The 257,447-nt window shown below is 38.7% G+C and overlaps 1 pseudogene; it reads left to right on the top strand.

Moving 5' to 3' along the window:
- Positions 1 to 23,978: 23,978 nt before the first annotated feature.
- Positions 23,979 to 144,714, top strand: LOC116896549 (annotated as a pseudogene).
- Positions 144,715 to 257,447: the final 112,733 nt, after the last annotated feature.

Genomic DNA, 257,447 nt, shown 5'->3' with positions numbered 1-257,447 from the left:
TTTACTTGTCTTTAGGAAGGGAGTGGACATGGCATGCCCCACCCCTGTATTCTTCTGGTTTCTCAACACCAACCAAAATGCCATATCCTCTAGGACTTGGATTTCTGAGTGGGAGTTCTTCCCTCCCTAGTTCCCTACTGGCCTTTGTTTATAGTCCTGATCCATCAACCCCTGCCTCTTCCTAAAAGGATTAATGATGGCTTTCAGACATAAGTACCACAAATAAAACGAACCACCCACATGACTGAATTACTTCTCCTGGGTACTCATCAACCTTAGGACTAGAACTTGTGATTACTACCCCTGCCTATCTATTTCATCCAGTTCTGTGTTCCAGTGCCTAGCAGTGAGCACTAAGGCATGCTGATTAATCTGAAAGAGATCCTGTTGTTCTCACAGGGAAGCTTGTGTCTTTAGAGTCGCAGACTTGGATCCAGTTTCCTTGGAAGAAAACTTTACCCTCTCTGAACCTCAGTTTCCTTGTCTTTAAAACGAGGCCATTAATTCTTTAAACAGATCAAACAGAACTGTTCCTTTTTAACAGCGCCTTTTTGACACACCAATTATACTCTATTGTCACTTCACGTTTCAATTGCTATTGCTAACTCTGAGTTTTGTTAGCTAAAAGACTACAGCATAAACCTCTGTCCTAAAAACTCCAGATCAGGTGACATGGCTTGACATTTGCTCTACTGGATATTTCCAAATGGTATCTAAAAACTGCTGGGTTGGCCCTGAGCAGTGCTGTATCAGAGATTCTTTACCACTAGAGGGGAAAAGCTGATTTGGCTTTTCAGTCAGGAGACTCCCAGAGCAAAGGCCTAAGGCCTTGCAGAGTGATTCAGGTTTGCTGTGCCTTGGAAAAGGACATTTCATGCAGGACATCTCAGATAGGATAATTCACCAAAAATATGTCTAGGAAAAGTTGAATTTTTTTAAAAATAGTATTTTGAGACAGTCTCCCTTTGTAGCTTAGATTGACCTTAGCTGGCCTTCCAAGTGCTGGGATCCCAGAAATAACCACCAATCAAGGCCTGCCTGTAAGGTAACTTAAATATACTATCATTACTTCAACTTTGATTCTTTTATTACTTTTAAAAAAAAATCTTTATTTTGTTTGTGGTTATATGTGTACTTACATGAACACAGTCTTGCTTGGCTCGCATGTAAAAGAGACATTTGGGGGAAGCCAGTTCTCTCCTTCTACTACTTGGGTTTCGTACACTCAGGTTGGACTACTATAACAAAAACTAAGGCACTTACAGTGGTGAAACATTTCTCACAGTTTTGGTGACTAAGAAATCCAAGATCAAGACACCAGCTTCTTAAGAGTCTGGGAAGAGACTTCACCCAAGCGCACAGATTCCATCCGCTCACTGTCTTCTTGGGATTGAAAGGACAAAGCAGCTGTCTGGGGGCTTTTTATAAGGACACTGATCCCATTCACAAGGGCTTCTGGCCTGCTGACCCACTGCCTTCTAAAGGACTCGAAATACCATATAGGGATAGTGTTAGGATTTCAACACACAAGTTATAGAGAGGCACAGCATTCATGTTACAGCATTTTATTATCTGTATTTTGCAGACAAAAAAAAGCTAGGCATAGAAAAGTTAAACAGCTTGCCTACGGTCACTTAGCAAGTGAGAGTGGCTGGACTCAGACCAGCATCAAACTGTAAAGGGAAAATGCTCATGAAATTATGTTTGAAAGAGAAGACAAAACTGATAGCCCTGACATTATGTATCAGAATGAGGACCAGTACTTTTCCTGTTGCCCCAGAAGAGAGCTGCCATCCCCACTATGGGAATAATGGCCACAAAGATTCAGAGAAGGCCTGCTAGCTGTCTGAGCAGTAACTACAAATACTTTGGAAGGTTCCGTCTGATTCCACTTTGTGCTGGGCACCAGATTAGCATGAAATCCACAGAATCAGCTTAGGTATCCTGGAGATAAGACGAGTCTTGTGATGGGACAAGCACTTTTTACTGTTTTGCACTCTGGAAGCTGAATAGAGTGATTGCTTGCATTCGTGGGACTTTGACCAAAATTTAACACCATGAAAACAGGAACACATTCATTCTTTAGGGTTAGAACTATCACCTATGTTTGAAAAAATAAAGAAGAGGAAAGTAAACTTCTAAAAGGCTAAGACTCGCCCAAGATCTGCCTGACTTCAAAGCCCATTCTCATCTCCACAATCCAATCTGTTAATGTGACCACTGGTATTACACATAACAGTAGGCCAAAAGCAAATACTGAAGTACTGAAGGTCAGACACATTTATCCCTCCTGCTAGAGCAGCATAAACCAATCACACACACACACACACACACACACACACACACACACGGTATGCACTCACTGATAAGTGAATATTAGCTCGAATTACCCACGATACAATCCACAGACCACATGAAGCTCAAGAAGGACAACCAAAGTGCAGATGCTTCAGTCCTTCTTGAAAGGGATAATAAAAATATTCACAGAAGGAGATATGGAGACAAAGTTTGGAGCAGAGATTAAAGGAATGATCATTCAGAGCCTGCCCCACCTGGGGATCCAGCTCATATACATACAGCCACCAAACCTAGACAATATTGATGAAGCCAAGAAATGCATGCTGTCAGGCGCCTGATAATATCTGTCTCCTGAGAGGCTTAGCCAGAGCATGACAAATACAGAGGCTAATGCTAGCAGCCTCTGAACTGGAGGAGAGAAAGGTTTGAAGGAGCTGAAGGGGCTTGCAACCCCATAAGAAAAACAAAACCAACCAATCAGAGCTCCCAGGGACTAAACCAAAGAGTACACATGGTTTCCAGCTATATATGTAGCAGAGGATGGTCTTTTTGGGAACCAATGGGAAGAGAAGCCTTTAATCTTGCCAAGGCTGGAACCCCCAGTGTACTTTAGGGAATTGCCCCCAGGGAATGTCAGGGCAGGAAGGGGAGTGGTTGTGGGGGGATATCATAGGAGAAGGGGAGGGGGATGGCATCTAGGGCTTTGGGAAACCAGGAAAGGGAATAACATTTGAAATGTAAATAAAAAAATACAATTAAAAAAAAGAAAAAAAGAAAAGATGCATTGAGAGTCAGAAAGCATTAAAAATATAATAGCAGAGGCTCATCCACAGACACTTTGCCCTTTCTGGTTTTCCTGAAACATCAGCGCTGACACAGAGTCCTACTAATGTTGCCAGAGCCTGGTCTCCTATCAGATGCTGCTGAATGCAAAGTTTGGCATCTTTTACCCTAGGGTTGGCAGGGCCACCATTGAATCGACTCTTCCCAACAAAGAACGCTGGTAGATTACTCCCAGGAAAGGAAATACACGTGACTAAAAGGCATGAAGTGCATTGCAAATCAAGATGGTGGATTACTATCCTTTTAAATCTACTGATTTGCATGGAATCAGCAAGTTCTAAAACCAGTTATACTAGGTACTGACCCGAGAGTGTCACTCAACAGTTTGACAACTGTTAGACTGTAGAAACTGATAAATCGAAGCCTTCTAAGAAGTCTTGAACTTGTCCATTCTCTTTGACTCTTATTTCCCACTTTTAAGAGTCTACTCAAAGAAAACAAATAATTAGATGTACGTATTGACATATAAAAATGGAGTGCTGGGCGTGACTGCAGATGCTTATGATCCCAAGACAGTGGAAGTAGAGGCAGAGGTTAAGGCCAGCCTAGAGATCCTGCCTCAGACAGGGAAAAGGATAATAAAAATTAGAAAAACCTAAACAATTAAGAGGAATTGATTAAATATGTTGCACTCTATGCTTTTTTGTTGGAAAATGAAGCATCTAAAAAGCATCCATGGGCTGCAGAGATGGCTCAATAATCTTGCTTCTCTTCTAGAGGACCCAAGTTCAGTTCCCAGCACTACCTGTAACTTTAGCTACAAGGGATTAAGCATTTTCCTGTGGGGGACACCGAGGGAGGACACACCTGAGGCAGAGAGGAGAGGGAGAGGGAGAGGGAGAGGGAGAGGGAGAGGGAGAGGGAGAGAGGGAGAGGGAGAGGAGAGGGAGAGGGAGAGGGAGAGGGGAGGAGGAGAGGGAGAGGGAGAGGGCAAGGCCGAGCATTCAAAGGCATAAAGATAAAAACTGAATCTAAAAAGAACATGAGGTAAAGTCACATTCCAGTAGTACAAAATTATGGAAAACATGAATTATGTGACTGATATGATTAAAATTATGTAATACATGTACAAGGATACTACAGAATAAATGGCCAAGTCCTAATACACTGAACTATAAGCATTCTTTGTTTTGACTGTCTGCACTATGGATGTTCTAAAATTTTTTCCACATATTTTTGCATTTTCCAATATTTTTTCAATGCACATCCACTGTTCTCAAAACCATTTAGCAATCAACAACAGAACTAGCTTGCATCTAAGGTTGTGTCTTCCCACCATGCCCCACGTCACAAACCTATATTTCTTGAAAAGAACCATCTCTAAATAATGATGTTAAATGTTAAAACCCAGCTTCAAAGTCCCTCTGATGTTAAAATAAGTCCAGAAAAAGCATTTGCTGCACAGTTCTTTGAGATGTTGAAGGACGTCATTCACAGTGGGCACTGAGTCAAACCCTTGCTCGTCATCACCGTTGGCAGCAGAGCAAAGAATTTGAACCATTTTGAGGAGGAATGGGGTCTGAACTTCTGGAATAAATCTTTCCCTTAGATTTCTATAATTGTAACAAGTGGGATTACTGACAAGCCCACAGCAAGTAGCACTTTCCCAGTCTGTACTTCCTGTCTGCTCTATAGCAGTCCTGGGAGATGTAGGCAGTATCAGTAGCAATAACATCAACAGTGACTTTTACTGAGCATTTATTACATGTTAGGAACCAACAGGAAGCACCTGCTATACATAGTCCTTTAACACTATACTGTGAAGTAAAGATCGATTGTTCCCTTGTCATGAAGAAGTATACTGTCACTCAAAGTAGGTTACCAAGGTAACAAATTGGAGGACTTTAGACCTCAATTCCAGCGTGGTTTCCATCACTGCTTATTGATTCTCTTCACTTTGGTTATTATTTTTTATGGCTGTTGTTGTTAAGTCAGGCAATTCTATAATAAAAGTCCTAGACGCAGCCCTAGTCATTCTAGCTGCATAGGTTCAGTTTTGGCTCACTCTCCTGATTCTCTCTTGGTAGGATAAGCATCATCAAGCAAAAACAATTTTATAAGGCATTGAGCCAAAACCTTACAAGTCATAAACATTCAAAAAACATTGTTATACATCTGCTTTTCCTCAACTGCCTTTCCTCATGTGAAGAACAGAAGAGTACAATGTCCTTGAGACTCCACTGCCAGAATTTCTTGACTGGAAGCAAAGTCACATTCCTTCCACTCTGTGCCTTCTGATGAGTCTCCTTACCACAGCCGGGACCTGCCAGAGGGGAGCTCAGGACTGAGAAGCATTTGGCACAGTGGGCACCTGACTCCTCTCTCTATTTGAGGTGCTTTTGAGGGTATGTAGTCCTTCAAGACTATGATGTCCTCTTTATGGCAACTGTATTAATTTTGTGCTGGATTCTGAGTGACAGACAAACACCGTTTTAAAGAAAATGCAATTCTCTGAATGGTCTACCAAAGGAAATGTCAAAACAGGACAGGTAACTATTGAATGGTCACTATTAGGAAGGTTCGGCTCAATGCTTTATGTATTTGTTTTTGCTTGGTAATGAAGTAGCTTAACGGAACCTACACTGTTAGAATGACCTTAAGTTCCAGCCCCTCCAAACACATCAAGTATGAGTGGTAAACCAAGATTTACAGAAACAAAGAGTCTTGATAGGTTCTCACACTACAAAATGGCAGCTGAATCAGGGTCAGATTCTAACATTCCTACTCCCAAGTCACCATCACACTCAAATCACCCCTTACATGGGAGGAGCTGTGGGTCAATAAGATCCCTTAAGTCGGGCTGGATGCCAATCTGCCTTCCCACTTCTGACTTCTGTTTCAGGGCTCTCTCCACATCACCAAATTTTCTCTATAGAAACTGTCATTCTAGAATCACAGAGATGGCTTCTGGCTGCCAGCTTATTATCAGTGGGGAAGGCAGTATTTTTAATAGTGAAGAGAGAGAGAGAGAGAGAGAGAGAGAGAGAGAGAGAGAGAGAGAGAGAGAGAGAGCTGCTTGTGGGCAGCAGTAGGGGCCCGAGAAATGACAAAATCTTCCAAATCCAGCCAGCCACATTGTGTAAAGGAAGTGGAAAGGGCTTTGTCATTCCCTCACTCCCAAATTAGAACAACCTCTGAAGAAGGTCCTAAAATATCAGGCCTTCTCTCAAGCTTATGGGTATCTTTTGCTTGCCCAAACAATCATGGCACTGTTCTGATGATCACTGGGTATTTACTGGTTTTGTGCAGTGCCCCAAGTGCAGTCTGGAATTTGGAATTGGATGTAATCCTTAAGCCACATGCTGGCAGGGCTACCTCTCTCAGAGGTAGGAACACTGGAATCTCTGTCATGCACTTTCCCATTGGGGACTTAGTCTATTATTCAGCCAAGCTGCATTTGCTGCCCAAAGTCATTTCCCTTCAAGATGAAATATTCTGGTGAGGAAAGTCCACAATTCCGAGGGCCCAACTGCACCACTCCCAGCCTATGGTGCGGAAGGCATAACTCATTCTTTAAAGCATGTATGGAACCTGTAAAATGTGCATCAAACGCCTGGTGGAGTAGAATTTGTTTATTCATTCCTTCATTTACTTGCTCATTAAAAATGTATGTACACTAACCTAGTGACTCCTTATAAAACAAGCAATATGAGACTGTTCACTCATGGTACTTGGAGCAAAGCAAGAGGTGCCAGTGATAATACATTTGCTGTATATAACCCAGATATTTAGAGAAAATAACCCAGATATTTAGAGATGATAGTCAATATAGCAAGGGACTAACACAGAATTGTGAAGAGATATTCTTTTACTGTGTTCATGCCAAGCCTTGCTGAGGATTGAATACTCTTTCTGAAATCAGAGGGAGGCATTATTTTATAAATACATTTGTACACACAAATATAAATACATACACACATAAACATGTGCGCACATAAATATATGCATCTTCACATACATGACTACATACATGTACACATGTAAATAAACACATGCAGACACATAAACATAATCTTGTGTATACACATAAATTTACACAAGTATATACCCTCATGAACATACATATGTACATACATAAACATACACATGCACACACAAACATGAACATGAATATGTATACATATATAATATGGACATTCATAAATATATACATGAACACATACAAAACCCATAAATATGTACATGCAAAATGAAACACATACTAGTGTACACACAAAGATAAATATGTACAAAACCATATAAACATACACATGTACACATGCACAAATATACATATGTACACAAATAATTTGGACATGTATAGAAATATAATTATATACATTTACACAAACATAAAATACACATGTACACGTACATAAATAAACAAAAATACACATAAAAATTCATATAAACATATGAACATACACATAAATATACACATGTGCACACATATAAATGTCCAAATATACTCACATGAATTTGCAAATGTATACATGCATAAATGTCCACATAGACATACAAATAAATATGTACCATGTAAACACATATATAAATGTTTATGTGTAAACATGTATTAATGTACCCATGTACACATACAAACATGAGCATACAAATTTATAAACACACAAAATATACACATCTCCACACATAAACATAAGTATACCCTTGTACACATATAGTTATACACATGTACAAATATAAACAGACAATATATACACATAACATACCAATGTACATGCAAATTAATATATACATATGCACAAGGACATGCACATTAATACACATGCATGCAAACATAACGATACACATAAACACACATAATCAGTGTATACACATTTATGACTATGTGTATATATGGTTATGTTAATGTGTGTACATGTGTATACTTATGAATGTGTATATGTATGCATAAGTATATATTTATTTTACATGTGTACATTTTGTGTGTGTATGTACCTGTGTATTTTTATGTATGTGTACATTTTATGTAACAATTTTCTCTATGACTGAAACATTCTATCCTTTAGGGTAGTCCCCTCAAGCAGGAAGGTAAACAACTCAAAAGAACTTCAGAAAGTCCTAGAAACTGACCAACCAGATTCTGTAGGTCCCTCCCTGCCTTAGTAAACAATAAAAGCTGAGAGTCCCTTTAAGATGAAAGGAAACTGAGCTGCAAAGAATACTTTCAGAGGAGGAAAGTTGCAAGGAACTCTGAGATCAGGCAGAGCTGCCTTGAAGAACCAGAGACCTGCTGAGCTGCCTGGAAAGAGGTTTAGACCAACTAAAGCACTTGGAGGACACTCTTCAACCTGTTGAGCTGCTTGGAGGCTATGCAATGTGCTTCAGGTTTCCACACACAAATGCGATTTGGTGATACAGCTGCCTTTGAGTCATTTCTGCTCCTGTAAGTAAATCCTCAGCCATGTTTCTGCATGTAGCCCCAATAAAATCAATAAAGCCCATGGTTCTCCAAGTTGAACTGTGGCAGTATCTGTGCTTTGGTCTGTCATGCGATGCCTAGCTGCAGTGAGTAGACATTTGTGTTGTGTCTCTGTAGGAAAAGTTTTGTCAGATAACTAATAGTTGGTGCCCAAACAGGAATCTGACAGAACCAAAGATGGGCTGTGGAGGAGTGATTGCACTGTCCTAGCTATGGGTAGCAAGGCATGTTTAAAGGGAAAGGTATCAGCTCAAAATACCCTAAGAGAAAGGGTACTCATCACAAAGGAGATGTATTTGTTCAAGCACATGGAATAGCACAAAAGCAAGAAATAGAAGGTGAGGGAGAATGGGAAGGGAACAAGGGAGACAGGAAGGAAGTATTTGTCCAGAAGGGGGTCAAAGGGCTGCCTCTGGATAGAGAGAAGACAGACATGGCCCATAGGCAAATGGTGGTTTATAAAGGTAAAAGGGGAAACCATGTGTTAGGATTAGTTGTTTAATTTTAATTGAACACATTAATTAGGTGAACCAAAGGGGCTTTAGATTTCTGGAATTCAATCCTTTAATAGCTGGACCTTGGTAATTAGCCTCAAGAGGAGGAAATGGCCAAATAAGGGAATAGACCTGTGGCTAGCTTTAGGAATGTAATCTAACAGTTTATAGCAAGTCAAGTAAATGAGGGAGAAGGGAAGGCCTGCCAGAGTTCTGTTTGCTAGAGTCCCTTTGCATGTTACTGAGGCCAAAGTGGCTGAGGTGGGAACATCTATGGAGGGAATTCAGATACAGTTGTCCTTTTCTGTATTGTGTATGTTATTGTGCCCTTGTGTTATGACAGCAGTTGAATAGTTCTTGCTGTGGGTAATGAGAAACACATCTAATCCTGAACTATGAGGCTTAGGAGTATCTGTGGAAGGAATGCCGGGTGGCAGTATTCGTCTGTATAGGAGAGGGTGGCTTGTCTGCTTTATGAATGAGGTCCACCAAGTAAATACAGAAATGCCCTGATAGGTGTTAAAGGTATAGAGTATATTTTTCCTGTCTTTGAGATTAGTGCACAGGAGGCAAGAGTGCTGGCCAACAGTGATAGAGTTTGCCTGGTCAGTGTTCTGTGTAGTTAGAAATGCATCTGAGACTGAGATGGAGGGCAAGCAGGAACTTATTTGTGTAAAGCAGGAACTTGTTCAAGTAAAGGAGAAATTGCAGCAATAAAGGAAGATGTGGCTAGCATCCTCTGTGCTAACCTCTCTGGTTTGGCAACTAAGTTATATAAACAAGAAGTTGACTGAGAGACGGTAAAAGTAATAAAAGATACCTCTCAAGTCCAAACTTTAGTAGCAAAAGAGGGAAAACCTGTAATCCAGTATGCAGACGGGGCACTAATCATGGGCCAATGCAAGTAACAGGGATGATTAGGAAATACTCAGTGCTTCAACTGCTGAAATTAGGGAAAACTTAAACAAGCCATGAAAGAGCGTGTCTCAGCCTGGCTTTTGAGGTTGTGGGAAACAGGCACAGATGGGATCAGTCTGACTGTTGTGGAGGCAGAAAAACTGAGTAATGAGCGTAACTATCCATCCATCCTTAAGTTAAACACAGCATAACCTAAGAATTTATGAGGGACATTAGTTCCTGAAGGCCTAGCTTATCAAAGCCACTAGGAACACTTGGTTATCACCATCTGAAGTCCCCATAAGCACCAGAGGCTGGAGGACCATAGTAGAGTGAAAGGTGCTATTGAGAGAAACTAGGAAGAAGCAATGTTGTGTTTGAGCACTGTTCTCTGGACTGGATAGAACTACATTCACTGAGAGGTTGAAGAAAAGGTTGCCTTGGGACTGGTCTGGAGCTTTAGTAGCTTTACTGAACTCTTTGTTGGGGCAGGATCTTTATAAAAACTTTGGGAAAAACTTTGACAGTTATCAGGGATTTAGACCAGCATATAGAATGTTCATAAAGTAAAAGAACAAGATAGAGGAAATATAAAAATGGTAAAACAGGAAGAGGTGTGGCTGGGCTACTTGAAGACCAGTGTGTCAGGATTTATGTTATGCTGGTGTTCCTATGGAAAGAATTGATAGAGAGCCAAATCGTATGCTAGGAGCTGGAGAGTTTCACAACAGTAGTTTTCAAACTTCCTAATGCTGCAGTCCTTTAATATAGTTCCTCATATTATGGTGGCCCTGACCATAAAATTATTTTGTTGCTACTCCATGACTATAATTTTGCTGTATATATATGATATACAGGATATGTGACCCTGTGGGGTCTCAACCCACAGGTTGAGAACTACTTCTTTAAAGCCCCAGCCACAGTTCACAGGAGACATCAATGATAGAACAATTTAGGTGAAGACAGTCAAGCCTGTTTCATGGGTGTGATTATACCTGTAACTAAAGAGGGTGCATTTCTCTCCAGCGACAGGTTATTCTAGGTGTAGAAATGGTCTACACAGCCACAAACACCTCTAACACCCAACTATGGTGGATGATAGGGCAAGAGCTTCTGCGCCAATTCAGAGTCTCTCCGAACTGGGAAGCAAGCAGATGAAGCAGGGGAAAGCAAGACCATATTCACTTTTGGCACCAAATAGGACTGAACAGATTAAGTTGTGCCCACTAAGTTTATCAGGTATAGAGAAATATAGTGAAGCTCCATGGAAGGACTCCAGGATATGAAAACAGAATGGCCTCATAGAATGACTGAGGATTACAGGGAACTATTTATGTTGGCACCTCTATCCGTGCTTTGTACCCAACTTTGATCTGTAGAGGAAGCAACTGATACAATTGGATGGAACTTTTCCTTGCTATCTTAACTCAGACTTATGTTTGAATTCAGTATCTTCTTAGTTGTAAACCGCTGGGATTATCTAACACTTGCTTAGAACAGATGACTTTCAGAGTGTTTCAGCAAGATTACCTTTGTGACCCCTGTTTGGTATGGGATAGTGCTTCTGGATGTCGCCTTGTCCTGCCCATCCTCTGGAAAAAGTTTTGTTATATAGCTGACATAATGTTAATGAATTCCTTCCCCTGCCTTTCTTTTTCTATTGATAATTAATCAGAGGTCAGGAAAAAGGGCGACATTTTCCTTAGATACTTCCTGCTAAGTCATTGGGGTGGGACTCTGATTCCATAGCCAGGGGCTGACGATCCTGTAATAACAACCAATTAAAAGGCTGGTTAGAACTCTTTTGAATTTGCTGTTGAAGAAAACTAGAAAAGAAGTTTAAAATACATGGGGAATAAGCAACATAAGGAGGAGAAAGGGAGGCTAAAAAGGCAAAATTCTATTCTGTATTAGGCTATCAACTATCCATTGACCAGAAGCATCTAGATGTTTTTGTACATCTGCCTGGAGATGTCAGATCTTGTCCTTTACTATACTCAAATGCTTAGCATGGTATCAACATTTCTCCCCAAGGAAGGGGCAAATATCACCTTTCTATATTCTTAGTAAACTAATCCTTGCTGCTTTTATAGTACTGCAGTTGCCAATCTGTCTACTTGGCCCTGAAGAGTGAGGATGGTCTTAGGCACCCATTGAGGTCTTGGATCAAGATAGTAACTGGTGACAGTTCTTCAGTGGATAACAACCCTAACTTAAGAGAGAGGAATACCAGATCCAGATCACCGGGTGGGTAGAGAGCAGTACCACAAAGGGTAGAGTCATTATGAACACTTGGGCATGAAGACTGGGTAGTAGTGCTGAGGACTAGGCTATTACTACAGTCTAAAGAATCCAGTGTGGCCATTAATCTAGTGTGCTTATGTCCCTGAAAGTTAAATCAGTCTAAGATATTTGGTGCAGAGCAGTTAATGAGCAGTGAGTTGAAAGAGTCTAATAGACCAATGGGGTAAGGCCATGAATGGTAGCTGCGGGTTTGACTCGGGAGAAACCCACAACCATCATTCTCCTAAGTGGCCAGAGGGAGTATGATTTAATAGCTGATATGCTAATGTTAAGGTCTGAAACAAGAGACGACATAGTGACTGTGCATACAGAGTTGTGGGATCAGTCAGTCATTCAAGTGGGAAGGTGTTAGGGAGATAAGAGACTTTGATGAATGCTGGGTCACATTTTTTTTATAATTAGAAGTTGGAACAATGGGGTGTATACTCTTTGTATTTTGCTCATGCCCATGAGGCACCTGATGAACAGTCATAATACAGTTTGCCAGTGCCACTCTCTTCCCATCAAGTGTCATATGGGTCTTGAAGGTAGAAGCAGGATGATCCCTCCGGTATATAAAAAATAAATTCTATATACAAGATTTGTTCTCTGTAAGTTTCTGGCCACTGTTTGCAGTATTTTTTGTCATAGAGAAAACAGGAGGAGAGAGAGTAAACTCTGGTCAAGAAGATGGTGGATAAGGGAGTTATAGGATACTGGACTGGCTTTTGACAGTCGGCTATAGAATAATTTTCAAACCCTCTTAGAATTGGCTGTTGATGAAGGGTCTCTTGAATTCTAAGAATCCATGTGTAAGAGTTACCCTGGACATGTGTTGATAGGAAGAAAAAGAAGAGGAGAGATAAAGTTTAGATATAAAACAGTTTTGGATCATTTGTGCAGTGGCAGGTGTTGTTACCATATGAGTGAATTTGAAAATTGAGCATGCCAATTTTGATCATTGGACTGTATTGAGGTCAAACTATTTGTAATAGTAGAGTGAGGTTTTAAAAAAAGAAAAGGTGTCACAAAATGAATTTCGTAAGTTCCAAGTGGGAGCTAAGAGACAAGAGAAAAGTCCATGATGGCATAGAAAAGCTTTGAAACTTTCAGGGGGTATCTGAAAAATAGGAGGACAAGGTCACAGACATCCAGAAGGGCTTAAAGATGCCATGGGACTTATCAAGCACCTCCTGGGGGGAGGAGGCAAGGAAACAGGGAGGATTCCAATAGAGTGAGAGAAGTAGGTGTCTTAGTAACTAGAGAGTTGCCCACATGGTAGGGCTGTAGAAGGCAACAGGAAATGGCCATGTTGTGGGCACTCTGGAGGACATACAAGGCTTGAGAAGCCAGGGAAGGGACACTTACTGAGTAGAAGAGAGATGAATTGTTCAAGTAGGTAGAGGGAAGAAGCACCTGAAGAGGTGGACTCTAGGATTTGGAATCAAATATGGTGGGGGGCAGAAGCCAGAAGAAGGCCATACACACCTTAGGAGAGTCAAGTCAGTAGCTGGAGTCAGATTAGATGCATAGTTTGAGGCAGCCAAGTCCCTTAGCTAGTAGAAACGCATGGGCAAGAGCTATTAGTTCAACCTGTTGATTAGCAGTTGGGCTGGGAAGTCCTGTTGGTCCCTGTAAAAAAGAGTGGCAATTGGTACAGGAGTGCTCATGTGAGACACCGAGGGCCACTTTATATAGGGGTGAGTAAGAAGAGAGAAAGAGGGGACCTGAGCTCATAAGATGCCATCCATTCCTAGGAAGCATAGGCTTTTATACTTGGCAGTGGAGATTGTGAGTGACTGGATTAGGCATTTTCTATCTAGGATAATGGCCTGAAGGGTAGATAGCTGGAACTAAGAGGGGGAGACCTCTAAAGTGAGACCTGTATATCTGGTCATATAGAAAGTTTAGTAGAGTAGAGGTGTCAGGCTGACTAATTTGTGGAGCTGGACCATAAAGAAGATCAACTATTGTGTAAGCTTAAATTCAGAAAGAGACAATGAGTAAATCAGAGGTCATAGCCTGTCCAAATAAATGTGGGTTGTCCTGGAAGCACTGGAGTAGGATAATGCAAATGAGTTGGTAGAAATATTGATGCTGTGTCAAGCCAAGTAAAGATAACGTATTCCATAACTTCGTATTGAGAAGAATTGAAAAGAAGTCATCTTTGAGGATAAAGAAACTAGAGATCCTTGAGGGGATGGTAGAAACGAAACGAGCGTATAGGGTGAGATACTGCAGGGTAAAGAGGAACTACTGCAGAGTCAATAGTCAGAGGTTCCCCAGTCAACTGGTAGGTTTTGTCAATCTTTTTTAACTGCAATGGGAATGTTAAAGAGGGAAAGAAGTAGAGACACAGAAGGCCTTTCCTTAAGTAGTCAGAGATAAGAGGCTTAAGTCCCCTGAGATTTTGGAGAGAGAGGGAGAGAGAGAGAGAGAGAGAGAGAGAGAGAGAGAGAGAGAGAGAGAGAGAGAGAGAGAGCATTGAGCCTGGGTGATTAATTGGTAGCATTTTGTAATTAGGCAACAAGACAGACAAGGCATTTAGCTATACAGGTGTTTTGGGTGTCCCATTCAGAGAGGGGACTTGGAGCAAGATAAGAGGAAGTTGCAGGGTTGGGGATAGGGAATTTTTTTCCATTTCCCTGATTGCTTACAATAGTTGTCAAATTCCCAAATAATATTGGGATCTATGGTGCCATTTGGGTTGGTTATCTAAGGGATATTGAGGCTAAATTTGATTGCAAAAATGAATGAGTTTGGGTTGTTTTAGGTTGGGTGCCAGGTGGAAAGACTGGAGGTTTTCTAAAAGGCATACTAAAAAGATTATGAGATGGATGTCAACATTTCCAAGGATGAGAAAGGGGTGGGAAAAAAAGGTCATAGCAGCCTGTAGCTAAGGGCATTCCCTGGACTCAGGGAGGACTGAAGGAGACCAAACCATTTAGTGGTTCATCACTACATTCAACAATCACTTCATTAGACCTAAAGAATCATTTACCAACCAGGAAACTTATTGAATTATAACTGGTGGATGGAATGCAAAACAATAATGAGTTGGAAGGTAAGTTTGTAGGTGGACATGAGATGAGGATTAGAGTCTTGATTTGTCTCAGACCCTGAGCTGGTGGGCACAGACACAGGCTCCAGGAGAGCCTATCCAGGCTTTGGAAATAATGAAAGGTTTTTTTACACCACAAGGGTATCTTAGCCATCAGGAGCCAAAAAAATACCACAGAGTCACACCATGCAACAAACATCTCATAAGAGACTTGTAGGAAAATGGAGGCTGTCTCTGAATGGGAAGAGAGAAAGCAGAGGCCTGCGAGGACATGTGGACATTTATAGGGTCTTGGAGCATGCACAGTGAGCTAGTGGAGCATGAGCAGTGAGGTACTGGCAAGGTACAGTGTAGCAGGAAGTATTGCTTAGCTGTTAACTCTGAACCATTGTTTGGCTGTTAAAGCCTCTGAGCTTCAGGGCAGGCCAAGGGCGGGGTGATTTTCCACAGGCCTGTTACCTTACAGTTAGCCTCTGAGAGTTTTGCAGATTTAGAGATCCATTAGAGAGACATACAAATGTGTCTAAAAGAATGAGGATGGGAGATCAATGTAAGGGCCAGTCACAGCTGTAAAATTTCTTGGGTATCATGGTTTGATAATATGTGTATGATACTTGGTAATGTTATTGACAAAACCCATAATAGCCAGTGCTTGTAAATGTAAAGAAGCTACAAACACTTGGGGACTCTTAGGATATTGACAGATTGTCATACCACATCCTGCTTAAGCTCTCTATCCTCTGTATAAATTGTATATGGAGTTGGGACAGAAAAATTTGAAAGGAATTTAAGCAAACTCAGATTCTTGAAAGACAGGCCAAACAGCTATGTGACCCACTGCCCCAGTATCTCTTCCGGTTAAACGTCACCAGTTCCGAGGCTATAGCTGGGGGGCTATGCCTTAAGCAACCTGTTCCAGTAGGATTTTGAAAGGAGCAGAATCTTTGTATACAGCACTAGAACAGCAATTGTGTGAGGCATATAAAGCATTGCCACAGGTGGAATCCATAACAGGTTCCACCTCAGTGACGGTATAGATTGAAGGCCTCATAGCATAACTACTTGCTGGTGTGACATAGAAACAATTGTACACAGATGACTTTCATACAGCAGTGAGATGTGGTAGGTGCAAGCTCTGATACCGATGCAATAACGCAGTCTGTCCTAGGATCAGTGTCCTTTACAGCTACTGAGTATTCCCTTACTGAGTATTCATTTACTCCACATAAATGAAAAAATTATCTAAATGACTTTAAATCCAGAAGGTACTTGTAGTGGTTTGAGTAAGAATGACTCCCATAGGCACATATATTTGAATGCTTAGTCACCAGGGAGTAGAATTTGTTTAGGATTAAGATTAGGAGGTGGGGACTAGTATTTCATGGAGGGTAGGGTGGGATCTGACGTTTCAAAAGCTTATGTCTACCCCACTCTCTCTAAGTACTTCTCCAGCACCATACCTGCCATGCCTGCTGCATTATACCCTGCCTTGATGATAATAAAATATGAATGGAAACTTAAGGGTTCTTTGGAAAGTCAATTGTATTGGACTTTCTTCCCCCTGGGGCAAACACATGAAGGAACATTTCACTGAGGCAGACACAGGATAAGGCAGAGTCATGAAGAAATGTTTCAGTGAAGAAGACACAGGTGAGAAGATATTCTGCTAAAACAAATATGTGAAAGGATGCTGCAGTAAATATTAAAAATAACCACAAAACCTCCCTAGCCAGCATCGATGAGCCATATGGAATTAGTAGGGTATATTCATCTCAGCAATGGCTGGTTCTAGGGCACCATGCCACGCTACCTCTAGCTATTCTCTTGTCCCAGTGGCAACTGCCCTCCTGGCTCTCTGCCAACAAACTCTGCTCACATTCCCATCATCTGCCCCCTAATGGTTATAATCACAACTCCGAGCAACCCATTAAAATCAAGACTCAAAAGGCTTATAATTTAGCAATCAGATTTATATCAGTAAGTTCAAAGCCCACAAAACGTCTGCATGATAAACTCACAACCAATTGATAATGATATAAACTGCCCACCTAGATAAGATACATTGACCCATAAAAATCCATCCCTTAAGAAATATTCATAACTACCTGTGGCTATTTAAGGCGACACAGATCTCGGTCATCTTTCTTTGCCTCCATCTTGGTTCTTCTCTTTCTCCTCTCTCTTCCCTTACCAAAACTCTGTCTCCACCCCATTTTCTCATTGCCCAACCACAGGCCCTGCCCCATCCGGTGCCCCCTCACCTGCATAAAGACAACAATCCACAAAAAGACACATGATGAAGGATTCTTTGCTAACAACACTCATGTATCGGTCTGCTTCACATTGGGTAGTTGAGTTCCATTTGCTAGGACTCGAGAGAGAGAAACACAACAGCTTCCTCAGACTTAGGCTAATTGGCATAATGGTGTCAGCTGAGACAGACTCACATGGAATTTTACTAAGTCAGACTCACATGCTGAGACAAGACGAGTGATAAGACAAGACTTGTGATGTTTGGAGACAGTATAAAAAGAATTGGACAGACAGTAATGGAGGCTGAGCTTGGCTTGCTTACATAGATAACTAAATGCTTCTTGGTCTCCCATCTTCACTGATATTTGCTTTACTGAGAGAAGGTCATGGCCTTATGCTGCTAACCAGTACTACTGGTATCTATATATCTGTGAAGTGTTTGGGAGTCGATCAAGCTGCTGCTTCTGATTCCTGTGAACTGAACTACTGATTTCCTAACAACACAGATAAAATTTGCTCCAAAGAACCATTTTTAAACAGGTCCACTTCTTCTACATCATTTCCTTTCCACTACTCCTTGTGGGTAGTAGGCCGGAAGGGAGATTAAAGAGTTTCAGAACAATCATTAAAAGTATGCTTTGAAAAAATTTAAGTTACAGACTAGGTCTCTGAAACTGTAAGCAAGCCCCAAATTAATGTTTTCTTTTCTAAGATTTGCAATGGTCAAGGTGTCTTTTCACATCAATGAAACAGTTGCTAAGACAGAAGTAGGTATCAGGGAGTGGTATATTGCTGTAACAGTTATATATACTGATTGTTGGAGGAACTTTAGAGATTTTTGGAAACTTTGGACTAGATAAATTGTTAGACACTTCAAGTGTGGCTTAATGGACCTTCATAGTAGGAGCATGGAAGACAATTATGAGCATTATTTGAACTGTGTGAGTTAATCTCAAGAAGTTTTTAGAGGTGAAGAATATTAGTGAGTGGTCTAGAGACCATTCTTGTAATATTTTGGAAAAGGATTTGGCTGGTTTTTAGCCTTGTCTTAAAAATATGTCTGAGGCTAAATTGAAGAGTTTTGGATCAATGGCATTAGCAGAGGAGATTTCAAGACGGCCTAGTACTGGTTGTGTCATATGGTAATTAGTGGCCATGTGTGTGGATATCTAAAATGAAAAGGATTAAGCCTAGCAAGGAAATATACAAAATACACAGTTTAAGGAGAAAAGGAGCACCACGAACTATAAAAGACCTAAGTACAATGTTCAAGGGGATAAAAAGTTTCAAGAAAAGCCTGATGCTAAATGGGATAAAGGGAGTGGTGACTTTAGGGCAAGGTCCCACTCAACTAAGCTTTCACTTTGTGAAAAGGAATTAAAGAAAAGCTTAGTCAGTAAAGTAAACCATCATCAACAGAAAGATGGTGAAAATGTTCCTCAATGAAGGGGCCAAGTTCCAGTCTCATCAAGCACCAGAATTTGGCCACTTTGACCACCTGATTCTAACATTAGAATCAAGGATACAGAAAAGGGATTGTGAAATCTCCCTCTGTGGCTAAGGCCAGGCATGTGTCAGGGGTATCTTTACTTAGGGTCCCAAAGAAGTCATTTCAGGAAGCTGTAAAAGTGAAGCCTTTGAAAAAGGCTTCCATTGAAAACCCCAAGATGTTGGAGATGCCAGAATTATGGGATATCTGCTGAGGAAAGTGGCAGACTGAGCTCTGAATCTTAGACTTTAAACCAGTGTTGAGACTATGATAGATACTGGAAAAGGTTCTGTATGTAAATGAGATATGCTAACTTCCTAATGTTTTTCAGATTTGAGAACCATTGAATAGACAAGTAGGTTAAATGGTACTTCCATCTACCATATAACCCTACAGAAAGAGGCTTGTTTAGTGGAAAGAAAGGAAAAATTCAAAATGTATTTTACATGGTTGGAAAGGGATGCTCCTAGACATCATAAGTTTATTAATGAAAACCCCAGGGCCAGGGTTATGCTATCTCCCTGTAAGGTCCCACAAACTCATAAAGGCTATTGTACTGCTAGTGGCTGTATCCAAGGATTTGACTATATGATCCTATTGCTGGAGATATAGTACACATTGACTGCAGAACATTGAGAAATTAAACTTAGACTTCACTGAAAACTCCAATCCTGCTGGTTGACTTTCATAGTATTGGATGGTACCTGTAGGCTGCTGGTAGAGAAATGTCACCATCATTCTTGCCTGACTATGGAATTTGTGTGTTAAAATACTGACATGCAAGCAGGATATGCCAACTGTAATGACAGGCTTTTTAACAACAACTCTGAGACTGAACTAAAGATGAATAAAAGCCCAAGCCAAAAGCTTTGGTTCATTTCCCCTAACTCATAACTCAATTATTCTATTTATTCTATTTTAAGTCCTGTCACATGGTTAGTTACCTATCCTCAGGTTCATACAACCATTTTCCTCAGAGTTCAAGGAGAATCATTTCTTTGTAACTGATGCTATCCCCAAAATCCAATCTCTTTGTCAGATGTCCCACCTTCTAATCCTGCCTCAGCTAATTAACTATAGACTTTTCTATAATAGTTGATGCTTCCACACTGTATGTAAGACATTCTCTCTACAGCCTATTAGTGCAATCATAGCTTAGCAATTGTTGGTAACATGAATAGCATTCCAATTTAATTTAAGGCCTACTCCACAAGAGGGAATTTAAGTTTGGTACTATAACTAGGACAGGGATTGGTAGGTCATAGGTCCCAATGGGGAAGCAACTTCTATGGTTTTTCTAAATGGTTGTGATTCACCTAGCACACTGCATTATAAACATGTGTTTATATATTTATAGATCATTGTTGTTATCAACTTCAACTCAAAACTCCCTGGAAGTTCCTGAGAATAAGTAATTGTTACTGTGGCATGATAGTCTATTTCTGAGTCAGAGGTGGACATTTCTACCCTCTTCAAGGCTCAATGATCACTGTAGAAGAGGGAACAGAGACTGTAAAGCCTGAAGGACATAGTGGGGTGTGGTATAACAACTTTCTTTGAGTTTGAAATAGTCCATTCTACAGAGAAAACTCCTTAAGGTGGAAGGTAAATAACTCAAAAGAACTTCAGGAAGTTCCTGAAGCTGTCCAGATTCATTAGGTCCCTCTCTTTCAGAGTAAACAATGAAAGCTGAGATGTTACAGGATATTTGATCATACTGTGAACCCTGAGGTTGTGTTATTTACTGAAAATATGTGTTTCTAGTTGTAGAGTGGTTCAGCTCTTAGTGCATACCTTTAATACTTTTGGCTGGAATACAGACAGCACACACCTTTAATCCCAAACAATGAAGGTAAAGTTAGACTGTAGAAGGGAGCACCCATGTTTAAAAGTGATGTCTAATTGAGTGGCAAAGCAATGAATAAGAGAAAGATTGGACAGAATAGGATGATGTGCTGATTCCTCTGGAAATTCAGTTAGGTCATAATGACGTTTGACTGGGACAGACAGGTGATAGAATGTTTTTCTAAAGCAGACTCGTGAAAGAATGTTCGAACAGACATGTGAAAGAATGTTTTGCTGAAGCAGATACAGGTAAAAGGATGTTTTGCTAAAACAGACTTGTGAAAGCAAAAGTGACGTTTAGAAAGAATAGAAATATGACTACAGATGGTGGGAAGGCAGTGCTTTGGTTTGCCTTGGACCACTTCACTAGTCTTTGCTGCTGTTGCTCTGGCACTTGTTGGCCTTACACCACGTTGGGACTCTTTGCTTGTTGTGACTTCATAGAAAGTAACTTGTCAAGGAACTTCTCTTGATATTCTGGTGCTTCTTGTTGCTTCCACAGACTTGGCTGGTTGGCAGATCCTTGCAGTTTTTTTTTTTTTCTGGACTAGGCTGTCACTGCTTATTTATGTGTGATGCCTTTCAAGTAGACTGCTGATATCCTGACACAATCCTAAATAGTTCCACTTCCCCAGTATTCTAATAATCTTTGTTTTCTACTACCTCTGGTAGGTGGTGGGCTGGAGGGAAGTTAAAGCATTTAAGAACCCTTATTAAAGTGGGTTTTGAAAAATCTAAGCCTACAGATGGTGCCCAATGTGGCTTAGGTATAATGGATAACTCTGCTTCTTATGTAAAAGAGGAAAAGGCCAGTTATGAGGGGCAATAATGTTTAAGGAGGTTGTCAAAATGTCAGCTACTGTTGCTGGGTGGTCTCCTACCATGTCCCCAAAGGGGGTTTTCTAGTTTAGCTATGTATACCATTTTGAAAAAGAATGAGGGGAAAGCTGAAAAACTCAGAAGGCTCACTGAATTCTCTTGTGTTAGAAAGGATTGCAGAGTTGGCTGTACATGTAGAGAGTTTTTGAATGGACATTAAAATGCTTACAAAGCAAAATGAACTAGAAGGAAGAGAACGATAGTGTTTAGGCTTGGTGTCTGAGACTGGGAATTTACCACATGATGAAATCAGTACGTAAATTTGTCTGGAAGATAAACTGCCACCTCACCCTGCTCCATGCATATTCACAGTCAGGTGTTCAAAGCACCTTAGTGAGACAAGGGGCCAGGAAGAGCAGGAGGACGGAAAATTGGGTTAATGTACAATCAAGAGCAGCACCAGAAGATTTGCTTGGGGCTAAGGTACCTTCAGCCTTTCTAGTCTTTGCGCAGCATAATCTTGCTAATGATGGTGGACACGATTCTAATGAAGTGATATGGCATCTAGTAGAAATGCTATATCTAAGGGATTTTAAAGAGGATATTTTATTGTATAGCTTACATTCTCCATTTGTTAAAGAAATGTTAAGTAATTGGCCTACTCAGAATAGAGTTATTCCTCAAGATTGCAAGAGATTTTTGTCAACTGTACTAGAAGTTACCGGGCAATTATAATGACAGTTGTGGTACAGGCAAACCACAAACACCACACACACACACACACACACACACACACACACACACACACACAAACCAATATAATTTAACAAGGGGCTAAATGTTACTAAAGACCAATTTCTTAGGGAAGGGCATTATGCTGACATACAGTCTGATCTGATGATGGTCATTGAGCAATGTCTTGTTGCAGTTTTTAGTTCTTGGGATATAACTGGGGAACCTCGAAAAAAATTCACCTCATTTACCAAGCTAATGCAAGGTTCTGCAGAAGCCTTTATGAATTTCTTACAGAGATTTTGTTAGCTGTTAATGAGGCCATATAAGCCCTAAAACCAGACAATCATTGATAGAAATGTTGGCCTTTGAGAATACAAATACTAAATGTAAGAGAATAATCAGACCATTGAATGCATGAGGAACTTGATAGACAGATGGATAAGAGAGATGACTTGTATTGGTCCTCAGGAGCACACCTCCAACATCATAGTGCAAATCAAAGCTAGAAGTATCAAAAATCAAAATGTCCAATCTTCTAATGTGGTGAATTTGGTCATTTCCAAAGAAATTGTAAGGCTAGAAGATTTAAAGCTGAAAAACAAAACAAACAAAAATCAAAATCAGGTACATAAAAGGTATCAAGCAGGTCCTGGTTGCTATGAGCCACAGAAGCGTCCAGGGTATTGTAGCTGCTCTGGAAAGGGCAAACATTGATCTAAGGATTGTCAGTCCAAGAGAGATGTATAAGGTAACAGCTTGCCATCAGGAGACAAACTGAGGGGTCTGTCAGCTCAAAGGCCTGCAACAAACACTATGAGCCAACTTCCTTTAGTCATCCAGGAGGTTTCAAGCAGGCAAGAAAATCACAATTAAGTATTTCTGACCTTATACATGCTGTACAAGGAAGTGTAGCCTTGGATCTGGCCACAGATGCCCCTCTTACATTATTCACCAAAGTTGAATGTTACAAGTTAATCACTGATGTTTATGGTAACTTACTTCAGGGACAGTGTAAATAATGTTGGGACAAAGTGGACTAACTTTTCAAGGATTTATTGGCATTCAAGTATAGTAGATAGGTATAGCAATGAAGAAAAAAAATCATGACAAATATGAAGAAGGAGGTACAAATTGAAGCAAGAGATAGAATTGCTCAAATGTTAGTATTTCCTTAGATCAAGGGCAAGCAGCTCAAATTGAACAAACAGAGTTCTGTGTGTTCTGGAAAACAATGGTCAATGATTAGATACTCAAATTAATGGTACAAATGTCTGGTGTTGACATAGAAGGTTTGGTGGATACACGAGGTGATGTTAGCACACTTTCCCAAAGTCTTCCAATCCAGGTGGGCCACTTCAGAAGGTTCACACACATTTTGTAGGAATTGGTAAATTATCATGTGAGACAAAGTATCCAATGCATTACCTGTGTGGGGCCAACATGGCAAACAGGGAAGTTGAGACCTTATTTGGTGACATGCCCATACATTTATGGGGATGGGATCTTTTACAATGCCATACTCAAATTAATATTTGTGCAATAATGGGGACAGAAAATAAGAAAATTAGAGATGTAATGGTCAATGCTATTGGGGAAGGTAATGATTCTGGTGATCAAGAAAAATCACAAGCTGTACTAATGGTCAAAAACCAGTACATCATAGGGATCGAATTACAAATTTTATAAAAAGGGTCAGTGCTGACATATCAATATTCATGCTCCTAAAATGGTTATCAAACATATCTGTATAACAAGAGCAGTGACCGGTAATAAAAGAAAAATTGCAGGCATTTGAACTACTGACAGAGGAGCAGCAGTTGGAGGCTTAGTATATAGAAGAGTCTATTCCCTGTTTTGTAAAAAAAAAAAAAAGAGATCAGGTAAAAGGAGAATGACAGTAGACTTAAGAGCAGTTAACGAAGTAATTCAATCAATGGGTCCTTTGCAACCTGGACTTCACTTCCCATCTTTGTTACCGAAACCATTACCTATAATAATAGTTGACTTGAAAGATTGTTTTTTTTTTCCCACAGTACACTTGCATGAGCAAGAAAGAAGAAAGTTCACTTTCTTAGGATTTGCTCTGAACCACAGTCACCCACTAAAGAGATACCACTGGAAGGTAGTAGCAAGAGAATATTAAATAGTTTATGTCAATATTTTGTGCAACAACCATTAGAAATAATTCATAGGCAATTTCTTTGATCTATCATTTGTCATTATATGGATGGCATTTTGTTGGCTGCTTCTGACAGGTGTATTTTTTTTCTTTTTTCTTTTTTTTTTCCGGAGCTGGGGACCGAACCCAGGGCTAAGCAAGTGCTCTACCACTGAGCTAAATCCCCAACCCCTCTGACAGGTGTATTAGAGAATACATTTAAGGTAACACAAGGAATTCTCCCATGCTGGGGGTTATACATTGTGCTAGAAAAAAATACAAAGAGGAGATATACTTAGTTATTTGGGTTGTAAAATCAGTCAACAAAAATTCTACTACATATGTTACCAATCCATAGGGACCAGTTGCAAACTCTTAATTATTTTCAAATATTAATGGGAGGTAGTAACTGGTTGAGGTCTACAATTGGATTAACTACATATGAGTTAAGTAATTTTTTTTAAACATTAAAAGGAGATTCAAATTTAAACAGTTCAAGATATCTAACAGCTGAAGCAGCAAGAGGCATGTGTGGATACAATTGATCCTAACCTTGATTGTATTTTTGTCACTTTACCTTGAACTCATTCTCTTACTCAGCTTATTATGTAAAGGGAAGATAGTATTATGTAATTAATTTTCTGTCTCATAAACAAAGTAAAAATTGAAGACATATATAGAAAATATTTGTGAACTAATCATAAAATGTAGAATAAGACTACATTAATTGTCAGGAACAAATCTGACCAAAATTGTAGTATCTCTGACAAATGCCAAGATTATGTCATTATGGGTGATCAATGAAGATTGGCAAAAAGCTTGTAGTAACTATTTGGGCAAAATTCATAACAAATATCTGAAAAGCAAACATTTGTAGTTTATAAAAAAATAATTGTTTACGTATTATAAAGTCACCAATTCCAGAGACAACAACCTTTTATACTGATGCAAACAAGATGGGAATGGCAGGTTATAAGTCAGATAAAATAAGCAAGGTGATCAAAAGCTCATATACCTCAGTTTAAAAATCAGAATTATATGCAACCTTATGGTATTATTAGATTATCCTGAATCTCTTAACTCAATTTTTGGTTCTTTATATGAAGAAAGAGTTGTTTTGCATATAAAGACTGCTAAATTTGTACCCAATAACTCAGAATTAGCTTTGTTATTTATACAATTGCAACAGGCCATCAGAAGTAGAAACTATCCATTATATATTACTCATACACACACACACACACACACACACACACACACACACACACACACGAATTTCATACAGGTTTGCAATTAGCTCAAGAAAATGATGAAATTGGCCAGTTACTAATAGAAAATGGGTTAGAAGTATCAAAATTTCATGAGAAACATCATATTAATGGGAAAGATTTAAAGAACAAAAATTCTACAACTTAACAATAAGCCAAAGAAATAATAAAAAAAAACTTCCTATGTGTTCTCTATACAACTGAACTCTGTTAACTGCTTGTAGTAACCCTAGGAGTACCAAAAGAAATGACATCTAGCAGTTGGATATTTTGCATTTTACAGACTTTGGAAAAGAAAGGTATATAAACCATACAATTGGAATGCACTCAGGGTTTCAATGAGTCACTGCTTTAAATTCAAAATTCTGACTATGCAATTATATACTTATTGGAAGGAATGGCAAGTACAGGTATACCTTCACAAATTAAAAGTGCTAATGCTCTGCAGATGTATCGAATAACATGAAATAATTCTTTGCATATTACAATATAAAGCATGTTAAAGGTATACCACACAAAGGATAAACTGTTATAAAAAGAGCCAATCTAAACTTAAAAGATATGTCTATTAAACAAAAAGGAAGAGTAAAACCCTCCAGGGACAGAATAAATAACTCTAAATAAATAAATAAATAGCTTTGTTAACTCTAAATTTTCTAAATGTTGGTGAAAAAGGAACAGCAGCTGAGAGACATAGGGTTATCAAAAAACAAAACAAAACAAAAAAAAACAAAAAAAAAACTTAAGAACTATATAGTACAGAGATGTGTTGACATTAGAATAGAAACCTGCATTGGATTTAAGATGAAAGTGTTGTTATACTTATTTCTTTACAGGGAATGAAAACATATTGTTATCAACAAAACTTATAAAGATTACATCTGATCATGGAAAAACCACTTATTAGCTGAGACATGAATATCTCCACAAAGAAAATAGCCCAGATTTTCACTCTCACAGAGTGTCTGTCTCAGCTACTGATTTCTCAAAAAAAAAAAAAATGCATGTAAATCAACTTCAAAAGTTGTGGTGGTTGGTCCATGTAGTGTATTAGGAAGTATGGCCTTGTTGGAGTAGGTGTGGCCTTGTTGGAGGAAGTGCTTCATTGTCGGGATGGGCAATGAGCCCCTCCTCTGTACCCTGTGGAAGCCAGTCTTTTTCTAGCTGCCTTCAGATGTACAACTCCCAGCTCCTCATGCACAATGCTTTGCCTAGTTGTTGCCATGCTCCTGCATTAAAGATAATGTATTGAATCTCTGAACCTGTAAGCCAGCCCCAATTAAAGATTGCTTTTTTAAGACTTACCTTGGTCATGGTGTCTATTCACAGAAGTAAAGTCCTAACTAAGACAGAAGTTGGTACCAGGGACTGGTATTACTGTTAGAAGCCTGACCATGTTTTTGTTTGGAAGAATGTGATTATTTGAACTTTTTATTTGGGAAGCCATGGAGTACATTAATGGGGGCTTAATGGGTCATCTAAGTAGGAAGATGGAAGACAGTATTGCTGAGGGTGATTTAAACTCTATAAGTTTGCTGATCCAAGAGGTTTCAATGGATAAGTCTATATGTGGCCTAGAGACTGTCTTTGTGATATTTTTGTGAAGAACCTGAATATTTTTACCTTTGTCCAAAGAGTCTGCTTGAGGCTATGGTGAAGAGATTTAGATTAATTTCATTGACAAAGGAAGTCTTCAAACAGACTGTGTCTTAGGGTTTTACTTCTGTCAACAGACACCATGACCAAGGCAACTCTTGTAAAGAACAATATTTACGTGGGCTGGCTTACAGGTTCAGAGGTTCTATACATTATCATAAAGGTAGGTGCATGGCAGCATCTAGGCAGGCATGATGCAGGCATAGCTGGGAGTTCTACATTTTCATCTGAAGGTTGCTAGCAGAATACTGGCTTCCAGACAGCTAAGAATAGGGGGCATTAAAGCCCACACTCACAGTGACAAACCTACTCCAACAAGGCCACAACTTCTAAAAGTGACACTCCCTGGGCCAAGTATATACAAACTATCACAGCCTGGAATAAATTCAATTGTGTTATTACTAAAGTTTAATCTTATGAGTAATGTTTTAGTGAAAAGGATCAAACTGAGAAAAGAAAAAATATAAAATGTATGGTTCAAGTAACAAAGAGGCACCCAGAAGTGAAGTGGAGCTTAATTCTATGTTAAAAAAACAAAAACAAAAACAAAAACAGATTAGGGGAATGGCGATCTTGGGTCAAGATACCACCCATCTAAACTTAGGTCCAAGCTTGGTGGTACACACCTTTAATCCCAGGAGACAGAGGCAAGCAAATCTCTGAGTACAAGGACAGGGTGGTGTAAAGTTCCAAGTAGAGAAAAGCTTGAATACAGGAGTGGTAGTACATTCTTTGATCCCAGCATTCAGGAGACAGAGCCATGCATATCTCTGAGTTTATTGTCAATCTTCAGCTCACGTTCCAATACAGTCAAGCTAAGGCAGTGAAGGAGTTGGGAAACAGCTGGTGATAACGTAATAGAACAAAGTGGGGGGGGACATATTGCAGCTCCAGCAAGCAGCAAAACTCAGCAACTTTGGCCATGTGGCTCTGGTTTTAGAGTAAAAAAATAGAATGAATTACAGGGACAATTGATGCTGGTTAGCTGGATCTAAGAAATTATCAGTGATTAAGAAGAGCCCCCATTCCAGTCTTGAACGAGTGCCTTGAGCAGACCTTGGGCTCTGGTTCCACACCCAATCCCACAAATCCCAGAGGAAGTTCGACTCCTGGTCCTCTGAAAAGCTTAGGATCACAGGAGAGACCACAATATCTGCTCCAACAACACCTGGAGAAACTGAGTCCCCAAGGATACAGGAATTCAGGATCTCTCACCTAGCAAGGGACATGGGTTCCTTCTGGTCTGAACCAGTGCCCTGAGCAGACCTTGGGTGCTGGCTTCACACCCAGTCCCACAACACCCAGAGGAAGCTTGACTTCCAGGTGCTCTAACATGCCCAGGATCACAGTTTGAACCTGCACCTGGAGCAGACCTGGGGCACTGGCTATGCATCCACTCTTACAATACCCTAGAGGAAGTCCAACTCCCAGGTGCTCTGAAACACCCAAGATCACAGGATCACAGAGGAAGCTCGACTCCCAAAGATCAGATACAACCAGGATGACTGGAACTCTGACACACTCAAGATCACAGCTGAGGCCACCTTTCCCAGCACCCAGCGTATCTGGGACCCCCACAGGAACTAGGGAAACACAAATTTCCATACAGCCAGGGACAGGTTCCTTCCCAATTGCAATTGTGCTCAGAGCAAACCCAGGGCTGTGGCTCCCCATCCACCACTCCTACAGCACCCTGAGAAAGCTTGACTTCCAGGAACTCTGACACAACAGGATCTCAGGAGCTTGGTCACACCAGGATTTCAGGATCCCAGAGGCATCTTGACTCCCAGGGTCTGACACACCCAGGACTCTTGATCACAGGACACAGGAATCACAGGATCTCAGAGACAGCTGGACTGAGGAGTTCTGACACAGAAGGGACAGGCTCCAGTCAGAGACAGTAAAGGACAGGTAACACAAGATATAACCAGATGGTGAGAGGCAACTGCAAGAAGACAAGCAACAGAAACCAAGGCTACTTGGCATCATCAGAGCCCAGTTCTCCCACTAGAGCAGGTCCTCAATACCCCATGACACTGGGAAAACAAGATTTGGATTTAAAACCACATCTTGTGATGATGATAGAGCACTTTAAGAAGGACAAAACTCCCTTAAAAAATACAGGAGAACTCAAGTAAAAAGGTAGAAGCCCTTAAAGAGGAAATAAAAAAAAATCCCTTAAAGAATTACAGGAAAACACAACCAAATAGGTAAAGGAATTAAACAAAACCATCCAGGTCCTAAAAATGGAAGTGGAATCAATAAAGAAATCACAAAGGGAGACCACCCTGGAGATAGAAAACCTAGGAAAGAGATCAGGAGTCATAGTTGGAAGACTCACCAACAGAGTACAAGAGATAGAAGAGAGAATCTCAGGTGCAGAAGATACCAAAGAAAACATTGACACTGTAGTCAAAGAAAATGCAAAATGCAAAAAGCTCCTAACACAAAACATCCAGGAAATTCAGGACACAATATGAAGACCAAACCTATGGAGAATGGTATAGAAGACAGAGAAGATTCCCAATTTAAAGGGTCAGTAAATATCTTCAACAAAATATAAAAGAAAACTTCCCTAACCTAAAGAAAGAGATGCCCATGAACATACAAGAAGCCTACAGAACACCAAAAATATTGGGCCAGAAAAGAAATTCAAATGCAAATCAAAACAACCCTGAGATTCCACCTTACACCAGTCAAAATGGAAAAGATCAACACTCAGGTGACAGCAGATGCTGGCAAGGATGTGGAGAAAGAGGAACACTCCTCCATTGTTGGTGGGATTGCAAGCTGGTACAACCATGCGGAAATCAGTCTGGTGGTTCATCAGAAAATTGTACATTGTAGTACCTGAGGACCCAGCTGTACTACTCCTGGGTGTGTACCAGATGTGCCAACATATAACAAGAACACATGCCCCACTAAGTTCATAGCAGCCATAAAATAGCCAGAGGCTGGAAAGAACCCAGATGTCCTTCAACAGAGGAATGGATACAGAAAATGTGGTACATTTACACAATGGAGTACTATTCAGCTATTAAAAATGACTTCATGGAAGTCTTAGGCAAATGGAATAAACTAGAAAATACCCTGAGTTAAGTAACCCAATCACAAAGAACACACATGCTATGCACCCACTGATAAGTAGATATTATCCAAAAAGCTTGGAATACCCAAGATACAATTTACAGGCCACATGAAGCTAAAAGAAGAACGAAGTCCTAAGTGTGGATGCTTCAGTTCTTCTTAGAAGGGGGAACAAAATACTCACAGAATAAAACACAGAGACAAAATGTGGAGCAGAGCTGAAGAAAGTGCCACCCAGAGACTGCCCCATCTGGGAATCCATCCCATATACAATCAGCAAACCCAGACACTATTGGGGATGCCAAGAAGTGTATGTTTATAGGACCCTGATATAGCTGTCACCTGCGAGGTTCTGCAAAAACCTGGCAAATCCAGAGCTGGAGTCTCTCAGCCAACCAGTGGACTGAGAACATGGTCCCTAATGCAGGAGTTAGAGAAAGGAGCTGAAGGTGTTTGCCACCCCACAGGAAGAACAATATCAACCAACCAGACACCCCAGAGCTCCCAGGGACTAAACCACCAACAAGTGTACACATGGCATGACTGATGACTCCAGTTGCATATGTAGCAGAGGATAACCTTGTCAGGCTTCTATGGGAGGAGGGCCCTTTGTTCTGTGAAAGCTTGATGCCCCAGTGTAAGGGAATGCAAGAGTGGGGAGGTTAAAAGGAGTAGGTGGGTGGGTAGAGGATCACCCTCAAAGAAGTAGGGGGATGGAGGGATGGGATAGAGGCTTTCCAGAGGGGAAACTGGGAAAGAGGATACCAATTGAAATGTAAATTAATAAAATATCCAATAAAAGAAAGAAATAAAAATAGAAAAGCCTAGCATCACTGAAGTGACATCTGGGAAGTGTTTTCTTTGAGCATAGAGAAGCTGTGTTCAAGAAAGAGGTAAGGTTGTTTTTTTATGCTGTAGTTGGACTTTGTAATGTGTAAAACTCACCAAGTTGGTACTTTTTTTGAAAATATAAAGGGGTCATGGAGAACAGCTGAGATTGACACTGAGAGAGGCCATGGAATACGATTAGTAAAGGTACAGCCTCAGTTCCAGTTGATGTTCCAGGACTGATGGGGTCATGCAAAGAAGTTGATGCTTGGCACCATGAAGAAAGCCTATGAGAGGCTATTGGTAAAGCCTAGTTACAGTGAAAGACTGTAGAGCTATTGGAGTTATCAGTACCATAGCATGATCACCAAGAACAGCAGTAGCAGTGGAGTAGAGTCAGACGAGCCTAGAATATTACAGCAGGCAGAGTTAAAAATGTGACTCAAGCCTTTTGGAGGAGCCCAGAAGATCATGTGTGGATCCCAGTCACTGGAACAAGATGTAAGGTTGAAGTTGCCTTGGAGACACCAAGATGTTTGAGATTCTAGAGCTGTGAGATATCTCCTGAGGAAAGCTGTTAATAAGGAGTGGAACTATTCCAGGAGAAAGAAGTTTGTTGCAGTAAGCAAAGATGAAAAAGGAGTTGGAGATCTGAAGACCACATTGACATCAGACATGGAGATGCAGAATTTGGCATTTGCACAGATGGTGTTCTGTCTTGCTTTGGGGATTACAGTTATGTGATTGAATCGACCTCCAAGGGAACTTTGAACTTTGGACTTTTAACATTGTTGAGACTGCTATAGACTATGAGGATTTTGGACGTTGGACTAAATGCATTTTGTATGATGCTATGGCTAGGTATGGTCCCCATAGACTCAAGTATTTGAACAAGCCTATGGAGCTAGGGAGAGGAATGTGGTGGTTTGAACATGCTTGGCCAAGGTAGTAGCACTATTAGGATGTGTGGCCTCATTGGAGAAAATATGTCACTGTGGGGGTGGGCAATGAGAACCCTCTTCTAACCATGTGGGAGTCAGTCTTCTCTTAGCTGTCTTTAGATGAAGATGTAGAACTCTCAGCTCATCCTGCACCATGACTGACTGGACGCTGCCATGCTCTTGCCTTGATAATGGACCAAACCTCTGAACCTATAAGCCAGCCCCAATTAAGTGCTATTGTTATGAGAGTTGCTTTGGTCATGGTATCTGTTCACAGCAATAAAATCCTAGCTAAGGCCAAAGGGCTAGCCATAATGATCACTCACACAGAGACTTGAAAGGCAATACAGAGACTGAACATATAATACAGAGACTGGATAGACACAGAGACTGAGCATGAAATGGCATAGCTAGCTTTTTTCAGACTAACCATTTTCCCCCTTGGGCATCAAACAAGTATTCTTTGCCCCCATTCAGCAGGAAGCAACTATAAAAAGAGTGTTGTTCCAGTCTATTAAGTTGGGGTGGATAAGTTTGGCCATTTGATGTGTTGTGGTTGTTATCATCTAGGGTGGAAGGTTGTTATTGGTTATGATAAGGGATTGATAAAAATTTAAAGCTGTTTTGTTTAAAATTTAAGGTTTTTGTTGAATTACTGCATGTTCATAAAATTTAAGGTTTTTATTTAATTATTACATACTGGTAAGATTTAAGGTTTTTGTTTGAGTTGTTGTATATTGATAGAAATTTAAGATTTTGTTTAATATTGATAGAAAGTTAAGGCTTTGTTGAATATTGATAGGCAAAATGTAGATTAAAGCATTTAAGAACTTATTAAAGTAGGTTTTCAAAAATCTAAGCATACAATAGAATATGACCAACTCTTTCATGAAGAGAACAGAAAAGAGAAGCTATTTAAGAGAGCACTGTGAGAAAAAAATGGAGAAAGGAAGAAGTTTTACAGAGGCAGGTTGAAGACAGATCAAGCTAGACAGAGGTAAAGACAGAATGATCCAGACAAAGAGAAGGAGCGAGAAGATTAGAACAGATTGTCAGAGTTAGTTTGAAGCTACCAGAGGCATTCAGAAAACACACACACACACACACACACACACACACACACACACACACGGTGGGGATGGGAAGGGGAGGGGAGAGAGAGGGAGAGGGAGAGGGGAGGGAGAGGGAGAGGGAGAGGAGAGGGAGGAGGGAGAGGGGGAGAGGGAGAGGGAGAGGAGAGGGAGAGGGAGAGGAGGGAGGAGAGGAGAGGGAGAGGGAGAGTTAAACCAGTGTTCTTGGGGAGGAGTTTGAGTCAGAACTGCTGAGTTGAATCAGCCATTCAGAGATTAAAAAGAAGAAAGGGTAAGCTTATTCAGCAGTAAGTCCCAGAGGCTGAAAGCATTCTGGGCTTAGATAAGATTGTATGGAGGTTAGAAGCTTCCAGGACTAGGCCTGGTTAGCAGATAGAGGCAGTAAGTCTCAGAGATGACAATTACTTCACCAGGACTTACATTTATACTGAGGGTCCTCAGATAAAAGGAAAACGAGTGGAAAAAAAGACTTAGAGGAGAAAAGTTGAGATGACTCCATGACCATACTTGGTACCCGTAAGAAGCAAAAACCAGGTGAGCTGCCTGGAAGAGATTGATTTCAACTGAAGCACCTGGAAGGACACTCTTCAACCTGATGAGCTGCCTGAAGACTGTGCAGTGTGCTCCAGGTTCCCATGTTTAGGTGAGCCCTGTTGCTGCAGCTCTCTCTGAGTCATTTCTGCTCCTGTAATTAACCCTTCACCCACATTCCTGTATGTAATCACAATATAACTCATGCTTCATCAAGATGGTCTTAGGTGGGATCCATACTTTGATCTGTTAGGAGACCCACTACCTAGTGTTTAGAGTGAGTTAAAGTATAACAGTACTTGTGTATATTTATGTAGTATATGTGTACATTTATGTGTGTAGATATGTATATTCATGTGTGCGTTCATGTGTATGTCTATGTTTGTGCTTGTTCATGTGTATGTTTATGTGTTGGTGTACATGTGTATAGTTCTCTTTGTATACATGTATATATTGATATGTGTATACAAATATATATTTATGTGTGAGCATATGTTTCATGTTCATGTTTATGTGTGTGAACATGTGCATGTTTATGTGTGCATATCCTTTGTATATTTATATTAGTGTGTATAAGTATATACATGTGTCATGCATATGTATATGTGAAAATTACTGTTTGTTCTCATATATATTTATGTGTGTATATTAGTGTTACATATGTATACCTCTGTTTGTATTTGTATTTTGCATGTTTATGTATATATTTATCTGGGTCACATGGTTTTTACATGTGTAAAAGTGTATATTTTATATGTATTCATCTGTATATTTACATGAATTTATATATGCATGTTTACATATTTACATTTGTTTACTTTTGTATGTATATATGTGTATATTTATGAATGGGTGCATGAGTATATTTTTGTATGTGTGTATGTGAATATTAAGTGGATGTATATGTGTATGGTTATGTATTTTTCATATTTATATTTAAGATATGTAATTTGTGTTTACATTTCTGTGTGTACAAGTTTATGTTTCTGTGTGTCCATGTGTATATTTATGTAAGCATACATGTGTATGTTTATATGTGAGTCTGTGTATATTTTTATGTGAACATATGTATATTCATATGTATATATGTGTATATTTATCTGTATGCATGTGTATATTTATGTTTGTGTGAGTATATGTATATAGTTAACTTTATGACTTTATGTGGGTTTATACTTGTGTGTACATGAACATTTTAACTTTTGTTTATATTGAATGCTTATGCGTGTGTTCTTCTTCTATATTTATATGTATGTGCATGTGTATATTTAGGTTTATATATACATACTTTCATGTTTGCATGTATATGTGTATATTAAAGTGTGTACATATGTATGTTTATGTTGTATACATACACGTGCATGTCTATGTGCTGTGGGGTATTACCCTAGGTTGACATACCTCAGATAGAAGAATAGTTAGCCATAAGTAGAAGCTACAGAAGCCAATAAACAAGGTTATTGCATTTAGGTCCTTTCCAGATATATGGACTTTGATGATTTAGGCATTTGTTCTACTTTTTGCAGGTGCTGGTGTTCCAGTGGCCATCATGGCATCCACTGTGCTAAGGTCTGGGGGTCCACAATATTGTCCACTGGATTTCTTGGCATGAGTCAAATCATGGACTCATATGGGGCCAGGGTTTTATTTTCTCCACATCACTAGTATTTTACTGAATTCTCTGTGTTACATGGTTATGTAGTTAGTTGTGTAGGAAGGGTCCTAAAGTGAGTGCTAGAAGCAAAATAATTAATAGTCCAGGTATTTTCTATGCCCATCCTTTATGTGAATAATGACACAAAGACTATTTATTTGTTTTTGGTGTTAGCTTAGGCTTGTTCCTACTAGCTTGTAACTCAATTATCCATTAATACTAATCTAAATCTGCCATATGGCTGGCTACTTCACCCAGTTTTATATGTCCAACTTCCTCTGTATCTTTGTAGTGAATGTTCCCACTTCTCTCTCTTTCCCAGAGTTCCTTTCTCTCTGCTGGTCGTCCCTCCTTCTCTTCTGTCTTTTGCTATAGGCCATAGGTTTTTTATTTTACCAAGATGTCTTAGGCAGGCAAGGAAGGACTGAGACCAATCTTCACACAATGCATGTAAACATCCCCACACCCAAACCTGGCTGTGAGTAGTTAGTTAACCAGGGGAACCAAAATAACAAAGAGTCTACCAGTTGTTAGATTCTTGATATTTCACTTTCCTGAAGGTTGTTTCTGACCATGGCTAAACTTTCTCTAATAACCTGCGACTGACATAGAATCAACAAGTTTCTCCCAATGCCATACAGAGACCTTCTTGTGTCATAAAGAGAAGGTCCAGTCCTCTTTGAATTTGCAGAAGAACCTCAGCTAAGGCACCTAACTGGATTTCCAGATAGGGAGCAGAATTCTGTAGATGGCTTAGGTCCATGTGTACTTGAGCCTTGTGTTTTTTAAAGTTCTTAAACGTTAAACCTCATATCTAGGACTGGCCTTCCAACGGCAGTAGTTCATCCCTTGATGCCTGCAATAGAGGAATGAGGATGGGGACAGCCTGTTATGCATGGGGCCCAGAATATAGTTTTTAGTGGGCCTTGCCCTCTTCTCATGTATAGACAAACACTTGTGGTATAACATGCATAAGATGGAAAGGAGTGGGTTCTCCTGTGGTGCCAAAGATTCAGACAACGCACACTTGGTTAAGCCATTACTGCAAGCAAACAAGGTAGTCTCTGGGACTTGGAATTAATGTAATTAATTAAAATCAACCTCCATTCCTGGAATTACTCTGCTGTGTATGGCTACAGAAATCTGCTTAGGGGAAACCAATTGGGGCAGTAGTTCTCAGCCTATGGGTTGTGACCCCTTCTCGGGTCAGGTCCAATGACTCTTTTATAGGAGTCTCACATATCAGATATCCTGCATATCAAATATTTACATTCTGATTCACAACAGTAGAAAAATTACAAAAATTATGAAATATCAACAAAAGAATTTTATGGTTAGGGTCCACCACAACATGAAGAACTGTATTAAAAAGGTCACAGAATTAGGAAGATTGAAAACCACTGATTTATGCATTATCTTGGTGACATTATGCAGTCACCCTTCCTTTGGAGGTCCCCAGGGTGAGCTTAGGTTAGTCCCATTTACAGAAGTTAGGGTTAAAAGTGAAGCTTATCATTTAATTAGTTTTAATTATAATACAATATGGAGGTTCAGGGTCCACATAGCCAGCAGTCTTGACCAATGTCTACAAGAATAGATAAGCTATGAGAATAGCTAAGGAACTGATATTAGGCTAGCATCTCTCCATCATCTTAAACACTGAGAGACTGGCTTCTGCTGCCTTCTGGACATTTGTCTATGAGGATACCAAAGGAATTCTTGGGGAAATTGGAATTTTTGAATTTCCTAATTAGTGGGATAATACATACATGTGCATGTCTATGTGCAAGGGTGCCAAGATGGATTATGTGGAGCCAATGGACTAGACTCTGTATAGGTTTCCTTTGGACCAAGAAAAATGATCCAGATCATTTAGGAACAACCTAACTCCCCATGTTCTACTGGTTTCCCAATGATAATCTTCAGCTTTCTACTAGACCCTACCCTTAACAGATATGAGATTGCATTGCCTGTGACCTCAGGTAGGTGATGATAGTTTCCTTTCTAGGGAAGTGAAGGGATCAGTGTGTCCTCAGAAAGACTCGAGTTCACAACCTCATTAATAAAACCTTGGCATAGTACTGGATTATGCCAGCTCACCCCCAACCCCTAAGAACAGGTAGGGTCGGGCAGTAAACTGTCCAGGCAAAGGCAACATCTGCCACCAAACCTGGTCAATGGATTACTTCATCGTTCTCATTTCTGTGGCTGCTTACCAGCTTCCTTTTCTGGGGGGCTCATTTTTGCCTGTTGCTGAAAGGAATATGCACATGGTTCAACCTGATCGGCTCTTCTTCTCCTTCTGGAGCTGCTGTTATGCCCCTTTGGTTGCTTCTTTGGTGAGTTTGCTCCTTAGTGTTTTATGTTGTGGATCCTGTGAAGGTGAACACGAGGATCTCACTTCTGTCTCCTTTGACTTTTGTGTCTATCCATCCCAGTAATCTTGCTTTTGGTCATGGTTGAATTCGAGGGTGAATATGCAGAGAGAGTGCATCAGCCTTCTTTTCCTTTATCTTTGTTTTTGAGTGAGTGTGGTGCGATAAGAGTACAGTAGCCATCTTTTCTGCCTTCTTTGTCCTTGTCTACTTATTTTCACTTTTGGTGTGGATTCATCCGGATACCTGACATAGGGGCTAATTTCCCTGGTTATAGTATCAGGGATCGGCTCCTGAATGCCTTTTCCTTCCTGGGTACACCATCCAGGTATAAGGCCTTTGTGCTACATCCGAGGGAGTCCTGTGCTAAGTACATTGTGACTTTGTCACCTCCTCTGACATATTTGTCATATGTATTCATTGTTTTTTTCTTTTGTGCTTATCGTCATGGGTTCTTTCCCCTCTACCATCAAGGAACTCCAAATTAGGACTCTGAAAACCCTTCTGGTCACTCGAGGTCTCAAGGTTTAAGACTCATATCCTGGAAAAATTTTGGGAGGAGGTTGCTATATTAGTCTCCTGTATATCCCTGGAAGACATATAGAACCCTGGCCTTTGGATACGTGTTCTCTTGCTTGCCATCAAGAGTCTGGGATTATCTCTCCCTTGTTCTTTGTGCCCATCTTCCTTGTAGTCATCACCAGTCTTAAGAATTCCTCACCAGAGGAAGTGGTAGCTGCCCATAACAAACACTGTCAGAATCAGTGTTTCAGAATCAGAATTTCAGAATGGAATTCACCTTTCCATTACTGATCCCTTCCCACCTTTTCCAGGCAAATAGGTTGATTATAGCAATGGCAATTAGGGTGCCTTTATTCCATTTTCCTGCTGTCAGACTCTATGCTTTCCTCTAGTGCCACTGTTCAAGGTCTCTCATTCATTAGCCCTTCAGCTCTGGCCCTATTGGAGGTACACACAGCTTACCTGTGGTGTGCTTTAGGGAGGCTTTGATGGTAATCTAACTTATGGTACCATGTTAGGTATGAAACTTCATGTTCTCCTTACTGATTACAAAACCCCAAAGGATCCCCCCAGCTTATCACATTCACCCTTGCCTCATTATCCAAGAGTCCCACAAATGCCCACTTTCATGAGACTTCCTATCCCTTGGGAGCACTGCCAGTCTACACTAGTAATTCCAACATGAAGTTGACATTGGCCAAATCAAGGTTATCAGTTCCTAGCAAATCTTGAAAACGTTGCCACCTGTGCCCATTGGTACTGATAACTGAGTGGTCCAATTTGAACCTCTTTTCCTCAAATCTTTGCTTCTGTTTGAGAATGAGCTTTATCACTGAAAAATTAGGATAGAGATGGTCAATATTGTTTACAACATAATTACACTTGGGACATCTATTATTGTTCTTCAAACTCTGATGAATACACTTGTAGCAAAAGTTGTGGCCACATTTTGTCATGTATGTCTCCTCAATCATATCAAAGCAGATGGTATAAAATTTGTGTGTTAGGTATAAAATTTGCTGGGGACTACCTGATATTCACATCTAACCTCACACTTGTTATGTGGAGGTCTGCCTCACATGATGCTTCCAATATTACTCCCTATGTTAACAGGGATTCTATTAGATAACGATATGACCCCATTATGAGCAACTGGGATTTATGTGGCCCTTCTAATTGTCTTGTTTTATGCCCCTTTATTCTCCTAAAGTGTGGCTGTTTCTTTAACAGGACAATATTAAGAAGCTATTTGACCTCTCATGGATAGCCACTTATGGGAGGAATTGTCATACTATTATTTTGTTTAAGTGACTTGCACAGCATATCTCCAGGCAGTGTTCCATAAATAAGGTGACCCTCCAGGCGCTGATGGCTCTTGAAAATCCTGATTGCAGCCCGTGCAAGGAAGTGATCAAAGCATGGATGACAGAGCACCATGAGACCACCATGTAGGCTGTTCTTTGTGTCCCCTTTGTGTGACATGCCTCAGGAGTGATATCTCTTTGAGGGCTGGTAGCAAGGACAGGTAAGATCTTGGAAGACAGGACAATGTAAGACAGTCGCAGTTCAGTATACTGAGAATCCTCCAAGGTATGGTCATCAATGTTGAGGCAATGACACTTTGCCTCCCACGGGGCTGTCAAAATCTAAAAACAAAAGGGTGATATATAGCAATAACAGCAGGGCTGCCTCTATGTAAATCCTGAGGGTTGCGCAGCTGCAAAAGCATCTCCTTCAGGAAGACCTAATTGAGGACTCCCTGTGACCCTAGCATTTCTGCAGGAGGATCTAACTGAGGACTACCTGAGAGATCAAGGATTGCTAGTGTGAATAATGCCAGCCAACCAGGAACTGCTCTTTAGAAGAGATGCTTTCTTGAGACCCTCTACCAGTGGGTAGAGGGTATTAAAGGAGCTTGTAGCAGTGCTCAGATGAGGTTGCTGTGGTATTTCTCACCTGCTCCAGGAGTCTGTGTTGTTGACTCTGCACAAACTCATCCTGAACCACCAAGCATGGTAGGGTTGGAAGGAGAGCTGTCCAGGGCACAGGCAACACTGGATAGTTTGAAACCCATCATTTAACAATTGAACCCACCACCCCAGCGGCATGCTTCTTCCAAGAGTGGGTGAACCATCCCCCAATAGTCTCTGGATGCAAAACTGAACAGAAATCCACTTGGAAGGTGCATTGGGTCTCAGTGGATAGATTGGGTATGAGCTTTCCAGTTACAGCTTTTCTTAATTCCTATACCAAGGTCTTAGGAAGGGGTTTGGAGCCTTTTCTTATGGAATGACAAAAAAGTACAGCCAGAGTTATATATTTCATTTCAGCCTTATAATTAGGGGGTTGGAGGATATAGTGACAACCCATTTGTCATTATATTCTGTGCGTTCTTTAGCTGGATGTGGTGGGTCCATGTGGTAATATGGTTACCTTCACTGCTGTAGAGGTGGTGAATACTGCAGGTTATGAGACTTTTTATAATGGTTCCATGTTCAAGATTGGGACCCTCTTTACCCATACAACGTTTCCAAGCTGGAACTTCTGACATGGAAAAAGACACAACTTCTTGAACTGTCTGATGAATAGTCCTCTCTTTCTATTGCAGGGCTTATAAGGTCTTGAGAAGGGAGTGGTTAGTAATTTGTGTGTTATTATTGTATTGATATGGTATACACCTGGCCCTTAAGAGGGAGAAAGGTAGGAACTTGGTTCAATTCTCTTTGGTCTCAAGGAGATATTTAGGTATCTGTTGTCTTAGGGTCTTCATTGCTGGGAAGAGACACAGTGATCAAGGCAACTTTTATAAAGGGCAACATTTTATTGAGACTAGCTTACAGTTCCAGAGGTTTGGTTCATTATCTTCATGAAAAGAAGCCTGGAAGTGTTCAGGCAGACATGGTGCGGGAGGAGGAGCTGAGGGTTCTACTTCTTGATCTGAAGGCAACCAGATTACTTCTTCTGGATTGGGCAGAGCTTGAGCTTAGGAACTTTAAAGCTCAGCCCCATAATTACACATTTTCTCCAACAAGGCCACACCTCTTCCAACAAGGACTCACTTCCCAATAATGTCACTACCAGTAGGTGAAGAATTCAAACACAGGAATCCATGGGGACAAACCTATTTTAACCACTACACTTGTTCCGAGCTTTGTGGCCTCTAGGCACAGAGTAGTTTCCAGTAAATATTTAGAACCTTTGTCAGATTTAGGGAAACTTTGGCCCTAAAGACTAATCTGTTGCCCAAATCTAGCCTATCTGGAATATCTGGAATATCTGGATCTGAGTAACTCATCCGTTTTTGTTGCTCTCAGATAGGTGGCCTGATGGAGTTTGGCAATCATTCATCTTCTGATAATGGCAGTGAGTACAAATGTCTTATCTGGCAAGAACCACCATCCATTGTCTTCTGGTTGTCATTTTCCCTTTTGCCCACTTGTTTTCTTATGTATAGGTTGGGCTCTTGAGCAATCCAGATTCAGGCAGGCTAAACAATATCTGGAGAGGCCTGATTGGCACTAGGACTGCCTTCCAGGTGGCTAAGTGTATTGCCCTGGTCCCTTGGACCTCTAGTGAGTTTCCTTTTGATGCCTTTGGCAGTGAACAATGGCTACTATATGGCCTCTAGTAGGGCCATACATTTTTTTGTTTTTGATTTCTTTTCTGACTGAAATGAGGAGTTCTCTCTCTATGTAGAGAGAGCACCATGGCCATAGGCTGTGGCAAATGTATATCAACTGCCCATGAATACAGTGATAGCCTTTGTCCTTTTCCCAGCAAAGTGCTGAGGAAATGCCAGAGGCTCAGTCCTTTGGGCTGAAGTCCTTTGACTGAGGGATTGGGCCCCCACCAGCCAGTCAAGTCTGTGCTGGCTAATTCTGTGTCAGCTTGACACAAGCTAGAGTCATCTGAGAGGAGGGAACCTCAATTGAGAAATTGGCCCAAATAAGATCCAATTGTAAGGCATTTTCTTAAATACTGATAGTGGAGAGGGTCCAGCCCATTGTGGGTTGTGCTGTCCCTGGGCTGGTGGTCCTGAATTTGTATAAGAAAGCAGGCTGTGTAACCCATGTGGAACAAGGCATTTCTCCATGGTTTCCAGGTCTCGGGCCTGTTTGAGTTGCAGTCCTGACTTTTTTTTGATGATGAACAGCATTATGAAAGTATAAATCAAACAAACTCTTTCTTCCCCAGTTTGGTTTTTGGTCATGGTATTTCATCACAACAATAGAAACCACAACTAACATGCAGTCCAAGGTGACAACTTTGGCCCCAGCATACCTGAATTCATCTTGAACAAAACTGCTACTGTACAGTATGTCTTCAGGTCTCATGGACTGAACTGCGAAGAGGCAGGAGGCCCATCCCCAGAGTAGATGATGCAGTTTCTGCAGTTGCAGGGACAGCCACAGTCTGGAATGGGGCCAAGCCGGAAGTGGGGGCTGAAGCTTCTGAGTCCTTCCTACACCACGGCCAAAAGTGCCTCTGCATAGCCAGCACCTGCTAAAAAGCTGAGCTGTAAGTTCTTGCTGCCTAGAGCCAGACTGGCCAGTAAGCACTTGGATCATATCTCTTCTCATTGGGATTTTATGCCAGGAGACCTTGCCTGGATCTACTGAATCATCACAGAACTCCTGCTGTGTCCCTCATTTGGTCAATGGAATCTGAAGGCCATAATTTGGCTATTGTCTTGGAATGGCTATCTTGGGTTATCATCTGGCAGCAGGCTAGCTGGGGTGATGGCTAAAGTTTTATAATATGTGGCTGGTCCAAGAGAAGTACCGGATAATGTATTATGTGGGCATTATATACCCTCAGCAAACTGCTGAGTGGTTAGGGCCAGTCAGGTTTGTTTGTTGCTTGTTTTTAAACTAACATGGCTATAATGGCAACTGCCCATAAGCAAACTGGTCAACCAGCAGAAATAGGGTCAAGTCTTTTGGACAGAAAAGCCACTGGCTTCCTCCAAGGTCTAAGTACCTGAGCAAGGACCACTTGGTAGTTACTTACATAGGATGTCATGTCCTTTTTTACCCCTGCTGTTTCCAGTGTTGCTGGCTTCCCCAACTGGGATCTTTTTATTCTTTTATTTTGTTTTCCTTCTACAGAGTCAAGACTATTGTAAACCATTTCAGTAATCTCCAAATGGAACAGATTTATACTCTCAAACTTCTAACTTTTTGTTTTGTTTTTGTTTTTCTAATATGTGGGGACAACTGAATAAAAAAACATTTTTTTAACAGCTATAGTTAATCCTTCTAAAAATGGGCCTGACAAAAGTTATTCAAAGCATCCTTACCTTGTTCATTGTTCATGTTCAGTCAGTTCAGACAGAAGGGAAGATGTATTCTCTCAGGGCCATCTTGTCCAGCAACAATACTTTGACTCAGCTCTGGGGCAGCTTTCCTACTCTTTGTAGAGAATGATAGGTTCTGTGTTTTCATTTTTTCTTTTTTAATTTTTTAATGGATATTTTATTTATTTACACTTCAAATGTTATCCCCCTCTCTTCATTTCCCCTCAAAACCCCCCTATTCCATTACCCCTCCCCCTGCTTCTGTGAGAGTACTTCTCCACCTACTCCCCACCCTGGCATGCCCCTATAATGGGGCATCCAGCATTCACAGGACTAAGGCCCTCTACTCCCACTGATGTCTGACAAGGCAATTCTCTGCTACTTGTGTAGCTGGAGTTATGGGTCCCTCCATGTGTACTCTTTGGTTGGTGGTTTAATCCCTGGGAGCTCAGATGGGTCTGGTTGCTTGATATTGTTCTCCTTCCTTCAGCTCTTTCCATCCTTTCTCTTACTCCTCCATTGGGGACCCTCTGCTCAGTTCAATGGTTGTCTGTGAGCATCCATTTCTGTATTTTTCAGACTCTGTCAAAGCCTGTCAGAAGACAACTATCTCAGACTCTTATCAGTAAGCACTTCTTGGTATCTACAATATTGTCTGGTTTTGGTGTCCAGATATGGGATGGACTGTATATGGGATACATAAGTGGGCCAGTCTTTCCAACACATGGTGCTGGTTCAACTGGAGATCAGTATGTATCCATTCTTATCTCCTTGTACAAATCTCAGTTCCAAGTGAACAAGACCTCCACATCAAACCAGATACACTGAAACTAATAGAAGAGAAAGTGTGAAAGAGCCACAAACACATGGGCACACTGGAAAATTTCCTGAACAGAACACCAGTGGTTTATGCTCTTAGATCAACAATCAACAAATGGGATCTCATAAAATTGCAAATTCGGTAAGGCAAAGGATACTGTCATTAGGACAAAACAGCAACCAACAGATTGGAAAAGATCTTTACCAATCCTACATCTGGTAGAAGGCAAATTTCCAAAATATACAAAGAACTCAAGAAGTTAGGCTCCAGAGAATCAAATAATCCTATTAAAAATGCGATACAGAGTTAAACAAAGATTTCACAATTGAGGAATATTGAATGACCACGAAGCACCTAAAAAATGTTCAACTTATTCCCTTAGTCATCAGGGAAATGCAAATCAAAACAACCCTGAGATTCCACCTTACACCAGTAAGAATGGCTAAGATCAAAACCTCAGGTGAAAACAGATGCTGGCAAGGATGTGGAGAATGAGAAACACTCCTCCATTGTTGGTGGGATTGCAAGCTGGTACAATCACTGTAGAAATAAGTCTGGAGGTTCCTCAGAAAATTACACATAATACTACCTGAGGAGCCATCTATACCACTTCTGGGCATATACCCAAAAGATACTCCAACATATCAAAGGACACATGCTCCACTATGTTCATAGCAGCCTTATTTGTAATAGCCAGAAGCTGAGAAGAACCCAGAAGCCCTTCAACAAAGGAATAGATACAGAAAATGTAGTGCATTTATGCAGTGGAGTACTACTTGGCTATCAAAAACAATGACTTCATGGAATTCTTAGGCAAATGGATGGAATTAGAAAATATCACCCGGCCCACAGGTCCCTGCTCCCAAACCCCGTGGGAGAGAGAGCTCACCGTCCAGACAGGTGGGCACACCTGAGACTGCAGGGCGAGAGAGTTCACCAATACTACCCACCCTTGCCCACATCCCTGGCCCAAGAAGAAACTGTATAGGGCCTCTGGGAACAGGAAGATAGGGGCACTCAAGCAGCAGGTCCCTGCCGTCCACACATTGTCTGGATCTGAAGGGACCCGGTCAACAGCTCCCGGCACCTAAATCCCGTGGGAGGGAGAGATAAACCTTCAGAGGGGCAGACATGCCTGGGAAGCCAGAAGAGACTACACTCTGCCCACATTTCTGACTCTAGAGGAAAACACCTAACACTATTTGGTACCCCTGTGCACAGGGGCCCGAGAAAAGGCAGGGCAGGCCTTTCTTCTTGCTGCCCTTACAGAGAGCTGAAACACAGCCCTCGAGGAACAACTTCAGGCATGAGACCAGAGGTAAGACAAACTTTTCTGCTCCAAGTGACCTGCCTGGTGGACTCAAGACACATGCCCACAGGAAAAGCTGAAGACCAGTAGACAGGAAAGACTACACGCCTGAAAGCAGAACACTCTGTTCCCATAACTGGCTGAAAGAAAAGAGGAAAACAGGTCTACAGCACTCCTGACACACAGGCCTATAAGACAGTCTAGCCACTGTCAGAAATAGCAGAACAAGGTAACACCAGAGACAGCCTGATGGTGAGAGGCAAGCACAGGAACCCAAGCAACAGAAGCCAAGACTACATGGTATCATCGGAGCCCAATTATCCCACCAAAGCAAACACTGAATATCCAAACACACCAGAAAAGCAAGATCTTGATTTTACATCACATTTGATCATGATGATGGAGGACTTCAAGAAAGACATAAAGAACTCCCTTAGAGAAACACGGGAAAACATAAATAAACAAGTAGAAACCTATAGAAAGGAATCACAAAAATCCCTGAAAGAATTACAGGAAAACACAATCAAACAGGTGAAGGAATTAAAAATGGAAATAGAAGCAATAAAGAAAGCACAAAAGTTCACAACCCTGGAAAACCAAAGGAAGAGACAAGAAGCCGTAAATACAAGCATCACCAACTGAATACAAGAGGTAGAAGAGAGAATCTCAGGAGCAGAAGTCTCCATAGAAATTATCGACACAACTGTTAAAGATAATGTAAAATGAAAAAAGCTACTGCTCCAAATCATACAGGAAATCCAGGACACAATGAGAAGATCAAACCTAAGGATAATATGTATAGAAGAGAGTGAAGACTCCCAGCTCAAAGGACCAGTAAATATCTTCAACAAAATCATAGAAGAAAACTTCCCTAACCTAAAGAAAGAGATGCCCTTAAACATACAAGAAGTCTATAGAACTCCAAATAGATTGGACCAGAAAAGAAACTCCTTGCATCACATAATAGTGAGAACACCAAATGCACAAAACCAAGAAAGAATATTAAAAGCAGTAAGGGAAAAAGTCAAGTAACATATAAAGACAGACCTATCAGAATTAAACCAGACTTCTCACCAGAGACTATGAAAGCCAGAAGATCCTGGACAGATATCATACAGACCCTAAGAGAACACAAATGCCAGCCCAGGTTACTGTATCCTGCAAAACTCTCAATTAACATAGATGGAGAAACCAAGATATTCCATGACAAAACCAAATTTCCACAATATCTTTCTACAAATCCAGCACTACAAAGGATAATAAGTAGTAAAGCCCAACACAAGGAGGCAAGCCACACCCTAGAAAAAAGCAAGAAACTAATCGTCTTGCAACAAAAAAAGAGAAGACAAGCACACAAACATAATCTCACATCCAAATACGAATATAACAGGAAGCAACAATCACTATTTCTTAATATCTCTCAACATCAACGAACTCAATTCTCCACTGAAAAGACTCAGATTAACAAACTGGATACACAATGAGGACCCTGCATTCTGCTCCCTACAGGAAACACACCTCAGAGACAAAGACAGACCTACCTCAGAGTGAAAGGCTGGAAAACAACTTTCTAAGCAAATGGTCTGAAGAAGCAAGCCATTTTAATATCGAATAAAATCGATTTTCAACCAACAGTCATCAAAAAAGATAAGTGAGGATGCTTCGTATTCATCAAAGGAAAAATGCACCAAGATGAACTCTCAATACTAAATATCTATGCTCCAAATACAAGGGCAGTACATACATAAAAGAAACCTTACTAAAGCTAAAGGCACACATTGCACCTCACACAATAATAGTAGGAGATTTCAACACCCCACTCTCATCAATGGACAGATCATGAAAACAGAAATTAAACACAGACATAGACAGACTAAGAGAAGTCATGAACCAAATGGACTTAACAGATATAGAACATTCTACACTAAAACGAAAGGATATACCTCCTTCTCACCACCTCATGGTACTTTCTCCAAAATTGACCATATAATTGGTCATAAAACAGTCCTCAACAGATGCAGGAAGATAGAAATAATTCCATGCATCCTATCAGACCACCATGCGCTAAAGCTTGTCTTCAACAGCAATAAGGGAAGAATGCCCACATATACATGGAAGTTGAACAATGCTCTACTCAATGATAACCCGGTCAAAGAAGAAATAAAGAAATTAAAGACTGCTTAGAATTTAATGAAAATGAACAAACAACATACCCAAACTTATGGGACACAATGAAAGCTGTGTTAAGAGGAAAACTCATAGCTCTGAGTGCCTGCAGAAAGAAACAGGAGAGAGCATATATGAGCAGCTTGACAGCACACCTAAAAGCTCTAGAACAAAAAGAAGCAAATACACACAGGAGGAGTAGAAGTCAGGAAATAAGCAAACTCAGAGCTGAAATCAACCAAGTAGAAACAAAAAGGACTATACAAAGAATCAACAGAACCAAAAGATGGTTCTTTCAGAAAATAAACAAGATTGATAAACGTTTAGCCAGACCAACCAGAGGGCACAGAGAGTGTGTCTAAATTAACAAAATCAGAAATGAAAAGGGAGACATAACTACAGAATCAGAGGAAATTCAAAATTTATCAGATCCCACTACAAAAGCCTATGTTCAACAAAACTTGAAAATCTGCAGGAAATGGACAATTTCCTAGACAGATACCAGGTCCCAGAGTTAAATCAGGAACAGATAAACCATTTAACCAACCCATAACTCCTAAAGAAATAGAAGCAGTCATTAAAGGTCTCCCAACCAAAAAGAGCCCAGGTCCAGATGGGTTCAGTGCAGAATTCTATCAGACCTTTATTGAAGACCTCATACCAATATTGTCCAAACTATTCCACAAAATTGAAACAGATGGAGCACTACCGAATTCCTTCTATGAATCCACAATTACTCTTATACCTAAACCACACAGAGACCGAACAAAGAAAGAGAACTTCAGACCAATTTCCCTTATGAAAATCGACGCAAAAATACTCAATAAAATTCTGGCAAACTGAATCCAAGAGCACATCAAAACAATCATCCACCATGATCAAGTAGGCTTCATCCCAGGCATGTAGGGATGGTTTAATATACAGAAGACATCAACCTAATCCACTATATAAACAAACTGAAAGAAAAAAACCACATGATCATTTCATTAGATGCTGAAAAAGCATTTGACAAAATTCAACACCCCTTTATGATAAAAGTCCTGGAAAGATCAGGGATTCAACACCCATATCTTAACATAGTAAAAGCCATATACAGCAAACCAGTAGCTAATATTAAACTAATTGGAGAGAAACTTGAAGCAATCCCACTAAAATCAGGGACTAGACAAGGCTGCCCACTCTCTCCCTACCTATTCAATATTGTTCTCTTAAGTTCTAGGCAGAGGAATCAGACAACAAAAGGAGATCAAAGGGATACAGATTGGAAAAGAAGTCAAAATATCACTATTTGCAGATGATATGATAGTATATTTAAGTGATCCCAAAAGTTCCACCAGAGAACTACTAAACCTGATGAACACCTTCAGCAAAGTGGCTGGGTATAAAATTAACTCAAATAAATCAGTAGCCTTCCTCTGCACAAAAGAGAAACAAGCCGAGAAAGAAATTAGGGAAACGACACCCTTCATAATAGTCTCAAATAATTTAAAATACCTTGCTGTGACTTTAACCAAGCAAGTGAAAAATCTGCATCATAAGAAATCCAAGCCTCTGAAGAAGGAAAATGAAGATCTCAGAAGATGGAAAGATCTCCCATGCTCATGGATTGGCAGGATTAATATAGTAAAAATGGCCATTTTACCAAAAGCGATCTACAGATTCAATACAATCCCCATCAAAATTCCAATCCAATTCTTCAGAGAGTTAGACAGACAATTTGCAAATTCATCTGGAGTAACAAAAAACTCAGGATAGCTAAAACTATCCTCAACAATAAAAGGACTTCTGGGGGAATCACTATCCCTGAACTCAAGCAGTATTACAGAGCAATAGTGATAAAAAACTGCATGGTATTCGTACAGAGACAGACAGATAGACCAGTGGAATGGAATTGAAGACCCAGAAATGAACCCACACACTTATGGTCACTTGATTTTTGACAAAGGAGCCAAAACCATCCAATGGAAAAAAGATAGCAGTTTCAGCAAATGGTGCTGGTTCAACTGGAGGTCAGCATGTAGAAGAATGCAGATTGATCCATGCTTATCACCTTGTACAAAGCTTACGTCCAAGTGGATCAAGTACCTCCACATCAAACCAGATACACTCAAACTAATAGAAGAAAGAGTGGGGAAGAGTCTCGAACACATTGTCACTGGAGAAAATTTTCAAACACCACGGGCTTGTGCTCTAAGATCAAGAATCGACAAATGGGATCTCATAAAACTACAAAGTTTCTGTAAGCAAAAGACACTTTTGTTAGCACAAAAGGGCAACCAACAGATTTGGAAAAGATCTTCACCAATCTTAAAACTGATAGAGGGCTCATGTCCAAAATATACAAAAACTCAAGAAATTAGACTGCAGGGAGACAAATAACCTTATTAAAAATGGGGTTCAGAGCTAAACAAAGAATTCACAGCTGAGGAATTCTGGATGGCTGATAAGCACCTAAAGAAATGTTCAACATCTTTAGTGATAAGGGAAATGTAAATCAAAACAACCCTGAGAGTCCACCTCACACCAGTCAGAAAGGCTAAGATCAAAAACTCAGGCGACAGCTGCCGAGGATGTGGAGAATGAGGAACATTTCTCCGTTGTTGGTGGAATTGCAGATGGGTACAACTATTCTGGAAATCAGGCTGGACATTACTCAGAAAATTGGACATTGCACTACCTGAGGACCCAGCTATACCTCTCTTGGGCATATCCCCAAAAGATGTGCCAACATATAACAAAGACGCATGCTCCACTATGTTCTTAGCAGCCTTATTTATAATATCCAGAAGCTGGAAAGAAGCCAGATGCCCTTCAACAAAGGAATAGATACAGAAAATGTGGTATATCTAGACAATGGAATACTACACAGCTATCAAAAACACTGAGCATGAAATTCATAGGCAAATGGATGGAACTGTAAAATATCATCCTGAGTGAGGTAACCCAATCACAGAAAAACACACATGGTATGCACTCATTGATAAGTGGATTTTAGCCCAAATGCTCGATTTACCCTAGATGCATAGAACCCGTGAAACTCACGAAGGATGACCAAAATGCAAATACTTCACTCCTTTAAAAGTGGAACAAGAATACCCTTGGGAGGGAATAGGGAGGCAAAGTTTAGATCAGAGGCTGAAGGAATGCCCACTCAGAGCCTGCCCCACATGTGGCCCATACATATACAGCCACCAAACTAGATAAGATGGATGAAGTGAAGAAGTACAGGCTGACAGGAATATGTGTAGATCTCTCCTGAGAGACACAGCCAGAATATGGCAAATACATAGGCGAATGCCAGCAGCAAACCACTGAACTGAGGATTGGACACCCGTTTAAGGAATCAGAGAAAGAACTGGAAGAGCTTGAAGGGGCTTCAGACCCCATATGAACAACAATGCCAACCAACCAGAGCTTCTAGGGACTAAGCCACTACCCAAAGACTATATATGGACTGATCCTGGGCTCCAACTGCATAGGTAGCAATGAATAGCCTAGTAAGGGCACCAGTGGAAGGGGAAGGCCTCTGTCCTGCCAAGACTGAACCCCCAGTGAACAGGTTTGTTGGGGGGAGGGTGGTAAGGGGGGAGGATGGTGAGGGGAAAACCCAAATAGAAGGGGAGTGGTAGGGATTAGGGTGATGTTGGCCTGAAAACTGGGAAAGGTAATAACAATTGAAATGTAAATAAGAAATAACCAATTTAATAAAGATGGAGAAAAGGAGAAAAAAAAGAAAATATCAACCCCTTATGTGCTATACAAATAGTTGAAGGTTAATTAGCAGAGTAACTGCATATAGTAATTCTGCCAGTTCCCTTCAGACAAAAAAAAGTAAAATGGATATACTTGTATTAGGTAAGTAGCAGGCCTTTATCTATGAATATGTGACCATTAGGCTTTTCATTTATGAAATTGGAAATTCAGAAATGTATAATGTAGTCATAGTATATGATTTGGAATCTGGGTTGAGACCCTTGTTCCAGTAGTCTATTGCTAGGCTGAGTTGTATGAACTTCAGTTTTTCCCTTCTGAACAATGGGCTTAATCTCTGCTTTCTTTAGCTACCATAAAATTGCACAGAACAAGTGTGAACAAGTAGTAGCTGTTGTTACTAACCCTGTGTTTTTTTTTGAAAAAAAAAGAAAATTAAAAAAATAGAAAATATCATCCCAAGGTAACCCAGTCACATTAGAACACCAGGGTGTGCACTTATTGATAAGTGTATTTTAGCCCAAAAACTTGGAATACCCAAGATACAATTCACAGACCACATGAAGTTTAAGAAGAAGGAACACCAAAATGTAGACACTTCAGTTCTTTTTAGAAGGGGAAACGAAATACTTATAGGAGGAAATATGAAGACAAAGTATGGAGCAAAGACTAAAGGAAAGGTTCTGTGTTTCCTAATTATAAATCATTGGTTGAAAAGGAGACAAACCATGAAAGGGGAAGGTGAGAAACTTCCTCTTCTTCTCTGGGCCACAGCCAGAGGAACTACTTTTTCTTCCCCTGTCTCAACCAACTGCTTAGAGTCAGAGCTGGGAGAGAGTGCTCAGGAGGGTGGGACTAAGAGAACATGTAGGTGGTTTGTTTTTCTTTGGGTGACCTGGCTGAACCTAAAGGATTTAGAGTTTCAACAGGAGGGCACGGGTCTTAAGTCAAGGGGTCTCTCTCTCTCTCTCACCAAAGAGAGCCACTGATCAAGACAGGGAAATTTTTCAATGTGGCTGGGATCTCCAGTCATCTGGATCTACATGGCCTGAATTGTCACTTGACTAGTTGACCCCGAAAGAGGGCCAATCAATTTTATACATTTGGTGTTTTCTATGCAAGAAACAAAGGTTATATTTGACCTTATCTTCAAAAACTTCCCTTGAGGTGCTGTGGACACCTCTGGATGTCACTGCTTGGGAAACAACTCAGACATCATCATTGCAAGAGCAGCAGCAACAGCCATAATCAATTCCAGAAATGGGGGAGAGCAGAGCACAGGTGAACTGCTCAGCATGACTCTTGAGCCTGCAGTAAATTGTGTGCTGTGCTTGGGGCAGTAGAATCCATGGTTCTAGGGCGACTCACTCCCACTTCCATTTTATCTAACCAACAAAACTGACAGAAACACAAAGAAGTACATATTAAGGACAACCAGCGATGGCCACCACACATTCCTACACTTGAAAATACCAATGGAATTTGAGGACTTCTCACATGGATCAGTGGCTGTGTCTGGTCTCTTCTTTGTGTATTTTACAGAAGGCACCACAACCAGACTTACCTCTGAGGGTGACAGATGAGGTGACATTCAATTTTGTTCTCTTTTGGGGTAAGGGCAATGAATTCTGTCATGCAGTAGGCAGCAATTGATCAAAGGGAGTTCTAGGGTTCTGGAATGCCTCAGGTTGCGCACCCCTTAAGAGTCTGAGTGCAGTAGTCTTTTTCTCCCACAAAGACTTCAAGACCTCTGGCATCCTGAGGTAGGGTCTTTGGGGCTTTTTCTGGAATTTCTAGAAATGTTGTAGGTATCCACCAGAGATGATCATTTGCACACACATTCAAGTCAATGAAGACTTTATTAGCTGGCCAGCGACTAACCTGGGTGTTTGGGACTGGAGTGTAATCCTAAGCCTTTCTTAGCATGAGCTTTTAAACACAAAACTCCCTTTTCCTGTTTGTAGCTGGCAGACATGAAATCAAGAGCTATTCCTGGCTGGCTCAAAATCCACACCAGGGCACAAGATAGGATCCTGCTTTGTGCTAATGTCAGGAGGAAAAAAAAAATCCCCTCTGTCCAGTGTCATCAGGTTAGGAATTATGCTATTACAAAGACTCACTGGACCTGGAAGAATTCCTTCCTCTGAAAGCAAGTTTCTGCCCTCTTGTGGCAAGGATCCATATCACATGCACTGTCCAAACAGAAATGGGCAAAGAGAACTGTTCTGAGATGGTCAGGGACAAGGCAATGAAAAGGGTGCTGTCATTTGTGAAGATGTAGTTGTAGCTCTGCTGAGGTGTGTGAAATAATAGCAGGGGGTTCTAGTAAAAAATGAAATAAAAATTTGAAATGTAAATAAGAAATACCCAATTTAATAAAGATGAAAAAAATAAAATACATTGTGCATGAAGTGAAGCCTAAAATTTAATATCATATGTAATTTTATTTTTTCAATTACTGCTCCATAAAATTGTTAAACATACAAGTTATAAACTTTCATAGACAGATGATTAATAAATAAATATATGAACTTTTATATATAGACCCTCTCATATTAAAATTTCTTTTCTAGAATGGAAAAAAAGAAAATTTAGAATTAAACACAAAAAATAAAACAAACTATGTGTTATATGTAACACTGTCAATATGAAGCCACTTGTCCACAGGGAGGTAGAAGGAATATTTTATGTATATTTAGTGTATCCTTTATGCTAGAGGCACTGGGGAAACTGCCTTGGAAGGACAGAGTTCTGTGTGCAGATGGTAGGGTATTTAAAAAAAAGATCACATAGCATTTGCCATGTACTTGCACCATGTGTACACATGCACACCCACAACCACTTTCACATCCCATCTCCATTCCCTCTAGAAATAGTAAAATTAAAATAAAAAATACAGCCAGTTTTTTTGTCCAATATATTATGACATACTTTTGATTTATTTCCCCCTATAGTTCATAGATAATTAAAGCTCAATCAGCTTGAAACTTTTCCTTAACATGGATAGTGGCTTTTTCTTTCTTTTCTTTTTCTTTCTTGCTGTTTAGTTAGATTTATTTTAGGTCACTGTACAACATTGACTTTACAACTTCTTTCATATTTGCTTTAATACGTATGTATGTAGAGCTGAAGATCTGACTAGATATATTTAAAATGATATGGAGTTATAATAGGACTATTAAATGTATTTTTTAAATATGGAAGACAGGATTGATTATGGAGTAAAGTGGAACACTTTCAAGGAGTGACAATGGACAATGGCCAAAGAGATAATTTTACCAACCTATTTTTCTTTCTTTTTATTGCAAACAGATTCTTTTCTCACATGATATGATCTGATTATGGTTTTTACCACCTCTACTCCTCCTAGTTCCTTCTCACTTCCCCTTTCATCCAGGTCCAACTTCCTGTCTCTCACTAAAAAAGAATAATCTTATCTAAGAGATAATATTAAAAATAAGAAAATAAAACATGATAAAAAAAAAACCCTCCACCACCTCAAAGTTGGATAAGATAAACCAATAAAAGGAAATGAGCCAAGGAGAAGGCACACGGAATCAGAGTCTCTCTCATTCGTACCTTTATTTACCCATGAAAACACTAAACTGGAAGCCTTAATATATATGTGGAAAACCTGGTGCAAGCCTGTGTAGACCCTAGGCATGCTGTCTCAGTCTCTGTGAGGTCGTAAGAAATTTTGCTTGTGTTGATTTAGAGGAGTATGTTTTCTGGTGTTCTTTACCTGCCTGGTCCTGACACACTATCTGTCTGAGCTCTGAGGGGAGTAGTTTAATAAAGACCTCACATTTACAGAAGTGTACTACAAAGTCTCTCACTTTCTATGCAATGTCTGACCATACATCTCTGTATTTGTTCCCATCTACTGCAGGAGGAAGCTTCTCTGATGATGACTACCCAAGGCACCGATCAATAAATATCATTACCTTTGTATTTTATCACTACCTTTTCTCTTATAGACTAGTAGTTTTAACCTTGGATCCCTGGGCTATCTAGACTTTGGTTCTTGGTCCCCCAAGCAGTGTCAGTTACAGGTTCCATCTCATGGAGAGGGCTTTAAGTCAAATCAGTTATTAAATAGTTATTAATAGCTATTCCCAGAAGATTTGTTCCACCATTACTCTAGCATTTTGTCCAAAGTACATTATTGCAGATCAAAGGTTGCTTGGTGTTTATGTTAGTCTTTTTGGTAGAGGGGGGAGAGTATTTCCTGCACCAAAGGTGCTATCACATAGGGCTCTATGTAAACACCAGCTGCACTTTTCCATAGTCAATGAGTTTGTGTGTGTGTGTGTGTGTGTGTGTATGTATGTGTGTGTGTGTGTGTGTGTGTGTGTGTGTGTGTGTGTGTGTGTGTGTGTGTGTGTGGTTTTCAACAATGGGGCTTTGATACCAGTTTGTGTATAGGAGCCTATTGTCTTGGCAACATACTGGGATGTTTGGGGATTCCCATGGAACCCTTTGACCAACAGCTCAATTAGATGTAACTTAGACCCAGATAGATAAATATGGTATCTATTCACTTATAAGGGGATATTAGCTATTAAATAAATGATAACCAGGCTTCAATCTATAGACCCAGAGGAATTAGATAAAGAGTAAAGGACTAGAAAGAACAAATATATGTTCTTAGAACAAAGAAATAAAATAGATGATTATGGATGGACGGGAGGGATGAAATGTACGATCAAGTGGAGACAGGGAGGAGATGAATATTTGAGGGGGAGAGATTCAGGATGATTTTTTTTACAGTTCTATCCATTTGCCTGCATATTTTATGATGTTAATTTTTAAAGAGCTGAGTAAAACTCTATTGTTCAAATGTGCCACATTTTTTAAATTCATCTTTCTGTTGAGGGACATCTAGGTTGTTCCAATTTCTGGCTATTATGAATACAGCAACAGTAGAACAACATTTGCATGGCTGAGTTTATCTCTAGAGTAGGATGGAGTATCAATTAGGTATGAGCTCAGGAAGTGGTATAGCTGGATCTGAGGTAGATCAATTTCCATCTTCCCAAGAAACAGCCATACTGATATCCATAGAGGCTGTACAAGTTTGCACTCCTACCAGCAATGGAGGAGTGTTCCTCTTATTCCACATCCTTACAAGTACAAGGCATCACTTGTTTTGTTCATTTTAAGGTGAAATTTCAACATAGTTTTGATTTGTGTTCTTTGACACCTAAGGACGTTGAACATTTAAGTTTGGCCATTTGAGTTTTCTCTATCGAGAATTCTGTTCATATCTGTACTAAATTTTTAAAATAGGCTATTTGTTTTCCTGAAATCTAGATTTTTTGAGTTACTTATATGTTCTTATACTAGTTCTATATCAATGTGGAGTTGGTAAGAATATTATTCCATTCTGTCTGTTGCCCTTTTGTCCATATAATGAGGCTCTTTGATGATTGTAGTGCCTGTGCCAATGATGTTCTGTTCAGAAGGTCAATTTTTCTGTGTCAATGTGTTCAAGGTTATTCTCCATTTCCTCTTCTTTCAGCTTCAGTGAATCTGGTATTATGTTGAAGTCTTTAATTCAGCTGGAGTTGAGTTTTGTATAGGGTGATAAGTATGGAACTATTTAAATTTTACATGCAGCTGTCCAGTTTGACCAGAACCATTTGGTGAAGACACTGTTTTTCCCCCAGTGTTTATTTCTGGCTTCTTTTATTTAACAAAAATCAGGTGGTCATAGATATATATAGATCTGTGCCTGGGGCTTCAATTTAATTCCATTGTTCAATGAACCTGGTTTTGTGCCAGTATCAGGCTGTTTTTATGACTAGCTTTGTAGTACAACTGGAAATCAGGAATGATGATACCTCTAGGATTCTTTTTATTTTTCAGGATTGTTTTATCTATCCTGTTTGTCTTATATTTCCATGTGTAGCTGAAAAATTCCTTTAAAGATTTGGAAAGAACTGTTGACATTTTGATGGGGATTGCATTAAGTTTGTAGATTGCTTTTGGTAGGATGGCCCTTTTTTATGATCCTACTGATCTATCAACATAAGAGATCTTTGAATCTTATGATATGTTCTGTGATTTTTTTTCTTTAATGACTTGAAGTTTTTAATCATACAAGTCTTTCAAGTACTTAGAGTTACCCAAGATACTTTATATTATTTGAAGCTATTGTGAATGGAGTTGTTCTCTTGATTTCCTTATGTTTTCTTTAAAGTTAATTTTGTATCCAGTTTCTTTGCTGAAAGTGTTTATCAGCTATAAGAGTTTTCTGGTGCAACTTTTCATGTCATTAATGTATACTACCATATCACCTGCAAGTAAGAAAACAATGACTCCCACTTTTCCAAGTTGTACACTTTTGATTTCTTTCAGTTGTTTTGTTGTAGCTAAGGCTTCAAGTATTATATTGAATAGATATGGAAAGAGTGGACAACCTTGTCTTGTTCTTGAGTTTAGTGGAATCAATTTGAGTTTCTCTCCACTTATATAGATGTTGGCTATGATATTATTGTAAAATACTTTTATTACATTGAGGTATATTCTTTGTATACCTAATCTTTCCAGGACTTTTATAATGATTGGATTTTTTTTCTCAAAGGCTTTTTTCTACACCTACTGATCATGTGGTTTTTGTCTTTCAGTTTGTTTACATGGTGACTTACATTACTGGTTTTTGTATATTGAGCCATCCCTGCATCTGTTGGATGAACATTACTTGATCATGGTGGACAATCTTTTTGATGTATTCTTGTATTTGGTTTGCAAATATTTTATTGAATGTTTTTACATTTATGCTCAATAATGGAAATAGGTCTATACTTCTTGTTCTTTGTTGAGTATTTATGTGGTTTGGGTGTCATGATAACTGTGGTTTCATGAAATAAATATGGCAATGTTCCTTCTGTTTTTATTTTGTAGAATAATTTGAGGCATATTGACATTAACTCTTCTTTGAAATTTTGGTGGAATTCTGCACTAAAACCATCTGACCCTGTTTTTTTCTGGTTGGGAGATTTTAATAACTGCTTCTATTTTACTAGGTGTTATAGGTCTATTTAAATTATTTACCTGATCTTGATTTAACATTGGTAAGTGGTATATATTGAGAAATTATCCATTTGTTTTTGATTTTCCAATTTGGTGATATATATCTTTTTAATGTATGTCTTCATGATTCTCTGTATTTACTTGGTGTCTGTTGCTATGTCTACTATTTTTTCTGATTTTTGTTAAGTTGGATGCTATCTCTCTGCCATTCAGTTTGTTTGGATAAGGGTTTGTCTATTTTGTTGACTTTCTCAAAGAAACAGTTCTTCTTTCATTGATTCTTTGTGTTGCTCTCTTTGTTTCTATTTTGATTTCAGCTCTTAGTTTGATTATATTTTGCCATCTACTCCTATGCTCATTTCTTTTTGTCCTAGAGCTTTAAAATAGTTAGACTGCTAGTATGAAATCTCTCAATTTAAAAAAGTGTAGACACTTAATGCTATGAATATACTATGCTATATTATATATAATATATATAATATGTTATATATATTATATATTATATGCTATATACTATATAAGATTAGAAATGCTGTGTATTATTTTTCATTGAATTCTAGAAAGTTATTAATGTCATTATTTTTTGTCTTGAGCCATTTTTCATCCAATAAAGAATTGTTCAGTTTCTTTCCATGAGTTGTAGGCTTTCTGTTGTTTCTGTTGTTGTTGCTATCCAGCCTTAGTCCTTGGTGGTTTGATAGGATGCAGAGACTTATTTCAGTTTTATTGTATGGGCCAAGACTTGTTTTGTGTATGAGTATGTAGTCAATTTTGGAGAAAGTTCCATGAGGTGCACAGTGGAAGGTATATTCTTTTGTGTTTGGATAGAATGTTCTGTAGATATCTGTTAGATTCATTGGTTTATAATATCTGTTAGCTTCAGTATTTATTTGTTTAGGTTTTGTCTTAATGACAAGTACACTGATAAGAATGGGGTAGTGAAGTCTCCAATTATCAGTGTGTGAGAGTCATTATGTGATTTAAGATGTGGTAGTATTTCTCTTACAAATTTGATTGTCTTTGTGTTTGGGGCATAGATGTTAAGAGTTGAAATGTCATCTTGTAGGACTTTTTGTTTTTGTTTTTGTTTTTCTTGAGATTTAATTTTTTTTTATTAACTTGAGTATTTCTTACATTTCAAGTGTTATTCCCTTTCCCGGTTTCCGGGCAAACATCCCCCTCCCCTCTCCCCTTCTTTATGGGTGTTCCCCTCCCCATCCTCCCTCCACTGCCGCCCTTCCCCCAACAATCTAGTTCACTGGGTGTTCAGTCTTAGCAGGACCCAGTGCTTCCCCTTCCACTGGTGCTCTTACTAGGATATTCATTGCTACCTATGAGGTCAGAGTCCAGGGTCAGTCCATATATAGTCTTTAGGTAGTGGCTTAGTCCCTGGAAGCTCTGGTTGCTTGACATTGTTGTACATATGGGGTCTCAAGCCCCTTCAAGCTCTTCCAGTTCTTTCTGATTCCTTCAACGGGGGTCCTATTCTCAGTTCAGTGGTTTGCTGCTGGCATTTGCCTCTGTATTTGCTGAATTCTGGCTGTGTCTCTCAGGAGCAATCTACATCCGGCTCCTGTCGGTCTGCACTTCTTTGCTTCATCCATCTTGTCTAATTGGGTGGCTGTATATGTATGGGCCACATGTGGGGCAGGCTCTGAATGGGTGTTCCTTCAGTCTCTATCTTAATCTTTGCCTCTCCCTTCCCTGCCAAGGGTATTCTTGCTCCCCTTTTAAAGAAGGAGTGAAGCATTCACATTTTGATCATCTGTCTTGAGTTTCATGTGTTCTAGGCATCTAGGGTAATTCAAGCATTTGGTAATAGCCACTTATCAATGAGTGCATACCAAGTATGTCTTTCTGTGATTGGGTTACCTCACTCAGGATGATATTTTCCAGTTCCAACCATTTGCCTACGAATTTCATAAAGTCGTTGTTTTTGATAGCTGAGTAATATTCCATTGTGTAGATGTACCACATTTTCTGTATCCATTCCTCTGTTGAAGGGTATCTGGGTTCTTTCCAGCTTCTGGCTATTATAAATAAGGCTGCTATAAACATAGTGGAGCACGTGTCTTTTTATATGTTGGGGCATCTTTTGGGTATATGCCCAAGAGAGGTATAGCTGGATCCTCAGGCAGTTCAATGTCCAATTTTCTGAGGAACCTCAGACTGATTTCCAGAATGGTTGTACCAGTCTGCAACCCCACCAACAATGGAGGAGTGTTCCTCTTTCTCCGCATCCTCGCCAGCATCTGCTGTCACCTGAGTTTTGATCTTAGCCATTCTCACTGGTGTGAGGTGAAATCTCAGGGTTGTTTTGATTTGCATTTCCTTATGACTAAAGATGTTGAGCATTTCTTTAGGTGTTTCTCAGCCATTAGGCATTCCTCAGCTGTGAATTCTCTGTTTAGCTCTGAACCCCATTTTTTAATAGGGTTATTTGCCTCCCTGCTGTCTAACTTCTTCAGTTCTTTGTATATTTTGGATATAAGCCCTCTATCTGTTGTAGGATTGGTAAAGATCTTTTCCCAATCTGTTGGTTGCCGTTTTGTCCTAAGCACAGTGTCCTTTGCCTTACAGAAGCTTTGCAGTTTAATGAGATCCCATTTGTCGATTCTTGATCTTAGAGCATTAAGCCATTGGTGTTTTGTTCAGGAAATTTTTTCCAGTGCCCATGTGTTCCAGATGCTTCCCTAGTTTTTCTTCTATTAGTTTGAGTGTGTCTGGTTTGATGTAGAGGTCATTGATCCACTTAGACTTAAGCTTTGTACAGTGTGATAAGCATGGATCGATCTGCATTCTTTTACATGTTGACCTCCAGTTGAACCAGCACCATTTGCTGAAAATGCTATCTTTTTTCCATTGGATGGTTTTGGCTCCTTTGTCAAAAATCAAGTGACCATAAGTGTGTGGGTTCATTTCTGGGTCTTCAATTCTATTCCATTGGTCTATCTGTCTGTCTCTGTACCAATACCATGCAGTTTTTATCACTATTGCTCTGTAATACTGCTTGAGTTCAGGGATAGTGATTCCCCTGAAGTCCTTTTTATTGTTGAGGATAATTTAGCTATCCTGGGTTTTTGTTATTCCAGATGAATTTGCAAATTGTTCTGTCTAACTCTCTGAAGAATTGGATTGGTATTTTGATGGGGATTGCATTGAATCTGTAGATCGCTTTTGGTAAAATGGCCATTTTTACTATATTAATCCTGCCAATCCATGAGCATGGGAGATCTTTCCATCTTCTGAAGTCTTCTTCAATTTCTTTCTTCAGTGTCTTGAAGTTCTTATTGTACAGATCTTTCCCTTGCTTGGTTAAAGTCACACCGAGGTACTTTATATTATTTGGGTCTATTATGAAGGGTGTCGTTTCCCTAATTTCTTTCTCGGCTTGTTTCTCTTTTGTGTAGAGGAAGGCTACTGATTTATTTGAGTTAATTTTATACACAGCGACTTTGCTGAAGTTGTTTATCAGCTTTAGTAGTTCTCTGGTGGAACTTTTGGGATCACTTAAATATACTATCATATCATCTGCAAATAGTGATATTTTGACCTCTTCTTTACCAATCTGTATCCCCTTGACCTCCTTTTGTTGTCTGATTGCTCTGGCTAGAACTTCAAGAACTATATTGAATAAGTAGGGAGAGAGTGGGCAGCCTTGTCTAGTCCCTGATTTTAGTGGGATTGCTTCAAGTTTTTCTCCATTTAGTTTAATGTTAGCAACTGGTTTGCTGTATATGGCTTTTACTCTGTTTAGGTATGGGCCTTGAATTCCTATTCTTTCCAGGACTTTTATCATGAAGGGGTGTTGAATTTTGTCAAATGCTTTCGTAGCATCTAATGAAATGATCATGTGGTTTTGTTCTTTCAGTTTGTTTATATAATGGATCACGTTGATGGTTTTCCTTATATTAAACCATCCCTGCATGCCTGGGATGAAGCCTACTTGATCATGGTGGATGATTGTTTTGATGTGCTCTTGGATTCGGTTTGCCAGAATTTTATTGAGTATTTTTGCGTCCATATTCATAAGGGAAATTGGTCTGAAGTTCTCTTTCTTTGTTGGGTCTTTGTGTGGTTTAGGTATAAGAGTAATTGTGGCTTCATAGAAGGAATTCGGTAGTGCTCCATCTGTTTCAATTTTGTGGAATAGTTTGGATAATATTGGTATGAGGTCTTCTATGAAGGTTTGATAGAATTCTGCACTAAATCGGACTTTTTTTTTGAGGAGCATGTAATGTCCTTTCCAATGTCTTCGGGCAAGTCTTTGGGTTGAAATCTAATTTGTTAGATATTAAAACAGCTATGCCAGCTTGTTTCTTAGATATATTTTCTTGGAATAGTTTTTTTTTAACTCTTTACTCTGAAGTGTGCTATTATTTAAGCTGAGGTGTATTTCTTGGATGAAGCAGAAAGATGGATCTTGTTTTTCTATTCATTCTATTAATCTGTAGCTTTTCATTGGAGAATTAAGACCACTAATGTTGAGAGATCTCAACAAACAATGATTGTTGATTCCTATTATTTTGTTTCTGATAGTGGTAGTGGTGTTGATGGTGTGAGTGAGTGTGTGTGTGTGTGCGTGTGTGTGTGTGTGTGTGCATGCGTGCACACTCATGTGCATGCACATATGCATGAGTATTCATCTCCCCCCCCTTTTTGTCTATGCAGGTTTGGGATTATTTATTCCTTGTGTTTTCTTCAATAAAATTAATCTATTTAGGTTGGAGTTTTCCTTCTAGCACAACCTCTATGGCTTTTATAGATAATATATTTTTTAAATTTCTTTTAGTCATGGAGTGTCCTATTTTCTTCATTTAAGATGACTGAAAGTTTGGCTCAGTATAATCTTATGGGCTAGTATCTGTGGTGTAATGTCTCTCCAGGGCTTTCTGGTTTTTAGAGTCTCTATTAAAAAGTTGGCTTTAATTCTAACGGGCCTGTGTTATATGTGACTTATTCCTTTTCCTTGCAGCTTTTAATATTATCTTTCTTTTTTTCCTGTATGTTTAGTATTTCAATATTATGTGCCAAGTGTTCAGGTCTAGTCTACATCATGTTCTTTATGCTTCTTATACCTTCATAGGCATCTCCTTTTTTAGGCCAAGGAGATTTTCTTCTACAGTTTTGTTGAAAATATTTTTTAGGGTCTTTGAGTGGGAATTCTCTTTCCTCTATTCCAATTATTATTAGATTTTAATGGAGCCCTGGATTTCTTTGACATTTTGTACAAGAAAACTTTTTGGATTTAACATTTTCATTGACTAATATATCCATTTCTTCTACTAAGTCTGAAATTCTTCTTTCCATCTCTAGTATTTTGTTGGTGAAACTTTTCTCTGTGGTTTTTATTTGTGATCCTATTTTTTTATTTTAAGATATTTCAGTGTGTGTTTTCTTTATTGATTATATTTCAACTTTCGAGTATTGAGCAGTATTATTCATTTCCTTCCACTACTTGCTTGTGTTTTCATAGGTTTCTTTAAGGGATTTTTCATTTCTTCCTTGAGGACCTCATAAATGATGTTCTTGTGCTTCAGCTATATTGTAATGTGATTTAGTGAAATATTTCTATTCCCATTTAACTTCAAATGAATAAGACCTTGATTTATTTATTTGGTTCTGGCAATTACTGGAGTATCACCACTAGTCTAACACTATAGTAGCTACTTCTCTAACTCTACTCCCCAAATACTTGCTTTTTGTGTCTTTCTAGGGTTATTTCTGCTCCACCAGCCTGTCCTCAGCATCCATTTATTTCAGGAAGATACTCCTTGTCCATCATATCTAATGGAGACCTCCTGTACCCTCTAACTTCTTCCTCTTTCATTCTCGGCCTTCACGTTCCCCGTAGTCTCTACCTGTGACCCCCACCCAGGTGACTGAAAACCTACCTACCTCTATTCCCTTCAGTAACTGGCTTTATTGAGCCAATAGTTTTCAATTGGGGAGAATGGTTTGTACAATGAAAGCTGCTGTACATGAGAATTTTCTCATCTTGGGGTAACCATATCTTGAGGTAAAAAATTTAACATTAGAACATATATCAGCATCAGACCAATCCCCAACATTTCCCCTTTTTTGCCTAAATAAAAAAAGCACCTTCTCTCATAATAATAAACACTATAATGTAAGAATTAAAAAGAAAATGTGGTACATCTACACAATGGAATATTACTCAGCTATCAAAAACAATGACTTTATGAAATAAAGAGGCAAATGGTTGGAACTGGAAAATATCATCCTGAGTGAGGTAACCCAATCACAGAAAAACACACATGGTATGCACTCATTGATAAGTGGCTATTAGCCCAAATGCTTGAATTACCTAGATGCCTAGAACAAATGAAACTCAAGATGGATGATCAAAATGTGAATGCTTCACCCCTTCTTTAAAAGGGGAACAAGAATACCCTTGGCAGGGAATAGAGAGGCAAAGATTAAAACAGACACAGAAGGAACACCCATTCAGAGCCTGCCCCACATGTGGCCCATACATATACAGCCATCTAATTAGACAAGATGGATGAAGCAAAGAAGTGCAGGCTGACAGGAGCCGGATGTAGATTGCTCCTGAGAGACACAGCCAGAATTCAGCAAATACAGAGGCGAATGCCAGTAGCAAACCACTGAACTGAGAATAGGACCCCCGTTGAAGGAATCAGAAAGAACTGGAAGAGCTTGAAGGGGCTCGAGACCCCATATGTACAACAATGCCAAGCAACCAGAGCTTCCAGGGACTAAGCCACTACCTAAAGACTATACATGGACTGACCCTGGACTCTGACCTCATAGGTAGCAATGAGTATCCTAGTAAGAGCACCAGTGGAAGGGGAAGCCCTGGGTCCTGCTAAGACTGAACCCCCAGTGAACTAGATTGTTGGGGGGAGGGCGGCAATGGGGGGAGGATGGGGAGGGGAACACCCATAAAGAAGGGAAAGGGGAGGGATTAGGGGGATGTTTGCCTGGAAACCGGGAAAGGGAATAACACTCGAAATGTAAATAAGAAATACTCAAGTTAATAATAAAAAAAAAGAATCAAAAAAAAATTAAAAAAAATAAAAAGAAATAATTATTGAAAGTATTCTGTAGGAGTTGCATTCAGAAAGTCTAGTCTGTCTGAACTTGTCAACTTTGAATAAATTATTCTATTACCTATCATAATTTGATGAGTTTAGATTTTGTACCTAAAACATTTTATATCACAACTTGTATTACTAACTTAAAAACATTTTCTTAGATTTAAAAACATCTTCTTAAATCTTAAACAACTTAAGCTTATTTATGAGAATAAAATGATTTAGTATTCAACACCATCAGAGATCTGAGAAGGAATAAGTATTACCTAAGTAAGCAGAAAGTTCAGAGCAAGTGCCTTCTAAAATTATAGAAATGGCAGACATAGGTGGGTACCTGAACAGTTCTCCAGAAATGTCTTTATAATGTTGCAGGATCCATCTTCAGCCTCCTGGTCCATTGTTCTGACAGACCTTTGATAAAGTAGGAATTATGAAGGACTGCTTACCTAGTATTGTCAAAGTTTAGTAGTCAACTTTCCTGTGTTATGTTTGTCCTTTCAGATAACATTTTGTCTGCAGTCAGATCAATGACAGTTTTTGCTCTGTGGAAGCTTGCCACATTTGAAGTAACTCCATATGGAGGTTTTCTGATGCTTATCATCTTCATTAAAGTAAAATAGTGTACTGTCAGGAGGTAACCTATCTCATGACAAAAGGCCTTAAATTAATAAAATAATCTTTAAATGGCATATTCTGTAAGTCTCTGAGGTTTTGAAAACCGTGTATCTATCCATAACATATCTGACCAGGTGAACTTTGTTCTTAGCTATCTACTATCTGTTTAATCTTGGAAACAAGTTTGTGATAAACTAACAAGGCCATGCATTTGATTGTCTATCAACTGGCATTTCTTAATTATTCTAAACAGTTGTAAAAGTAGCAGTAAAGGGACTAGAACTTTACATTGTGTTTTCAAGTGAATTGTATAATTTCAATACCTTATGTAAGAGTTGAAACATAATATAATAGTATATTGTAACACAAATAATCTCAAATTTTGTATCAGTATATAAACATCTATTCCAAAGTAACAAAATATGACCTTAATATGTATCAATATTCAAAGATCTATCCTAACATAAGATTATGTCTATAAAATATTTTTTGGGTTAAGAGTAGATTTAGTAATCTATTATTATTCCTACACTCCCCTTTTTCTTTTCAACTCCTCACCCTTGTAAGAAATAAAGGATAGAGAAAAGAGAACAATCTCTAAGTCTAATCTCTCATCTCTTATCTTTTCTTGGATCAAGACCACTTAATAATTTGTAACCAACCCCTTTAGTATGACAAGTATTCATCACCCAATAGAATGACCAAAACCTACCCATCCTGGCTAGTAGAATGGAATGTCATTCTCTAAAATTGCTTCCTGATGATTTGGGGTGATGTATTTCTTTTGGGAGGTGACAAGGAAATTGGAAAATGTTCAAGAAAGCTAGCTGTAACATTTGCTGTTTGGTTTCTGTATGCTGAGAAGCTGTTCTGGATGTAAGTCTTTTGTGGAAACATCAATGAGGTAATGAGAGGTAGAACTGGGTGTCTCAGAATCCCGAGATTGAATTTTGTCAGGGCTGCACTTTTGGTTGTTATTTTTTGTGAGCATAGCAACTTTCACAAGTAATACACAGTTTTATATTAACATATATAGAATGTGCAAGGTGGACATAACAGTTAATGAAGATTCCTTGCTCTTGTATGAACAGGTGAAAGACACCTTTCTTTCTTAAGCAGTTTGGATTGTAACTGAACTGCAATATAAATTTTTATCTATTCCATTTAAAATAATGCTATGATAAGTCATGAGGCCTATGTAACCAAATAATTATTTGCTTTGCAAGCTGCAGCTTTAATTGGAGACATTTTCATGTCTGAGCCAGTTTCAGAGCTGTTCCCATCTGGAGGGATAAGCAAATCATATTACCTCACCTGTCTTTTTTATTTCATTTTTCTCTGTCTGCAGCCAAGATCTTCAGGATGTCTCCCCTTGTTATACCTAATTTTTCAGGATGTCTCCCCTTGTTATACCTAATTTTTTTTTAAAAATCAGCTTAGAAGGAATCCATAGCCTCGTTTGTCCTGTGAAAACATAGATAAAATCTCTCACCCAGTGTAACACATTCCTTGTTTTCCATTCTGAGGTTAGATCATTTAAAAAATAAACAGGTTGTTTTATTTAAGCAGCTTTTTTCATAACCCAGTGTCTCTTAGGGACTAGTTTTTTGTTGTTGTTTACATTTAAAACATTCAAAGTTAATACAAACTATGTAATCTGTTTTTGAGGTCTTTATTTTTCCTTTCTATTTGTTAAGCATTTGTTTTAGAGTATGATTAGACCTCTCCATAATTTTTTGTCCTGTAGTATGGTGGTCCTGTAGTATGTGTGGTATACCTGTTATATATTTTTATATTATAATATGTAATAATTGCTACATTTTATTAAAGACAAATGCTTGAACATTGCCAATCTCAATTTTCATAAGTATTCCCATAATGGCCATAACTTCTAATAAATGTATAATTACAGAGTCAACCTTTTCAGAAGTTAAAGCAGTTGATCATTTAAATCCTGAATATATCTATAGTATGGTATTCATATTTCAGTTTACCAAACTCTGTAAAATGAATCACAGTCATTTACCAAATTTCATTTTTTAGGTACCTTTAGGGTCATTTCCTGCAGATAATGTAGTTTTGTTACATAAAAAAAATATAGGACTTTTTTTTTTTAACAAGTCCCTTGCTTCCTAATTTAAAACTGCTGGTTAAAGGTGGCTACAAGCCAGTTACTGGAGGGAATAGAAGTAGGCAGGCTTTCACTTACTTGGCTGGGGGTCACAGGTAGGAACCATGAGGAAAATGAAGGAGGAGAGTGAGGAAGGAAGAAGAGAAAGGAACAGGAAGTGTCCACTAGATATGATGGACCAGGAGCATCTATCTTGTCTGAAGGGTCGGCCTAAGGCTAAGGTGAAGTGATTTAGATTAATTGCATTGACAAAGGAAGTCTCAAACAATTCTAGATGAGACTTTGTCCTGTAGTTATGAGAAGTGTTTTGATCAAGTGTAGTAAGATTAGAAAGAAAAAAATACCAATATATTTGGTTCAAGTATTAAATGGGTTCCAGGAAGTGAAATGGAGCTAAATCCTATGTTCAAGGATAAAGTGGAATTAAGGGATTGCTGACTTCTGGGCAAAATTCCACCTATCTCTGTGCATTGTTTGTTTACACCTTTGCAGTTGAACCAAGGATAATTATATCGTGTTAGGCATTATTTTGACCTGGTTATTGTTTCATTTGGACATAAGGAGGTATTATTATGCATCAAATTGTCAAGGAATGGATTATGATGTCTATTGGGTTATTATTGATTTCACTATATCTGGAATGAAATACAATACAAAGCTCATAAAGATCTTGTGAAAAAGTAAAGAAAGGCTAGGATCCAGGCATGGTGATACAAACCTTTAATATCAGCATTCAGGAGACAGAGGCACAAAGATCTCGGAGTTCAAGGTCAGTCTACAGATCAAGTTTCAGGACAGTCACACGTAGACGGTGAAGGACTTGGAAAACAGAAAGGGGGTGATGCTGTAATAGAACAATTGGAGGGGCATGTTATAGTCCCAGCAAATAGCAGAATTCAGCAGCTTCGGACATGTGACTTTGACTTTAGAGTCAAGAGTACAAAGGGTTACTGGAAAAATTGATGCTGCTTAGCTGGAGCTAAGAAATTAGAGGTAATTAAGAAGAGACCAGTCTCACTGAGGTGAAATCTTGTGGGAAGTGTTTTATGAGAACACAAAGAAGCTATGTTCAAGCGATAGACACCATATGCTGGTGAAAGAGCCAGAGTTAGGGCCAATCTGGGGCCAGTGGGAAAATTCACCACAAACCTCTGAGCATAAGGCCCCCTCCCTTCCAGGAAGAAATAAACTGAGTTAGTTCCTGGAACAGCTGCAAGCCAAACTGTCCCACAAAGGTACCTGACTCCCAACTAAAAGTCCTAAATGGTACACTGAGTTGATCTGAAAGTTGTTTTGTTCCACCAAATGTTCATAGTATCCTGCCTAGTTACCACTGTACAAATTCTGCCCCAATTGTTTGACTTTGCCCCAATCATTTGCAAGGTATATAATTCCCTGTTGAAATCCACTCAGGGTCATCTTCCCTTGAAGTGGGATGACCCTGACATGCCAGAATGATTAAACTCCTCTTGCTTTTGCATCCATCACTGCCTCTGTGAGTCTCATTTCAAGAGGTCCTGGAGGAGGTTCAATTCAGACCTCATACTAGTAGTAGCTGGTGGTAATAATGTAATAATTACCCAGGTGGTACTGGTTTTCAAGGCATGACAAGGTCATGGATAGCAGCTGAGGCTCGGCATTATAAAAGGTCAGGAAAGGTTACTGGTGAAAGTGCAGCTGCAGTTTCAGTCGATAGCCTAAGACTGAAGCAATCATGGAACGAAGTTGAAGCTTTGCACCATGAATTGATTGTATGAGAAGCTATTGGTGAAGCCTAGTTGCAGCAGAAGACTCCAGCATATTGGAGATGCAGTACCATATGGTGGCCACCAAGAACAGCAACAGCAGTGAAGTGATGTCTGTCAGAGCTTAGAGTGCTACAGAGGGCAGAACTGGAAAAAGGACCAAAGATCTTTGGAGGAACACAGAAGATCATCTGTGGATAGCAGAAATTAGAATAAGAAGTTATAAAATTAAAGTTGCTTTGGATACCCCCAAGATGTTCAAGATGCCAGAACTGTGGGATACCTGCCAAGAAAAGCTGCTAAAAGGGAGTAGAGCCAGTCTAAGAAAAGTATGTTCTTTGCAGTCAACAAAGATGAAAGGAGTTGGAGATCTGATGAATGCTTTGACATTAGATAGGAGATAACAGTGTTTGGAGTTTGCCTAGCTGTTTTTCTATCTTGCTTTGGTCCAGTGTTTCCACACTAGGATTTGGAATGGTAATGTATATCCTGTGATGTTGGAAATGTGTGATATGTTTTTTGATTTTGATTTCATAGGAGATTACATTTAAGAAATTGCTAGACTCTCAGAATAGACTTGAACTTTAGACCTTTAAACATTGTTTAGACTGTGAGAGACTATGGAGACTTTTGATGTTGGACTAAATGTATTTTGCTCTGGCTAGGTATGGTTCCCCCTAAGCTCATATGTTTGGGTAAGCCTGTAGGGGTCAGGGAGTGTAATGTGGGTGGTTTAAATATGCTTAGCGCATGAAAGTAGCACTATGAGGAGGTGTATCCTTGTTAAAATATATGTGGCCTTCTTGGAGGAAGTGTGTCACTGAGTAGGCAGTCTAGGGGAGTGGAGCTTTGATACCCTGCTCTTGCCTAGATGCAGGGGCACAGTGAGGGAGGTTGGGCCAAGAGGCTACCAGGAGAGAAGATGAACCAGATGTTTGGAGCTGTGCCCTCCCCTGGGAAGTGCATTGGTTCAGTTGACTTTTCTTTTTTTTTTTTTTTTCACTTAGGCTTGCTTGGGGCTTGGGGAATGCAACAGCATGTCAAGTTGGAAGGGAGTCCCCTAGTTAGCTTTTTCTGGCCTGGGGTTTGACTGTTTAGAACCATACAGCTCTCAGTGCTGTTGTAACTGTCTAACAGCATCTGTTTTTCATCCTGTAGTAGCTTCAAAGCATCACCTTAGTCTGTCCTAGCAGCTGTGTTCTGTGCCTCTCTACCTACTATTGTCTCAGGTTAGATTGAGTTTTACATCTCAAGTAAGATGTGGCAAATGTAAATTAGCAGAATTATTTCTATCCCCATCTAACCATGGCCTTCAAATGAATGAGACTCAGACCTTGATTTATTTATGTGGTTCTGGCAATCACTGGGATTATCACTAATCTGATTTTCTAATGCTAGACTAGCTACCTCCCCAACTGTGCTTCACAAATACTTGCTGTTTGTGTCTTCCTGGGTTATTGCTGTTCTACCAGTCTGTCCTCAGGGTTCATTTTTCTCAGGAAGATGCTCCTGGTCCATCATGTCTAGTGGACACCTCCTGTTCCCTCTTCTTCTTTCTTCTTCACGCTCCTCCTTCATTCTCCTCATGGTTCCTACCTGTGACCTCCAGCCAGGTAAGTGAAGACCTGCTAACATCTATTCCCTCCAGTAACTGGCTGTAGCCATCTTTATTTAACCAATAGTTTTGAATTAGGGAGCAAGGCCTGCAAAATTAAAGCTGGTGTACTTGCAAATTCTCTCATGCTCATCTTGGGGCAAGCAGACCTTGGGGTATAGAGTTTAGCATTTGAATACATAGTAGCACCAGACCAACACCACACACCAGAATATACACTGTCTTCTGTGGTAAGAGTTACTGAGTTAATGGTGAAATATTGTCCTGACTGTTATTCATGTTGTTTTTATGCTGGTGTATAGACATTTGGTATTAGGAAAATTTTAATTATAGGTACTAATATCTTGCCTTGTCTTTCTGGGATTGGTGTTTTGTTTCTTGGTTTCTGTTTCCTCTCTGCTTCATAGGAGAGTGTGTTGGTTGTGTGTTGCCATTTAGGAAATAATTCTGGCATCCTGAAAGGTGTGGGCACTGGGGTATCCAGGTAGAGTGAATTTTGACACTTTGAAATCAGGGATCACTGGGGAGGGACATAGGCAGGATTTACAGGAAGGGGGAAATCAGGGAGGTCCACTATGATCGGCTTAGTTAGGTTCCTAGACATAAGGGCAGAGAGTGAGAACAGACTGCTGCAGAAGGTCAGCTACAGGGTTGGGAATGACATTGGAGATTTGAATTTGGAGAATTGGAGGGAAGCCTAAAGACTTGCCATTAGTCTACTGGCTTTCATGGTTGGAGTGGCCAGGGAGTAGCTGCTGGAATTGGGGGCTTGGACATGGAAATGACAGGAAGGGAGAGAATTTGGGGTAGACAAAATCTGTGAGATTCACTGGTAATGGAATAGGAGGTTGCAGGAGGCATTCTGCTGCAGACCTGGAGATAATACTGGGGTTTGGACTGGATAAATGAAGGGAGAGGTGGAAATCTGCAGTTAGCCTTCTTGCTTCCCTTGCCAGAGCGGCCTGTGTGTTTCCATGGGTGCCTGCTGTAGTTGGGAGCTATGATAAAGTAACAAGTTGGGGAAATGAAGTTAGTAAGGGAAGGTGGCTGGAGATGGGGGCTGGGAGCAAAGGGAGTCTACCACAGGCGGTATGCTGTAGAGCTAAGGGTGACACTGCAGTTGCATCTGAAGGAGCAGAGGAAGAGGTGAAGATCTTGAGTTAGTGTACCTGCTTCCCTGGCCACAGTGACCTTTTCACTGATGGCCTTGAAGTTTTCAGAATATACCATCTACACATAACAATGATTTACCTCTTCCTTTTCTCTTCTTATGCCTCTACATCAAGAGGCTTTTAATATAACATTGTGTGATATATTAGGGTCCCATGAAATGGCTTAAAATATTACCTTTTCCCATTCTGACAACAGCTTTGTGCTGTGTATAATGATTGTTCTCACTTGGCTAATCATGGTAGTCCCACTAAACAGGTGGTGGAAATGAATGGTACTATTTCTGCTTTGACCTCTTCTGGCAAATGCATCATTCTTGTCCTGGAGCTATGAGGATGTGAATATCAGATGCAGGTTGCCACCTTGTGGAACTAAGAATTCACTGCACATGAGCAATGTTTACCATAGTTGCCTTGCTTTGTCCCAAAGCTGAAAATGGAGACAGACCTGAGTCACCTTCCCCACACACATTTCCTCTCTCAAACAGAAACCCAACACTAGTCAAGGAAACTCACATGCGCTCTCCTGTGGGAGCCATACCAACCTCTCAGCCTGACAAAATCCAGAGATCTTTCAGACCGAGGTTTGGCTAGGGAATCCCAAGGCACTGAATGTCATTAGACAGCACAGGCCGGTGTCTCTTGACTAGTTTAATGGGACCCTGACCTCCAAATAGTCAGCTAAAAGTTTTCATTTTACAGATCATGTCAGATGTCATGGCAGAATTCAGTCATTATCTTGAACTACATGAATGAATGAGCTAATATGAACTTCATCATATGTGGTTTTGGGATGTCAAAAAGAAACTGCCGGGCATGGTGGTATGTGCTACTACTTCTATTACTCAAGGAGGAGAGCTGGGGCTGACATATTTCTGGTAGTAGACCAGCCTCATCTACATCAATAGTTCCAGGCTAAACACGAACAGAAAAACAAAACAAAACAGAACAAAACAAAACAAAAAAACCCCTCTTTTTTCAAGACACATTTCTTAGTAAAGGGATAGCCAAGATGATCTTGTCATTGTAGATAATATCAAGAGTGTTGTAGTTACTTGTGAGTAGAGTGTAAGATCAACCTTCATTATGCTAAAATGAATTTCAGAAACCTCACAACCAGTGCAGTGCACACACACTTAAGTGAATAAAAATGAAAAGTGTAAAGCCCAGAAAAATTTTGCTTTACACGTGATATTTTGTAAACCACCCTAAAAAATATAATGTGTTAGGAGAAATGAGTATGTTAAAAACCTATTCCAGCATTATTTTATGTAGGCACTATTTTTCCTTATAAAGTATCTTAGAGCATTCCCTGGTTTATATATAAACTTCTACTACTCTACTTTCTGGGACAATAGATATTTATAGGCAAGAATATAATGCCATTGCCTACAATTAGAAGTTTATCTTTGTACACTAAGCTAAATATATATAAAAATATATGTCAAATCTTAAGTCTCCCTGATTAGCCTTATAGGAAGAATTTTCTTTAGGTTAGGGTGAACAGCTTTGCCTAGCATTTCCCAACAAGCAATTCCTTCTGTGTAGATGAGGGTATTTCTGTTATCAGAATGCAAGTAATTTTGATTGCCTATGTAATTCTGATATATTGTGGCTCTGGTCGAGTAATAAGTTATCCTTACTTTTCTGCCTAGGGAAAGCTTTTTACACCCTCGTTAAAAGGGCTGTATCCCATCCATGTACACATATGTTCTCTCCTCAGCTAACTTTATCTTATTTTTATGTCTATGGGTATTTTGCCTGTTTGTATAGGTATGTGTGCCACATACATGCTACGTGTGGTTAGAGACCAGAAGAGGGCATTCATATTCAGGAAATGGAACTTAACGAGGTGGGTCCTGGGAACCAAAATCACATACAGTGCTTATTTTAACTACTTAGATAACTTTCCAGCCTCAATCCCCATCCCCATCCCTGTTTCCACCCTACTCTCCTAATCACAACCCTTCTACTACACTTTTGTCTTTCTGTAGCCTCTTAAACTTCACCTGAAGTGTACTGCTGGTAGTTCCCATACAGAAGAATGTATAATATTCATGAAATGTAGGAAGCCTAACAAAATGAGTTCAATGGTTACATCATCCACTTAAAAATGAAACATCACTGTAACAGAGGGCTCCATCTAGATGTAGCTATGGTTTTGAATACATACCCATATCATTTTTTTCTCTGTCCAAATGTCAGGAGAGAGTCAAGTAAAGCAGTGGAGCTATCTTGCAGGTTAGTGCTCAGGAAAAACGCATGAAGACCCATTTGCCAGAAGAGGTCGCCCAAATACCACCTTCAGTTTTTCACCACTTGGAACATTTTATACATGAAACAAGGCTGTGATCAACACACTTCTATGTTGGAGTCCCTCAGTAAAGTAAATAAATAAGATTTATGTATGCATGGTGATAAAGGGTGTTCTACAGTGTGAATGTGAAGGTCAGAGGGTAAATTAAGATGTCCTTTTTCTCCTTCTAAGGGATGCAACTTTGGTTGTTAGGCTCACAGACAAGCATTTTTATCCTATAAGCCAATTCACCTAATTGGTCCAAGGTGATTTATTTATTTATTTATTTATTTTTATTGTTGTTGTTGTTTTGTTTAAGATATGGATTGTCTATGCTGGCCTGGAACTTACTATGTGGAATAGTCTGGTCTCAAGCTCATAGATATCGACTAGTCTGCCTCTCTAGTCCTCAGTTTAAAGGCATGATTCATTATCTCCAGCCCAGGTCCTGGATATCTTGGAACTTCCTCGATAGACTAGGATGGCCATAAACTTGCTCTGCCCCTTAAGTCCTGGGATTAAAGATGTGCACCACCAAGAGTGGCCCAAGTACTATATGAGTAGTGCATACTTTTGTGTTAATAGATCAGTGTGCCTCAAAGTTCTATTATTCCAATGGACACATACACATACAGCTGCAAAGTCAGATGTGCTACACCTGTAGCACACATAGATCAATTGGATCTGAGGTGAACATAGATTTACTAGTAAAGAAGCTCAGCTGAACATACTAGTCTTGCCCGGCACACAGACCTAAATGTGCTGGTACAGAAGTAGAGCAGATCACACTGATATCCTTCCTAATCAACATGCCTATTCATTTGCCAGTACACGAGAACACATGGATGTCCATGAACAGCAGTGCACATGAATATACTTGAACTGCATGACACTTGGGAAATAAGTAATAAAGCACACATTAAATTAAGTATTACACAATTAATCATACATGTTCTTGCAAAGCAGCACATGTAGGTTCACTAGTACAGCTATACCCAGATATTACAGAAATACCCAAATGTAATACTACAGCAGGACTCATGGATGTACTATATCAGCATGCATGGAAGTACTAGACAGGAACACCCAAGGATATACTAAGACATCAAGGCATGTAGATTTATCACTAGACCATGGATCTGTTATTAAAGCAATACACAATGGCATCTTTGCAAAAAAAAAGTGCCCCAAATGCTAGACAAGCTGATGTACATTTAAAATAAAGGTATACTTGAGTGGCAGTGCATATTGCTGAACTGGAAAGCAGTGAAACTGAATTGGAAGTACACAGTGCTCATGGATATAAAGCACAGGAAGGATGGTTATACTACAATAGTACCACACAGAGAAGTACTAACATAGCAGTGATCACAGAATTACTTGAAAACCATACACATCAGTATATTATTGTGATCTGGACATGGAATTATTGATGTGGGAGTACAGATATGCAAATTGATGATGTGATACAAGTTTTCCTATTTATATACAAGTACAGGAGTACAGATGAGATCTGTAAAGATCAGTGTGCATGGATGTACACTAACCACAGCACAGCTGATGTACTATGACATCTATTCACATAGATGTACCATTAGAGAAATGCACATACATACAATGTTAAAGGACAGAAAGATGTTTTAGTAAACCAGGACACAAGTGACTACAAGGCAAGAGCACACACAGACACAATACTGCAGCTGTACATTTGAATGTACTGGTACAAAACCAAATATCAGTGTGCTAACTACTACAGTGTGCACTAATGTTCTGTGACAGCAGTGATCATGACTGTGTTGCTAAAGCAACAGACTTTAATATAGTTAAATCTTCAAATACTTTAAAAATGGATGAACTAATGCAGAAGTAGAGAACTTCATACAGATGTTCTAGTATGGCCTGTTATATGCATCTGTGTGAAAACTAAAGCAAAACAGATATGCAGACAGTTGTATAGTATATGACAATGCTGACATCAGTGCACATGGATATAATAATACAGCTATGTACCCAAGTGTCTTGGTAAATCAGTTCATATGGATATAATATAAATGCAGTGCACATGGAAGCACTTGTACTCTGCGGCATATTGATGTACAAGTGACACAGTAGAGAAAAACATTTTTACAACTGTGCATGGATGTATTCAGCAGCAGTACAGATAGATATGATATCATAATGTTACATAGTCATATAGTGATATATAAATGAAGAAGGACGAACTGTACAGATGAAGAGAAGAATGTGCTACAGCAAAGCAGTACACAAAGATCAACTAATACTGAAGTACATCTGCAGGTCCCACTGTAGCAGTGTACATGGATTTATAATGGTTCACACAGATACAATAATTTTGGGAGTATTCATTGATACATTAGTACAGGAGTGTACACAATTTACTATAGGATAGAAGTGCACTTGAATATAGTAATACAGAAATATTTATGTTTGTAATAGTAAATATGGTCACATGAATTTAATAGTAGAGTAATGATTAGGAACACACTTGTAGAGCTTCAATTGTGCATGTACTATTAAATTCTACAAACAGATGTTCTATTATAGAGGCATATAGGAATGTCCTATCATAGCAGGACATAATAGATGTACTGGTAAACCAACACTAATGGAAGTACTAGATAGGAACACACAAGTAGAGCACTAAACATGGATGCAATAGTATTTTAGCATACAGGTCTTTCTTACTAATGTACTTCATATCAATGTCTTAGTCTAAATGGAAATCCTATTAATGCAGTGTAAATAGATGGGCATTAACTAAGACAGCAGAACATACTGGTGCAGGGGGGCACATGTCTATACTAGAATCTCAGCGCACACATTATTTAGTAGTAAGTCAGTTCTTCTCAATGTTAGAGTACAGTACTGAATATGAATGTACATGTACAGCAGCAAACATAGATGCACTACCATGGCACCAGACATAGACCTACACAAAGAACAGTGAAAATGTGTTCAATTGTAAAGAAGTACACATAAACTCACTATTACTGCACTGCACATGCACATAGATGTGAATAATGAACAAGTAAATTGTACACTCTGATGTTCTAATCAGTGTGTCCATGCATTTACTAGTACACTGAAACTCAATGATGTCTGTGAACAAAAGTATACATGCATGTATTATTAGTGCAGCATACATGAAAATACATGTTTGCTGGTACAAAAGCGGACATCAGTATGCTAACTACTACAGTATGCACTAATGTACTATGACAACAGTGATCAATATTCAAAACAGTGATTCAATATTGCAGTATCACAGGACTGGTTACACTTGTTCTTCTGAGACCCCACATATGATTGTTTGAGTAGAACATGGAAATACAAATAGTGTGTGCATGTAATTTAAAAAAAAACATACTTTTCCTTTGGCCAGGGCTGTAGTCTCAGCTTATCCCTGAGATCATACTCCCTCCCAGGAGCCTGCCTTCTACCTCATTACCTTTTCCTCTCAGCAAGCTCCATTTTTTCTCCAGTCTACCTTAGTGCCATGAAAGAAAAACACTAGACAGTTTATTATTTTAAAACTAGGCAGATAACTCAGTGGCTGGGCGAGGAATTTCCTGCTCTAATCTAATCAACTAGTTCCCTACATCCTCTTTGGCCCCTGCTTGCAGCAGAGGCTGTAAATTCTAGGGTCCCCAAGACCTACACGTCTGCAGCTGCCCACTCGCTCCCAAGCTTGGTCCAAAAACTTACCGTTTCTTCTCTTCCTCCTGGTACCTGGAAGTCCCATCTTTCCCCCTTTGCCCAGCAATTAGCTTCTGCTTCCTTTATTGACACAATCAAGAACCAATTAGGGAATCAACACCTCCTCTTATAGTAGCATGCACAAAGATTCAACATTACAGAAGTGCTTATAAAGCAGCAGACTTGGAAGAACATGAGTACAGTTTTACATAGATGTATTATTACAGAAATACACATGGATGTGTTAGCAGGAATCATAGATATATCAGTGCCTGTGGATGTACTAATAAATAATATAGTTATGTAGTAGATAGAAGCAGACAATGGTGAACTGTACAATCCAGCACATCTAAAATAATAAGTAGCCTAAACAATAGAAAGGAATCAGTCACTCTTCTCTAGTGTCTTCTGGATTTCATCCTTATTTATTAATCTATAAAACCATATAACTTTTCTCTATTTCCTCTCACTCTCTGTTCTTTTTCTTTTCTCTGCCCTCGGCTTTCCCCCTCTATCCTCTCTCCTGTTTAACCTCCCTCTCTTTCCTCACCCTCATTCACATCTTTCCCATCTCTCATTTCTCCTATTGCTCTTTCACTCGCCTGCCACTTTCACACTCTGTCTCTATTTATCACTCTTCTACAACATCCAAGTCTCCTATATTTCAGATATCCCTTCATGTCTCTTCTCTCTCTTCATATACTTCTTTCTTTCTTTTTCTTACATTTTTATTAAATTGGATATGTCTTATTTACATTTCTAATATTATTCCCTTTCCCAGTTTCTTGTCTATCAGCCCACTCCCCTTCTATATGGGTGTTCCTCTCCCCATCCACCCCCCATTAGTACCCCTAACAATCCCCTACACTGGGGGTTCAGCCTTGGCAGGATCAAGGACTTTCCCTTTCACTGGTGCCCCAACAAGTCTATTCACTGCTACCTATGCAGTTGGAGCCCAGGGTCAGTCCGTGTGTAGTTTTGGGGTAGTGGTTTAGTCCCTGGGAGTACTGGTTGGTTTGCATTATTGTTCTTATGGGGTCACAAGCCCCTTCAAGCTCTTTCAGTCCTTTCTCCAATTCTTCCAACGAGGGTCCCGTTCTCAGTTCAGTGGTTTGCTGCTGGCATTCGCCTCTGTATTTGACATGTTCTGGCTCTGTCTTTCAGGAGAGATCTATGTCCGGTTCCTGTCAGCATGCATTTCTTAGCTTCATCGATCTTATCTAGTTTTAGTGGATGTATATGTATGGGCCATATGTGGGGCAGGCTCTGAATGGTCGTTCCTTCAGTCTCTGCTCTAAACTTTGCCTCCCAATCCACTCCTATGGATATTTTTGTTCCCCTTTTAAAGAAAGAGTGAAGCATCTGCATTTTGGTCATCTTTGAGTTTCATGTGGTCTGTGCATCTTGGGTAATTTGAGCTTTTGAGCTAATATCCACTTATTAGTGATTGCATACCATATGTGTTTGTCTGTGATTGAGTAACCTCACTCCAGATGATATTTTCTAGTTCCATTCATTTGCCTATGAATTTCATGAAGTCATTGTCTTTGATAGCCAAGTAGTACTCCATTGTGTAGATGTACCACATTTTCTGTATCCATTCCTCTGTTGAAGGGGATCTGGGATCTTTCCAGCTTCTGGATATTATAAATAAGGCTGCTATGAACATAATGGAGCATATGTCTTTGTTGTATGTTCGAGCATCTTTTGGGTATATGCCCAGAAGAGGTAGAGCTGAGTCCTCAGGTAGTGCAACGTCCAATTTTCTGAGGAGCTTCCAGACTGATTTCCATGTACCTCCCCCTCTTTGTTTTCTGTGTCCTTTCTCCTCTCTCCTTTTCTCTCATCTCTCTGTCTCCTCTCTCAAATCTCTTTCTTCTCTTCCTTGTCTTTCTTCTCTGTTGTAACCTCACCCTTTCTGCCCTCTTTCTACCCGTCCATCTGTCCTATTCCTCTCCTCATGCTCTTTCAAACTGCTCCTCCAAATTCAAGTTCCTACTTCTCTATCCCCTTCCATCTCTTCTCTTTATCTCTTACTTCTATCTCCTTTCTCTCTCCTCTCTCCCCTCGTTTTTTCTCTCCTCCTTTCTCCTCTCCTCAATCTCTCCTAGCCCACTGTCTCACTGCCCTCTCCTCATTTTCACTCCTTTCTCTTCTAATAACTCCCTTGCTATCTTTCTCCCTTCTCTTTCTTCTTTGAACTCTCTCCTTTCTCTCTCTTCTATCCCTCTAGTTATCACTTTCCAGTATTAATTATATATCCCATATCTCCTCTGCCACTCTCCTGCTCCCCATCTTGTGCCAATTTCCTTTCTTTCTTCTCTCCTCTTTCTCATCTCTCTCAACATTCACCTCTCCCTTCTCTCTTTTATCTCTCATCTCTCCTTTTTGTGCCTCTTCTATCTCCCCACTTTTTGTCTTTGTCTTTTGATTTCTCCCTAGAAATGCCCCTCTACTCTTTCTCCTTTATCCTTCTCTCTCCTATAGTTCCATGTCCTACCTCCCTCTCTTTGATCATCACCTTTCTCCATTCTGCTATTTTCTTTACTCTTTCTCTCCATTCTTTTTCCTGCTGATCTCTATCACTCTCCTACGTCCTACCTCTCCTCTTTCCCTTTTCTGTTTCTTTCACTCAATTTCTGTCTCTCATTTTTCTGCCTGTTCCCTCTCTTTGCTTTCTCTCCTCTCTTCTCTCTCAATTCACTCTTCCCACCATCTTTGACCCTTTCTATCTCTGTCTCTTCCATCTCTCTTACCCTTATCCTATCCTGTATCTCCCTCCTCTTTAATATGTGTGTGTATGTATATATATTCTGCCTTTGTCTTCATTCTCATTTCCTTTCTCTCTCTCTCCCCTTTGTCCTTTAAACTCTTTCACCTCTTACTCTCATATTCTTTCCTTCTCAAATGTTGCTTTTCCCTCTTTCCCCTCTCACCCTCATATCACTCTCTCCCTACCTAATTTTCATCTCTTTCTCCCATTCTCCCTTCTCTGTCTCTCTCCCCCACAACATCCCCTCTCTACTCTATGTATGTCTCATCTGTCTTTTCTCTCTCCTCCCACTCCTGTCTCTCTCCCTGTTGTTATTTTGTCTCCCTATCTCTCTCTTTGCTCACTCTTCTCTATCATCTTTCTTTTCCTTTTTCATTTCCTTTGTACTTTTCTCTCCTATCTCTCCTATCTTTTACAATACCTCTCTATCCCTCATTTACCCTACTTTTCCCCATTCCCTTATTCTCCCCATGCTCTGTCTCCCCTTTTCCTCCTTGCTTCCCTTCTCTTCCCATAATAATCATCAGTATCAACTCTTTCTCCTATATCCCCTCTAACACTCTCCACTCTCTCCTATCTTAATCTCTCTATCTTTCTATCCCCTTGCTAGTTTCTCTCTATTTCTTCCTCCATTCTCTCACTCTCTCTTCACTGTCTTGCCTCTTTCTGCTAATCTCAAGTCTCTTCTCTATTTTCTCCTCTTCCTCAATCCCATTTCTACTTTCTTCCTCACATCTCTTTATATTTACCTTTTCTCTGTTGTTCTCTATTTTCATTCTCTCCTCCCTCTCCCACCCCTCTTCTATCTACCACTTCTATACCTCACTATTTCTTCTCTATCTCCAGTGTCTGTTTCCCTCCTCTGTTCTCTTCATTCTCTCTCTTTTATCTCCCCCCTACATCCTCAAACTCTCCCCCATTTCATTTGTCTCCAACATTTCTTTCCCTCTGACATGTCCATTCTTCTCCCTGTCCTCTATCCTTTCTCCTCTCTCACTCTCTTTTCAATCTAGATTCTCTATTTGTCCCTCTAATGATTCCTTCCCTTCTTTATCCCCTTTCATCCATTTTTCTCACCTTTCTTCCTGACTTTTCTCTCTCCTATCTCTGTCTCTGTCCCTCTTTCTGTCTTCACCCTTTCACCTTCTTCTCTCCTGCAAATCTCCTCTCTCTTTCCTCTACCTCTAGCTCTTCATTTACTCCATTTTCTGTCCTTTCTTCTGTATTTCTCCTTTTCTATCCTCTCTCTGCCCTCCTTCTCCTTACTCATTCATTTTCCTTCACCTCACTTCTCTCATTTTACTCTCTTCTCTTTTCAGTCTCTTATCTTTTTTCTACACATACACAGTCTCTCTCTCCTTTCTCTCTTCTATTCGTCTTCCCTACCCTTGCTTTCCTCTCCCCATCTCCTCATTCTGCTGTCTCTAATATCCCTTCCTCTTTACTCCTCCATTTACTCCTGACTCTCTCACATGTTTCTCCATTCTCTGCTCTCTCTTGTCTCTTCTCTTTCCTCTCTTCTTTTGCTCTAATTTCCCCTTCATTTTACGATTAGTTCTTTTTTCTCTCTTCTTTCTTTCCTTTCTCAAACACTCTCTTTTTTTGTCTTTTCTTTCTCCCTTCCTTTTCCTCTTTTCCTCCTTGTTTCCCTCTCTCCTTTATTTTCCCTCTTTCAACAATTCTTTTCTTGCCCTCACTCTACTTTTTTCTCTATGCTCTCCCATCTTTTTTTGTAATCTATATCTATTCTGAATTTCTCTCCCATCCCCTCTACTCCTCCTCATCCTCTCTCTGCTCTCTGTACCATCTCTCCCCTTTCTACCAGGTACTTTCCCCTCTCTGCCTCTATCTAGGCTCTCTCTTTCTCCATCTCGGTAACTTCCTTCTTATCTTCATTCTTTCTCTTTTATCTCTCACCCTCTCTGGCTACTCTCATCTCTGTTTTCTCTTCATAGTCTTCTATCTCTCTTTGTTTCTCTCCCTTCTTTCTCTCCTCTCAAATCTTCCTTAATTTTCTCTTCCCTCTCTCAAATCTCTCTGTCCTCTCTCCTCTCTTCCCTTTCTCTCTTCTCTTTCTTTCTTCTATCACCCTTCTTCTATTTCCTCAGCCTCCCTGTCACTTTTCTTCTTTCTCTGTCCTCACTGACTCTTGTGATATCCTGTCTCAACTCTCCTCTTTCTTGGCTCTCTACTTTCCTTTCTCTCTGCTCACACTGCTCTTTCTCTTTTACCTCACCCCATCTCCTCTCCTTCCACTCTCCCATTTCCCTCATCTCTCTGTTCTCTTTCCTCTCTCCTGTGTCTCACTTTTCTTTTGTACCTTTGTGTCTCCTCCTCCCTCTTCTCTTTCTCCTTCCTATCCTCTTCTTCTCTCTCTATTATCTTACTCTACTTTTCTATACTTCTTTCTCCCTCCCTTTCACTCTCTTTTTACTACCCTTCTCTATATCTTTTTCCCTCCATCTACCTCTCTCTCCCCTACTGTTCTACCCTCTCTTCTCTCCTCTTTCTTTCATTCCCCCTCTCTCCTCTCTCTCATTTCCTTGTCTCTCTCCCACCCAATCTATATGTCTCATTATCCCAACTGTCTTTCTCTATATCCTACTATCTCTCTCAATTTCTCTCACTATGCCCCCCCTCTTCTCCCTTTCCCTCTCTCCATCTCTTTCCTTGTCACCCTTCATCTCTCTCTTCCCTTCTTCTTCTTTTCTGTCTCACTTTTGATTCCCCATTTTTTGCTCTGCCATTCTTTCTCTCCACGTCTTCTTCTTTTTTCACCCTTATTTCCCCCCTTTCACTTTTTCTCTCTGCCTCTGTTCTTCTCTCACACATATTTATTTTTCTCTGTTCAACTTACTCCATTTCTTCCCCAACTATCTACTTCTTTGTCTCTTAGTTTCATTTCCCCTCTTTCTCCCTTATCTCTAACTATTACTATATCTCTGCCTTCCTCTCTGTCCCTCAATCTCTCCTCCACTCCCACTCTTATTCTCTTCCCCTACTTACTCTCTTTCTTTCACTCTTCTACTGCCTTTTTGTCTCTCATATTCCATTCCCTCCTTTTATCTTTCTTTATCACACAGTCTCTCTGTCCCCATCACAATCTCTCTCCTCATATCCTCCTCTTCCTTCCTCTCTGTCTTCTCCTTCTGTTTTAGATATGCCACATGTACCAAGTTGCCTTCAAAACTTAAAACTTGCTATATTGATGAAGAAAACATGCTTTCCTTATCTTTATGCCTCCACCTCTTGATTGCTGAGATTAGACTCACCGCCGTGCTTGGTTCATGTACTTTCAGTTGTGATCAGAACCCTCTGCTTCTTGCATGCCAGTTTAACAGTCTACCAAATGTATTATATCTATCTCCCTTTTCTTTTTATAGTAGTATCTCACTCTATAGGCCTAGCTTGTTGAAAATTTCATCCCTCTGTCTCCTAACTACTGGGATTATAGGCACACACCATCTTTGCCAGCTGCCAGTGTACATTCTTCAAGCAGCCTTCAAGCTGACCTCTGTCTTCTGTGTCTAATAATATGGTAGTTGTGTTCGTGAAATCAGAGTAGCTGTGAATAGCTGCAGATGACTCCTAAATCTTGGGCTGGCTAACATGCCCTTTTGGGAAGGAGTACTGGTGCTTACACAGCAGTAAATAATGTTTCTATGAAGTCTCCACACTCTTTTAGGATACATACATATATAACAATTATTTGGGAAGAGACTGTTTTTAGTTAGTGCAGCTGTATATCAGCTGCCCATGTGCCTGTTAATAGCTTATTTATCATCATCATCCTGCAAGTAGCTTCAATTAAGTTAATTGTTATACCAAGCTAGATTTGGGTACAATCATCTCTTTGGCCTGATCTTAGTGCCTCATGCACCAGACAGTACTGAGCATCTATTTTCAAAGACTGTTGTCCCTGATATGGATGACAACACATAAAATTTAAGTTAAGCTATCTGAGTGTGGAAGTCTGTGGGAGTAGTTTCAATATTGTTGGTCTTTCATATGTAGTGTGGAATGGCATGCATTCTCGTTCTATTAGCAGTTGCATCATCCCTACTTGAGTGACACAATGTGTAGGTATGATGCTCCATTTGAAAATGTAGTGTCTGTCGTGGGGTGCCCAGGGCACCTATCTTCATTTCTGTGGTATTCAATGGCCTACTTTCTTGAAAACGATTTACCACACAAGTGTGGAGATACCTCAAAATATAGGTGAATCCAAGGTTCAGTATGAGAAAGTTAACAAAGGTCCACTACAGAAAAATAGAGTATTTAGAATATTTTACATCCACACTGCATTAATGAGAAAAGATTTTGATACACAGTGGAGTCTTATTGCAGCCAGCTTGTGATGCTATAGAAATGAGGGCAGATAGATCACATTCATCCGAATGCTGTGCAAGTGGTAAAAACAAGTGATTTTACTACATACCTCTCTTGCTGAAAAAGGATGCATGATCCAAGGCAATATGTGGGGTTAGGTAACCACTATTCACTTGGTTACTGCTGGCTGAAGGTCTCAAAATTATTGAAGACTGGAGGGACTGGACACATGTGAGGTAGCATTTGGAATATAGCTCACCGGGGCCTATAAGGTTGTGTTCACAGAATAGTTAATTCATCAGGTACCTCAGGACTAATATTGACCATCAGTGGATTTGTTGGGCTGTACGATGGGTCAAAATGTTAGTGAGCTAGAAGAGTTAGATCTAAATACTTTAAACCAGCACATGAATTGGCTTTTTTCTGAAGCAATGGTCTCAATATGTTAGTTCAATATGTAAATTGCTAAAACATCTCAGAGGGGGATGAAAAGTGCAAGACAAATGATGGAGTGTACCTGGATCACTGAAATGGAAGTGTGGCAAGATTTGTATGGTGCTAAAGTCCATACAGAAAAAAAAATGATAGTCAAATTCATCATTATGAGCCTTTGGAAAAATTTAAAACTGAACAACAGCTCACCAAAGGAGTGAAAAGGGCATCAGTAGATGATTATAGAGCTAGAACAGTGCAATTAAGAAGAAAAACTCTCAGGTACAGGAGACGGCTTCCTGAACAGAACACCACAGCTCAGGCACAGTTAATAAATGAGCACTTATGAAACTGAACATCCGCTGTAAGTTAACAGACACCATCAATAGGACAAAACAGCAGGATGTAGAATGGGAAAAGATTGTCACCAACCCTATATCTGATGGAGGGCTAATATCCAAAATATATGAGGAACTCAAGAAATTAGACACCAACAAACAAAATTACACAATTAAAAATGGGATACAGATCTAAATAGAGAATTCTTGAGAGAAGAGTCTTTAGTGGCTGAGAAACACTTAGAAGAAATGTGCAATGTCCTTAGTCCTCAGAGAAATGCAAGTGAACACCACTCTCTGATTCCATGTTATACCTGTTAGAATGGTGAGGATTAAGACCTCAGGTGACCCTACATGCTGGTGTGGACATGAAGAAAGGAGACACACATCCATTGCTGGTGGGAGTTCATTTTGTACAACCACTTTGCAAATCAATTTTGCAGTCTCAGAAAATTTGGAATAGTTCTACTTTCAGACCTAACTATACCACTTCTGTGCATATACCCAAAAGATGATCCACCATACCAGAAGGACACTTGCTCAACTATTTTCATAGCAGCTTTATTCATCATATCCAGGAACGAGAAACAATCTAGATGCTCTTCACCTGAAGAATATATAAAGAAAATGTGGTACGTACACATAACACTACTTATCTTTTAAAAACAAGAACATCATAAAATTTGTAGGCAAATAGTTGGAACTAGGAAATATAATCCTGAGTGAGATAACCCAGAAACTCACACATGGTCTATACTCACTTTTAAGTGGACATTAGCCATAAATTATAGGATTCTACAATCCACAGAACCAAAGAAGCTAAGGATCAAGGAAGATTTAAGGGAGGATACTTTAATCCTACTTGAAAGGGAAATAAAGTAGACATCAGGGGAGGATAGAGGTAGGGATCTGGGTGGGGTAAAGGGTCAGAAAGTAAACAGAAGGGATCAAGTATGAAGAAGACATATGGAGAGAGAACTGGAATTGGTTTTGGCAGGAGGCATCACTGGGAAAAACTGGAAACATAGGAAGAGAAACTCCCAGGAACCTATGAGGGTAGCCCTAGCTAAGACTCCTAACAATAGGGGATATAGACTATGAAATGGCCACCACCTGTGACCAGGCAAGACCTCCAATGTAAGGATGGGGATACCAACTGACTCTCGAAACCTTTGAACCACAATTTTTCCTGTCTATAAGACATTCAGGGCTAAAGATGAACAGAAATTGAGAGAATGGATAACCAATGATTAGCCTAAGATGAGACCAATATCATATGAGAGAGCCCATCCTTGACATTATTAATGATATTGCAGATAGGGATCTAGCATAGCTGTCCTCTGAGAGGCTTCAACCAGCAGCTGATGGAAACAGATCCTGTAGGGCTATGGAGCCATAGAGCCATGGGGAGCTGGCCTGGATGGAGCAAGAGTAGTTTTGAGATGTGTCTAAACTCTAGATATCTCATACTGAGATTGGCAGGAATGGGAATACTCCCCTTACCCTGCCCTGGGCCTCCATACCCGTGCAGTCCTGTGCCCTATCTTTGTCCCTCAGAGGAGGTCACGTAGCCTGTCTGCCTGGGTGGACTTCTCCTTATAAAATTATGCACAGCAAGATCTGAAATTATTCCCTATGCATATGAGGCATTCTCATCACCCTGGCCTGGCTAGTGATGTATACTCTCTCTGAAAACCTCTATTCACTCCCTAAAGGTTTGAATAGCTTTTGTTTTTCCAATTAAATGAATTAGCTCACTGAAGCCTCTCTCCTGAGTCTGTTCTTATCATGGTCACTCAATGTTTGAGGTCTCCATTTCCCACCTAATTCTTCCTGTCAGGACCCACTGACTGTGATTTCAGGCAGTGACATCATTACATGTGGGGAAGCAGTCTGGGAACAACATGATGCAGAGACCCACAGCCAAACATCAGGCAGAACTTGGGGAATATTGTGGGAGAGTGGAAAGGAGTATTGAAGGAGCCAGATGGGTCAAGGACACTACAAGAAAACCTACATAATCAACTAACCTAGACCCATAGGTGCTTACAGAGACTGAACCACCAACCAAAGAGTAAGCATGGAATGTACCTAGGCCCCCTACACACACACACCCATACCCCCCCCCCCACACACACTAGATATGCAGCTTGGTCTTCATGTAGGAGCCCTATCGACCACAGCAGGAGTCATCCTTGACTCTGCTGCTTGGCTTTGGATCCCACACTTGGCTTCTCCTTTTTGTTTCTTAATGAAATGTTTATTTCTATTTCTCTCTTAGTAAAATGTTTATCTTCTATTTCTACTCCTAAACATGTGTCCCTGGTACCGTTATTTACTCTGGGTCACAAGAAATCCCAGTGGGTGTCCCTTGGACTTTGATCTGTGTCAGTCATACAACCTTTTCACAAGAAAGAAATGATAACATTTTCAATTTAATTATGGGGCAAGATTGCAAATTTCTTCTTTTAGCATTCTAAATGTACTTACTGTTTTTCTTTCATAAAAAGGAGCTTAACATGTATAACTTACAGGAATGAATTTTCATTTAATTTCACAATTTGGAATATACTGTTGAATGAGCATTGCTGACACAAGTGTAGAAGTTATGAACACTGTAATCAAGGTACAAAACAAGCAGGGGTGGTGGCACATGTCCCATCTCTCCAGTTCTCAAGAGGCAAGCCTGATCTACATACTGAATTTTAAGCCAACCAGGGCTATATAGTAAGATCTTGTTTCCAAAGAAATAAGACAAAATCAATCACAAAACCAAAACCTTTCCAATATTCAAAATTTTCACTCAATCTTGTTTGTATCCAGTCTCCTTGACCAGTAGCCATTTATCTCATTTCTGATTCCACACTGTCCCTTGTCTCCTGAGCTCCCTTGTTTCCACTGTTTCTCCCCTGTTCTCACTCACCTGAGGCTCACTATGTCACCAAACAACAGCAGCGACTTTCATACTAGGCCTATGAACTCCTTAGCCACAGGTTTGTCCAATCTTACAAGCTTCTTTTCTGTAGTTACACAAGGTGGGCTATGAAAATGCAGCCGTGGACTGGAGAGCTGGCTCAGCAGTTAAAAGCAGTGACTGATTTTCTAGAGGTCCTGAGTTCAATTCCTAGCAAACTCATGGTGGCTCACAACCATCTGTAAAGGGAATCCGATGCCCTCTTCTGGTGTGTCTAAAGACAGTGACAGTGTACTCACATACATGAAGTAAATAAATAAATCTTGAAAAAAAAAAGAAAATGCAGCAGTATCCCAGGAGCCCTCAAAACACCATCAGATATATATATATATATATATATATATATATATATATATATATATATATATATATACAGATTGTAACTATGTTAGGTATCATACACATTTTACTTGACCATAATCAGCCCAACTGTGCTTGGACAGTTTGTATGGAATGATCATCCACCCTACCTGGAGGTGCACTGATATGTCTTATGGATGCTTTCTCAAGCTGTGAGTAATTCAGAGGTAAGAACTGATGTGCATGACATTCCATTACAAATAGAGACTCAAAGAAACTGACTGTGTAAGTGGATTCAATGAAGGTGCACTGCTACCATTCCAGGTTAGTTTGAATTGGTTTCAGAATCCAGGAGCTAAAGAAAAAACTATATTAATCAATATATACATATATATATATATATATAGTATTGTATGAACAATGAATCTATTTAAAAAAATAAAGAAACAAACAGAGAAAGAGGGCCAGAGATAGAGACAGAAAGAGATAGAGATAGAGAGACAGAGATAGGGAGAGGGAGACAGGGCAAGAGAAGCAAAATGCCCCACAGATTTACCTATTGGCAATATGATGGCCACTCTTATTTGAGGTCTCCCCTTCCCAGGTATGTCCAAGAGCGTGTCAAATTAACAAAAACTAACACAACAAGATTTTCTTCCCTACTTAAATCCTTAAGTGCATTGACCTTACAGAAAGATTGTCTCTGTTAGGCAGTGGCTTCCCTCACATTTCTTTTAAGGGAAAAGTTTAGAGTCATCAATAGTGAATTTATGCACCTTAAAACAAACAAAGGAACAATCAAACAAATGAAAACCAAAACCATGGGTGGCATCATTTGGTGGCAGTCTAGGTTAAAGAAGGTCCTAAGAGAAAGTTTCTTGCTGTTGACCTGCTTGCTTTCCTGCACAGCTGGTGAATTCATCTACAGTGTTAACCGCTGCAGAGGCTGTTGTCACAGCTGCTTTCTTTTGTTGCTATCAAAACCCAGCTTCTTCAGGCTTCCAACATACATTGAATTCTCCAGGCCTCCAGTGCTAGACTGGGACTGCTGAGACACCCAGCTGTGTTGATCAAGCAGATCCTGGACTCTCAGTTTTTCAGTGTCAGGAGAGACACTGTTAGAAAACTCAACCTGTATCATATAAACCAATATAACAGCCCCCTTTTGTGATAAATATTCATTCCATTGCTTTTGTTCCTCTAGAGAGCCCTAACACGGGAGCTAAGTATAACCTTGAACTGTAGATCCATCTTCCTTACATACCACAGGCTGGTATTGCAGCATACACCACAGTACTCAGTTTATACAGTACTGACTGTTGAACCCAGAGCTTCATGAATGCTAGACAAGCACTTTACCAACGTAATTATATTCTCATCAATTTATTTATTGAATTTTGCATGTGTATGTGGTATGAATGTGTGGGGACATGTGCAGATGTGCATGCATATTTAAGTGTACATATGGAGGCCAAAAACTTGTATTAATTATCTTCTTTGCTCACATTCTACCTTATATTTTGAGGCAGCATCTCTCAATTGATTCCTGGACTCACCTGTCTGGCTAGTTTATACAGAGTCAGTTTACACCCTGAGATCTCCTCTCTCTGAACCCTGTTGTTGGGATTATGTAAAAGTAACTTTTATTTACCAGATGTAACTGTCTTCTCAAAGGCTTACTGCTGAATAAGATCACTTTTTCTTATTTTCAATTTTGTTCTGAACTTTGGATGTCTGATTTAACTCAGTTGACTGCCACAAAACTTTTTTCCAAGCTGACTGATTCAAACTGGATTTCTCTTGGTTTCTTACTGAATTGCTTTCCTTGGAAAAACTGCCTCTGAATTTCAGGAATTGAACTGTACTTAGTGAACTGATTCAACTGAACTGAACAGAACTGAATGTAACTGCATGAAATCAATTGAATTCAATTGTATTCAACTGAACTCTGTTGAACTTCACTGCACTGACTCAGTTGTATTTAATGGAATTGTACTGACCTGCACGCAACTGAACTCAACTGAGCTCCACTGCATTATAGGAACTCAACTGAATTGCATTCCACTGCTCTTAGTAGTCTCCTTTTCCTCTCTGTTCTTATGAGAGTTGGGTGACTCTGACACATTCTATCCAATCTTTCTCTGAATCATCACTTTACCACGTTTCAATTAGACATCGCTTTCAAATATGGCGGCTTTCTTTTAAAGTAGCTGGAGAATCCATGTTGCTAGATAGCAATTTCTTTATAGGATTACAAGTATACCATGACCCCTAGTCATCATTTATATTGATTCTGGAAATCAAAACTCTGGTCTTCATTCTTGAGTTACAAATGGTTTATTGGCTGAGCCATCTACTCAACCTTGTTTGTTTGTTTGTTTTGTTGAGATTGTGTCATGGTATGTATTCCAGGTGAGCCTCAGACTTACATCAATTCTCTTCCTTCAGCCCCCCAAAAGCTGGTATTAGTGATGCAATACCTTAACCATCTGAAAACACAAGTTTTGGAAGAGAAAATAAACAAAAGCTTTGTCCCTGGGGTCATGCTATCTTCTTAAAAGATGTGGTTAAATAAATACCTGATTGTTTTAACACTAAAGAAAACCCTCACCTCCTGACACATGCAGCATGTGGGAGGAGCAATTAAGTGAAATCCTATACCCACTGCTCCAATGTGTCCCTGGTGCTTGGTTAGAATTCCTCACTGATTTATACCTGCTCAATGATTTGTTAATCCTCCCCCACCCCCCACATACACACACACACCACCGCCACTGCCACCACCAACTGCAAATAAGGTAGCTGTGTGGAATGTTTTAGCAGACCAAGAATCTGAATTATGCAATACATGTTACATTGAAGGAGGGAGGAACTGCCCCTCCAAGGTTGCTCCCAGAAGTATGCTGGGCCTAACAAAACAGGTTGTAAACATTCCTCAACAGACTTCTAAAGACTCTAAAAAATGCTTGCTCTCCTATTGGAAGTTTTGCTTAAAGGCCATAATGCCTACTGAGAAAACTCAAGATAAGGTTTTCCTTTCTTGAGTTGGTTGTGATGATTTTCAGAATGTTCTATGGCCCTTTGCAGCCTCTGTACTATGAACCACTGCTCTTGAGTTCACGTGCGGCAGAAAATTTCCAATCAAATTTTCATTCTTAATTCAGCAATAGTTGCATATTTACTCATTGAAAACATGTGACATAGGGCTGGGGAGAGATCGCTCAGTAAATTAAGTGCTTGTCATGCTAGCATGAGGACCTCAGTGCAAGTCCTTAAGGCCATGCAGAAAGCTGGGAATGGATATAACTTCAGTGATGTGGGACTGGTGATATGACAGGAGAATTTATGGAATGTGCTGGCTAGCAGACACCCTTACTGAAAAAACATGAACACTGGGTTCTATAAGGGACACTGTCTCAAGGTAGAGAGATGGAGGACACCCTTCTCCGGGTGCACACTCTGTGTACTGAAATCACATATATTTAACACACACACACACACACACACACACACACACACACACACACACACACCACAGCATACACATTGAGGTGAAGATTAGGTGAAGGAAGATTCCTGACATAAACCTCATGCATATACATATCCACCCTTAAAAAATATGACTTCTAATAGAACATTTTTATTTGTCTGTAACAGAAATTAAGTTGAAACCACTTTCAAAGAGATGAATGGATACTATTGATATAACAAAAAAAGTCAAGATGTCAGGTATGGCTGGCTCAGATATGGCTAGATCAAGATACTCGAGAGTATCGGGAAGACAACTCTTCCAATCCCTTGGTTCTGATTTCTTTGGAGTTAACTTAATCCTCATGCTAGAGCTTGAACAAGTCATATAGAACATGTGATGTAAAAGAGCCCAGCAGCTCAGGATGGTAGTGCCAAGGGTTCAGAGAAGCTGTTGTCCTATTCAGTGTCCAAGTATGTGTTTCAGTGTTTTGGGAGTGTGTGTCACTTGCTTATGTGGTTCTAGGTCAGTTGTGGCAGTGCTCTTCTGTAATGTTAACACTCAGGAGGAGGTTGAGGCAAGAGGACCAGAAGTTCAAGGATATCTTCATCTACATAGTTAGAGGCCAGCCTTCACTATAGGCAATCTTGTCTCAAATTAAAAAAAATAAAAAAGATAGTAAAGAAACAACAAACAGCATGGTAACAAACATCTCTGATCTCAGCACTGGGGCTAAAGGGGCAGTTGGATTTCTCTGAATTTCAGAAAGGTGAGTTTCCAGGGCTACACAATAAGATCCTGTCTCAAAAACAACAAACAAATTAAAAAAAGAAAGAGATAGGAAAGAGGAGGGAGGCTTCTTGCTCCTACAGTGAGAGTTACATCTGTCCAGGAGACCACGTTTAGCTCACATTACTCCTTTTTGATTATTTAATGCTGCCCGTCTGTTTTTTATATTGTTTCTTCACTCATGTGGAAGGAACATGCTACCAAATGAGTGAAATCTCCAGTCACCACACCCATTTTTTGTTTTTTTATGTTTCATTACCCTTTCTATCATAGAACATGTTTACATTTCCTTTTACTTCTTCAGGAGAAAATTCTTTAAGGATTGGAGAATTGGCTCAGTAGTTAAGGAAACTTACTGTTCTTACAGATGACTTGGGTTCAGTTCCCAGCACTTACAGGGTAGCATAGATTTGGTTAAGAAGATCCTGTCTCAATACAAGACACAAAACCAAATATAAAACAACCATGGGCATAGTCATGTACATATGTTCTCTCAACACTTTAGAGGTGAAGGCAGGAGGATCAGGAGTTTGAGGTTAGCCTAAGCTGTACCTCAAGTTCTTAGCAAGCTTGGGTTAGAGCTACAACCTTGTCTCAAAAGCAAGCAAGCAAACAAAGAAACAAACAAATAGAAAAGCATTTATCATTTACTAAAGCAGCAAAGGGAAAATAGAAGGGAAAATGTCATGTCCCTTCAGAAGAAAAATATTGCCAACAGTGTCTTTGTAACACAGTGCTCCAATAGTACAGTCTCTTGTTGGCTGATGGATAAGAGTTTGATTCGTTCCTACATCACCATCAACTCCAAGACCACAGAAGAAACTGTGAATGAAATGGCTGGAGGATAGTAAGGTTGATACCCAAACATTTGAGCAGAAACCACCTTTGACAAGTATCAAATGTCTTGAATTCTTTTATTCTGGACATCAGAGAGTTGATAGTTTTATTTACAGACAGTGGGTTTCTAAAATTGGTACCATCTGGCTTCTTATGACACCCACTCCTGTTCTTCGTTAGCACAGTAGAAGCAGTATGGGCATCCAGACACTTGCTGAGCAATGTCATTGTAAAACTAAGGAAATTTACAGGTAGACAGGCAAGGCCTTAAAAATTGGCTTTACTTATTTCATATGTGTGAATATTTTGCTTGCATTTATATGTGTTTGTGAAACCATGTTGGCCTAGTGCACTCAGAAGTCAGAAGAAGACAGAAGCTTCCTGTGAACTGGAGTTGCAGATTCACGTGGGGTTCACGTGTGGGTGCAGGAAACTGAATCCATAGCCTTTGCAAGTCATAGATGTTCTAAGCCAAGAAGTCATCTACCTCCAATCTCCAACCTTTTAAGAGAAGAAATCACAATGTAGCCCTGGCTCATCTGCAATTTTTTTTATGTAGACCAGGCTAGCCGTAAACTTACAGAGATACACATGACTCTGCCTATTGAACACTGGAAAGGTCTCATGTATCCCAAGCTGGTTTCAAGCTCACTGTGTAGCCAAGGATGACCTTGAACTCCTGCTTCCCCTGCTTTCACCTCTCCAGTGAAAGAGGCCTTCACTCTCACACACTACAGGCAGTGGCAGGGAGAGGACTGCTTGGCTTAGTGCATGCTAGGCAATACTTTATTATCAGTTACACTGCACTTGTGCCTCGGCTATGCTTTAATGTGATCAATGGTACATTAGCTCCTGATTTAAGATAAACTCTAATTGTGCAGGTGGAATTAAAACGTTGTTTTTGAGAAGCAAAAAGCCACACATGCAGCACTGCTATATAACCGAAAAACCAACTCCAGCTGGATGTAATGTCACCTGGTTGCAATTCCAGAACTCTGAAACCCGAGGCAGGAGGATGGAGAGTTAACATGAAGCCCCAGAAAGAAACTAAACAAACAAACAAACAAGTAAAAACAGCAACAACAAAAACAAAAAAACCCAAAAAACTAAACAAAACAAAAAACAAAACCAAAACAAAGAAAGAAAGAAAGGAAAAGTGAGATTACTAAGGGAAGAAGAAAAATGACACAATTCTCAGTGCAGTGTGTACTTTGTGCTTCTCACCAAAGTTTCATAGATAAATAAAAATGGAGGCAAAAATATACATTGTGGGTTCAAGACTGCGTTTAGGGGCTGGAGAGATGGCTCAGTGGTTAAAAACCTTGTTGCTCTTTAAAAGAAACCAAGTTCAAATCCCAGTACCTGTGCTAGTGGTTCACAATGCCTGTAACTTCAGCTTTAGGGGATCCAACACCTTCTTCTGGTCTCTGTGTGCACCTGCTCACATGTTCTCTGACACTCCCCAAAATATATTCTAAAAATGATAAGACATTGTTGTCATAGTGATTATTGTAGCCAGACAATGTCCCCTGAGGAAAAATTTTCTTTTGCCTAGAGACTGGGGGACCTGGGATTCTGCATCATGCAGAGTGTTTGTCTGGCATGTAGAAAGCCAACACTGCAGAATGAGCATGGAGGTATCTACCTGCTATTCCAGCACTTAGAAAGGAGAGGGAAAAAGATCAGAAGTTGAAGGTTCTTCTCAGCTGTACAGCAAGTCTGGGACTTTCTTGGGATACAAAACAGATCTGGTGTAATAAAAGAAATTTTAAAAAAGTTTTTAACTTTATTGAAAATAAATTATTTTTATACACCATATCTTGATTACAGTTGCCCCTCCCTCTACTCCCCCAAGTCCCTCCCCACCTCCCCTTCCTCTACTCCCTTCTTTTTTCTTTTTTTGAAGATTTCTTCTTTTTTTCCCTCCATCTTTATTAAATTGGATATTTCTTATTTACATTTCAATTGTTATTACCTTTCCTGGTTTCCAGGCAAACATCTCCCTAACTCCTCCCCCTCCCCTTCTATATGGGTGTTCCCTTTCCCATCTTCCTCCCATTAGCACCCTCCCCCCAACAATCCCGTTCACCTGGGGTTCAGTTTGGGCAGGACAATGGCTTCCCCTTCCACTGGTGCCCTTACTAGGCTATTCATTGCTACCTATGCAGTTGGAGTCCAGGGTCAGTCTATGTATAGTTTTTGGGTAGTGGCTTAGTCCCTGGAAGCTCTGGTTGGTTGGCATTGTTGTTCATGTAGGGTCTCAAGCCCCTTCAAGCTCTTTCAGTCCTTTCTAAGATTCCTTCAATGGGGGTCCCGTTCTCAGTTCAGTGGTTTGCTGCTGGCATTCGCCTATGTATTTGCTGTATTCTGGCTGTGTCTCTCAGAAGAGATCTATATCCGATTCCTGTCAGCCTGCACTTCTTTGCTTCATCCATCTTATCTAGTTTGGTGGCTGTATATGTATGGGCCGCATGTGGGGCAGGCTCTGAATGGGTGTTCCTTCTGCCTCTGTTCTAAACTTTGCCTCCCTATTTAACACCAGAGAATATACATTTTGTACTTTCAATCTGTAAAAGCCAGTGACTACAGATTACATTTCTTGGGTTCTATCGCCACCTAGTGGTCTATTAATGGTATCTTACAAACCCTCCCCCAACCCCCCTTATTTTTCCTCTCTGGATTGCTATTGCTTTGCGGTGATACTATTACCAAAAGCAACTTGGAGAGAAAGGGATTTATTTTGTTTACAATTCCATTTCATATGGAATTTCATATGGAATGCAGACATGCCAGTATTGTGGAGACAGGATCTGATGGAGAGACTATGGAAGAGTGCTGTCTATTGGTCTCTTGCAGCCTTGTCTAATCGAGGTCCCTTCTCTTTGATAGACTGTAAGTCAAGTTGAAATAAAACTACTCAGCACAGAAACTAAATAGAAAATCTTGGCCCGCTTTGGGTAATTCATACAGTGCCCCATTTTTGTCCACACACAAGGTTTTTGTGCTTTTACTTTTCTTTGCCAAGAATAATTTAACAGTTACCGTCATCCCATTGAAAGAAAACAAGAGTTTGAATCAGTTTAACTGGAGAACTGTGTTGAGATAAGTTATCCACATCCTTGGACCTTAATTCCCCCTACTTTGGATGAGAATAATAACAACTGACTAGAGTTTCTTTTTTCTTCTTTAAATCAGTTATTAGAGGACCTGGGTAGATAATTTGGTGGGCCTGTGTGATTGTTTGAAAGGGAATGGCTCCCATAGATACATACGTTAGAATGCTTGGCCATAGGGAGCGGTACTATTAGGAGGTGTGGCCTTGTTGGAGAAGGTGTGGCCTGATTGAAGGAAGTGTGTCACTGTGGGGGCAGACTTTGAACATAAAGTCAAGTTATGCCCAGGAAGCATGGCCTCCTTCTGCTACCTTTGGATTAAAATGTAAAGTTTTCAGCTCGGGCACCATGCCTGCCTGCACATCACTGTGCTTTGTGTAGTGATGATAATGGACTAAACTTCTGTAAACCAGTCCCAATGAAAGGTTTGTTTTATTTATTTTGTTTTATAAGAGTTGCTGTGGTCATTATGCCACTTCATAGCAATACAACCCTTATTAAGACAGTGGATAAAGCATTGTCTCGCAAACATGACCAATAGCACCCACAAAAAAACAAGGTATGACTGTGACAGACAGCAGCGCAGGAATGTAAACACAACACTGGGAAGCCAAGACTGATAGGTAGTTCCGTGGGCGTCGCAGGCCACTCATTCTAGCTTAAATGCTGAGCTCCAGGCTCTTCAAGAATGCCTATCTCAGAAAATAATATTGAGGACTGGAGAGATGACTCAGCAGGGGAAAGTGCTCATCTTACAAGTCTCCAGAGCTGAGTTTACCCCTCCCTCCCTTACTGTTTCCCAAGCTGCATAGAAACCTATATGTAGTAGCATGGGTCTGTAATCCCAGCACTTATATAGTGAAAGGAGAGGCAGAGATAGGAGACTCACTTGAGGTTTTGGGCTAGGTAGCCTGGACTACACACCTAGCTGGGAGAACACAACACAGCAGAAACAAGGGATACTATGAGTGAGGAAGGACTCTACCAATTCCTAAAAGTCATTCTCTTCAATGGCCCTAACACACAGACAGACACAGACACAGTGAGATACACAGACACACAGACAAACACACACATAGACACACACCTGCTCATACATGCACAGAAATGGAGAGAGAGACAGATAGGCAGCAATAGACATAGACAGAGAGAGAGAGAGACGGGGGGGGGAGAGAGAGAGAGAGAGGGAGAGGGAGAGAGAGGGAGAGAGAGAGTGCGGGGGGGGGGGAGGGGGGGGGAGAGGGGGAGGGAGGAGGAGGAGGAGGAGGGGGAGGAGGAGGAGGAGGAGGAGGAGAAGAAGAAGAAGAAGAAGAAGAAGAAGAAGAAGAAGAAGAAGAAGAAGAAGAAGAAGAAGAAGAAGAAGAAGAAGAAGAAGAAGAAGAAGAAGAAGAAGAAGAAGCAGCAGCAGCAGTGGTCTCTGCTCATCCCAATACCTGACACGAACATTACTAACAGTACTTACATGGGAGCTCAAGGGTTCAAAATACTTAATATGATTATCCTATATTTTGATAAAGTCTCTTGTATGCTAGATCAGACTTAAGTTACTGCATAGCTAGGACAACTTGGAACTTTGTGTCCCCTTGCCTCCACCATGCCTGTCTTAGAGTTATATTGCTATGGAGAGACACCATGACCACAGCAATTCTTATAAAAGAAAACAATTGGTGTTGGTTTAGAGTTTAGATGTTTGTCTATTATCATCAGCGTGGTAAACATGACATGTAGGCAGACATAGTGCTGCAGAGGTATCTGAGAGATCTATATCTGATCTATGCAGGCTGGACCTAGTTTGAGCATTCGAAATCTGAAAGCCCACCCCCAGAAACACACTTCCTCCAAAAAGGCCTCATCTACTCTAACAAAGCCACAGGTCCTAACCTTTTCAAAGAATGCCATTTCCTCTGAGCCTATGAGGGCCATTTTCATTCAAACGACCACAATGATTGATTTTTGTACTGTTAAGGATGAAACCCAGAAATTCAAGCATTCTGGACAAACACATTGACAAGCTAGTTTCCAGCCTTCCTTCCTTTCTTTCTTTTTTCCCTTCCTTCCTTCCTTCCTTCCTTCCTTCCTTCCTTCCTTCCTTCCTTCCTTCCTTTCTTTTTTCTTTTTCTCTTTCTTTCTTTCTTTCTTTCTTTCTTTCATTCTTTTTTTTTGTTTGTTTTGTTTTGAAACTAATTCTTCTGTGTAATCCAGGCTGGCCTTAAAACTCTCTATCCTCCTACCTCTTCTTCCTGAGAATTACAGATATACTGCACCATGCCCAGCACCGAATAATCTAAATTTAAGTCATGGTGTTGCAGTGAAGCAATGCAATGGAGTATTTAAGGATTGTGGTATCACCACATTTCAGTTTCATGATGTTCATGATGTTACAGTGGTGTTCTGTAATGTCACAATTCATCTTTGTGATGGCATTATCTAGAATTGTGGTGTCACAATTACATGATGATGACATAGTGGGACATTGTGTTGCCTCAGTGGAGCACAAAAATGCCAAAATTCAGCACTGTAATAGCAAAATGGATCATTATTTCAGTACAGTTGGACATTTAATATGAAATTTCTGGGTTGTGATGTCATAATATGGGACATTGGGATGTCACAATTCAGTGTTATTGAGGGGACAGTATTACGAGTATTTTGATGGCACAATCATAATCTACAGTGACATGCTGTGGAACACTGTCTTGTCAGAGGGGGCATTCTGGTGTTTGTTGAGCATTGTGATAATAAAAGAGCCCTGTGTTGTCACAATGCCACAGTGGACCCTTAGCTATTTCAGCTTACCTTTGTGACAATGAGTCATCATTTGATGTCACACTTGAGTGTTGTGATGAGATAAAGATACAATGTGATTGCCCAAAGCAACAATGAATTGGCAAGTGGATAGTATGTCACAATTCAAATTGTGATGGTCCAGTTTAATTTTACATGTACCATGGCCTACTCCATCAACACAACCTTAGGCTGCAGTTTAGACCATGGGCATCTGCTTGACCTTTGGTGGTAACATAGGGCCATTGATATCAACATAGACCCAGTTGCAACAGAGCCTTGGACTCGTCATGGCTCTTCAGCAACAAAACAGTCGTAGACATCAGAATGGCCCCATGTGGCAGTATAGGCCACTCAAATCAAAATGGACCTTGGTGGCAACATGAGCCATGTCCATTGACATAACAACACATGGTAACACATATGACAGACATTCAGATGGTCTTCAGGGGTAGCAAGGGCTATGTGCATCAACTTAGACCCCAGCTGCCATAGAGCCATAGACCCAAACATGGCCATCAGCAACAGCACAGACCTGGATATCATCATGACCTCCAGATAGCAGTGCAGGCCTCTCACATCAACATGGCTCCTGGTGGCAGGAAGGTTTATGGACATCAGGATGGCCTCAGCTGATGGCACAGACAAAGGATATCCAAGGGTGACCTTTTGTGGTAACTTGGGACAGGGACATTTATAAGGCTTCCAGCTGATGTAGAACCATGCACATCAGGCTTCCAAATGTCCTGAGGCAGTGGACCTCAGGATACCAAAGTAGTCTTCAGGGGTAGCCTAGGCCATAGAGTTCTTTTGGGATGGGCCAATCCAGAAAATGAACCATTCCTCATCTTGGACATACTGTTTTTGCTTAGAACCAGGGTGATCATATGACTGGGCAGAGTGTTTGGGGGGTGAGTCAGAGTGTAAGCTCCAGGCTTTTGAAGACCCACTGTTAGCCCCATTCAGCAACCCCTAGTTCACCACAGCCCTTTCTCACTCCTCTCACTGCTGCAATGTGTCTATTCACAGTGCTCTATTCAATGATAACCTGGTCAAGGAAGAAATATAGAAAGAATTAAAGACTTTTTAGAATTTAATGAAAATGAAGGCACAACATACCCAAACTTATGGAACACAGTGAAGGCATTGCTAAAAGGAAAGCTCTTACCTCTGAATGCCACAAAACAGAAACTGGAGAGAGCATATACTAGTATCTCCACAGTACCTCTGAAAGCTCTAGAACAAAGACAAGGAAGTACACATGAGACGAGTCTATGAAAGGAAGCAGTCAAACTCAGGGCTGAAATAAACCAAGTAAAAACAAAAAGAACTATACAAAGAATCAACAAAACCAGAATCTGGATATTTGAAAACCAGAAAATCAACAAGATAGATAAACCCTTAGCCAGACTAACCAGAGGGCACAGAGACAGCATCCAAATTAAAAAAAATCAGAAATGAAAGAGAAACATAACAACAGAAACCAAGGAAATCCACAAAATCATCAGATCCTCCTACAAAAGCCTATAGTCAACAAAACTGTAAAATCTGGTTGAAATGGACAATTTTCCAGAAAGATAACAAAGTTAAATCAGGATCAGATAAACCATCTAAATAGTCCCATAATCTCTAAAGAAATAGAAGCAGTCATTAAAAATCTCCCAACCAAAACAATCACTCAGGACCAGATGAGTTTAGTGCAGAATTCTATCAGACCTTCAAAAAAGACCTAATATCAATATTCTTCAAACTATTCCACAAAATAGAAACAGAAGGAACACTATCCAATTTGTTCTTTGAAGCCACAATTATGCTTATACCTAAACCACACAAAGACCCAACAAAAAAAAGAGAATTTCAGACCAGTTTCCCTTCTGAATATTGATGCAAAAATACTCATTGAATACAGATTGAATACAAGAACACATCAAAATCATTATCCATCATGATCAAGTAGGCTTGTTCCTAGGGATAAAGGGATGGTTCAAAATACAGAAATCCATCAATGTAATCCACTATATAAACAAACTCAAGGAAAAAACCCCACATGATCATCTCATTACATGCTGAAAAAGCATTTGACAAAATTCAGCATCCCTTCATGAAAAAAGTCTTGGAAAGATCAGGAATTCAAGATCAATACCTAAACACAGTAAAAGGAACATACAGAAAAACATTAGCCAGCATCAAACTAAATGAGAGAAACTTGAAAAAGTCTCATTAAAATCAGGGTCTATAGAAGGCTGCCCCTTTCTTGCTACCTATTCAATATAGTACTTGAAGTCCTAGCTAGAACAATTAGGCAACAAAAGGAAGTCAAAGGGGTACAATTTGTAAAGGAAAAAGTCAAAATATCACTGTTTCTGATGATACAATAGTGCACTAAAGTGACCCAAAAAGTTCCACCAGAGAACTCCTAAACCTGATAACTTCAGCAACTTGGCTGGATATAAAATTTACTCAAACTAATCTGTAGCCTTCCTCTATTCAAAGAATAAGTAGACTGAGAATGAAATTATGGAAATGACACCCTTCACAATACACACAAATAATATAAAACAGCTTGGTGTGACTATCCAATCAAGGGAAAAGTCTGTATAACAAGAACTTCAAGTCTCTGAGGAATGAAATTGAAGATCTCAGAAAATAGAAAGATCTCCCATGCTCATAGATTGGCAGGATTAATATAGTAAAAATGGCCATCTTGCCAAAAACAATCTACAGATTCCATGAAATACCTATCAAAATTCTAATTCAATTTTCATAGAATTAGAAAGAGCAATTTTCAAATTCATTTGGAATAACAAAAAAATGAGGATAAAGAAAAAGTATTCTCAACAATAAAAAAACTTCTGTAGGAATCAGCATCTCTGACCTCAATTTGTATTACAGAGCAATAGTGATAAAAACTGCAAGGTACTGGTACCTAGATAGGCAGATAGACCAATGGTAATAGAATTGAAGACCCAGAAATGAACCTACACACCTATGGCCACTTGATCTTTGTTAAAAGAGCTAAAGCCATCCAGTGGGGGAAAAAAGACAATATTGATAGAAATGCTGCTTGTTTAACTAGAGATCAGCATGTAGAAGAATGTAAATCAATCTGTTTTTATTTCCTTGTACAAAGTTCAAGTTCAAGTGGATTGTGAACCTCTACATAAAACCAGAAAGACTGAGAGTAATTGAAGAGAAAGTGGGGAAGAGTCTCAAACACATGGGCACAGGGGAAAACTTCCTGAACAGAACACCAATGTCTTATGATCTAAGATCAACAATAGTCAAATGGGACCTCATGAAATTGAAAAGCTTCTGTAAGGCAAAGGACACTGTCAATAGGACAAAATGGCAACCAACAGACTGGGAAAAGATCTTTGCCAATCCTACATCTGATAGAGAGCTAATATCTAATATATACAAAGAACTCAAGGAATTAGACTCCAGAGAACCAAATAACCCTATTAAAAATGTGGTACAGAGCTGAGAAGCACCTAAAGAAATGTTCAACATTGTTGGTCATCAGGGAAATGCGAATCAAAACAAGTCTGAGATTCCACTTTATACCAGTCATAATGGCTAAGATCAAATACTCAGGTGATAGTGGACACTGTTGAGGATTTGGAGAAAGAAGAACACTCCTCCATTGTTGGTGGGATTGCAAGTTGGTACAATCACTCTGGAAGTCAATCTGGCAGTTCCTCAGAAAATTGGACACAATACTTCCTGAGGACCCAGCTATAAAACTCCTGGGCATAACCCAAAAGATTCTCCAACATATAACAGGGACACATGCTCCATTATATTCATAGCAGTCTTATTTATAATAGCCAGAAGCTGGAAAGAACCAACATGTCCTTCAAGAGAGGAGTGGACACAAAAAATGTGGTACATTTACACAATGAACTATTACTCAGCTATTAAAAACAATGACTTCATGAAATTCTTAGGCAAATGGATAGAATTAGAAGATATCATCCTGAGTGAAATAATCCAGTTACAAAAGAACACACATTGCATGCACCCACTGATAAGTGGATATTAGTTGAAAAGCTCAGAATACTGAAGGTAAAATTCACAGACCATATGAAGTTCAATAAGAAGGAAGACCAAAGTGTGAATGCTTCAGTCCTTCTCCAAAGGGGGAAAGAAATACTCAAAAGAGAATATAAGGAGACAAAGTGTGAAGCAGAGACTGGAGGAAAGGCCATTCAGAGATTGCCATCTATAGACACCAAACCCATACACTATTGTGGATGCCAAGAAGTGCTTGCTAACAGGAAAGAACCTTATATAGCTGTCTTCTGAGAGGCTCTCTCAGAGCCTGACAAATATAGAGGTGGATGCTTGCAGCCAACCATTCAACTGAGCAAGGGGTCCCCAATGGAGAAGTTAGAGAAAGGATTGAAGGAGTTGAACAGGTTTGCAACCCCATAGGAAGGACTACAATATCTACCCACCAGACCCTCCAGAGCTCTCAGGGACTAAACTAACAATCAAAGAGTACACATGGATGACCCGTGGCTCCAGTCACATATGTTGCAGATGATAGCCTTATTGGACATCAATGGGAGGACAGGCCCTTGGTCCTGTGAAGGCTCAATGGCCTAGTGTAGGGGAATGCCAGTGCAGGGAGGAGTGCGGGAGTGGTTGGGTTGGTGGGGAAGCACCCTCATAGAAGTAGGGGGAAGGAGGATGTGATAAGGAGTTCCCATAGGGAAAACTGGGAAAAGGGATAATATTTAAAAAATACAAAATACATAAATACAAGATCCAATAAAAAAGAAAATGTCATTATTTGAAATGATTAGGACATGTGGCCTTGTTGGAGTAGATGTGGCTTTGTTGGACAAAGTATGTCACTGGGGCTAAACTCTGAGGTTTCAGAAGCTTAAGCTAGGCCCAATGGCTCTCTCTTCTTGCTGCCTGTCAATATATATGTAGAACTCTCAGTTACATCTCCTGAACCGTGTCTTCTGTGTGCCACCATGTTTCCTGTCATGGTGACAGTGGACTAAACCTTTGAACTTATAAGCAAAATGCAATAAAATGCTTTTTTTTCTATTCTTCACAGTAATAAAAAGACTATCTAAGACAAGTCCTTTTGCAATAGAAGGAGGAAAGTTCAAGAAGGATTCCTTAGTCTTATTTCCTGACTAGCAAAAGCCTTAGAACCAGAGAATCATTTCTGTCAATTCCCTTCCTGTTCCTGGAATTGCTGTAGTTCAATCTATGAACATTCAAAATTACAAACTGGTGTTTACTGAATCATTTTGATCCAGATTTTACTACTATTTCTAGTTTAAAAGAAAAGGAAACAAAAATATTAACTGGAATAGCATAAAATAAAGATCAAAGTTTTGGAGAGATGTATCAGTGTTTAAGAGTTCTGGCTGCTCTCCCAGAGGATCTGGGTTCAATTTGCAGTACCCACATGGTGGCTCGTAAATCTCTGTATGTGCAAGTGTGCAAAGGCCAGAGCACAACCTTGGGTATCCTGCCCTATCATTGCTTTTATTTATTTAATACCCAGTGCCTTAGTTAGGGTTTCCATTGCTGTGAAGTGACACCATGACCAAGACAACTTTTATAAAGAAAATCATTTAGTTGTGGCTATCTTATAGTTTCAGAGGTTCAGTTCTTTATCATCATGGCAGGAAGCATGGCAATGTGAAGGCAGACATGGTGGAAGGGCTGAAATTTCTACATCTTGATCCTTCAGTAGAAGACTCTTTTCTGCATGCAGCTAGGAAGAGGCTCTCTTTCCACACTGGCCAGAGCTTGAGCATAGAACCTCAAAGCTCATTCCACAATGTTGCACTTCTTCAACAAGGCCACACCTACTTCAAGAAGGTGGAGCCCTCCTAATAGTAGCATAGTCAAATCACTACACCCATGTACATAAAAATTAAGTGAATCTTTAAAAGCAAAAGAAATAATTATGTATTTTTCCACTAATTGTCTTTTTACCTTCCAAAAACTTTTAAATTTTATGATATTACGGCTATCAGTTATTGGCTTACAATGCTGGACAAATGGAACCTCCTTCAGATATTTCCTTTCCCCACCTATATTTTGTAGGGTATTATTGATATTTTTCTATACTTGCATTTTCTTCTATTTCATCTTTTGGTCTTTCTTCAGCTTAGAGTTAGTTTTTGTGCAGGGTGATAGATATGTGTGTAATTTTTTTCTCTACATAGGAGAATCTATTCTGCCCAGCATCATTCGTTAACACTGTTATCATTTATTTGATGTGTGCTTTTGGTATCTTTTTAAATATTAGATGGTTGTAGTTACATATTTTCATGCTGTAGTCTTGAGTATTGTTCTCTCAAACTACATGTCTGTTTTTGTGCCATAATGTATTCTTTTAATCACTAAGGGTCTGTAATATATATTGCTATTTGGCTTGTGTTGATAAACTGCAGTTTTTTGTGTTTATTTTTATGTATTTTAGCTTCCTTCCTTCCTTCCTTCCTTCCTTCCTTTCTCGCTTTCTTGCTTTCATGTCTTTTCGTATTTCTGTGAAGATGAGGAGGGACTTTTATTTGGAATTGAACTGATTCCAAACCTGGATTTTTGTAGAAATAGTCATTGTTTAAGTTAATTTCCTATTTCTGTGAAGAGACATCGTGACTAAGGCAACTTATAAAATAAAACATTTAATTTTGGGCTTACTTGCCATTTCAACTGTCATCATGTCAGGTCATATGCTCACAGAGAGAAAGCCATAGTACTTGGGAAGTAGCTGAGAGTTCGTATCTGATCTACAAGCTGCAGGTTTAGAGAATGAGACAAGGTCTTGCAAAGGATTTTGAAACCACAATGCTTAAGTCTAGTGGCACACCTCTAACAATCCCATACCTCCAAATCCTTCCCAAACAGCTCCTCTAACTAGTGGACTAAGCATTTAAATATGAACTTATGGGAAGCATTTTCTTTCAATCATAATATTCTACTATCTGGCCTCCCTAGGGTTGTCACCATACCATAATGCGTTCAGTCCAAAGTCTCTATAGTCTTTCACAGTCTCAATGTTGTTTAAAAGTCAAAAGTCCAAAGTCTATTCTCAGACTGATTAGTTCCCCTGTGAAATCAAAATAAGAAAGTTCAAGTACTTCCAACATACAACAGAATAGAATAAACCTTATCATTCCAAATAGGAGGAAAGAGAACACAGAGAGAAAACACTGGTTCAAAGGAAGACTAAAACCCAACAGGGCAAACTCCAAATCCTATACCTCCATGTTTGATGTCAAGGACTCTTGCATCACTCTTTCCCCCCTGCTTCGCTGGCAGCAATCACTTTTCTTTATTGAGATAGTGCTATGTCTAGTCTGTAGCTCTCCTTGGAAGGCATCCCAAAACACAGGCATCTCCAACAACTTGGGGTTTCTAATGCAATCCCAGATTCACCTACACAGCTTAATCTAGACCTTTTGAGGTGGGAAGATCTACTTCTTATCTGGGTCATGCCCTCTGCTGGAAGCCTTTATAAGTATATGGAAGGATGGTTTTGTTCTTTGCCTGCTTGCTCTTGCTTCATTAGCCATTGTATTTCTTTGCTGGCTTTAATTAAAGCCTACTTCTTTGGGGTTCTGGTGTATTCTGAAGACTTGCTAAGATATTCAACATCGTTGACTGAACGGCTATTTGATTCTTAGACTCATAGGTACCTACTGTTGGATACCCTAGACTACAGCCTGTAAGTCACCATCCTTCTCTTCTTTTCTGCTTGCTGTCTTCTTCTAAATAATCCTCTTCCTTTCTCTTTCTACCTGTATCCACTTCAATTTTTCTTTCACATTCTCCCACCAGCCTTTCTTTTTTCTGTTCCCTCTCTCTCTTCTTTTCTGTCTCTCACCATCTCTCTGTCTCTCAGCCCCTTCTCTTCCATTTATCTTTCTCATTCTCTTCCTCTTTCCTTTTTCTCTCTTGGCATCTTTTAAAAATATTATATGGTTGTAATATCAACTTCTCATGCTGTTGTCTTGAATATTGTTCTCTCAGTTTATATGTCTGTTTCCTACCAGTAACATGTTGCTTTCATAACCAAGGTTCTGTATGATATTTTTAAATCTAGAATTCTACCAGAATTGCTTTGGTGTGTCAGAGTCTTTTGTGATTCCATATAAATTTTAGGATAGTCAGTCTTTCCTTCTGTCTTTATTTTCTTATTTTCCTGTTTTAGTGAAGGATGGGGTAGGACTTTTAATTTGAATTCCACATCATGACCTTTGATAGAATAAAAATTTCCCCACTTCTATTCCAAAAGCATGCTATGTCTTTCGATTACTTTCACTTTATTTCTTCAGAGACCTAAATTTTCATTGTAGATGTCTTTGACTTGCTTGCTTAGAGGTATTCTTACATATTTGATTTTCTTTCAGACTATAGTGAATAGCTTCATAGAAAGTTTGGGAATGTTCTTCCTGTTTCTGAAACATTTTTTAAAGTTTCTATTTTGAACCACTCATCAAACATTAATGAATGTTTTGTTTGATCTCTAGTTCCTTAAGACTAAGATGCCCAAATTTGTCATCTGAATACATAGGGCAGGTTTATAGTTCTATATGCAGGCAAAACACATCTCTACATAAAATACAGACATAACAAATGAGCCACTGATTTTCATCTGTATTCTAAATTTATTAGCATCCACTCTATCTATCTATCTATCTATCTATCTATCTATCTATCTATCTATCTATCCACATATATTTCCAAATGATTAACTATCATTATTTCTTTTGTGACATCACATGCCTGTTTCTCCAGATGTCTGCTTTTGCCAAGATGAGGGGTGAGGACTTTTCTCAGAGTAATCTTGCTTTCTGTTCTCTTCTAATTGGAACCTGGTGTCTGTGCTCTTATTGTAGTTTTAAAGATGGTAGACAGTTACTTCCTTTATGACCTTGCATCTACTATTTGTGCCCAGGCTAAAACTGGGGACTTCTGGTATAACCAAAAATGTTACAAATTGATAGCAACTATGATAGCATTTTGAATACTATGAAAGCATGTTTTGTACTACTCAAACATATGTTTTTCTAATCCTGAGTGTGAAGGGAATTATGTCCTCTGTAATAAGTTGTTCTTATAAATTTAAGTTGGTCTTGCAAGACGGATTGCATTAGCCTCTGTTTTTGGTTTGTTTTGGGTTCTGTTTTTATTTTTTGTGTGTGCATGTCTACTTGGTTTTGTCTGTCTGTGTCCATCTGTGGTCTTCTTGACTAATAAATCTTAGAGAGGTATCACTAAGATCTTTGTTTGCTAGCCAGATCTGGAACTCCTTAAATAGAAACGTGGGTCTCTTTAAAAATTTATGGCTCATCAACTACACACATTATAATATATAGACAAATGAGTCCTTTGATGTGTAATTCTATTATCTCAAACTTGAATGAGAGAAAATGAGACTTGCTGGCACCAGTCTATTTCACCAGAAATTCAGAGGTGAAAGAAGATGTATTAGAAGTTAGATGTGCATCATCCATTTATAGCACTTTGAAGTTGTGCCAGAGACTTTAGGGGAGAAACAATGAAGGGTGGGGCCACAGCTTAGAATAGGAAAAATGTGCAAAACCACAAGGCTACTCCAGCATTCTTTAGGACCCTAAGAGTGATCCTGTCATGCTGAAGTATCCTTCTTCATTTCACTTTTCACTTCTCCTGCAGGACAAACCTATGAAGCTGCACTTAGAGATAAGTAAGTGTTAAAGTTCACTGCTGTTTGATACCCATTCCTCAAGAATATGCAAAGGGCATGACTTCTCTTTCTAAAACTTGGTGCTTAAACTTTTTATTATTATACTTTACCCTTAATACCTTAATAGGGCTTATTAGTTAGAAAAGTCACAGTCATACAGACAAAACAAAACAAAACAGGTAGAAATGTATACACACAAACAACAGATAGATAGATAGATGGATAGATAGATAGATAGAGAGCGAGAGAGCACGCAATCACAAAGAAAATGTCCTATTGCCATCACTCATGCATGTCCACCAAAAAAAGTAGATGGTGACAACTTACTAACAAAGAGCTCTACAGTGAAAAAATGTCAGATCTATGAGGAAAGATATAGAGAAAGACACTAGGAAATGGAAAGAAATAGAATGAATTTGTATTGGTAGGATTGATAGTCACTGTTCTACTTAAGGCCATGATTGGAATCAGTGCAATTCCAATTAAAAGTACTACCTCATCCTTCACAGAAATAGGGGAAAAATAAAAGAAAAAGAGAAACAAAGACTGAAGAGACTGTCCTGAAATTAATAGCAAACCATAAAAGACTCTAGTTCACCATAACAGTCAGACAGTATTACAGACATGATATATGACAGACAGTAATTAAAACAATATGGTTCAGGTATAAAAGCAGATATGAAGATGGAGTAAACAATATCCAAGAAATAAAATGAGAACATGTAATTACAGTCATTTGATTTTTGAAAAGATGCACAGAAACACATATTAGAGAAAAGACAGAACCTGTGAAAAATGGCACTGGTAAAAATGGATACCCATACATATAAAAATGCAATTAAGCAGTGTATCACTCATCCTGAATAAAAATGATCTCTCAAGGCATGGAAGATCTAAATATGAAGCATAAGACACTAAGACACCAAAGAAACTGTTAGACTTCATCTCTCTCCCTCTCCTTCTCCTTTTCTAGTACTTTCTCTCTTTTTCTTTCTTGCTTTTTTTCCTCTCCCTCAGATTTTCTCTCTGCTTCTTTTTCTTTTTCTTCAGCACTCTGCATGGTATAGGTGTGGGAAAAGACATAATAAAGAGGACCAAATTGCCTGTCTTTGTACCAAATGTTTACAGTATCCTGGGAGGTCAGAAGGTGTTGGATACTAGACAAACAGATAATCAGAAGAGAGAGAGAGAGAGAGAGAGAGAGAGAGAGAGAGAGAGAGAGAGAGAGAGAGAGAGAGAGAGAAAGAGCAAAAAGAAAACCAGGGAGAGAAAAAAGAAAGGGAGAGCAAAGGGAAGAGAAACAGGGAGTATGAGGGGAAAATGAAGAGAGGGAGAAAGATAGAGGAAAGGGGAAATGGATAGAATGCTAGAGAGAGAATTGTGTAAAAGAGGGAAAGACTACTGAAGAGAAAGGGGGGAGAAAAAAGTAGAGAGAAAAGCTGAAGGAGAGAGTAGGAGAGAGAGGAAAGAATCAGTATAGAAAGAGGAAGAGAAAGCTAGAGAAAGAGAAGAAGAGGGAGAGAGGTAGACTCAAAGAATAAGGTTTGGAGAAATGGGAGCAAGAGAGAGATGGAAAGTATTATAAAGGAGAGAAACCGAGAGGGGGGAAAAACAGAGGTAGAGGGGGAGAAGAAATAGAGAGTGGTAAAGGTGAGGGTGTTAGATGGAAGGTATAAGAAAGGGAGAGAGAGTCATAAAGACAGAGGGATAGAAAAAAAGCACACCTCATGTAGGTAGTGAAAGAAGATTAGAGAGAGAGAGAGAGAGAGAGAGAGAGCGAAAGAGAGGGAGAATGAAAGACAGAACAGAGAGGGAATAATGAGTGTGAGAGAGGTAGAGAGACAGAGAGAAAGGGCAAGAAATGGAGAGAGAAATTGAGAGTGAGACAGAGTGAGAGGAGGCAGAGAAAGAGAGAGTGAGGTATAGAAAGTGAAGCAGAGAGAGCAGAGGGAAAGAGGAGAGAAAGAGAGCGAGAAAAAGAATGAGATTGAGGGAAAGAGCAAGGTAGAAAGAAAGAGAATCAATAAAAGCAAGAGAAGAAAAGAAAGAGATGGATAAGGGAGAGAAGAAAACAGATAAGAAGAGAGAGACAGGGAAAGAAAGTGAGAGAGCTATGGAGAGCAAGTGAGAGAGAAAGGGAGGGAGACAGACAGACTAACAGAGACAAAAGAGGGAGATAGGGGAAAAATTAGGGGTTGACAGGAAACAAGTGTGGGGAAAGAAGTATGGATGATAAAAGGAAGAGGACAGAGAGAGAGAAGAGAGGAGAGAGAGAGAGAGAGAGAGAGAGAGAGAGAGAGAGAGAGGAGACGGAGACAAAGGGAAATACACCAGATATTGAGAATAAGAGGAAGAAAGAAGATAAATGTAGAAAGAGATGTAGAGGAGAAAGTTAAAAAGGATGGATAAAGAGAGAACAGAAAATAGAAATGGAGAAATCAGGACAAGAGATGAATGGCTTGAGAGAGGAAGAGAATAAAGGATAGAATGAGAGTGTGAGGGGGAGATGAAAAGGGAGACGTGTGTTGAGGGGAGACAGAGGGGAAATAGTGAAGAGGGAGGAAGATTGAGGATATAGAAAGTATAAGAGTAATGTGAAGAGACTGAGAATAAAGGGAGGGGTAGAGAACGTTGGAGAGGGGGAGGGAGAGGGAGAAGAAGAGGGAGAGGGAGACAGCAGGAAAGTGAAGGGGAAGGAAGGTGTCTTTTTTATTGGATATATTTTTTATTTGCATTTCAAACATTATTCCCTTTCCTGGTTTCCTGGACATAAGCCCCCTATCCCATCCCTCTTCCCTTCTTCTATAAGGGTTCTCCTCCCCATCCACCCCCTTCCTGCCCCCCAACATTCCCCTACACTGGGGGTTGAACCTTGACATCTCCAAGGGCTTCTCCTTCCATCAGTGCCCAACAAGACCATCCTCTGCTACATATGCAGTTGGAGCCCAGGGTCAGTCCATGTATAGTCTGTGGGTAGTGGTTTAGTCCCTGGGAGTTCTGGTTGGTTGGCATTGTTCTTATGGGGTTGCAAGCCCCTTCAGCTCTTTCAATCCTTTCTCTAATTCATCCATCAGGGGTCCCCTTCTCAGTTCAGTGGTTTACTGCTAGCATTCGCCTCTGTATTTGATATGATCTGGCTGTGTCTCTCAGGAGACATCTATGTCCAGTTCCTGTCAGCATGCACTTCTTAGCTTCATCAATCTTATCTAGTCTTGGTGGCTGTATATATATGGGGCACATATGGGACAGGCTCTGAATGGCCGTTCCTTCAGTCTCTGCTCCAAACTTTGCCTCCATATCCCATCCTATGAGTATTTTTGTTCCCCCTTTTGAGAAGGAATGAAGGATCTGAATTTTGGTCATCCTTGAGCTTCATGTAGTCTGTGGATTGTATCTTGGGTAATCCGAGCTTTTGGGCTAATATCCTGTTATCAGTGAGTGCATGCCATGTGTGATTTTCTGTGATTGGGTTACCTCACTCAGGATGATTTTAGTCATTGTTCTACTGCTGTGAGGAGTTGCCATAACCAAGGCAAATTCATTTGAAAGGAAGTATTTATTTGGGACTTGTTTACTGTTTCAGAGGCTTACTCCATTACAATCATGGCAGGGAACAGGGTTTTGGAAAAGTTGAGAGCTACATCCTTATCTATACACACTGAGAGAAAGAGAATCTGGGCTTGGCATGGGCTTTTGAAACCTCAAAACCCATGCTCTGTGATACACTTCCTCCGGCAAGCCCATACCTCCTAATCCTTCTAATGCTTATAAACAGTTCCATTCCCTAGTGTCAAAACATTCTTCAAACACATGAGCCCCTGGGGGCCATTTTTATTCAAACAACTACAGAAGAGGATATGGAACAGGAGTGAAAATCAGAGAGGGATCTGATGATAGAGAAGAGAGACAGGTAGAGTCAGAGAGTAGGAAAGAGAGAAAAAGAATGAGAGGGAGGGAAGGCTGAGAGGGACAGAAAGAAAGAGAGGGAGAGAAAGGCAGAGGAGGAAATGCAAAGAGAAAGAGAGAGGAAGAGAATGAGAGAGGTGAAATACAAAGGGTTTTTGAGTGTGAGAGAGAATGATGGAGAGTGGGAAAGAGAAAGAGAAGAAAGAGGGAGAGGGAGAGAGACTGAGAGAGGTAGAGGGCTTTGGACAGACAGCATGGGAGAAATAGGAATTAAAATATAGGGGGTGAAAAAATGAGGATGAGAAAAGAGAAGGAGAAAGTAGGTAGGAAGGGAAGTGTAAAGGAGAGAGGATAAAGGAGAAAATTATAGAGAAAATAGAGGAAGAAGAGGGGGAGAGAGAGAGAGAGAGAGAGAGAGAGAGAGAGAGATACAGAGGAGAGAGAGAGAGAGAGAGACAGAGAGACAGAAAGACAGGATGAATTTGGGTTGAATGAGAATGTGAAGAAATAAGAATGTTTGCTACATGCTTGTGAGAACAAAACTTTAAGAGGCTTCTGAAAAATTTAGGCATGGGAGCCACTTCCTGGTAAAGGTACCTGCTGTGATGAAGTAACACAACCAAAAGCAACTTGGGGACTAAAGGACTTATTCTACTCACAGTTTTATATAACAATTTATCATTAAAAGCAGTGAGAGCAGGAAGTTAAACATGGCAGGAAGATGGATACCAGAGCTGATGCAGAGGTCAAAGAGGGATGCTGCACTAGTGGCTTTCTGTCCATGGATTTCTCACTCTACTTTCTCATCTTCACTCTCTCTATGTGTGTCCTCTACATCTACCTTCTTTCTTCCTCACAGTCTCAAGAACTTAGCACCCAGGAACGCCATCCCAGGGATGGTATCCTCCACAATGGCTTAGGCCCTCCCATATTAATCACTAGTAACTAAAATGCTCCACTCTTTCCTCTCCTCCAAATATCCCTTCATCTCTCCCAACTTCCCATCCTCCCCATCTCCCAAGAAAAGGCTCAGAGAAAGAGAGACCTCCTATGAATATCAAACCATCCCTGCACATAAAGTTGCAGCAGGACTAGGTGCGTTTTTCTCCTATTGAGTTTCATAATGCAGCCCAGCTAGGGGGAAGGGATCTAAAGGCAGGCAACAGACTCAGATACAGCTCTCACTCCTACAGTTAGGAGTCCCATATGAAGACTGAGCTGTACAACTGTTACATGTGTGCTGAAGGTCTAGGTCTGTCCCATGCATGCTTTGTTTGAGCGTTCAGTCTCTGTGGGCCTCTATGGGCCTAGGTTAATTGATTCTATAAGTTTTCTCGTGGTTTCTTCTTCAATCCTTTGTCCCCCTCTTCTATAGAATTCTCCAAGCTCAGTCCAATGTTTGGCTGTGGGTCTCTGCATCTGTCATCATCAGTTGCTGAGTGAAGTTTCCCAGATGACTGCATGCCATGTGCCTTCTGGAAGTATAGCAGAATATCAATAACAGTTTCAGGGCTGGTTCTCTTTCTTGGCTTGAGTGTCAACCTGGGCAATCACTGGTTGGCCATATCTTTGGTCTCTTCTCCATCTTTATCATTGCATATCCTGTTGGCAGCAGAGATTGTGGGTCTAAGGTTTTGTACCAGTTTCTCCATCTAAAGACTTTTCTCGTCACAGGAGATGGTCATGTCAGGCTTCATATCCCAGCCTGGGTTACCCTTATACATTCTCAGGAACCTCCATTGTCCTAGGGATCTAGCTTGTCCCAGAGATACCCTGCCCATTCCTGTTTTCTCTCCCTGTACACTCTCACCCTCACTCCCAATTGATTTCTCCTGCTCCCTTCCCCAGTTGCTGCCCCACCACATTTCTCCCCTCCATTAACCGCTGATGTCCTTCTATCTCCCCTTCTCAGTGAGATTCCCCTTTTCATGTCTGGTATGGAATTTTTGTTCAGTGGGCTTTGGTTCTTGGAAGGAGTGCCATCCACCCAGATGAGAATAATCCTCTCTCTCTCTCTCTCTCTCTCTCTCTCTCTCTCTCTCTCTCTCTCTCTCTCCTTGTTTTGTATTTAACAACTTCTCCTCTCCTTAAGGAGCTCCCTGTATCCCCTTTGTCATTTGTAAATTTCTATTACCCTTACCCTCTCTCAGCTTCTTCTGTATCTGCTTTCCTGCATCTTGCTAAGGATTTCCCACGTTCCCATTTACCTGCTCAGATTACTTTGACCATGCCCTTCCCTTCTCTTTCATCATAACTCCCCTATCCTGGCAGTGGTGGTGTTCTGCTTTCTTGGTTTCTGTAGTTACTGCAGGTTTTTTACTAACATCTGAAGATTTGTAGCCAGGGGCCTCCAGTAAGAGAGGACTGGAACATTTGTTTTTCTGGGTCTGCATTACCTCACTCAATATGATCTTTCCTAGTTTCCTCCATTTATTTGTAAAGTTCATGATTTTTGTCTTATTTAACACTGAATAGTGTTTTACGGTGTATATGTATACCATTTTCATTATCCATCCATCATTTGTAGGACATTTAGATTGTTTCTCTTTCCTAGTTGTTGTGACTAGAGCAACCGTGAACATGGATGAGCAAGTATATGTAGAGTCAGATGAGTCCTTTGGGCATATGCCCAAGAGCGGTATATCTGGGTCATATGGTAGATTTATTTTTAGCTTTTGAAAAATTTCCCACACTGCTCTTCATAGTGGCCAGAGCAGTTTGCATCCCAGCAACAGTAAATGAGGGTTACTTTTCCTTTTATCTTTTAGTATTTATTGCTGGTTATTACATTGATCTTTGCCATTATTACTTGATTAGAAAAAAAATCCCAAAGTTATTTTGGTTTGCATTTTGTCTAATTGCTAAGAGTAATAAACATTCTTTTTATTTCTTAGTTGCTCTTTTTTTTTCTTCTATTGAGACCTCTCTGAGGTTCCAGTGCCATTTTTTTTTTTTTGAATGGGTCACTTTTTGTTGTAGTTTTGTTTTTGACACTGTTTTTTAAGTTTTTTTTGCATACTTTGGATATTAATCCACTTTCCATTTATAGCTTAAAAAGATTTTCTCCCATTCTGTGGGCTTCCCTTCAACTGATTGTTTCTTTCGCTGTGTAGAAACTTTTTATTTCAGAAGGCACACTTGTCAATTTTTGGCCTTAATTCTTGGGCAAATGGAATGATAGTTAGGACATCTTTTCCTATATCTATATCATGTACAATACTGCCTATGTCTCCTATTTCAGGGTTTAGGTCTTTGAACTATTTGGAGTTAATTTTGTGCAAGGTGATAGATAGGTGTTTAATTTCACTCTTCTGCATGTGGATATTTTTTAAGCACTATTGGTTGGAGATGCTTTCATTTTTGTCCAGCATATGTTTTCGCATCTTTGTCAAATGTAATCTTTGTGTCTTCAATTTTGTTCCATTGTCCTTCTGTCAGTTTTTGTTCCAATAACATTGTTTTTTATCATTCTACTTCTGTAATATATTTTAAGTATATTACTTTTATTACCATGTATGTATAATATATCTTAAGACGTATTGTAATCACTCAATCATTTTTCTTTTCGCTTAGGATTATTTTGGCCATTTTTGGTGTTTTGTGGTTTCAGATGAATTTTAGGATAGTTTTTCAATAGAAAAACTTCAAAAAAGGAGATGGAGATTTTGGTTGCGATTGCTTTGAATTTGGAAATAGCTTTGGGTTAAATAGTTATTTTTACAATATTAATTCTACTGATCTAAAAGTATGGTGTGTCTTTCCACTTTCTGGTATCTTTATCTCTTTCTTCAGAGCTTTAAAGTTTTCACTGTAGAAGTCCTTCATTTCCTTTGTTAAGTTTATTCCAAAATTTATTTTCTTTAAGGCTATAGTAAGTGGGGCTTTATCCATGGTCTCTATCTCTGTATTTTTCATTGATATACAGAAAAGATATTAGGGAGGGAAACTGGGAAAGGGGATAACATTTGAAATGTAAATATATAAACTATCCAATAAAAAATAAAAAATAAGAAAAGACATTGATCCATACAAGTTGTTTTTATATTCTACCACATTGCTGACTTTGTTCATCATATCTAGACCTGTTCTGCTAGGATTTGGGGGATCTCACTTGTATAGTGTCATGTTGTGCAAATAGGGTTAGTTGACTTCTTCTTTCTCTATATGTGTCCCTTTAAAAGTCTTGTCTTGTCTTCTTGTTTCAAGTAGTATGTCAAGCACAGTGCTGAAAGGGACTGTGGATATTGAACATCCCTGTCTGTTTCTGACTCCATTTGGGTCGCTTCCAGATTTCTTTCATTAAGGATGGTGTTGTATGGGAGTTTCTTAGGTATAGCTCTTGTACTGTAGTACATTGTCTTTAGCCTCAAATACTCTAAGACTTTCATGATGAAGGTATGTTGGATTTTGTATGTATTGATTATGTATTGTCTTGAAATCATTTGTGTAGTTTATTACATTTATTGACTTGCTTCTGCTGAGTCATTCCTGAAGTTCAGTGTAAGGCCAACTTCCTTCCTTCCAGACTGCTCCTCTACCCAGGCCAGATCAGTGGCCCAATACCCTCCCATAGCCTACAGCTTATTTGCCTCCCCAGGAGGTCTGTAGTAATCAGGACACAGGTGAGAATTTTGCCCAAATATCCATGCCAGCTGGTACATCTATCAGGCCTTTGAACTTGAGTTCAATACCAGGGATGGGCATGGTTGAGGGAGAGAACAGGTTGTTCTCTGCTCTCTACACACACTTTATGGTTGACACATATAAGCATAAACAAGTAAATGAATAAGCAAATAAATGCAATTTTTAAAAACTGACAAAAGATGTAGAAGTCTTTACATTGAAACCTAATTTGGAAGTTATCTCTGATTGGCTAGCAAGAGAGTCACAAATTTATATCCTCACTCTTTGTGGATAGAACAAATAGGTAGAAATCTACAGACAGACAACTCTCTAGGAAACATGGAGATAGAGGGAAAGGCTTCTTAGAGGATGTAATTTAGTACTACATAAAGCCCTTGGCAAGTAGTGATTTTTAAGTAGTGGTTTTTAGCTGAGGTTTTCTGTGGATCTTGCAAGTTGTGACAAGGGACTCTGATGTTAAAATAAGTTATGGTTTTGCATAGGGAATGGCAACAAAACTGCAATGCAGTATATGTTGAGGCTCTTATAAGGTTCTTAGGTGGAAGGTTTTGAAGTTAATGACAGGATACCAAGTCTACAATTATAAAGTTACAAACATTTATATAGTTTGTAAATGTGAGGATGCTACTCTGCACTTTGTGTACACTTATTAATGCTTGCACACATTGCCCACAGCAGCCTAAGTTGTGTCATCCGTAATTCTTGCATTGTTTTTCTTTTGACCTGGGATAATGGGGAGCTCCAGTACTGTTCTAATATGTAGAGAGCCAAGGTTATAGGTGTGAGATATATGGAATTTTCAAATTAAACTTTTGATGTTTTATGTGACAATAAAGCAAATAAAAAGTATTATAAACTGTTGTACAATGAGGTGAACTTCATGATTTAAGGAGACCCGAACTGTTAGAAATGCTAGGCAGGCTGCAAGGGAACTTCATCAACAGTTTTAGTTCCAGATGAAAAGAATTTCGTTTGTAATACTTTTACTATTTTCCATATGAAATGCTCATTCATTTATTTTGCATATGCACATTTCTGCTACTGTATGTTTTGAAGTCAGAAGACAACTTCTGAGAGTTGATTTAATTTTCAACCTTGTCGATCTTAGAGACTGAACTCAGTTGGTCTGCCTCATTAGGAAAGCCCTTACACTTCTGAGCCATTCCAACAATTCCTAAAAGCTCCATTTGTGGAAAGTAATGTTGGTTGTTGTTTTTGTTGTACAGTAGGAAGTGTCTGGAACAGTACAGAGCACTTCACAAGAGACACCTCATTTTCTAGTGTGCTGTTTCTTCTATCATCTCCCATTACTCATGATTTATTTTTGTTGTTGTTGTATTTATCTCTTTTTATCATGTCTAATGTGATTATCCTCCTTGCATGCTGGTGTTACTTTTTCTTCTCCAAATTCTGACAGAAAAATAAAACCTTCATATTTGCTCTTTGATCCATTTTTTACTTTTCTTTTATGATAGAAAAATAGGTTGGAGAGATGTTACATTAATTAAGGCTCCTGCTATTCTTACACAGGACCTAAGTTTCATCCCCAGTACATTAAATGGGTTATACTTGTCTCTAACTCCAGCTTCAGGGGATCTGATTCTCTATTCTGGCTTTGTTGGGGAGGTACAACCATGTGGCATAGACACATATAGACACACATGCATACACTGTTTTTTCTTTGTTCCTTTGGTTGGTTTTTAAATTGTGGGGCCTAGAGAAATGGCTTGGTATTCAGAACATTTCCTACTTTTTAAGAGGACACAGGTTTCATTCCCAGCACCCACATTGTTGTTTGTAACTTTCTGTAACTCCAGCTTCAGTAAATTTTTTGGCCTATGTTGACACTGAATGCACATGGTACACAAACATACATATAGGCAAAATACTGATACAAATAAAATAAAAATGAAGATAAAGTATGCAGGTTTCATCTTTATATTTAGAAATAATGAACTGATGAAAAAGACTATATATTTGAGAAAGAGGGAGGGGGTTACTTGGGAGGGGTTGGAAGAAGGAAATGGAAAGGGGAAATAATGTTGTCATAATTTCAAAGCATAAAATTATTACAGAGAGGAAAACATACCTTAAAGATAGGAAACCAATGCCTAGAGGAATTTGAAAAACAAATTGAAATTAAGTCTAATTTATACTATTTAATATATGGATCAAAAGATAGCTAAACCAAATGTGATATTTGGTACTTGGTAGTATAGGAGTATAAATTATTTAGCATTCTAAAATGTCTTGTAGTTCAAAGAATATGCTCAAAGCATTTCTAATGGACATTTACCTACTCTGCTTCCTGGCCTGCAGAGATGTGAGCAAGCAGTCCCAGTTTTCTGCTGCTGCAGCCACAAGTTGCTTTTTGCCACAACTTCCCTATCATAATAGACTTTCCCTTCTGATTGTGATCCAAGAGAAATACTCCCCCTTTAAAAAGGCTTTTTCCTGTACCTATTTAAATGATTATGTGAGTATTGTCTTGAAGTCCATTTGTGCAGTTTTTTGACAGAAAGAAAGAACAGATAGGAGGAAGGAAGGGAGGAGAAACAAAAGCAAAGGAAGAAAATAGAAAAGACAGAAATGAGAACAGAAAGAAAAAATGAAGATACAGCAAAAGAAAAAGAAACACATGACAAAAAATAATGGAGAGAATACATAAAGACAGAAAGAAAGGAAGGAAGGAAGGGAGACAGAAATAAAGAGAGACAGAAAAAAATGAATGAAACCTGGTGGTCAAATAATTCTTTACTTCTGAACTAACCCAGGAATGCTAATTAGAGGGCAGACATTTTGAAGAGACAAGGCTTCAGGTTAGCTGATGTCAGCTGAGACCCAGATAGCTCTGCTGTGGAACACTACTCACATGTGATAAAGATGGAATACTTTTGTTTAATGATCAATGAAAGGTGTGCCCCTGGGAGAGCCAATAAATGCTTCAGTTTTTCACCTGGGACTAATGTAGTGTAGCCTTTTGGGCAGTAACATATCTGAGTCCTATTGTTTATCTTAGAGAACTGAAAACTTTTCATGAAAATGAAAGGCGTGTTGCTTACTCTGTGCCAAGACTTGATTGGGAATAATAGAGCAGGTTGTATTTTTGTGTGAGCACCTGACATCTCTCCACAGCCTCCTTCATCTCTCCTCATCCCATTCACACCACCCCTGCCGTTACAAAGCTCTACTGAGTACTCCACACACGAGCCTTTTCATCATAGAATCCTAGACATCCATTCAATTATTGAAGAATGCCCTGCTATATTTATTGTAGAGAGGACTGATATTAAAGTCAATAGTTAATTTTTATGTATGAGGAACACACAACTTTTGGGTGGGTGCCAGTGCTCTATCCATCTCTCTAGGCCACTTTGACCTTAGGATATGTAAGACCTGCAGATAAATTTGAAGATCAATGACTTGTCCCTCTTGCTACACCAGCTGCTGTTGAGAAATTAATATGAGGATAACAATAAATAAAAGATAATATGGCTTGTAGTGTAAAATATTAAGGGTGTAGAGAATGTGCTCAAGGAATCTAAACAAAAGCCTAAAGAAACAAATATAAGGGCCTCTACCACCCTTCTGAAAAATCCAGATTTTGAAGGTAATCAAGCTATTGCATGATATGTATCTCTTTATACTAGCAGATAGAGCTAGTGCAGAAACACCATTGAAATGGTGTCCCTTCTTTTTCTCATCCCACAGAACTTGGAGGCTTTCTGGAATTAGATGGATTATTTACCCCTGTTTTACAGGAAAAATCCAGACATAAAGCTAATTGATTGGTTGAAGATTTTGCAATTAGCTGCTAATGGATGTAATTTGTAAGGTTTGCTTCTTAATTAGGCTAATGCCTATCAGAAATATGCATTATAAAATTATAGGTTTTCCTCATTCTTTTCAGCTTGTCTCTTGTTCATCTCATGTTTCAGCAGTTATGTTGGTGAGTCTTTATGAGTGCAGCTTCTGACATATCTGAAAGACACAATCTCATAGAAAACTTTCTGATTCTTTGCCTGTGTTTCTGCAATGGTAAATGAGGCATAGGTGATGGAATATTTAGTAGATGTACCTGCTGGAACTTGGGTACACAACTCTGTACTTTGATTTGTTTTGGTTTTTCTTGGTGGTCTCTGTCTATTGCAAAGAAAAGTATCCTTTCTAAGGGTTGAAGAATACATATTATCTGTGAGTTGCTAGTGATTATGCTGGTTTAGTACAGAAATAGTTGTTAGATCTTCTCCACTATCCATGACTTCATTAGCACTGAATAGTGAGTTATGTTTCCAGTACCAGACATGTTTTTCTTCTTTTTTTAATTGGATATTTTTTTATTTACATTTCACATGTTATCTCCTTTTCATGGTTTCCCTCCAGAAACCCCCTATCCCTTTTTCCCCTGCTTCTGCAGTGTCTCTCAGGAGACAGGCTCCTATCATCATGCACCTCTTGACATCCCCAATAGTGACTGGATTTGGTGAGTGTGATAGTCTCTGGATGGCCTTTTCTTCAGTCTCTGAACCACACTTTGTCTCTGTATTTCCTGCTGTGAGTATTTTGTTCCCCATTGTAAGAAGGACTCAAGCATCTGCACTTTGGTCTTCCTTCTTCTTGAGCTTCATGTGGTCTGTAAATTGTACCTTGGGTATTCTAAGCTTTGGGCTAATATCCACTTATCAGTGAATACATATCATGTGTATTCTTTGGTGATTGGGTTACCTCACTCAGGATATTTTCTAGCTCCATCCATTTGCCTAAGAATTTCATGAAGTTGTTGTTTTTAATTGCTGAATAGTACTCTATTGTGTAAATGTATCACATTTTCTGTATCCATTTTCTGTTGAAGGACATCCGTGTTCTTTCCAGCTTCTGGCTCTTATAAATAAGGCTGCTATAAACATAGTGGAGCTTGTATCCTTGCTATATGTTGGAGCATATTTTGGGTATATGCCCAGAAGAGGTATAGTTCGGTCCTCAGGTAGCACTATATCCAATTTTCTGAGGAACTGTCACACTGATTAACCGGGGTAGCTGTACCAGCTTGCAATCCCACCAATGGAGGAGTGTTCCTCTTTCAACACATCCTTGTCAGCATCTACTGTCACTTGATATTTTATCTTATCCATTGTGATTGGTGTGAGGTGGAATCACAGGGTTGTTTTGACTTGCATTTCCCTGATGACTAAGGATGTTGAACATTTCTTTAGGTGGTTCATGGCCATTCAATATTCCTTAGAGGAGAATTCTATGTTTAGCTCTGTACCACATTTTTAATAGGATTATTTGATTGTCTGGAGTCTAACTTTTTGAGTTCTTTGTATATGTTAGATATTACTCCTTTATCAAATGTAGGATTGGTAAACATCTTTTCACAATCTGGTGGTTGCTCTTTTGTCCTAATGACAGTGTCCAAGGCTTTACAGAAGTTTTTTAATTTTATGAAGTTTCATTTGTTGATTCTTGATCTTAGAACATAAGCCATTGGTGTTATTTTCAGAAAAATTTCCCCAATGCACATGTGTTCAAGGCTCTCCCCACTTTTTCTTCTATACGTTTGAGTATATCTAGCTTTATGTGGAAGTCCTTGATACACCTGGACTTCAGCTTTGTACAAGGTGATAAAAATGGATTAATTTGCATTCTTCAATATGCTGACCTCCATTTGAGCCAGCACTATTTGTTGAAAATACTGTCCTTTTTCCACTGGATGGTTTTAGTTCCTTTGTCAAAGATCATGTGACCAGAGGTGTGTGGGTTTATTTCTGGGTCTTCAATTCTATTCCATTGATATATCTGCCTGTTTATGTACCAATACCTTACATTTTTATCAGTATTGCTCAGTAATACAGCTTGAGCTCAGGGATGGTGATTCCCTCAGAGGTTCTTTTATTGTTGAGAATATTTTTCTTTATCCTCATTTCTTTTTGTTATTCCAAGTGAATTTGCAAATTGGTTTTTCTAGTTCAATGAAGAATTGTGTTGGAATTTTGATGAAGATTCCATTGTTTCTGTAGATTACTTTCAGCAAGATGGCCATTTTTACTATATTAATCCTTCCAATTCATGAGCATGGCAGGTCTTTTCATCTTCTGAGATCTTTTTCAATTTCTTTCTTCAGAGACTTGAAGTTTTTATCATACAGATCTTTCACTTGGTTGATTAAAGTCACATTGGAGTATTTTATATTATTTGGTACTATTGTGAAGGGTGTCATTTCTGTAATTTCCTTTTCAGCCTGTTTATCCTTTGAGTAGAGGAAAGCTACTGATTTGTTTGAGTTCATTTTATATCCAGCTGCTTTGCTGATATTGTTTATCAGGTTTAGGAGTTCTCTGGTGGAATTTTTGGGTTCACTTAAGTATACTATCATATCATCTATAAATAGTGATATTATATCCCTTTGACTTCCTTTTGTATTCTAATTTCTCTGGGTAGGACTTTGAGTACTATATTGAATAGGTAGGACAATAGGGGACAGCCTTGTCTAGTCCCTGATTGTAATAAGATTGCTTGAAGTTTCTTTCCACTTAGTTTGATGTTGACTATGGGTTTGCTGTATATTGCTTTTACTGTGTTTAGGTATGGACATTGAATTTATGATCTCTCCAAGACTTTTACCACAAAATGGTGTTGAATATTGTCAAATGATTTCTCAAGATCTAGTGAAATGATCATATATTTTTCATTTAGTTGGTTTATATAGTTGATTACATTAATACATTTCCATATATTGAACCATTCCTTCATCCCTGGGATGAAGCCTACTTCATCATGATGAATGATAGTTTTGATGTGTTCTTAGAGTTGGTTTGCAAGAATTTTATTGAATATTTTGCATTGATATTTATAATGAAGATTGGTCTGAAATTATCTTTCTTTGTTGGGTCTTTGTGTGGTTTAGGTACAGAGTAATTTTGGCTTCAAAGAATGAATTCATTAGTATTCCTTCTATTTATAATTTGTTGAATAGTTAGAAGAATATTGACATTAGGTTTTCTTTGAAGGTCTCATAGAATTTGGCACTAAGTTCATCTGGTCCTGGGCTTTTTTGGGGGGAGGGGGGTTAGGAGACATTTAATGACTGCTTCTATTTCTTTAGAGGGAATGGGAATGTTTAGATGGTTTATCTGATCCTGATTTAAATTTGATCCCTGCTATCTGTGTAGAAAATTGTCCATTTCATCCAGGATTTCTAGTTTTGTTGAGTATAGGCTTTTATAGTAGGATCTGTTTTTTTTTTTAATTTCATTGGTTTCTCTTTCTATGTCTTCATTTTCATTTCTGATTTTGTTAATTTGGATAGTGTCTCTGTGACCTCTGGTTAGTAGTCTGGCTTAAGGGTTATCTATCTTGTTGATTTTCTCAAAGAACCAGCTCCTGGTTTTGTTGATTCTTTGTATAGTCCTTTTTGTTTCTATTTGGTTGATTTCAGCCCTGAGTTTGATTATTTCCTGCCTTCTACTCTTCTTGGGTGTATTTGCTTCATTTTCTTCTAGAGCTTTTAGGTGTGCTGTCAAGCTAGTTGTATATGCTCTCTCCTGTTTCTTTTTGTAGCACTCAGAGCTTTGTGTTTTCCTCTTATCACTGCTTCTCTTGTGTCGCATAAGTTTGGGTATGTTGTGCCTTCATTTTCATGAAATTCTAAAATGTCTTTAATTTCTTTATTTCTTCCTTGCCCAAGTTGTCATTGAGTAGAGCATTGTTCAACTTCCATGCATATGTGGGCTTTCTGTTGTTTTTGTTGTTATTGAAGACCAGCCTTAGTCTGTGGTCATCTGATATGATGCATGTGATTATTTCACTCTTCTTGTATTTGTTGAGGCCTGTTTTGTAAATGATTATATGGTTAATTTTAGAGAAGGTCCCATGAAGTGCTGAGAAGAAGGTATATTCTTTTGTTTTAGGATGAATTGTTTTATAAATATCTATTAAATCCATTTGGTTCATAACCTGTTAATTTCTCTATGTTTCTGTTTAGTTTCTGTTTCCATGATCTGTCCATTGATGAGAGTGGGGTGTTAAAATCTCCTTCTGTTGTTGTATGAGGTGCAATGTGTACTTTAAGCTTTAGTAAAGTTTCTTTTTTTTTTCCTTTTCTTTTTTTCAGAGCTGGGGACTGAACCCAGGGCCTTGTGCTTGCTAGGCAAGCGCTCTACCACTGAGCTAAATCCCCAACCCCTTTAGTAAAGTTTCTTATATGAGTGAGGGCGCTTTTGCCTTTGGAGTATAGATGTTCAGAATTGAGGTTTCATCTTGGCAGATTTTTCCTTTGATGAATATAAAGTATTCTTTTCTATTTTTGATAAATTTTGGTTGAAAGTTGATTTATTCAATATTAGAATGGCTACTCTGGCTTGTTTCTTCAGACCTTTTGTTTGGAAAATTTTTTCTAACCATTTACTCTGAGGTAGTGTCTGTCTTTCGCACTGAGGTGTGTTTCCTGCATGCAGCAAAATCCTGGGTCCTATTTATGTATCCAGTTATTTAGTCTATGTTTTCTTATTGGGGAATTGAGTCCACTGATGTTAGGAGATATTAAGGAATACTTTTTGTTGTGTTTTTGTTACTTTTGTTGATAGAACTGGGATTATTTTTGTGTGGCTATCTTTTTTTGGGTTTGTTGAAAAAGGATTAATTTCTTGCTTTTTCTAGGGTGTAGTTTTTTTCCTTGTGTCTACTATTCTTTGTAGGGCTAGATTTGTGGAAAGATATTTTGTAAATTTTGTTTTGTCATGGACAAATCTTGGTTTCTCCATCTATGGTAATTGAGAGTTTTACTGGGTATAGTAGCCTGGGCTGGCCTTTGTGTTCTCTTGGTGTCATATGACATCTTCTCAGGATCTTCTGGCTTTCATAGCCTCTGTTGAGAAGTCTGGTATAATTCTGTTAGGTCTGCCTTCATATGTTATTTGACCTTTACTGCTTTTAATATTTTCTCTGTTTTGTATGTTTGGTGTTTTATTTATTATGTGATGGGAGGAATTTCTTTTCTGGTCCAATCTATTTGGTGTTCTGCAGGCTTCTTGTATGTTTATGGGCATCTCTTTCTTTTGGTTAGGGAAGCTTTCTTCTATAATTTTGTTGAAGATATTTACTGGCCCTTTAAGTTGGGAGTTTTCACTCTCCTTTATACCTATCATCCTTATGTTTGGTCATCTCCTTGTGTCCTGGGTTTTCTGGATGTTTAGGGTTAATAGTTTTTTCATTTTGCATTTTCCATGACTGTTGTTAATGTTTTTTATGGTATCTTTTGTCCCTGAAATTCTCTCTTCTATTCTTTTTCATCTATGACTCCTGAACTCTTTTCTAGGTTTTCTATCTCCAAGGTTGTCTCCCTTTGTGATTTCTTTATTTTTTTCTATTTTCATTTTTAGGTCCTAGTTTGTTTTGATCAATTCTTTCACCTGCTTGGTTGTGCTTTCCTATAATTCTTTAAGGGATTTTTGTGTTTCCTCTTTAAAGTCTTCTACTTGTTTACCTGTGTTGTCCTGTATTTCTTTAAAGGAGTTATTTATGTCCTCCCTAATGTCCTCTATCATCGTCATGAGATGTGATTTTTTTAAACCCAAGTCTTGCTTTTCTGTTGTGTTGGGGTATCTAGGACTTGCTGTGGTGACAGATCTGGGTTCGGATGATTCCAAATAGCCTTGGTTTCTGTTACTTAGTTTCTTGTTCTTGCCTCTAGCCATCTGGTTATCTTTAGTGCTACTATACCCTTGCTGTTTCTGATGTAAGCCTGTCCCTCCTTTGATCCTGGTTGTGCTAGAACTCCTCAGAGTTCAGCTGTCTCTATGACTCTGTTATTCTGGAATCCTGAGATCTTTGGTGTGTCAGAGCTCCTGGAAGTCAAGCTGCCTTTGGGTTCCTGAAATCCTGGTGTGACCAAGCTCTTGAAATCTTTTTGTGTCAGAGCTCCTGGGAACCAAGCTTTCTCAGGGTGTTGTAGGAGGGAGTTGGGAGCCAAAGCCCTGGGTTTTCTCTGGGCACAGGTGTAAGCTGGAAGGACCCCATGCCTCTGGATGTGTGGGGGTTTGTGATCCTTTGGTTCCTGTGGGGGTTCCAGTTATGTTGGGTGTTGGGAAAGATGTTTCGGTCTTAAGTGTGAACTTGAGAGTGCCAGAGCTCCAGTGCTTTTAGTTGTTTCTGATCTCCTGTGAGTTGACTCCCTCTGTGATTCTGGGTATTTCAGAGCACCTAGGTGTCAGGATCTCTCTAGGTATTGTAAGAGTGTATTCAGAGCCAGCACCCCAGGTCTTCTCTGGGTTCGGGTTCAGACTGCAAGGAACTTGTGCCATTGGCTGGGTGGGTGTTCCTGCATTCCTGAATCTTGGAGGACCCATTTATTCTTGGTGTTGGGATAGATTTTGTGATTCCAGGTGTTTCAGAGAACCTTCGATTTGGGCTTCCTCTGTGTGTTGTGGGAATGTGTGGGGAGTCAGCACCTAAGGGCACAGGGCACAGGTTCAGGCTGAAAGGAATCTATGCCACTGGCTGGATGGGGCTTTCTGTGTCCCTGGATACTGAGGGACCCAGTTACTTTGGGAGTTGGAGCAGATATTATCCATGTTTTCCTTCTTGTTGAATGCTCTCAAGCCTACAAAAAGAATTAAAGGTAACTATGGAAAGCCTAGAAAAGGACAAACAGCCTTCCCCAAAGAAAAACACACACAGGGGGAGAGAGCTGGACTCTCAGAAGTACAGACAATCCTGAGAGCTCAGAGGAGACTTCTGCCCACATTCCTAACCTAAGAGGAACCTGCCTAGTGCCCTCTGTGCCCTCTGGGCACAGGGACCTAGGAGAAATAAGGGGAAGGACCCTTCTGGTGGAAGGATCCTGCGTGGAAAGCCAAAAGCCAGTTGCCAGGAGCACCTACACTCCTGAGAGCAGAGATAAGACCAACTCTTCTTCTCCAAGTGATCTACCTGAAGGCTTCAGGTCACACAAAACCAGGAGCAGCACTCTGTCTCCAGATCTGGCAAAACAAACCATAGAAATACCATAGAAAACACTGACACAACCATCAAAGACAATGTAAAATGCAAAAAGCTCCTAACCCCAAACATCTAGGAAATCCAGGATATCATGAGAAGTTCAAACATAACGCTAAACCCTTAGCCAGACCAACCAGAGAGCACAGAGACTATATCCAAATTAACAAAGTCATAAATGAAAAGAGAGACATAACAACAGAATCTGAGGAAATTAAAAAAATATCATCAGATCTTACTACAAAAGCCTATACTCAACAAAACTGAAAAATCTGGATGAAATGGACAATTTTCTAGACAGATAGCAGGTACCAAAGTTAAGTCAGGATCAGATAAACGATCTAAACAATCCTATAACTCCTAAAGAAATAGAAGCAGTTATTAAAAGTCTCCCAACCAAAAAGAGCCCAGGACCAGATGGGTTTAGTGCTGATTTCTATAAGACCTTCATAGAGGATCTCATACCAATATTGTCCAAACTATTCCACTAAATAGAATCAGTAGGAACACTACCCAATTCCTTCTATGAAAGCCTCAAGTATGCTTATCCTTAAACCAAACAGAGACCCAACAAAGAAAGAGAACTTCAGACCAATTTCCCTTCTGACTATAGATGTAAAAATACTCAATAAATTTTCTCAAACCAAATCCAATAACACATCAATACGATCATTCATCATGATCAAGTAGGTTTCATCTCAGGGATGCAGGGATGGTTCAAGATATGAAAATCCATCAATATAATCCACTATATAAACAAACTCAAAGAAAAAAACCCACATGATCATTTCATTAGATGCTGAGAAAGCATTTGACAAAATTCAACACCCCTTCATGATAAAAGTTCTAGAAAGATCAGGAATTGAAGGCTCAAACCTAAACATACAGCAAACCAGTAGCTAACATTAAACTAAATGGAGAGAAACTTGAAGCAATCCTACTAAAATCAAGGACTAGACAATGCTGCCCACTCTCTCCTATTTATTCAGTATAGTACTCGAAGTCCTAGCCAGAGCAATCAGACAACTAAAGGAGGTCAAAGGGATCCAAATTGGAAAGGAAGAAGTCAAAGTATCGCTATTTGCAGATGATATGATAATATACTTAAGTGATCCCAAAAGTTCCACCAGAGAACTACTAAACATAATAAAAAACTGTAGCAAAGTGTCTGGGTACAAAATTAACACAAGCATATCAGTAGTTGTCTTTTACTCAAACGATAAATAGGCTGAGAAAGAAATTATGGAAATGGCACCCTTCACAAAAGTTGCAAATAGTATAAAAATTCCTTGGTGTGACTTTAACCATGCAAGTGAAAGATCTGTATGATAAGAACTTTGAGTTTCTGAAGAAAGAAATTAAAGAAGATCTCAGAAGATGGAAAGACTTTCCATGCTCATGGCTTGGCAGGATTAATATAGTAAAAATGGCCATTTTGCCAAAAGTAATCTACAGATTCAATGCAATCCCCATCAAAATTCCCAATCAATTCTTCATAGAATCAGAAAGATCAATTTGCAAATTCATTTGTAATAACAATAAACCCAGTATAGTGAAAACTATCCACAACAATAAAAGAACTTCTGGGGGAATCACCACACCTGACCTCAAGCAGTTTTATAGAGCAATAGTGTTAAAAACTGTATGATATTGTTGCAGAGAAAGGCAGATAGATTTGTGGAATAGAATTGAAGACCCAGAAATGAACCCACATATCTATGGTCACTTGATATTGACAAAGGATCTATAACCATCCAATGGAAAAAATAGCATTTTCAACAAATGGTGGTGGTTCTACTGGAGGTCAGCATGTAGAAGGATACAAATCGACCCATTCTTATAGCCCTGTACAAAGCTTAATTACAAGTGGATCAAGGACCTCTACATAAAACCACATACACTCAAACTAATAGAAGAAAGTAGAGAAGAGTCTGGAACACATGGGCACGGAAGAAAATTTCTTGAACAAAACACCAATGGTTTATTCTGAAAAATCAAGAAATGATAAATTATACCTCACAAAACGCAAAGTTTCTATAAGGCAAAGGACACTGTCATTAGGACAAAACGACAACCAACCGACCGGGCAAAAATCTTTACCAACCCTACATCAGATAGAGGGTTAATATCCAAAATATACAAAGAACTCAAGTAGTTAGACCCCAGAGAGCCAAATAACCGTATTATAAATGGGGTACAGAGGTAAACAATGAATTCTCAGCTAAGGAATATTGAATGGCTGAGAACTACCTAAAGAAATGTTTAACAACCTTAGTCATCAGGGAAATGCAAATCAAAAAATTCCCTGAGATTCTACCTCACACCAATCAGAATGGCTAAGATCAAAAATTAATATGAGAACAGATGCTGGGGAGTATGTAGAAAGAGGAACACTCTTCCATTGTTGGTCAGATTGCAAGCTGGTACAACCAGTCTGGAAATCTGTCTGAGAGTTCCTCAGAAAGTTAAACATAGTACTACCTGAGGACTCAGGTATACCTCTCCTGGGTATATACTCAAATGATGCTCTAACATGCCACAAGGACACATGCTCCACTATGTTCATAGCAACCTTATTTATAATAGTCAGAAGCTGGAAAGAACCAAGATGCCCTTCAACAGAGCAATGGATACAGAAAATTTCATACATCTATACAATGGAGTACTTCTCAGCTATGGATGACCAAAGTGTGGATACTTCAGTCCTTCTTAAAGGGGGAACCAAAAAATATCCATAGGAGGAGATATGGAGACAAAGTATGGAGCAGATTCTGAAGGGATGGCCATTCGGGGCCTGTCCCACCTTGGTATACAGCCCATTTATACACAGCCACCAAAACTAGATAATATTGATGAAGCCAAGAAGTGCATGCTGATAGGAGCCTGATATAGCTGTCTGTTGAGAGGCTTAGCCATAGCATGTCAAATACTGAGTGGAATGCTAGCAGCAAATCATTGAACTGAGAACTGGGTCCTCATTGGAGGAATTAGACAAAGAATTGAAGGTGCTGATGGTGCTTGCAACCCCATAAGAACAACAATACCAAACAACAAAAGGTCCATGGACTAAACCACTACCCAAAGAGTATACATGGACAGACCCATGGCTCCAGATGCATATGTAGCAGAGGATAGCCTTGTTGGGCACCAATGGGAGGTGAAGTTCTTGGTTCTGCCACGGTTGGACCCCCCCAGTGCAGCAGAATCTTGCGGGGCAGGGAGGGGATATGGTTGGGAGGGGGAATACCCTTATAGAAGAAGGGGAGGAGGATGGGATGGGGACTAATGGCCAGAAAATTAGGAAAGGGAATAACATTTGAAATGTAAATAAAAATTATCCAATTAAAAAAAAGAAAAAGTAAAACACACAAATTGATTTTCTACCACCAAATGGTTATGCTTGAAAACATACATATAATTAATGTTTTATTGTCTTAGCAGGTTATATTTAGTAATATGTTTATACAAATACATCTAAGCAATGTATAACTATAAAAAGACAACAAATTTGGAAAAGAGCAAGCAGAAATGTACGGGGGCTGGTAGGGAGAAAAGAGAAAGAAGGAACGTTGTAATCACCTTATAATCTCAATAAAAGAAATTCACTCACTTTTGGGAGGGGGAAATCCTAGACCTCTGGATTTTTTGTGCTCGGGGGCATTTCTTAGAGGAAAACTTATTTGAAATCACACTGAAAACTATAAAAGCCTGTGGTCTTTCTCAATCTTCTGTCAGACTGATGATCCACATATGAAACTTCAGAAATTCTTGGGAGATATCACTAATGGAGCACATTTGATTCTGCGCATCAAAGAGGATCTTACTCACATTCCTCTGGGGAATCACAAAACCAAAGAGACTATTAGAGACTGACAGAAAATTTGGGAAGGTAAAAAGAAAGAACTGGTATATCAGAGAAATGGAGAAAATGAGTTTTAAGGAGCAACAATTTGGCTTAGAATAGGAAATAAAATTGAACCGTAGTTAATTTTATCTAAATCTTTAACATCTTTTAGATACATCATTAGTCTTGATATCACAACTCCAAAGTATATCTGTTCTCTGGGGCTTCTTCAGTTCATGTTCCACTCTGCCCTTTCTGTGATATCACAGAAATAGTAGAGACATGACTGTGACTGGACCAGAGACACAAATCCTGTGCATACCTTGATTTACAACCTCTTTTGGCTGTGCCTCAGGTGAGCAATTTGGGATCGTCTTTCCTTAAATGTAAAGACACACTTGCCCTTGACTCTAAGCTCTACCCATATACTCATTTTATACTTGCCAAAAAGTATTTAATATCATTTCCAATGTCATTTGAGCTTATGTTTAATGTATTCTCACTGCCACCTGTTAATAATCAAATGTGATCATAAGACATTCAGTTCAGATGCCAGTCTTTTGGAGGAAAATACGAAAATACACTTGAAGCTAGAAAAGGGAATGATGATTTTATTTAAACAGGTGCAACTTACTGGGTGACAAAGACTGAATCTGTCTTTAGCTGGTTAAAAAGAATTTCCAATCTCACACTTTTATTTTTTCTTCATAAAGTATAGTCTCCTGTCAGTGTTGGTTTCTGAGGTTAAAATAAATGTGTTATAGAAAGGGAAAGAAGATGAGCCATCAATGGCAATTCTCCCTGTAGTATGTGCCTCACTTGAGAAATAAGTAATAGATAAAGAATGATATGGTTTTGCTAACTATAATAAGCCATTCCCAGTTTGATGTATCAAATTAAACCAAATTAACCCTTTAGCATAAATGGGGACTTATTGTTTTTGTTCTCAGGAAAAGTCCAAGTACAGAGAAACCCACACTTTTAAATGAAGAGTCATCCAGGGTCTCCAAAAGAACTTCGTTCCTTTCTTTTCAGATCATCTCTTCCAGACACCTGTGTGGTGAGATTTGCAAGCATTTCCCGCAGGCAACAGAGGCAGAGCAGTCACTCAGTCTTCTACATGAATGCAGTAACTAACCTTACTGGTAGATGTGGTTGCTGCCAGCGAGGTTTAGGGTGATGAGGTGGTGTTTGAATTACAATCCAAGAGCTGTGCTCAAAATCTATGCCTTCCCTTAGGAGCTATACAAACCACCCATTAGATTAATGTAAGTATCAGCCCTGCACTAAGTGTATTTGTATCTGAGACATTCTTCAAGGAATGCATTATGTAACACAGGGGCTTCCAGTTTATACTGACAAAGGCTCCAAACCCTGGGCTTCAGAGGACACTTTATAAACAACAAAGCTACAGTGAATTTCTCACTCCTGTGCCCAGACAGTCTTCCCAAATTATGTCTGTTTCAGCAAACGAAATATAGCTAAAAACAAAAGTCTCCATTTAGAAGCAGAGGTTATTTTATGTGCAGACATAGGAAGTCCTTTTCTCTAAGCCCATTAGGCATAGACTTCTTCCCCTGAATTTTTGATCTTCTCTCTAACCATGAAAGAACATAAAGGTGGATTGAGTGACTCATTTAATTTTGGAATATTGAAGTGAATTATTTAGCATAAGCAATGGGGGGAAAGTAGGGATGTAAGAGAAGAGAAATAATTTTAAAATATCTCTAACTAGAGGAAACTTGGCTCACTCACACATGACCAGAGATGTGTATGTACGGTGACATTCAGGGAGGTCTGCATTAGTAAGAGAACAGCTCTGGACACCGCTGCTGGCAGAGGCAGACATACACCTGCACATCTACTGTGTAGGAAGAAACAGATGTGTGTCAAGCCCTTCTAAAATGGGAGCTGTAAAGAAAACTGCAGGTGAACAGACAGAAATTCAAGGCCTCCTGTGTTGTACTTCTGGCAAAATAGTCCTCTGAGTGAGCTCTAGCCAAGTTCTAGCTGTGATATTTGAAGCTCACATCACAGACAGGACACAGTGTTTGTTTTTCTTTTCCGTATTTTAGAGTAGATATTAGACACACCTTTGAAAGGTCTGCCAGTGTTTGCCAGAGGTAAAGCTGAGAATGATGTCGTGAGAGCACCAACATGGCTTGTGGAAGGAAGGCTCTGAGTTCAGGCCTCTGTATCAAAAGGGGAACAAAGATGGCTGGAATCTTTGAGAGACGTGTGCTCTTGTCAATACAACCAGCATCCCTAATGTGACCTCAACTTGAAAATTTTTTGAATAAAAATATATCTAACTCTCTAAAAGAAAATAGGTACATGTAGAGTTGGGAACCAGTTATTATACCCTCGTGCATTAGTGAGAATGTAAGCTTTTAGCTTCCTTTCTCTTAGTGTGTAATTAAGTATCATCTTGCCTGGCATTTTTAGCACTTCTACCTACTCTTTTAACTTGACTATTATTTATAGAAAATTATTTCACAAATTATCCAGTTCTATTCCTTGAAATGAAGCTTAAATATTACCCCATGATGGTTTTTTATTGGTTATTTTATTTATTTACATTTCAAATGTTACACCCTTCACAGTCTCCCCTCCACAAACCCCCTATCCTACCCCCCTTTCTCCCTGCTACTATGAGGGTGCTCTCCTACCCAGCCATCCACTTCAGCCTCATAATCCTAGCATTCCCTTATGCTGGAGTGTTCAGCCTTCACAGAACCAAGGGCCTCTCCTCCCATTGATATCAGATAAGGCCATCCTCTGATACATCCACAGTGCCTTCTAAGGAGGCTTTGCTCCATGTCCTTCTTGTAGAAGAGACAGGACAGAGCTCTGTCTACATGCATAGCTAGCTGTCCATGACTGCTTGTCACAGAGTTATCACAAAGTTGTCACAAGTGTCACCATGACGGCTGCTATTACCAATCCTTTGTTAGTGGTTAGAAATAATTAACCTTTATGTTCTGCATTCTATTTGAAAGACCAAAAAAAGTGAAGAAGCTTTGGGTTATATGTATGCCACCAAGCAGGCATCATAGGGCTGGTGCTACAGAGACTTAAACACTACAGTCCCGGCTATAATACAGTAACAAACATGGAAGTCCGAATGCACTATGATAGGAGAAGGCACCTCTTAGATATTTCACAGACAGTTTTGGAGAGAGTAGAACAGAATTCTACGGAATAGTGATGATGTAGTTGCATTCCCCAGGGACATAGAAGAGTGATCTTTATGCATGATAGTTACATAAAGACTGGATGCTTGGACCCCAGTGTAGCCCTGTGGATTCTTTTACACACATTCACTTACACACGGGGAAAATTGGAACCTTATTGACTCTGGACTCTCAGAACTCCTTTTTGTTTCCACTGGCACAACAAGATAAAAATTTCTGTAAAACAGCCTTGCTGGATTTGGCAGAAATCTTAAGTGAAATATAGAGAATGACAAACGCAAAGAAAAGGCAGTTGGTGCTGATGGGAAGGAAGCCTTTTCACTAGCAGAGTGATGACAGCGAGAGTAATGGGAGTGATTACATAAGCTTGGACAGACACATAGCATCAAGTATGCCCCCACACAGTGACTATTTTCACATTATTGCCTGCTGCCTTGGTAGTCATTATCCTGGTTTTTCTGGTGGACAAGTGAGATACAAAGAGGTTAAGCGACTCTCCTAAGGTCAAACTACTAGTAAGTGATATATGTGCAAATGACTTAGGCTAACTCCTGTAGAGCTGATGCTCTGAGCTAGTGGGTTGTAACTATATATAGCACTCACACATTTTGAAAATACTACTTCTTGCTCATAACATGCACTTAGGAATTGATACTGGAATTATTTTGGTGTTTTACATCATTCTGTTCACTCGGTGCTCTTCAATACTCTGTAGTGCTTTCATCAAATTCCACCTATGATTGAAAAATAAAGAAAAAAATAAAGCAAATGTCTGGGGCACTCAGTTCCAAAGAGCAACAATAAAGTCATATCAATCATAAAGATATAACAATGAAATGAAAACAAAGAGACAAGAACCCAAGCCCTGTGTGTGTCCAAGCTAAAGGAGCATATGGGAGTCCAGGGTTACCTTGTCCTTAGACTGCAGTATGGACTCCCTGTTTGCTTCTGGCAAGGTCATTTTCCTCTCTATCCCTCCAGGTTACTCTGTGATAAAGTGGGAGTCACTTGAGCGGGACTGAGTCACTGTCCATTTGTAGCATTCTGTGCTGCTGTGTATGTCATTTACATGCCGGTTTGGTTATTTCTTCTTTCCTCCGACATTTCTATTCCTTCCATTTAAATATCATCTTTAATATAGAGTAGAAACTAAAATGAATCAAACTAGAAATAACCATCATTTCATTCCACCTTTCGATTTCACTGACAAATCAGTGATTTAACAAAGTGCCTTTTGTTGTGGTCTGGTGGGTATTATGAGGCACACCTCAAGACTTCCGGAGACTTCCTCATTTGGGCTAGCCCACATTTTTCACTGACACTTCTAGCCTTGAAGGTCAACTTCAGGTCCTTTAAACAGAGAGAAAACAATAGGAAATCTCTCCACCTTAGTAGTGTGGAAAGAAAACCCTGGGATTCAACTTGTATTACTGTTGGAAAGTGAAACCATATGCCAATATAAAAGGCCAATCCTTTCCAGGGAGCATATCCCACAGAGGAGAACAGATAGGACACATGCAGTCCTATCCAGAAGGTCTTGAAATACATTCAGAAATGATAGGAAGATTAAATTTGGTGGCAATAGAACATCTTTTCCCATAACTGATATAGTTATTGGGGCTTTATACAGTCTGATCCTGTAGCTTATGCTTGCTCAAACTCACAATCATCCTGCCTCTGCTTTTTGATGCTGGATATATAGGTGTCAGCCACCTTCTAGTAAACCTTTAGAGTGTGACATATTCAACCATCTCCAAGTATATCCTCTGTTTCTTTTCTAAGCTCATTCTAGCAGAGTAAGAGCCCGAGTTAACCTGTAAGTGGCACTTCGGTGGCTTCTCAGAAAATGGGGAATATGTCTACCTCAAAACCCAGCTACACCATCCCTGAAAACAAAAGATGCCCCACCATACCACAGGAACTCAACTATATTCATAGCAGTTTTATTTGTAACAGTCAGAAACTGGAAGCAACCTAGATGTTCCTCAACTGAAGAATAAATAAAAATATGTGGTACCTTTACACAATGGAGCATTACTCAGCTTTCTAAAATTATTATTCATTAATCTTTTTTTACAATGCAGTCTTTATCACCTTCCTTGTCCACCCACTGACTGTTTCACATCCTATACCTCCTCCCCCCACCCCTCCACCCCACCCCACCAGGCCTGCGGACTCTCTGGGGCCTCAAGTCTTTTGAGGGTTAGGTGTATCTTCTCTCACTGAGTCAAGACCCACAGCCCTCTGCTGTATAGGTGTCAGGGGTCTCGGATAGCTTGTTTATGTTGCTTGGTTGGTGGTTCAGGGTGTGGGCGATCTCAGGGGTCCAGGTTATTTGAGACTGCTGGTCTTCCCTCCTCCTCAGCTTCTTCCAGCTTTTTCCTAATGTGACCACATGAGGCACCAGCTTCTGTCTATTGGTTGGCTTTAAATATGTGCATCTGACTCTTTCAGCTGCTTCTTGGGCCTTTTGGAGGGCAATCATGCTATGCTCTTGTTTATAAGCATGCCATAGTATCAGCCTGTCACTGGACCTCCTTTCCCTCAAGCTCTTCTCAATTTTGACCCTGACGTTTTTTCAGGTAGGAACAATTCTGGGTCAGAATTTTTGACTGTGGGATGGCAACCCCATCCCTCCACTCGATGCCCTGTCTTTCTACTGGAGGTAGACGCTACAAGTTCCCTCTCCCCACTGTAGGGCATTTCATTTAAGATCCATCCATTTGAGTCCTGAGAGTCTCTTACCTCCCAGGTCTCTGATACATTCTAGAGGGTCTCTCCATCTCCTACTTCCTGAGGTTGCCTATTTCTATCTTTCTGCTGGCCCTCAGGGCTTTAGTCCTGTTCCCCCACACCCCCAATACCTGATCATGTTTAAAAACAATATCATGAAATTTGAAGAGAAATGGATAGAACTAAAAATGATCATCCTGAATGAGGTAACCAAGACCCATAAAGACAAATATGATAAGACATATGTAGATATTAAACATAAAGCTCAGGATAAACATGCTAAAAGCAGAGACACAAAGATGCTAAGTAACATGGGAGACCTAGTTGGGAGACTTGAATCTCACTGAGAAATGGAAATAGATTAGACTTGGGGGAGGGGTGGTGAGACAGGGCTGGGTTGGGGAGTAGGTATGGAGTATGGATAGGAACATGAGCTATCAAGTATGGGGAGGACAAAGGAAGAGAGTACTGGAATAGATCTGGGACAAGCTAGAAACCTAGGACAATGGAATCTCCCAGGAATCTATGAGGGTGACCCTAGTTAAGATTTCAAGCAACAGAATATATGGAGCCTGAACTGACCACCTCCTGTAACCAGGTAAGATTTCAATAGAGGGATTGGGATTCCAATTCTCCCATAAAACCTTAGACCCACAATTTGTCCTACCTACAAGAGATACAGGGGTAAAAGATGGAGCAGAATTTGAATGAAGGGTGGTAAATCAATGACTGGTCCAGTTTGAGACCCATGCCATGAGAGGGAGCCCATCTCTGACACTATTAATGATACTCTGCTATACTTGTAATATAAAGGTCATCAAAGACAGTTCACCCAGCCATTTAAGGAAACTGATGCAGAGCCTTTCAGCCAAACATTCAGTGGATTTTTGAGAATCCTGTGGAAGAGGTAGAGGAAAAATTGAAAGAGACAGAGGGGTCAAGGACACCACAAGAGTAACTACAGAATCAACTAACCTGGGCTCATAGGGGCTCATAGCAACTGAACTACCAATCAGAGAACATGCTTGGGATGAATTTATGCCCTCTGCAGATATGTAACAGTTGTGTAGCTGGATCTCCATGTAGGACTCCCAAAGCAGGAGCAGGGACTTTATTTAACTCTGTTGGATCCATTTCTCCTAACTGAGTTGTCTTATCAGGCTTCAATAGAAGATGTGACTAGTCTTACTGCAATTTAATATGCTAAGGCTCTTTGGTATCCATGGGAGGCCTCCCCTTTTCTGTGGAGGAGAGGAGGAGGAGTGTCTAGTAGACAGGGGGAGGGGCAGAGAGGATGTGAGAAGGAGGTACTGGGAGGAGCAGAGGTGGGATGAGCAGAGGTAGTCAAAGCTGCAATCAGGATGTAAAGTAAATAAATAATTAATAAAAAATAAAATAGAAATGCAAAAAAGAGAATAAACTAGAAATGTTAAATTCACACTTAAGATCTTAGAGTCCAAAGTATCGATAAAAGAAAGTCGGAGAAAAGTAGCTATGAGTTTGAAGGTTTCCATAGAATTGCAGAGACCACAAATGTTTCAAGGGTCAATGAAAGATGGAAATTTGACAATGAAACCAGATAATTGGAAAAAACCCACAGAACAAGCACCCTTTTAGACAGGGGAGATGGTTCTGTGGAAAAACCAGTTGTCACATAAACCTGGAGAGCTGAGTTTATTCCTCAGGACCCATGGGGGAAAAAAAAAGAGGAGAACAAAATCATTAAATTAAAACACAATTCTGCCATCATCTATAACAAATAGTTGTCCTTCCATGTCCACATGTGTCATGGCATGCTACCTGTCACATATCATGCACATACACACACACACACAAACACAAACACACAGATTACCCTTTTAATATGAGTGAAGCTGTCACTATTGTTACTTTTGATGTGAATTTTGACAATTACATTTTGAAATTTTATATTATACCTAAATTATTGAATACATTGACAGTTCTCTTCACAAAATGATTTCCTAAATATTTGAATGTCAGAGAGAACTCTCATTGTGCTCCCTTAAAACAACACTTCTGACATTAGAAGTTTGTGTTTTGCTGACTGAGTTTCATAGCGCTCACTATTGTTTGGCCATGGCCATGTTTCCTTTTCTGCTTCTAATTATTTCTGTTTTAATTACTTCTCTAATTTTTCCCTTTACAGATTCTTATTGTGAAAGTTTAAAGCAGTTTTAACACCTCTTATTTTATACCAAAATATAATTAAAGAAATGAATATCTAATGTTGCTGTAGCTTTGTTCTAGGTTTGGCAAGTCATTTTCTTATTAAAGAATAAGAAATATTACATTTTGTTCTTGGAAGGAATTTATATTCTGAAGAATCGCACAGTCAAACACACACTATTGCTCTGTTGTTATTCATTTAATTTCTGTTTTTCCCTTCCTGTTAGGAGTCACCATTCACAAGGAGATATTGATCCTTCTTGTGGACTCCAAACGTTCTGGCATGTTCTTCCACATCTCCATTCAGAGTTAGGCTGAATCTCAATGTCTTTTTAGAACATTACAATCACATCAAGCCTATATTTTATTTTATTTTTTCTGCAATACCTGATGTTCCTCTGTGTGCATGAACATCACAGGTATCAGAACAACATTGAGGCATCTAAATCTTGAAAGCTCCCTCTCACAATAGCCTTTTGATTTCTGTGTCTTCCTATGCTTCTATTATTTTGGACTTTGCTCCTTGGTCCTATTATTTAGAAAAGCTATTTTTGGACAGAGGCCAGGATGAAGGAAAAGCCCAACTTGTCACAGTTCTTTATTCTGGGAATTTTTACATGGTGACCGAACAAGTTGAAGGTTTGGAGCTGGGCCCCTTCTGGGGCCTAGGAGTGGGACCCATCAGTGTCCATCAGAGTCCGTTGGAGACCATTGGAGTCCATAGAAGTCTGCTATGAGAGCCAGCAGCCGGGCCCCTAGCGGGACCCTCTGCCACTGGCTGAGCAAGACATGGAGCTCCGAGAGGCAGCCCCACAGCAAAGCAGACCTATTCGTGGGCCTATTCCCAGGTGGATTCCAGTGAAGTGTGGACATTTCTGATATCCAGTCTTCTTATAGTCTATGGTAGTTTCAGGTCTCTTAGGTCCTGAGTTCAAGTCCCAGCAACCACATGGTGGCTCACAACCATCTATAATGGGATCCATTGCCCTCTTCTGGTGTGTATGAAGACAGCTACAGTATATTCATATATATATATAATGCCAGGTGATGGTGCCACACACATTAAAAAAAAAGAAAGAAAAAAAAACCAAGATAAAGAGAAAGACAGCAACAGCTCCTTTGGCTCTTTCAACCGCAACAGCACCAATAACAGTATCAAGACCATTGATTCTACCCAAGCTCTGTTCCTTCCAATTGGGGTGTCGGTCTCCTAGTCATGTTCTTCTTCTTCTTCTTTGACTCAGTACAAGTCATTTTCATAATATGTTCAGCAGTTCTTGCAACAATAGCTTTTGCTTTTCTTCTCCTAATATTTCTTCTCCTAGTATTTAACAAAGCCCTGCTAACCTCAGAATAAGGGCCTTTCAATGTTGCCAAGTTGCTGTCATTCTCCCTGTTCATCATGCTCGTCCTCATCTGGGTTCTCATTGGATACTGGCTTCTTATGGATGCTCTGGCCACGGGCCTCTGTGTTTTCATGATTGCCTTTGTCTGCCTGCCAAGCCTCAAGTTTTCCTGCCTGCTTCTTTCAGGGCTTCTCATCTATGATGTCTTCTGGGTGTTTTTTTTCAGCCTACATCTTCAACAGCAATGTCATGGTGAACGTGGCCACACAGCCAACTGACAATCCCCTCAATGATCTGTCCTGGAAGTTCCACCTAGGAACCAATGTGGAGCGGGATGTTCCTTGCCTGTCTTTGCCTGGAAAATTGGTCTTCTCAAGCTCCACTGGCAGTCGCTTCTCTGGGTTGGGCAATGGGGACATTGTGATGCCTGGCCTCATGTTATGCTTTGTTCTTCTCAATGACAATTACAAGAAACAAACCAGTGGCAACTCCTGTGGGGCCCCTGGTCCCGCTAATGTCTCTGGGCCCATTCGGAAGGTCTCTTACTTCCACCGCATCATCCTCATCCAGTACTTTGTAGATCTGCTCACAGCGACTGGACTGTGGCATCTCACATCCACCAAGCTGCCCAGTCAGCTCTCCTCTACTTAGTGCCATTTACATTATTGCCCATCCTCACCATGGCCTACTAAAAGGGTGACTTACAAAGGATGTGGTCTGAGCCATTCCACTCCAAGTCCAGCAGCTCTCGGTACCCGGAAGTATGATGGAGCATGTGAGAAGTGACCAGAGCACTGTCTTCACCCTTTTCTCTCATCTCGTGATTTGTTCCCTCTGCAAGCTGGCCTGGTACTCAGAGGTATGCCTGCTCACAGAACTGCAGTGTCACTGGAGTTTGCGACTGAGGGGAGCCTTCACAGAGGGTGCTGGAGCCCTACGGAGAGAGCCCTTTTCTTCTGTGCTCTGGGAGAGTGGACCTTTCAGAAGGGTCAGGCTCTCTCCGGAGCCCAGACTGTTAGCTTGTGGGGAAATGGAGAAGTTGACTTATTTAAAAACTACATACAGCAAGGAGTTGTTCTCGAACTTTGGGCACTAAATGGATGAAAATCAATTAGCAAACCGATGCTTCTTCAGGGAGCCTTCCAAAACTTTGGGACCAGTTTCCTCTGGGGTATTCCATTTCCTAGACATAGGGCAGAATTTCTGTCCTATTCTTTTACTTTTTTAACTTTTTCTTTTAAATTTATTCAATACTTTCTGTGGTGTGAAGTGACTTATTTAACCTACAGACATTGAATGACTTCTTACATCATATACAGAAGAGTTTGGTGCAATGAGTGTGTCCAACCGTGTTGACAATGAGCAGGACACGGTTTTATACATATGTACACATAGATAGCTATGAGTAAACAGCGACTAAATCTGCTAAGACCATACCATGTAGCAGACAGGGGCTTGCTATCATTTGAGCATGTAGAAGAGTTTACCATGGCTGCCTCGCATAAGCTGCCGTCTCTCGTAAGAGTCACGTGCGGTTGTAAGCTGTGGACATGTTGAACTGATAGACTTGTGGGCTGTGAGGACTCCTTCTTTTGATCAGTGTAGCAATTTAGGGGTGAAAATTTGAACTTTTTGACCCTTTTCTTTTTACAGCTTCTACCTCACAGTCTTCAGTAACTGCCTCTTGAACCAGTGCATGTATTCTAGCAGCCAGGAGTCTTTGTGCTTTCTGATCATGATAATGGACTAGCTATGTACACACACACACACACACACACACACACACACACACACACACACACACCACACACACACACACACACACACACCACACACCACACACACACACACACACACACACACACACAAACACACACACACACAAACACACACACACACACACACACACACACTCACACACACTTTCTTTCATTGGTGTGTTGTATTTTCCTTGCCCTCAGACCCTTCGAAAAAACAAAACAGAAAAAAGCAACACAATCCTGTCCTTGGTGTTGTGATTACAGTCTTGGTTTATCTATGGAGACAACTGGGCTTTGGGGACAAATGTCAGTAGCCTCTGCAAATGGAGCTGAAGCCCAGGAGCTGGAGACAGAGCAGGCTGCTGCTGTGACTTCGGAACCCGACCTTACGCTGTCGGTGTACAGAGTCTGTCATGGCTTACCGTCATCTCAGACTGGTAAGCTGCTGCCTGTGTGGGGTGAGACAGCAGACCCTGAAGTCTGTCCCTTCTTGTGGTCACTGGCATTGTGGTCTGACTCTACCGTTGCAGACATTGTGGCAGAGTGCTCATCCTTGTCAACGGAGCAGCTTACTACCACACTGTTGCTTCCTCTGTCATCTTCTAACTGTGCTGAAGGGTTTGAAGGGTTGGTGTTGTCTCTAATAAATGACTCCCTTTTCTAAAAAAAAAAATCCTATGTTTGAAGTATTTATGGGGAAAGATAAGTTCCAATGGCAGCTATTTCTTCATAACTTGATATAAAATCCTTAAGTATAAAATCATTAAATTAAAAAAATTCTGGGGGTTGGGGATTTAGCTCAGTGGTCTGCCAAGGCCAGGTTTCGGTCCCCAGCTCCAAAAAAAAAAAAAAAAAAAAAAAACAAAAACAAAAAAAAAAAATTCTGCCACCATTTTTTACAAATACACTGAGAATTTGAAGTGTCAAGAAGACTTTGTAAAAGTGTTGCTGACATTCCCACCTTAGCTGGGTTAGCTGTGCCTTCCCTTTGTTGGAATGGAGACTACTTTGTGTGAAAAATAATACTTGGTCTAATTCTCATTTCACTGACTCATATTATTCTCTGTGCCTTTGTAAATGGTTTTTTACTGGCATTTTTGTGACTTGTATATTCAAATTCATACCATATTTTATGCTATGGTGCTGTTTTTCAAATTCATAACATTTTCTTTTATTGTTATTATACATATATGTACATATACACATGCATATCGACTTAGCCATACATATACACACAAATACATAATTAGAACTTTCTCAGTTTGTATAATGTTACTTGTATGTATATTTTTAGGGTTGACCATCTGGTATTGGATAACCAGTTGTTCTGCTCTTCCCAGGGAAGGACTGCCACTCTCACAGCATTCCTTAGTTACTTGTACTTCTTTGTATAGAGTTGAGAACTTCTGAGCTTTCCCTCTTCATATTAGCATGTTTATTGGTGCTGTCATTCATTGTTTAGGTTATGTTTAGGCAGCCATATTAATGAGAATTTATGAGTGTAGCTTTTGACATTTTTTTGGAGACAATTTCACAACAAAATCTCTGTTCTTCTTTCTCTTATATTTCCACTGTAATCTTCCACAATGACACCTGAGTTTTAGGTGCAGAAGTCACATTATAGACTTATCAGTTGAGTCTGGCCTCTACAATTTTGAGTTTTGGTTGGTTGTGGTTTTCTTTAATGGTATCTCTCTGTTGCAAAGAGAAGGTTTTTTTTTTTGAATAAGGGATGAAAACTATATTTACCTGTGTATATAAGGACTAATATTTAGAATATAATTAGATATTATGATAGTTTAGAAAGGTAGTGGTTGTTGATGTTCCTACATTTTTAATTTCACTAGCCATGATTTGCTATCTACATTTTTAGTACCAAACGTGGTTTCTTTCCTGTTGAGCAGGTATTAAGTCCAATTAGAGAACTATTACTATTACTACCAAAATATATATGTTACCATGCCACCTTTGGATTTTTGTGCTATGCTGGTCATTTTTGTGATTCATAGCTATCAAAGCTATGAGAGCTTCCTTTGAAAGCTTGCTGGGAACTTTCTTGTGCCATACATGTAGGCTAGTCCTCAAGGATGATGTGTTCATGTCAGATTCAGATTGGGTCTTCTAAGCCATATGTGCAAAGCACATTTTCAGCAATAGAATTTACCTTGTAATTCTTGGGGACATGTAAGGGCAATGACAATATCTTTTGGACTACCTTGACAAACAACTGAAAAGAGGGCTTCTATTGCCTGGTGTTGGGATCTTTGTTATATAGTCTATTGCACTTGGCAAGAGACTCGTCAGTCCAGATGGGAAATTTTCATTTAAATTCAGTATAAATGTGTGTACACATACACAGACTTATATATATTGTATAAAAGCAGAGATCAGACCTATTCAAAATCAAAGTTTACGGTTTTGTGAGCATAATCAAATCTACTGTCTTTTGTTTTGTAATTAGAAAGGGAAATGGAATCGAATAAGATTACTCTGTAACATTGTCTTTTTAGTATTTGTTGGTAAAACATGAATTATGTTAAATTACTTCTTTGGAATCTTAGCTAACTGCACTGGATGGTACTTTAAATACTCATCAAGAAACATCAGCTCATAAGGCATAAAACACCAAGAATCTTATTGTCACTGGACACTAATTGGATTTTTTTGAGTAATTTGAATACGGAGATACCATACATCTTTGGTTATCTCAACTAGTGTTATTGGAACTAAAATTCCTTTAAAATATCTAGTAATCTAAGTGTGGTGATTTAAATAAATGTAGCTCCAACAGGCTCTTAAATTTGAATGTTTGGTCATCAGAAAGCATCATTGAGATTTGATTTGGAGGTGTGGCCTTGTTGAAGTAGGTAAGGCTTTGTTTGAGAAAGTATGTCATCGGGGACAGGCTTTGGTGTTTCAAAAACCCAAGTTATTGCCAGAGTCCCTCTCTTCCTGTTGTCTGCAAATCCTTACATAGAACTCTCAACTACGACTCCAGCACCATGTCTGGATATATGCTCCCATCCTCCATGATAAAAGTGGTCTAAACCTTTGAAATTATAAGTAAGCCCCAATTAAATACTTTCTTTTATTAGAGTAACTATGGTCATGATATCTCTTCACAGGAATAGTACACTGACAAAGACACTGAGTATCACATAGAGTCTTTTAAAATCTTTTCCAGAATATAATTTAATATTTAAAATCAGTAGAAACAGTAATCTAACCTTGGAAGGTTTTTTCCTTAGTAGGAAAGTCTTATAAATTTAAAACTTTGAATTTTTTAGTTAAAATTATATTGAATACTGAGAGAATTATTCTATTCAGATAATGATTAAATAACTCAAATAATTTAAACTAATAATATTTGGCTTAAGTAATTTAAGTATTCTGATTAGCTATACTGTTGTAACAGAAATATTATAGAAATGATATATCTTCCTCATTGCTAGCTTCATTAAGACAAGATTAGCATTTTTCACTTATGAATATTCCAAGAAACCCTATAAATATCTTAGACAATTTTAAGGAAATCTAAATATAAAAGGACTTGAAGATTATTAAAAGTGAGTGCTATATACTCAGTAAGGTTTTGAGTTAGGTTATTCTTGTTCTCAGGTTTTAACATAGTTGAAGATGTCATTCGTATTTGATGAAGTCTATGTGGATATACTTGACAAAGTTTATGGTAACATAATTGGATCTGTGAGTTCATCTCCTGAAGTTTTTCAGCACAGTATTGGCTAGAGATGTCTGACACAATTCTTTCTCTTCAGAAAGATATCCTTTTGTCTCTCAGGAATTCAGTGTGGAATGATGCCATTCCTGACATTTTAGTTATTGTATATAAAATCCCTTGTGATAGTCATTCCCCTATAACAGACATGGCTCACATAGCTTGTACTTATTTTATGAGGTAATAGATGTTTTCCTACTGGAAGTATCAGTTAAGAAACAGAAACTTTAGTCAACTTTGAGAGTGAAAGCCATTATATTTACTTAATCACAAACCATATCATACTCATCAGACAAATTTTATGAATATATATGATATTCAAGTTTGTGGTTTTTATATATTGAAGCTGGGAGCCCCCACAAGGAGAAATAAGTTTTAACGGAACTTTCCATATTGCTCATGCAGTAGTTATCCAGAAAGCAATGACTTTAGAGATTCAGAAAAATACAAATAGCACTCATGAAAATTCTTTTTGGCAAGTTTTAAATGGCTTAATTAATAAAAGAATAAGCAACAAAATTGCATTTTAAGCTTTTCCAAAACTGTCATTATGAACAAACACACCAATATTTAAGAAAACCATATGATAAAGAGAAGCACTCATCTATTTTAACTCAGTGTGTTGAGTTAGAAATTTTTAGTGTTTTTATTGTACTTAGTCATTTCTTTTTCTTTGGGTTTCAAGTTTCAAATTCTTTTACAATGTCCTTTACCTACCTAATTTTGTTGTCATCTTACTATTTCCATTGTGGAACAATAATTTATCTGAGGACAAATTCTCCTAACAAAATTCTTTCATTTACAAGCATTATCTTTTCTTTAATTCCCATAATGAAAAATACTTTTAATATCTAAAACTTGTATATATCTTTTCCTTATTTAATAATTGTTGTCTTAATTTTCTTCACCAAATTTATTAGAATACCTTTCTTTGTATAATATTCTATTTCAAATGAAAATGCTAGAATGTTTATATGAATTATGGAAAATATTCGTATAGTATCTTAAAGACAAAACAGGTATAAATATAGATAACATATGGAAGTGTCATTGGAAAATGTGAATACCAGTGAAAAATCACAAGGAGAAGCTTCCTGTTTCTCAAGATTGTCCTTTAAGATTTTAATCTAACTTTATAGTCAGCTAGTTCCTGGGAGAGAGTTGTTGAACCGGCTGATGTAATTACTCATTCTGTGGTCAGCTAGTTCTTGAAGCAGAGTCACTGAATTAGCTAACCTACATTTTTGGCTCTACTCTGTTTGCCAAGGGGTCTGAATTTTTCCTGGTCCTTCAGATCTGTAACCCATTTTTTAATTGGGTTATTTGGTTTGTTGGTGTCTAACTTCTTGAGATCTTTTTATATTTTGGATATTAACCTTCTGACAGATGTAAGGTTAAGTGAAGATATTTTCCCAATTTGTAGGCTGCTGTTTTGTCCTATTGACAATGCCCTTTGCCTAACAGAAGATTTTCAGTTTCATGTGGTTCCATTTATCAATTGTTGATCTTAGAGCCTGAGTCAATTGTGTTCTGTTCAGGAAATTGTCTCCTGTACCAATGTGTTCAAGGCTATTTCCCACTTTCTCTTCTCTTAGATTTAGTATGTCAGTTTTATGTAGAGGTCCTTGATTCACATGCACTCGAGTTTTATGCAGGGTAATAAATATGGATCTGTTTGCATTCTTTTACAGGCAGACATCCTGTTAGATCAGCACCATTTGTTGAAGATGCTTTTTTTCTCCATTGTATGGTTTGCCATCTTTGTCAAAAATCAAGTATTCATAGTTGTTTGGGTTTATTTCAGGGTCTTTTATTCTATTGCATTGATTGACATATCTGTCTTTTATAACAATACCCTGACATCTTTATCACTACTGCTCTGTAGTACAGTTTGAGGTCAGGGATGGTGATTCCCCCAGAAGTTCTTTTGATTTGGCTGTCCTGGGTTTTTCCTTTTTCCATATGAAAATGAGAATCATCTTTTCCATTTCTGTGAAGAATTGGGTTAGAATTTTGATAGGGAATGCATTGGATTTGTGGATTGCTTTGGCAAAATGACCATTTTTCCTGCTAATCCTACCTATCTATGAACATGGGAGATCTTTCCGTCTTCTGAGATCTTCTTCAATTTCTATCTTTAGAGACCTGAAGTTCTTGTCATACAGATATTTCACTTGTTTGGTTAGAGTTAAACCAAAAATATTTTATATTACTTGAGGCTATTTTGAAGGATTTGCTTTCTTAATTTCTTTCTCAGCCTGTTTTTCAGTAGCAAGGCTACTGATTTCTTTGACTTAATTTTATATCCAGCCACTTTGCTGAAGTTGGTTATCAGCTGTAGAAGTTCTCTGGTAGAATTTTGGGGGATCACTTATGTATACTATCATATCATCTATAGTGATACCTTGACTTCTTCCTTTTCAATTTGTATAACCTTGATCTTCTTTTATTTTCTAATTGCTGTGGCTAAAACTTTAAATCATATATATGTATTTAAATCATATCATAATCATATTGAATATGTAGGGAGTGAATGGGTCTTTTTGTCTGGTCCCTGTTTTTAGTGGGATTGCTTCATGTTTCTCTGTATTTAATTTGATGTTTGCTATTGACTTGCTATATATCACCTTTATTATGTTTAGGTATGTGCCTTGAATCTAGGATGTCTCTAAGACTTTTAACATAAAGCAGTGCTGGATTTTGTCGAAGGCTTTTTCAGTATCTAATGAGATTCTTTCAGTTCATTTATATAGTGAATTGATTTGATAAATTTTTATATATTAAACCATGCCTGCATCACTGTTATGAAGCCTATTTGATTGTGCTAAGTAATGTTTTTAATGTCTCCTTGGCTTTGGATTGTAAGAATTTTATTGAGTATTTTTGTGTTTATATTCATAAACAAAATTGGTCTGAAGTTCTCTTTCTTAGTAGAGTCTTTGTGTGGTATCAGTATCAGTATAACTATGGACTCATAGAATGAATTAGCTAATGTTCCTTCTATTTCTATTTTGTGGAATAGTTTGAGAAGTATTGGTATCACCTCTTCTTTGAAGAAGTCTGGTAGAATTCTGCACTAAAACTATCTGGCACTGACCTGTTTTGGGTTGGGAGAATTTTAATGACTGCTTCTCCTTCCTTCAGGGTTATAAGGCTGTATAAATGTGCTACCTAATCTTGATTTAACTTTGTTAAGTGCTGTTTGTGTAAAGAACTATCCCTTTACTTTAGATTTTCCAGTTTTGTGGAGTAAAGGCTTTTGAAGTAAGACCTTATGTTGTTTTTTTTTTTAATTTCCTTAATTTCTGTTGTTATGTCTCTTTTTTTCATTTCTGATTTATACTGCTTCTGTGCCTTTTAGTTAGTCTGGCTAAGGGTTTGTTTGTCTTATTGGTTTTCTTAAAGGACCAGGTATTGGTTTTGTTTCTAACTGATGCATTTCAGACTCAAGTTTGAGTATTTCCTACCGACTACTTCTCTTTGATATGTTTGCTTCTTTTTGTTATAGAGTTTTCAGGTGTGTTATTATGTTACTAGTATTAGCTCTCTATGAAGGCGCTTAGTGTTACGAATTGTTCTCTTAGCACTGCTTTCATTTTCTTCCCATAAATTTAGGCATGTTCTGCCTTCATTTTCATGGTATTCTAGAAAGTCTTTAATTCTTTCTTTTTTTCTTCCCACACCAAGTGATCATTGAGTAGAGAGTTGTGCAGTTTCCATTAATATGTGGTCTGTTTGTTGTTTCTGTTTCTGAAGTCCAGCCTTAATCCATTATGATCTGATTTAATGCAAGGCGTTATTTCAAACTTCTTGTGTATGTTGAGGCTTGCTTTGTGCCCTATTGTATGGTAATTAAGAGAGGGTTTGTGAGGGTATATAGGCATTTTATTCTACAGAAATCCAGCATACTGGTGTCTATAATCTACCAAGATGGAGGCACCCAATTGAGCTGGCAGGCCCAATTTGAAGCATGCTACACGAATTCTGGGTACAGGGTAGGTGATTTTTTATTTAATCTGTTGATTATATCTCTAGGGACATTCCAGAACCATTACTAGGGCATGGGAGGATGAAACCTGATGCTGGGGATGTCAGGAAACTGCTGGTTATCTATTGACCTTGCTTCTGGCCAGATAGTAGGGCAGCTTCTGATGGCAGAGCAGTTTTTGACTGGCTGCTTGTGGCCTGGGTTTGTTTGTTTTTTCAGTAAATGATTTGCCTGAACTTCCTTGGACTTGCCTAGTTCTTGGAAAGAGACATTTAGGCCAAGTGTCCTGAACTACCAATTTGAAGCCTATCTTCTACCCCCTTCCACTAGTAGGCCATCTCAAATCCTTGAGATCCTTGAGATGTTTCTTTGAGTTGGTATTGTTGTTTGGGAATCATTAATTTAATGGTGGAAATCTGTTGTTTAATTAAAGCATTGATTATTCATGGAACACAGTCCCCAATCTGTGGGCCCTGGTGTTAACCCTATGGTACAGTTCTCTGGACACAAAATCTCACCTGAACAGAGCTGGTCTCCCAGAAGTGCTGTCACTCCTAAGTCCACAGGTGAAAGGAACATTTTTGCTCCAATAACTGGCCAAAGAGGGACCTGCCAGGAGACTACAGGGCTCAGGAATTGCAGAATAACTGGTGACAGGCTCATTCCAGTCTCCATCTGTGTGCTGCTGAGGTAACCCTGTGGTACAGAGCTCTAAAACCAAATCCTGTCTAGAGAGAGCTGATCTCCCAGAAGTGTTGACACATCTAAGACCATAGGCTCACAGACTCACTGGAGGGACATGGTCCAGTCAGAGACATCAAGAGTAGCTAATACCAGAGACAATAAAACAGCAAAAGCAAGAACATAAGCAACAGAAACCAAGGCTACTTGGCATCATCAGAACCCAGTTCTCCCACCACAGCAAGTCCTGGGTACCATAATACACTGGAAAAGTAAGATTCAGATTTATCTCATGTTGATGATAGAGGACTTTAAGAAGGACATTAATAACTACCTTAAAGAAATACAGGACAACAGAGGTAAACAGGCAGAAGCCCTTGAAGAAGAAACACAAATATCCCTTAAAGAATTATAGGAAAACACAACCAAACAGGTGAAGGAATTGAACAAAACTATTCAGAATCTAAAAATGGAAAGAGAACAACAAAGAAATCACAAAGAGAGACAACCCTGGAGATAGAAAACCTAGGAAAGAGATCAGAAGTCATAGATGCAGGCATAACCAACAAAATACAAGAGATAGAAGAGAGAATCTCAGGGGCAAAAGATACTATAGAAAACATTGACACAACAATCAAAGGACATGCAAAACACAAAAAACTCCTAACCCCAACATCCAGGAAATCCAAGACATAATGAGAAAACCAAACCTAAGGATAATAGGTATAGAAGAGAGTGAAGATTCCCAACCTAAAGTGGAGTAAATATCTTCAACAAAATTACAGAAGAAAACCTATCAGAATACACCAGATGATAAAGGCAAACCTATCAGAATTACACCAGACTTCTCACTAGAGACTATGAAAGCCAATAGATTCTTGGCTAGATTCTTGGCAGATATCATATAGACCCTAACAGAACACAAATGCCAACCCAGGCTACTATCTCCAGCAAAACTCTCAATTAGCATAGATGGAGAAACCAAGATATTCTATGACAAAACCAAATTGACACAATATCATTCCACAAATCCAGCTCTACAAAAGACAATAGATGGAAAACCCCAACACACGGAGGGGAAACTACACCTTAGGAAAAGTAAGAAAGTAATCTTTCAACCATCCCAAAATAAGATAGCCTCACAAACAATTCCACCTCTAAAAACAAAAACAACAGGGATCAACAATCACTTTTCCTTACATTAATGGACTCAATTTCCCACTAAAAAGACATAAACTGACAGACTGGTTACATAAACAGGACCCAGCATTTTGCTGCAAACAGGAAACACACCCAAATATCCAGGAAACAAAAGACAGACATTGCCTCAGAGTAAAAGACTGAAAAAAAATTCCAAGCAAATACACAAGCTGGAGTAACTATTCTACTATCAAATAAAACCGACTTTCAACTGAAATTTATCAAAAAAGAAAAGGAAGGACACTTCATTCTCATCAACAGAAAAGATGAGACTCTCAAATTGAGAGTACTACAAAGATGTACTCTCAATTCTGATCAACTATGCTCCAAATGCAAAGGCACCCACCTTCACAAACAAAATTTTACTAAAGTTCAAAACAAACATTGCACCTCAAACAATAATAGTGGGAGATTATACAGGGAAACTAAGTCAAGGCTAACATGTGTCAGGAGCCAATAAGGAGAAGCTAAAATCTATCAGGTGGCATTACTGAGATGAGTCTGCCTTGGGTTAGAATCTATGGTAGATTTGTTCCCTTAGGAAAGGCCAAGGAGAAATTCATTTTAGGAAAAGTCCTGCTATTAATATGCTTTCCCTGTTATTAAGTATACACAACAACCATTATGTATTAATCCAACTATTTGAGTAGATTTCTGCATAACTATGAATGTACTGTCTTGTATTAATATTACATAAACAAATAGATAATAATTCTATAGATTTCTGACTTGATTCAAATAATTTTAGGAAAAAGTTTTCAGAGATGGTGTTAGTTGCTACAAAGATGTAATGAATTTAGAATCAAGAATAGAATATGTACACTCCTCAGATTAGTAAGTAAAGGCCGCATAATTAGAAATACAATGAGCTTTCATAATCACACTAAAAAGAAAAATACACTTGGGACAATTTTGTGTTCAAGGAAAATCTTTTGGGTCCAAGGATAAAGTCACAGGTGTGTACTATGATAAAGCAAGTCCATGTAAAACCTGTTGATTTGAACTTTTAATGAGTATATTATAGTGAAACGCTGCTTTGAACTTAATATCAGCACCTTGTAACCCTCATTTTATGTAACTCCCATTTTATCTCTGAGGTAATTTTATAAAGAACCTTTTGTCTGAGAAAGTATAAGAGAGCAGAGAAAAGAAATAAGGTGCATTGGTTGAATGGTTTGGCTGAGGAGCCTTGCACCATCCATCCATCCATCTATCCATCCATCCATCCATCCATCCATCCATCCATCCATCAATCCATATCTGTTTATGTTTATGTGTAGGGTGTATGTGTATGTGTGTAAGGCATGCATGAATACTTATAGAGTTGTTGTGACAGATGGTTGGGCCTGGTCAGAGTGTGGGTGTATAATTATTTGAATGTATATGTGTCTGTACATATTTGCCTGTATAAAGCATCTTAATTCTTTTCCTTTCCTTCCTCTTTGGCTTACAAAGAGTTAACCATCTTAGCCAGAGAGATTTCTGGCTGACTGAACAAAGAAGGTAGCACTAGCAATAAATCTTTTTACTTAATCCCCTGCTGTTTTTGATGAGGTGCTAAACAGTTTCACACCTAAGAGGAGCTCACAGAAGGTAGGTCAGCTACTGAAGCCAAGTGACTTAGACTTAAGATAGGTAAATGTTTTATTATTATACATCAACCCTAAATATCTCATAAGACTAAGTCTTATCCCACCTATGCACTTCCCCCTTTGCTGCCTCAAGCCTCAAGAAGAACCAGAACAAGAAAGAAGAACCGCCATACCTAGCCTCCAGCAAACATCAATACAATAAAAGAACTGGTCAGGGCAGAGAAAAGGGTGGTTAGTCAAGGAGAATAGTTGAAGAGGGACTCATACCAACTTTGAGACTGTTCTCTTTCTATTCTTCTGCCTTGGAGTCTCTTTCTGTCTAAGGCCATGCATATTTTTTTGACTCCCTCTGAGTAGTCAACAAAGAAACAACATTCCTCACCTAAGTTCTCACAGAGTTCTCCCTGCTGAAGTTCAGCATCTTGTCAGGGTACATCAGTCACATCTGGCAAGATGTTCTGGATGTGCCCAGAATGATTATACTGTATATATGAGGATGGGTCAGGTAGCAGGGTGGCTGCATTTAGGGCAGATGATGAGCTATATCTTATGGGAGGGGGATTCAAAAGTAGAGCATGAAAATGCACCAGTCTGCTGTTGGACAGCCCCAGGGTAGTGGATTTGTGAGCTTTCTCTCAATAGCATGGTGAGTGGTGATAAAAAGTTCCTACCATATGGTTATTTCATCAGCATCCAGAGCCAGGTTGGCTATCCTTGGGTCACTGGGTCCAGTTTTTTAGATAAACAAGACACAGTTCTTTTCCACGGTCCCAATTTTTGGATGAGTACCCCCTTTGCTATCCCCATTTTCTCATACACATGCAGGTGGAAAGGTTTGTGAAAGTCCAGGAGGTCAAGAGTCAGGGCCAGCACCTCCAATAAGACTTGTCTTAAAATCTTTAAAGCCATGTTTATCTCAGGGGTCCATTCTATTTTATCATTTTAACTTCTGGTGACCTCACATAATTATCTGGCAATCTCAGTGAACCCTGAGTCTACAAAACCCAATAGATTCCAAAAATTCTTGTATTTGCTTTCAGGTCGAAGCAACTGGGATGCTAAGGATAGTTTGCTTCTGGGCATCCAAAAACATGTGTCCTTCACCCCTACCTTGAATATTTACCCCAGATAGATGACCTCAAGTTGACAAAGCTAGGCCTTCTTAGCAGACACAAAGTAGCTAATTTGACTCAGTTCCAATTGCAGGTCTCCTGTGGCTCCTGTCATGTCTCCAATTTGCAGGTCACAATCAGGATGCCATCTATGCAATGGAACACAGTTATTTGTGGGTGGGTCTTCAGATAATCACTCAAGTCCTCATGCAGTGCCTCATCAAAGATAGTGGGTGAGTTTTTGAATCCTTGAGGCACGTGTGTGCAAGTCAGTTGTCCCATTAAGCCTCTCTGCAAATCTTGCCATTCAAAGGCAAATAGAGGCTGGTTTTTGGATGCCAGAGCCAGGTTGAAAAGCCATTAGGTGTCTGAAGGTTGCAATGTATGCCAGGGGGAGCTCAGTTAACTAAAGCCATGTTCACAGCTGACTGGTGCTCTCTGGCTTCTGAGTCAAAAGGAGGTTAGGTCCTATATGCTTCAAAAAGTCTTTCTAGATATTCCCTGGGTTAATTTTCCCCTGAATTACCTGGCTCACCTTAAATAAATCTGTGGGACATCTGATGGCCTTTCAGAGCCCCTACCCCCATTGGAATCTGGCAGTAGACCTGGAACCTCTTCTTACCACCAGCAGTATTAAAATCCCAGTCAGGTCGAGTCAAAGGAAAGGCTCCATCAATATCAGTCTGGACTTGTGTGGGTAGCCCATTTGCTCCTGAAATCAATTTCTGGGCAGTTCCCAGGATCCTCTCTCCTCTCTTGTGAAGAGGAGCTGGAACAATTGCTAACAGTCATCCTATGTGGGCAGGTAAGTCATCAGGATTGAATCTAGAAGACCTGTGAAAGCCGATGTGCTTTCTAAAAGTGGGGGGTTCTGCAAATTGACATATGTGCCATTTGTCATGAACTGTCTTCCTCGAGCATCTGGGAGTCCTGTTGCATGTAAAGCTGTAGTAGACTTGGCCTTTTGGGCAGTACAGGCAGATCGAAGTGTGAGGTGGACTCCAAGTAAAGTCAGGAAAGTCAGGGGAGTGAGGAGCTGCTTCTTACTCTGACTGTTCTGGCTGGGCAGGGGCAGTGGTGGCAGGAGTAGGAACATAAGGAGGGGGACAGAGATCCTACTCCCCAGGAACAGAAAGAGGGAGCAAGATAGAGGAAGAAGGGTGAGGAACAGAGAGGTTTGTAACAAGAAATGGTATCCAAACAGCAGGCTTCTTGACCACATATTGCAGCGTGGTGATATATAGTACTTGACTCTTTCATTCCTGCAAAAGATAATTAGTTTGCAGGGACCAAAACCAGACTATAGTCTTGCAACTCTACTTTTGCAACTCAGCAAAAGTCCTTAAAATGCATCAAGGCCAAGCCCAGTCGGGTAATTTGTTCCTGTCCTATCCTAGCAGTTAAAGAAAAATTTATATGAGAGGACAAAATCTCAAACAGAATACACACAGTCACAGAAGGACATTCCCAGGAAAACAAAACAAAAAGAAAAGGCTGTCTCAGACTGTCTTCCTCCCTGTGCATGGGCCCACAGCCAGTTCAGAATTCAGATGAGAACTAGTACATTCTCCTGCTTCTGGTAGGAAGTTGGGAGAATCCTCTGTTGCCCATGTCCAAGTCACAAAACACTTGTCTGCTTTGTCCCTCTCAGCCTCCAGATTAAACCTGAAACAGAAGCACAGAGATGGACAATGGACAATACAAAAGACAACCAGTGTCCAGACTTACTTATCGAAAAAAACGCTATACTATTTGAGTCAGGGAGTCTCCAGTGAATCTCAGACAAGATCCCCCAAATGTAAGGGTCCATGATTCACCAAACAATGATACCCTGGACTCAATTAATATGAAAAAGCAAAGTGTTTTATTCTGCAGAAGTCGAGCATGCTGGGGTCTACCATCTACCAATTGGAAGCCAAGAATTTATGTTTAGATCTGAAATAGCATTCTAAAATTTTATTAGTCTTCTTATATTAATGCTTCTGTTCTTACCTATTTGTAGAAATAATGCCAGCATGTGGACTTAAGAAAGGACCCGACTCAGAATTACCCTTCATGAATGAGGTCTATTGGAGAAAAAAAGGGTATTGGACCTTAGGGAGCCAAGACCAGGAATTGAGGTGGATGAGCATTAAAAAATATAGTCCTGAATGGGACTTGAAAGGAGAATAAAGGCTTCCATTTAAAATCTGGATAGGAACTTCAATTAAATAGAACAGCTTAAAGTAAGAATAAGAGAGGCAGAGAACCCATGACGGGCATGGGAGCAGACCTGGGGAAAACAACAAGAAACGTCTTAAAGGACAATACCAGATTGTATATTTTCTGATGGTATTGGAAGCTGCATATCATGTGATTCACAATTATGTATATTGGGATGTCTCTAAATGACTATCCTTACTCAAATTCCTAGCTCTTCACTCTTTACACATATTCATAGCCAGTGTATAATCAAAACTGAACTAAGGTCTTGTGAGATAGCTCAGTTGGTAGAGGCAATTGTGGGCAGGCCTGGTAATCTGAGCTCAGCTCCTAGGTTGCAGGAGGAGGCAGGAGAGAGCCGACTTTATGTCCTGACTTAAACACATGTGTACTGATACAGATAGGTTCGTACTGACATACACATGCACACATAAGAATAAATAAGCAGTTAGAACTGAGCTACAATTTTGAGACATTTCTTAGTTTGAATGTATAATATGGTTCCAGAAGAGTGTAATAGAATGTCCCATATTGAATTCTCACATTTTTCTCTAAGTACAATAAAATACAAAGCACTTATGCATCATTGCACCCACTTTCATTAGTTCTACCTCCTGAAATTAACTTTGCTTAGTATTTACAGGTCAGCTCAGTACTTCTGTCTGTTCTGTTCTTAGTGAGGCAAGTAGTCCGTGCTGGGCAGTGAACCCTAAGTAAAATAACTGTCTGTAGCAGGTCTTTCAGCAAGGAAGCTTATGTTACATTTAAGAAGACCGTGGCACACCTGGGATTATAGCAGGAGCTTTTGTTGAAAAGACAAACATTCTGCTTTGGCAGTTCTACAGAATAAAAATGGAATGTAGAAGTGCAAGCCAAGCACACTGCAGATGAAGCCGAGCCTTCAACGCTGAAACATGGAAATGTCCATTATCTGATTGGATAGTTCTTAAATGCCAACTAGCATTTAAATAGAAGCTGAATGAAACAATGAAGATCAATTAATCATGGTGTATACCTGGGAGCCATGTCCGTTTTCTTAGGACGTTTGTTTGACCTTGTTTTGACACACAGTCAAGGTGACTCAGGAATTTTTACTTTCATTTCTTTTGCCTTGACTTTGGGGATGGTCAGAAGCTAGACTGGGTTGTACCAAGTCAGGTACAATCTTATTGTGTTCTTTTCATCTCACCATTCCCCATCTTCCCCACTTCTTTCATTCACCCCATCTCAATTGGAACATCATTTTTCCTCCCCCCAGCAACTATCAATTGCTAAGAGCTTTTGATTAGGAGTGAGAGTTTGTACCTGCTTCCCTATGCTAGGATTTTGTCTAACTTGAACTTGTGCGGCTCTCGTGCATTCCTTGTAATAGATGGCAAAAGATGTCTAGTTAGGGTATTGTATCCACTGTCACTAGGTGACTCTAGATTTCTTTCATAGGTTTCACTATGATCTAATTGTCTTTGATGCTGGTTGTCCCTCCCTGGATTCCTTACCTGTTTCTTTCATTTTTTTCCCCCATCTCATCTTCCCATTTCGATCTCTCCCTGTCTCCCCATAATTATATATTATATTTCTCCTTTGTTGGGAGATCCTCTCCTGCTCCCTAGTTCCTTACTTTATACCAAACCTCTGTGGTTATATATATTCAAATGTGCACATATCAAAGGCTTAAAAGCTAATATTCACACATAAGAGAATATGTCTGCCTTTTTGGATCTAGGTTACCGCACTCAAGATTTTTTTTTTTAGTTCCGTACATTTACCTGAAAATTTCATAATTCCATTTTTAACAGATGAATACTATTGTATTGTATATATTTCCCCCTTTCTTCTCTCCTTTCTTTTTCCTTTCCCTCCTTTTTTTCCTGTCATCCTTCTGGTCATTCCTTAATTCATTCATTTTTTTTTTCTGTTTCTGGGGATTTTGTTTAATAACCCATGGCTTTTAGGAGTAATATGATCCAATCAAGATGGCTAATACTTCTAATTCTCATTTTATTTGCATTTTAATTGTCTTATAAATAGGTTTCCCTATGTCCTTTTATGAAAAATTATATTCTTTTTATTAAAAATAGATTTTTTTCACATGATATATTATGAATTTTTTTCCTCCCTCTACTCTTGCTATTTCTCCCCACTTCCTCTCCCATCTAGATCCTCTTCACTTTTTGTCTCTCATTAGAAAACAAAGAGGCTTCTAAAGGATAATAATAAAACATACTATGATAAAATAAAAGATAATAAGACAACCCCAAAACTGATACATTTGGAGTTGAACAAAACAAACAGAAGGAAAATAACCCAAGAAGTATTATTCACATATACACACATGTTTATACATGTGCATAATATATATAATGCACATACATGTGCTCTCTCTATATCTATTACATACAGACATACACACACACACACACACACACACACACGGGGGCAGGGAGAGAGAGAGAGAGAGAGAGAGAGAGAGAGAGAGAGAGAGAGAGAGAGAGAGAGAAACAGAGAGAGAGAGAGAGAGAGAGAGAGAGAGAGAGAGAGAGAGAGAAGACAGAAATTGGTATAGATGTTGGCAGACCCTGTGCATGCTGCTTCAGCCTCTGTGAGTTCACATGAATGAGCTTTGATCATATTGATTTAAAGGGCCTTATTTTTTGGGCATCCTCCATTCCCTCTGTCTCTTACAATCTTTCTGCCTTATGTTCCATTGAGTTTCATGAACTGTAAGGGGAGGGATTTGATGGGGCTATTTCATTTAGGACTAAGTGATCCAAGGTCTCTCATTCTATATAGTTTCTGGCTGTGGGTCTTTGTATTTGTTCTAGTCTGTTGTAGGAAGCCTCTTTGATGGCTGATCAGGGAAGTATCACATTTTCATTATTCATTCATTTTTTGATGGACCTTTAGTCTGTTTCCAATTTTTGGCTTTTATGAATAGAGCAATATTGAGCATGGCTAAGCAGGTATCTCTGTAGTAGAATGTAGAGACCTCAGTTTTATTCTTAATGGTTAAGAATTAAATGAGTTCAGACTCAGTATCTTTCTGTGCTGTTGTCTGGATGTTCTGACACACACTTTGAGGTTTGATTCCCAAGGTAGTGGCATTGGGAAGTCGGTATACCAGAGAATAGAGGTCATTCTCCTGAAACTGGATCAGATTTTATGAAGATAAGTTAGAAATCACCTGGGTTACTCTCTCTTCTCTGATGCACATGCTACTGGGAAGTTCTTATGTATCCCTACTATGTAAGCCCCTTCACCAAGTTACAATGAAGTATGAGGTTTTCTCTTGTCCCAAGTACCAACCACACTTCAATTTCTCTGCTTCCAGAACCACAAGTCTCACTACATTCTTTTATGTTATAAAGAACTGAGTTTCAAGTATTCTGTTACATCAATAAACAATAAACTAAGAACCTTTGTCTTCGTTGTCTACTTGATTTTTACTGCCTCAATTCTTCACTTTGAATTCTTAGTATGCATGACAATAAAGGAGAAACATCATTTAATTGACTGTATACTGTTTAATTAGGAAATTCCTAGGAAGGACCAGTAGATGTCTGAAGTACAATGGTTTTCAATGAGCTAAGGATGTGTTATGAAGAATTAACAATTATTTCTCATTCTCTTGAGTCCTAAATACGTTCTATGTAGAAGTTCATGGAACTTAAGATTTTCTCACCTCACTGTTGAGATTAAATCTTTATTCAAATGTGAGTGGTATTTTGTTCATTAAAAATTGAAACAGTGATTTTTCCTACAACATCCAGTTAGTAGCTCCCTCCTGCCCTTCTCTCTTCATGCTTTCCTAACCAAAATATCTTTCCTTTTTCCCCTGTTTTTACTTGCAAAATTATAACAAACTTAATGGAGCATCTTAAATTTAATATGAACTTCTTAGTGACCTAAACATCAGTGTCAACTAGCAGAGAAAACAATCTAATGGTAAAATATTAATGTGGATATTCTTGGCTATTTCATTAGAGTTTTTCTTATTGAAATTATAGTATTCTCTATGACTCAGTGTTTTGTTTGCCTGTTCCTGCTATGTATTCAAAGGCTAAATTCTGTACCCCAGGATCTGGATGTCCTAAGAAGAGCAGACGCTCATGCCGTCTGCTTTGTTGTGTAAACCTTGCTTTCCAAGTTAACGGTCAATGAAAGGCTGATGCCTGTGATTGTGCTGTAGAGAGAGATAGGGAGGACTTCCTGGTAGAGCGGGAGGAAGGATCTCTTTCAAGAAGGAAAGGGAAGGCCCTTTTGACAGGATAGATGAGGGGAGATAGACCTGAATATGGACCTGGAATGTATGGCTAGCTATCTGGCTGGATAGGGCTAGATGGCCTGGTTAACTTACATGAGCTAATTGTGAGTCTGTCCAGCTAAGGCCTAAGCTTTAAAATATTAAAAGGTTTCTATGTGTTTAATTGGGGGAACTAGTTGATCAAGGAATAACTGTCACCATATTAATTTCAAGCATTATTTATTATATACAGACCAATAATCATTTTCTACAACACAGAAGAAAGACCAATCATTGCACTATTCTTATGTCATGTATGCAACCCATTGAAGACCATTGTGCTTCATTAATCATTGTTTGATAATTACTAAATAAGTCAAATTCCAACATGAAAATAAGTCTTAAATTTTAAATTAAGCACTAAAATGACTCATAGCTTGTCAACCAATGTTGGTGTCTTTGTATTCTAAGGATGACATTTAGGTCCAAGAGTCAGCAATGTCAATTGGAAGATGGGACTGTGAAAAGCACACCTCTCAGCAAAGCCTGTGCTGTGTCAATGTCAGAATATGACTATTTTTTATTTTCCCATGGGAGCAAGTGCTAAGAAGGAGAGAGGCAGAGAAATCTAATTGAATAAAGCTTTCAAAATGGATGAAGCAGAAGCATTCCCAGAGGCAGGTCGAGTTCAGCCTAAGAACAAGTCTCTCTGTGCTTCCACAACTAGTTGAAATACAAGACCAAAGCTAACACAGTTCTGCAGTCAGCACTGAGCTCCTACAGAATGTTGTTAATATTGATATGGCTAACGTACATCAAACAGGAATCTTTTAGTTTTCTGAACTGAGGAATTCACAGTGTTGACACTTCCTCATTGAACTCTTGGGATTATTTGGATTCAAAGGCTGTAGGGACCAAGATGCATTTTGTTTTAAATAATTCTTCATGAAAAATTCAGCTTGCAGTCTAAAGTGATTGAAACTCAGCCTGAATTTGTTTTATAATGCATTGGACTAGAAAGTCTATGAACATTGAATTATTCAAGATACGTAGACAAACGAGGGATTTGTGCTCTCATATGGGGAAGGGTGATCAAAGAAATAAGCAAAATTCGATATGTCTTGTTATCTCATTTTATTTACCTTTTAGAACTCCTCCAAATATTAGAGGAAAGAAATAAATATCAATTTTCACCTCTGTCAGGTTCTGCACTTTAATTATTAATAAATGTCAAATTTGACCACAGTTCTTTGTACCATATGCTCTGCAATACTATTTCTGAGCTTTTATTAAAAATGTAAAATTGTCATTGAATTTCCAAAAACGATTCTCCAGTGCCTAATTTGGCTTGTTTTATTAATAAAAAGATTCTGATGAGTAATACTAATTTTGTATGCCTGCATGTAAAATTGAAGTATAAATTATTCCCACTGAAGGTGATGAACAATGGCTGCCCTGAGAGTGTTGGCAGTCACCTTTGGAATTAACCCTGCAAGCTTGCAGTTATTGCAAAACCACAAATTCATATAGTAGCAAACTGATACCTGCTCACATGGATTTCCAAATGAATTTCTCCACCAGCAATGGTCTTACTAGTGATTCTCATCTTGTGTGAATCTATCTGTCTTAACATTCTCTCTGCAAATTCCATACCATTTTGTTGTCCATGCAACATTGTAGATTCCAAATTTAAAAATATACACTGCAATTATTATCAGAAATATTGGCATGAGAGGTCAAAATGGTTGCAAGAGACAATCGGAATATCTTGTCTATTTAACGCCTATGTTTCTGTAAGGAAGGAAGTAGATTGTTTTTACACTGAAAGAGGAAACATGGCTGGACAGCACAAATATTTATGGAAACCCTTCTAAATGGACATTGAGTTAGGACAGCTTACTAATGGTTTAATAAAAAGTTGGTTAAGATGTCTTGTGCATCAGAAAGAGGCAATGGGAATTATTGTCTTCAAATCTGTAACCCTTGACTTATAGCTTGTCAAAGTTAATTTCAATAATAGTTATTTAAACCCAGTATTTGCAATATTCAAACTTCCATAGTCCTATCTACACAGAAAGGACAGTGGCTTGACCTCTAAGCACATTGAATCATCAGTCATGGTAGCAAACTAGCAAATATCTTATCAGATACTAGACAGAGGTCATCATTTGTGTGCAGTGGCAGAATATATCCATTCTTTCTTAGGCAGAAATGCCTTACTGGCTATTGTTTTACAAGAGAATTATTCACTTTTGTTGATGTAGAAGTTGTTACCTCAGAAATCAGAAGCAAACACTACTCCCTATGCCCCACAATGTGAAGGTGCAAAATTTAGTAGACCTTTTCTGTCTGTCCAAAACCTGATCATGGCATTCTTTTCATCAAAACCAATGACAGAACATTGCTTATCTTATGAGAAAGAAATAAAGATGCCATGATCATATCTTCCTTGACCTACTGTCCAGTGGACAGCTACAGAGTCTGGGTGGTGTCTTATCATTGCCATTCCTTACAACATTGTTTTCAATTATTTCAATTTCTCTCTCTCTCTCTCTCTCTCTCTCTCTCTCTCTCTCTCTCTCTCTCTCTGTCTCTGTCTCTCTCTCTCTGTCTCTGTCTCTGTCTCTTTGTCTTTGTCTCTGTCTCTGTCTCTGTCTCTCTGTGTATGTGTGTGTGTGTGTGTGTACACACTATGTATATGTTTAGAGGTCATAGAGCAACTCATAGAAGTCAATTCTCTCTTTTACATTGTGGACCCAGTGGGACAAACGCGGGTGAGTGCCTTTATTAGCTGAGTCATTTCACCAGCTCTAAAACCATGGTGAACTAATGGTGAACCTTAAAGTAGTTCCATTTTGTGATTAGATTGAAACCTTAATTTCAGAGTAGTTTATGAAAGTTACAATGAAGGGGATTCAGCTTCATTTTATTTCCACAGACTCATAATAAATAACCCTGCGATTAAATTCGAGTTCAGTAGGGAGAGCTGACAGGTGGTTTGCATTCTCTAGGTGACAGTCACAACCAAACTCATCTCTGATCAAATGGACACTACTGAAGATCATATTAAAAGAAGTGACACCCAATACAGAATCCCAGTTCTGAAAAATGTCCCCTCACATTACAAGATAAACCTGTACAAATTGAAAACTGATTCATTGTCTTAGTCTGAGCAGAAAATTGAGGTTTTGGTTAAACTTCCATGGCATGCAGTCTGGAACATGCTGTAAATCCTAAGACTCATAGCCAAGGTCCAGGTGCTTTGAGTCAGAGCGTGATTGGGAAGAACTCTGACACAGCAAGTTTCAGAGAGTAAGTGTGAACTAATACCAAGGTGAGAAGCTGATCAGAGAGCAGCACTCCAAAGATCCTACCCAGTTCCCATTGTGAGTGACACTCTAAGAGCCACGCAAGGCACATGCAGTGAAATGGAAGCATAAGCATTGTGGACTAGATTCAGAGAGTTTCCACAACAAATGCCTGCTCTGCAGGAAATGCCACTGCCAGTCATAATACAGCTAGCATAAAAACCCCCTTTCCATAGTCTCATTCCCTTTGTCTGTTTTTTCTTCCCTAAGGGAAGTAGGGGATAGAAGCATAAGCATGAGTTTCAGTTCAGAAACAAACTAGAAACACTTCATCCAAGGCGAGGAGTAATGAACAGTGGGAAACGCTCTTACTCTATGAGAATCTGTTATCTATTTTAAGGCCAACCAACCTGTTCTCTTAAATCCAGTCTCTATTGCAAGATCATCTAAGAAATGATAAACCTTTTCAGGGACAAGTTCTTCCAGGTGTACATTAAGTAACAACATTATATTTTCTTCTCTCAGTTTGAGATTCTTCTTCAAATCTATTGTTTTAGTAAGTCTGAGAGCCAAAGGGAAGGGACTGCCTAGTGTACTGACTAGAGGCATAGGATATATCATTGCTAGGTCTTGAACCCAGGATAAATCTGTGGCTTCTGTCCAGCTCACCTGACTCCCTACTCTAAATCTATTCCTTCCAGGGCCTTGTTTCTGCTTTCCTTCCTGCAGACCGATCCCCATATAACAGCCATTTGGGGGTATAATAATCTCTTGACTAGTGCTACCTCTCTCTTGATTAGAGGCTCTTCTCTTGATCTCCCTCTTTCCCCCTCAGGGTCCAGTTTAATTTGTTGGCTGTGTTCAGCCTGGACTCTTTCCTCTGCCTGTTTTCTCCCTTATATCTACAATTAAAACAAACAAACAAACAAACAAACAAGCCAACAAAATCCCAACAAATCTCCATACTTTAGGAGTAGTCATGTCCTTCCTTCCTTCCTTCCTTCCTTCCTTCCTTCCTTCCTTCCTTCCTTCCTTCCTTCCTTCCTTCCTTCCTTCCTTTCTTTCTTTCTCCTTTATTTTCCTTCCTTCCTTTTTCCTCTGTGTCTGTCTCTGTCTCTATCTCTCATTCTCTCTGTCTTGCTGTCTCCTCCCCTCCACCTCGCCCACCCCCCCCCACTGTACCTCTCCTCATTTAGTTGAAACAGTGGAACTAGTTGTTCGGGAGGACAAAAGGACAATTTAAGTTACTTGAGTGTTTTTTTTTTTTTTCATGTCTCAGAGGGAAGAGTGAGAGTAAGAGGAAAGAGAGGGCAGCCCAAGGAAAGGGATTCCCACATGTGACTGTGGCTGTGGGCCAGAAAAGATAGGCATAGTGACCTACTTAGCAAATAAGAACGACCAGAGGAATTGACCAAGGTCATGAACACACATTCTCTCTTGTTGAGATGATTTCAAATGTTCAGAGCAAGAAAATAAATTGTTCACACAAGGGAGTTCCCTTGAACTCCCCTGAGCAATAAATCAGAGTGAGTTGAAATTTTTGCTTTTCTACAACTTTGTTAAATAAATGGTAGTAGCAAGCTGAGGTCTGATCTCTATGTACTTTCCTTTTTTAGACAAAGGCAACATCTGACTAAGAACAGCCTGGATAGTGTTTCTGAAATCTGGTTCCCCAAGGTCATCAGAAGCTCCACAAAACATGCTTTTGACATAGTCTGATGAAACCCAAGCGCTTCAATGTTCATTTCTTTACACAAATTTTCTCAATGTGCTTTGTAATCTAAAATAATGTAATTGTATTCAAAGCTTTACACTGACCAACAAGATTAACAATGGTTAGACTGTCGAGATCCAAACCATCAAAAGTCTCTGAATAAAGTAAAAAAAAAATAGGTTAATAAAGTTATATCTAAATCAATTTCTACTGCCTATTGATCAGTGTGTCTGTCTCCTCATCCATCTACATAATCTTAGGGTCTTATCATGATCATCATTCAAATACAACATGCATAGAAAAGTAACCATCACAAAATACTGAAAGGTTCAAAAGAAAATATCCTAAGGTGATTACCATTACAAGTGAGATGTTTTTGTTAAATCTTCTTACTATGTCATGAATTCATGAATATCAGCATAAATAGAAGGTAGAAATCTGTCATCTGTAGTGGCCTGGTGAGGTTTTTCTTTTCTTTTTTTTTATCATTCTGTCACAAGGTAGACAATGGAGAGGTTCCTCTCCCTTATATTCTTGGTGAAATCATTTTAACTTTGACTAGAATTTGACCCCCTTGATGGAAAAATCCCATGGAAAATTATTCAACTTTATTCTAGGACCTGAGGCCAAGATTCCCCAGCTAATTTAATTTGGTTTCAATTAAACTGCTGATTTTTACAAAACTTCCCTTTTACCTACTTAGAAGATAACAGGATGTGGTTTTTACTTTTAAAATCCCTTGCTCTAAATGCATGGAACTATTACATGGGTCCCAAATACCTGAGTATAGACTGAGTTTGCTGGAATAAAGACTTTCAATTGGCTACAGAGTGTGTGAATGGGCTTCCTAAAACAATACCTACATAAAGAATATCTAACAAGAATATTTTCCATCAAATAGTATAAAACCTGTAACTAGGAGAACGAATTAAAATCTTTTGTCTTCACTACCTTGTAGGACTTTATGCAAATATTGTAATCCTCCCCATCCAGTAATATCCTTGTTTACACAAAGGCCCCCTGCTTTGTTCTAGAAATTTGATGGCCTGGTACAGTCATACTTTTCCATTCCTTCTTAATTTCTTGTGCACCAATTCTTTTCAGACTAGCCAATTTAATAAATTACGAAGTTGGACTCCAGACTATGGGGAAAAGACACAACTACCACCTAAATTAGAATAAAAACCAAATGTACTTACAGAGTCAGCATGCACAGCTTATTGATCCAGTCTAATGCTTGTTCAGATACTACAACTGGTTTGGTAGTCTCTTTGCAACCCTAAACTTATTTCTAATATCTACACTGTTTGAGCCCCAGAACCCACAGAGTTGCTGGAGAAAACCAACTCCCAGCAAACATCCTCTAACTCTAGCAGGTATACTATGACACACATGAATACAGAAATAAACACAAAACAAAAATGAAATGTAATAAAAATTTTAAATAACTACAGAGAAACATGATTTACCAAAACAGCAAGATGAAGTCAAATTGAATCCTAATGCAAAGGTGGTAAGGAATCATAAAGGTTTAAGCAAGATGAAGTTAAGACTAACAGAACAGGGAAGAATTAACCAAAGAGTCATGTGGTTTGAATAGGCTTATAATAAATGACACTATAATGAGGTGTGTTCTTGTTGCAGTAGTTTTGGTTTTGTTAGAGGAAGTGTGTTACCGTGGGGGTGGGCTTTGAGGTCTGAACTATTGAAAAATAGGTCTGGACTGAATGTGTCTCTTCAGGATATCTTTAGGGCTTCAATACCAGACTGAGGTGTTGAGGCATCTAGTCTCATGGACTGAGAGCTACTTTGTCCTCAGCCTCTCCGATGTGAAGATAATGCTGGACTACCCAGACTATGTACCATGTCATTCTGCCTAAGATATCCCATTTTAATATAATCATCCTCTCAGTTCTCTTCTTCTATAGGACCTTGATTAATATAGAGATTTAGGTCTTTAACAATCAAAGAGCTTCAGGTTTTCCTGTGAAAATCATTGTCTTGATATCTGGGAGTATGGCCAACAGGTGCTCTGCAAGCTTCTCTTCTCTTCTGAAGTAATTTCTATGACTCCCTTCTCACCCTGCTGTTAATAAGTGCCTCCTTTCCATAGGTCTAACTGTGGCCCTGACAAATGAATAGTCAGGACTGTGAAAAACTCCTTTGCCTTCAGAGACCAATTTCCATGCTTGCATAATCGTGAAAATCGTGATTACAAAACATAGTTTGTATTTGATTCTTGCCTGGCATAAGAGGATGGGGAGGGGAACACACATAAAGAAGGGGAGGGGGAGGGATTAGGGGGATGTTTGCCCGGAAACCGGGAAAGGGAATAACACTCGAAATGCATATAAGAAATACTCAAGTTAATAATAATAAAAAAATATGTTTTTGTGGCTAAATGAAAGAGCATGGAGAGGTCAAAGGGGAATATGGGATAATTATTCTGACTAGTAAAACAATCATGGACAAATAAAAAATATAAAATAAAAAAAAAAGAGTAAGGTGCTGTGGCAATTTTATCAAACTTAATGCCAGAATACAGCAGGGACATCTCCTCCAGCAGACCTGGTACTGACACTGTTATTCCTGCTGAAGTACCTGCGCTCTCACTGCCAACTTCTTACCCAGGAGTCCACTAATCATTCATCCAGGCAACCTCTGTTGTGAATGACCCCCTTTGATGAGCACCTCATTTTCCATGTTCCATGATGCCTTTCTTGTGTCTCCACTCTATACAATGCGTCTTCCCTGTGTGCTGTATGTATAGTGCCCAGTATATTATCCTGTCTCCTGCTTAGTCAATACTTTCAGTTGTGCACTAATTCTACATCTCTGAGTCCGCTGTTGATTATTCTCCTTGGATCTTGTTACAAAATGTTCGCTTCATGTCTTCCCTTGCTCTTTTAGGCTATTACACCTTGTACCCACTCTATTAGCACGTTTTCCTGTAAGTGTAGCATTGGTTCCCTCAGACACACATGATGCCTCTCCTAAGAAACTTCATATGATTTCCTTACATGTCATTGCTCTAAATTAATAAAAACTAAAACCAATAAAAGAAATTGAAGAGAACAAAATATGTGACAATTCATAGTAAGTTTTCTCAAAGTCATATTATTATTATTATTATTATTATTATTATTATTATTATTTTTGGATTTGCAAACCTTGTAAGATGAGACTACACCCACCAACTAAATAGCATCTTTTTTTTTTTTAAAGATTTATTTATTTTATTATAGATGGTTGTGAGCCACCACGTGGTTGCTGGGAATTGAATTCAGGACCTCTGGAAGAGCAGTCAGTGCTCCTAAACACTGAGCCATCTCTCCAGCCCAGCATCTTTAATTCTAACATGGCCACAGTGTCCATTGCATTTCCTATTACAACGAGAGAATTGTAATTAAATTACCTCATGGATCTTCGAGTTTGGTCATCAGGAGAAGCTTAGTGACTTAAGAATTGCAGTCGCTGTTGTATGTAAGAATGCATAAATGAGTTATCAAACCCGAGAAGTCAGAGTCTATCAGTTAAAGGAAGTGAATGAAGGTATTACACGTCACACAGAAGTGAATACATATGATTATGGGACTCCAATGATACAAAACAATGCATTTAAAGTCCTAGTTATGAACTTTGGAACTCAGAAAGACTTTTACAAGCATGCCTGGATTCTATTTACTCACTGTAAACCTGCTATTTCCTTTTGAATTATGTCCCTTGTAACTATGAGTGAATGTTGGATTATTTTGTTGAGTACCATATCAGTATTAAGAAGGGTAGTTTGATAACAGTGAAAACCATTAGTTTCCCAGGGTTTCACACTGCTATTCTCTTGTTTGTTGCATGAACTTCCATTGGTTTGTGTATTATAAAGAAATATTAACCTGAATAATTTGGGTATTATATGGTTAGCCATTATTTTCCACTTTTCTTTTCTTTTTTTTTTTTTTTTTCCCCCGGATCTGGGGACCGAACCCAGGGCCTATAAAGAATATCTAACAAGCGCTCTACCACTGAGCTAAATCCCCAACCCCTATTTTCCACACTTTTATCAACATACATCAACATATATTTATGCTTATTTTACACAAAAGGGCAAGTTTAAGCTAATTCAGCAACTCTTTTTCCTGGCTAGGTCTCATGCTGTGAGCCTCATGGGTGCTTGTGATATGGCTGGGATAAGGATTTAGTGAGATGGGGTCTGCTTTCTCTATTACAAACACAATGTATTTGCTCTGGGATTATATTTTCAGAGGCTTCAATGACTTCAAACTTCTCAGTTTGACTGAGACCTCAGTTCACAGTCAGCAGACAAAGCCTCATGCCAGCATCTCTTACATAAATGGTAATTGAGCTCTGTTGAAATTAACCCAAGTACATTTCATCCCACTCTACATATAATAGGAACAATGGGAATTTTCCTCCCTGTTTGACTCTTCTATTCCTTATCTAAAACACCTGTGGAACTTCCCATCAACTCTAACTATGGAATTTAAGAAAATATTGGTTTCTTTAGAAAGGGAAGTTTCAGTTTTCACAGACTGTGAGCCACTGAAATGCTAAAGGGGGGGCTTCAAAATGGCAAAAGAGTTGCACACACACATATGGTCACACATATGTTCAAGTGTAGGAATCTTGGCTATTGATTCCAGCATCATTATTTTTTTTTTGAAAAGGACTCCAATGAGAAAGAGAGAGAGAGAGAGAGAGAGAGAGAGAGAGAGAGAGAGAGAGATGTTGGTATATGTGTTTTATAAACACTGTGTGTTGAAGCATATGATGCATTCTCATGTGCATTTAATGTATATGTTCATTAGTTTGTGAATGAAATAAGGACTTCAACATGATTAGTCATAGAGTACAATTAAGTACTAATGAGTTTCACAGCTGGAAAAGTTGAGATTGCTTTTGAAAACTTACTTATACTCCTGTGACTTGCTGTGGCTATTATTTTGGTGTACCTCTTCCATTGAGAAATATGAAGTGCAAAGAGATTTATTGTTTAGCACATGTCCATGTACACACTGGGACAAACTTCCTTGTAAGATACATGATTGAATGCTTCCTCTCAGACCACTGAAATCTTTCCTGCAGAATGGTGTACCTAGTTTGTCAGTGTCCTTTTCACTTAGAGTTCAAGTGAAGGCTGAAAAGTTTCTTCATTAGCTGTTCTTTTTAGCTAAATATTTTATTGTCCTAGTCTTTGATATTTTTCAGTGTTGATCCAAATTCAAAATCAAGATGAAGGCTCTCACAAAGACAAATGGGAGAAGTGGCAGTCAAGTAGTATGTCTTTTGTTCTTATAGATTGGATCTGTCTTGTTTTCTCTTTAACAACATTACACAGTATTCTCTTTGTACTAATTTTAATATCAGCTCATGGGGAAAATGTACTTTACTTTTTCCTCTTTGCAGATAGAGAAGCTGAAGTTATTAGCTTCATGGTGTCACTTTCCTGTGCCAGGGAAGCAAATGAATGATTCTGTATGGGTGAACAGGAAGGGGTAACTTTCATTTACTGTCTCAATGATTATTTGTTGAGGAATTATTAAAAACCAAATAGTTAAGTTTCTCAGATAGAACCTCACTGGCCTTGGATATGTAAACCTCGTCTTATGCTATGACATATCCTCCAGTGTAGATAATTACACTGATGACTGGCCTAAGAAAAGAGGCCAATGAAATGGGCGTTGTATGATTCTATTAATTGTTGCTGCAGACAAGTATCCCAGCCCTTTATTCATGCCTTGAAAACCTTTCATAAATGAGACTATTTCTAATGTGTATTACATAGGATGAACTTATTTTCCCAGATGAGCATTGACATATATATTCCTTTCTTCCAGCTCTCTTAATTTTGCAAACTTGTTTAAGGTGAGAATTTTTCTTTGGTTTTGTTTTGCTGGAGGTGTACCTTATGCTTAGCAGTCTCTTGATGGCTAGATAGAAAAACAATTGGTTCTGATTTGATATCATTGGTTGTTAAACAATGTTAAGCCAAAAATTGCTAAGATGTTGATATATGTATCTTTCCATAGTCATTTGACATAAGAATTAAATGGCAGCTTCTGTCTTTATTCCTAGAGATACTGGAGGAGGTAAAAAGTGTTATTACTGAGGAAGAGAAAGGAGGGATGTAGTGAAGGAAAGAGAGGAAAAGAGTGGAGGAGAAGGGGAGGGAGAATTACACCACTAAGTCTCTTTGAAAAAGTCATAAAGAAAAAATACAACCTTACTTAAATATACATATTACATATGGATGTTTATGGAGAGAGAGAGAGAGAGAGAGAGAGAGAGAGAGAGAGAGAGAGAGAGAGAGAGAGAGGGCTCTCCACACAAGTACACAAGCCACAGAGAAGCTGACAAAAACAATTATTTAATTGGACTTAAGACCTGCTCAATAGGAGAAAATTCGTTCCTGTATTGTCATTTTAGCAAACTAGCTGTGTGTGGAGATGCCATAGAAACTGTACAAGAACTTTCTATTTCCACTCTCCTAAATCATTTTCATTTCTAGGTGTATTCTAAATACTTGTTCTTATACCATCAGCTAAGTATAGCTCTCACTTCTCATCAAATATAAAGCTATAACTGGTCACAATGCAGAGTAACTGACCATCAGATTCTCCAACCTAATCTATACATCTGAAAGAAACACTTGCACCTAACTCTTAGGGAGAAAGGGTGAAAATACTGTCCCATTACAAAAAGAAGGGACAGTTTTCTTTAGACAGTAGCAATTCTGGGGACTGTTCTCTCTCCCCTTTGTTGGGTATTTCAGCTAATGTCATCCCTGTTGGGTCTTGGGGGCCTCTTGTTTTCCTGGCAGGCATGTGGGACTTTCTGGTGACTACACTCAGTTCCCCATCCCCCATTGTTATACACCACTGTTCAATTTCCTGACCCTCTGTACATCTCCCCCCTCTCCTCCCACACCTGTCTTGTCATCCTTTCCACCCTCCCTCTCTTCTCTTCCTCCCAAGTCCCTCCCACACTCTATCTCCTGTGATCACTTCATTCCCCTTTCTAAATAGGACTGAAGAATCCATACTTTGGTTTTTCTTTCTCTTGAGCTTCATATGGCCTGTGAGTTGTATCATGGGTATTCCAAGCTGTTTGTCTAATATCCACTTATCAATGAGTATATACCATGTGTGTTCTTTTGTGACTGGGTTACCTTACTCAGGATAATATTTTCTAGTTTCATCCAGTTGCCTACAAATTTCAAGAAGCCATTGCTTTTAATAGCTGAGTAGTACTCCATTGTGTAAATGTACCACATTTTCTGTATCCATTCCTCTGTTGAAGGACATCTGGGTTCTTTCCAGCTTCTGGCTATTATAAATAAGGCTGCTATGAACATAGTGGAGCATGTGTCATTGTTATATGTTGGGGCATCTTTTGGGTATATGCCCAGTAGTGGTATAACTGGGTTCTCAGGTCCCCTATTTTCTGAGGAACTGCTAGATTGATTTCCAAAGGGGTTGTACCAGTTTGCAATCCCACCAGCAATGGAGGAGTGTTCCTCTTTCTCCTTATTCTTGCCAGCATCTGCTGTTACCTGAGTTTTAGATCTTAGCCATTCTAACTGGTGTGAGGTAGAATCTCAGGGTCATTTTGATTTGCATTTCCCTGATGACTAAGAACGCTGTACATTTCTTTAGGTGCTTCTCGGTCAAGGCCATTCAGAGATGGGGATCCATCCCATATGCAACCACCACATCCAGACTCTACTGCTGATGCCAAAAAGGACTTGCTGACAGGAGCCTGATATAGCTGTCTCCTGAAAAGCTCTGCCAGAGCCTGCCAAATACAGAGACAGATGCTTGCAGCCAACCACTGGGCTTAGCATGGTAATTCCAATAGAGGAGTTAGGGAAAGGACTGAAGGAGCTGAAGCAGTTTGTAACCCCATAGGAAGAAAAACAATATCAACCAACCAGACCCTTTAGAGCTCCCAGGGACTAAACCACCAACCAAAGAGTACACATGGCGGGACCCATTGCTCCAGCTGAACATGTAGGCAGAGGATGGTCTTATCTGGCATCAATGGAAGGGGAGGTCTTTGTCCTGTGAAGGCTCAATGTCACAGCATAGGGGAATGCTGGGGTGGTAAGGTGGGAGTGGGTGGGTCAGTGGGAGAGCACCCTCATAGAAGCGAGGGAGGGACATAGGATAGGGGATTTTGTGGAGGATAAAGACAGAGAACAATAAATAAAATCAAAGAGACTGGAAAAGCCAAAAAAAAAAAAAAGGATGAAATGTTTGTAACAGCCAGAGCACCAGGACATCTGCTGCAAAAGAATGCTGCTTCTGCACATGAGAAAGATGTATATGATATAAATATGATTGTCTTAAGAATACCTATATAGTGACAACCAGCAACATGCCAACATAAACAAAATTAAACTTTTCCAGGGATAAGCCTTCTGTTAGCTTATCTATCAAGTTGTCAGCCTTCAAGTCATAATACAACATTAAATGGGCTCTATAGGTTGTATATATATATATATATATATATACACATATATATATACACACACATATGTTTTAAAAGTATAATTATATAAAAGTAATGATTTCTGAGGGACTGGTGAGAGGGCAAAGAAGAGGGACACTGGAGAAAGAAGAAGTAAGTATAAACCTTATATAAATACAAAAACATAAATAAATAAGGATTCACAAATGGTGAAAATAGTGAATTGTGAAATTAGAGGCAGAAGTTGGAATACTAAAAGAAAAAATCTTAAAGGGGATATTAAATCTTGGGCACATGTATTCTCCCATAGTTTGGAGGAAGAACTGAGCAAGCACAGCACTGAAAGTCTCCTTCTCAGTCAGAGAACCTGGTATTGTGTTTGGACTGATAGGCAAAGCACAGCTAGATGCTTACAAATCATTAATTATAGCCAGAGGGTAGCATCAATGCTCATTGACCAGCAACTACAGGCAGAATATAGCACAGGTGTTCATTAACGAGGAAATGTATGGAGAGTATAATACATGTACTTAGAGATCATAGGCACAGTGTAACACAGATCTCATAGATCAGGAGCAATAGGCATAGCAATACATAGATGGTTATAGATCACAAGCTATACATAGAATGTAACACAGCTTATAGCCCACTAGCTATAGGAAGAATATTATACGATGTTTCTAGAACAATATCTATAGTAAAAGTGTTATACATATACTTATATAACATCAACTATAGATGAAGTGTAACACTGGTGTTTATATATAATGAGTTATACAAAATGTAACACTGAACATGAGTTATAAGGCTGAGTTTCATATACATTCTTATAGACCAGGAGCTATAGTCAGAGTATAGCCCTGATGTTTATAGGACATGAATTGTAGAGTGTCCCACTTACGTTTTTAGCTCATTAGTTATATGTGGAGTGAAACTCCGATTCTTATAGTACAGGAGATTTAGGCAGAATGTAATACTGAAGTTTATATGTCATGAGCAATAGGCAGGGTGTAACAACATTGTTTATAGACCTTGGACTATAGGCTGAAAGTGACATAGGTGCTTGTATAACATTAGCTTCTGGCAAATTTTCAACACAGAAACTTATAGACCACTGGCTATAGGAAAGGTGTAATATAGATGTTTATAAGTCTCGAGCTGTAAGCAGAACAAAGCAAAGATGATTACAAACTACGATCAAAAACCAGGGTGTAACATGGATGCTTTTAGAGCATCAGATATGGATAGAGTGTACACTGATTCTTACAGAACATCAGCTATAGGAAGAGACTAATACTGATGCTTGTATACCAGGAGTGTTAAGTGGAATGTAATAGAAATGGTTAAATAATGGTTAAAGGAAGGACTGGTGCTGGGTAAGGTTGGGTAGAAGGTGGGAGGGCTGAAAGTAAGTGTCAGTGCAGATTAGAGCGGCTTGCAACTGGTACAGGAGGAAGGGAGAAGTCTGGAGAAGTTGAGCAAGGAGTCTCTGGGGAAATCTGGTGAGAAAAGGAAGTTGAGGAAGCTGGGGGTTTAGGAGAGGTTGTAGAGACAAGTCTGTCGTGGTAAGAGGGTGGCTCATTAGCTGGATCAAGGATTGTAGTGTCATCTGGTAGGTTTCATAGCTAGGTGGTGAGGGGAAGAAGTGAGAGAGAGAGCTATGGATCAGGGTTCGTGTCTTTTATCCAGACTGTGACGTAGGTAATGCAGGTGATGTGCAGGTGATGCAGGTAATGCATGCGCAGAGGGTGCCATGACAATGGACCAGGAGGGTCATCGTTGCCTAGGGATGAAGTCATTGCTGGGTTCAGAAGCTGGCCTAAACAGCTTCTGGCTGTCTGTGGAACACCCATTCCTTTCTGGATTATCATTCTTTTATTGATGTATATAGGAAGTATGTAACACAAATGCTTGTAAAATATGCTCTAGAAAGAGGATCTTATGCAGAGTTTATCTTTGTGACATTTTGTTTTTGTTGTTGTAACCAATAGTAAATTTAAACATTATTTTACTATACTTTCATATGGGAAACTTGAAAAACATTTATAATACAAATGCTGTTATGAAAGTAACTATTGTAAGTAAAACTTGTATTTTCTAGGAACTTTGAGGACTATGATTTTCCTCTTTGTTTTGTTTCCATAATTAAGTTAAAAGAAAGGGAATCTAGCTGATATCACTGATTTCATTTGTCATAAGTGAAGAAAAATAACTATAGGGGTTAGAGGAAAAAAAAAGATGAAGAGTTAGTATGGTAGAACATACCGAAAAGGATAAAATCACACAGTAGTCTGTGGAGGCTCTTATGCCTGGGAGCTGTAATTACTTAATTATTTAGTGCTGAGGTTGCTGGAACTGTTCCTGTGTCTGAGGCATGCAGTAGAGAGGCTCGTGAATTGCTCTTACGCTTAGCCTGGTGTTTAATGGCAGACACCAGTGCCACTGTTCTGCTTTCCTTGTCTGGTGCTAAAATTCAGAACGTTCTGTGTTTAGTCTCATAAATTCTTGAAAATTAATTTGACAGAACTGAAACAATAAGATGCTGCTTTGCTTTATTTTTCTTTTTTACTTCATGGATCTAAAGGCAATGCAAATGATGTTGATTAGAAGACATTGAGGCAGATGTGAGATTTCCACTTAAAGTGTAGGTGGAGATTATTAAGATTATCTTCAGCAGGGATTGCAGAACTTAGTAGCATTGGGTGAAGTATTATGAACAGAACTATCTGGACTAGTTTGGCACTTTTACAAGAGGGGAACAGTGGGCCTTATTCTTATTGACAAGGAACTTCCTAGCTAGAATATCGAAGGAAAATACGACAATAGAATATACTAGAACAAAGTTCTGGGATCATTACTAAAAAATTGTTCAGGGAAGTACTTTGTCCCAGTTTACCTGGCATCAAATCTGAAGACCATATACTAAAGGTTTACAGATAAAAAGGCATGTTAAGTAATGTGTTTGATCCCTACTGGGAACGCTAATATGGGAACTAAATGGCTATAAATTCTATATTCAATTGGCCTAAAAAGTGGAAGAGAAGCTATTAGATCTAAAATGTATTACATTATTTAAATGTAATTTATTTACATTGAGAGTACTTATTATTCAAATATAATTTTAAGGATTATTAATTTTATCTTAATTTAAATAATTTTAAAAATTTAAATTATTAAATGTAATAATTTCAGTGCACTTAAATACAGTACATTATTCAAATGTAAGGGCTCAGCTTACATTAGATGCCACAGTATCTATGTATGTTTATACACTTATACAAGCACAATATATAATGCATATATATTATACATATATATTATACATTGTATATATAGATATTTATGCATGTGTGTATAATAAGTCAGCTTCCCCCTTCTTGGGGTCAGGCTTGCTGTCTAATTTATTAGACTTGTTGGAACCTTGTACATGAGACACTGATTAGGTGTTTAAATAGCTAGAATGAAATGAAACCCTACCTCACACAAACCTTTTATTTAGACCATCCGTATTTTAATGATGATGTTTTGTGCAGGGCAGAGGTGAAGTTTGATTTTCTGTAGTTTCTGTACCTAATGTTTGTAAAACTGTAAATAGTTTCATGTTTTCTGCTGGAATGCTCACCCATTCCTTTCTGGATTATCATTCTTTTATTTATGTTCACTACCCACCACGACTCTTACCATCATGTCCTGTGTAACAGAGATAATTCGAAGCATTGCCCGGGACCATTTGCTGATTTTGGATTATTCTTGAAAGATCCATGTAAAAATCACAAATGTCAGGGATTTGTTAAGAAGCTGATCTCAGAAGTTGTGGTGAGAACATAAAGTAGCAAGAGGAGAGAAAGGCACTGCTAATGGATAGATTAAGATAATTGGTGTGCTGAATGGGGAACTAAGGTGGACTTCCCTGAGGATCCTGGTTCTGATTCATACCCAGACGTATCTAACTGGGGTAAGGAAGCATGCACTACAAGAAAGACAAAGACCTTATGGAGGAATATTTATTTGGGGAATAAGGTAAGTCTTTCTATAAGAATCCCTGAGTCCATGCCCAGAGAAGACATCTGGCGAGGGCCCAGGAAAAATGTTACATAGATTAAGGCAGCTTCTGTTTGACCCTGGCCTTCAGGATTATTGACCTGTGACAGCTCAAGGGGACATTTTTTTCTTTCTAATCTTGTGAGGCTGAAATTGTTTTTTGAGTGACAAAGCAATGCTACCTGGCCCTAGTGACCTAGAGGGTCTTAGATAAAATGGCTATTCCTTTCTCTTTAATTTCCAAAGAGCAGGGGTGCAGGCTTTTTACAGAAGGATCAGCAGCATGGGTCTTCCCTGTCAGATGTCTTTTCATACTTGTTATAGAAAAACAAAATATCTTTCAGTGAAATGAACAAAAAGACTTAGTCAATTACATTTCTTGCAATTTTACCATTGGTTCTGATAGATCCATGCAGACAACAGACTTGCATACAAATTTAGAATTAAAAAAATAAATAAAAAAACTGTGGTGCATAAAACCCTTTAAACCTAATCATTTAAAGCTACAAGAGTAGGAGAATGTAATGTAGAAGAGATGCCATTTCTCCACACTTAATTGCACAAGTGCAAATCTTTCTTGGAAACTTTATAGTTGAGGAAAGAGTTGAAATTAGAGCCTTAACGGTTGTTTTCTAGTATTCTGACCTGAAGACCTCCTGAGATTTTTGACTTTTTGTGAACATTTAGATATTTGCTCCTTCTGAAAGATGGGTAGCTTTCTTGAGGCTTTGAGTATACATTTTTCTGCATACTCTCTTTAATGTCTGCCGTTGACTTATTAATGAAAAATAATCTCTTAGAGGAAGAGAACTGTAGGTCAGAGAACCAGGCTTGTCACTTGTTCAGTAAGCCTTGGAAATTCACCAAAGAGGCTTACACTCAAGGCTTCCTGACAGGCAGATTCTGAGATTATCAAAGGGAGAAAGAGAAACATTATGTTGACTCTTATTACGCTCTTAAGGAGGACTGATGGCCTGGTAGGATGGTGGGATGCTGGTTTGGCCTCTGCTCCCTTTACTGTGGTATCAGAGGTGGAACGAATTGCTTATCTTTCTGAAAATAGAGCTCTAAAAGCTGAATGCACTGGCAAAATAAGGGGCATATAGCTACCCAGCATTATAGGAGTATCTCATTTGTCTGTTTCTCTTTTGGAAGTCATAAATGCACAGACCTTGAGGATCTCCATCTGACAACCAGTGTGATGTTAAAATGACATCTCAATGACCCCGAATTCTGGATTTGTTTCAGAAGCAAAAATGCCAAACGAATGTTATTTTCATATTAATTTCGAGTTAAAGGATTGGCTGAGTAAGGCTAGTGTATTAATCTAATTATGAAGTTTTGGAGCAGGTAAGGAATATGTAGTTTCTCTTGTGGAAATGTGAGCCATTACCCAAATAATAAAGGTAATATTTGCATCCAATACTTTCCAATCAGAGTTTGTAGGTCATATAGTTAATGATTCACATAATTTCTGTGCATAATTGTAGACTATATTTTGGCTTTTACTGGGCATCCTAATTATTTCCTTAGTGCTAATTGCATTACTATAGATACTAATAGGTCCTTATCTACTCAATCTGAGTTCCATCAACTCTACCTCTGGCTCATCATCCTGTAGGTCAATTACTTAACTAGATGCTTTGAGGAAGCTTGCCCACTACTGCAAATGCTATTTCCCTAACTATATCATGCTCTTCTCTGTGTAAGTGACTCATTTATAGCTTCATTTTGACTCAAATATAATTCTCTCCCAGAGATGTTCTCTAATAAGTCATTCGTGGAGGGCCGTGTTTCACTTTTCAGATCACCAGGCCCCTTCCACTTACCAGCATGTGTGGCTCTGCCTCTCTGTGTGTTTGTGCATTGCAGTTTCCTCTGATATAATTGTATTTCGTGAGAGCAAAGCTCGTGTTGGTTGTGCACTATATGTTACTCAGTGATTGGTTTAGATAAAAAATTCTAAGTTTTTGAATCCAGGTATGTTGGAAAACACCCAAAATATCAGACCTTGGGATGTGGAAACAAGAAGATCAATTATTTAAGGCTATCCCTGGCTATACAGTAAGTTTTAGACTACATTAGACCTTGTCTCAATAGCAAGCATAAATAAATACATGAATGAATGAATGAATGAATGAATGAATGAATGAATGAACAATTTGCTGTTTCAATTTGTTTAAAATACCAAACCTTGAGTATATTGAGTTCCATTGGTCTGAGCTATGAAGCAAATCATAGTATCCTCAGCTCCTTATGTCCCTTTTAGCTAGTCATTATTCATCTTTAGATTAAAGTGGAGAACTCTTCCACACATGCAAGTCTACTGTACTTAGCTTGGTTTCTGATCACAGATAATGTAAAAGCAAGTGCCAGGAAGATCTTGCTTTCTGATACTTCCTGCTCCCTAGATCATGCATTGTTCAAATGAAAGGGCATAAAAAGGAAGGAAAACTTTGTGAAGTTCATGGCCAAGATAGTGGACACATTCATTAATGAAATGAAACCTGTTTCTGTATTCTGCCACACTGCAGAATTTGTTTACAATTCTAGAAGTCTACAGTGGCTACAATGTTTAGAAGTGTTCTGGTTGGAGTTTTTAGTATATATAGAATGCAGTATCATCATGCCATTTGTAAATAGAGATACTTTATTTCTTCCTTCCATGTTTGTATACTTTCATTTCCTTCTCTTAACTTATTGTTTCAGTTAGTGCTTCAAGCACAAATGAAAAGGTGCTGGAATGGTGGACATCTCTATCTGACTCTATCTGGATTGCTTCAAGGTTTTACTCATTTAGGATGATGCTAGCTGTGGAATTTTTTGTATACAGCTTCATTTGGTAGAGGTATGTTCTCTTTATCTGTGTGTTCTGAAATACTTTTACAGAAGAATTTTGTATTTTATTGAGAAGTTTTTCTGCATCTATTGAGAGGAGCATGTCATTTCTGACTTTATGTCCACATATGTGGTTATCACCCTTATTGACTTGCATATTTAGACTATTTTTACATTAAAGAGTTTTTTAAATGTTCCCTTAGTACATTCCTAATTTCTTTGATGGCTTTTGTACTATTTCTCTGTTCATTTCTACTTCTTTTACTGTCAATCCTTTCTTTTTTTTTTTCTTTTGGTTAGTTGGATCCAGGGTTTGTTAATCTTGTTTATCCTTTTAAAAATAACCCTAGATTCATTGCTACTTTACATTACATTTTGTCTGTTTACATTTTATTTAATTTTCTTCTGGATTTTATTATTTATTTTCTTCTACTGGATTTTCTTTCTTATTTTTCCATTTTAATTGGATATTTTATTTATTTACATTTCAAATGTTATCTCCTTTCCAGGCTTCCCCTCCAGAAACCCCCTACCCTCCCCCTTCTTCTATGAGGGTGCTCCCCTCCCCCATGCCCTACCGCCTTCCTGACCTGGTATTCTCCTACACTGGAGCATTGATCCTTCCCAGGAACAAAGGCTTCTCCTCCCATTGATGTCCAACAAGGCCATCTTCTGCTACATACATGGCTAGAGCCATGGGTCCCTCCATTACTTTGGTTGGTGGTTTAGCCCCTGAGCACTCTAGGGTATCTGGTTGGTTCTTTCTATGGGTTGCAAAACCCTTAATCTCCTTCGGTCCTTTCTCTAACTCCTCCATTTGCAGACCTTGTGCTCAGTCCAATGGTTGGCTGCAAGCATCTGCTTTTGTATTTGTCAGGCTCTGGCAGAGCCTCTCAGGAGACAGCTATATCAGGCTCCTGTCAGCAAGCACTTCTTGGCATCCACAGTAGTGTCTGGGTTTGGTGTCTGTATATGGGATGAAGCCCAGGTGGGGCAGTCTCTGGATGGCCTTTCCTTCAGCCTCTGCTCCTTACTTTGTCTCTGAATTTCCTCCCTTGAGTATTTTGTTCCCCATTCTAAGACATTAAGACATTTGTGTTCCTTCTGATAGTTTAATGTAGACTTGGAGCTATAAACTTCCCTCATAAGACTGCGTTCAATGTATCCCATAGGTTTTATCATGTTGTGTTTTCATTTTGATTAGTTCCAGAATATTTTTTATGTTTTTCTTGATTCCTTCTTTAGCCTATTCATCATTCAGTAATGAGTTGATTAATATCCATGTTTGTGAATTTATTAGAGACTTGTTTGTTATCAATTTTAATTCTTATTGCATATGGTCAGATTGGATATAAGGAATGATTTAAATCTTTTTAAATTTGTTTTGTCTGATAGTATGTGCTCTCTTTTAGGAGAGCTCCCTAAAAGAAGTACAATGAATATTCTTTAATATTGGGAATATTCTGTAGATCTGTTAAATTTATTTGATGTATATCATCAAAATTCTGAAGTTTCTCTGTTTATCTTTTGTCCAGATATCCTGTCTACTAGAGAAAATAGAGTAGTGTAATCACCCACTATTTGTGAATTTATATTAATTTATGTTTATAATTCCAGTACTAGGCTTTTTTTTTTATAAAATTATATGCAGCAGAGTTTGCTACATATGTTAAAGACAGTATTGTTTTGTTGGTTAACTTTTCTCTCAATTAAAACAAAATGCCACCCTTTATATTTACTAATTAGTTTTAGTTTGAAGTCAATTTTGATAGATATTACCGTAGTAACACCTGTTTGCCCCCAGTCCCATTTTTTTGGAGTGTTTAATCTGTCCTTTACTCGAAGGAAATGCCTATCTTTAAAGTTACAATGCGTTTCTTGTAGATAACAGAGAGATGGATTTTACTGATCATTAAGCCAGCTCATGTCTTTTGACTAGAGAATTGGTATTTAAGTTATTAATGTAATATGTGTACCGATTGCAGTCACTGTGTTGGTGATTTTGTTTTTTCTGTTTTCACTGGTATTTTGTTTTAATAATTATTGTTTTATAGTTCCTAATCTCTTCTTCAGTCTGAAATAATGCTTCCTGTATTTTGTTTAAATTCGGTTTATTTGATGTAAATTGTTTCAGGCTGTTTTATGTCATTAAAAAGTTCCCCTCCTTAAATTATGACAGTGTTGTTTGGTATATAGTTTTATCTGTAATCATAGTATTTCAGGAATTAAGATGCTCTAGGCTCTTCTGACTTTCCATTGAGAAATCAGCTATTATTCTTATGGATTTTTTTCATATGTGACTTCTATTATATTTCTTATAGCTTTCAATACACTTTCAAACATATATATTTCATATATATATATATATATATATATATATATATATATATATAAACACATGCTTACTGTTTTAACTATGACATGCCATGGAGATTTTCTTTTCTGGTCTTGTCTATTGGGTTTTCTGTCTGCATTTTGTATTTTTATTTATGAGTTTTTTGTTACATTAAGGACATTTTCATCTATGATCTTGTTGAAGAACTTTTTTTTGCCATTTACTTCTCCCTTGTCTATGCCAAAAACTTAATACTTTTTTTATTATGTACCACATAATAAAATTTTATTTTATTTTAAAAATATTTTTTGCTTATTTAATATCAGTGCTTTAATTTAATTTTGAGTCCCTATACTCTATTTTCTGCCTGATGGATTCTACTTTTTAAGATTTTTTTTTTGAGTTTTCTAAACTAGTTATTGAGTCTCCTGTAGGCATAATGATTTTGTGCCATGTGTAAATATTATCCTTGCATTAGTCAAATGCTGAATTGTCTACCCCATACCTTACTGCAATCCAGACATGGATATGACATTATAATGCTTATTTTAAGTATCTCTTGTTTCAAGTTTATATAAACATTGCTCCCCGTTTATACTCTGACTTGTCAAAAAATCTGATCAGCCAGTGGCTAGGCAGTAGAAAGAATAAGGCTGGGTTTTCTCCAACCAGAAAAACGAGAAAGGGGGGGGAGGTTAAGGGAGAACTCACATGGAGGGTTCCTGGAGATATCATGGAAGAACACACCTGAAGCCCAGAGAGCCAGACCAATACAAAAATGCAAGAGTCTTGGGGATTTGGGCTCTGAGGTAGGCAGATTAGTTTAAAGGATTAGAATAGATCAAAAATTGCCCTGTTATTGTGTTATAAAATAATTAAATAAATCTTAGTTTCAATCACATTCATTTGTGAGCTAGCTGGGGATAGAGAAGTACTGTCACTTTGAAAATTAGCTTTACAGTTTCAAATTCTACTTTTATATATGTTTGGGTCATCTTCAGTGTTTCTATCTCCTAATTGAATTCTGTTTTCCAGTCTCAGATTGTCTTCATCATTTCTTCCAGCCTATGCTTGCATTTTCTTCCCTGTCACTTAGGTATTTATTCTCCTTAAGCTCTTTCTCCTTAATTTCTTTGAGTTGTTCCTTTACATTCCTTGAATTCTTTTATGTCGTTTATGATTTTTCCTTTAAGTTTGGTGTCTTCTATCTTATCTAGGTAATACTTAACATTTCTACAGGGCTAGTGGAATTTAGAGAGAAGAGACTGGCTTGATCTTTCATGTTGTTAGTATTTCTGCAATGAGATGTGGTCATATGGACTTGGTTTCTAGTTCTCGATCTGTTCTGGACAGATTAGGGCAGAAAAGAGGATATGTGGGCAGATCAAACCTGGAAGTGGATGAAGTCAGATGGACAGAAGGAACAGGGCTGGTGTTCAGAAAATGATTCTTGGTCCAATACTGGAGTCTGAGGGTCGGTCTAACTTGTTGGAAAGGTAGAACATGCCATGGGATGGTCTTGTGGGTTGGGAATATTTAGAATTTGATATTAACTGAATGTTCAAGCTCCTTTGAAGTATAGGTGGGGTGGGGGTAAGACTAGGCCAAGACTCAGGCTAGATGGCTAGATCTGGGGGATTAGGGAGAATTGTTTGATGAGATGGTCAGGGATATTCATCAGACTAGACCTTGGAAGAGGTTGTGGAAAGTCTTGGTACTGAATAGGGTGGATGGATGGTACAGAAGGGAAATGTGAATAGTTTCAGGTAGAGCAGGTGTAGGTTGAAGCCTAGAGGTTGTCTGTGGCACAGATGGGGTAGAGAGACTCTACTTGGCACTGTATGTGGGAATCTCATTAGATCTGGCAGCTTGTACACATGTCATGAATGAAAACATCAAGGAAACTCACCATGGCAGAGTATAGGAAGATTACTATTAGTAAACTTATAAGTGTAAGTATGTAGAGGAGAACATAGGAAGTCGGAATAACAAGTGGGATGGCTGGAAGCTGAGGAGAAAGGATCTGTGGGTGGGTGCAGGTAGGGCAAGTCCTGGTGGAAGTCTAATCTTCAGGTTTTAGAAATGAATTAGTCCATATACTATATACTATATATATTCTACACACACACACACACTCCCTCACAGACACACACACACACACACACACACACACACACACACACATATATATATATACATACATACACATATACATATTCATACACAGATCCCTTCAGTAAGACACTTTTTGTTTCTAGATTTAATTTTCTCCCTTCAAAGTTCCTTATAAACATATTTATTCTTTATTCTGACATAATTTCAGTATCATCTCTTTCCGGTTTTATACAATAAATTAGATATTTATTATCTAAAATGTGCTACTAAAATAAAAATATGGAAATGCTTCTAATTTTAAAAAGTGCATAGTTTTCTAATGTCAATAGTTTAGTGACAAAAAGATATAGAGTACTATTCAATTACATAGTTAGATGATAAATAGAGCTATATGGAAATGACTCAATATATAGCTACACACATACACAGATATATAGATATTTACTCTCCAGTATGAAGACAAGTCCTTACCATATCCACAATGTCAACTGAACATTAAATGACTTTGGGGGCATGAAAAATAAAAGTAAAGGAAGACTACACAGAATAATCTATGTTTCTCGATTTCTCCCATACTTCTCCACCAAGTTTCTTGAGAAGAATATACTCCAGATGGAAGAAGCCATGAATTTAGCACCAATGGCAGTAGGCACAAAATCTAAGTACATGTTTCTTATTTCAATCAAACTATCTTGAATGAATGAAAATAATAAGAAAATTTGTCTAGAGACGTTAGCAAATTGAACTCATATTCTAAGCTACAGCTGTGACAGATAGCAAGTGGATAGAGACATAAGATGATATAAAGACGGAGAAGGGCTTGGAAATTGGGATTCTGAAAAATTAATCTGAAAGAAATGTAACTAAATATGTTTTAAGAAATGAACAGTGTAGTGGCTTCACATATGCATGCCAATATAAAACTGGCTAAGGCTTTCTGTGTTTTTAAAGTCAACTCTTTCGATTTTACAAATACAATAGATAAAAAGTGCATATGAGTGGGTTAATTGACATGAATATTAACCAAATTAAAATTGAGTATATATAAATTTATTGCTAAACTCAGTTAAAGGTGGTCATTGTAGGTTTTCCTTTAAAGATTTCAGAGTAAGAAATCTGGTCCATGTAATTAACCTGATTCTCCGTAGCATGCTATTTTGGAAAAAGAACATTGAGTTTCATATCATTTACCCACAAAACAGGTAAAATCCTGCCCCTGCTGAGGTGCTGAAGTAAGTACTAAGTGTACCTGTATATCTAAGTAGCATTTTGTGTAGTGGCAGAATTCTGTAACAATTACTACTAGTAAAGTCTCAGGAAGGAAATATGATGAAATATACCTTATTTTTTTTCTTTTCAGAAGTAATTCTTAAAATCCAAGTGCTCCCCAACTGCATTTACTTTGTATTTACAGACCTCTGAAATCAAGGTCTGTACAATGTAGGACATAGAGGTCACCCTATTCAGTGAATTTACAGTCTGCCAGTTCGCTGGCCAAGTTTTGTAATTTTATGCTCAATTAACATCTGGTTAGAACTTGTTCAGTTAACAAACTTCTTGCCTTTGAAGATAAATCATGGGACTTTTTCATGGCAGCTTGGAATCGTTCCGATTTGAGAAGCTTTTTGAACAACTACATTCTTTTCCATCCTGGTTTGCATTATGCAACTGAGTTCCTGCTGTGAAGAGTCATTAGGATTAGTGTGGCAGCTCCTGCAGAGAGGAGCACCAGTCCCACTCAGAGAACTGGGGGAAGGAAGTAGGCAGTTTCTGAGCACTGATTTTAAAATGTGCTCCTTGCGAAATCTACACATATATCATGTAGTTAATGTTTGTTTAACCACAATAACTTTTCCACAATAAAATCATTTTAAAAGATTGTTTGCAAGTACAAAAAAAAATCTAGAAAAGTTGTCATTATTGTCTGAGTATGTACAATAAACACTAATGGAACACTATTTAGCGAGAATGGTAAAGTGGGCAGTGAAAAGCGGTTATGTGACATTCTCTAATTAAAAGCAGTGCACTGCTTTTAATAGGTTTTAATTATGTTACGATGACATAAGAAATCCTATTCCTACTGCTTTTAAATACTAAACAGATGCAAGAGATCCACAGCCCCCTGATGCCTTTTAAGCAGTGCATTGCTTGTCCTCTTCTGGACTGGAACAAATTTAGATCAATTTCACAAACAAATGTAGACAGAAAGAATGGTAAGATCAGACTTTTTATTTTTTCCCATTGTTTAGTATTGAAAATTGCTGAAGGGAAGAAAATGGGCCAACAAAACATGAAGGGCATCAGATGGTCCTGGTGTGTAAGAAGCCAGCAGACAGTGGTTGAGGGCTTAGATTTTTTTTTTAATATTTTAGTTTTACACAGATGTATGCATTTGTATGGAGGATGTGCACATGATCCAGTGTCCATGGCAGACAGAGCTCAGAGAAATTTGATCCTGCTGGGGTTATATGTGGTTGTGAGCTGCTCAACATGGGTGCAAACAGGTCTTCAGCAAGAACAGTGCATGCTCTTACTGTCTCAGCCATTTCTTTGCTTCCCTTTTAAAAGAGGTAGTAATTTAAGGAGCCTCTGTTCTCTGTCTCTCTGACTCTCTCTCTCTTTTTTCATTTTTGTTTTTGTTTTTGTTTTTAATATTTTTTTCTTTATTAACTCGAGTATTTCTTATTTACATTTCGATTGTTATTCCCTTTCCGGGTTTCCAGGCCAACATCCCCCGAGCCCCTGCCCCTCCCCTTCTATATTGGTGTTCCCCTCCCCATCCTCCCCATTACCGCCCTCCCCCAACAATCACGTTCACTGGGGTTCAGTCTTGGCAGGACCAAGGGCTTCCCCTTCCACTGGTGCTCTTACTAGGATATTCATTGCTACCTATGAGGGTTGGAGCCCAGGGTCAGTCCATGTATAGTCTTTGGGTAGTGGCTTAGTCCCTGGAAGCTCTGGTTGGTTGGCATTGTTGTTCATATGGGGTCTAGAGCCCCTTCAAGCTCTTCCAGTCCTTTCTCTGATTCCTTCAACCAGGGTCCCGTTTTTAGCTCAGTGGTTTGCTGCTGGCATTCGCCTATGTATTTCCTGTATTCTGGCTGTGTCTCTCGGAGAGATCTACATCCAGTACTTGTGGGCCTGCACTTCTTTGCTTCATCCATCTTATCTAATTGGGTGGCTGTATATGTATGGGACACATGTGGGGCAGGCTCTGAATGGGTGTTCCTTCTGCCTCTGTTTTAATCTTTGCCTCTCTGTCTCTCTTTGAACTTATTTCTTTTGAAAATATTCTCCATTTATTTATGTTCTTAGTGTATATATGTGGGGTACTATGGCGTGCCTGTGGAGGTCAGAAGGCGACTTGCAGGAGTTTGTTCTGCCCTTGCTTTCTGTGTGTTATGTGGGTTACTCAGACTGTGAGACTTGGTGGGAATTGCCTTTACCTCTGATCCATCTCATTCACCTGAGCTACTTTTTTCCTTACTAGTGTTAGCAGTGTTCACAGTTTTTGTTTGTTTGTTTCCCCAATTGTTGTAGGACTCATTACTGAAGCACGTTCTACCTTTGGTGTTGGGTGTTCATCTTTTTTTTTTTTTTTTTTTTTTTTTCAGGAGAATATTAAGTATGATTTGTGGTGAGAGTCTATCCTTTTTGATATTACTTTAAGGATCTCTTCAATGAAACAACCTCGTTTCATTGAATCCTCTGTTCTTTATATGCTATAACTTCTGTATTCTGTACTTACCATGTTTTTGGTTTTCTTAATAATCTGAACAATGTCAAGAAGTAGACAATCTTATCATTGATTTTAGAAATGTCCTCTTTTCTCTATGATTTTTATAAACCAGAGGAATTTCAGTTAAGGAAATCCTTAACAGCACATTAATAAAATAAACTTAATAACTAAAGTTAATTAAAGACACATTTTGTTTTCCATATTTACTTATTTTTCTGGTGAGTTATCTCAGGTCAGTCCTGTAAGAGGCACATTCTGTCAACCAAATTTTGTCATTTGCTTCCAAATATATGTATCTCTTCCCTCCCTAACTATTGACTGTCACCATTTGGAGTGCAGAAACTGGAGTGTGAGAAAATGGCAAAAACAAGGCTTGGGTACTGTCATTGCCAGATGGGAAGGGGCAGGAACATGGTCTAGAATGCAAGTACATTTGTCTGCGTATCAGAATGTTCAGCATTTAGCATGTGGTACAAGGAAACACAGGGTTACTCAGATTCACTGTTAATTAAATGTTTTGGCTGAAAATCATTTCCCCATATGGTGGAATAAATCAGTTTGAAGCAAGTGTTTCAAATTTGGACACAAAACCCAGCTGCCCACAAACATATGTCCTGACTCCATAAGCAGACTCTAAGAACGTCGGTTTGATACGGAAGACCCTTAGCTTGTCTGAAGCTCAGAGATAATCTCATAGCCATCTCTACACAGACTGCAGCAGATGTGGGGCTCAAAGGAAAACAAGAAAGAAAGATCAAAAATGTATACCAAGACAAAGAAGCATAAAGAAATATTGTAATATGTTTTGTGTCTTTAGATTCTCACTGTTTACCTCACAAGATGAATTCAAATGAAGATAATAGTCTTTAAGAGCTACCCTATAAGTATGAAAAGATACATTAGAAATCACAAAAACTAGAATATGCAGTATGAGTCATGTCACATTAGTCCCTCCAGTTATCTTGGAGATGAACTCCAGATGGTACCATTTAATGGGTCTTTGAAATAGCCAGCAATATATGGTTTGTTCTGAGCCTCTGCTTTTATCAGCAATGCAATACGCTGGCTTCCCTCTTTATGTACTATGCACAGGAACTTTCTTCTTTTCTTTTTAGACTATGTTTAGTTTCTTATCTAGAAATTGAAAGTAACATTAAGGAGAGAATACAGTCAGACAACAGTAGGTATTCAATAAGTAGACTACCACAAATTCATAACTCTATGCTTAAAAAAATTACTTGTTGACTTTTCCAGACACATATGAGATTGAAAAGTTAGTATATCTACCTCGGTGATCCTCAATCCAGGATGATTTGGGAGACATTTGGCAATATTAGGAGACATTTTTTGGCTGTTATCACTGGAAGGATGCTGTTGACATCTAGTGAGCAGAGCTGTGGGATATTGTAATGCACAGGGCTTCCCAATGATAAGGAACTGCTGGGTCCTGGCTGTCAGTAAGGTTGAGAGATTCTGCCCTCCACTGAAGTCCTGAGGTGACGGTAGCAGGCAGCACTATGCACGTAACAGCAGCTTTGTGGGTGTGTGCTGAGTTCAGTCAGTGTGCTGGGCTCACCCAGCAAGTTCATTGTCAAAGTTAGGACTCATTGCAGGCTGTTCCAGTCAAAAGATCCTTTCCACGTCAGTAGACATGTCTTGCCTTATGTGCTGATAGGCATCCCTAGTGACTTCCTCCCCCCCCCCCACTTTTATTAAATTGGGTATTTCTTATTTACATTTCAAATGTTATTCCCTTTCCCGGTTTCCTGCCCATCAGGCACCTAACCCCTCCCCTTCCCCTTCTATAAGGGCGTTCCCCTCCCCATCCACTCTGCCTCACTGCTCCCCGCCACAACTTTCTTGACCAGCAGCACACATTGATAGTCCTCTGCTGCTCATACACAGGCAGACTTGAGTATGGAGAAAAGTTCTAGTATGGGTTTGCATTAATCAGACAACACAGGAGGGTTTCATTATACTTAACATTGCTGAGGTAGTGCTCATCTTAGATTGTTTGACGTCCACATCTAGTTGCTTTCTTTTGTTTCTGAAATTGCTTTTAAACAATTTTGTATCTACAGTTGGATGAACTGTTATGATAATCACCAGTTCTCAACTCAACTTTGTTATAAAGGACAGTATTTAGCTTTCCAATGGGACAGCTTCTTTTATGGTTGAATGAGGAAAGAAAGGTAGACGTTTCCATATATATATAATTACATTTTCAGAAATAGGGAGTTAGCTTCTAATAATTCTTCGACTATACATGGACTGACCCTGGACTGACCTCATAGGTAGCAAAATGAATATCCTAGTAAGAGCACCAGTGGAAGGGAAGCCCTAATTGAACCCCCAGTGAACTTTTGGGAGAAAGCAAGGGGAGGGTTGGGAGGGAACACCCATAAGGAAGGGGGAGGAGGGGATGTTTGCCCGAAACCCGGGAAAGGGAATAACACTCGGAAATGTATATAAGAAATACTCAAGTTAATAATAATAAAAAAATTAAAAAAATAATTCTTCAGCTAATAATCTCCCAGTCTCAAAAATGAACAGATACAGACTAGCTGAAATATTATACTGAAAGTCAATACAGCATGACAAATATGTATTTAAACTTTATGTGGTGAATTTCTGTTAAATTCCTAAGAGATGGAATCTTTTTAAGGATGTATGAGATATAAACAACCAGCTTTGGGGTGAAGGGACTTTCAATATGCGGTTATTGGGGCAGATGCAGAGGCATTATATTTTGACATTTTATATCCTCAATCATAAGTGAGAAGTCAGTTACTACCATATGGTTAGCTTTATGTTAAAGTCTTCCAAACATTTCATAGATTTTGGGTAAAACACAGAGCATATCTATCTTCATAGCTTATTTAAACATTTTCTTATAAACCTTTACTATGTTGAAAAATACTAAACCTTGCAACCAAAGCTTTGTCAATAACTTGGTTCCATCATCTCATTATTTAAAATATTTAATTAAGGAATATTTCTATGTCAAGGATTGATGATAGGAGTTTTAATCAGAGGTTAAGCTATTAAAGTGGTTAGGCTGATTCATCTACTTACATGGCCATCAATAAAACATTTTAGCAATTAATTTTATCAGAGAATTGACAGATGTGGAATGCATATAAATCAAGCATATACTCAGTAAGTAATATGCAGTTTAACTTAAATAGGATTGAATAACCATACTGACTGCATTAACAGGCTTGGCTAGAAATAAGTTCTTGAAGCTACCATAAACTTAAGATTCTAATTTCTAGTATGATTTTAATTTATTACTTTAATTGAACTTTCCACATTTGAGCTTCTTTATTAAAGCATATTTTTGGAACGTTCTGCTCAGTGTGAATTTCTAAGGAGGAATGTTTATCATGTTTCTCTTTTCTTGTCTGCCAGTGATGAATATTTTTTAAGAAATCTGAATATGAAATGCTATTCAATTTGGTAGGAACATAGAGCCAGTTTTCAAAGTAGAATAGATACCTATGTATCTCATCCATATAGCTTTTAACCAATAATCATTCTTATTGTTCATTTAAAATGAAAGAATTTATTTTATTTTAAGCACCATTTATATGATACAATCTTCAAAGAATTCATAGACTCTTATAGTCAGAATCGTTCATCTTCCTGTATAGTTTACTCAATTTCTGTTACAGCATTTTCCTCCTTAAACACCAGTACAGCTTTTAGAAGCTTCTAGGTTGGACAAAAGTCTCTGATCATCTATATGATCTCTGGTGTAAGGTGCAGAAATAGTTAATTATAAAATTTCTCTAGTCAGGTAAGTATATCTGCCTCTTCACACACATAATGCCACAAAACTGATTACAGCCACCAGGAATTGCATAGATATGAAAAGGAAAATGACCATAACAATAATTCTTATAGCAGTCACTGTTAATTTCTTGGAAACAGGTATACAGGGGTACTTTCACCTTTTAAATGGAATCTAGGTACCTCATGCTATTATTTTGAGCTTGCTTTCTTTCTTTCTTTCTGCCTTTCTTTCTTTCTTTCTTTCTTTCTTTCTTTCTTTCTCTCTTCCTTCTTTCTTTCTCTCTTTTGACAATACTCATCCAGCGCTAAAATTTGAACACTAGCAAAGCAAGCAACATTTATGGATGACCAGTCTACCATTTTATTGAATGTAAAAAAATTAGCATTTTTCAAAAAATATTAAAATTAAAGTATAAGTCCCCCATTAAAGAGTGAAATTGCCATGTCATTATGAAATGTTAGAACAAGATCTGCTCTCTTGTGTTGTAAACAATGATTCTAATAAAATATCAGATGTCCTCTGTCTTATGATGGAGAAAGTATGAGAAGTGGAAAACACATTCATTACACCTAATCTGTTGAACAAAGAACACTTCCGTGCTACAAGTCATATATGTGATCAGGCAGAGAGAAAGGTGCCATGGCTGGAAGTAGAAGCACCTAGTGTGTGCCATATTTTTAGCTGAGGAAGAATACCATTTTGTAGAGGAATTTTAATCCCTCTGGCTGGAATACAGACACACCCTGAATACATGCCTTTAAGGTACAGTTAATTTTTAGAAAGAAGTAGTCATATTTGATAGTGACATGTAATTGAGGGTCAGACAAAGTGATGAATCACTAAACCCATGTGGTCCTGGATTTTTTCTTTTTGATTGGGAGACTTTTAATCATGGCTTCTATTTCTTTAGGGATTATGGGACTGTTTAGATGGTTTTTCTGACAGGTACCTGGTATCTGTCTAGAAAATTGTCCATTTCTTCCAGATTTTCCAGTTTTATTGACTACAGTCTTGTAGTAGCATCTGGTTATTTTTAGAATTTCCTCAGATTATTTTGTTATTATGTCTCCCTTCTCATTTCTGATTTTGTTAGTTTGAACACACTCTCTGTGTCCTCTGGTTGGTCTGGCTAAGGGTTTATCTATCTTGTCGATTTTCTCAAAGAACCAGCATTTGGTTCTGTTGATTCTTTGTATAGTCCTTTTTGTTTGGTTGATATCAGCCCTGAGTTTGATTATTTCCTGCCTTCTACTCCTCTTGGGTGTATTTGTTCTAGAGTTTATAGGTGTGCTGTCAAGCTGGTGATATATGCTCTCTCCTGTTTTTTTTTCTGCAGGCACTCAGAGCTACGAGTTTTCCTCTTATCACAGCTTTCACTGAGTCCATAAGTTTTGGTATGTTATGCTTTTATTTTCATTAATTTTGAAATGTCTTTATTTAATTTCTTTATTTCTTCTGTGACCAAGTTATCACGGAGTAGAGCATTGTTCAGCTTCCATGTGTATGTGGTCTTTTTCTCTTTCTGTCTGTCTCCCTGTTTCTCTCTCTCTCTCTCTCTCTCTCTCTCTCTCTCTCTCTCTCTCTCTCTCTCTGTGTGTTTATTATTGAAATCCAGCCTTAGTCTCTGGCGATATGATCAAATGCACGGGGTTATTTCAAACTTCTTGTATCTGTTGAATCCTCTTTTTTGATCAAGTATATGGTTAATTTAGGAGAAGGTACCATGAGGTGCTAAGAAGAAGGTATGTTGTTGAAATTTTCAATAGATAAATAAAATCCTTTTGGTTCATAACTTCTTTTAGTTGTGTCTCTGTCTAGTTTCTGTTTCCATGATCTGTTCCTTGCTGAGAGTCTGGTGTTGAAGTCTCACACTATTATTGTGTGAGATACAATGTGTGCTTTGAGCTTTAGTAAAGTTTCTTTTAAGAATGTTGGTGCCCTTTCATTTAGAGCAAAATGTTCAGAATTGTAAATTCATCTTGGTGGATTCTTCCTTTGATGAGTAGGAAGTGTCTCTCCTTATCTTTTTTGATATCTTTTGGTTTAATGTTGATTTTATTCAATATTAGAATGGCTACTCCAGCTTGTTTTTTGAAACCATTTGCTTGGAAAATTTTTCCAGCCTTTTACTCTGAGATATTGTCTGTCTTTGCTACTGAAGTGCATTTCCTGTTTGCAGCAAAATGCTGGGTCCTGTTTGTGTATCCAGTTATTTAGTCTATGTCTTTTTATTGGGGAATTGAGTCCATTGATGTTAAGAGATATTAGGAAAAGTGTCTGTTGATTCCTGTTTTTGTTTTTGTTGTTGTTAGTGATGAAATTATGTTTGTGTGGCTATCTTCTTTTGGGTTCGTTAAAAGATTACTTTCTTGCTTTTTCTAGGGTTTAGTTTCCATCTTTGTGTTGGAGTTTTCCATCTATTATTCTCCATAGGACTGGATTTGTGAAAGGTATTGTGTAAATTTGGATTTGTCATGGAATATCTTGGTTTCTCTATCCTTGGTAATTCCAAGTTTTGCTAAATATAGTAGCCTGAACTGGCATTTGTGTTCTCTTACTGTCTGTATGACATCTGTCCAGGATCTTCTGGCTTTCATAGTCTCTGGTAAGAAGTCTGGTGTGATTCTGATAGTTCTGACTTTATTTGTTACTTGACCTTTTTCCCTTACTGCTTTTAATACTCTTTCTTTGTTTTGTGCATTTGGTGTTTTGACTATTATGTGACCAGAGGATTTTCTTTCCTGGTCCAATCTATTTGAAGTTCTGTAAGCTTCTTGTATGTTATGGCCATCCTTTCTTTAGGTTAGGGACATTTTCTTCTACAATTTTGTTGACGATATTTACTGGCCCTTTAAATTGGGAGTCTTTGCTCTCTTCTATACTTATTATCCTTATGTTTGGTCTTCTCCTTGTGTCCTGGACTTACTGGATGTTTTGGGTTAGGAGCTCCTTGAATGTTGCATTTTCTTTGTGTCAGTGTTTTCTATGGTATCTTCTTCTAGTGAGATTCTCTCTTCTTCTTTTTTTTTTTGTAGTCTGTTGGTAATGCTTGCATCTATGACTCCTGAACTGTTTCTTAGGTTTTCTATCTTCAAGTTTAGAATAATGATAACTATAATTTTGTCATATAATATTTATTATGTTATATAACATGTCTGTATATATTAACATATGCTTCTTTTTAAAGGTTTTTGCTTATATATTTGTGTTTCATGTAAATATTGTAAATTTTATATACACTTATCACATATCACAGAAAGTCCATGATCTGGATCATTGTCTTTGGTTTTTACTGTCTTAGTTGTTCTTCTACTATTAATAGATGCATGTCTTGACCTTTTGCTGCCAAGCCACACTCTTCTCTGTGCCCAGCTTTATCTACTTCCACCAAAATCTGGTTCACAGCAATGTGTGATCAACTCCAGAACTGAGAAACATTTTTCTGTGTATTGTGCCTCAGGACATTTGAGGTCTTAGGATTTTATGGAGGTTGTCTTGTTTTATTTTGGTAAAAAAATTTTAAAATGCATAATGTAATAGAATTTATATTTTTGAAATCACTTCCTTTTTCCAAAACTTGGAAAAATGTTCTTACATTTCTTCTAAAATATAAAAGACAAAAGTATCATCTCTCTTACTTCTTCAATATATGCTTGAAGTTTTTGTTGGATCAATATTAAGAGAGAAATAAGTAAAACCATACAGGAAAGGAAAAAAAAATCAAATTATCTGCATATGTGGATGACACAATTCTATAATTAAATTTTCTAAAGATGCTGCTAGGAAACTTAAATATGATAAACACATTCAGTGATGAAGCAATATACAAAGTCACCATACATATATATATATATATATATATATATATATATATATATATATATATATATCTACCTACTAATATAGTTGAGTGGGGAACCCATTACAATAGCATACAAAAAGAGTAAACCTAGCCATATTCTAATAATGACTGGCCTTCAGCTCTGGGGGGAGGGAAGCAACCAGAAGGGTCCTGCCTCTACTGCTTCTAGGTTCCTGTGCGCAGGGGCCACAGATGGTGCTGGGCCATTTTCCTCTTAAGTTGGGAATGTGAGCAGAGAGTAGTCTCCTCTCGGTTCTCAGGGGTGTCTGCACCTCTGAGGGTCTAGTCACCCCCCCCATGGGATTTGGGTGCAGTGAGCTGTTTGACAGGTTCAGTTCAGATCCGGGTGCAGATCTGGATCGAATGGCTCCTATAGCTGACTGCTCCTATATTCCTGTGTCCAGAGGCACTATGCAGTTTCCTCTTGTGCCAGGGATGTGGGCAAAGGTGGGCAGAAGTGGCAGTCTGTCCTGCCCTGCTGTCTCAGGATTGCCTGCACTTCTGGGTGATCAGCTTTCTCTCCCAGAGTTGATTGCAGGCATCATAGAGGTTCAGGCCACAGCCAGAAACCAGAACTGCCCAGTCCCAAAGGACTTCTGCCTTTGTGTGTCCTGAGTCCACCAGGCAGGTCACTTGGAGCAGAAAAGTTGATCTTACCTCTGTTTTCATACGTGTAGTCGCTCCTTGGGGCTCGCTTTCAGCTCTCTGTGAGGGCAGCAATCGGATGGGTCCTGCCTCTATTGCTCCTAGGTCCCTGTGTACTCCTTGATTTCTTCATATGTTACTTAATCTTCATGTAGTTACATAATTTTCATAGTTTTATTTTTTTGATTTTTATTGTTCTATTATCTGATATAGTACAATAAATTATTTGTGATTTATTTATAATTGAAGACTTACTTTTGGTCTAGAATGAACTATTTCAGTGGGCGGCGAGAAGCTGTATTTTCTGTTTCCATATTGGGTGGAATATGTTATGGATATTTGTTAAATCTATTTGTTCTATAGTACAATTTAGTTTTAAGCTTTCTTTATGGAATTTTTCAAACCTGGATTAGAACAGTCTTATTAACCATTCTTCTTGACAATACAATGTTCCTATACAACAGCACAGATTTTCTATGAAAATATTCTCTATCCTTCTCTTCTGAGATTTCCTACCACTGTTAGATTGAATTTTGTATTTGCTTTTATTATGACAGTGTTCATATTTTGACCACGGTTCTGATATATTTGAAATTGTGCTTTCATCTTCTCCAGAACAAGAATCTTCTTGGTAATCCTTATACCCCTGAGGCACTCTACCGTTACTGATGGATTGAAAGTTCCCTGAAAGTTTTGTAAATCGGTCCAGAATGAAGCACTTGGATTTGAGAACATTTTCCCCTATGGGAAAGGTTCAAAGTAGGAGATTAGAGAACTTTTAAAAAATGATAAGACAGTAAGGACAATGTAGCAAAAATATGAAAGAGCACATGGTTGAACAAAAGAAAAAAAAAGGAAATTATCCAAAATCAAAAGCAAATAGAAAAGGCAATTAAATCCAAATAATTATTCTCAACAATTATTAAGGAAATATAGATTTATGATATTATGTGAAAATGACATTAATGAACATTGAAAGGAAAAATTACCAATGCTCAGCTCATGTTTTCTTTGGTTCTTTAAATGCAGAAAATTTCATTAATTACAGTTTCTAAATTTAAGATGAAGTGATAACGACATTATTTTATAAATTTATATAATAGTTCATGTCTTAGTAGATGAATTAAGTTCCCACTTAAACTTGCTATTCATATATAATTAATAAGAAGGAAAACACATATGCTGTTCAGATGCTCTGGTGAATATTTCTGGTGTTGCTAAACATACTGCTGGTATTTAAAGCCTGACCTACTTATCTAAAGTATAGGAAGCTCAAGGCAGATTGTAGAAGTATTTCCTGAAATACAAGATCATTAAAAGTAAAAGAACATATGTTCTCCACAAATTTATAATGCAGATTTTGATAAACTTTGCTTCATGTACTCTGGCTAGGAGAGTAAATATTTTGCTAGTTTGATAAAACTTCATTTAAATAGTCACTGTTGCCTATGTATTTTACATAAAATGAAAGAGATAGAGGAAAATGGGGTAGGGAGAAGGAAAAGGGAAGAGGAAGACCAATTGCACAAACAATTCCAATAGCTTTTTTTGTTATTTAGGTACAATAAGATTAAAAAGTAGGCTACCAATCATAAGCCAACAGAGGTAAGGTCACGGCAGAGGAATAGTCAAAAATTCCCTAGGAAGGAACTGGTAAAGCAAGATGAGAGGCTAAGAATGCAGGCCAATTTGAGTACTTTTATTGTGTTCCTGGTCATAAGAGCTATTCCTGGGATGGAGGAAGGAAGATCCTGGTTTAAAGAAAAAACAAAAGCCCCACAGAGATCTTCTGAGATCTGGATTTGCATAATACTTTTATGTTTATAGATAAAATATTTATAGCATTTAGGCATTAGGTCTTAGCAAACTGCTGCCTGGGTTAGTTAAGACTCAGATGTCAAAGCATCTGACTATAGAAAATAAAAGATAAGCTTACAAGAAGAAAGGATGAGAAAGGAAGAGAGGGCAGGAGGAAGGGAAAATAATATTTTTCTATAATGACATTAATACACAGTTTAAGCACAAAGTAATTTTTTTAAGTCACAGAAAGGATTCCTTGTGTGAAAGAGGACTTCTTGTGTGAAAGAGGACTGTGTATTGGTTAAGAGGCATGACTTCATCCCAAAAGAATCAAGTGAACATTCTCAAATTGAACATTAATGATGTGACTTTTGCCCTTTCTTTTATTCCATTAAAAGAGAGAGAGATAAAAATATTTTCTTTAAAAGACTGTTTTAAAATTTAAATGTGATGGTTGATATGTTGTATATAATACAAATAAATAGAAGCTTTTCTTTTAATGATTATGACATATATTCTCCTTCAGTACAGCAAATATCCATGTGCTGTTTTCTACTGAAGAGAATTCCACCCAAGAGAAAAGGTGGCATATGTCCAGCTGTTCTCTTACCTCTAATATGTGCTTTTTCTTTTCTTTTTTTATTGGATATTTTTTATTTACATTTCAAATGTTTTTCCCTTTCCCCACCCAACCATACATGCCTTCTCCTCCTTGCCCTGATATTTCCCTACACTGAGGGGTCCAGTTTTGGCAGGACCAAGGGTTACTCCTCTGATTGGTTCCCAACAAGGCCATTCTCTGCTACATATGCAACTGGAACCATGGGTCTGTCCATGTGTACTCTTTGGATGGTGGTTTAGTCTCTGGGAGCTCTGGTTGGTTGGTATTGTTGTTCTTATGGGGTTGCAAACCCCTTCAGCTCCTTCAATCTTTTCTCTGACTCTTCCAACAGGGACTCCATTGTCAGTTCAATGCTTTGCTCCTAGCATTCGCCTCTGTTTTTGACATGCTGTGGCTGAGCCTCTCAGGACACAGCTATATCAGCCTCCTGTCAGCATGCACTTCTAGGCATTAGCGATATTGTCTAGTTTTGATAGCTGGCTGGATCCCCAGGTGGGGCAGGCTCTGAATGGTCGTTTCTTCAGTCTTTGCTCCAAATCTTGTCTCCATATCTCCTCCTATGAATATTTGTGTTCCCCCCTTTAAGAAGGACTGAAGCATCCACACTTTGGTAATCCTTCTTTTTGAGCTTTATGTGGTCTGTGGGTTGTATCTTGGGTAATTTGAGCTTTTGGGCTAATATCCACTTATCAGTGAATGCATATCATGTGTGTTTTTCTGTGATTGGGTTACCTCACTCAGGATGACATTTTCTAGTTCCATCCATTTGTCTATGAATTCATTGCTCCTTGAATTCATTGCTATGAAGTCATTGTTTTTAATAGTTGAATAGTACTCTATTGTGTAGATCTACCACATTTTCTGTATCCATTCCTATGTTGAAGGGCATCTGGGTTCTTTCCAGCTTCTGACTATTATAAATAAGGCTTCTATGAACATAATGGAACATGTGTCCTTGTTATATGTTGGAGCCACATTCTCACCAGCAACTGCTGTCACCTGAGTTTTTGATCTTAGCCATTCTGACTGGTGTGAGGTAGAATATCATGGTTGTTTTGATTTGCATTTCCCTATTACTTAGGATGTGCCTTAATGTGTTGCTTTCATGAATGAGTAAAGGAAGACAGGAAGAAAGAGAAGACAGGACTTTTCCTGAGAGAGTGAAAAGTAAACAAGTGGAAATTTGATAATGATCTTTAGGTACAAGAATAATAGATAGACTCTATTTATTAACACGAATAGAGTATGCTGCAGGTACAAAACATAATAAAAATCTCCATAGATGATGTTTGAGACCACAAGGAGCCTGAAATATAATTTTATTTGTAATTTAAAGCACAGGACTTTGTGAATTATAGATTTAAGATTGATTTTCAGCTGTTCAATTAATGATCTTGGTCAATTTTCAATGAGGAGAAGTAGAGGTTGTACGAGTGTAAGTAAATTAACCTCCCTCTTCATACTCTACAGACTTCTTTCACACTGACAAGCAATCAAGATGATTTGGCAGAAACTGCAAGTTGTTTAGCTTCTCAGCTCCCCGCCACTAAAATATGATGTCAGATAATTTGTTCCTGTTTAGTTCTAGCTTGATTACTTCTGTTTCCCTAAGATTTGAATTGATGAAGTTTTACTTTAGTTACATGCCAGTGTTAATAAATGCTGTCATGTTTATTAATGAGGTGCCACAACTGTATTGTTATATTTAGAGGACAGAGTCAAGTTCATGTAACTTAAAGTGGTTGAATGTAATGGAAGGTTAATTAGAGTCCAAGACCTCCTTGGAATATGTCTTTGGTGTCAATACCTATAAAACTGTCAATGAAAAATACCCAAAGAATTAATTTAGAAGGCAGGTATATAATATGTAGCTTGTCATTTAAATAAAAAAATGATCCTAACAACTCTGAAAATTTTTCCTGAATTAAACAAGAAAATGTTTAAAGCTAAGTAGAACAAGACTCAGTAGAACAAGGTTGTTCACAGTAGAATCTGCATGATTTAGTGTGACTTTTGATATACATGCTTTCCCTCCACATTCTTCTCACCCATTCAAACTGTTTCCACAATACCACATACTCTTCAGAAAACTTTTCTATAAACATCTCTAAAATACATACATAAAGTTTTATAACTATGTAAAACTAGTGAATAGCAGAAGAACATTTCTTAATTTTCATTGTTTCCTTCTCTCCTGACTGAGGACAGAAGACACATATTGATATGGTGGATTAGCCAAGAATGCTGTAAAATGATTACTAAAATTTCATGGATAAAGGTTCAACTGTACAAATGGAGCTCTGGTCATTGTAAAATTTCAGACTGGTAATTTTCTCCTCACTGTAAGACTTCATTGATAAAATTGTCCCCCTCCCCAATTTTCAATAAAGTAGAATAGAAGTCCACATCTCTACATATTACACTAGACTTTCTTTAAAATTTTGTAATAGAATAAATATCCCATAGATTTTAATTTTGTTGCTGCTGTTGTTTTTGTTGAGACATGTAGGGGTTGGAGGAAGTCCTGAATGAATGAAGTTCTTAGTGAATGAGGACTGTTGACATGGTCATGTCAAGGACCCCAGAGCCTCTGTCCCATAAAGGAATGGCAAACCTTTTCTGTTGGGTGAATCTCAGAGGGAAAGAGCAAAGCATTTGCGGGTGGTGGTGGTGGAATCAGTGCAAGTATTGACAGTATGTGCAGAAAAGGCCACCATAGTTTTCTTGCCAGTGGTGTTTATGGCCTGATGGTTGCTCGCCTACACAGACTGTTCTGATTGAAGTGATCTAAACTTCTCACCTGTTTGTAGTACACCCCGCCTTTGGGTTTGTCTGTATGTAGTAATACCCCATCCTTGTTCAGCTGTATGAAATAACCCTGCCGCTTTGTTCATCTCTTTACAATGACCATGCTGAGTTTCAGGGGTACAGTGACTTTTCCAACATTGGGCTTTCAGTTCCTCTGACCCCAGCTTCCTGTCTGTGTGTCCATCTACTTGTTCATTTCATCATTCCCTGCTGCTCCAATCAGCTTCATTCCTGAGGCTGGGAAAGGAACTGGCAGAGACAGGGTCTTATTTAGCTCAGACTATCCTCATACCTGAAGTGACTCATCAGTGCTGGGAAGATAGATATGAGTCACCATGCTCAACCCTGGACTTCTAACACATAAATGCGTAAATGTAATAAATTACTTTTTAAAGTTTGGGCGGAAATGAAACAGAATATCCAAAAAGAATTATTATGTGTAATTTGTAACAGTTATATGGTAAAGGGATTAGAATTCTTGAAAGAATTCTGAGACCATAGAATGTCTCTCCTCAGGGATCAGGACACCAAAATAGACCCGTTTCTTTGGACAAAAATTCTTTCCTTGTTTAAATGGCTTTGTTATGTATATGTGCAAACTTCCTATGGCACGAAGCTAATTCTATATGTATAAGCTTCCTGTTTTGTTTCTTCTTTTCTATAAGATGTAGTGTTGCTATGATCAGTACAAAGACAGCTTAAGAACTTTCCTATCGTCAATTCTGTCCAAAACTGTAAATTCAAATTTTCATGTGTATTTTAAACATACCCATTACTTTTTCTCTTAGTATAAACAAGTGTTCAGAGGCAATGTTTGTGACTAGGGACTGCAGTAACCTCAAATCAAGTCTTTCTACTTTGTTGGTATATTTGTAATTTTAAGAGAGGAACATACATTTTATAAATAGACCATAATAGAGTTTGGTGATACTATCATTGTGACTGAAGAGCTGTGTCTCAAAAACTATAATCATCTTACCAAGAATAATGTCAGAGGATAAAACACAAAAGAAAGCAGGACATGGTCTCCATGAGACAGATATTTTTCATATCATCTCTAACATTCTCAATGTACTAAAATCATAGGGACCAATCTGTAGGTTATACAGCAGCCTGTTAATTTTATAATGAGTGAAATTGGGTTAGTTGTGTATCTTAAAAATGATGTCCAGGAGAGTTTGAAGGGTCTCAAGACCCCATATGAACAACAATGCCAACCAACCAGGGCTTCCAGGGACTAAGCCACTACCCAAAGACTATATACATGGACTGACCCTGGGCTCTAACCTCATAGGTAGCAATGAACAGCCTAGTAAGGGCACCAGTGGAAGGGGAAGCCCTTGGTCCTGCCAAGACTGAACCCCCAGTGAACATGATTGTTGGGGGGAGGGTGGTAATGGGGGGAGGATGGGGAGGGGAACACCCATAGAGAAGGGGAGGGGGAGAGGTTAGGGTGATGTTGGCCTGGAAATCTGGAAGGGGAATAACAATCGAAATGTAAATAAGAAATACTCAAGTTAATAAAGATGAAAAAAAATGATGTATAGGGGCTGGAGAAGATGGCTCAGAATGTTAAGACCACTTGTTACTCTTGCAGAAGACCTGGATTCAGTTCCTAGAACACACATAGAGGCTTGTAATTCCCATATGAATGAAGTACAAATCAATTTCAAACTTTAATTTTGGTTGTTAGTCTAGTCACTAAAGGTTGAGCCATCTCTTTACTACCAATTTGAAATTTGAAGAGAAGGACTGATGTTGATTTCATCTTAAATTATTAAGTTTATAGGTTTAGAGTTGCTTGTAATAGATCTGCCTTCAAATATCTGAAATGATTTTCCTAATAAATTTTGTTGTTTGTTCTCTTTGTTATGGAATTGGTTCTAATTAAAATTTATGAAATTTACAGAACATTTCAGCTCAATTTTTGATTTGATTGCTTTCTTTTTATTTTGTCCAGTCCTAAATTTCATTGATTTTTATTTCCAATTTTGTGTCTAGTATTTTCTCTCCCATTTTCTTTTGACTAATTTTTATTTTTAATTTTTAAAGAATGCTTAGATAATTTATGAGCATTATTATGATTTATGAGATAATTCCTTCTCTTTTCTAATACAAGAATTTAATTCTGTAAATAATTTTTCAAGCACCATTTTAGTTGAATCTAAAATTTTGATACTTTTTTTTCCTACAAAAACATTTTTTTAACTTTCCTTTGGCATTCGGGGCATGGTCCATATAGAGGCATAGCATTATAACTTTAGATACTCTTTGTATTTCTAGTTTGACTTCATTAAGATCCATGAATATGCTTTATACTAGTGTTTTCAAAGAGGCAGTATACCATTTTTCTAATTAATGGAGAGATGCTATTACACACATTAGGAGAATTTAAGATTAATTTATTACTTACAAAGTTAATTTTTAGAGACCACAAGGGTAATCTGATTTGTTATAGCAAGTAAAAACTCATAATGGGTTGATTCAGATACTAAATAAGAGGTAAAATTTTTTTATTACCCACAATCCAGAGATTTTGAAGTTTAAACTTCTCAGTGGCACCAAGGAAGTGTCTGATGGAATTAAAAATCAACCTGCCCTGGTATGGAACAAATGGCAAGAGGCATGAGGAGTCTCAGTAGTCAAGAATATCATCAACAGCAAACAAAATACAAAACCACATCCCTTATTTAAGTTTACTCCCATATTTGACTGACAATGGAAATGTGCTCTGAAAGTGTTAAGAAAGGAAATTTTTTGCCTGGTTAGGAAATTACAATAAAAAATAAGGCCTTAGTTCAGTGTGTATCTAATCATCTCAGACCCTTGTTCAGTGTAAGGAAAAATATTTGTAGCATCTGCTGATTAGAAGGGCATTATCAAAATGACCTTGTTTTATTTGTTGCCATATTGACCTTGTCCATAGTGTCTGTTCATATGTATGAGTAGTCTTTTTAAAGTAGGCAAATGAGGTATCAGATTAGTCAGTAAATAGTCTAATGCTAGTCATTATCAGTCACAGTAACAGGAAACATCAGCCATTATTAAGGCATCCTGGTTATCATACACATAAAGTAGATTTCAGAGATAGAGCTACTACAAATACCTTGTACTAGATGTCCGTAAACAGCAGACATTTCTTTTCTACAAATCTAGAGTCTAAGAAATTGAAGATCTTGGTAAAAAGAAATTTAGTATCTGGTGAAAATTAGCTCCACGATTCTCCAGTTCATAGAAATCTATCTTTGGTGGTGTCCTCAAATAGCATAAGAAAAAACAAAACAAATTCCAGTAATTGGTATAAGGACAGTGTGATATTTCATATTTCCTGGTTACATGGTTGGATTTATAATAATCGCAGCCATTGCTGAGACACACTGCTTGGTATATTTGTGATGGCATTGCAAAAGAGGACATTGAGTGGGAAGGTGAACTTTGAATGTGCTTGACATAGTCCCATGGGCTAGAAGACTGGGCAGAATAAAGGGGAAAAAAGCAAACTAAACACCACTGATCCCATTCTCATCTTGTTTTCTTAATGGCCAATCATGCTGGACCAGCTAGCTCTGTCCCTTGATCTACCTCTGTGACTGTGGCATTCTACTCCAGTACAAAAGGCCAAATACTATGGAATTAACCCTCTGAAACTGTGACTCAAATAAAAATGTTCTTATATAAATTTTCTGTCTGATTATTTAGTTCCAGGAACAGAAGAAAACCTAAGCAATACAGACACTAAGTTCAATCCCTAGAGCACTATATGACTTAAACCTGTCTTAAACGCCTTTCCAAACACTATCACACCAGCAACTAGGCTTTATCATCTTAACTTGGGAAGTGAAATTTAAACACTATTTTATATCAATCCTATTCAGTATTAGCAATTATTTGATGTCTGAATTATGCACATCTAGAATAACATCCAGGTCTACTAATCCTATGACAATGACATGGATAGCTTTATTACCATTTTGTGTCTTGTACAGCTGGAAAGAAAATATGCATAATATGATCCAAGAAGGAAATGCTTTCTCATCTTAATGCCCACAGATTGCTCATTATGTAAGACTCAAGCATGTATAGTATAAGAGTGAAGGAGAAGAGCATTGGTAAAGTAAAAATAGATTATGACTTTTGGCAAATGTCAGAGGAGAGTCCCCTATATGAAGGGTTTAAAGTTTGTTAGTGTGACCAAAGCAAGAATGTTTCTTAGAAATAGTTAAACAAATCATAAGGACAGAATTCTATGTTTGGAAACCCAATTGGTTTTGTGGAGCCATAGAAATATATGGCTAACCAAATTAAAGTTGTCATAAAGTCACTGTAAAATTGTAATGAGGATGAGTAATCTATTAAAGGATGGGCTATTGCTTAATATATTCCATCTCTTTCTCCAACCGTGTTAGGATTATCAGGCTAAATGTGCTGGTTAGTTTTTATGTCACCTTGACACAAGCTTGAGTCTTCTGAGTAGATGAAACAACAAATGAGAAAAATCTCTCCATAAATTCAGGCTATAGGGCATTTTCTTAATATTTTATAGGCAAAAACCAAGCTCACCATGGATGGTGTCATTCCTGAGCTGTTGGTTTTGATTTTTCAAGAAATTAGTCTGAGAAAGCCATGAGAAGGAAGTGAGTACACTGCACTCCATGTCCTTTGCATCAGCTCTTGTCCTCTTTGTGCTTCTACTCAACTGCTTTTGATGGTGAAGTGTGATGAAAACACCTACAAAATATATCCTTTCCTCCACAAGTGGCTTTTAGTTGAGATGTTTCCTTACAGCAAAAGAATTCCAAGGCACTGAAAAAGTACACTATTATTGAGCTGTATACTTAACCCTTTTTACATTATAAAATGTTTTAAAGACAGTCTAGCTAAATTGATAAGGTTAATCTTGAGTTCACTCCTAGCCTGGGTTAGCCCTAAACTTAAAATTCCCCTGGGTCAGCTACCTCTAGAAGCTGGCATTAGTTTAATGCTACCAAACTTGGGTCTGTATGATTAATTTGGGTCAATATAATTTCAAATTCACTAATTTCCCTACTAATGACATTCTTGCTGCTATCAATGCATGCCTCATTTCAATTTCTAGTACTTTCTGTACCAAAAATTATCATTTCCCTACTGAATTTCCTCATCTATTCACAACTTCTGTCTGCTTTTCTGCAAGATCCTTTCATACAGTAACCACAGGTGCTTTGAATTGCTTGCTTGATAATTCAAAATCCCAAAGTCATGCTGATTCTAACTGTATTTACCCCAATTTTTCTCTTTTTATTGGATATTTTTATTTACATTTCAAATATTATCCCCTTTTCTAGTTTCCCATTCATAAGCCCCTGACCAACTGCATGTGTAGCAGAGAATGACCTTGTTGGGCAACAATGGGAAGAGAAGCCCTTTTTCCCTCCAAGGCTCAATGCCCCAGTGTGGGGGATTGTCAGGGTGAGGAGGCAGGAAGGGGTGGGTGAACACCCTCAAACTCCATTTTTCTTAGCATTATTACTTTTTTTGATATTCTTTATGTCTTGTTTTCATTTTTTTCTGTGGCATTGATATAACATCTTGACCTTTTTAGAACAAAAATCTTTTCTACCATCTCTGTGTCCCTATATCTCTATCTCCCTGTCTCCCTGTCTCCCTGTCTCCCTGTCTCCCTGTCTCCCAACCCACCCTCTCTCCTTCTTTCAGCACCATTAAACCACCCTAAAAGACATGGCACTCAATAGGTATGATCCAACAATGCCCTTACAATGTCCTATTTTTAATTCCTTTCCTATTCCTGTGGGAGCACTGTATTAGACCCAGGGAGTCCTGGAATGGCTCCACACTCTAGTGTGTGGTGCACTTAGAATTCTAACTGAGGTTGATGTACTTGCTATTATGAGTATAAATGTTAGGGATGTTAGGGATTGAGCCCTGAAAACCTTACAAACAGAGCTCAATACCTTTGTCACCCCTTGTTCTCTTTCTGATATTCATTTGTTACTTAAAAATCATTCCCACTTTGCTATTACCCTATTAGGATTCCCAGGACAAACTTATATTCATTGCCCCAATGAAAGATGGTTTCTGCTCTACTTCTGCTGTGGTGGCTAACTCCCACCAGATTTTGCTAAGAAGCCCATCATGGAGAAAGGAGGAGAATCCATGGCCATAATATACTATGAAATAATATGAATCCTTCTTTATTAGATTTAGAGAGTTTCCCCATCACTTCTCCCAATATAAGGAAATATATGCTGTTTATTTAGCCTTCAAAGGAGTCAATGGGTCCTTTAATCTTTTCTTAGACAGAGTAATATGCTCTTAATTTGCTTCCCTAGGTATCAAGATACTTTGTCAAATGAGATACCAACCCACTAACCCTCTTGCTAGTCCATGTTTCTACTCTCTTATAGGGAAGAGCCATCCCCCTCTATATCCAGCATGTTAGATTTCACAATCCCCTGCCAGGTCCAATATCTGAAGGAATATCCTTGATCTGGTGGCCACTGATGAGGTAATGTACCCCTTACAGGCCTCTCTCTCCTCTATTCTTATGACAGTCTTTGTTATTCTCCATTCTAACTCTGCTTTCCTGACCCCACCCTAATCTTTTTATTACCCATCACTGGAGAATTTTTGTTAGAGAAACCTGTTACAGACACCACAAAGTTATAGCAACAGGGGACCACTCTCCAAAAAGGGAGCTGTTAAGAATACCATTATATCTGGACTCTCTTGGCCTTGATCACCCTTTTACCTTCTTCCTATATTGGTAAGAAAACAGGGATAAATCCTGTCTCCAAGAAGCTGATACCTATGGGGGCTGCTGCTATTGGAATTGACAGGATCCAGTCTACCTGACATGACACTGAACCTAGGAGACACATATCCCAGACCCCTAGAGTTAAAGTTGGAGGTTGGAAGTAGTTTGCAAATTTTATTTTCACCCTTTTGCTTGATACTCTAACAGTGACTTACACATTTCTCGGCAACTTGTTCTAGCTCCACAACCAATCCTAGTCTACGAATGCATAGTGGACAAGGAAATGAGTCACCAAGAAAGTATAAGCCACATTTCCCTGGTTACAATACTAGCAGTATATAGGTGACCTCCTCCCTCTAACAACTCACCTCAACTTCTCCCAGTGTTTTTCCTGTGCCTCATTTTCCTAGCCATTGCTGGTAGCTGTTCCCATTTACATTCCGCTTCATGAACACCGGTGGTCCTCACCACATGAAAGTTACTAAACGTTCCTCTTTTTAAATCTATCTTTTTCCCTGTTTCCTCATAGGGTCTTCTTCCAGATCACATCTTACATGTTCCCTTAACTTCACTGTCTCCAAACCAAAGCTTTTGTACCCCAGTAATGATTGCTCCACAGGTCTACTTGTATGAGTCTGAAGAAATCATCTGGCAGCTAGGAAGAGACCAGAGATCCCCATTCCTCTGCTTGCCTGGCCATCTTAACAGGAGCAAAAGGGACCTCAAAAGGTCTGTTCTGAGTCATGATGTCCAGAAATGTCTCCACTGGTGTGTATGAGGTCTTAGAACTCCAGGACAATACAAAGACAAGACATATCAGAAAAGGTGTCTCAAATGCTGTTGAGCACATGAGCAGATATTATACCTGCTCTGGTTAGCAAGATACTGAGTTTTGTGGAACAGAAGATTGACAAACTGATGATCAAAATGGATGCCTCTGAAAATAAGTCTAATTTTTTTTTGTAATGCTATCTTTGCGGTATTACTGTTTGTCTGAATATTAAGTGCTATAGGAAAGGAACTATTCCTGTACTGCCATGCCACTGACAGTTGGCAACCCTGAAGTCATCCTGCCAGTTCCAGATTTCAACGTGATGTGATCAGTGGGGGTTCTCTTCCTGGATAAAAGCTGGCTAAGATCCTTTTTGCTGGTAAGTTCTTTTTTTTCTTTCTGGGAAGCCTTGCACATTTGAGTTGATGCTTACCAAAATCTGAAGAAGGTCATTACAGAGGGTGTGTGTGTGCACATGTGAAAGTATAGGCACAGCTTGTGGAGAGAGAGAGAGAGAGAGAGAGAGAGAGAGAGAGAGAGAGAGAGAGAGAGAGAGAGAGAGGGAGGAAAGAGAAGGAGGAGGAGGAAGAGGAGGAGGAGGAATATAATGGATCAAATTAGAAAAGGAAAGTATCTTTATTGTTTTTTAGATCTGTTTGAGCAAATGAAGTCCTCCACAAATTTTTACATATGGGAATGCTCATTTGTTAGAAGCCGTAGATCTCAATAAACCTGTCTTTAATTTCAAGAAAACAGAGTAGAAAATTAGGAAACTGAATATAGTTGCAGGTAACTCATAGCAAAAGCTAAGAGACTACAGATAATCAGTAAATAGTTACATGCAAACACAAATAGACACATCATTTCTCTTTCATATACCTTTCTGTTTATTTCTCTTAAGCTGTAATTTATATTTATAACAAAAATAAAGCACACTAAAGCTAGGAAAAGACAATATAAGAAAAAGAAACTGTAGGCTATAAATGTTCATAAATATAAAACTCCTCAATGAAACTTTCAATAATGTGAATGCAAAATCATTAAAAACTAATTTTAATATCATGTAAAATTTATTATAGGTATTGTGGACTGATCCAAATTTGGAAAATAAAGTAATTCATAATATTAACATCATAAATTATATATAGCATCCTATCAGTAATTGAATATCATCTCATGAAATCTGTTCTTTTTTTTAAAAGTATAAACAAACTGGGAAGAAAACAGCAATATACCTTAGTGATGGAAAACTAAGTGTTTTTGCCCTTAGAAAAGATCCAAATGTCAATATTAATACTTTTATTTGATATACTATTAGAAACCCTAGCCAATGTAATATGTCAAGGAAATAAAACAAATGAATATAGATTATAAAGAACAAATTAAACATTTGAAGTAACTTTCACAAATGATATTTAAAATACAGAATTAACAAAGCAAGAAAAATGAGAAAAATATAAATAACTTTCTGAGCATTTTTAGAAAAGGTGAAAGATACAAGATTAATATTGGGGGATACCAACAAACTGATTTCAAAGTTTATGTAGAGTATAAAAAGACAAAGAATAACAATATAGTACTACCAAAGAAAAAAGTCAAAGCACAAATATCCAATTTCAGAACTTAATACCCATATGCACTAATCAATACAGTATAACCAAGAGAAAAGCTGATCAACTCAATGGCAAAAAAGGAAGAAGGATAATGAATCTGTTCTTATGCATCTACAATGCCAAACAATATTATGTTTTTCCTAATACTGATAGAATTATACAAAGAAAAATGAATGTTAGCACAATGTGTTCTTCTTGCTAACAATATTGTATTAGCATTACTCTACTAATTATAACAGACTCATTATATTAATGCATGAGGATGACTCAGTCAGAGAAGTAACACAACATTATTTTTATGTTTATGTCACTTACTTCTCAAATCCCATCAAAGGAACCAACAAACTAATTTCCTATTTCGTTCACTTTCCTTTTTAATTGTAACAGTTTCTTTCATGTTTTTATGTTCCACTTTTTATCATTTAAGAAGGTCATACATGCATATAATGTGTTTCAATAATATCCACCCTACTACTTCTACCCAGCTTCATGATTTTTTAAATACACTGACTCTACTTTTTTGCTATCTTTAAATGCTTAGGTTCAGGATAGGTTTACGTTTCCTGCATCCGGAAAGCAAACAGACCCTTTCTCAGAATTTGCCAATAGCTTCTCAGCTTCAAGAAGAACTTTCTGCCCACTTCTCAGCTCCATGCTGAGATTTTGACTGGTTTGCTCTTGTTCAGGTTTTGTGTATGCTGTAGTATCTGTAGTGAGTTAATATGTATAATTTTCTCCACTGTATTTGGAAAATTCTCCTTTGTTGTGTGTACCCGCCACCTCTGGATTTTAAACTTCATTTAACCCTATTCTGTGATGATCCCTAGGCATTGAGAGGAAAAAATATGATATAAATGTCACATGTAAGCATGGTAACTCTACAGTATTTTATTATTGGCATGTTGATAATCTAAATGTTTTTGTATTAATCATTATCTACTGACATAAGAAGTTTCTCTGATGATGGTTGAGATGAGACAGTTTAACACTATGTTCATTTAGAAAATAGTAGTAGTAGTCTTTCCCCTAGGGAATAATATAGCTGTGGACACAGTTTTTAGCCCTGATACAGTGCCAGGCATATATTCTATTTTGTATAGTGGATAGAAAACCCAACTAGGAAGTGGTTGGTTATTTTCAAAACATTTTTCCCACTATTGCACCCAGGGCATATATTGTCAAGCCAGGTCATTGTTGTTGCTTATAGAATTCACAACTTGTAAAACTGATTATTACTTTTCTTCTCTAGTAGTATTCCCAGCATCTTCCAGTTATATAAAAAATAGTCAATATTTATGAAACTTACATGTTCATGCCCAATTTGTTTCTCCATATTTTATGAGTCAAGGATGTGGTATCTTCAGGAACAGGGTTTTAATGTCAATTCTAGAGAGTAACCCATAGCAATGGCAATGTCTTGTGATGTTTGGAGTTTATGTGGCTCTGATGACCAACAATTTGGAAAGCCATTCAGAACACTGGAATTTTTATCTAATAGTCTACGATGTTTTAGAGGAGACTCATAACACCATTATATGTTAAGTCTACTTATATTCCTTTTTATTAAATACATTGATGCATATATGTATTTATTTTAGGAAGAGTATACAATATTAGGTTTCCATGGTACTCTTTTTACTGTTTTTCGTGTTAACTATACCCCTGCATATTCCTTTCTTTATTTTTTTTCAAAAGTGCCTTGGGGTAAACAGATAGCTCAGTAGACCAAAGCACTGACTATTTTTTTAAATGATTTATTCATTTATGTATATGAGTACACTGTTGTTGTCTTCAGACACACCAGAAGAGCGCATCTGATCCCATTACAGATGGTTGTGAGTCACTATGTGGTTGTTGGAAATTGAACTCAGGACCTCTGGAAGAGCAGTTCAGTACTGTTAACCACTGAGCCACTCCAGCCTACATATTCCTTTCTTTATCCTCCTATTTTCCACCCAATGAATCTTTCTCAGTCCATTATTTTCTAGTCCCCCTTTATACCACCTAAAACTATTTTTGCCTCCTATGCTATCTGGTCTTAATGTCAACTCGACAAAACCTAGATTCTTCTGAGTAGATGGAACCCCAATGCCTCCGCAATATTATGGTATAGGCCAAATTTTTAATTAGTGGTTGATGAAAGGGCCAGGCTTTTGTTGGTGGTTGATGCTGTCCTGATGTGGTCCAGTGTGCTATAAGTTAATAAGCTGGGCAAGTCATGGGGAGCAATCCAGTAAGTAGCATCCCTCCATGGTTGCTGCATGAGTTTCTGCCTCCAGGTTCCTGCCATGTCTGAGTTCTTGTCCTGACTTACCTGGATAATGAATATGGAAGTATAAGTAAAACAAACTGTTTCTTCCCCAGATGGCATTTTGGTCATGGTACTTCTTTGCAGCAACCCTAAGATACCCCCTTGAAAGTATTCTCTGCTTCTTACCAATTTACTGACATTTACAGTTATTCCAATTTGAACACATATGGAACGAATGCAAAATTTGTTTTTCTGTGTCTAGGTTACATAAATCAGAGTAATTATTTACAGCTTCATTCATTTACTGCAATTGTTATAATTTTTTTATTAACAGCTCAATAATGTTTCATTGTGTAAACTTTGTACATATTTATTATCCATTTGTCAGTTTATGACCACTATTATTGTTTTCATTATCTGACTACTGTCAATAAAGTAGCAATGAACACAGATGAACAAGTATCTCTGTAGTAGGATATAGAGTCCTTTGGGTAGATATCGAGCCTTTTTGCCTAAGAGGATATACAATTTTAAAAGTACTAAATGTACAGAACAATGAAAGATATTGAAAGTTGCAAGAAAAAAGTTCAACTCACATACAAAAATAGGCCATGAAAATAACTGCTTATTTTTCTAATGCAGACTTTGAATGCTAGGAAGGATTGGGATGGTGGTACTATGAGTTCTAAAGTCCATGGATTCCAGCCCAACCTGCTATACTCAGCAAAATCATAAGTATTAATCAAGGAGGAGAAAACTTTGCATGATAAAACAGATTCAAGGAATTTATGACTACTAAGCCAACTATACACAGGATAGTGGAAAAAATTCTTTGATCTAAAGAGAAATTTAAACACATTCATGAGGGCACTTGGAAAACATAAGCAACTCAACAACAGTGAGTCAAGAGATGTCTGAAGAAAATTCTGAAAACAATAAAATGAAAGTTTCAATGCACATTATTCAGTAATAACTCATAATACTAACACTCTCCACTTCCCAATAAAGAGACATAGACTTGAAGATTGTACTAGAAAATAGGACCAAAGTTCTTGCTTCTTCCAAAAATCATACCTTACCATCAAAAACAGATTATCATTGTATGGTAAAAGTATTTTTAGAAAATAACTAAGATTATAATATCTAAAAAACAGACTTCAAAACAAAACTAGTCCAAAGAGAAAGAAAGACATGCTTCTGATTAAAGGAAAAGTTCACATTTAAGATTTTAAATTTTTAAAATTTATTCTTTCATAATTTCATACATATGTTCAATATATAATGGTATTTTGATAAGTGCTGTTTATGTATTCATAGGATAAGGCCACTCACTGGGACATGGGAAGGGACATGTGGACACTCTCAAAGAAAAGTCACTCCTTTCACAGCAACAGTCAGTCCCCATTAACATTTTCTGGTAGAAATGCTCACTCCCTTCCATCTGATATCTTAGTAACTTTAAAGTCATTGCCATCTATACTTCTGTCTTCTAATCCACAATTCTGAATGTTCATTAAGTGATTTTTGTTTAAAAAATATATTGTGTCAATATTCTATTTGAAACTTATCATTAGTTTTCTATTTTTAACGTTTCCTTCCATCTTTTAAGAAGTGACATTATCAATCTATTATCTATTCAGTATTTTTCAGTGTTCTTTTTTGCTTTCTAGGCTGGAATTAAATGGAACATCACAGAATTTTGTTCTAACCATGGTCTGTTTTGTCTACAGTCTTAATAATAATATCCATAATGTTGAAAATCTCTATTGCCTTTCTTTTCTACTTTAGTTTATCTTTAATTGTTTGAAAATTGCAGTGTACTTACAGAGACAGAGGGAGAGAGTGGGAGGGGGATGGATTTTGAGATCAAGTTTGAGATAGATAGAAAGATAGGTAGATAGATAGCTAAATAGATGATAAAGATCTGCTATCCAGAAACCCCATTTCCCATAAATTTGAGCTAAATGCCCTATGTAACACTTAGCATTTGTTAAATATGATATGCAATTTTTCTGCTTTCTTCTCAGTATCTGCTTTTGATCATAACTTTTTGTTTGTTTTGTTTTGCTTTTTTTTATTGGATATTTCTTTATTTACATTTCAAATGTTATTCCCTTTCCCACCTTCCTGTCCATAAGCTGCTATCTCCTCCCCTTCCCCTTCTTCTATAAGGGTGTTCCCCTCCCTATCCCCCTCTCCTTACTACCCCCTGAACAATCCCTTACACTGAGGGTCCAACCTTGGCAGGACCAAGGACTTCTCCTTCCATTGAATGCAGGGTCACATTGATATCAAGCAGTGCTGTCTTCCCCAAATTTGTAATAAAAAAAATTCTCCATTGCATACTTTGCACAAAAATAAATTAACCAAGAGTTAGAATTATCAATAATAATGTCACTCAGTTAACTCAAACTGTCAAGAGAGAAAATGTCATGTTAAAGTGAGTTGGTAAAGTGAAGGAAGGAGGATGGTGTACAGAACTTGTTTAAGAGTTAAAACATCTCATTTTCTAGAACCACTACAAAAAGCTTTCCAAATTTGGAAAAGTTTTGCTGAGATATAATTTACATAGGAATTTCATTCATTTAAATGTGTAGTTCAGTAGAATTGTATACCCAATAAAACCCTTATTTGTAGAAGAAACATCCCAAGATGCAGGGTACTCTACCTACTACTGCTCTCCACTCTGGTTTTCTGTTTTTTCTTTAGCTCTACAATGCTACACAGGAAGTCGGGCCTTCCCTGTTTTATTCCCTGAATGCCCTCTATATCACCATTTTTAGGTTTAGGGACTAGTTGTTAAGTAAAATATAGATTACTTAAGCACAAGCACTACCATGACAGTTGAGCTGAGAACTGAAAGAGTACCAATTAACTATACCAGTTAACTAAAAGGTCTGTACATAGACTGCTTGGACATTGAATGAAGGGGTGGGGGTTCTGTCTCACTGAATGAATCAGGAAGGTATGGAATTCTAACTCAGAATGGCATGTATTATAAACATCATGAGTTACTTATTTCTCCAAGTTTATATTTTATATTTCTACACTACAGCTAGTTGTAGTTATCTAAAATTATAAAATATGTGACAACAACCAATTTGTAGAAATTTTGTCTTTTAATCACCCCATATCAATACTTAAAAGGCTCCCATCCCTAAATTTATTAGTCTATGTTTATATACATTATGTGCATTATACCTAAATAGAAAATATAGTCTGGGCTTTTAGTTAATGTCATAAAGTTTTGAAGGCCCATCTATGTTGATTAAATAATATTTTATGGTTTTCATTTTGTATCTCAGAATTTTTTAAAAAACACATCCCTCAAACATAAACCTAGTCTAATTCCTTATAAAAATAATTTTAAATAGATAGTTATACATTTGTTAATGTTGTATAGTTGGCATAAGTATTTTTATATGAAATATACCAAGTATAACAAGTGTATTATATATGAAGAAACTTAAGTTTGCCACTAGTTATAAGAAACTTTACTCTTTGAACTGATCTGTTATTGGGACTTTTCTAAAGTGGTTTATGCTCCTTAAATAAAACATACACTTTCCTTCAAAAGTATTTTATTCAACACATCATAGAATGAAAAAGCATCAAACAGGCTGCATTCAGTCTGAAAAAATGTCTATGGTTATTGAAATTGACCGTGGAAATTTCTTGAAAATGTACATACGTCTTAGGAATATTATTTGTCTAATACTTAAACCCCCAGAACAAATCAGCAGGCTCTTGGCAACTGCCTTTGACAGAATTTGATATTATCTTCTTCCAAAAGCTAATGATAAAAATGGATGATGTAATTCTTAAATATGGCTGAAAATTGTTTATATTTCATAACATTTATGAACAATTGAGCCACTGCTAAACAAAGTATTAACAGCTTAATTTGCCTCATTTTGTATGTAATACAGTAATTAATGGTCTTTTTCTCCCTTCTATGGCAATGAAATGAGGATATGCATTCTAGGTGGAGAGTCCTCTAGGGTAGCACAGAAGCCTAGATTGACATTCCCTGAGACCCAAACCTTGTTAAAAGTGGTTCAGGACTGTAATACACTGATTGCTTCCCTGGAAGGTCTGACTGATGGCTCCATTTGGTCTTTCACTGAAGGTCTAATTACATCTATTTTGCTGTTCAGTTTCATGAAGACTGAGAAAGAAAATTATGGGTCTCTAGGGATGGAATTGAGATCATGTGATATACATACCAATGGTATAGGTTTGAGGAATATACTTTTGGTCAAATTAGAGAATTTGTGATATGATATCTGAACTTTCAAGTATGTAACTAATTGAAAGACAAAATGGAGGTGTTCTCAATTCTTACCCAAGCAATAAGGAACCAATTATGCTGTCAAACTGTGAGGTACTGGGGCTTAAAAACCAGAGAGGACCTTTCTGTGACTGGTCATCTGGTCCTTTAGTAAAAGAACAAGCAAAACATGTGTGGTACCATTGTGAAGTGTCACTCCCATTTGGAACTCTCTAAACCTTTCCTAGACCTTTCTTTTTGGGCAGAGGGCAAATAGCATATGCCAGTGCTGTGCTTTGTGCAGCCTGACTGTTATTGTGACCCAAGGAACACAAAATGGAAAGAGAGGGGCAAAGGGAGACTCATTAGTTTCTAAATGAATTCACTTTTCCCATAGGAATCCCTTATCTCCCAAAGGGAGATAGCAAAGCTCATTCCAAGGATGATTAAGTGGGAAATACATAGAATCTCAAAAGGTCACATCTATAATCAGCTCTCCTTAGGGGTTTACATGGAAAATTTCTTAATACTATTTTATAGCAAAGATCAGTAAACAACACAGTCTTAAAAATATGTGGGTTTTATGCATGATATATTCTCTCTCTCTCTCTCTCTCTCTCTCTCTCTCTCTCTCTCTCTCTCTCTCTATTTATAATGCAGGAGTCACTGCCTCCCTCAACTCTTAGTAACTAGTTTTACATAAACATATCTTAGGTCATTTTTTTTCTTTTTTTCTTTTTTTTTATTAACTTGAGTATTTCTTATATACATTTCGAGTGACAGAAATCTTAGAATGACTAAATATCTATACACATAGGAAGTCTAACATGACTTCCAGAACTGAGAGGTTGTGAGACAAATCTCACACACTCTCTGTTAATAACATGTGAGCACAGTCTTCAGCCTCTAGCCCCAAATCAACTGACAGACTCTTGAAATGCAGATTTTTGAAGGACTGATCACCCTGTCTCGGCAGAGCTTATCTGCATAATTTGTCCTTTTCTGGACAGTATTAGTCTGCAGATGAAACAGGCAGTTTTGTCTAGTGGCTGCCTAGCCACAAAGTATTGCCTCACCTGGAGATAGAGATGTTCAAATTCTTCATTAAATCTGCCAAAGGGGAACTGTTAGGAGCAGATATGTCTCAACAAAAGATAAATAACTTTAAATCTCAAATTTTGTGGATTTCTGACGTTTTTGAAAACCATCTATCTATATAAGACAATCTGGAATGTTGTCTTTATATCTTTTTTTTTTATTAACTTGAATATTTCTTATATATTTTTCGATTTTTATTCCCTTTCCCGGTTTCTAGGCAAACATCCCCTCCCCCTCCCCTTCCTTATCGTGTTCCCCTCCCCACCCTCCCCCATTGCCCCCTCCCCCAACGGTCTAGTTCACTGGGGGTTCAGTATTAGCAGGACCCAGGGCTTCCCCTTCCACTGGTGCTCTTACTAGGATATTCATTGCTACCTATGAGGTCAGAGTCCAGGATCAGTCCATGTATAGTCTTTAGGTAGTGGCTTAGTCCCTGGAAGCTCTGGTTGCTTGGCATTGTTGTACATATGGGGTCTCGAGCCCCTTCAAGCTCTTCCAGTTCTTTCTCTGATTCCTTCAACGGGGGGTCCTATTCTCAGTTCAGTGGTTTGCTGCTGACATTCGCCTCTGTATTTGCTGTATTCTGGCTGTGTCTCTCAGGAGCGATCTACACTTCTGCACTTCTTTGCTTCATCCATCTTGTCTAATTGGGTGGCTGTATATATATGGGCCACATGTGGGGCAGGCTCTGAATGGGTGTTCCTTCAGTCTCTGTTTTAATCTTTGCCTCTCTCTTCCCTGCCAAGGGTATTCTTGTTCCCCTTTTAAAGAAGGAGTGAAGCATTCACATTTTGATCATCCGTCTTGAGTTTCATTTGTTCTAGGCATCTAGGGTAATTCAGGCATTTGGGCTAATAGCCACTTATCAATGAGTGCATACCATGTATGTCTTTCTGTGATTAGGTTAGCTCACTCAGGATGATATTTTCCAGTTCAACCATTTGCCTACAAATTTCATAAACTCGTTGTATTTGATAGCTGAGTAATATTCCATTGTGTAGATGTACCACATTTTCTGTATCCATTCCTCTGTTGAAGGGCATCTGGGTTCTTTCCAGCTTCTGGCTATTATAAATAAGGCTGCGATGAACATAGTGGAGCACGTGTCTTTTTTATATGTTGGGGCATCTTTTGGGTATATGCCCAGGAGAGGTATAGCTGGATCCTCAGGCAGTTTAATGTCCAATTTTCTGAGGAACCTCCAGACTGATTTCCAGAATGGTTGTACCAGTCTGCAATCCCACCAACAATGGAGGAGTGTTCCTCTTTCTCCACATCCTCGCCAGCATTTGCTGTCACCTGAGTTTTTGATCTTAGCCATTCTCACTGGTGTGAGGTGAAATCTCAGGGTTGTTTTGATTTGCATTTCCCTGATGACTAAAGATGTTGAACATTTCTTTAGGTGTTTCTCAGCCATTCGGCATTCCTCAGCTGTGAATTCTTTGTTTAGCTCTGAACCCCATCTTTTAATAGGGTTATTGGTCTAACTTTTTGAGTTCTTTGTATATTTTGGATATAAGGCCTCTATCTGTTGTAGGATTGGTAAAGATCTTTTCCCAATCTGTTGGTTGCCGTTTTGTCCTAACCACAGTGTCCTTTGCCTTACAGAAGCTTTGCAGTTTTATGAGATCCCATTTGTCGATTCTTGATCTTAGAGCATAAGCCATGGGTGTTTTGTTCAGGAAATTTTTTCCAGTGCCCATGTGTTCCAGATGCTTCCCTAGTTTTTCTTCTATTAGTTTGAGTGTATCTGGTTTGATGTGGAGGTCCTTGATCCACTTAAGCTTTGTACAGGGTGATAAACATGGATCGATCTGCATTCTTCTACATGTTGACCTCCAGTTGAACCAGCACCATTTGCTGAAAATGCTATCTTTTTTTCCATTGGATGGATTTGGCTCCTTTGTCAAAAATCAAGTGACCATAGGTGTGTGGGTTCATTTCTGGGTCTTCAATTCTGTTCCATTGGTCTATCTGTCTGTCTCTGTACCAATACCATGCAGTTTTTATCACTATTGCTCTGTAATACTGCTTGAGTTCAGGGATAGTGATTCCCCCTGAAGTCCTTTTATTGTTGAGGATAGTTTTAGCTATCCTGGGTTTTTTGTTATTCCAGATGAATTTGCAAATTGTTCTGTCTAACTCTTTGAAGAATTGGATTGGTATTTTGATGGGGATTGCATTGAATCTGTAGATCGCTTTTGGTAAAATGGCCATTTTTACTATATTAATCCTGCCAATCCATGAGCATGGGAGATCTTTCCAACTTCTGAGGTCTTCTTCAATTTCTTTCTTCAGTGTCTTGAAGTTCTTATTGTACAGATCTTTTACTTGCTTGGTTAAAGTCACACCGAGGTATTTTATATTATTTGGGTCTATTATGAAGGGTGTCGTTTCCCTAATTTCTTTCTCGGCTTGTTTCTCTTTTGTGTAGAGGAAGGCTACTGATTTATTTGAGTTAATTTTATACCCAGCCACTTTGCTGAAGTTGTTTATCAGCTTTAGTAGTTCTCTGGTGGAACTTTTGGGATCACTTAAATATACTATCATATCATCTGCAAATAGTGATATTTTTTTAACTTCTTCTTTTCCGATCTGTATCCCCTTGACCTCCTTTTGTTGTCTGATTGCTCTGGCTAGAACTTCAAGAACTATATTGAATAAGTAGGGAGAGAGTGGGCAGCCTTGTCTAGTCCCTGATTTTAGTGGGATTGCTTCAAGTTTCTCTCCATTTAGTTTAATGTTAGCCACTGGATTGCTGTATATGGCTTTTACTATGTTTAGGTATGGACCTTGAATTCCTATTCTTTCCAGGACTTTTATCATGAAGGGGTGTTGAATTTTGTCAAATGCTTTCTCAGCATCTAATGAAATGATCATGTGGTTTTGTTCTTTCAGTTTGTTTATATAATGGATCACGTTGATGGTTTTCCGTATATTAAACCATCCCTGCATGCCTGGGATGAAGCCTACTTGATCATGGTGGATGATTGTTTTGATGTGCTCTTGGATTCGGTTTGCCAGAATTTTGTTGAGTATTTTTGCGTCGATATTCATAAGGGAAATTGGTCTGAAGTTCTCTTTCTTTGTTGGGTCTTTGTGTGGTTTAGGTATAAGAGTAATTGTGGCTTCATAGAAGGAATTCGGTAGTGCTCCATCTGTTTCAATTTTGTGGAATAGTTTGGATAATATTGGTATGAGGTCTTCTATGAAGGTCTGATAGAATTCTGCACTAAACCCGTCTGGACCTGGGCTCTTTTTGGTTGGGAGACCTTTAATGACTGTTTCTCTTTCCTTAGGAGTTATGGGGTTGTTTAACTGGTTTTTCTGTTCCTGATTTAACTTTGGTACCTGGTATCTGTCTAGGAAATTGTCCATTTCCTGCAGATTTTCAAGTTTTGTTGAATATAGGCTTTTATAGTAAGATCTGATGATTTTTTGAATTTCCTCTGAATCTGTAGTTATGTCTCCTTTTCATTTCTGATTTTGTTAATTTGGACACACTCTCTGTGTCCTCTCGTTAGTCTGGCTAGGGGTTTATCTATCTTGTTGATTTTCTCAAAGAACCAACTTTTGGTTCTGTTGATTCTTTCTATGGTCCTTTTTGTTTCTACTTGGTTGATTTCAGCTCTGAGTTTGATTATTTCCTGACTTCTACTCCTCCTGGGTGTATTTGCTTCTTTTTGTTCTAGAGCTTTTAGGTGTGCTGTCAAGCTGCTGACATATGCTCTTTCCTGTTTCTTTCTGCAGGCACTCAGCGCTATGAGTTTTCCTCTTAGCACAGCTTTCATTGTGTCCCATAAGTTTGGGTATGTTGTACCTTCATTTTCATTAAATTCTAAAAAGTTTTTAATTTCTTTCTTTATTTCTTCCTTGACCAGGTTATCATTGAGTAGAGCATTGTTCAATTTCCACGTATATGTGGGCATTCTTCCCTTATTGTTATTGAAGACCAGCTTTAGGGCCGTGGTGGTCCGATAGCATGCATGGGATTATTTCTATCTTTCTGTACCTGTTGAGGCCCGTTTTTTGACCAATTATATGGTCAATTTTGGAGAAAGTACCATGAGGAGCTGAGAAGAAGGTATATCCTTTTGCTTTAGGGTAGAACGTTCTATAAATATCCGTTAAGTCCATTTGGCTCATGACTTCTCTTAGTCTGTCTACATCTCTGTTTAATTTCTGTTTCCATGATCTGTCCATTGATGAGAGTGGGGTGTTGAAATCTCCTACTATTATTGTGTGAGGTGCAATGTGTGTTTTGAGCTTTAGTAAGGTTTCTTTTACATATGTAGGTGCCCTTGTATTTGGGGCATAGATATTTAGGATTGAGAGTTCATCTTGGTGGATTTTTCCTTTGATGAATATAAAGTGTCCTTCCTTATCTTTTTTGATGACTTTTAGTTGGAAATTGATTTTATTTGATATTAGAATGGCTACTCCAGCTTGCTTCTTCCGACCATTTGCTTGGAAAATTGTTTCCCAGCCTTTCACTCTGAGGTAGTGTCTGTCTTTGTCTCTGAGGTGTGTTTCCTGTAGGCAGCAGAATGCAGGGTCCTCGTTGTGTATCCAGTTCGTTAATCTATGTCTTTTTATTGGGGAGTTGAGGCCATTGATGTTGAGAGATATTAAGGAATAGTGATTATTGCTTCCTGTTATATTCATATTTGGATGTGTTATGTTTGTGTGCTTTTCTTCTCTTTGTTTTGTTGCCAAGATGATTAGTTTCTTGCCTCTTCTAGGGTATAGCTTGCCTCCTTATGTTGGGCTTTACCATTTATTATCCTTTGTAGTGCTGGATTTGTAGAAAGATATTGTGTAAATTTGGTTTTGTCATGGAATATCTTGGTTTCTCCATCTATGTTAATTGAGAGTTTTGCAGGATACAGTAGCCTGGGCTGGCATTTGTGTTCTCTTAGGGTCTGTATGACATCAGTCCAGAATCTTCTGGCCTTCATAGTTTCTGGCGAGAAGTCTGGTGTGATTCTGATAGGTCTGCCTTTATATGTTACTTGACCTTTTTCCCTTACTGCTTTTAATATTCTTTCTTTATTTTGTGCGTTTAGTGTTTTGACTATTATGTGACGGGAGGTGTTTCTTTTCTGGTCCAATCTATTTGGAGTTCTGTAGGCTTCTTGTATGCCTATGGGTATCTCTTTTTTAGGTTAGGAAGTTTTCTTCTATGATTTTGTTGAAGATATTTACTGGTCCTTTGAGCTGGGAGTCTTCACTCTCTTCTATACCTATTATCCTTAGGTTTGATCTTCTCATTGAGTCCTGGATTTCCTGTATGTTTTTTGGACCAGTAGCTTTTTTCCGCTTTACATTATCTTTGACAGTTGAGTCAATGATTTCTATGGAATCTTCTGCTCTGAGATTCTCTCTTCCATCTCTTGTATTCTGTTGGTGAAGCTTGTATCTACAGCTCCTTGTCTCTTCTTTTGGTTTTCTATATCAGGGTTATTTCCATGTGTTCTTTCTTGATTGCTTCTATTTCCATTTTTAATTCCTTCAACTGTTTGATTGTGTTTTCCTGGAATTCTTTCAGGGATTTTTTGATTCCTCTCTGTAGGCTTCTACTTGTTCTCTAAGGGAGTTCTTCGTCTTTCTTGAAGTCCTCCAGCATCATGATCAAATATGATTTTGAAACTAGATCTTGCTTTTCTGGTGTGTTTGGATATTCCATGTTTGTTTTGGTGGGAGAATTGGGCTCCGATGATGCCATGTAGTCTTGGTTTCTGTTGCTTGTGTTCCTTCGCTTGCCTCTCGCCATCAGATTATCTCTAGTGTTACTTTGTTCTGCTAATTCTGACAGTGGCTAGACTGTCCTATAAGCCTGTGTGTCAGGAGTGCTGTAGACCTGTTTTACTGTTTTCTTTCAGCCAGTTATGGGGACAGAGTGTTCTGCTTTCGTGTGTGTAGTTTTGCCCCTCTACAGGTCTTCAGCTGTTCCTGTGGGCCTGTGTCTTGAGTTCACCAGGCAGGTCACTTGCAGCAGAAAAGTTGGTCTTACCTGTGGTCCCGAGGCTCAAGTTCGCTCGCGGGGTGCTGCCCACGGGTTCTCTGCGGTGGCAGCAACCGGGAAGATCTGTGCCGCCCCTTCTGGGATCCTCCGTGCACCAGGGTTCCAGATGGCCTCCGGTGTTTTCCTCTGGAATCAGCAATGTGTGCAGAGAGCAGTCTCTTCTGGTTTCTCAGGCGTGTCTGCCTCTCTGAAGGTTTAGCTCTCCCTCCCACGGGATTTGGGTGCAGAGAACTGTTTATCCGGTCTGTTTCCTTCAGGTTCCTGCGGTGTTTCAGGCAGGGGTCCTGCCGCTCCTGGGCCCTCTCCCACGGGAGCCCAGAGGCCTTATACAGTTTCCTCTTGGGCCAGGGATGTGGGCAGGGGTGGGCAGTGTTGGTGGTCTCTTCCGCTCTGCAGCCTCAGGAGTGCCCACCTGACCAGGCGGTGAGGTCTCTCTCCCACGGGTTTTGGGAGCAGAGAGCTGCTGCGGGCCGGGATCCGCGGGTCTTAGGTCATTTTTAAAAAAAAATATTTAATTTTTTCCACTCCAGATTTTATTCCCCTACCTGTGCATTCTTGACTATTCACCATCCCATACTTCCTCCCTGACCTTCTGCTTCCATGAGGATGTCCCTATCTCCCCAACCCTCACCCCACCAGACCTCTAAAGTCCCTGGGACCTCCAGTCTCTTGAGGGCTAGGTGCATCTTCTCTGATTGAATTAAGACCTGCTTGTTCTCTGCTGTATATGTGTTGGGGCTCTCAGATAAGCTGGTGTATGTTGCCTGGTTGGTTGTCCAGTGTCTCAGAGATCTTGAGGGTCCAGGATAATTGAAACTGCTGGTCTTCTTACAGGGTTGCCCTCCTCCTCAGCTTCTTCTAGCCTTTCCCTAATTCAACCACAAGGGTCAGCAGCTTCTGTTCATTGGTTGGGTACAACTATCTGCATCTCATTCTTTCAGCTCCTTGTTGGGTCTTTTGGAGGAAAGTCATGATAAGTCTCTTTCTGTGAGCGCTCCATAGTCTCGGTAATAGTGTCAGGCCTTGGGGCCTTCCCTTGAGCTGGATCCCACTTTGGGCCACACTTGACCTCCTTTTCCTCAGGCTTGTCTCCATTTCCATCCAACAGTTCTTTCAGACAGGAGCAATTATGGGTCAGAGTTTTGACTGTGGAATGGCAATCCCATCCTTCACTCGATGCTCTGTCTTTCTGCTGGAGGTGGGCTCTACAAATTCCTTATTCATACTGTAGGGCATTTCATCTAAGGTCTCTCCTTTTGAGTCTTGAGAGTCTCTCGACTTCCAGGTCTCTGGTACCTCCCACCTCCTACCACCCAAGGTTGCCTGTTTCCATTCTTTCTGCTGGACCTCAGGGGTTCAGTCCTTTCTCCCCCACCCAATATATCATCTTTTTATAGTAATTTGACTTTATGAATTTGATTTGTTTCTGTGTTTTAAAGACATTGAAACTATTACAAATCAAGTTTATGTGAGAATGGCTCTACATTTATTCTTGAGAAATGATTCTCAAATTGGAGTCAAAACTTTGCAAGTGAAATATGATAATGAAAAAAGTCAGTGTTGTCTGTTTTATAGAGTTTTTAATAAGTTGCCAAGCTGTGTAGCTGCAAGCCTGTGATAAACTTGTCTTTGTGGGAAGAACATGCTTGTGAGTCGGATGGCTTAAACAACACAAAGCCTGTTTTCCTTCCTCTGTAAGTACTTTATATGTATTTTAGCAAAGAATTATTATGCAATATCTCATTAGAACAACTTTGGTCAAGAGCTGAAGGCATTTTACTAATCCCATCTTAAAATGCCACCTCTATGTATGCCCTTACATAAATTTGCAGCCATTTCTGTCATCATTATGCTGAGAGCAGCACTCAAATGCAAAATGTTAAATTAGTCATGAACCTACACATTTGTTTATCTGTGTGGAAGAAAATAGATTGTTCATCTTTTCTCTTCCTGTTCCTAGTAGTTATTAAGGCTGGATGAAAACTGACCTTGGAGTTGTCTTAAACTATAAGAGTGCAAAAATGTGTGGAAGTTTCACATTTAAACATTATTCTCCCTTTCTACTCCTGTGGTTACAGCCTGGCCTTACAAGGGTGACAGGAAGGATGTGACTGTGTCAGGGAAACATTTTTTTTTTTATTTCAGCATAAAATGGCTTTACTTCAAGGATTTTAAAAGTGCGAGGTACATGAAGAAAACAGTAGGTAAGGAAGACAAGAGATTCCAAGACAGAGTAGGAACATCCTCCTTTTTTCTTCTCAAGAGAAATGTAGAAGCAGTCTAGAATGGGCTGAACTGGTGAAGATATGAGTGGCTATCTTTGTAGTTCTGCCTGGGTCACAGTGAGGCTGAGCCTGACTCTTCTGTGTCTGACATGAATTAACAAATGAAAGTGGGAGAGTAGATTGGCCGGGAGCATGATTCTTAGAACTGGCCTCAGTTACTAGCCATATGGCCCTGGTACCGTGAGCTAGTTTCCTAAGTCCTTAGTCTTCCTATCTGCAACAGGCATGGCCACCAAGCCTTTTATCATCTTTGAACTATCATTGAAAGAATTAATAGTGGTTGAAGATCACAAGGACTAACTGTTAATGCTCACTAAGAGTCAACTGCTGATACATTTAATATTGGGAAGCAAAGGGGTGTAGAAATGGTGAGTTCCTTCCTTTCCAATCAGCAATGAGGAGGAGGAGAAAGTAAAACAGGTGGTATATACGGAGACACAAATCTTTTGGCTAATTGTTTTGACTTTGGAATATTCCAGAAGACTCAAGCATTTTCCATTGTGGAACAATTCCTGAACAGTGGCCAATGCCAATTACAATACAGTTGCACTGAATTCGTTTATTTTGTGGGAATAAACTAAAGGCATTGTCATTGTGCATACTGGATGAAAAGTTTACCACAGAAATATTTTACCAACAAATTAACTTCTCTCAGCTGCTTACCCTTTTGTGACAAGAGTAACTAACCCTACATTAGCAAATCCCTAAAATAGTACAATTTCCTTGACTATAATCTCTCTTTGTACATCAAAACTTGCTTGTCCTGCCTATCTATCATTTCATATGCATACCCATGTCTACCCAGACAACCTAATGTTCTCTTCATCTTCTCCTTCCCTTCCTTCTTTCCCTCTTCTCTCCTTCCTGTCTCAAAATGATTTTTCATTTTTTAAAAAATATACTTTTGAAAACTATTGATTTTTTCAGTCTAGGCAGAAACCCATGATATTTTAGTATCCATTTCTCTAATGGCTTAGTTTACAGACATATGCCACCTATTCGGCTGTGATTTTACATTTAAATGAGAGCATACTGAGTACTCTAATCTTTCATATTTAACTAACTACAGTACTCTTCATGCCTTTTAATGTTGGAGCAAATAGTAAGAGATCCTATTTAAATACACACACACACACACACACACAATCTGTTACCTGTCAACAACAAATACCTAAGTTGTTTCTGTGTGTTGACAATTGTAAACAATGCTGTAGAACATAAGCATGTAGACATCTTTAAGAGGTGATAATTTAATTTCCTCTGTATATACCACAAAGGTTTTTTTTTTAAGGTAATTTCTGAAATGACTTTGTTACTACATAACATGCACACACACACACACACACACACACACACACACACACACACCCTAAAATCTTCTATATGCACAGTGCAATCCCTGTCAAAATTATTATGTTTTTTTTTTTAAAAACAGTTCTAAAATCCATATGGAACCAGAAGTGGCCAAAATAGTTGTGCGAAATAATTCAGTGCTGGAGGCATTGTAATTCGCTTCCTGTCTTAAAACTATACTATAAAGCTATAGTAACCAAACTGACTTAGCACTTGCAGAAAGACATGAATGTACTATGCTAGTGAGGCAAAAAGCTCCTGCCCCAAACCCCAAACCTATCAAGTCTCCCAATTTTCAACAAATGTACTCAGATGACGCGCTGAGGATAGAACCTTCTTCTTAGTGACCATGGCTGAGCAGCTGGATTTCTGCATGCAGGATGAAACAGGAACTCAAATTGAATAAAACTCTTATATGTGGGACTTCAGTAGCACAAAGCTCCTCAAAAAGGAGTCAGTGACACAACCTTTGGCACTCACTTTATAAAAGACACGTTTACGTTTTGATATTACATCAAAAGCTGAGGGTACCAGTGTGGGGCTGTATTAAAAAAGTAAGCTTCTGTACAATGAACAGAATGTAAAAGCAGCGTATAAACCAGAAACATATTTTTAAAACACATATCCCATAAGGAGTTAATATCTAAAATTTGCAAAGAATTACCAACTTAAATATTGCAGCTTTGATCAGTCAAAAAAAGTTATGAAGGGTGTGTATGGGTGAAATGACCAACTGCTTTCATGTTACTATTTGCTCTTTAAATGTTATTGCTTAAGAATATCCATGCAGTTGCACTCGTGACCTTAATGTAGTGCTGATTTCTGCCAAGTGGAAAAAGTATGAAGTGAACTTTCTATAATCCTTTACCCTGGTACAATCAATTAAGGTACTGGCATAGATGATAACCAAGAAATTAATAATTGCAGGTTCACATTTTTAAAAAAAAATCAGTTTTTAAAAATTATAAGACCGTTGAGATTTTGTATTATGTGACTTTAGGGAAATTGTTTGATCTGAGTAACCATATCCTCATCTAACTTCATATAACGGTTTCCAATCCTTCTTGCTTTGCAGTGCTCCTAGGTGTCATTCCTTTCTGTTCTTTAACTCTCAGCTCAGAGGGCACTTTGCAGAAAGCCTCCTTACAACGTGCCTTTCTTTTCTTCCACTCCAGTCTGAAACAGCCGTGCTCGCTGGTAGTTGCTTGCTCTATCTCTCCAGTAGATGTCAGCTCTTACTGGCTAGCATCCCCACTGAACTCCACAACTCACAATAGCACTTGTTAACATCTATAGCAGGTTCTCACGGATTCCACAAAGATTCAGTCTAGTTTTAAGATGAAATGTACATCTTCCTTAAAGGATGAAAAGGATGTAGTTGTGAAGAGGAGCACAGCGAGATAAGAGCACTCCTGCCTTTGAAGAATGATTGGTTGAGGCCCCAGGAGGACATGAAGAGCAGTACCTGAGGGCTGTGAACTAAGAGAGGCAGGCTAGGACCAACAGGGCTCTAGAAGATAATGACATCAAGGATGAGGGTGTGCTTCATGAGCCACTTGTTATGGTTGCTCTCCATTTATAGTTTTGTACTCATGCACAGAGACAACAATTAGATACCCAATGACTGGGGAACTGCATATTTTAAATGGAACTCTTCCTGTCAAAGACAATCTAGTTGTGTTTTCACACTCACAGACAAACGCACAATATACACAAATGCATACACACCCACAGACAAATGCAAAACACACACACACACACAATTACTTTACTACTTTGTTAAAGCAGTGCTGTGACCTTGCTTAATTTACATTTGGAATTAATAACCTGACCTGAGAATGAGTAATGGACTGTAGGCTGGCAAGGCCAAACACAGAGAAAGTAATTACAAAGCTATTATTGTAATATTAGGCTAAAGCTGGAGACTTGAATTTGGTGGGGCGAGCAAAAAGTCTCTCTCTCTCTCTCTCTCTCTCTCTCTCTCTCTCTCACACACACACACACACACACACACACACAATGTATGTTCTGGAGTTAGGATTCATGATGGATTGAATGCAGAGGTTGAGTCACAGGAAAATTAATGTGGGTTGTGGAACAAAATAGGCAGGGAGCGGGTGGGCGTTTAACATGACAGACCTTTGTTGCAGCAAAGCACTCTGGCCTTCCATAAATCACTGTAGCATGCAACATTGAGAACTCAAAAGCACCAGAAAACTTCCATTAGCACTGAACCATAGCATCTCTATAATAGACATATTTAACAACATGACATTAGTGCTATTCATTTTCCTTGTTATTCATATTTGAAGAAGCAGATAGGAGAAATATAAAATAGTACATATGGTGTTATCACGTTGTTATTACGTGCAGGAGGAAAATTAATCATCTCCTATGCTGAGGTGGGAGGAAAACACACTGGATGCTCTCTCAAGAATTTGTATCTCCTGGGCTGCCCTGCACCTGGGGCACAGCTTAGGTTGGAATAGTTGGTGTCTGTTATTGGGGTCCACAGCAGATGCTATGTTTGTGATTTGCTTATGTCCATGCACTACGAGTAAAGGGTGTAGGCTTCGGGGGATAATTATGATATAAAACCACTGAGAATTGACCAGCAATAGGAAGTAAATAAAGATGTTAATGCTACTGTGAAATCTTGGTGGTGGCTTCTTCCTCCTCCTCTTCTTCCTCCTCCTTTTGTTCCTCCTCCTCTTCTTCCATTCATGTATGCTATTTTATCTATTCACATATGCTGATATGTGCACCGGGCAGTAGGTACTCTCAGAGGCCAGAGCCACTGAAATGGCTTTCAGGGGACTAGTTTAAAAATAACAATGAGAAAGCTGCCTTTACAGAAAGAGGCCTATATTCTGTGGCCTCATGTCGAGTAGACATGAAGGAGCTGAACTTTCGTGTGGGTGGAAGTTTCTAGAAAGATATAGAGGGCCCAAAATTTGAAAATAGACTAGATGAAGAAGAGCAACCTGTGAAGAAAAGTCTCACATGTGAGCCCTAGCCGGGTAAAGCACTTCTGTTTTGGGAGGTCCCTGCAGGATCACCGATGGAAGGAAAATGAACCATAAAGAGTTGGGAGTGAAACCTCCACTCAGGCCGACTTTGCCAGACAGACTGGATCAAACCTTCTACTGATCCTGTGGTTTAATTTTCTTCCACAGTTAAACACAGTGTAATTTTGGGAAAAGGTTTCCATGTGACAATTATCACCACACAGCTGTAGGCATAACTACATAAATTCCCTAGCAAAGTAGCAAAAATTGTGACCTTTATAATAAGAATGAATTCTACTGGCTTGTAGACAGAACTCAGGGCTAGGGTCTAGAGAGGAAGGATTTGTAATAAGCAAATGTAATAAGAATGGATTCTGGCGGTGGAGAATGCAAAATACCTGGGGCCTCGTTTATAAGAATGAGTCCAATTGACTGAGAGACAAAGCCCAGGATTAGGGCCTACACAAATTTTAGGATTAAGGAAAAATTCATGTAGAGGATGGCTCCTAATAGAATAAATAGGATCACCAGTTTGACCCCTTTACTCTAGCATTCCATGTGACCAGGCCTCATTATTTCTTCCTTTGAAGAAAGCTGGCCTGTGTGCTTATCAAACCTCATTTCTCCAGTGTTTAAGCTGTGCTTCCTACCCTTGTGCAGGCCACGAGGGTATCGAAAGAGAGTGCTGGTCTCAGGGTCAGCCTCACATGACAATTTTATATGGTTCACTTCTAGATACTGTGTTTTGTCAGTAGAGGGCACAGACTGACATCTAATGATTTTTCCAAATGAAAACTAAATTCTATTTCTTTGCAATTTTAAACCCTTACTGTGGCATTACTAGTTGTACTTTCCCAAGCCCAGTACTGGGCTGTGTAGGACTCGTGCTACAGGTAACAGTTATGCCTGGTTCATTCACAAAATTCACAGAGGGCCCAGAAACTGGTTCAACAGTCAGAACAAAGAGAAACCTTAAAGCAAAAATCAATCTAGAAGCCTGTTTATGTATAAGACCAAGCATGTTTCTAAGATTATTCCTGGCAGTAACTGATGCTTCAAAAGGGAAACATTTTAGAAGCTTTAGAGTTAGTAAGAGAGGCTTTAAGGTTTTTTAACACCCTTGACCCAGTGACCCCATTCTACTAGAAACTGCTGTATGAAGGGAGGAGGGTTTAATTTATCCAGCTCTTCCTGCTTGTGGCCACTGTCTCAAAGGGTGCTGCAGAGAATAAGTGTGCCATAGGTCAGCTTGACTGTGATACCCAAGGGAGCTGGAAGGGAAGAACTCCTCATCCCTGGCATTGTTCCTTATAGCTTGCTTCAAAAGCTTCTCCATAGTTTAAGAATCATCTGTCTCTATCCATCATGTTAGTCCTGTGGATAGAAGTCAGGTTGTTAGGTATGTTGACAAGCACCTTTACTCACTGATTCCCCTCATTGGTCTTTACCAGGTAGTTTTAACTCTGGAACTGATGCTATTTTTGGCCTTTTAAAGGCTTTCCTTAATGAGTGAAAAAGTTTTAACATCTATTTCAAGTCTTTCATTGTTTCTAATTAATCCTCTGAGCACGCTTTAAGATAAATGTAGACTGAATGTTGTAGGTAGCTGCTGACATCAGCCTAAGGAAAGGAAGGTTTTAAGTATTTAATTAGTGAATATGGAGTTAGTCCGCTCCTGCCTCTTCCATAGTTCTGGATGTTGTAAGGTACTCAGCAAACTAGAATATGTCCGGAAAGAGAAACTGGGACATATAGCTCTGGGAACAATCTACATGAGAAACCATTAAAGAGAATGTGTTTATTCAATGTGGTTTTATTGAAAAGAGGAGTAAAGAAAGGGATCCAGTCTGGTTTTGGGATATCAACATGATCTTAGGGTCTAAAAGGAGCATAATTGGGGCAGAGAGAAAAAATTATGACTTAAGTATCCCTGAGACAACATGGGATGCAGGTGATTATTGTCTCAGTTCAGGTTCTGAAAGGTGGTCCAAAGACGTTCTTCTGGTTTAGAGGGGACATGATGGCTGTCTCAAGAAGGCTATATCTGCTTCATAAAACAAACTATTTTTTAAATGTATTTATTTATTCTAAAAAAGTACACTGTAGCTGTCTTTAGACACACCAGAAGAGGGCTTCAGATCCTGTTACAGATGATTATGAGTCACCATGTGGTTGCTGGGATTTGAACTCAGGACCTCTAGTAAGTGTAGTCAGTGCTCTTAACCACTGAGTCATCTCTCCAGCCTAACTGACCTCAACTAAGAGCTGGTTGTTCGGTAAAATTTGGGGACTCCACAGTGATTCAAATGGAAAGGTCAAGGACAATATCTCTGTGCTTTTACGCAAAGGAAACAGACAGGCTCAAAATGAAGACACAGATGTCAGACTTGCATCCTGCTGTTAGTGGTCCTGTGGTCCCAAATAATGGATCGGTGATTTTCACTAAAGGAAGCTTCAGGGTGTCCATGCCAGTAACACATCAGAGTTCTAGAACTCTCATCTTGGTTAGATTAAGGTGCAGTACCTCATCTAAGTTAGGAAAACACCACATGTGTACTTGAAGTTTACTGTAAAGGATAGGACAAACTGCATGGGGTGAGGAACTGGAACTCCCACTGCCTCTCTGAGGTATGCATGCCCTCTTCCAGGAACTTCAGTGTGTTTAGGATCTGTAAGCTCCCCGAGGCAAGTCTTTTGGGGAATTTTACAGAAATTTCATTAGACAGGCATGATTGGTTAAATCATTAGTCATTGGCAATTAGTTTTTAACCTTCAGCTCTTCTGCCCCGTGAGACTGTAGAGGGGCTGAAAGTAGCAAGTACACAAGTCCATGGTTGATTATCCTGGCAGAGAGCCCCCATCCTTGGTTATCTAGGGACATAAAAAATTACTTCATTAACATAAGCACAGAAGTGTTTGAAGAGCTTGTAAATAACAGAAGATTGGCTTCTGCCCTCTATTGCTTTGAAATTGTCTTAAGAATCAACCTCAAGGGCTGAAGAGATGGCTCAGCAGTTAGTAGCGAGTATCGCTCCCACAGACGGCCAGAGTTTGATTTTCAGTATTCATGTTGGGTGACTCACAACTGACTGTGAGTTGAGCTCCATGAGATTCAATACTTCTGTCCTCCACTGGCGTCTGCACTCATGCACAACATTGAGAAAATAAACAAAAAGATTACCATTTGATCTACTCAGAAATTACCGGGGACTATAAAACTATGGGTCAAGTTGTCTGTATAAAGAAACATACATGCATATTGTGTGTGTGTGTCTCTGTGTGTGTGTCTCTGTGTGTGTGTGTGTGTATTTGCGTGCACGCGCACACGGTATGTGTGTGTGTAGTTTGTGATGATTTTATATTGTACATTTAGGGCTAATTTTTTACATTTTATCAGTTCTTAGAGTATACTATGTTGGAGACATAGATGAACATACTTCTGTTTATCTATAATCTTAGAAGTTATTGATATCAGTTAATTCATTGACTAAAACATTTTTGTGGCTGGAATATGACAAGCAGCTCTGATTTAGTTTGGTAACTGACCTTAGCATTTTATTCTAATCTACTAGTAGTAACTAATTTATTCTAATCTACTAATAGTAACTCTCAGAATACATATTACAAAGTGTGCCTATGCATGTGTGCATATTGATGGTGTATTATAGGATGACGCATGAATTATTAAAGAGGACACAATAGATTTTAAAGAGTTTAAAGAGGCCTACTGAAAGGCAGAGGTAGAGAACTGATGCAAGCTCGTCCAAACCTCTGTTCACTCTATAATGAATACCATTAGAGGTCTGCTATCAGCCCTGCTATGCAGTTCAGCTTCAGGGTGAGAGCAGGGCATATTCTTAATGTAGGTGCTCAGCTGACATGAAGAACTATAGAGGATATTCATGTGAAGCGAATGATGGGGTCCACATACATAGATGATCATAATGATGATCAATGGTGATTCATGTGAGCTGTTTCAGTAGTGGGGACCATGATGAGCTAATGTTCTGGATAATTAGAAGTTGCCTTTGTCTTTTGTCTCAGATGCAGAGTGGTTGGATGGTATGTTTGTGGGTGCCTTATCATTCTAATACTGAGTGTCCTCTTGTTCATGGGGTCCAGCAGAGACTCTTTGTCTCAATTAGGTTTCTATTAGTTAGGTTGCTGGGATTAAACACCATGGCCAAAGCAACTTGTGGAGAAAAGGATTAATTTAGCTTATATTTCCATATCACAGTCTATCACTGAAGGAAGTCAGGGCAGAAACCTGGAGGGAAAGGCTGATGCAGAGGCCGTGGAGAAGTTCCTCTTACTAGCTTGCTCCTTGTGGCTTACTTGGTCTGGATTCTTACATAATTCAGAAAGACAATCCCAGGGGTTGGGAATTTAGCTCAGTGGTAGAGTGCTTGCCTAGCAAGCGCAAGGCCCTGGATTCGGTCCCCAGCTCTGGAAAAAAAAAAAAACCCACAGAAAGACAATCCCAGGATAGTTTCATACATAATGGGATAGGCCCTCACCCATCAATTGCTAATTAAGAAAATGCCCAACAAGCTTGCCTGCAGCATGATCTTTTTTTTTAATTAACTTGAGTATTTCTTATATACATTTTAGTGTTACTCCTTTTCCGGTTTCGGGCAAACATCCCCTCCCCTCCCCTTCTTTATGGGTGTTCCCCTCCCCATCCTCCCCCATTGCCGCCCTCCCCCAACAATCTGGTTCATTGGGGTTCAGTCTAGCAGGACCCAGGGCTTCCCCTTCCACTGGTGCTCTTACTAGGATATTCATTTGCTACCTATGAGGTCAGAGTCCAGGGTCAGTTCATATAGTCTTTAGGTAGTGGCTTGGTCCTTGAAGCTCTGGTTGCTTGGCATTGTTGTACATATGGGGTCTCGAGCCCCTTCAAGCTCTTCCAGTTCTTTCTCTGATTCCTTCGACGGGGTCCTATTCTCAGTTCAGTGGTTTGCTGCTGGCATTCGCCTCTGTATTTGCTGTATTCTGGCTGTGTCTCTCAGGAGTGATCTACATCCGGCTCCTGTCGGTCTGCACTTCTTTGCTTCATCCATCTTGTCTAATTGGGTGGCTATATATGTATGGGCCAGATGTGGGGCAGGCTCTGAATGGGTGTTCCTTCTGTCTCTGTTTTAATCTTTGCCTCTCTATTCCCTGCCAAGGGTATTCTTGTTCCCCTTTTAAAGAAGGAGTGAAGCATTCACATTTTGATCATCCATCTTGAGTTTCATGTGTTCTAGGCATCTAGGGTAATTCAAGCATTTGGGCTAATAGCCACTTATCAATGAGTGCATACCATGTATGTCTTTCTGTGATTGGGTTAGCTCACTCAGGATGATATTTTCCAGTTCCAACCATTTGCCTACGAATTTCATAAAGTCATTGTTTTTGATAGCTGAGTAATATTCCATTGTGTAGATGTACCACATTTTCTGTATCCATTCCTCTGTTGAAGGGCATCTGGGTTCTTTCCAGCTTCTGGCTATTATAAATAAGGCTGCGATGAACATAGTGGAGTACGTGTCTTTTTTATATGTTGGGGCATTTTTGGGTATATGCCCAGGAGAGGTACAGCTGGATCCTCAGTCAGTTCAATGTCCAATTTTCTGAGGAACCTCCAGACTGATTTTCAGAATGGTTGTACCAGTCTGCAATCCCACCAACAATGGAGGAGTGTTCTCTTTCTCCACATCCTCGCCAGCATCTGCTGTCACCTGAGTTTTTGATCTTAGCCATTCTCACTGGTGTGAGGTGAAATCTCAGGGTTGTTTTGATTTGCATTTCCCTTATGACTAAAGATGTTGAACATTTCTTTAGGTGTTTCTCAGCCATTCGGCATTCCTCAGCTGTGAATTCTTTGTTTAGCTCTGAACCCCATCTTTTAATAGGGTTATTTGTTTCCCTGCGGTCTAACTTTTTGAGTTCTTTGTATATTTTGGATATAAGGCCTCTATCTGTTGTAGGATTGGTAAAGATCTTTTCCCAATCTGTTGGTTGCCATTTTGTCCTAACCACAGTGTCCTTTGCCTTACAGAAGCTTTGCAGTTTTATGAGATCCCATTTGTCAATTCTTGATCTTAGAGCATAAGCCATTGGTGTTTTTGTTCAGGAAATTTTTCCAGTGCCCATGTGTTCAGATGCTTCCCTAGTTTTTCTTCTATTAGTTTGAGTGTGTCTGGTTTGATGTGGAGGTCCTTGATCCACTTGGACTTAAGCTTTGTACAGGGTGATAAGCATGGATCGATCTGCATTCTTCTACATGTTGACCTCCAGTTGAACCAGCACCATTTGCTGAAAATGCTATCTTTTTTCCATTGGATGGTTTTGGCTCCTTTGTCAAAAATCAAGTGACCATAGGTGTGTGGGTTCATTTCTGGGTCTTCAATTCTATTCCATTGGTCTATCTGTCTGTCTCTGTACCAATACCATGCAGTTTTTATCACTATTGCTCTGTAATACTGCTTGAGTTCAGGGATAGTGATTCCCCTGAAGTCCTTTTATTGTTGAGAATAGTTTTAGCTATCCTGGGTTTTTTTGTTATTCAGATGAATTTGCAAATTGTTCTGTCTAACTCTTTGAAGAATTGGATTGGTATTTTGATGGGGATTGCATTGAATCTGTAGATCGCTTTTGGTAAAATGGCCATTTTACTATATTAATCCTGCCAATCCATGAGCATGGGGAGATCTTCCACCTTCTGAGGTCTTCTTCAATTTCTTTCTTCAGTGTCTTGAAGTTCTTATTGTACAGATCTTTTACTTGCTTGGTTAAAGTCACACCGAGGTACTTTATATTATTTGGGTCTATTATGAAGGGTGTCGTTTCCCTAATTTCTTTCTCGGCTTGTTTCTCTTTTGTGTAGAGGAAGGCAACTGATTTATTTGAGTTAATTTTATACCCAGCCACTTTGCTGAAGTTGTTTATCAGCTTTAGTAGTTCTCTGGTGGAACTTTTGGGATCACTTAAATATACTATCATATCATCTGCAAATAGTGATATTTTTACTTCTTCTTTTCCGATCTGTATCCCCTTGACCTCATTTTGTTGTCTGATTGCTCTGGCTAGAACTTCAAGAACTATATTGAATAAGTAGGGAGAGAGTGGGCAGCCTTGTCTAGTCCCTGATTTTAGTGGGATTGCTTCAAGTTTCTCTCCATTTAGTTTAATATTAGCCACTGGTTTGCTGTATATGGCTTTTACTATGTTTAGGTATGGGCCTTGAATTCCTATTCTTTCCAGGACTTTTATCATGAAGGGGTGTTGAATTTTGTCAAAAGCTTTCTCAGCATCTAATGAAATGATCATGTGGTTTTGTTCTTTCAGTTTGTTTATATAATGGATCACATTGATGGTTTTCCGTATATTAAACCATCTCTGCATGCCTGGGATGAAGCCTACTTGATCATGGTGGATGATTGTTTTGATGTGCTCTTGGATTCGGCTCTTGGAGTATTTTTGCGTCGATATTCATAAGGGAAATTGGTCTGCAGTTCTCTTTCTTTGTTGTGTCTTTGTGTGGTTTAGGTATAAGAGTAATTGTGGCTTCATAGAAGGAATTCGGTAGTGCTCCATCTGCTTCAATTTTGTGGAATAGTTTGGGCAGAAGTGGTATGACATCTTCTATGAAGGTCTTACAGAATTCTGCACTAAACCGTCTGGACCTGGGCTCTTTTTGGTTGGGAGACCTTTAATGATTGCTTCTATTTCCTTAGGAGGTATGGGGTTGTTTAACTGGTTTATCTGTTCCTGATTTAACTTCGGTACCTGGTATCTGTCTAGGAAATTTCCTGAAGATTTTCAAGTTTTGTTGAATATAGGTTTTTATAGTAAGATCTGATGATTTTTTGAATTTCCTCTGAATCTGTAGTTATGTCTCCCTTTTCATTTCTGATTTTGTTAATTTGGACACAGTCTCTGTGTCCTCTTACTAGTCTGGCTAAGGGTTTATCTATCCTGTTGATTTTCTCAAAGAACCAACTTTTGGTTTTGTTGATTCTTTCTATGGTCCTTTTTGTTTCTACTTGGTTGATTTCTGCTCTGAGTTTGATTATTTCCTGCCTTCTACTCCTCCTGGGTGTAATTGCTTCTTTTTGTTCTAGAGATTTTTAGGTGTGCTGTCAAGCTGCTGACATATGCTCTTTCCTGTTTCTTTCTGCAGGCACTCAAGCTATGAGTTTTCCTCTTAGCTTTAGCTTTCATTATGTCCCATAAGTTTGGGTATGTTGTACCTTCATTTTCATTAAATTCTAAAAAGTTTTTAATTTCTTTCTTTATTTCTTCCTTGACCAGGTTATCATTGAGTAGAGCATTGTTCAATTTCCAAGTATATGTGGGCATTCTTCCTTTATTGTTATTGAAGACCAGTTTTAGGCCGTGGTGGTCTGATAGCACACATGGGATTATTTCTATCTTTCTGTACCTGTTGAGGCCCGTTTTTTGACCAATTATATGGTCAGATTTGGAGAAAGTACCATGAGGAGCTGAGAAGAAGGTATATCCTTTTGCTTTAGGATAGAATGTTCTATAAATATCTGTTAAGTCCAATTGGCTCATGACTTCTATTAGTCTGTCTACATCTCTGTTTAATTTCTGTTTCCATGATCTGTCCATTGATGAGAGTGGGGTGTTGAAATCTCCTACTATTATTGTGTGAGGTGCAATGTGTGTTTTGAACTTTAGTAAGGTATCTTTTACGTATGTGGGTGCCCTTGTATTTGGGGCATAGATATTTAGGATTGAGAGTTCATCTTGGTGGATTTTTCCTTTGATGAATATGAAGTGTCCTTCCTTATCTTTTTTGATGATTTTTAGTTGAAAATTGATTTTTATTTGATATTAGAATAGCTTCTCAGCTTGCTTCTTTGACCATTTGCTTGGAAAGTTGTTTTCCAGCCTTTCACTCTGAGGTAGTGTCTGTCTTTGTCTCTGAGGTGTGTTTCCTGTAGGCAGCAGAATGCAGGGTCCTCGTTCGTATCCAGTTTGTTAATCTATGTGTCTTTTTATTGGGGAGTTGAGGCCATTGATGTTGAGAGATATTAAGGAATAGTGATTTTTTCCTCCTCGTTATATTTATCTTTAGATGTGAGGTTATGTTTGTGTGCTTTCATTCTCTTTGTTTTGTTGCCAAGACGATTAGTTTCTTGCTTCTTCTAGGGTATAGCTTGCCTCCTTATGTTGGGCTTTACCATTTATTATCCTTTGTAGTACTGGATTTGTAGAAAGATATTGTGTAAATTTGGTTTTGTCATGGAATATCTTGGTTTCTCCATCTATATTAATTGAGAGTTTTTCAGGATACAGTAACCTGGGCTGGCATTTGTGTTCTCTTAGGGTCTGTATGACATCAGTCCAGGATCTTCTGGCCTTCATAGTTTCTGGCGAGAAGTCTGGTGTGATTCTGATAGGTCTGCCTTTATATGTTACTTGACCTTTTTCCCTTACTGCTTTTAATATTCTTTCTTTATTTTGTGCGTTTGGTGTTTTGACTATTATGTGACGGGAGGTGTTTCTTTTCTGGTCCAAACTATTTGGAGTTCTGTAGGCTTCTTGTATGCCTATTGGTATCTCTTTTTTTAGGGTAGGGAAGTTTTCTTCTATGATTTTGTTGAAGATATTTACTGGTCCTTTGAGCTGGGAGTCTTCACTCTCTTCTATACCTATTATCCTTAGGTTTGATCTTCTCATTGAGTCCTGGATTTCCTGTATGTTTTGGACCAGTAGCTTTTTTCGCTTTACATTATCTTTGACAGTTGAGTCAATGATTTCTATGGAATCTTCTGCTCCTGAGATTCTCTCTTCCATCTCTTGTATTCTGTTGGTAAAGCTTGTATCTACAGCTCCTTGTCTCTTCTTTTGGTTTTCTATATCCAGGGTTATTTCCATGTGTTCTTTCTTGATTGCTTCTATTTCCATTTTTAATTCCTTCAACTGTTTGATTGTGTTTTCCTGGAATTCTTTCAGGGATTTTTGTGACTCTTCTCTATGGGCTTCTACTTGTTTATTTATGATTTCCTGATATTCTTTCAGGGATTTTTTTGTCTCCTCTCTATGGGCTTCTACTTGTTTATTTATGTTTTCCTGGAATTCTTTCAGGCATTTTTTCGATTCCTCTCTGTAGGCTTCTACTTGTTTATTAATGTTTTCCTGTGTTTCTCTAAGGGAGTTCTTCACGTCTTTCTTGAAGTCCTCCAGCATCATGATCAAATATGATTTTGAAACTAGATCTTGCTTTTCTGGTGTGTTTGGACATTCCATGTTTGTTTTGGTGGGAGAATTGGGCTCCGACGATGCCATGTAGTCTTGGTTTCTGTTGCTTGGGTTCCTGCGCTTGCCTCTCACCATCAGATTATCTCTAGTGTTACTTTGTTCTGCTATTTCTGACAGTGGCTAGACTGTCCTATAAGCCTGTGTGTCAGGAGCGCTGTAGACCTGTTTTACTGTTTTCTTTCAGCCAGTTATGGGGACAGAGTGTTCTGCTTTCGTGCGTGTAGTTTTTTCTATCTACAGGTCTTCAACTGTTCCTGTGGGCCTGTGTCTGGTGTTCACCAGGCAGGTCACTTACAGCAGACAAGTTGGTCTTACCTGTGGTCCCGAGGCTCAAGTTAGCTCATGGGTGTTGCCCATGGGCTCTCTCTTGGCGGCAGCAACCAGGAAGATCTGCACTGCTTCTTCCGGGAGCTTCAGTGCACCAGGGTTCCTGCAGCATGATCTTATGACAACATTTCCTCCTCTTGAATAACTCTAGCTTGTGTCAAGTTGATATAAAACTAGCCAAAACACAATTATATCCTTTCATGAATCAAATATTTCTATTATGTTTTCAGGCTTTGTTTTCCTGGTTTGATTTTAATAGTCTCATATGCTTATATGGTCCCAGTTTACTTTGGGAAGTTTATAGAGTAAAACTCTACTTTCAGGAATAATATATCAGTCTATGCCTCATGCCTGGTGCCTGACAGGTGGAAATTTTTACATGTGGTCAAGAAAGTCACAGAGTCATGTTGTCTTGACATTTACACTCCCAATGGAGTCACTGCTTGTAAAAGGGATTGTCTCAGTGCAGGGTATAGCCTGAAACTTCTTTGTGCAGTTGGGAGTAAAATAGAATATTATGGCATGGCCTGATCTCACTAGCTAGGTTCATTCTGTGAACTGTTTGTCTGCTTTATATTCACATGAATTCCACTAAGAACTATTCACTTGAAGAAGCATGCATACGCTTCATCTTTCCAGACCATTTTGTCAGCTAATTATCTTCTATTGAGATTCATGTGCAACTGCCTCTAAGCCAGCAGAGGAGTAGGGACCAAGACTAGAACTCTTGCTATATCCACAGTGGAGCCATGATTTGTAGGTAGATGTGGGTCTTGTTTAGAACCTGGCAGGCTAGACTGCCTGCAGAACCTGGACTGGCAGAGGTAGTACTGTATAAGACTCCAGTCAAGATCCCTAGAAAGGCAGGCCTGTTTTCAGGCAGAAGGCAAGTCTTGGTTCTTCTTGGTCCCTGAGAAGTTCTTGATATATCATAAGTAACATTGTAAAAACAGCTCTCAAAGTGAACGAGAGATAGCTCACCATGGAGCCAAATATGAATAACTATAGCCATAAACATAGATTCTAGTTATTACATTATGTTCCAATGCAGCAACACATTCACAGAGTTTTCATAGTTACAGAATAAAGAGTTACAGGACAAGGAGTTACAGAATATCAAAGCACATTTTCAGGCATTTTGGTGGAAGCATCAGATAGACTGATAACAGGAACACAGAGAATTCCTGTATTGGGCCTTATACACTGTATTATGGCATTGCTAAGCTGGTAGGAGTCAGTGATCTCTTTGTACAAGTAAGATTTTCCTAATAGTCATAGGATATTATGTTAAGCACAGAAAAGATGATGAATGACTGTTAAGGAGGTAATAATAACATAAGATAATTTTTCTTCAGACTTGCGGCATTCCAACTTTCATAGTCACATGTAATCAATTTATAAAATTTGTAGAATCTTTAGTATAGATTTAGATTTTTTTTCCCTGAAAGCTGTGGTTCATGCAATCTATAACCTTGAGCAACCCTTGTACCTGCAGACTGTAAATGAAAGGGATGTTCCAAAGTTTCTAGCAAAAGTTTAGGTCATAACCTATCTCTAGAAATGCACATGGTATCTTAGTTAGGGTTTTTATTGCTACAATTAAAAACTATGACCAAAAAAAGCAAATAGGGGAGAAAGGGATTTATTTAGCTTATATTTCTACATTGCTGTTCATTACCAAAGAAGTTTGGGCAGCAACCTGGAGGCAGGAGCTGATGATACAGAAGCCTGTTGCTTCCTGGTTTGCTTCACAAAGTTTGTTTAGCCTGATTTCTTATAGAATCCAGAAAGACCAGTCCAGGGATGGCACCACTTACAATGGGCTGGGCCCTTCCCAACTGATGACTAGTCAAGAAGTGCCTTACAGATTTATCTCATGGGAACACTTTCTCAACTAAGGCTCCTGCCTTGCTGATGACTTTGGCTTATGTCAAGAAAGCACACAAAACTAGCTCTTGCTAGGTCTCTGAATAGATATAACTTCTCTAGACAATACTTGAGAGTGGCTGGAGCTTTGAAACAGGTGCATTTCAAGATTCTCAGAAACAGTCAGGCCAGTGGAGCTTCCTACATGACAGGGGTAGATTTTTATTTGTATGATTATCTGAGTGGTCATTCTGCAATTGAATTAAAAGGCCATTTCCTATGCCATTGAACCAACTTTGACAGGTAGGTGTCTCTCTTGCTCTCTGTATAAAATAAACAAGCTAAGTGGCTGGATTTCCTGGTATGACCAATTCAGGATCCACAGTTGGGGCCAAGGCTAATGGAACTACTGGTGAATGCATAAATAGGTAATTCTCTTGGTAGCAGAACTCAAGTTGTGTGGGAACAATGGAAACTAGATTCACCAGTCCATTCACATTTTGGGAGATTGAACTAGAGTCACAAGCATGTACCCAAGAATGGTTCTGCCTTTTAAAAACAATGATTCTTTCCACTCTTCGGATTTACTAACTTTTTACAGTCTCCTCTCTAAATTCAGATTCCCAAAAAGGTTTTGTCCTGTGATTGCTGCAGGACTGTACTGAGATGGCATGACTGGGGTCTTCCAGTGTACATGATGTAGTTCACTGCATTTGTTCCTTGTAATAATGGCAGTGGAGCCATGCTGACTAGTCATCTATATCTTCAGAGCAAATGTTCTAAAATGAAATTTTAAGCAGGAAACATTTGTTGTATTCTAGTTTTTGTAGTGGCAATAAGGATAAAGCTTATCTGGTTGCTTCTTCTTCAAGGTCTGTCCTAAGGACACAATCAAATTGTGACTACACTGCAGTCTCTCTTGAATGTTCCTTGGGGCAGGACTGGCCTTACTATAGTCAAGTGACTCTTGACCGGACTTAAATGAGAACCAACAATACTTTATATTTTGCCGTAACATAGCCAAGATTATTAGTTTTTGCCCCTTTATAGCTGTTTTCTACTACAATGTCAAAATTGAGTTAGTGGGTATTGTAAAAATGTTTTATTACTTTCTGTTCTTTTCATGTTCTGGAATCTAGGGTTTTGTTGATAGGAGAGAAACAGCCTTCCCCAGAGTAAACTAATTCCTAGTGATAGAAACAACTTGCTTACTGGCCGGTTTTTATATACGAAGCAGTGAGTTCAAGCTTAGGACCTAAATACATTTTTTCTAGTAGAATTTCACATTCTGGATTTCTTTCTGCTCCATAAAAATTATAGACAGTTAAAAAACTGAGATACTGAGCTCATGCCACCCATATCCCATAGAAATTATTTATCTGATCTAGTCTTCAGCTTGTAAAACCTTCCTGATTTGCTAGACCTATCTCTTCCCTCAAAGGTCACAAGAAGATATGCCACAGTCCCTCTTCCATTTCTGCCTTCTTGTCTCATGATGGTAGGAAAATGGCATGCCAAACTTGAAAGATCAGAAATGCTTGGATAACTTTCACAACTAAAATCTCTCCATGTAGACTTGAATTTATGGTTTTAGAGAACACCAAACAGAATACTTAAGAAGTACATAACTGGGGTTGGGGATTTAGCTCAGTGGTAGAGCGCTTGCCTAGCAAGTGCAAGGCCCTGGGTTCAGTCCTCAGCTCTGAAAAAAAAAGAAGAAGTACATAACCTTTCAGATTTAGAACAACAGCTTAGTCTAGTAAACATCCTCTCATGATCTTTCATTTACCGCTTTTCAGTTTATAACCTCTATTCCAGGAAAGTTGTCACTATCCGTGAACCTAGTATGCACCAAATTCCAGTCACTATTCTCTCCTGTGGGCAGTCTTTAGTTCATCTTCTTCAGTTTGGAGTACATGCTTGGAAACATCTTATTTTTAAGGTATCATGTAAGCCAGGGGGTTCCTATGTTCTAGAAGTCCTGCCCTTGCACTTTGATCTCACCTTTCATTTTAGTAGAAAGAATTCTGACATGACCAGAGTATTAACAGTTTATGCCAAGTATAAACAGTGAGAAGTGTGCTGTTTAAGTGTATTGAATCACATTTAATGTAATTAGATGTATTGGATTTCTAGCTGATTTAAAATAAGCAGTAATGAGATAAGTTGAAAAATAAAACTATTACTTTCTTTTGCAAAATTGTCTTTACCTGGTTTAGAAGAATTTGTACCATTGCATTGTGATTTTCCTCTGTCAAATTTTACCACACGGTTTGAAAGACCATTCATTCAACATATTTAGACTCTGCCCAAGTCCATAGACTGCGGGTGATGGAATTGTGGATAAGCCAATATTGCCATTTCTGTCTCCTTGATGATGAATATCAGATTCTGTAGTTATATCAACCGTTAGACAATTCCCAAAGATCATTAAGAGACAAAAAATGAAACAAAAGCAATGCATTTCATATCTTTTGTAAGCATGCACAGCCTTTATCTAAAATACACACCAGCACCAACCACCCATACAAATTTAAAATGCACCACAAAAATGTGATCTTTTAACTTCTAGAACACCATATTATTTATCAGAGAGAGAGAGAGAGAGAGAGAGAGAGAGAGAGAGAGAGAGAGAGAGAGAGAGAGAGAGAGATTATATGAAGAACAATCCCAGAGATCTGGATTCTTCAGATTCAGCCCTTAACCTCAAAACATTTACAAAAATAGGAAGAGTTCATATAGCTAATAGGCAGGGATTCTGTAAGATTTAGCATCCTAGTATCTTAGATAGAGGAGAAGAACTAAAATAGATTAGAAAACAGTTTACTTCAAGATTAGACTCCAATTTCTTAAGAAATTCAAAGTTCAAAGAAATTAATTAAATAATTAATTAAAGTTTAGGATAAATAACTTACCTTTGTTAATTTTGGAGTTGATTCTGGGAAAATTTACTTTTGTACTGAGGAATTGTGGAAGAAGTTATGTTAGGCAAGAGTTGCTAATCTGCAGCCAAACACTGTTGTTAACTCATTTATGACTCAGACTTGTCTATCTGAAATTTTAAAACATATAATTTAAATGAGTATTTGAAAATGTATTACATTGTATTTTAATCATGCTCATTATCCACTATTCCTTCTGACTCCTCCTGGATCTACCCAATATTCCAGCCCACTTCCAACTTCATGTCCTCCTTAAAAAAAAATTAACCTATGAATTCCACTCCATATTGTTCAGATAATCTTGGACATCTACTGAAAAGTGTTCAACCTACCAAGGCCACATTGAAAGAAAGTAGACCTCCCTTCCCTCAGAAGCCATCAGCTGTCCGTAGTTCCTCAGTTAAGGGTGGAGGATCATGATTCTATCCATCCTCCTTCCTACTGGAATACTGACTGACATAATCATATAGTTGCTCAGACAAATATAGCTGCTGTGAGGTCATGAGTTCTGCTGTGCTGTCATGTTCAGAAGACAATGTTTCAGTGCAGTCTGCGCTGATTTCTGGCTCTTAGAATTTTTCAACAACCAATAGTTCCTGAGTCCAGGTGGAAGTTAATATAGATGAGACTTGTAGCTGCGAACTCTGCTGACACATTTTCTCTGCGCTTTGACCAGTTCTGAACTTCTTTTTTAACTGCTGTCCACTGCACAAAGAAATCTCTCTGCTGATAGCCAAGAGCTGAACTAATCTATGGGAATAGAGATACAAATCTGGAAAGCAGTTTTAACACTGTGTCCATTGAGATCACTGTTACTCAATCTATGGATCAAGACCTGCTTCTGGTGGGTATCAAATGATCCTTTACAGGGATTGCCTAGGACCATTAGAAAATTCAAATATTCACATTACAATTCAAAACAGTAGCAAAATTATAGTTATGAAGTAGCAAAAAATATTTTTGTTGGGGTCATCACCTATTACAGGGTTGTAGCAATAGGAAGGTTGAGAACCACTGACTTAGGTGAATAATATAGTTGTGGTTCATGCCTGACTCTAAGGAGCTTCCCAACCATTTGTTCCTTATCAGATTTACAGTACTAGGAGTGCAGGCCTTGAATCCAAACAGAATTCAGTTTATTACAGCCACAGTAACCATCATATTCATTAGCATATATTGCCATACTGGGCATTATTGCAGTGCACAGAGTTCATACTTGGGTAAGACTTCTAAATTCCCCATTCTTATCTCCAGCAGACTATGTGGTATCTTCTGGCCTTAAGAAAGCTAAATAGCATGGATGAAACTTCTTTGTGAGTTGCTTTCTCCATGTCCATGAGCAGACAACAAATAGTGGCACCAGTGTGGGAAATAGGGCATGCTCATGCACTATTCAAGGGATAAAGGTTGTTGAAACCACAATGGGAATAAGTGTGACAATTCTTCAAAACACTATAAAATCAGGTCTAATATGCTACCAATCTATGCCACTCCTTGCCACAAAGGACTCTCTTTTTTACTATATATATATATATATATATATATATATATATATATGTTTTCCCTGCTTCATTCATAATAGCCAGATATTAGAAACAGTCTAGATGTTCATCAATAGTGTTCCAATATGCAGTGGGATTTTATTTAGGTCCAGAGGCAAACAAAATTTCTAGGTAAATGGACAAAAGTGTAACAAAATTATATCAAAGGAGATAACCCAGATCCAGAAAGAGATGTTCCATATTTTCACTCACATGTAAATTTTAGCATCAAATCTTTGGATTTGTGTATTTATGTCATTCAGAGTACCTGTGAATTCAGGAACTAAAATGAAATCATGGGGAAGAAGGGATGAATGTATTTTCAGGGTTCTTTAGAGTAACTGAACTTACAGAATGAAACTATATATTATACTGACTTATAAGCTCCAATCTACTTAATTGTGAAATGACTGGCTGTGAATGGAAAGTCCAGGAATCCAGTAGTTTCTCAGTCCACAAGGCTGGATATCTCAGCTGTTCTTTAATAAATGTAGAATCCCAAAGAAATAGGGTCCAACACCAATGAAGGAATAGACATGCTAGTAAGGCAAGGGCAAGCAAACAAAGAGCAATAGCTTTCTTCTACATTCTCATATGGATTTCCAGCAGAAGGTATGGCCCAGATTAAAAGTATGTCTTCCTATCCCAAGGTCTGATTAAAATGTGTATCTCCAGAAGCCGGATGTAGATCTCTCTCGAGAGACACAGCCAGAATACAGCAAACACAGAGGCGTATGCCAGCAGCAAACCACTGAATTGAGAATAGGACCCCCGTTGAAGGAATCAGAGAAAGAACTGGAAGAGCTTGAAGGGGCTCGAGACCCCATATGTACAACAATGCCAAGCAACCAGAGCTTCCAGGGACTAAGCCACTACCTAAAGACTATACATGGACTGACCCTGGACTCTGACCTCATAGGTAGCAATGAATATCCTAGTAAGAGCACCAGTGGAAGGGAAGCCCTGGAACCTGCTAAGACTGAACCCCCAGTGAACTAGATTATTGGGGGGAGGGCGGCAATGGGGAGGATGGGGAGGGAACACCCATATAGAAGGGGGAGGGGGAGGGGATGTTTGCCGGAAACAGGGAAAGGGAATAACACTCGAAATGTATAAAAAAAAAACTCAAGTTAATAAAAAAAAATGAAAAAAAAATGTGTATCTCCTAGTCCTCAACTATGGATTAAGTGTGTGTATTCCTACTTCAAATATCTGAATCAATTCAAATATTTGAAACATCTTCCTATTTCAAATTAAGTAAAAAGAATTCCTCATAGGCGTGTCCGCTAATTTTTCTCTTCTCTTCTCTTCTCTTCTCTTCTCTTCTCTTCTCTTCTCTTCTCTTCTCTTCTCTTCTCTTCTCTTCTCTTCTCTTCTCTTCTCTTCTCTTCTCTTCTCTTCTCTTTCTCTCTCTCTCTCTCTCTCTCTCTCTCTCTCTCTTTTTTGTTATAGTTCTGGATATAGTCAAGGTGACAACCAAGAATAGTTATCACAGGTAAGAAAGATTTTAAAGGAGGGCAGACTGCTGAACACAAGAAATATAAAGGAGAATAGAAGAATGATGGTGTGGGAAGTTTAAGTGAGAAGAAATATAAAGGGTGATCTAGATGAAGTAGAGCTGACAGGATAACTAATACGAAGGATGCGTGGAAAAGTCATATGGCAACTTAGTATTTTACAATGCCTCTAACTACACACACACACACACACACACACACACACACACACACACACACATCATGTAACATAAAATAGTTTAACTGGAGTTGCATCTCAAAGGATAGTGAGTGCTCTTTCTAGAAGTCATAGGTTTTCATATAAAAAGCCTGGTAATAAATGTGGAACACTTTTTCTTAAGTGTGGGTAAAGATACCCTGGAGAACCCTGAAACAGTACAAGTCACTTCCTTTACTCTTGTTTGCCCACCACAACTTAATGGTAAAAACTAATTGCTGGAGATGCCACATTCTTGAGTGTTTGGTCTGGAGTTCAAGATTTCTTTGGTCTCAACACCAGCAGTAGTCTCAGATTCTGCACTTCTAACAAGGACATATTTAGATAGAATATTTCAATAGGTAAACAGCCACAACTTGAATTAGAGTAGGCTAGTGATGGTATGGACTGTGGCAAGTATGAGTTGTTACTTCTCTTCTCCCTATTGCCTCTTTCTGTTTCTCCCCATGGATGGGCATTTCTAGGAGCAGGAGTGATTTTCTCCTTAGCTCAACTATCCCAGATATATAAGATGAAATATAGAGAAACAAGTACTCCTTAGTTGGAAAGTTCACTGGAAGAAAGAACAAGAGGATTACTGTAAAGAACTTTCTTGTCTTTTAAAAATTTTAAAGATTTTATTATTTTATGTGTATGAGCAGTTTACCTGCATGTATGTCTATATATCATGTGCATATAGGATCTGTGGAGACTAGAAGAGGGTGTCAGATCCCTTGAGACTGGAGTTTTGTAGACTTAACTCAGTCTTATCAGAACAGTGCATTAAAACTCTATATTTTAAGATGAAATTAATATTCTTTAAAAAAACCATGGGAGAATGGATGTACCCAATGTCTCAGAGTTTTATTTTTTTTATTAGTTTCAGTGAAGCACACAAGCTTTTAAGGCTACTCTGCTTAACAATGGAAATACATTCTTATTTTCCTGCACATGTCAGAGGTGAACATTTATTGATGCCATAGGTGGAGACCACTGTTCTAATGTGAAGCCTCCTCAACCTGCATCTTTCCATTATAGAACAATTATTTTGATTTTTGGAATCTATCAGTCAAGTCTGACTAGATGTTGATGCATAAATGTGGACTAATCTAGATCATATCTACACTTGTGTCTCAAGTGCACACTTTACTGAAATTAGGTGAGTACACATTCCCTTCCATGCCATACTCACTCTGTGGCTATTTCCTTTACAGCTTTCATCCTTCTCTAGTATCACCAGTTATTCTATAATGAACTATTTTTAAATTTAAACTTCTTTGTCAAAAAACAGGTATGGCTATGTTTTCAATTTGTTTTTATTAATCAACTTGCCTGTTTTGGTGCCAATACCAGGCTGTGTTTATTATTATAGCTCCTTACTATAGCTTGAACTGCTACATCCGGCAGTTCTATTATATTTAGAATTGTTGTAGCTATTCTAGATATTTTGTGTTTCAATATGAAGATGGGAGTTATCTTTTTAATTTCTGTGAAGAACTGGTTGGAATTTTGATGGGGTTCACACTGAATTGGTAGACTGCTTGTGATAGCCTACATTCTCACTGTCCATCCATCAATATAAGAGATCTTTGCATATTTTCTTATTTTTCCTCAAGTTTATTCTTCAATGTCTTGATAATTTTCTTATTAAAAATCTTTCACTTGCATGGTAAGAGATATTCAAAGATAATGTGGTTATTTCAGTTCTCTTATTGTTCTATCCAAGTCTTCAAGAACTGTCTAAAATAAGTATAAAGATAGTGGATATCATTGTCTTGTTCCCATATTTGGGATTATTATATCTATCTATACCTGTACCTGTATCTGTCTATCTATAACTATCTATATCCTATCTACCTGTCTGTCTGTCTGTCTGTCTATCTATCTATCTATCTATCTATCTATCTATCTATCTATCTATCTATCTGAATAAGACTATTGTGAAAGGCATTATTTACCTGTGTTTGTTATTTATACATAGGAAGGTTATTGATTTTTGTGTGTTCATTTTGTATCCTGTTACTTTGCTGAAAGCATTTTTATAATAAACTGTATCAGCTGAAGAAGATTCCTGGTGTAGTTCTTAGCATCTCTTTTGCATAAAATCATGTCTGAAACTAGATATATTTTTACTTTTTTTCCTTCAAATTTCCTATTGTATCAACTGAAGTTCCTTTAGTTCTCTCATTGTAACTAAAATATCAAGTACTATGTTGAATAGATATGGAAAGAATTGATATTCTTGTTCTTGATTCTAGTGGAAATTCTTTGAATAGGTAAGGAGAGAGTTGGCAGCTTTTTCTAGTCCTGATTTTAGTGGGATTCAGTTTCTCTCCATTTAGTTTAATGTTGGCAACTGATTTGCTTTGTATATGCTTTTACTATGTTTAGGTATGGGCCTTGAATTCCTATTCTTTCCAGGACTTTTATCATGAAGGGGTGTTGAATTTTGTCAAATGCTTTCTCAGCGTCTAATGAGGTGATCATGTTTTTTTTTCCTTTGAGTTTGTTTATATAGTGGATTATGTTGATGGATTTATATATATTGAACCATCCCTACATCCCTGGAATGAAGCCTACTTATCATGATAGAAGATTGATATGATGTGCTCTTGGATTTGGTTTGTGAGAATTTTAGTGAGCATTTTTGCATTGATATTAATAAGGGAGACTGGTAAGATGTTCTCTTTCTTTGTTGGGTCTTTCTGTGCTTTTGATATAAGCATTATTGTGGTTCCCTAGAATGAATTTGGCATTGTTCCCTCTGTTTCTATTTTGTGGAATAGTTT

Source organism: Rattus rattus, chromosome 1 (assembly GCF_011064425.1).
Source record: "Rattus rattus isolate New Zealand chromosome 1, Rrattus_CSIRO_v1, whole genome shotgun sequence".
In the NCBI taxonomy this organism is placed as follows: domain Eukaryota; kingdom Metazoa; phylum Chordata; class Mammalia; order Rodentia; family Muridae; genus Rattus; species Rattus rattus.
The sequence above is the reverse complement of the archived record's forward strand: the minus strand, read 5'-3'. Positions and strand labels throughout refer to the sequence as shown.